Below are 288,358 nucleotides of genomic sequence, written 5' to 3'. Positions count from 1 at the left end.
GATGGTCATATGACTGGTGTGAGCTGAAACCTTGTTGGACGTTGGATTTGCATGTGGCTAATAATTCCTTACACTGAGCTTTAGGAATGTCCTTTTTTCTTTTACTTTTTTTTTTAAAGAGTGACTACAACTTCACTCTTCATATTGACTTGTTGAAAAATTTGTCATGTGTTGAATTTTCTTGCCTATTCCCTACCCCAGGGCATTTTTTGAGGGCAGGTGTCATTAACAGCCCTGCAGTCCTTGTGACTATTAAGCAACCATTAGCACTGGGTTTAAAGCTGCTGTTGTGGGAAACAGCCACAAGGCGGCAGCATTATTACTTTCTCAACTCTTCTTACTAGGGCAACAGAGTCTTCCTGGAGGTAGTGTGCTGAGGTTGTAAATTAGAGTGGAATGTGCTGGGACAAGCCCCCAGAAGTTTATGTCTCCTTACTTATGTTTGTTTTTTAAATTTAATTTCTATTTCTTATCAGAGTAAATTTGATTAGAGTGTTGTGATTGTCTGGCTGTACAGAATCTGCTCAATGATTCATACATATGTCTGTTCATCTTCGGATCCTGTTACCATGTATGTTATTACAGAATGTTGAGTAGACCTCCCTTGGTATTTGGTAGGTGTTTTGTCATTATATATTTTATATGTATTGGTGATTATATAATTCATATATTTTATATGTTATATGTTTATTTACATTGAACATATATTAGTATATGTATGTTAGCCCCATAGTCCTAATGTATCCATCCTCCCACCTTTCATTTTGGCTAACCATTAGTTTGTTTTATAGGTCTGTGAGTGTCTTTTTCTGTGGAAATATGTTCATTGGTAGCAATCTTAGGATAACATGTATACATGATATCATAGGATATTTGTCATTCCCTTTTGACTCACTTAACCTAATATGATTATTTCTAGGCTCATCTGTAGTCCTGAAAACGGCATTGTTCATTTTTTTCCCAAGGCTACTATTCCATTCGGTACGTATACCACTTCTTCTTTGTCCATTTATCTCTTGATGGACATTTTGTTTGCTGCCATGTCTTGGCAATTGTAAATACTGCTGCAATACACGATTTTCCATCCCGTGTCTTTTTTATTCTGGCTTTCACAGGTGACAGCTCCAATAGTGGGCCTTCCGGATCATATGGTGACTCAATTTTTACCTTTAAACGCACTGCCATTCTGTTCCTATTATTGGCTGTTACCACTTTACATCCTACTTAGACCGAGAGGTTACGCTATTCTCCACAACTTCTTCAGCATCTATTGTTTATTGACTTTTTTCTGATGGTCATTCTGACTGGTGTGGGGTGATACCTTTGTGTAGATTGGATTTGCATGCGTCTAATTATTCCTGATGTTTTGCGTTTATCACTGTCCTTTTCATTTTTTTTTAAGATTGAGCTAAACTTACAACTTCAAATTGCCTTCTTGAAAAATTTGCCGCCTTTGGATTTTTTTGGCCATTCCCTACCCCAGGACATTTTTTGAGGGCATGAGTCATTTACAGCCCTGCAGTCCTTGTGAATATTAGTGACCATTAGCAGTAGATGTAAAGCTGCTGTTTGAGGAAACGGCCTTAGGGTGGCAGCATTTCTACGTTGCCAACTCTGCTTGCTAGGGCAACAGAACCTTGCTGCAAGTTGTGCTTTTAGGTTGCAGATTAGAGTGGAATGTGCCAGGACAAACCCCCATAAGTTTTAGCCTCCTTAGTTCTTGTTTGTGTCTTGAAGTTGTAGTTTTTATCAGAGCAAATTTGATTGAAAAATGTCTTTTGTTGTAGGTGTACAGAATCTTGTCCATTTACACATATACATATATCTATTGATCTTGGGTCCTTTTCCATGTAGGTTATTACAGAGTGTTGAGTAGACCACTCTTGGTATTCCATAGGTCTTTGGGGATTATATATTTTATATGTATTAGTATATGTGTGTTAAGCCCAATATCCTAATTTATCCATTCCTCACACCTTTTCTTTGGCTTAACTATAAGTTTGTCTTCTCAATCTGAGATTGCCTTTCTCTATGGAAATATGTTAATTTTTATGAATTTTCAGATAACATAAGTGATATCATAGGGCATTTGTCTTTCGCATTCTGACTTACTTCACGTTGTGTGATTATCTCTAGGCTCATCTGTGGTGCTGCATATGCCATTCTTTTATTTTTTTTCGTGACTGATATTCCATTCTGTCCATATACCACTTCTTCTTTGTCCATTCATCTGTTTATGGACCTTTTCTTTGCTTCCATGTCTTGGCTATTTCAATATTGCTGCAGTGCACATTTGCCTGCCTCTGTCTTTCCGATTCTGGTGGTCTTAGGTTATAGGCCCAAAAGGTGCCCTGCCGCATCATATGGTAGCTCAATTTATACCTTTTAAAGCAGCTCCATTCAGTTTTCGTTAGTGTTGTTACCACTTTACATCCCACCAGCAGCTAGAAGGTACACAGTTCTCTAAAACGCCTTCAGCATTTATAGTTTGTAGACTTTTTCTGATGGTCATTTGACTGGTGTGAGCTGATACCTTTTTGACGTTGGATTTGCATGTGGCTAATAATTCCTTATACTGAGCTTTAGTCATGTCCTTTGTTTTCTTTTCCTTTTTTTTTTAAAGAGTGACTACAACTTCCCTCTTCTTATTGACTTATTGAAAAATTTTTCATGTGTTAAATTTTCTTTCCTATTCCCTACTTCAGGGCATTTTTTGAGGGCAGGTGTCCTTTACAGCCCTGCAGTCCTTGTGACTATTAAGCAACCATTAGCGCTGGGTCTAAAGCTGCTATTGTGAGAAACAGCCACAAGGCGGCAGCATTATGACGTTCTCAACTCTTGTTACTAAGGCAACAGAGTCTTCCTGGAGGTAGTGTTCCGAATTTGTAAATTAGAGTGGAATGTGCTGGGACAAGCCCCCAGAAGTTTATGTCTCCTTACTTATGTTTGTTTTTTAAATTTAATTTCTATTTCTTATCAGAGTAAATTTGATTAGAGTGTTGAGATTGTCTGGCTGTACAGAATCTGCTCAATGATTCATACATATGTCTGTTCATCTTCGGATCCTGTTACCATGTATGTTATTACAGAATGTTGAGTAGACCTCCCTTGGTATTTGGTAGGTGTTTTGTCATTATATATTTTATATGTATTGGTGATTATATAATTCATATAGTTTACATGTTATATGTTTATATACATTTAACATACATTAGTATATGTATGTTAGCCACATAGTCCTAATTTATCCATCCTTCCACCTTTCATTTTGGCTAACCATTAGTTTGTTTTATAAGTCTGTGAGGATCTTTTTCTGTGGAAATATGTTCATTGGTAGCAATCTTAGGATAACACGTATACATGATATCATAGGATATTTGTCATTCCCTTTTGACTTACTTAACCTAATATGATTATTTCTAGGCTCATCTGTAATCCTGAAAACGGCATTGTTCATTTTTTTCCCAAGGCTACTATTCCTTTCGGTACATATACCACTTCTTCTTTGTCCATTTATCTGTTGATGGACATTTTGTTTGCTTCCATGTCTTGGCTATTGTAAATACTGCTGCAATACACGATTTTCCATCCCGTGTGTTATTGATTCTGACTTTCACTGGTGACAGGCCCAGTAGTGGGCCTTCTGGATCATATGGTGACTCAATTTTTACCTTTAAACGCACTGCCATTCTGTTCCTTTTATTGGCTGTTACCACTTTACATCCTACTTAGACCGAGAGGTTACGCTATTCTCCACAACTTCTTCAGCATCTATTGTTTATTGCCTTTTTGCTGATGGTCATTCTCACTGGTGTGAGGTGATACCTTTGTGTAGTTTGGATTTGCATGCGTCTAATTATTCCTGATGTTTTGCGTTTATCAATGTCCTTTTCATTTTTTTTTTAAGATTGAGCTAAACTTACAACTTCAAATTGCCTTCTTGAAAAATTTGCCGCCTTTGGATTATTTTGGCCATTCCCTACCCCAGGACATTTTTTGAGGGCATGAGTCATTTACAGCCCTGCAGTCCTTGTGAATATTAGTGACCATTAGCAATAGATTTAAAGCTGCTGTTTGAGGAAACGGCCTTAGGGTGGCAGCATTTCTACGTTGCCAACTCTGCTTGCTAGGGCAACAGAACCTTGCTGCAAGTTGTGCTTTTAGGTTGCAGATTAGAGTGGAATGTGCCAGGACAAACCCCCATAAGTTTTAGCCTCCTTAATTCTTGTTTGTGTCTTGAAGTTGTAGTTTTTATCAGAGCAAATTTGATTGAAAAATGTCTTTTGTTGTAGGTGTACAGAATCTTGTCCATTTACACATATACATATATCTATTGATCTTTGGGTCCTTTTCCACGTAGGTTATTACAGAGTGTTGAGTAGACCACTCTTGGTATTCCATAGGTCTTTGGGGATTATATATTTTATATGTATTAGTATATGTGTGTTAAGCCCAATATCCTAATTTATCCATTCCTCACACCTTTTCTTTGGCTTAACTATAAGTTTGTCTTCTCAATCTGAGATTGCCTTTCTCTATGGAAATATGTTAATTTTTTATGAATTTTTAGATAACATAAGTGATATCATAGGACATTTGTCTTTCGCATTCTGACTTACTTCACGTTGTGTGATTATCTCTAGGCTCATCTGTGGTGCTGCATATGCCATTCTTTTATTTTTTTTCGAGACTGATATTCCATTCTGTCCATATACCACTTCTTCTTTGTCCATTCATCTGTTTATGGACCTTTTTTTTTTGCTTCCATGTCTTGGTTATTTCAGTATTGCTGCAGTGCACATTTGCCTGCCTCTGTCTTTCCGATTCTGGTGGTCTTAGGTTATAGGCCCAAAAGGTGCCCTGCCGCGTCATATGGTAGCTCAATTTGTACCTTTAAAAGCAGCTCCATTCAGTTTTCATTAGGGCTGTTACCACTTTACATCCCACCATCAGCTAGAAGGTACACAGTTCTCTAAAACGCCTTCAGCATTTATAGTTTGTAGACTTTTTGCTGATGGTCATATGACTGGTGTGAGCTGAAACCTTGTTGGACGTTGGATTTGCATGTGGCTAATAATTCCTTACACTGAGCTTTAGGAATGTCCTTTTTTCTTTTACTTTTTTTTTTAAAGAGTGACTACAACTTCACTCTTCATATTGACTTGTTGAAAAATTTGTCATGTGTTGAATTTTCTTGCCTATTCCCTACCCCAGGGCATTTTTTGAGGGCAGGTGTCATTAACAGCCCTGCAGTCCTTGTGACTATTAAGCAACCATTAGCACTGGGTTTAAAGCTGCTGTTGTGGGAAACAGCCACAAGGCGGCAGCATTATTACTTTCTCAACTCTTCTTACTAGGGCAACAGAGTCTTCCTGGAGGTAGTGTGCTGAGGTTGTAAATTAGAGTGGAATGTGCTGGGACAAGCCCCCAGAAGTTTATGTCTCCTTACTTATGTTTGTTTTTTAAATTTAATTTCTATTTCTTATCAGAGTAAATTTGATTAGAGTGTTGTGATTGTCTGGCTGTACAGAATCTGCTCAATGATTCATACATATGTCTGTTCATCTTCGGATCCTGTTACCATGTATGTTATTACAGAATGTTGAGTAGACCTCCCTTGGTATTTGGTAGGTGTTTTGTCATTATATATTTTATATGTATTGGTGATTATATAATTCATATATTTTATATGTTATATGTTTATTTACATTGAACATATATTAGTATATGTATGTTAGCCCCATAGTCCTAATGTATCCATCCTCCCACCTTTCATTTTGGCTAACCATTAGTTTGTTTTATAGGTCTGTGAGTGTCTTTTTCTGTGGAAATATGTTCATTGGTAGCAATCTTAGGATAACATGTATACATGATATCATAGGATATTTGTCATTCCCTTTTGACTCACTTAACCTAATATGATTATTTCTAGGCTCATCTGTAGTCCTGAAAACGGCATTGTTCATTTTTTTCCCAAGGCTACTATTCCATTCGGTACGTATACCACTTCTTCTTTGTCCATTTATCTCTTGATGGACATTTTGTTTGCTGCCATGTCTTGGCAATTGTAAATACTGCTGCAATACACGATTTTCCATCCCGTGTCTTTTTTATTCTGGCTTTCACAGGTGACAGCTCCAATAGTGGGCCTTCCGGATCATATGGTGACTCAATTTTTACCTTTAAACGCACTGCCATTCTGTTCCTATTATTGGCTGTTACCACTTTACATCCTACTTAGACCGAGAGGTTACGCTATTCTCCACAACTTCTTCAGCATCTATTGTTTATTGACTTTTTTCTGATGGTCATTCTGACTGGTGTGGGGTGATACCTTTGTGTAGATTGGATTTGCATGCGTCTAATTATTCCTGATGTTTTGCGTTTATCACTGTCCTTTTCATTTTTTTTTAAGATTGAGCTAAACTTACAACTTCAAATTGCCTTCTTGAAAAATTTGCCGCCTTTGGATTTTTTTGGCCATTCCCTACCCCAGGACATTTTTTGAGGGCATGAGTCATTTACAGCCCTGCAGTCCTTGTGAATATTAGTGACCATTAGCAGTAGATGTAAAGCTGCTGTTTGAGGAAACGGCCTTAGGGTGGCAGCATTTCTACGTTGCCAACTCTGCTTGCTAGGGCAACAGAACCTTGCTGCAAGTTGTGCTTTTAGGTTGCAGATTAGAGTGGAATGTGCCAGGACAAACCCCCATAAGTTTTAGCCTCCTTAGTTCTTGTTTGTGTCTTGAAGTTGTAGTTTTTATCAGAGCAAATTTGATTGAAAAATGTCTTTTGTTGTAGGTGTACAGAATCTTGTCCATTTACACATATACATATATCTATTGATCTTGGGTCCTTTTCCATGTAGGTTATTACAGAGTGTTGAGTAGACCACTCTTGGTATTCCATAGGTCTTTGGGGATTATATATTTTATATGTATTAGTATATGTGTGTTAAGCCCAATATCCTAATTTATCCATTCCTCACACCTTTTCTTTGGCTTAACTATAAGTTTGTCTTCTCAATCTGAGATTGCCTTTCTCTATGGAAATATGTTAATTTTTATGAATTTTCAGATAACATAAGTGATATCATAGGGCATTTGTCTTTCGCATTCTGACTTACTTCACGTTGTGTGATTATCTCTAGGCTCATCTGTGGTGCTGCATATGCCATTCTTTTATTTTTTTTCGTGACTGATATTCCATTCTGTCCATATACCACTTCTTCTTTGTCCATTCATCTGTTTATGGACCTTTTCTTTGCTTCCATGTCTTGGCTATTTCAATATTGCTGCAGTGCACATTTGCCTGCCTCTGTCTTTCCGATTCTGGTGGTCTTAGGTTATAGGCCCAAAAGGTGCGCTGCCGCATCATATGGTAGCTCAATTTACACCTTTTAAAGCAGCTCCATTCAGTTTTCGTTAGTGTTGTTACCACTTTACATCCCACCAGCAGCTAGAAGGTACACAGTTCTCTAAAACGCCTTCAGCATTTATAGTTTGTAGACTTTTTCTGATGGTCATTTGACTGGTGTGAGCTGATACCTTTTTGACGTTGGATTTGCATGTGGCTAATAATTCCTTATACTGAGCTTTAGTCATGTCCTTTGTTTTCTTTTCCTTTTTTTTTTAAAGAGTGACTACAACTTCCCTCTTCTTATTGACTTATTGAAAAATTTTTCATGTGTTAAATTTTCTTTCCTATTCCCTACTTCAGGGCATTTTTTGAGGGCAGGTGTCCTTTACAGCCCTGCAGTCCTTGTGACTATTAAGCAACCATTAGCGCTGGGTCTAAAGCTGCTATTGTGAGAAACAGCCACAAGGCGGCAGCATTATGACGTTCTCAACTCTTGTTACTAAGGCAACAGAGTCTTCCTGGAGGTAGTGTTCCGAATTTGTAAATTAGAGTGGAATGTGCTGGGACAAGCCCCCAGAAGTTTATGTCTCCTTACTTATGTTTGTTTTTTAAATTTAATTTCTATTTCTTATCAGAGTAAATTTGATTAGAGTGTTGAGATTGTCTGGCTGTACAGAATCTGCTCAATGATTCATACATATGTCTGTTCATCTTCGGATCCTGTTACCATGTATGTTATTACAGAATGTTGAGTAGACCTCCCTTGGTATTTGGTAGGTGTTTTGTCATTATATATTTTATATGTATTGGTGATTATATAATTCATATAGTTTACATGTTATATGTTTATATACATTTAACATACATTAGTATATGTATGTTAGCCACATAGTCCTAATTTATCCATCCTTCCACCTTTCATTTTGGCTAACCATTAGTTTGTTTTATAAGTCTGTGAGGATCTTTTTCTGTGGAAATATGTTCATTGGTAGCAATCTTAGGATAACACGTATACATGATATCATAGGATATTTGTCATTCCCTTTTGACTTACTTAACCTAATATGATTATTTCTAGGCTCATTTGTAATCCTGAAAACGGCATTGTTCATTTTTTTCCCAAGGCTACTATTCCTTTCGGTACATATACCACTTCTTCTTTGTCCATTTATCTGTTGATGGACATTTTGTTTGCTTCCATGTCTTGGCTATTGTAAATACTGCTGCAATACACGATTTTCCATCCCGTGTGTTATTGATTCTGACTTTCACTGGTGACAGGCCCAGTAGTGGGCCTTCTGGATCATATGGTGACTCAATTTTTACCTTTAAACGCACTGCCATTCTGTTCCTTTTATTGGCTGTTACCACTTTACATCCTACTTAGACCGAGAGGTTACGCTATTCTCCACAACTTCTTCAGCATCTATTGTTTATTGCCTTTTTGCTGATGGTCATTCTCACTGGTGTGAGGTGATACCTTTGTGTAGTTTGGATTTGCATGCGTCTAATTATTCCTGATGTTTTGCGTTTATCAATGTCCTTTTCATTTTTTTTTTAAGATTGAGCTAAACTTACAACTTCAAATTGCCTTCTTGAAAAATTTGCCGCCTTTGGATTATTTTGGCCATTCCCTACCCCAGGACATTTTTGGAGGGCATGAGTCATTTACAGCCCTGCAGTCCTTGTGAATATTAGTGACCATTAGCAATAGATTTAAAGCTGCTGTTTGAGGAAACGGCCTTAGGGTGGCAGCATTTCTACGTTGCCAACTCTGCTTGCTAGGGCAACAGAACCTTGCTGCAAGTTGTGCTTTTAGGTTGCAGATTAGAGTGGAATGTGCCAGGACAAACCCCCATAAGTTTTAGCCTCCTTAATTCTTGTTTGTGTCTTGAAGTTGTAGTTTTTATCAGAGCAAATTTGATTGAAAAATGTCTTTTGTTGTAGGTGTACAGAATCTTGTCCATTTACACATATACATATATCTATTGATCTTTGGGTCCTTTTCCACGTAGGTTATTACAGAGTGTTGAGTAGACCACTCTTGGTATTCCATAGGTCTTTGGGGATTATATATTTTATATGTATTAGTATATGTGTGTTAAGCCCAATATCCTAATTTAGCCATTCCTCACACCTTTTCTTTGGCTTAACTATAAGTTTGTCTTCTCAATCTGAGATTGCCTTTCTCTATGGAAATATGTTCATTTTTATGAATTTTCAGATAACATAAGTGATATCATAGGGCATTTGTCTTTCGCATTCTGACTTATTTCACGTTGTGTGATTATCTCTAGGCTCATCTGTGGTGCTGCATATGCCATTCTTTTATTTTTTTTCGAGACTAATATTCCATTCTGTCCATATACCACCTCTTCTTTGTCCATTCATCTGTTTATGGACCTTTTTTTTTGCTTCCATGTCTTGGTTATTTCAATATTGCTGCAGTGCACATTTGCCTGCCTCTGTCTTTCCGATTCTGGTGGTCTTAGGTTATAGGCCCAAAAGGTGCCCTGCCGCATCATATGGTAGCTCAATTTTTATCTTTTAAAGCAGCTCCATTCAGTTTCCGTTAGTGCTGTTACCACTTTACATCCCACCATCAGCTAGAAGGAACACAGTTCTCTAAAACGCCTTCAGCATTTATAGTTTGTAGACTTTTTGCTGATGGTCATATGACTGGTGTGAGCTGATACATTTTTGGACATTGGATTTGCATGTGGCTAATAATTCCGTATACTGAGCTTTCGGAATGTCCTTTTTTTCTTTTTCTTTTTTTTTTTAAAGAGTGACTGCAACTTCCCTCTTCATATTGACTTCTTGAAAATTTTGTCATGTGTTGAATTTTTTGCCTATTCCCTACCCCAGGGCATTTTTTGAGGGCAGGTGTCATTTACAGCCCTGCAGTCCTTGTGACTATTTAGCAACCATTAGCACTGGGTTTAAAGCTGCTGTTGTGGGAAACAGCCACAAGGCGGCAGCATTATTACGTTCTCAACTCTTGTTACTAGGGCAACAGAGTCTTCCTGGAGGTAGTGTTCCGAGGTTGTAAATTAGAGTGGAATGTGCTGGGACAAGCCCCCAGAAGTTTATGTCTCCTTACTTATGTTTGTTTTTTAAATTTAATTTCTATTTCTTATCGGAGTAAATTTGATTAGAGTGTTGTGATTGTCTGGCTGTACAGAATCTGCTCAATGATTCATACATATGTCTGTTCATCTTCGGATCCTGTTACCATGTATGTTATTACAGAATGTTGAGTAGACCTCCCTTGGTATTTGGTAGGTGTTTTGTCATTATTTATTTTATATGTATTGGTGATTATATAATTCATATAGTTTATATGTTATATGTTTATTTACATTGAACATATATTAGTATATGTATGTTAGCCCCATAGTCCTAATGTGTCCATCCTCCCACCTTTCATTTTGGCTAACCATTAGTTTGTTTTATAGGTCTGTGAGTGTCTTTTTCTGTGGAAATATGTTCATTGGTAGCAATCTTAGGATAACATGTATGCATGATATCATAGGATATTTGTCATTCCCTTTTGACTTACTTAACCTAATATGATTATTTCTAGGCTCATCTGTAGTCCTGAAAACGGCATTGTTCATTTTGTTCCCAAGGCTACTATTCCATTCGGTACGTATACCACTTCTTCTTTGTCCATTTATCTCTTGATGGACATTTTGTTTGCTGCCATGTCTTGGCAATTGTAAATACTGCTGCAATACACGATTTTCCATCCCGTGTCTTTTTTATTCTGGCTTTCACAGGTGACAGCTCCAATCGTGGCCCTTCCGGATCATATGGTGACTCAATTTTTACCTTTAAACGCACTGCCATTCTGTTCCTATTATTGGCTGTTACCACTTTACATCCTACTTAGGCCGAGAGGTTACGCTATTCTCCACAACTTCTTCAGCATCTATTGTTTATTGACTTTTTTCTGATGGTCATTCTGACTGGTGTGGGGTGATACCTTTGTGTAGATTGGATTTGCATGCGTCTAATTATTCCTGATGTTTTGCGTTTATCAATGTCCTTTTCATTTTTCTTTAAGATTGAGCTAAACTTACAACTTCAAATTGCCTTCTTGAAAAATTTGCCGCCTTTGTATTTTTTTGGCCATTCCCGACCCCAGGACATTTTTTGAGGGCATGAGTCATTTACAGCCCTGCAGTCCTTGTGAATATTAGTGACCATTAGCAGTAGATGTAAAGCTGCTGTTTGAGGAAACGGCCTTAGGGTGGCAGCATTTCTACGTTGCCAACTCTGCTTGCTAGGGCAACAGAACCTTGCTGCAAGTTGTGCTTTTAGGTTGCAGATTAGAGTGGAATGTGCCAGGACAAACCCCCATAAGTTTTAGCCTCCTTAGTTCTTGTTTGTGTCTTGAAGTTGTAGTTTTTATCAGAGCAAATTTGATTGAAAAATGTCTTTTGTTGTAGGTGTACAGAATCTTGTCCATTTACACATATACATATATCTATTGATCTTTGGGTCCTTTTCCATGTAGGTTATTACAGAGTGTTGAGTAGACCACTCTTGGCATTCCATAGGTCTTTGGGGATTATATATTTTATATGTATTAGTATATGTGTGTTAAGCCCAATATCCTAATTTATCCATTCCTCACACCTTTTCTTTGGCTTAACTATAAGTTTGTCTTCTCAATCTGAGATTGCCTTTCTCTACGGAAATATGTTCATTTTTATGAATTTTTAGATAACATAAGTGATATCATAGGACATTTGTCTTTCGCATTCTGACTTACTTCACGTTGTGTGATTATCTCTAGGCTCATCTGTGGTGCTGCATATGCCATTCTTTTATTTTTTTTGGAGACTGATATTCCATTCTGTCCATATACCACTTCTTCTTTGTCCATTCATCTGTTTATGGACCTTTTTTTTTTGCTTCCATGTCTTGGTTATTTCAGTATTGCTGCAGTGCACATTTGCCTGCCTCTGTCTTTCCGATTCTGGTGGTCTTAGGTTATAGGCCCAAAAGGTGCCCTGCCGCGTCATATGGTAGCTCAATTTTTACCTTTAAAAGCAGCTCCATTCAGTTTTCATTAGGGCTGTTACCACTTTACATCCCACCATCAGCTAGAAGGTACACAGTTCTCTAAAACGCCTTCAGCATTTATAGTTTGTAGACTTTTTGCTGATGGTCATATGACTGGTGTGAGCTGAAACCTTGTTGGACGTTGGATTTGCATGTGGCTAATAATTCCTTACACTGAGCTTTAGGAATGTCCTTTTTTCTTTTACTTTTTTTTTTAAAGAGTGACTACAACTTCACTCTTCATATTGACTTGTTGAAAAATTTGTCATGTGTTGAATTTTCTTGCCTATTCCCTACCCCAGGGCATTTTTTGAGGGCGGGTGTCATTAACAGCCCTGCAGTCCTTGTGACTATTAAGCAACCATTAGCACTGGGTTTAAAGCTGCTGTTGTGGGAAACAGCCACAAGGCGGCAGCATTATTACTTTCTCAACTCTTCTTACTAGGGCAACAGAGTCTTCCTGGAGGTAGTGTTCCGAGGTTGTAAATTAGAGTGGAATGTGCTGGGACAAGCCCCCAGAAGTTTATGTCTCCTTACTTATGTTTGTTTTTTAAATTTAATTTCTATTTCTTATCGGAGTAAATTTGATTAGAGTGTTGTGATAGTCTGGCTGTACAGAATCTGCTCAATGATTCATACATATGTCTGTTCATCTTCGGATCCTGTTACCATGTATGTTATTACAGAATGTTGAGTAGACCTCCCTTGGTATTTGGTAGGTGTTTTGTCATTATATATTTTATATGTATTGGTGATTATATAATTCATATCGTTTATATGTTATATGTTTATATACATTTAACATACATTAGTATATGTATGTTAGCCCCAGAGTCCTAATTTATCTATCCTCCCACCTTTCATTTTGGCTAACCATTAGTTTGTTTTATAGGTCTGTGAGTGTCTTTTTCTGTGGAAATATGTTCATTGGTAGCAATCTTAGGATAACATGTATACATGATATCACAGGATATTTGTCATTCCCTTTTGACTTACTTAAGCTAATATGATTATTTCTAGGCTCATCTGTTGTCCTGAAAACGGCAGTGTTAATTTTTTTCCCGAGGCTACTATTCCATTCGGTACGTATACCACTTCTTCTTTGCCCATTTATGTGTTGATGGACATATTGTTTGCTTCCATGTGTTGGCTATTGTAAATACTGCTGCAATACACGATTTTCCATCCCGTGTCTTTTGATTCTGGCTTTCACAGGTGACAGGCCGAATAGTGGCCCTTCCGGATCATATGGTGACTCAATTTTTACCTTTAAACGCACTGTCATTCTGTTCTTATTATTGGCTGTTACCAGTTTACATCCCAGTTAGACCGAGAGGTTATGCTATACTCCAGAACTTCTTCAGCATCTATTGTTTCTTGACTTTTTCTGATGGTCATTCTTATTGGTGTGAGGTGATACCATTGTGTAGATTGCATTTGCATGCGTCTAATAATTCCTGATGTTTTGCGTTTATCAATGTTTTTTTAATTTTTTTTTATGATTGAGCTAAACTTACAACTTCAAATTGCCTTCTTGAAAAATTTGCTGTGTTTGGATTTTTTTGGCCATTCCCTACCCCGGACATTTTTTGAGGGCATGAGTCATTTACAGCCCTGAAGTCCTTGTGAATATTAGTGACCATTAGCAGTAGATTTAAAGCTGCTGTTTGAGGAAACCGCCTTAGGGTGGCAGCATTTCTACGTTGCCAACTCTGCTTGCTAGGGAAACAGAACCTTTCTGCAAGTTGTGCTTTTAGGTTGCAGATTAGAGTGGAATGTGCCAGGACAAACCCCCATAAGTTTTAGCCTCCTTAATTCTTGTTTGTGTCTTTAAGTTGTAGTTTTTATCAGAGCAAATTTCATTAAAAACTGTCTTTTGTTCTAGGGGTACAGAATCTTGTTCATTTACACATATACATATATCTATTGATCTTTGGGTCCTTTTCCATGTAGATTATTACAGAGTGTTGAGTAGACCACTCTTCGTAATCCATAGTTCTTTGGGGATAATATGTTTTATATGTATTAGTATATGTGTGTTAAGCCCAATATCCTAATTTATCCATTCCTCACACCTTTTCTTTGGCTTAACCATAAGTTTGTCTTCTCAATCTGAGATTGCCTTTCTCTATGGAAATATGTTAATTTTTATGAATTTTCAGATAACATAAGTGATATCATAGGGCATTTGTCTTTCGCATTCTGACTTACTTCACGTTGTGTGATTATCTCTAGGCTCATCTGTGGTGCTGCATATGCCATTCTTTTATTTTTTTTCGTGACTGATATTCCATTCTGTCCATATACCACTTCTTCTTTGTCCATTCATCTGTTTATGGACCTTTTCTTTGCTTCCATGTCTTGGCTATTTCAATATTGCTGCAGTGCACATTTGCCTGCCTCTGTCTTTCCGATTCTGGTGGTCTTAGGTTATAGGCCCAAAAGGTGCCCTGCCGCATCATATGGTAGCTCAATTTATACCTTTTAAAGCAGCTCCATTCAGTTTTCGTTAGTGTTGTTACCACTTTACATCCCACCAGCAGCTAGAAGGTACACAGTTCTCTAAAACGCCTTCAGCATTTATAGTTTGTAGACTTTTTCTGATGGTCATTTGACTGGTGTGAGCTGATACCTTTTTGACGTTGGATTTGCATGTGGCTAATAATTCCTTATACAGAGCTTTAGTCATGTCCTTTGTTTTCTTTTCCTTTTTTTTTTAAAGAGTGACTACAACTTCCCTCTTCTTATTGACTTATTGAAAAATTTGTCATGTGTTAAATTTTCTTTCCTATTCCCTACTTCAGGGCATTTTTTGAGGGCAGGTGTCCTTTACAGCCCTGCAGTCCTTGTGACTATTAAGCAACCATTAGCGCTGGGTCTAAAGCTGCTATTGTGAGAAACAGCCACAAGGTGGCAGCATTATGACGTTCTCAACTCTTGTTACTAAGGCAACAGAGTCTTCCTGGAGGTAGTGTTCCGAGGTTGTAAATTAGAGTGGAATGTGCTGGGACAAGCCCCCAGAAGTTTATGTCTCCTTACTTATGTTTGTTTTTTAAATTTAATTTCTATTTCTTATCAGAGTAAATTTGATTAGAGTGTTGAGATTGTCTGGCTGTACAGAATCTGCTCAATGATTCATACATATGTCTGTTCATCTTCGGATCCTGTTACCATGTATGTTATTACAGAATGTTGAGTAGACCTCCCTTGGTATTTGGTAGGTGTTTTGTCATTATATATTTTATATGTATTGGTGATTATATAATTCATATAGTTTACATGTTATATGTTTATATACATTTAACATACATTAGTATATGTATGTTAGCCACATAGTCCTAATTTATCCATCCTTCCACCTTTCATTTTGGCTAACCATTAGTTTGTTTTATAAGTCTGTGAGGATCTTTTTCTGTGGAAATATGTTCATTGGTAGCAATCTTAGGATAACACGTATACATGATATCATAGGATATTTGTCATTCCCTTTTGACTTACTTAACCTAATATGATTATTTCTAGGCTCATCTGTAATCCTGAAAACGGCATTGTTCATTTTTTTCCCAAGGCTACTATTCCTTTCGGTACATATACCACTTCTTCTTTGTCCATTTATCTGTTGATGGACATTTTGTTTGCTTCCATGTCTTGGCTATTGTAAATACTGCTGCAATACACGATTTTCCATCCCGTGTGTTATTGATTCTGACTTTCACTGGTGACAGGCCCAGTAGTGGGCCTTCTGGATCATATGGTGACTCAATTTTTACCTTTAAACGCACTGCCATTCTGTTCCTATTATTGGCTGTTACCACTTTACATCCTACTTAGACCGAGAGGTTACGCTATTCTCCACAACTTCTTCAGCATCTATTGTTTATTGCCTTTCGGCTGATGGTCATTCTCACTGGTGTGAGGTGATACCTTTCTGTAGTTTGGATTTGCATGCGTCTAATTATTCCTGATGTTTTGCGTTTATCAATGTCCTTTTCATTTTTTTTTTAAGATTGAGCTAAACTTACAACTTCAAATTGCCTTCTTGAAAAATTTGCCGCCTTTGGATTATTTTGGCCATTCCCTACCCCAGGACATTTTTGGAGGGCATGAGTCATTTACAGCCCTGCAGTCCTTGTGAATATTAGTGACCATTAGCAATAGATTTAAAGCTGCTGTTTGAGGAAACGGCCTTAGGGTGGCAGCATTTCTACGTTGCCAACTCTGCTTGCTAGGGCAACAGAACCTTGCTGCAAGTTGTGCTTTTAGGTTGCAGATTAGAGTGGAATGTGCCAGGACAAACCCCCATAAGTTTTAGCCTCCTTAATTCTTGTTTGTGTCTTGAAGTTGTAGTTTTTATCAGAGCAAATTTGATTGAAAAATGTCTTTTGTTGTAGGTGTACAGAATCTTGTCCATTTACACATATACATATATCTATTGATCTTTGGGTCCTTTTCCACGTAGGTTATTACAGAGTGTTGAGTAGACCACTCTTGGTATTCCATAGGTCTTTGGGGATTATATATTTTATATGTATTAGTATATGTGTGTTAAGCCCAATATCCTAATTTATCCATTCCTCACACCTTTTCTTTGGCTTAACTATAAGTTTGTCTTCTCAATCTGAGATTGCCTTTCTCTATGGAAATATGTTCATTTTTATGAATTTTCAGATAACATAAGTGATATCATAGGGCATTTGTCTTTCGCATTCTGACTTATTTCACGTTGTGTGATTATCTCTAGGCTCATCTGTGGTGCTGCATATGCCATTCTTTTATTTTTTTTCGAGACTAATATTCCATTCTGTCCATATACCACCTCTTCTTTGTCCATTCATCTGTTTATGGACCTTTTTTTTTGCTTCCATGTCTTGGTTATTTCAATATTGCTGCAGTGCACATTTGCCTGCCTCTGTCTTTCCGATTCTGGTGGTCTTAGGTTATAGGCCCAAAAGGTGCCCTGCCGCATCATATGTTAGCTCAATTTTTATCTTTTAAAGCAGCTCCATTCAGTTTCCGTTAGTGCTGTTACCACTTTACATCCCACCATCAGCTAGAAGGAACACAGTTCTCTAAAACGCCTTCAGCATTTATAGTTTGTAGACTTTTTGCTGATGGTCATATGACTGGTGTGAGCTGATACATTTTTGGACATTGGATTTGCATGTGGCTAATAATTCCGTGTACTGAGCTTTCGGAATGTCCTTTTTTTCTTTTTCTTTTTTTTTTTAAAGAGTGACTGCAACTTCCCTCTTCATATTGACTTCTTGAAAATTTTGTCATGTGTTGAATTTTTTGCCTATTCCCTACCCCAGGGCATTTTTTGAGGGCAGGTGTCATTTACAGCCCTGCAGTCCTTGTGACTATTTAGCAACCGTTACCACTGGGTTTAAAGCTGCTGTTGTGGGAAACAGCCACAAGGCGGCAGCATTATTACGTTCTCAACTCTTGTTACTAGGGCAACAGAGTCTTCCTGGAGGTAGTGTGCCGAGGTTGTAAATTAGAGTGGAATGTGCTGGGACAAGCCCCCAGAAGTTTATGTCTCCTTACTTATGTTTGTTTTTTAAATTTAATTTCTATTTCTTATCGGAGTAAATTTGATTAGAGTGTTGTGATTGTCTGGCTGTACAGAATCTGCTCAATGATTCATACATATGTCTGTTCATCTTCGGATCCTGTTACCATGTATGTTATTACAGAATGTTGAGTAGACCTCCCTTGGTATTTGGTAGGTGTTTTGTCATTATTTATTTTATATGTATTGGTGATTATATAATTCATATAGTTTATATGTTATATGTTTATTTACATTGAACATATATTAGTATATGTATGTTAGCCCCATAGTCCTAATGTGTCCATCCTCCCACCTTTCATTTTGGCTAACCATTAGTTTGTTTTATAGGTCTGTGAGTGTCTTTTTCTGTGGAAATATGTTCATTGGTAGCAATCTTAGGATAACATGTATGCATGATATCATAGGATATTTGTCATTCCCTTTTGACTTACTTAACCTAATATGATTATTTCTAGGCTCATCTGTAGTCCTGAAAACGGCATTGTTCATTTTTTTCCCAAGGCTACTATTCCATTCGGTACGTATACCACTTCTTCTTTGTCCATTTATCTCTTGATGGACATTTTGTTTGCTGCCATGTCTTGGCAATTGTAAATACTGCTGCAATACACGATTTTCCATCCCGTGTCTTTTTTATTCTGGCTTTCACAGGTGACAGCTCCAATCGTGGCCCTTCCGGATCATATGGTGACTCAATTTTTACCTTTAAACGCACTGCCATTCTGTTCCTATTATTGGCTGTTACCACTTTACATCCTACTTAGGCCGAGAGGTTACGCTATTCTCCACAACTTCTTCAGCATCTATTGTTTATTGACTTTTTTCTGATGGTCATTCTGACTGGTGTGGGGTGATACCTTTGTGTAGATTGGATTTGCATGCGTCTAATTATTCCTGATGTTTTGCGTTTATCAATGTCCTTTTCATTTTTCTTTAAGATTGAGCTAAACTTACAACTTCAAATTGCCTTCTTGAAAAATTTGCCGCCTTTGGATTATTTTGGCCATTCCCTACCCCAGGACATTTTTTGAGGGCATGAGTCATTTACAGCCCTGCAGTCCTTGTGAATATTAGTGACCATTAGCAGTAGATTTAAAGCTGCTGTTTGAGGAAACGGCCTTAGGGTGGCAGCATTTCTACGTTGCCAACTCTGCTTGCTAGGGCAACAGAACCTTGCTGCAAGTTGTGCTTTTAGGTTGCAGATTAGAGTGGAATGTGCCAGGACAAACCCCCATAAGTTTTAGCCTCCTTAATTCTTGTTTGTGTCTTGAAGTTGTAGTTTTTATCAGAGCAAATTTGATTGAAAAATGTCTTTTGTTGTAGGTGTACAGAATCTTGTCCATTTACACATATACATATATCTATTGATCTTTGGGTCCTTTTCCATGTAGGTTATTACAGAGTGTTGAGTAGACCACTCTTGGCATTCCATAGGTCTTTGGGGATTATATATTTTATATGTATTAGTATATGTGTGTTAAGCCCAATATCCTAATTTATCCATTCCTCACACCTTTTCTTTGGCTTAACTATAAGTTTGTCTTCTCAATCTGAGATTGCCTTTCTCTATGGAAATATGTTAATTTTTATGAATTTTTAGATAACATAAGTGATATCATAGGACATTTGTCTTTCTCATTCTGACTTACTTCACGTTGTGTGATTATCTCTAGGCTCATCTGTGGTGCTGCATATGCCATTCTTTTATTTTTTTTCGAGACTGATATTCCATTCTGTCCATATACCACTTCTTCTTTGTCCATTCATCTGTTTATGGACCTTTTTTTTTTGCTTCCATGTCTTGGTTATTTCAGTATTGCTGCAGTGCACATTTGCCTGCCTCTGTCTTTCCGATTCTGGTGGTCTTAGGTTATAGGCCCAAAAGGTGCCCTGCCGCGTCATATGGTAGCTCAATTTTTACCTTTAAAAGCAGCTCCATTCAGTTTTCATTAGGGCTGTTACCACTTTACATCCCACCATCAGCTAGAAGGTACACAGTTCTCTAAAACGCCTTCAGCATTTATAGTTTGTAGACTTTTTGCTGATGGTCATATGACTGGTGTGAGCTGAAACCTTGTTGGACGTTGGATTTGTTTGTGGCTAATAATTCCTTACACTGAGCTTTAGGAATGTCCTTTTTTCTTTTACTTTTTTTTTTAAAGAGTGACTACAACTTCACTCTTCATATTGACTTGTTGAAAAATTTGTCATGTGTTGAATTTTCTTGCCTATTCCCTACCCCAGGGCATTTTTTGAGGGCAGGTGTCATTAACAGCCCTGCAGTCCTTGTGACTATTAAGCAACCATTAGCACTGGGTTTAAAGCTGCTGTTGTGGGAAACAGCCACAAGGCGGCAGCATTATTACTTTCTCAACTCTTCTTACTAGGGCAACAGAGTCTTCCTGGAGGTAGTGTTCCGAGGTTGTAAATTAGAGTGGAATGTGCTGGGACAAGCCCCCAGAAGTTTATGTCTCCTTACTTATGTTTGTTTTTTAAATTTAATTTCTATTTCTTATTGGAGTAAATTTGATTAGAATGTTGTGATAGTCTGGCTGTACAGAATCTGCTCAATGATTCATACATATGTCTGTTCATCTTCGGATCCTGTTACCATGTATGTTATTACAGAATGTTGAGTAGACCTCCCTTGGTATTTGGTAGGTGTTTTGTCATTATATATTTTATATGTATTGGTTATTATATAATTCATATCGTTTATATGTTATATGTTTATATACATTTAACATACATTAGTATATGTATGTTAGCCCCAAAGTCCTAATTTATCTATCCTCCCACCTTTCATTTTGGCTAACCATTAGTTTGTTTTATAGGTCTGTGAGTGTCTTTTTCTGTGGAAATATGTTCATTGGTAGCAATCTTAGGATAACATGTATACATGATATCACAGGATATTTGTCATTCTCTTTTGACTTACTTAAGCTAATATGATTATTTCTAGGCTCATCTGTTGTCCTGAAAACGGCAGTGTTAATTTTTTTCCCGAGGCTACTATTCCATTCGGTACGTATACCACTTCTTCTTTGCCCATTTATGTGTTGATGGACATATTGTTTGCTTCCATGTGTTGGCTATTGTAAATACTGCTGCAATACACGATTTTCCATCCCGTGTCTTTTGATTCTGGCTTTCACAGGTGACAGGCCGAATAGTGGCCCTTCCGGATCATATGGTGACTCAATTTTTACCTTTAAACGCCCTGTCATTCTGTTCTTATTATTGGCTGTTACCAGTTTACATCCCAGTTAGACCGAGAGGTTATGCTATACTCCAGAACTTCTTCAGCATCTATTGTTTGTTGACTTTTTCTGATGGTCATTCTTATTGGTGTGAGGTGATACCATTGTGTAGATTGCATTTGCATGCGTCTAATAATTCCTGATGTTTTGCGTTTATCAATGTTTTTTTAATTTTTTTTTATGATTGAGCTAAACTTACAACTTCAAATTGCCTTCTTGAAAAATTTGCCGTGTTTGGATTTTTTTGGCCATTCCCTACCCCGGACATTTTTTGAGGGCATGAGTCATTTACAGCCCTGAAGTCCTTGTGAATATTAGTGACCATTAGCAGTAGATTTAAAGCTGCTGTTTGAGGAAACCGCCTTAGGGTGGCAGCATTTCTACGTTGCCAACTCTGCTTGCTAGGGAAACAGAACCTTTCTGCAAGTTGTGCTTTTAGGTTGCAGATTAGAGTGGAATGTGCCAGGACAAACCCCCATAAGTTTTAGCCTCCTTAATTCTTGTTTGTGTCTTTAAGTTGTAGTTTTTATCAGAGCAAATTTCATTGAAAACTGTCTTTTGTTCTAGGTGTACAGAATCTTGTTCATTTACACATATACATATATCTATTGATCTTTGGGTCCTTTTCCATGTAGATTATTACAGAGTGTTGAGTAGACCACTCTTCGTAATCCATAGTTCTTTGGGGATAATATGTTTTATATGTATTAGTATATGTGTGTTAAGCCCAATATCCTAATTTATCCATTCCTCACACCTTTTCTTTGGCTTAACCATAAGTTTGTCTTCTCAATCTGAGATTGCCTTTCTCTATGGAAATATGTTAATTTTTATGAATTTTCAGATAACATAAGTGATATCATAGGGCATTTGTCTTTCGCATTCTGACTTACTTCACGTTGTGTGATTATCTCTAGGCTCATCTGTGGTGCTGCATATGCCATTCTTTTATTTTTTTTCGTGACTGATATTCCATTCTGTCCATATACCACTTCTTCTTTGTCCATTCATCTGTTTATGGACCTTTTCTTTGCTTCCATGTCTTGGCTATTTCAATATTGCTGCAGTGCACATTTGCCTGCCTCTGTCTTTCCGATTCTGGTGGTCTTAGGTTATAGGCCCAAAAGGTGCCCTGCCGCATCATATGGTAGCTCAATTTATACCTTTTAAAGCAGCTCCATTCAGTTTTCGTTAGTGTTGTTACCACTTTACATCCCACCAGCAGCTAGAAGGTACACAGTTCTCTAAAACGCCTTCAGCATTTATAGTTTGTAGACTTTTTCTGATGGTCATTTGACTGGTGTGAGCTGATACCTTTTTGACGTTGGATTTGCATGTGGCTAATAATTCCTTATACTGAGCTTTAGTCATGTCCTTTGTTTTCTTTTCCTTTTTTTTTAAAGAGTGACTACAACTTCCCTCTTCTTATTGACTTATTGAAAAATTTTTCATGTGTTAAATTTTCTTTCCTATTCCCTACTTCAGGGCATTTTTTGAGGGCAGGTGTCCTTTACAGCCCTGCAGTCCTTGTGACTATTAAGCAACCATTAGCGCTGGGTCTAAAGCTGCTATTGTGAGAAACAGCCACAAGGCGGCAGCATTATTACGTTCTCAACTCTTGTTACTAGGGCAACAGAGTCTTCCTGGAGGTAGTGTTCCGAGGTTGTAAATTAGAGTGGAATGTGCTGGGACAAGCCCCCAGAAGTTTATGTCTCCTTACTTATGTTTGTTTTTTAAATTTAATTTCTATTTCTTATCAGAGTAAATTTGATTAGAGTGTTGAGATTGTCTGGCTGTACAGAATCTGCTCAATGATTCATACATATGTCTGTTCATCTTCGGATCCTGTTACCATGTATGTTATTACAGAATGTTGAGTAGACCTCCCTTGGTATTTGGTAGGTGTTTTGTCATTATATATTTTATATGTATTGGTGATTATATAATTCATATAGTTTACATGTTATATGTTTATATACATTTAACATACATTAGTATATGTATGTTAGCCACATAGTCCTAATTTATCCATCCTTCCACCTTTCATTTTGGCTAACCATTAGTTTGTTTTATAAGTCTGTGAGGATCTTTTTCTGTGGAAATATGTTCATTGGTAGCAATCTTAGGATAACACGTATACATGATATCATAGGATATTTGTCATTCCCTTTTGACTTACTTAACCTAATATGATTATTTCTAGGCTCATCTGTAATCCTGAAAACGGCATTGTTCATTTTTTTCCCAAGGCTACTATTCCTTTCGGTACATATACCACTTCTTCTTTGTCCATTTATCTGTTGATGGACATTTTGTTTGCTTCCATGTCTTGGCTATTGTAAATACTGCTGCAATACACGATTTTCCATCCCGTGTCTTTTTTATTCTGGCTTTCACAGGTGACAGCTCCAATCGTGGCCGTTCCGGATCATATGGTGACTCAATTTTTACCTTTAAACGCACTGCCATTCTGTTCCTATTATTGGCTGTTACCACTTTACATCCTACTTAGGCTGAGAGGTTACGCTATTCTCCACAACTTCTTCAGCATCTATTGTTTATTGACTTTTTTCTGATGGTCATTCTGACTGGTGTGGGGTGATACCTTTGTGTAGATTGGATTTGCATGCGTCTAATTATTCCTGATGTTTTGCGTTTATCAATGTCCTTTTCATTTTTCTTTAAGATTGAGCTAAACTTACAACTTCAAATTGCCTTCTTGAAAAATTTGCCGCCTTTGGATTTTTTTGGCCATTCCCTACCCCAGGACATTTTTGGAGGGCATGAGTCATTTACAGCCCTGCAGTCCTTGTGAATATTAGTGACCATTAGCAGTAGATGTAAAGCTGCTGTTTGAGGAAACGGCCTTAGGGTGGCAGCATTTCTACGTTGCCAACTCTGCTTGCTAGGGCAACAGAACCTTGCTGCAAGTTGTGCTTTTAGGTTGCAGATTAGAGTGGAATGTGCCAGGACAAACCCCCATAAGTTTTAGCCTCCTTAATTCTTGTTTGTGTCTTGAAGTTGTAGTTTTTATCAGAGCAAATTTGATTGAAAAATGTCTTTTGTTGTAGGTGTACAGAATCTTGTCCATTTACACATATACATATATCTATTGATCTTTGGGTCCTTTTCCATGTAGGTTATTACAGAGTGTTGAGTAGACCACTCTTGGTATTCCATAGGTCTTTGGGGATTATATATTTTATATGTATTAGTATATGTGTGTTAAGCCCAATATCCTAATTTATCCATTCCTCACACCTTTTCTTTGGCTTAACTATAAGTTTGTCTTCTCAATCTGAGATTGCCTTTCTCTATGGAAATATGTTCATTTTTATGAATTTTCAGATAACATAAGTGATATCATAGGGCATTTGTCTTTCGCATTCTGACTTATTTCACGTTGTGTGATTATCTCTAGGCTCATCTGTGGTGCTGCATATGCCATTCTTTTATTTTTTTTCAAGACTGATATTCCATTCTGTCCATATACCACTTCTTCTTTGTCCATTCATCTGTTTATGGACCCATTTTTTTTGCTTCCATGTCTTGGTTATTTCAGTATTGCTGCAGTGCTAATTTACCTCCCTCTGTCTTTCCTATTCTGGTGGTCTTAGGTTATAGGCCCAAACGGTGCCCTGCCGCGTCATATGGTAGCTCAATTTTTACCTTTAAAAGCAGCTCCATTCAGTTTTCATTAGGGCTGTTACCACTTTACATCCCACCATCAGCTAGAAGGAACACAGTTCTCTAAAACGCCTTCAGCATTTATAGTTTGTAGACTTTTTGCTGATGGTCATATGACTGGTGTGAGCTGAAACCTTGTTGGACGTTGGATTTGCTTGTGGCTAATAATTCCTTATACTGAGCTTTAGGAATGTCCTTTTTTCTTTTACTTTTTTTTTTAAAGAGTGACTACAACTTCACTCTTCATATTGACTTGTTGAAAAATTTGTCATGTGTTGAATTTTCTTGCCTATTCCCTACCCCAGGGCATTTTTTGAGGGCAGGTGTCATTTACAGCCCTGCAGTCCTTGTGACTATTACGCAACCATTAGCACTGGGTTTAAAGCTGCTGTTGTGGGAAACAGCCACAAGGCGGCAGCATTATTACTTTCTCAACTCTTCTTACTAGGGCAACAGAGTCTTCCTGGAGGTAGTGTTCCGAGGTTGTAAATTAGAGTGGAATGTGCTGGGACAAGCCCCCAGAAGTTTATGTCTCCTTACTTATGTTTGTTTTTTAAATTTAATTTCTATTTCTTATCAGAGTAAATTTGATTAGAGTGTTGAGATTGTCTGGCTGTACAGAATCTGCTCAATGATTCATACATATGTCTGTTCATCTTCGGATCCTGTTACCATGTATGTTATTACAGAATGTTGAGTAGACCTCCCTTGGTATTTGGTAGGTGTTTTGTCATTATATATTTTATATGTATTGGTGATTATATAATTCATATAGTTTATATGTTATATGTTTATTTACATTGAACATACATTAGTATATGTATGTTAGCCCCAGAGTCCTAATTTATCTATCCTCCCACCTTTCATTTTGGCTAACCATTAGTTTGTTTTATAGGTCTGTGAGTGTCTTTTTCTGTGGAAATATGTTCATTGATAGCAATCTTAGGATAACATGTATACATGATATCACAGGATATTTGTCATTCCCTTTTGACTTCCTTAAGCTAATATGATTATTTCTAGGCTCATCTGTTGTCCTGAAAACGGCAGTGTTAATTTTTTTCCCGAGGCTACTATTCCATTCGGTACGTATACCACTTCTTCTTTGCCCATTTATATGTTGATGGACATATTGTTTGCTTCCATGTGTTGGCTATTGTAAATACTGCTGCAATACACGATTTTCCATCCCGTGTCTTTTGATTCTGGCTTTCACAGGTGACAGGCCGAATAGTGGCCCTTCCGGATCATATGGTGACTCAATTTTTACCTTTAAACGCACTGTCATTCTGTTCTTATTATTGGCTGTTACCAGTTTACATCCCAGTTAGACCGAGAGGTTATGCTATTCTCCAGAACTTCTTCAGCATCTATTGTTTGTTGACTTTTTCTGATGGTCATTCTTATTGGTGTGAGGTGATACGATTGTGTAGATTGCATTTGCATGCGTCTAATAATTCCTGATGTTTTGCGTTTATCAATGTTTTTTTAATTTTTTTTTATGATTGAGCTAAACTTACAACTTCAAATAGCCTTCTTGAAAAATTTGCCGCGTTTGGATTTTTTTGGCCATTCCCTACCCCGGACATTTTTTGAGGGCACGAGTCATTTACAGCCCTGCAGTCCTTGTGAATATTAGTGACCATTAGCAGTAGATTTAAAGCTGCTGTTTGAGGAAACCGCCTTAGCGTGGCAGCATTTCTACGTTGCCAACTCTGCTTGCTAGGGAAACAGAACCTTTCTGCAAGTTGTGCTTTTAGGTTGCAGATTAGAGTGGAATGTGCCAGGACAAACCCCCATAAGTTTTAGCCTCCTTAATTCTTGTTTGTGTCTTGAAGTTGTAGTTTTTATCAGAGCAAATTTCATTGAAAACTGTCTTTTGTTCTAGGTGTACATAATCTTGTTCATTTACACATATACATATATCTATTGATCTTTGGGTCCTTTTCCATGTAGATTATTACAGAGTGTTGAGTAGACCACTCTTCGTAATCCATAGTTCTTTGGGGATTATATGTTTTATATGTACTAGTATATGTGTGTTAACCCCAATATCCTAATTTATCCATTCCAAACACCTTTTCTTTGGCTTAACCATAAGTTTGTCTTCTCAATCTGAGATTGCCTTTCTCTATGGAAATATGTTCATTTTTATGAATTTTCAGATAACATAAGTGATATCATAGGGCATTTGTCTTTCGCATTCTGACTTACTTCACGTTGTGTGATTATCTCTAGGCTCATCTGTGGTGCTGCATATGCCATTCTTTCATTTTTTTTCGTGACTGATATTCCATTCTGTCCATATACCACTTCTTCTTTGTCCATTCATCTGTTTATGGACCTTTTCTTTGCTTCCATGTATTGGCTATTTCAATATTGCTGCAGTGCACATTTGCCTGCCTCTGTCTTTCCGATTCTGGTGGTCTTAGGTTATAGGCCCAAAAGGTGCCCTGCCGCATCATATGGTAGCTCAATTTATACCTTTTAAAGCAGCTCCATTCAGTTTTCGTTAGTGTTGTTACCACTTTACATCCCACCAGCAGCTAGAAGGTACACAGTTCTCTAAAACGCCTTCAGCATTTATAGTTTGTAGACTTTTTCTGATGGTCATTTGACTGGTGTGAGCTGATACCTTTTTGACGTTGGATTTGCATGTGGCTAATAATTCCTTATACTGAGCTTTAGTCATGTCCTTTTTTTCCTTTTCCTTTTTTTTTTAAAGAGTGACTACAACTTCCCTCTTCTTATTGACTTATTGAAAAATTTGTCATATGTTAAATTTTCTTTCCTATTCCCTACTTCAGGGCATTTTTTGAGGGCAGGTGTCCTTTACAGCCCTGCAGTCCTTGTGACTATTAAGCAACCATTAGCGCTGGGTCTAAAGCTGCTATTGTGGGAAACAGCCACAAGGCGGCAGCATTATGACGTTCTCAACTCTTGTTACTAAGGCAACAGAGTCTTCCTGGAGGTAGTGTTCCGAGTTTGTATATTAGAGTGGAATGTGCTGGGACAAGCCCCCAGAAGTTTATGTCTCCTTACTTAAGTTTGTTTTTTAATTTAATTTCTATTTCTTATCAGAGTAAATTTGATTAGAGTGTTGAGATTGTCTGGCTGTACAGAATCTGCTCAAAGATTCATACATATGTCTGTTCATCTTCGGATCCTGTTACCATGTATGTTATTACAGAATGTTGAGTAGACCTCCCTTGGTATTTGGTAGGTGTTTTGTCATTATATATTTTATATGTATTGGTGATTATATAATTCATATAGTTTACATGTTATATGTTTATATACATTTAACATACATTAGTATATGTATGTTTGCCCAATAGTCCTAATTTATCCATCCTTCCACCTTTCATTTTGGCTAACCATTAGTTTGTTTTATAAGTCTGTGAGGATCTTTTTCTGTGGAAATATGTTCATTGGTAGCAATCTTAGGATAACACGTATACATGATATCATAGGATATTTGTCATTCCCTTTTGACTTACTTAACCTAATATGATTATTTCTAGGCTCATCTGTAATCCTGAAAACGGCATTGTTCATTTTTTTCCCAAGGCTACTATTCCTTTCGGTACATATACCCCTTCTTCTTTATCCATTTATCTGTTGATGGACATTTTCTTTGCTTCCATGTCTTGGCTATTGTAAATACTGCTGCAATACACGATTTTCCATCCCGTGTGTTATTGATTCTGACTTTCACTGGTGACAGGCCCAGTAGTGGGCCTTCTGGATCATATGGTGACTCAATTTTTACCTTTAAACGCACTGCCATTCTGTTCCTATTATTGGCTGTTACCACTTTACATCCTACTTAGACCGAGAGGTTACGCTATTCTCCACAACTTCTTCAGCATCTATTGTTTATTGACTTTTTGCTGATGGTCATTCTCACTGGTGTGAGGTGATACCTTTGTGTAGTTTGGATTTGCATGCGTCTAATTTTTCCTGATGTTTTGCGTTTATCAATGTCCTTTTCATTTTTTTTTTAAGATTGAGCTAAACTTACAACTTCAAATTGCCTTCTTGAAAAATTTGCCGCCTTTGGAATATTTTGGCCATTCCCTACCCCAGGACATTTTTTGAGGGCATGAGTCATTTACAGCCCTGCAGTCCTTGTGAATATTAGTGACCATTAGCAATAGATTTAAAGCTGCTGTTTGAGGAAACGGCCTTAGGGTGGCAGCATTTCTACGTTGCCAACTCTGCTTGCTAGGGCAACAGAACCTTGCTGCAAGTTGTGCTTTTAGGTTGCAGATTAGAGTGGAATGTGCCAGGACAAACCCCCATAAGTTTTAGCCTCCTTAATTCTTGTATGTGTCTTGAAGTTGTAGTTTTTATCAGAGCAAATTTGATTTAAAAATGTCTTTTGTTGTAGGTGTACAGAATCTTGTCCATTTACACATATACATATATCTATTGATCTTTGGGTCCTTTTCCACGTAGGTTATTACAGAGTGTTGAGTAGACCACTCTTGGTATTCCATAGGTCTTTGGGGATTATATATTTTATATGTATTAGTATATGTGTGTTAAGCCCAATATCCTAATTTAGCCATTCCTCACACCTTTTCTTTGGCTTAACTATAAGTTTGTCTTCTCAATCTGAGATTGCCTTTCTCTATGGAAATATGTTCATTTTTATGAATTTTCAGATAACATAAGTGATATCATAGGGCATTTGTCTTTCGCATTCTGACTTATTTCACGTTGTGTGATTATCTCTAGGCTCATCTGTGGTGCTGCATATGCCATTCTTTTAATTTTTTTCGAGACTAATATTCCATTCTGTCCATATACCACTTCTTCTTTGTCCATTCATCTGTTTATGGACCTTTTTTTTTGCTTCCATGTCTTGGTTATTTCAATATTGCTGCAGTGCACATTTGCCTGCCTCTGTCTTTCCGATTCTGGTGGTCTTAGGTTATAGGCCCAAAAGGTGCCCTGCCGCATCATATGGTAGCTCAATTTTTATCTTTTAAAGCAGCTCCATTCAGTTTCCGTTAGTGCTGTTACCACTTTACATCCCACCATCAGCTAGAAGGAACACAGTTCTCTAAAACGCCTTCAGCATTTATAGTTTGTAGACTTTTTGCTGATGGTCATATGACTGGTGTGAGCTGATACATTTTTGGACATTGGATTTGCATGTGGCTAATAATTCCGTGTACTGAGCTTTCGGAATGTCCTTTTTTTCTTTTCCTTTTTTTTTTTAAAGAGTGACTGCAACTTCCCTCTTCATATTGACTTCTTGAAAATTTTGTCATGTGTTGAATTTTTTGCCTATTCCCTACCCCAGGGCATTTTTTGAGGGCAGGTGTCATTTACAGCCCTGCAGTCCTTGTGACTATTTAGCAACCATTAGCACTGGGTTTAAAGCTGCTGTTGTGGGAAACAGCCACAAGGCGGCAGCATTATTACGTTCTCAACTCTTGTTACTAGGGCAACAGAGTCTTCCTGGAGGTAGTGTTCCGAGGTTGTAAATTAGAGTGGAATGTGCTGGGACAAGCCCCCAGAAGTTTATGTCTCCTTACTTATGTTTGTTTTTTAAATTTAATTTCTATTTCTTATCGGAGTAAATTTGATTAGAGTGTTGTGATTGTCTGGCTGTACAGAATCTGCTCAATGATTCATACATATGTCTGTTCATCTTCGGATCCTGTTACCATGTATGTTATTACAGAATGTTGAGTAGACCTCCCTTGGTATTTGGTAGGTGTTTTGTCATTATTTATTTTATATGTATTGGTGATTATATAATTCATATAGTTTATATGTTATATGTTTATTTACATTGAACATATATTAGTATATGTATGTTAGCCCCATAGTCCTAATGTATCCATCCTCCCACCTTTCATTTTGGCTAACCATTAGTTTGTTTTATAGGTCTGTGAGTGTCTTTTTCTGTGGAAATATGTTCATTGGTAGCAATCTTAGGATAACATGTATACATGATATCATAGGATATTTGTCATTCCCTTTTGACTCACTTAACCTAATATGATTATTTCTAGGCTCATCTGTAGTCCTGAAAATGGCATTGTTCATTTTTTTCCCAAGGCTACTATTCCATTCGGTACGTATACCACTTCTTCTTTGTCCATTTATCTCTTGATGGACATTTTGTTTGCTGCCATGTCTTGGCAATTGTAAATACTGCTGCAATACACGATTTTCCATCCCGTGTCTTTTTTATTCTGGCTTTCACAGGTGACAGCTCCAATGGTGGGCCTTCCGGATCATATGGTGACTCAATTTTTACCTTTAAACGCACTGCCATTCTGTTCCTATTATTGGCTCTTACCACTTTACATCCTACTTAGACCGAGAGGTTACGCTATTCTCCACAACTTCTTCAGCATCTATTGTTTATTGACTTTTTTCTGATGGTCATTCTGACTGGTGTGGGGTGATACCTTTGTGTAGATTGGATTTGCATGCGTCTAATTATTCCTGATGTTTTGCGTTTATCAATGTCCTTTTCATTTTTTTTTAAGATTGAGCTAAACTTACAACTTCAAATTGCCTTCTTGAAAAATTTGCCGCCTTTGGATTATTTTGGCCATTCCCTACCCCAGGACATTTTTTGAGGGCATGAGTCATTTACAGCCCTGCAGTCCTTGTGAATATTAGTGACCATTAGCAGTAGATTTAAAGCTGCTGTTTGAGGAAACGGCCTTAGGGTGGCAGCATTTCTACGTTGCCAACTCTGCTTGCTAGGGCAACAGAACCTTGCTGCAAGTTGTGCTTTTAGGTTGCAGATTAGAGTGGAATGTGCCAGGACAAACCCCCATAAGTTTTAGCCTCCTTAATTCTTGTTTGTGTCTTGAAGTTGTAGTTTTTATCAGAGCAAATTTGATTGAAAAATGTCTTTTGTTGTAGATGTACAGAATCTTCTCCACTTACACATATAGATATATGTATTGATCTTTGGGTCCTTTTCCATGTAGGTTATTACAGAGTGTTGAGTAGACCACTCTTGGTATTCCATAGGACTTTGGGGATTATATATTTTATATGTATTAGTATATGTGTGTTAAGCCCAATATCCTAATTTATCCATTCCTCACACCTTTTCTTTGGCTTAACTATAAGTTTGTCTTCTCAATCTGAGATTGCCTTTCTCTATGGAAATATGTTCATTTTTATGAATTTTCAGATAACATAAGTGATATCATAGGACATTTGTCTTTCGCATTCTGACTTACTTCACGTTGTGTGATTATCTCTAGGCTCATCTGTGGTGCTGCATATGCCATTCTTTTATTTTTTTTCGAGACTGATATTCCATTCTGTCCATATACCACTTCTTCTTTGTCCATTCATCTGTTTATGGACCTTTTTTTTTTGCTTCCATGTCTTGGTTATTTCAGTATTGCTGCAGTGCACATTTGCCTGCCTCTGTCTTTCCGATTCTGGTGGTCTTAGGTTATAGGCCCAAAAGGTGCCCTGCCGCATCATATGGTAGCTCAATTTTTATCTTTTAAAGCAGCTCCATTCAGTTTCCGTTAGTGCTGTTACCACTTTACATCCCACCATCAGCTAGAAGGAACACAGTTCTCTAAAACGCCTTCAGCATTTATAGTTTGTAGACTTTTTGCTGATGGTCATATGACTGGTGTGAGCTGAAACATTTTTGGACATTGGATTTGCATGTGGCTAATAATTCTGTGTACTGAGCTTTCGGAATGTCCTTTTTTTTCCTTTTCCTTTTTTTTTTAAAGAGTGACTGCAACTTCCCTCTTCATATTGACTTCTTGAAATTTTTGTCATGTGTTGAATTTTTTGCCTATTCCCTACCCCAGGGCATTTTTTGAGGGCAGGTGTCATTTACAGCCCTGCAGTCCTTGTGACTATTTAGCAACCATTACCACTGGGTTTAAAGCTGCTGTTGTGGGAAACAGCCACAAGGCGGCAGCATTATTACGTTCTCAACTCTTGTTACTTGGGCAACAGAGTCTTCCTGGAGGTAGTGTTCCGAGGTTGTAAATTAGAGTGGAATGTGCTGGGACAAGCCCCCAGAAGTTTATGTCTCCTTACTTATGTTTGTTTTTTAAATTTAATTTCTATTTCTTATCGGAGTAAATTTGATTAGAGTGTTGTGATTGTCTGGCTGTACAGAATCTGCTCAATGATTCATACATATGTCTGTTCATCTTCGGATCCTGTTACCATGTATGTTATTACAGAATGTTGAGTAGACCTCCCTTGGTATTTGGTAGGTGTTTTGTCATTATATATTTTATATGTATTGGTGATTATATAATTCATATAGTTTATATGTTATATGTTTATTTACATTGAACATATATTAGTATATGTATGTTAGCCCCATAGTCCTAATGTATCCATCCTCCCACCTTTCATCTTGGCTAACCATTAGTTTGTTTTATAGGTCTGTGAGTGTCTTTTTCTGTGGAAATATGTTCATTGGTAACAATCTTAGGATAACATGTATACATGATATCATAGGATATTTGTCATTCCCTTTTGACTTACTTAACCTAATATGATTATTTCTAGGCTCATCTGTAGTCCTGAAAACGGCATTGTTCATTTTTTTCCCAAGGCTACTATTCCATTCGGTACGTATACCACTTCTTCTTTGTCCATTTATCTCTTGATGGACATTTTGTTTGCTGCCATGTCTTGGCAATTGTAAATACTGCTGCAATACACGATTTTCCATCCCGTGTCTTTTTTATTCTGGCTTTCACAGGTGACAGCTCCAATGGTGGGCCTTCCGGATCATATGGTGACTCAATTTTTACCTTTAAGCGCACTGCCATTCTGTTCCTATTATTGGCTGTTACCACTTTACATCCTACTTAGACCGAGAGGTTACGCTATTCTCCACAACTTCTTCAGCATCTATTGTTTATTGACTTTTTTCTGATGGTCATTCTGACTGGTGTGGGGTGATACCTTTGTGTAGATTGGATTTGCATGCGTCTAATTATTCCTGATGTTTTGCGTTTATCAATGTCCTTTTCATTTTTTTTTAAGATTGAGCTAAACTTACAACTTCAAATTGCCTTCTTGAAAAATTTGCTGCCTTTGGATTATTTTGGCCATTCCCTACCCCAGGACATTTTTTGAGGGCATGAGTCATTTATAGCCCTGCAGTCCTTGTGAATATTAGTGACCATTAGCAGTAGATTTAAAGCTGCTGTTTGAGAAAACGGCCTTAGGGTGGCAGCATTTCTACGTTGCCAACTCTGCTCGCTAGGGAAACAGAACCTTGCTGCAAGTTGTGCTTTTAGGTTGCAGATTAGAGTGGAATGTGCCAGGACAAACCCCCATAAGCTTTAGCCTCCTTAATTCTTGTTTGTGTCTTGAAGTTGTAGTTTTTATCAGAGCAAATTTGATTGAAAAATGTCTTTTGTTGTAGGTGTACAGAATCTTGTCCATTTACACATATACATATATCTATTGATCTTTGGGTCCTTTTCCATGTAGGTTATTACAGAGTGTTGAGTAGACCACTCTTGGTATTCCATAGGTCTTTGGGGATTATATATTTTATATGTATTAGTATATGTGTGTTAAGCCCAATATCCTAATTTATCCATTCCTCACACCTTTTCTTTGGCTTAACTCTAAGTTTGTCTTCTCAATCTGAGATTGCCTTTCTCTATGGAAATATGTTCATTTTTATGAATTTTCAGATAACATAAGTGATATCATAGGACATTTGTCTTTCGCATTCTGACTTACTTCACGTTGTGTGATTATCTCTAGGCTCATCTGTGGTGCTGCATATGCCATTCTTTTATTTTTTTTCGAGACTGATATTCCATTCTGTCCATATACCACTTCTTCTTTGTCCATTCATCTGTTTATGGACTTTTTTTTGCTTCCATGTCTTGGCTATTTCAATATTGCTGCAGTGCACATTTGCCTGCCTCTGTCTTTCCGATTCTGGTGGTCTTAGGTTATAGGCCCAAAAGGTGCCCTGCCGCATCATATGGTAGCTCAATTTTTACCTTTAAAAGCAGCTCCATTCAGTTTTCATTAGTGCTGTTACCACTTTACATCCCACCAGCAGCTAGAAGGTACACAGTTCTCTAAAACCCCTTCAGCATTTAGAGTTTGTAGATTTTTTGCTGATGGTCATTTGACTGGTGTGAGCTGAAACATTTTTGGACGTTGGATTTGCATTTGGCTAATAATTCCTTATACTGAGCTTTAGGCATGTCCTTTCTTTTCTTTTCCTTTCCTTTTTTTTTTAAGAGTGAGTACAACTTCCCTCTTCATATTGACTTCTTGCAATATTTGTCATGTGTTGAAATTTCTTTCCTATTTCCTACCCCAAGGCATTTTTTGAGGGCTGGTGTGATTTACAGCTCAGCATTCCTTGTGACTATTAAGCAACAATTAGCACTGGGTTTAAAGCTGCTGTTGTGGGAAACAGACACAAGGCGGCAGCATTATTACGTTCTCAACTCTTGTTACTAGGGCAACAGAGTCTTCCTGGAGGTAGTGTTCCGAGGTTGTAAATTAGAGTGGAATGTGCTGGGACAAGCCCCCAGAAGTTTATGTCTCCTTACTTATGTTTGTTTTTTAAATTTAATTTCTATTTCTTATCGGAGTAAATTTGATTAGAGTGTTGTGATTGTCTGGCTGTACAGAATCTGCTCAATGATTCATACATATGTCTGTTCATCTTCGGATCCTGTTACCATGTATGTTATTACAGAATGTTGAGTAGACCTCCCTTGGTATTTGGTAGGTGTTTTGTCATTATATATTTTATATGTATTGGTGATTATATAATTCATATAGTTTATATGTTATATGTTTATTTACATTGAACATATATTAGTATATGTATGTTAGCCCCATAGTCCTAATGTGTCCATCCTCCCACCTTTCATTTTGGCTAACCATTAGTTTGTTTTATAGGTCTGTGAGTGTCTTTTTCTGTGGAAATATGTTTATTGGTAGCAATCTTGGGATAACATGTATACATGATATCATAGGATATTTGTCATTCCCTTTTGACTTACTTAACCTAATATGATTATTTCTAGGCTCATCTGTAGTCCTGAAAACGGCATTGTTCATTTTTTTCCCAAGGCTACTATTCCATTCGGTACGTATACCACTTCTTCTTTGTCCATTTATCTCTTGATGGACATTTTGTTTGCTGCCATGTCTTGGCAATTGTAAATACTGCTGCAATACACGATTTTCCATCCCGTGTCTTTTTTATTCTGGCTTTCACAGGTGACAGCTCCAATAGTGGGCCTTCCGGATCATATGGTGACTCAATTTTTACCTTTAAACGCACTGCCATTCTGTTCCTATTATTGGCTCTTACCACTTTACATCCTACTTAGACCAAGAGGTTACGCTATTCTCCACAACTTCTTCAGCATCTATTGTTTATTGACTTTTTTCTGATGGTCATTCTGACTGGTGTGGGGTGATACCTTTGTGTAGATTGGATTTGCATGCGTCTAATTATTCCTGATGTTTTGCGTTTATCAATGTCCTTTTCATTTTTTTTTAAGATTGAGCTAAACTTACAACTTCAAATTGCCTTCTTGAAAAATTTGCCGCCTTTGGATTATTTTGGCCATTCCCTACCCCAGGACATTTTTTGAGGGCATGAGTCATTTACAGCCCTGCAGTCCTTGTGAATATTAGTGACCATTAGCAGTAGATTTAAAGCTGCTGTTTGAGGAAACGGCCTTAGGGTGGCAGCATTTCTACGTTGTCAACTCTGCTTGCTAGGGCAACAGAACCTTGCTGCAAGTTGTGCTTTTAGGTTGCAGATTAGAGTGGAATGTGCCAGGACAAACCCCCATAAGTTTTAGCCTCCTTAATTCTTGTTTGTGTCTTGAAGTTGTAGTTTTTATCAGAGCAAATTTGATTGAAAAATGTCTTTTGTTGTAGGTGTACAGAATCTTGTCCATTTACACATATACATATATCTATTGATCTTGGGTCCTTTTCCATGTAGGTTATTACAGTGTGATAGTAGACCACTCTTGGTATTCCATAGGTCTTTGGGGATTATATATTTTATATGTATTAGTATATGTGTGTTAAGCCCAATATCCTAATTTATCCATTCCTCACACCTTTTCTTTGGCTTAACTATAAGTTTGTCTTCTCAATCTGAGATTGCCTTTCTCTATGGAAATATGTTCATTTTTATGAATTTTCAGATAACATAAGTGATATCATAGGACATTTGTCTTTCGCATTCTGACTTACTTCACGTTGTGTGATTATCTCTAGGCTCATCTGTGGTGCTGCATATGCCATTCTTTTATTTTTTTTCGAGACTCATATTCCATTCTGTCCATATACCACTTCTTCTTTGTCCATTCATCTGTTTATGGACCTTTTTTTTTTGCTTCCATGTCTTGGTTATTTCAGTATTGCTGCAGTGCACATTTGCCTGCCTCTGTCTTTCCGATTCTGGTGGTCTTAGGTTATAGGCCCAAAAGGTGCCCTGCCGCATCACATGGTAGCTCAATTTTTATCTTTTAAAGCAGCTCCATTCAGTTTCCGTTAGTGCTGTTACCACTTTACATCCCACCATCAGCTAGAAGGAACACAGTTCTCTAAAACGCCTTCAGCATTTATAGTTTGTAGACTTTTTGCTGATGGTCATATGACTGGTGTGAGCTGATACATTTTTGGACATTGGAGTTGCACGTGGCTAATAATTCCGTGTACTGAGCTTTCGGAATGTCTTTTTTTTTCTTTTCCTTTTTTTTTTAAAGAGCGACTGCAACTTCCCTCTTCATATTGACTTCTTGAAAATTTTGTCATGTGTTGAATTTTTTGCCTATTCCCTACCCCAGGGCATTTTTTGAGGGCAGGTGTCATTTACAGCCCTGCAGTCCTTGTGACTATTTAGCAACCATTACCACTGGGTTTAAAGCTGCTGTTGTGGGAAACAGCCACAAGGCGGCAGCATTATTACGTTCTCAACTCTTGTTACTAGGGCAACAGAGTCTTCCTGGAGGTAGTGTTCCGAGGTTGTAAATTAGAGTGGAATGTGCTGGGACAAGCCCCAGAAGTTTATGTCTCCTTACTTATGTTTGTTTTTTAAATTTAATTTCTATTTCTTATCGGAGTAAATTTGATTAGAGTGTTGTGATTGTCTGGCTGTACAGAATCTGCTCAATGATTCATACATATGTCTGTTCATCTTCGGATCCTGTTACCATGTATGTTATTACAGAATGTTGAGTAGACCTCCCTTGGTATTTGGTAGGTGTTTTGTCATTATATATTTTATATGTATTGGTGATTATATAATTCATATAGTTTATATGTTATATGTTTATTTACATTGAACATATATTAGTATATGTATGTTTGCCCCATAGTCCTAATGTGTCCATCCTCCCACCTTTCATTTTGGCTAACCATTAGTTTGTTTTATAGGTCTGTGAGTGTCTTTTTCTGTGGAAATATGTTCATTGGTAGCAATCTTAGGATAACATGTATACATGATATCATAGGATATTTGTCATTCCCTTTTGACTTACTTAACCTAATATGATTATTTCTAGGCTCATCTGTAGTCCTGAAAACGGCATTGTTCATTTTTTTCCCAAGGCTACTATGCCATTCGGTACGTATACCACTTCTTCTTTGTCCATTTATCTCTTGATGGACATTTTGTTTGCTGCCATGTCTTGGCAATTGTAAATACTGCTGCAATACACGATTTTCCATCCCGTGTCTTTTTTATTCTGGCTTTCACAGGTGACAGCTCCAATAGTGGGCCTTCCGGATCATATGGTGACTCAATTTTTACCTTTAAACGCACTGCCATTCTGTTCCTATTATTGGCTGTTACCACTTTACATCCTACTTAGACCGAGAGGTTACGCTATTCTCCACAACTTCTTCAGCATCTATTGTTTATTGACTTTTTTCTGATGGTCATTCTGACTGGTGTGGGGTGATACCTTTGTGTAGATTGGATTTGCATGCGTCTAATTATTCCTGATGTTTTGCGTTTATCACTGTCCTTTTCATTTTTTTTTTAACATTAAGCTAAACTTACAACTTCAAATTGCCTTCTTGAAAAATTTGCCACCTTTGGATTATTTTGGCCATTCCCTACCCCAGGACATTTTTTGAGGGCATGAGTCATTTACAGCCCTGCAGTCCTTGTGAATATTAGTGACCATTAGCAGTAGATTTAAAGCTGCTGTTTGAGGAAACGGCCTTAGGGTGGCAGCATTTCTACGTTGTCAACTCTGCTTGCTAGGGCAACAGAACCTTGCTGCAAGTTGTGCTTTTAGGTTGCAGATTAGAGTGGAATGTGCCAGGACAAACCCCCATAAGTTTTAGCCTCCTTAATTCTTGTTTGTGTCTTGAAGTTGTAGTTTTTATCAGAGCAAATTTGATTGAAAAATGTCTTTTGTTGTAGGTGTACAGAATCTTGTCCATTTACACATATACATATATCTATTGATCTTGGGTCCTTTTCCATGTAGGTTATTACAGAGTGTTGAGTAGACCACTCTTGGTATTCCATAGGTCTTTGGGGATTATATATTTTATATGTATTAGTATATGTGTGTTAAGCCCAATATCCTAATTTATCCATTCCTCACACCTTTTCTTTGGCTTAACTCTAAGTTTGTCTTCTCAATCTGAGATTGCCTTTCTCTATGGAAATATGTTCATTTTTATGAATTTTTAGATAACATAAGTGATATCATAGGACATTTGTCTTTCGCATTCTGACTTACTTCACGTTGTGTGATTATCTCTAGGCTCATCTGTGGTGCTGCATATGCCATTCTTTTATTTTTTTTCGACACTGATATTCCATTCTGTCCATATACCACTTCTTCTTTGTCCATTCATCTGTTTATGGACCTTTTTTTTTTTGCTTCCATGTCTTGGTTATTTCAGTATTGCTGCAGTGCACATTTGCCTGCCTCTGTCTTTCCGATTCTGGTGGTCTTAGGTTATAGGCCCAAAAGGTGCCCTGCCGCGTCATATGGTAGCTCAATTTTTACCTTTAAAAGCAGCTCCATTCAGTTTTCATTAGGGCTGTTACCACTTTACATCCCACCATCAGCTAGAAGGTACACAGTTCTCTAAAACGCCTTCAGCATTTATAGTTTGTAGACTTTTTGCTGATGGTCATATGACTGGTGTGAGCTGAAACCTTGTTGGACGTTGGATTTGCATGTGGCTAATAATTCCGTGTACTGAGCTTTCGGAATGTCCTTTTTTTTCTTTTCCTTTTTTTTTTAAAGAGCGACTGCAACTTCCCTCTTCATATTGACTTCTTGAAAATTTTGTCATGTGTTGAATTTTTTGCCTATTCCCTACCCCAGGGCATTTTTTGAGGGCAGGTGTCATTTACAGCCCTGCAGTCCTTGTGACTATTTAGCAACCGTTACCACTGGGTTTAAAGCTGCTGTTGTGGGAAACAGCCACAAGGCGGCAGCATTATTACGTTCTCAACTATTGTTACTAGGGCAACAGAGTCTTCCTGGAGGTAGTGTTCCGAGGTTGTAAATTAGAGTGGAATGTGCTGGGACAAGCCCCCAGGAGTTTATGTCTCCTTACTTATGTTTGTTTTTTAAGTTTAATTTCTATTTCTTATCGGAGTAAATTTGATTAGAGTGTTGTGATTGTCTGGCTGTACAGAATCTGCTCAATGATTCATACATATGTCTGTTCATCTTCGGATCCTGTTACCATGTATGTTATTACAGAATGTTGAGTAGACCTCCCTTGGTATTTGGTAGGTGTTTTGTCATTATATATTTTATATGTATTGGTGATTATATAATTCATATAGTTTATATGTTATATGTTTATTTACATTGAACATATATTAGTATATGTATGTTAGCCCCATAGTCGTAATGTGTCCATCCTCCCACCTTTCATTTTGGCTAACCATTAGTTTGTTTTATAGGTCTGTGAGTGTCTTTTTCTGTGGAAATATGTTCATTGGTAGCAATCTTAGGATAACATGTATACATGATATCATAGGATATTTGTCATTCCCTTTTGACTTACTTAACCTAATATGATTATTTCTAGGCTCATCTGTAGTCCTGAAAACGGCATTGTTCATTTTTTTCCCAAGGCTACTATGCCATTCGGTACGTATACCACTTCTTCTTTGTCCATTTATCTCTTGATGGACATTTTGTTTGCTGCCATGTCTTGGCAATTGTAAATACTGCTGCAATACACGATTTTCCATCCCGTGTCTTTTTTATTCTGGCTTTCACAGGTGACAGCTCCAATAGTGGGCCTTCCGGATCATATGGTGACTCAATTTTTACCTTTAAACGCACTGCCATTCTGTTCCTATTATTGGCTGTTACCACTTTACATCCTACTTAGACCGAGAGGTTACGCTATTCTCCACAACTTCTTCAGCATCTATTGTTTATTGACTTTTTTCTGATGGTCATTCTGACTGGTGTGGGGTGATACCTTTGTGTAGATTGGATTTGCATGCGTCTAATTATTCCTGATGTTTTGCGTTTATCAATGTCCTTTTCATTTTTTTTTAAGATTGAGCTAAACTTACAACTTCAAATTGCCTTCTTGAAATATTTGCCGCCTTTGGATTATTTTGGCCATTCCCTACCCCAGGACATTTTTTGAGGGCATGAGTCATTTACAGCCCTGCAGTCCTTGTGAATATTAGTGACCATTAGCAGTAGATGTAAAGCTGCTGTTTGAGGAAACGGCCTTAGGGTGGCAGCATTTCTACGTTGCCAACTCTGCTTGCTAGGGCAACAGAACCTTGCTGCAAGTTGTGCTTTTAGGTTGCAGATTAGAGTGGAATGTGCCAGGACAAACCCCCATAAGTTTTAGCCTCCTTAATTCTTGTTTGTGTCTTGAAGTTGTAGTTTTTATCAGAGCAAATTTGATTGAAAAATGTCTTTTGTTGTAGGTGTACAGAATCTTGTCCATTTACACATATACATATATCTATTGATCTTGGGTCCTTTTCCATGTAGGTTATTACAGAGTGTTGAGTAGACCACTCTTGGTATTCCATAGGTCTTTGGGGATTATATATTTTATATGTATTAGTATATGTGTGTTAAGCCCAATATCCTAATTTATCCATTCCTCACACCTTTTCTTTGGCTTAACTATAAGTTTGTCTTCTCAATCTGAGATTGCCTTTCTCTATGGAAATATGTTCATTTTTATGAATTTTCAGATAACATAAGTGATATCATAGGACATTTGTCTTTCGCATTCTGACTTACTTCACGTTGTGTGATTATCTCTAGGCTCATCTGTGGTGCTGCATATGCCATTCTTTTATTTTTTTCGAGACTGATATTCCATTCTGTCCATATACCACTTCTTCTTTGTCCATTCATCTGTTTATGGACCTTTTTTTTTTGCTTCCATGTCTTGGTTATTTCAGTATTGCTGCAGTGCACATTTGCCTGCCTCTGTCTTTCCGATTCTGGTGGTCTTAGGTTATAGGCCCAAAAGGTGCCCTGCCGCATCATATGGTAGCTCAATTTTTATCTTTTAAAGCAGCTCCATTCAGTTTCCGTTAGTGCTGTTACCACTTTACATCCCACCATCAGCTAGAAGGAACACATTTCTCTAAAACGCCTTCAGCATTAATAGTTTGTGGACTTTTTGCTGATGGTCATATGACTGGTGTGAGCTGAAACATTTTTGGACATTGGATTTGCATGTGGCTAATAATTCCGTGTACTGAGCTTTCGGAATGTCCCTTTTTTTCTTTTCCTTTTTTTTTTAAAGAGCGACTGCAACTTCCCTCTTCATATTGACTTCTTGAAAATTTTGTCATGTGTTGAATTTTTTGCCTATTCCCTACCCCAGGGCATTTTTTGAAGGCAGGTGTCATTTACAGCCCTGCAGTCCTTGTGACTATTTAGCAACCGTTACCAGTGGGTTTAAAGCTGCTGTTGTGGGAAACAGCCACAAGGCGGCAGCATTATTACGTTCTCAACTCTTGTTACTAGGGCAACAGAGTCTTCCTGGAGGTAGTGTTCCGAGGTTGTAAATTAGAGTGGAATGTGCTGGGACAAGCCCCCAGAAGTTTATGTCTCCTTACTTATGTTTGTTTTTTAAATTTAATTTCTATTTCTTATCGGAGTAAATTTGATTAGAGTGTTGTGATTGTCTGGCTGTACAGAATCTGCTCAATGATTCATACATATGTCTGTTCATCTTCGGATCCTGTTACCATGTATGTTATTACAGAATGTTGAGTAGACCTCCCTTGGTATTTGGTAGGTGTTTTGTCATTATATATTTTATATGTATTGGTGATTATATAATTCATATAGTTTATATGTTATATGTTTATTTACATTGAACATATATTAGTATATGTATGTTAGCCCCATAGTCGTAATGTGTCCATCCTCCCACCTTTCATTTTGGCTAACCATTAGTTTGTTTTATAGGTCTGTGAGTGTCTTTTTCTGTGGAAATATGTTCATTGGTAGCAATCTTAGGATAACATGTATACATGATATCATAGGATATTTGTCATTCCCTTTTGACTTACTTAACCTAATATGATTATTTCTAGGCTCATCTGTAGTCCGGAAAACGAGATTGTTCATTTTTTTCCCAAGGCTACTGTTCCATTCGGTACGTATACCACTTCTTCTTTGTCCATTTATCTCTTGATGGACATTTTGTTTGCTGCCATGTCTTGGCAATTGTAAATACTGCTGCAATACACGATTTTCCATCCCGTGTCTTTTTTATTCTGGCTTTCACAGGTGACAGCTCCAATAGTGGGCCTTCCGGATCATATGGTGACTCAATTTTTACCTTTAAACGCACTGCCATTCTGTTCCTATTATTGGCTGTTACCACTTTACATCCTACTTAGACCGAGAGGTTACGCTATTCTCCACAACTTCTTCAGCATCTATTGTTTATTGACTTTTTTCTGATGGTCATTCTGACTGGTGTGGGGTGATACCTTTGTGTAGATTGGATTTGCATGCGTCTAATTATTCCTGATGTTTTGCGTTTATCAATGTCCTTTTCATTTTTTTTTAAGATTGAGCTAAACTTACAACTTCAAATTGCCTTCTTGAAAAATTTGCCGCCTTTGGATTATTTTGGCCATTCCCTACCCCAGGACATTTTTTGAGGGCATGAGTCATTTACAGCCCTGCAGTCCTTGTGAATATTAGTGACCATTAGCAGTAGATGTAAAGCTGCTGTTTGAGGAAACGGCCTTAGGGTGGCAGCATTTCTACGTTGCCAACTCTGCTTGCTAGGGCAACAGAACCTTGCTGCAAGTTGTGCTTTTAGGTTGCAGATTAGAGTGGAATGTGCCAGGACAAACCCCCATAAGTTTTAGCCTCCTTAATTCTTGTTTGTGTCTTGAAGTTGTAGTTTTTATCAGAGCAAATTTGATTGAAAAATGTCTTTTGTTGTAGGTGTACAGAATCTTGTCCATTTACACATATACATATATCTATTGATCTTGGGTCCTTTTCCATGTCGGTTATTACAGAGTGTTGAGTAGACCACTCTTGGTATTCCATAGGTCTTTGGGGATTATATATTTTATATGTATTAGTATATGTGTGTTAAGCCCAATATCCTAATTTATCCATTCCTCACACCTTTTCTTTGGCTTAACTATAAGTTTGTCTTCTCAATCTGAGATTGCCTTTCTCTATGGAAATATGTTCATTTTTATGAATTTTCAGATAACATAAGTGATATCATAGGACATTTGTCTTTCGCATTCTGACTTACTTCACGTTGTGTGATTATCTCTAGGCTCATCTGTGGTGCTGCATATGCCATTCTTTTATTTTTTTCGAGACTGATATTCCATTCTGTCCATATACCACTTCTTCTTTGTTCATTCATCTGTTCATGGACCTTTTTTTTTTGCTTCCATGTCTTGGTTATTTCAGTATTGCTGCAGTGCACATTTGCCTGCCTCTGTCTTTCCGATTCTGGTGGTCTTAGGTTATAGGCCCAAAAGGTGCCCTGCCGCATCATATGGTAGCTCAATTTTTATCTTTTAAAGCAGCTCCATTCAGTTTCCGTTAGTGCTGTTACCACTTTACATCCCACCATCAGCTAGAAGGAACACAGTTCTCTAAAACGCCTTCAGCATTAATAGTTTGTGGACTTTTTGCTGATGGTCATATGACTGGTGTGAGCTGAAACATTTTTGGACATTGGATTTGCATGTGGCTAATAATTCCGTGTACTGAGCTTTCGGAATGTCCCTTTTTTTCTTTTCCTTTTTTTTTTAAAGAGCGACTGCAACTTCCCTCTTCATATTGACTTCTTGAAAATTTTGTCATGTGTTGAATTTTTTGCCTATTCCCTACCGCAGGGCATTTTTTGAGGGCAGGTGTCATTTACAGCCCTGCAGTCCTTGTGACTATTTAGCAACCATTACCACTGGGTTTAAAGCTGCTGTTGTGGGAAACAGCCACAAGGCGGCAGCATTATTACGTTCTCAACTCTTGTTACTAGGGCAACAGAGTCTTCCTGGAGGTAGTGTTCCGAGGTTGTAAATTAGAGTGGAATGTGCTGGGACAAGCCCCCAGAAGTTTATGTCTCCTTACTTATGTTTGTTTTTTAAATTTAATTTCTATTTCTTATCGGAGTAAATTTGATTAGAGTGTTGTGATTGTCTGGCTGTACAGAATCTGCTCAATGATTCATACATATGTCTGTTCATCTTCGGATGTGTTACCATGTATGTTATTACAGAATGTTGAGTAGACCTCCCTTGGTATTTGGTAGGTGTTTTGTCATTATATATTTTATATGTATTGGTGATTATATAATTCATATAGTTTATATGTTATATATTTATTTACATTGAACATATATTAGTATATGTATGTTAGCCCCATAGTCCTAATGTATCCATCCTCCCACCTTTCATTTTGGCTAACCATTAGTTTGTTTTATAGGTCTGTGAGTGTCTTTTTCTGTGGAAATATGTTCATTGGTAGCAATCTTAGGATAACATGTATACATGATATCATAGGATATTTGTCATTCCCTTTTGACTTACTTAACCTAATATGATTATTTCTAGGCTCATCTGTAGTTCTGAAAACGGCATTGTTCATTTTTTCCCAAGGCTACTATTCCATTCGGTACGTATACCACTTCTTCTTTGTCCATTTATCTCTTGATGGACATTTTGTTTGCTGCCATGTCTTGGCAATTGTAAATACTGCTGCAATACACGATTTTCCATCCCGTGTCTTTTTTATTCTGGCTTTCACAGGTGACAGCTCCAATAGTGGGCCTTCCGGATCATATGGTGACTCAATTTTTACCTTTAAACGCACTGCCATTCTGTTCCTATTATTGGCTGTTACCACTTTACATCCTACTTAGACCGAGAGGTTACGCTATTCTCCACAACTTCTTCAGCATCTATTGTTTATTGACTTTTTTCTGATGGTCATTCTGACTGGTGTGGGGTGATACCTTTGTGTAGATTGGATTTGCATGCGTCTAATTATTCCTGATGTTTTGCGTTTATCAATGTCCTTTTCATTTTTTTTTAAGATTGAGCTAAACTTACAACTTCAAATTGCCTTCTTGAAAAATTTGCCGCCTTTGGATTATTTTGGCCATTCCCTACCCCAGGACATTTTTTGAGGGCATGCGTCATTTACAGCCCTGCAGTCCTTGTGAATATTAGTGACCATTAGCAGTAGATGTAAAGCTGCTGTTTGAGGAAACGGCCTTAGGGTGGCAGCATTTCTACGTTGCCAACTCTGCTTGCTAGGGCAACAGAACCTTGCTGCAAGTTGTGCTTTTAGGTTGCAGATTAGAGTGGAATGTGCCAGGACAAACCCCCATAAGTTTTAGCCTCCTTAATTCTTGTTTGTGTCTTGAAGTTGTAGTTTTTATCAGAGCAAATTTGATTCAAAAATGTCTTTTGTTGTAGGTGTACAGAATCTTGTCCATTTACACATATACATATATCTATTGATCTTGGGTCCTTTTCCATGTAGGTTATTACAGAGTGTTGAGTAGACCACTCTTGGTATTCCATAGGTCTTTGGGGATTATATATTTTATATGTATTAGTATATGTGTGTTAAGCCCAATATCCTAATTTATCCATTCCTCACACCTTTTCTTTGGCTTAACTATAAGTTTGTCTTCTCAATCTGAGATTGCCTTTCTCTATGGAAATATGTTCATTTTTATGAATTTTCAGATAACATAAGTGATATCATAGGACATTTGTCTTTCGCATTCTGACTTACTTCACGTTGTCTGATTATCTCTAGGCTCATCTGTGGTGCTGCATATGCCATTCTTTTATTTTTTTTCGAGACTGATATTCCATTTTGTCCATATACCACTTCTTCTTTGTTCATTCATCTGTTCATGGATTTTTTTTTTGCTTCCATGTCTTGGTTATTTCAGTATTGCTGCAGTGCACATTTGCCTGCCTCTGTCTTTCCGATTCTGGTGGTCTTAGGTTATAGGCCCAAAAGGTGCCCTGCCGCATCATATGGTAGCTCAATTTTTATCTTTTAAAGCAGCTCCATTCAGTTTCCGTTAGTGCTGTTACCACTTTACATCCCACCATCAGCTAGAAGGAACACAGTTCTCTAAAACGCCTTCAGCATTTATAGTTTGTAGACTTTTTGCTGATGGTCATATGACTGGTGTGAGCTGAAACATTTTTGGACATTGGATTTGCATGTGGCTAATAATTCCGTGTACTGAGCTTTCGGAATGTCCTTTTTTTTCTTTTCCTTTTTTTTTTAAAGAGCGACTGCAACTTCCCTCTTCATATTGACTTCTTGAAAATTTTGTCATGTGTTGAATTTTTTGCCTATTCCCTACCCCAGGGCATTTTTTGAGGGCAGGTGTCATTTACAGCCCTGCAGTCCTTGTGAATATTTAGCAACCATTACCACTGGGTTTAAAGCTGCTGTTGTGGGAAACAGCCACAAGGCGGCAGCATTATTACGTTCTCAACTCTCGTTACTTGGGCAACAGAGTCTTCCTGGAGGTAGTGTTCCGAGGTTGTAAATTAGAGTGGAATGTGCTGGGACAAGCCCCCAGAAGTTTATGTCTCCTTACTTATGTTTGTTTTTTAAATTTAATTTCTATTTCTTATCGGAGTAAATTTGATTAGAGTGTTGTGATTGTCTGGCTGTACAGAATCTGCTCAATGATTCATACATATGTCTGTTCATCTTCGGATCCTGTTACCATGTATGTTATTACAGAATGTTGAGTAGACCTCCCTTGGTATTTGGTAGGTGTTTTGTCATTATATATTTTATATGTATTGGTGATTATATAATTCATATAGTTTATATGTTATATGTTTATTTACATTGAACATATATTAGTATATGTATGTTAGCCCCATAGTCCTAATGTATCCATCCTCCCACCTTTCATTTTGGCTAACCATTAGTTTGTTTTATAGGTCTGTGAGTGTCTTTTTCTGTGGAAATATGTTCATTGGTAGCAATCTTAGGATAACATGTATACATGACATCATAGGATATTTGTCATTCCCTTTTGACTCACTTAACCTAATATGATTATTTCTAGGCTCATCTGTAGTCCTGAAAACGGCATTGTTCATTTTTTTCCCAAGGCTACTATTCCATTCGGTACGTATACCACTTCTTCTTTGTCCATTTATCTCTTGATGGACATTTTGTTTGCTGCCATGTCTTGGCAATTGTAAATACTGCTGCAATACACGATTTTCCATCCCGTGTCTTTTTTATTCTGGCTTTCACAGGTGACAGCTCCAATAGTGGGCCTTCCGGATCATATGGTGACTCAATTTTTACCTTTAAACGCACTGCCATTCTGTTCCTATTATTGGCTGTTACCACTTTACATCCTACTTAGACCGAGAGGTTACGCTATTCTCCACAACTTCTTCAGCATCTATTGTTTATTGACTTTTTTCTGATGGTCATTCTGACTGGTGTGGGGTGATACCTTTGTGTAGATTGGATTTGCATGCGTCTAATTATTCCTGATGTTTTGCGTTTATCACTGTCCTTTTCATTTTTTTTTAAGATTGAGCTAAACTTACAACTTCAAATTGCCTTCTTGAAAAATTTGCCGCCTTTGGATTATTTTGGCCATTCCCTACCCCAGGACATTTTTTGAGGGCATGAGTCATTTACAGCCCTGCAGTCCTTGTGAATATTAGTGACCATTAGCAGTAGATGTAAAGCTGCTGTTTGAGGAAACGGCCTTAGGGTGGCAGCATTTCTACGTTGCCAACTCTGCTTGCTAGGGCAACAGAACCTTGCTGCAAGTTGTGCTTTTAGGTTGCAGATTAGAGTGGAATGTGCCAGGACAAACCCCCATAAGTTTTAGCCTCCTTAGTTCTTGTTTGTGTCTTGAAGTTGTAGTTTTTATCAGAGCAAATTTGATTGAAAAATGTCTTTTGTTGTAGGTGTACAGAATCTTGTCCATTTACACATATACATATATCTATTGATCTTTGGGTCCTTTTCCATGTAGGTTATTACAGAGGTTTGAGTAGACCACTCTTGGTATTCCATAGGTCTTTGGGGATTATATATTTTATATGTATTAGTATATGTGTGTTAAGCCCAATATCCTAATTTATCCATTCCTCACACCTTTTCTTTGGCTTAACTATAAGTTTGTCTTCTCAATCTGAGATTGCCTTTCTCTATGGAAATATGTTAATTTTTATGAATTTTCAGATAACATAAGTGATATCATAGGACATTTGTCTTTCGCATTCTGACTTCACGTTGTGTGATTATCTCTAGGCTCATCTGTGGTGCTGCATATGCCATTCTTTTATTTTTTTTCGAGACTGATATTCCATTCTGTCCATATACCACTTCTTCTTTGTCCATTCATCTGTTTATGGACTTTTTTTTGCTTCCATGTCTTGGCTATTTCAATATTGCTGCAGTGCACATTTGCCTGCCTCCGTCTTTCCGATTCTGGTGGTCTTAGGTTATAGGCCCAAAAGGTGCCCTGCCGCATCATATGGTAGCTCAATTTTTACGTTTAAAAGCAGCTCCATTCAGTTTTCATTAGTGCTGTTACCACTTTACATCCCACCAGCAGCTAGAAGGTACACAGTTCTCTAAAACCCCTTCAGCATTTAGAGTTTGTAGATTTTTTGCTGATGGTCATTTGACTGGTGTGAGCTGAAACATTTTTGGACGTTGGATTTGCATTTGGCTAATAATTCCTTATACTGAGCTTTAGGCATGTCCTTTCTTTTCTTTTCCTTTCCTTTTTTTTTTAAGAGTGAGTACAACTTCCCTCTTCATATTGACTTCTTGCAATATTTGTCATGTGTTGAAATTTCTTTCCTATTTCCTACCCCAAGGCATTTTTTGAGGGCTGGTGTGATTTACAGCTCAGCATTCCTTGTGACTATTAAGCAACCATTAGCACTGGGTTTAAAGCTGCTGTTGTGGGAAACAGACACAAGGCGGCAGCATTATTACGTTCTCAACTCTTGTTACTAGGGCAACAGAGTCTTCCTGGAGGTAGTGTTCCGAGGTTGTAAATTAGAGTGGAATGTGCTGGGACAAGCCCCAGAAGTTTATGTCTCCTTATTTATGTTTGTTTTTTAAATTTAATTTCTATTTCTTATCGGAGTAAATTTGATTAGAGTGTTGTGATTGTCTGGCTGTACAGAATCTGCTCAATGATTCATACATATGTCTGTTCATCTTCGGATGTGTTACCATGTATGTTATTACAGAATGTTGAGTAGACCTCCCTTGGTATTTGGTAGGTGTTTTGTCATTATATATTTTATATGTATTGGTGTTTATATAATTCATATAGTTTATATGTTATATGTTTATTTACATTGAACATATATTAGTATATGTATGTTAGCCCCATAGTCCTAATGTATCCATCCTCCCACCTTTCATTTTGGCTAACCATTAGTTTGTTTTATAGGTCTGTGAGTGTCTTTTTCTGTGGAAATATGTTCATTGGTAGCAATCTTAGGATAACATGTATACATGATATCATAGGATATTTGTCATTCCCTTTTGACTTACTTAACCTAATATGATTTTTTCTAGGCTCATCTGTAGTCCTGAAAACGGCATTGTTCATTTTTTTCCCAAGGCTACTATTCCATTCGGTACGTATACCACTTCTTCTTTGTCCATTTATCTCTTGATGGACATTTTGTTTGCTGCCATGTCTTGGCAATTGTAAATACTGCTGCAATACACGATTTTCCATCCCGTGTCTTTTTTATTCTGGCTTTCACAGGTGACAGCTCCAATAGTGGGCCTTCCGGATCATATGGTGACTCAACTTTTACCTTTAAACGCACTGCCATTCTGTTCCTATTATTGGCTGTTACCACTTTACATCCTACTTAGACCGAGAGGTTACGCTATTCTCCACAACTTCTTCAGCATCTATTGTTTATTGACTTTTTTCTGATGGTCATTCTGACTGGTGTGGGGTGATACCTTTGTGTAGATTGGATTTGCATGCGTCTAATTATTCCTGATGTTTTGCGTTTATCAATGTCCTTTTCATTTTTTTTTTAAGATTGAGCTAAACTTACAACTTCAAATTGCCTTCTTGAAAAATTTGCCGCCTTTGGATTATTTTGGCCATTCCCTACCCCAGGACATTTTTTGAGGGCATGAGTCATTTACAGCCCTGCAGTCCTTGTGAATATTAGTGACCATTAGCAGTAGATTTAAAGCTGCTGTTTGAGGAAACGGCCTTAGGGTGGCAGCATTTCTACGTTGCCAACTCTGCTTGCTAGGGCAACAGAACCTTGCTGCAAGTTGTGCTTTTAGGTTGCAGATTAGAGTGGAACGTGCCAGGACAAACCCCCATAAGTTTTAGCCTCCTTAATTCTTGTTTGTGTCTTGAAGTTGTAGTTTTTATCAGAGCAAATTTGATTGAAAAATGTCTTTTGTTGTAGGTGTACAGAATCTTGTCCATTTACACATATACATATATCTATTGATCTTGGGTCCTTTTCCATGTAGGTTATTACAGAGTGTTGAGTAGACCACTCTTGGTATTCCATAGGTCTTTGGGGATTATATATTTTATATGTATTAGTATATGTGTGTTAAGCCCAATATCCTAATTTATCCATTCCTCACACCTTTTCTTTGGCTTAACTATAAGTTTGTCTTCTCAATCTGAGATTGCCTTTCTCTATGGAAATATGTTAATTTTTATGAATTTTCAGATAACATAAGTGATATCATAGGACATTTGTCTTTCGCATTCTGACTTACTTCACGTTGTGTGATTATCTCTAGGCTCATCTGTGGTGCTGCATATGCCATTCTTTTATTTTTTTTCGAGACTGATATTCCATTCTGTCCATATACCACTTCTTCTTTGTCCATTCATCTGTTTATGGACTTTTTTTTGCTTCCATGTCTTGGCTATTTCAATATTGCTGCAGTGCACATTTGCCTGCCTCTGTCTTTCCGATTCTGGTGGTCTTAGGTTATAGGCCCAAAAGGTGCCCTGCCGCATCATATGGTAGCTCAATTTTTACGTTTAAAAGCAGCTCCATTCAGTTTTCATTAGTGCTGTTACCACTTTACATCCCACCAGCAGCTAGAAGGTACACAGTTCTCTAAAACCCCTTCAGCATTTAGAGTTTGTAGATTTTTTGCTGATGGTCATTTGACTGGTGTGAGCTGAAACATTTTTGGACATTGGATTTGCATGTGGCTAATAATTCCGTGTACTGAGCTTTCGGAATGTCCTTTTTTTTCTTTTCCTTTTTTTTTTAAAGAGCGACTGCAACTTCCCTCTTCATATTGACTTCTTGAAAATTTTGTCATGTGTTGAATTTTTTGCCTATTCCCTACCCCAGGGCATTTTTTGAGGGCAGGTGTCATTTACAGCCCTGCAGTCCTTGTGAATATTTAGCAACCATTACCACTGGGTTTAAAGCTGCTGTTGTGGGAAACAGACACAAGGCGGCAGCATTATTACGTTCTCAACTCTTGTTATTGGGAAACAGAGTCTTCCTGGAGGTAGTGTTCCGAGGTTGTAAATTAGAGTGGAATGTGCTGGGACAAGCCCCAGAAGTTTATGTCTCCTTATTTATGTTTGTTTTTTAAATTTAATTTCTATTTCTTATCGGAGTAAATTTGATTAGAGTGTTGAGATTGTCTGGCTGTACAGAATCTGCTCAATGATTCATACATATGTCTGTTCATCTTCGGATCCTGTTACCATGTATGTTATTACAGAATGTTGAGTAGACCTCCCTTGGTATTTGGTAGGTGTTTTGTCATTATATATTTTATATGTATTGGTGTTTATATAATTCATATAGTTTATATGTTATATGTTTATTTACATTGAACATATATTAGTATATGTATGTTAGCCCCATAGTCCTAATGTATCCATCCTCCCACCTTTCATTTTGGCTAACCATTAGTTTGTTTTATAGGTCTGTGAGTGTCTTTTTCTGTGGAAATATGTTCATTGGTAGCAATCTTAGGATAACATGTATACATGATATCATAGGATATTTGTCATTCCCTTTTGACTTACTTAACCTAATATGATTATTTCTAGGCTCATCTGTAGTCCTGAAAACGGCATTGTTCATTTTTTTCCCAAGGCTACTATTCCATTCGGTACGTATACCACTTCTTTTTTGTCCATTTATCTCTTGATGGACATTTTGTTTGCTGCCATGTCTTGGCAATTGTAAATACTGCTGCAATACACGATTTTCCATCCCGTGTCTTTTTTATTCTGGCTTTCACAGGTGACAGCTCCAATAGTGGGCCTTCCGGATCATATGGTGACTCAATTTTTACCTTTAAACGCACTGCCATTCTGTTCCTATTATTGGCTGTTACCACTTTACATCCTACTTAGACCGAGAGGTTACGCTATTCTCCACAACTTCTTCAGCATCTATTGTTTATTGACTTTTTTCTGATGGTCATTCTGACTGGTGTGGGGTGATACCTTTGTGTAGATTGGATTTGCATGCGTCTAATTATTCCTGATGTTTTGCGTTTATCACTGTCCTTTTCATTTTTTTTTAAGATTGAGCTAAACTTACAACTTCAAATTGCCTTCTTGAAAAATTTGCCGCCTTTGGATTATTTTGGCCATTCCCTACCCCAGGACATTTTTTGAGGGCATGAGTCATTTACAGCCCTGCAGTCCTTGTGAATATTAGTGACCATTAGCAGTAGATGTAAAGCTGCTGTTTGAGGAAACGGCCTTAGGGTGGCAGCATTTCTACGTTGCCAACTCTGCTTGCTAGGGCAACAGAACCTTGCTGCAAGTTGTGCTTTTAGGTTGCAGATTAGAGTGGAATGTGCCAGGACAAACCCCCATAAGTTTTAGCCTCCTTAATTCTTGTTTGTGTCTTGAAGTTGTAGTTTTTATCAGAGCAAATTTGATTGAAAAATGTCTTTTGTTGTAGGTGTACAGAATCTTGTCCATTTACACATATACATATATCTATTGATCTTGGGTCCTTTTCCATGTCGGTTATTACAGAGTGTTGAGTAGACCACTCTTGGTATTCCATAGGTCTTTGGGGATTATATATTTTATATGTATTAGTATATGTGTGTTAAGCCCAATATCCTAATTTATCCATTCCTCACACCTTTTCTTTGGCTTAACTATAAGTTTGTCTTCTCAATCTGAGATTGCCTTTCTCTATGGAAATATGTTCATTTTTATGAATTTTCAGATAACATAAGTGATATCATAGGACATTTGTCTTTCGCATTCTGACTTACTTCACATTGTGTGATTATCTCTAGGCTCATCTGTGGTGCTGCATATGCCATTCTTTTATTTTTTTTCGAGACTGATATTCCATTCTGTCCATATACCACTTCTTCTTTGTCCATTCATCTGTTTATGGACCTTTTTTTTTTGCTTCCATGTCTTGGTTATTTCAGTATTGCTGCAGTGCACATTTGCCTGCCTCTGTCTTTCCGATTCTGGTGGTCTTAGGTTATAGGCCCAAAAGGTGCCCTGCCGCATCATATGGTAGCTCAATTTTTATCTTTTAAAGCAGCTCCATTCAGTTTCCGTTAGTGCTGTTACCACTTTACATCCCACCATCAGCTAGAAGGAACACAGTTCTCTAAAACGCCTTCAGCATTTATAGTTTGTAGACTTTTTGCTGATGGTCATATGACTGGTGTGAGCTGAAACATTTTTGGACATTGGATTTGCACGTGGCTAATAATTCCGTGTACTGAGCTTTCGGAATGTCCTTTTTTTTCTTTTCCTTTTTTTTTTAAAGAGTGAGTGCAACTTCCCTCTTCATATTGACTTCTTGAAAATTTTGTCATGTGTTGAATTTTTTGCCTATTCCCTACCCCAGGGCATTTTTTGAGGGCAGGTGTCATTTACAGCCCTGCAGTCCTTGTGACTATTTAGCAACCATTAGCACTGGGTTTAAAGCTGCTGTTGTGGGAAACAGCCACAAGGCGGCAGCATTATTACGTTCTCAACTCTTGTTATTGGGCAACAGAGTCTTCCTGGAGGTAGTGTTCCGAGGTTGTAAATTAGAGTGGAATGTGCTGGGACAAGCCCCCAGAAGTTTATGTCTCCTTACTTATGTTTGTTTTTTAAATTTAATTTCTATTTCTTATCAGAGTAAATTTGATTAGAGTGTTGTGATTGTCTGGCTGTACAGAATCTGCTCAATGATTCATACATATGTCTGTTCATCTTCGGATCCTGTTACCATGTATGTTATTACAGAATGTTGAGTAGACCTCCCTTGGTATTTGGTAGGTTTTTTGTCATTATATATTTTATATATATTGGTGATTATATAATTCATATAGTTTATATGTTATATATTTATTTACATTGAACATATATTAGTATATGTATGTTAGCCCCATAGTCCTAATGTATCCATCCTCCCACCTTTCATTTTGGCTAACCATTAGTTTGTTTTATAGGTCTGTGAGTATCTTTTTCTGTGGAAATATGTCCATTTGTAGCAATCTTAGGATAACATGTATACATGATATCATAGGATATTTGTCATTCCCTTTTGACTTACTTAACCTAATATGATTATTTCTAGGCTCATCTGTAGTCCTGAAAACGGCATTGTTCATTTTTTTCCCAAGGCTACTATTCCATTCGGTACGTATACCACTTCTTCTTTGTCCATTTATCTCTTGATGGACATTTTGTTTGCTGCCATGTCTTGGCAATTGTAAATACTGCTGCAATACACGATTTTCCATCCCGTGTCTTTTTTATTCTGGCTTTCACAGGTGACAGCTCCAATAGTGGGCCTTCCGGATCATATGGTGACTCAATTTTTACCTTTAAACGCACTGCCATTCTGTTCCTATTATTGGCTCTTACCACTTTACATCCTACTTAGACCGAGAGGTTACGCTATTCTCCACAACTTCTTCAGCATCTATTGTTTATTGACTTTTTTCTGATGGTCATTCTGACTGGTGTGGGGTGATACCTTTGTGTAGATTGGATTTGCATGCGTTTAATTATTCCTGATGTTTTGCGTTTATCAATGTCCTTTTCATTTTTTTTTAAGATTGAGCTAAACTTACAACTTCAAATTGCCTTCTTGAAAAATTTGCCGCCTTTGGATTATTTTGGCCATTCCCTACCCCAGGACATTTTTTGAGGGCATGAGTCATTTACAGCCCTGCAGTCCTTGTGAATATTAGTGACCATTAGCAGTAGATTTAAAGCTGCTGTTTGAGGAAACGGCCTTAGGGTGGCAGCATTTCTACGTTGCCAACTCTGCTTGCTAGGGCAACAGAACCTTGCTGCAAGTTGTGCTTTTAGGTTGCAGATTAGAGTGGAATGTGCCAGGACAAACCCCCATAAGTTTTAGCCTCCTTAATTCTTGTTTGTGTCTTGAAGTTGTAGTTTTTATCAGAGCAAATTTGATTGAAAAATGTCTTTTGTTGTAGGTGTACAGAATCTTGTCCATTTACACATATAGATATATCTATTGATCGTTGGGTCCTTTTCCATGTAGGTTATTACAGAGTGTTGGGTAGACCACTCTTGGTATTCCATAGGTCTTTGGGGATTATATATTTTATATGTATTAGTATATGTGTGTTAAGCCCAATATCCTAATTTATCCATTCCTCACACCTTTTCTTTGGCTTAACTATAAGTTTGTCTTCTCAATCTGAGATTGCCTTTCTCTATGGAAATATGTTCATTTTTATGAATTTTCAGATAACATAAGTGATATCATAGGACATTTGTCTTTCGCATTCTGACTTACTTCACGTTGTGTGATTATCTCTAGGCTCATCTGTGGTGCTGCATATGCCATTCTTTTATTTTTTTTCGAGACTGATATTCCATTCTGTCCATATACCACTTCTTCTTTGTCCATTCATCTGTTTATGGACCTTTTTTTTTTTGCTTCCATGTCTTGGTTATTTCAGTATTGCTGCAGTGCACATTTGCCTGCCTCTGTCTTTCCGATTCTGGTGGTCTTAGGTTATAGGCCCAAAAGGTGCCCTGCCGCATCATATGGTAGCTCAATTTTTATCTTTTAAAGCAGCTCCATTCAGTTTCCGTTAGTGCTGTTACCACTTTACATCCCACCATCAGCTAGAAGGAACACAGTTCTCTAAAACGCCTTCAGCATTTATAGTTTGTAGACTTTTTGCTGATGGTCATATGACTGGTGTGAGCTGAAACATTTTTGGACGTTGGATTTGCACGTGGCTAATAATTCCGTGTACTGAACTTTCGGAATGTCCTTTTTTTTCTTTTCCTTTTTTTTTTAAAGAGCGACTGCAACTTCCCTCTTCATATTGACTTCTTGAAAATTTTGTCATGTGTTGAATTTTTTGCCTATTCCCTACCCCAGGGCATTTTTTGAGGGCAGGTGTCATTTACAGCCCTGCAGTCCTTGTGACTATTTAGCAACCGTTACCATTGGGTTTAAAGCTGCTGTTGTGGGAAACAGCCACAAGGCGGCAGCATTATTACGTTCTCAACTCTTGTTACTAGGGCAACAGAGTCTTCCTGGAGGTAGTGTGCCGAGGTTGTAAATTAGAGTGGAATGTGCTGGGACAAGCCCCCAGAAGTTTATGTCTCCTTACTTATGTTTGTTTTTTAAATTTAATTTCTATTTCTTATCGGAGTAAATTTGATTAGAGTGTTGTGATTGTCTGGCTGTACAGAATCTGCTCAATGATTCATACATATGTCTGTTCATCTTCGGATCCTGTTACCATGTATGTTATTACAGAATGTTGAGTAGACCTCCCTTGGTATTTGGTAGGTGTTTTGTCATTATATATTTTATATGTATTGGTGATTATATAATTCATATAGTTTATATGTTATATGTTTATTTACATTGAACATATATTAGTATATGTATGTTAGCCCCATAGTCCTAATGTATCCATCCTCCCACCTTTCATTTTGGCTCACCATTAGTTTGTTTTATAGGTCTGTGAGTGTCTTTTTCTGTGGAAATATGTTCATTGGTAGCAATCTTAGGATAACATGTATACATGATATCATAGGATATTTGTCATTCCCTTTTGACTCACTTAACCTAATATGATTATTTCTAGGCTCATCTGTAGTCCTGAAAACGGCATTGTTCATTTTTTTCCCAAGGCTACTATTCCATTCGGTACGTATACCACTTCTTCTTTGTCCATTTATCTCTTGATGGACATTTTGTTTGCTGCCATGTCTTGGCAATTGTAAATACTGCTGCAATACACGATTTTCCATCCCGTGTCTTTTTTATTCTGGCTTTCACAAGTGACAGCTCCAATGGTGGGCCTTCCGGATCATATGGTGACTCAATTTTTACCTTTAAACGCACTGCCATTCTGTTCCTATTATTGGCTGTTACCACTTTACATCCTACTTAGACCGAGAGGTTACGCTATTCTCCACAACTTCTTCAGCATCTATTGTTTATTGACTTTTTTCTGATGGTCATTCTGACTGGTGTGGGGTGATACCTTTGTGTAGATTGGATTTGCATGCGTCTAATTATTCCTGATGTTTTGCGTTTATCACTGTCCTTTTCATTTTTTTTTTAAGATTGAGCTAAACTTACAACTTCAAATTGCCTTCTTGAAAAATTTGCCGCCTTTGGATTTTTTTGGCCATTCCCTACCCCAGGACATTTTTTGAGGGCATGAGTCATTTACAGCCCTGCAGTCCTTGTGAATATTAGTGACCATTAGCAGTAGATGTAAAGCTGCTGTTTGAGGAAACGGCTTTAGGGTGGCAGCATTTCTACGTTGCCAACTCTGCTTGCTAGGGCAACAGAACCTTGCTGCAAGTTGTGCTTTTAGGTTGCAGATTAGAGTGGAATGTGCCAGGACAAACCCCCATAAGTTTTAGCCTCCTTAGTTCTTGTTTGTGTCTTGAAGTTGTAGTTTTTATCAGAGCAAATTTGATTGAAAAATGTCTTTTGTTGTAGGTGTACAGAATCTTGTCCATTTACACATATACATATATCTATTGATCTTTGGGTCCTTTTCCATGTAGGTTATTACAGAGGTTTGAGTAGACCACTCTTGGTATTCCATAGGTCTTTGGGGATTATATATTTTATATGTATTAGTATATGTGTGTTAAGCCCAATATCCTAATTTATCCATTCCTCACACCTTTTCTTTGGCTTAACTATAAGTTTGTCTTCTCAATCTGAGATTGCCTTTCTCTATGGAAATATGTTCATTTTTATGAATTTTCAGATAACATAAGTGATATCATAGGACATTTGTCTTTCGCTTTCTGACTTACTTCACGTTGTGTGATTATCTCTAGGCTCATCTGTGGTGCTGCATATGCCATTCTTTTATTTTTTTTCGAGACTGATATTCCATTCTGTCCATATACCACTTCTTCTTTGTCCATTCATCTGTTTATGGACTTTTTTTTGCTTCCATGTCTTGGCTATTTCAATATTGCTGCAGTGCACATTTGCCTGCCTCCGTCTTTCCGATTCTGGTGGTCTTAGGTTATAGGCCCAAAAGGTGCCCTGCCGCATCATATGGTAGCTCAATTTTTACGTTTAAAAGCAGCTCCATTCAGTTTTCATTAGTGCTGTTACCACTTTACATCCCACCAGCAGCTAGAAGGTACACAGTTCTCTAAAACCCCTTCAGCATTTAGAGTTTGTAGATTTTTTGCTGATGGTCATTTGACTGGTGTGAGCTGAAACATTTTTGGACGTTGGATTTGCATTTGGCTAATAATTCCTTATACTGAGCTTTAGGCATGTCCTTTCTTTTCTTTTCCTTTCCTTTTTTTTTTAAGAGTGAGTACAACTTCCCTCTTCATATTGACTTCTTGCAATATTTGTCATGTGTTGAAATTTCTTTCCTATTTCCTACCCCAAGGCATTTTTTGAGGGCTGGTGTGATTTACAGCTCAGCATTCCTTGTGACTATTAAGCAACCATTAGCACTGGGTTTAAAGCTGCTGTTGTGGGAAACAGACACAAGGCGGCAGCATTATTACGTTCTCAACTCTTGTTATTGGGAAACAGAGTCTTCCTGGAGGTAGTGTTCCGAGGTTGTAAATTAGAGTGGAATGTGCTGGGACAAGCCCCAGAAGTTTATGTCTCCTTATTTATGTTTGTTTTTTAAATTTAATTTCTATTTCTTATCGGAGTAAATTTGATTAGAGTGTTGAGATTGTCTGGCTGTACAGAATCTGCTCAATGATTCATACATATGTCTGTTCATCTTCGGATCCTGTTACCATGTATGTTATTACAGAATGTTGAGTAGACCTCCCTTGGTATTTGGTAGGTGTTTTGTCATTATATATTTTATATGTATTGGTGTTTATATAATTCATATAGTTTATATGTTAAATGTTTATTTACATTGAACATATATTAGTATATGTATGTTAGCCCCATAGTCCTAATGTATCCATCCTCCCACCTTTCATTTTGGCTAACCATTAGTTTGTTTTATAGGTCTGTGAGTGTCTTTTTCTGTGGAAATATGTTTATTGGTAGCAATCTTAGGATAACATGTATACATGATATCATAGGATATTTGTCATTCCCTTTTGACTTACTTAACCTAATATGATTATTTCTAGGCTCATCTGTAGTCCTGAAAACGGCATTGTTCATTTTTTTCCCAAGGCTACTATTCCATTCGGTACGTATACCACTTCTTTTTTGTCCATTTATCTCTTGATGGACATTTTGTTTGCTGCCATGTCTTGGCAATTGTAAATACTGCTGCAATACACGATTTTCCATCCCGTGTCTTTTTTATTCTGGCTTTCACAGGTGACAGCTCCAATAGTGGGCCTTCCGGATCATATGGTGACTCAATTTTTACCTTTAAACGCACTGCCATTCTGTTCCTATTATTGGCTGTTACCACTTTACATCCTACTTAGACCGAGAGGTTACGCTATTCTCCACAACTTCTTCAGCATCTATTGTTTATTGACTTTTTTCTGATGGTCATTCTGACTGGTGTGGGGTGATACCTTTGTGTAGATTGGATTTGCATGCGTCTAATTATTCCTGATGTTTTGCGTTTATCAATGTCCTTTTCATTTTTTTTTTAAGATTGAGCTAAACTTACAACTTCAAATTGCCTTCTTGAAAAATTTGCCGCCTTTGGATTATTTTGGCCATTCCCTACCCCAGGACATTTTTTGAGGGCATGAGTCATTTACAGCCCTGCAGTCCTTGTGAATATTAGTGACCATTAGCAGTAGATGTAAAGCTGCTGTTTGAGGAAACGGCCTTAGGGTGGCAGCATTTCTACGTTGCCAACTCTGCTTGCTAGGGCAACAGAACCTTGCTGCAAGTTGTGCTTTTAGGTTGCAGATTAGAGTGGAATGTGCCAGGACAAACCCCCATAAGTTTTAGCCTCCTTAATTCTTGTTTGTGTCTTGAAGTTGTAGTTTTTATCAGAGCAAATTTGATTGAAAAATGTCTTTTGTTGTAGGTGTACAGAATCTTGTCCATTTACACATATACATATATCTATTGATCTTGGGTCCTTTTCCATGTCGGTTATTACAGAGTGTTGAGTAGACCACTCTTGGTATTCCATAGGTCTTTGGGGATTATATATTTTATATGTATTAGTATATGTGTGTTAAGCCCAATATCCTAATTTATCCATTCCTCACACCTTTTCTTTGGCTTAACTATAAGTTTGTCTTCTCAATCTGAGATTGCCTTTCTCTATGGAAATATGTTCATTTTTATGAATTTTCAGATAACATAAGTGATATCATAGGACATTTGTCTTTCGCATTCTGACTTACTTCACGTTGTGTGATTATCTCTAGGCTCATCTGTGGTGCTGCATATGCCATTCTTTTATTTTTTTTCGAGACTGATATTCCATTCTGTCCATATACCACTTCTTCTTTGTCCATTCATCTGTTTATGGACCTTTTTTTTTTTGCTTCCATGTCTTGGTTATTTCAGTATTGCTGCAGTGCACATTTGCCTGCCTCTGTCTTTCCGATTCTGGTGGTCTTAGGTTATAGGCCCAAAAGGTGCCCTGCCGCATCATATGGTAGGTCAATTTTTATCTTTTAAAGCAGCTCCATTCAGTTTCTGTTAGTGCTGTTACCACTTTACATCCCACCATCAGCTAGAAGGAACACAGTTCTCTAAAACGCCTTCAGCATTTATAGTTTGTAGAATTTTTGCTGATGGTCATATGACTGGTGTGAGCTGAAACATTTTTGGACATTGGATTTGCACGTGGCTAATAATTCCGTGTACTGAGCTTTCGGAATGTCCTTTTTTTTCTTTTCCTTTTTTTTTTAAAGAGTGACTGCAACTTCCCTCTTCATATTGACTTCTTGAAAATTTTGTCATGTGTTGAATTTTTTGCCTATTCCCTACCCCAGGGCATTTTTTGAGGGCAGGTGTCATTTACAGCCCTGCAGTCCTTGTGACTATTTAGCAACCGTTACCACTGGGTTTAAAGCTGCTGTTGTGGGAAACAGCCACAAGGCGGCAGCATTATTACGTTCTCAACTCTTGTTACTAGGGCAACAGAGTCTTCCTGGAGGTAGTGTTCCGAGGTTGTAAATTAGAGTGGAATGTGCTGGGACAAGCCCCCAGAAGTTTATGTCTCCTTACTTATGTTTGTTTTTTAAATTTAATTTCTATTTCTTATCAGAGTAAATTTGATTAGAGTGTTGTGATTGTCTGGCTGTACAGAATCTGCTCAATGATTCATACATATGTCTGTTCATCTTCGGATCCTGTTACCATGTATGTTATTACAGAATGTTGAGTAGACCTCCCTTGGTATTTGGTAGGTTTTTTGTCATTATATATTTTATATGTATTGGTGATTATATAATTCATATAGTTTATATGTTATATATTTATTTACATTGAACATATATTAGTATATGTATGTTAGCCCCATAGTCCTAATGTACCCATCCTCCCACCTTTCATTTTGGCTAACCATTAGTTTGTTTTATAGGTCTGTGAGTGTCTTTTTCTGTGGAAATATGTCCATTTGTAGCAATCTTAGGATAACATGTATACATGATATCATAGGATATTTGTCATTCCCTTTTGACTTACTTAACCTAATATGATTATTTCTAGGCTCATCTGTAGTCCTGAAAACGGCATTGTTCATTTTTTTGCCAAGGCTACTATTCCATTCGGTACGTATACCACTTCTTCTTTGTCCATTTATCTCTTGATGGACATTTTGTTTGCTGCCATGTGTTGGCAATTGTAAATACTGCTGCAATACACGATTTTCCATCCCGTGTCTTTTTTATTCTGGCTTTCACAGGTGACAGCTCCAATAGTGGGCCTTCCGGATCATATGGTGACTCAATTTTTACCTTTAAACGCACTGCCATTCTGTTCCTATTATTGGCTCTTACCACTTTACATCCTACTTAGACCGAGAGGTTACGCTATTCTCCACAACTTCTTCAGCATCTATTGTTTATTGACTTTTTTCTGATGGTCATTCTGACTGGTGTGGGGTGATACCTTTGTGTAGATTGGATTTGCATGCGTCTAATTATTCCTGATGTTTTGCGTTTATCAATGTCCTTTTCATTTTTTTTTAAGATTGAGCTAAACTTACAACTTCAAATTGCCTTCTTGAAAAATTTGCCGCCTTTGGATTATTTTGGCCATTCCCTACCCCAGGACATTTTTTGAGGGCATGAGTCATTTACAGCCCTGCAGTCCTTGTGAATATTAGTGACCATTAGCAGTAGATTTAAAGCTGCTGTTTGAGGAAACGGCCTTAGGGTGGCAGCATTTCTACGTTGCCAACTCTGCTCGCTAGGGAAACAGAACCTTGCTGCAAGTTGTGCTTTTAGGTTGCATATTAGAGTGGAATGTGCCAGGACAAACCCCCATAAGCTTTACCCTCCTTAATTCTTGTTTGTGTCTTGAAGTTGTAGTTTTTATCAGAGCAAATTTGATTGAAAAATGTCTTTTGTTGTAGGTGTACAGAATCTTGTCCATTTACACATATACATATATCTATTGATCTTTGGGTCCTTTTCCATGTAGGTTATTACAGAGTGTTGAGTAGACCACTCTTGGTATTCCATAGGTCTTTGGGGATTATATATTTTATATGTATTAGTATATGTGTGTTAAGCCCAATATCCTAATTTATCCATTCCTCACACCTTTTCTTTGGCTTAACTATAAGTTTGTCTTCTCAATCTGAGATTGCCGTTCTCTATGGAAATATGTTCATTTTTATGAATTTTCAGATAACATAAGTGATATCATAGGACATTTGTCTTTCGCATTCTGACTTACTTCACGTTGTGTGATTATCTCTAGGCTCATCTGTGGTGCTGCATATGCCATTCTTTTATTTTTTTTCGAGACTGATATTCCATTCTGTCCATATACCACTTCTTCTTTTTCCATTCATCTGTTTATGGACCTTTTTTTTTGCTTCCATGTCTTGGTTATTTCAGTATTGCTGCAGTGCACATTTGCCTGCCTCTGTCTTTCCGATTCTGGTGGTCTTAGGTTATAGGCCCAAAAGGTGCCCTGCCGCATCATATGGTAGCTCAATTTTTATCTTTTAAAGCAGCTCCATTCAGTTTCCGTTAGTGCTGTTACCACTTTACATCCCACCATCAGCTAGAAGGAACACAGTTCTCTAAAACGCCTTCAGCATTTATAGTTTGTAGACTTTTTGCTGATGGTCATATGACTGGTGTGAGCTGAAACATTTTTGGACATTGGATTTGCATGTGGCTAATAATTCCGTGTACTGAGCTTTCGGAATGTCCTTTTTTTCTTTTCCTTTTTTTTTTGAAAAGCGACTGCAACTTCCCTCTTCATATTGACTTCTTGAAAATTTTGTCATGTGTTGAATTTTCTTGCCTATTCCCTACCCCAGGGCATTTTTTGAGGGCAGGTGTCATTTACAGCCCTGCAGTCCTTGTGACTATTTAGCAACCATTACCACTGGGTTTAAAGCTGCTGTTGTGGGAAACAGCCACAAGGCGGCAGCATTATTACGTTCTCAACTCTTGTTACTAGGGCAACAGAGTCTTCCTGGAGGTAGTGTTCCGAGGTTGTAAATTAGAGTGGAATGTGCTGGGACAAGCCCCCAGAAGTTTATGTCTCCTTACTTATGTTTGTTTTTTAAATTTAATTTCTATTTCTTATCGGAGTAAATTTGATTAGAGTGTTGTGATTGTCTGGCTGTACAGAATCTGCTCAATGATTCATACATATGTCTGTTCATCTTCGGATCCTGTTACCATGTATGTTATTACAGAATGTTGAGTAGACCTCCCTTGGTATTTGGTAGGTGTTTTGTCATTATTTATTTTATATGTATTGGTGTTTATATAATTCATATAGTTTATATGTTATATGTTTATTTACATTGAACATATATTAGTATATGTATGTTAGCCCCATAGTCCTAATGTGTCCATCCTCCCACCTTTCATTTTGGCTAACCATTAGTTTGTTTTATAGGTCTGTGAGTGTCTTTTTCTGTGGAAATATGTTCATTGGTAGCAATCTTAGGATAACATGTATACATGATATCATAGGATATTTGTCATTCCCTTTTGACTCACTTAACCTAATATGATTATTTCTAGGCTCATCTGTAGTCCTGAAAACGGCATTGTTCATTTTTTTCCCAAGGCTACTATTCCATTCGGTACGTATACCACTTCTTCTTTGTCCATTTATCTCTTGATGGACATTTTGTTTGCTGCCATGTCTTGGCAATTGTAAATACTGCTGCAATACACGATTTTCCATCCCGTGTCTTTTTTATTCTGGCTTTCACAGGTGACAGCTCCAATGGTGGGCCTTCCGGATCATATGGTGACTCAATTTTTACCTTTAAACGCACTGCCATTCTGTTCCTATTATTGGCTGTTACCACTTTACATCCTACTTAGACTGAGAGGTTACGCTATTCTCCACAACTTCTTCAGCATCTATTGTTTATTGACTTTTTTCTGATGGTCATTCTGACTGGTGTGGGGTGATACCTTTGTGTAGATTGGATTTGCATGCGTTTAATTATTCCTGATGTTTTGCGTTTATCAATGTCCTTTTCATTTTTTTTTAAGATTGAGCTAAACTTACAACTTCAAATTGCCTTCTTGAAAAATTTGCCGCCTTTGGATTATTTTGGCCATTCCCTACCCCAGGACATTTTTTGAGGGCATGAGTCATTTACAGCCCTGCAGTCCTTGTGAATATTAGTGACCATTAGCAGTAGATGTAAAGCTGCTGTTTGAGGAAACGGCCTTAGGGTGGCAGCATTTCTACGTTGCCAACTCTGCTTGCTAGGGCAACAGAACCTTGCTGCAAGTTGTGCTTTTAGGTTGCAGATTAGAGTGGAATGTGCCAGGACAAACCCCCATAAGTTTTAGCCTCCTTAATTCTTGTTTGTGTCTTGAAGTTGTAGTTTTTATCAGAGCAAATTTGATTGAAAAATGTCTTTTGTTGTAGGTGTACAGAATCTTGTCCATTTACACATATAGATATATCTATTGATCTTTGGGTCCTTTTCCATGTAGGTTATTACAGAGTGTTGAGTAGACCACTCTTGGTATTCCATAGGTCTTTGGGGATTATATATTTTATATGTATTAGTATATGTGTGTTAAGCCCAATATCCTAATTTATCCATTCCTCACACCTTTTCTTTGGCTTAACTATAAGTTTGTCTTCTCAATCTGAGATTGCCTTTCTCTATGGAAATATGTTCATTTTTATGAATTTTCAGATAACATAAGTGATATCATAGGACATTTGTCTTTCGCATTCTGACTTACTTCACGTTGTGTGATTATCTCTAGGCTCATCTGTGGTGCTGCATATGCCATTCTTTTATTTTTTTTCGAGACTGATATTCCATTCTGTCCATATACCACTTCTTCTTTGTCCATTCATCTGTTTATGGACCTTTTTTTTTTGCTTCCATGTCTTGGTTATTTCAGTATTGCTGCAGTGCACATTTGCCTGCCTCTGTCTTTCCGATTCTGGTGGTCTTAGGTTATAGGCCCACAAGGTGCCCTGCCGCATCATATGGTAGCTCAATTTTTATCTTTTAAAGCAGCTCCATTCAGTTTCCGTTAGTGCTGTTACCACTTTACATCCCACCGTCAGCTAGAAGGAACACAGTTCTCTAAAACGCCTTCAGCATTTATAGTTTGTAGACTTTTTGCTGATGGTCATATGACTGGTGTGAGCTGAAACATTTTTGGACATTGGATTTGCACGTGGCTAATAATTCCGTGTACTGAGCTTTAGGCATGTCCTTTCTTTTCTTTTCCTTTTTTTTTTAAAGAGTGACTGCAACTTCCCTCTTCATATTGACTTCTTGAAAATCTTGTCATGTGTTGAATTTTTTGCCTATTCCCTACCCCAGGGCATTTTTTGAGGGCAGGTGTCATTTACAGCCCTGCAGTCCTTGTGACTATTTAGCAACCGTTACCACTGGGTTTAAAGCTGCTGTTGTGGGAAACAGCCACAAGGCGGCAGCATTATTACGTTCTCAACTCTTGTTACTAGGGCAACAGAGTCTTCCTGGAGGTAGTGTTCCGAGGTTGTAAATTAGAGTGGAATGTGCTGGGACAAGCCCCCAGAAGTTTATGTCTCCTTACTTATGTTTGTTTTTTAAATTTAATTTCTATTTCTTATCGGAGTAAATTTGATTAGAGTGTTGTGATTGTCTGGCTGTACAGAATCTGCTCAATGATTCATACATATGTCTGTTCATCTTCGGATCCTGTTACCATGTATGTTATTACAGAATGTTGAGTAGACCTCCCTTGGTATTTGGTAGGTGTTTTGTCATTATTTATTTTATATGTATTGGTGTTTATATAATTCATATAGTTTATATGTTATATGTTTATTTACATTGAACATATATTAGTATATGTATGTTAGCCCCATAGTCCTAATGTGTCCATCCTCCCACCTTTCATTTTGGCTAACCATTAGTTTGTTTTATAGGTCTGTGAGTGTCTTTTTCTGTGGAAATATGTTCATTGGTAGCAATCTTAGGATAACATGTATACATGATATCATAGGATATTTGTCATTCCCTTTTGACTCACTTAACCTAATATGATTATTTCTAGGCTCATCTGTAGTCCTGAAAACGGCATTGTTCATTTTTTTCCCAAGGCTACTATTCCATTCGGTACGTATACCACTTCTTCTTTGTCCATTTATCTCTTGATGGACATTTTGTTTGCTGCCATGTCTTGGCAATTGTAAATACTGCTGCAATACACGATTTTCCATCCCGTGTCTTTTTTATTCTGGCTTTCACAGGTGACAGCTCCAATGGTGGGCCTTCCGGATCATATGGTGACTCAATTTTTACCTTTAAACGCACTGCCATTCTGTTCCTATTATTGGCTGTTACCACTTTACATCCTACTTAGACTGAGAGGTTACGCTATTCTCCACAACTTCTTCAGCATCTATTGTTTATTGACTTTTTGCTGATGGTCATTCTGACTGGTGTGGGGTGATACCTTTGTGTAGATTGGATTTGCATGCGTTTAATTATTCCTGATGTTTTGCGTTTATCACTGTCCTTTTCATTTTTTTTTTAAGATTGAGCTAAACTTACAACTTCAAATTGCCTTCTTGAAAAATTTGCCGCCTTTGGATTATTTTGGCCATTCCCTACCCCAGGACATTTTTTGAGGGCATGAGTCATTTACAGCCCTGCAGTCCTTGTGAATATTAGTGACCATTAGCAGTAGATGTAAAGCTGCTGTTTGAGGAAACGGCCTTAGGGTGGCAGCATTTCTACGTTGCCAACTCTGCTTGCTAGGGCAACAGAACCTTGCTGCAAGTTGTGCTTTTAGGTTGCAGATTAGAGTGGAATGTGCCAGGACAAACCCCCATAAGTTTTAGCCTCCTTAATTCTTGTTTGTGTCTTGAAGTTGTAGTTTTTATCAGAGCAAATTTGATTCAAAAATGTCTTTTGTTGTAGGTGTACAGAATCTTGTCCATTTACACATATACATATATCTATTGATCTTGGGTCCTTTTCCATGTAGGTTATTACAGAGTGTTGAGTAGACCACTCTTGGTATTCCATAGGTCTTTGGGGATTATATATTTTATATGTATTAGTATATGTGTGTTAAGCCCAATATCCTAATTTATCCATTCCTCACACCTTTTCTTTGGCTTAACTATAAGTTTGTCTTCTCAATCTGAGATTGCCTTTCTCTATGGAAATATGTTCATTTTTATGAATTTTCAGATAACATAAGTGATATCATAGGACATTTGTCTTTCGCATTCTGACTTACTTCACGTTGTGTGATTATCTCTAGGCTCATCTGTGGTGCTGCATATGCCATTCTTTTATTTTTTTTCGAGACTGATATTCCATTCTGTCCATATACCACTTCTTCTTTGTCCATTCATCTGTTTATGGACCTTTTTTTTTTGCTTCCATGTCTTGGTTATTTCAGTATTGCTGCAGTGCACATTTGCCTGCCTCTGTCTTTCCGATTCTGGTGGTCTTAGGTTATAGGCCCACAAGGTGCCCTGCCGCATCATATGGTAGCTCAATTTTTATCTTTTAAAGCAGCTCCATTCAGTTTCCGTTAGTGCTGTTACCACTTTACATCCCACCATCAGCTAGAAGGAACACAGTTCTCTAAAACGCCTTCAGCATTTATAGTTTGTAGACTTTTTGCTGATGGTCATATGACTGGTGTGAGCTGAAACATTTTTGGACATTGGATTTGCACGTGGCTAATAATTCCGTGTACTGAGCTTTAGGCATGTCCTTTCTTTTCTTTTCCTTTTTTTTTTAAAGAGTGACTGCAACTTCCCTCTTCATATTGACTTCTTGAAAATCTTGTCATGTGTTGAATTTTTTGCCTATTCCCTACCCCAGGGCATTTTTTGAGGGCAGGTGTCATTTACAGCCCTGCAGTCCTTGTGACTATTTAGCAACCGTTACCACTGGGTTTAAAGCTGCTGTTGTGGGAAACAGCCACAAGGCGGCAGCATTATTACGTTCTCAACTCTTGTTATTAGGGCAACAGAGTCTTCCTGGAGGTAGTGTGCTGAGGTTGTAAATTAGAGTGGAATGTGCTGGGACAAGCCCCCACAAGTTTATGTCTCCTTACTTATGTTTGTTTTTTAAATTTAATTTCTATTTCTTATCAGAGTAAATTTGATTAGAGTGTTGTGATTGTCTGGCTGTACAGAATCTGCTCAATGATTCATACATATGTCTGTTCATCTTCGGATCCTGTTACCATGTATGTTATTACAGAATGTTGAGTAGACCTCCCTTGGTATTTGGTAGGTGTTTTGTCATTATATATTTTATATGTATTGGTGATTATATAATTCATATAGTTTATATGTTATATGTTTATTTACATTGAACATATATTAGTATATGTATGTTAGCCCCATAGTCCTAATGTATCCATCCTCCCACCTTTCATTTTGGCTCACCATTAGTTTGTTTTATAGGTCTGTGAGTGTCTTTTTCTGTGGAAATATGTTCATTGGTAGCAATCTTAGGATAACATGTATACATGATATCATAGGATATTTGTCATTCCCTTTTGACTCACTTAACCTAATATGATTATTGCTAGGCTCATCTGTAGTCCTGAAAACGGCATTGTTCATTTTTTTCCCAAGGCTACTATTCCATTCGGTACGTATACCACTTCTTCTTTGTCCATTTATCTCTTGATGGACATTTTGTTTGCTGCCATGTCTTGGCAATTGTAAATACTGCTGCAATACACGATTTTCCATCCCGTGTCTTTTTTATTCTGGCTTTCACAGGTGACAGCTCCAATGGTGGGCCTTCCGGATCATATGGTGACTCAATTTTTACCTTTAAACGCACTGCCATTCTGTTCCTATTATTGGCTGTTACCACTTTACATCCTACTTAGACCGAGAGGTTACGCTATTCTCCACAACTTCTTCAGCATCTATTGTTTATTGACTTTTTTCTGATGGTCATTCTGACTGGTGTGGGGTGATACCTTTGTGTAGATTGGATTTGCATGCGTCTAATTATTCCTGATGTTTTGCGTTTATCACTGTCCTTTTCATTTTTTTTTAAGATTGAGCTAAACTTACAACTTCAAATTGCCTTCTTGAAAAATTTGCCGCCTTTGGATTTTTTTGGCCATTCCCTACCCCAGGACATTTTTTGAGGGCATGAGTCATTTACAGCCCTGCAGTCCTTGTGAATATTAGTGACCATTAGCAGTAGATGTAAAGCTGCTGTTTGAGGAAACGGCCTTAGGGTGGCAGCATTTCTACGTTGCCAACTCTGCTTGCTAGGGCAACAGAACCTTGCTGCAAGTTGTGCTTTTAGGTTGCAGATTAGAGTGGAATGTGCCAGGACAAACCCCCATAAGTTTTAGCCTCCTTAGTTCTTGTTTGTGTCTTGAAGTTGTAGTTTTTATCAGAGCAAATTTGATTGAAAAATGTCTTTTGTTGTAGGTGTACAGAATCTTGTCCATTTACACATATACATATATCTATTGATCTTTGGGTCCTTTTCCATGTAGGTTATTACAGAGGTTTGAGTAGACCACTCTTGGTATTCCATAGGTCTTTGGGGATTATATATTTTATATGTATTAGTATATGTGTGTTAAGCCCAATATCCTAATTTATCCATTCCTCACACCTTTTCTTTGGCTTAACTATAAGTTTGTCTTCTCAATCTGAGATTGCCTTTCTCTATGGAAATATGTTCATTTTTATGAATTTTCAGATAACATAAGTGATATCATAGGACATTTGTCTTTCGCTTTCTGACTTACTTCACGTTGTGTGATTATCTCTAGGCTCATCTGTGGTGCTGCATATGCCATTCTTTTATTTTTTTTCGAGACTGATATTCCATTCTGTCCATATACCACTTCTTCTTTGTCCATTCATCTGTTTATGGACTTTTTTTTGCTTCCATGTCTTGGCTATTTCAATATTGCTGCAGTGCACATTTGCCTGCCTCTGTCTTTCCGATTCTGGTGGTCTTAGGTTATAGGCCCAAAAGGTGCCCTGCCGCATCATATGGTAGCTCAATTTTTACCTTTAAAAGCAGCTCCATTCAGTTTTCATTAGTGCTGTTACCACTTTACATCCCACCAGCAGCTAGAAGGTACACAGTTCTCTAAAACCCCTTCAGCATTTAGAGTTTGTAGATTTTTTGCTGATGGTCATTTGACTGGTGTGAGCTGAAACCTTTTTGGACGTTGGATTTGCATGTGGCTAATAATTCCTTATACTGAGCTTTAGGCATGTCCTTTCTTTTCTTTTCCTTTCCTTTTTTTTTTAAGAGTGAGTACAACTTCCCTCTTCATATTGACTTCTTGCAATATTTGTCATGTGTTGAAATTTCTTTCCTATTTCCTACCCCAAGGCATTTTTTGAGGGCTGGTGTGATTTACAGCTCAGCATTCCTTGTGACTATTAAGCAACCATTAGCACTGGGTTTAAAGCTGCTGTTGTGGGAAACAGCCACAAGGCGGCAGCATTATTACGTTCTCAACTCTTGTTACTAGGGCAACAGAGTCTTCCTGGAGGTAGTGTGCCGAGGTTGTAAATTAGAGTGGAATGTGCTGGGACAAGCCCCCAGAAGTTTATGTCTCCTTACTTATGTTTGTTTTTTAAATTTAATTTCTATTTCTTATCGGAGTAATTTGATTAGAGTGTTGTGATTGTCTGGCTGTACAGAATCTGCTCAATGATTCATACATATGTCTGTTCATCTTCGGATCCTGTTACCATGTATGTTATTACAGAATGTTGAGTAGACCTCCCTTGGTATTTGGTAGGTGTTTTGTCATTATATATTTTATATGTATTGGTGATTATATAATTCATATAGTTTATATGTTATATGTTTATTTACATTGAACATATATTAGTATATGTATGTTAGCCCCATAGTTCTAATGTATCCATCCTCCCACCTTTCATTTTGGCTAACCATTAGTTTGTTTTATAGGTCTGTGAGTGTCTTTTTCTGTGGAAATATGTCCATTTGTAGCAATCTTAGGATAACTTGTATACATGATATCATAGGATATTTGTCATTCCCTTTTGACTTACTTAACCTAATATGATTATTTCTAGGCTCATCTGTAGTCCTGAAAACGGCATTGTTCATTTTTTTCCCAAGGCTACTATTCCATTCGGTACGTATACCACTTCTTCTTTGTCCATTTATCTCTTGATGGACATTTTGTTTGCTGCCATGTCTTGGCAATTGTAAATACTGCTGCAATACACGATTTTCCATCCCGTGTCTTTTTTATTCTGGCTTTCACAGGTGACAGCTCCAATAGTGGGCCTTCCGGATCATATGGTGACTCAATTTTTACCTTTAAACGCACTGCCATTCTGTTCCTATTATTGGCTGTTACCACTTTACATCCTACTTAGACCGAGAGGTTACGCTATTCTCCACAACTTCTTCAGCATCTATTGTTTATTGACTTTTTTCTGATGGTCATTCTGACTGGTGTGGGGTGATACCTTTGTGTAGATTGGATTTGCATGCGTTTAATTATTCGTGATGTTTTGCGTTTATCAATGTCCTTTTCATTTTTTTTTAAGATTGAGCTAAACTTACAACTTCAAATTGCCTTCTTGAAAAATTTGCCGCCTTTGGATTATTTTGGCCATTCCCTACCCCAGGACATTTTTTGAGGGCATGAGTCATTTACAGCCCTGCAGTCCTTGTGAATATTAGTGACCATTAGCAGTAGATGTAAAGCTGCTGTTTGAGGAAACGGCCTTAGGGTGGCAGCATTTCTACGTTGCCAACTCTGCTCGCTAGGGAAACAGAACCTTGCTGCAAGTTGTGCTTTTAGGTTGCAGATTAGAGTGGAATGTGCCAGGACAAACCCCCGTAAGTTGTAGCCTCCTTAATTCTTGTTTGTGTCTTGAAGTTGTAGTTTTTATCAGAGCAAATTTGATTGAAAAATGTCTTTTGTTGTAGGTGTACAGAATCTTGTCCATTTACACATATACATATATCTATTGATCTTGGGTCCTTTTCCATGTCGGTTATTACAGAGTGTTGAGTAGACCACTCTTGGTATTCCATAGGTCTTTGGGGATTATATATTTTATATGTATTAGTATATGTGTGTTAAGCCCAATATCCTAATTTATCCATTCCTCACACCTTTTCTTTGGCTTAACTATAAGTTTGTCTTCTCAATCTGAGATTGCCTTTCTCTATGGAAATATGTTCATTTTTATGAATTTTCAGATAACATAAGTGATATCATAGGACATTTGTCTTTCGCATTCTGACTTACTTCACGTTGTGTGATTATCTCTAGGCTCATCTGTGGTGCTGCATATGCCATTCTTTTATTTTTTTTCGAGACTGATATTCCATTCTGTCCATATACCACTTCTTCTTTGTCCATTCATCTGTTTATGGACCTTTTTTTTTTGCTTCCATGTCTTGGTTATTTCAGTATTGCTGCAGTGCAGATTTGCCTGCCTCTGTCTTTCCGATTCTGGTGGTCTTAGGTTATAGGCCCAAAAGGTGCCCTGCCGCATCATATGGTAGCTCAATTTTTATCTTTTAAAGCAGCTCCATTCAGTTTCCGTTAGTGCTGTTACCACTTTACATCCCACCATCAGCTAGAAGGAACACAGTTCTCTAAAACGCCTTCAGCATTTATAGTTTGTAGACTTTTTGCTGATGGTCATATGACTGGTGTGAGCTGAAACATTTTTGGACATTGGATTTGCACGTGGCTAATAATTCCGTGTACTGAGCTTTCGGAATGTCCTTTTTTTTCTTTTCCTTTTTTTTTTAAAGAGTGAGTGCAACTTCCCTCTTCATATTGACTTCTTGAAAATTTTGTCATGTGTTGAATTTTTTGCCTATTCCCTACCCCAGGGCATTTTTTGAGGGCAGGTGTCATTTACAGCCCTGCAGTCCTTGTGACTATTTAGCAACCATTAGCACTGGGTTTAAAGCTGCTGTTGTGGGAAACAGCCACAAGGCGGCAGCATTATTACGTTCTCAACTCTTGTTATTGGGCAACAGAGTCTTCCTGGAGGTAGTGTTCCGAGGTTGTAAATTAGAGTGGAATGTGCTGGGACAAGCCCCCAGAAGTTTATGTCTCCTTACTTATGTTTGTTTTTTAAATTTAATTTCTATTTCTTATCAGAGTAAATTTGATTAGAGTGTTGTGATTGTCTGGCTGTACAGAATCTGCTCAATGATTCATACATATGTCTGTTCATCTTCGGATCCTGTTACCATGTATGTTATTACAGAATGTTGAGTAGACCTCCCTTGGTATTTGGTAGGTTTTTTGTCATTATATATTTTATATATATTGGTGATTATATAATTCATATAGTTTATATGTTATATATTTATTTACATTGAACATATATTAGTATATGTATGTTAGCCCCATAGTCCTAATGTATCCATCCTCCCACCTTTCATTTTGGCTAACCATTAGTTTGTTTTATAGGTCTGTGAGTGTCTTTTTCTGTGGAAATATGTCCATTTGTAGCAATCTTAGGATAACATGTATACATGATATCATAGGATATTTGTCATTCCCTTTTGACTTACTTAACCTAATATGATTATTTCTAGGCTCATCTGTAGTCCTGAAAACGGCATTGTTCATTTTTTTCCCAAGGCTACTATTCCATTCGGTACGTATACCACTTCTTCTTTGTCCATTTATCTCTTGATGGACATTTTGTTTGCTGCCATGTCTTGGCAATTGTAAATACTGCTGCAATACACGATTTTCCATCCCGTGTCTTTTTTATTCTGGCTTTCACAGGTGACAGCTCCAATAGTGGGCCTTCCGGATCATATGGTGACTCAATTTTTACCTTTAAACGCACTGCCATTCTGTTCCTATTATTGGCTCTTACCACTTTACATCCTACTTAGACCGAGAGGTTACGCTATTCTCCACAACTTCTTCAGCATCTATTGTTTATTGACTTTTTTCTGATGGTCATTCTGACTGGTGTGGGGTGATACCTTTGTGTAGATTGGATTTGCATGCGTTTAATTATTCCTGATGTTTTGCGTTTATCAATGTCCTTTTCATTTTTTTTTAAGATTGAGCTAAACTTACAACTTCAAATTGCCTTCTTGAAAAATTTGCCGCCTTTGGATTATTTTGGCCATTCCCTACCCCAGGACATTTTTTGAGGGCATGAGTCATTTACAGCCCTGCAGTCCTTGTGAATATTAGTGACCATTAGCAGTAGATTTAAAGCTGCTGTTTGAGGAAACGGCCTTAGGGTGGCAGCATTTCTACGTTGCCAACTCTGCTTGCTAGGGCAACAGAACCTTGCTGCAAGTTGTGCTTTTAGGTTGCAGATTAGAGTGGAATGTGCCAGGACAAACCCCCATAAGTTTTAGCCTCCTTAATTCTTGTTTGTGTCTTGAAGTTGTAGTTTTTATCAGAGCAAATTTGATTGAAAAATGTCTTTTGTTGTAGGTGTACAGAATCTTGTCCATTTACACATATAGATATATCTATTGATCGTTGGGTCCTTTTCCATGTAGGTTATTACAGAGTGTTGGGTAGACCACTCTTGGTATTCCATAGGTCTTTGGGGATTATATATTTTATATGTATTAGTATATGTGTGTTAAGCCCAATATCCTAATTTATCCATTCCTCACACCTTTTCTTTGGCTTAACTATAAGTTTGTCTTCTCAATCTGAGATTGCCTTTCTCTATGGAAATATGTTCATTTTTATGAATTTTCAGATAACATAAGTGATATCATAGGACATTTGTCTTTCGCATTCTGACTTACTTCACGTTGTGTGATTATCTCTAGGCTCATCTGTGGTGCTGCATATGCCATTCTTTTATTTTTTTTCGAGACTGATATTCCATTCTGTCCATATACCACTTCTTCTTTGTCCATTCATCTGTTTATGGACCTTTTTTTTTTTGCTTCCATGTCTTGGTTATTTCAGTATTGCTGCAGTGCACATTTGCCTGCCTCTGTCTTTCCGATTCTGGTGGTCTTAGGTTATAGGCCCACAAGGTGCCCTGCCGCATCATATGGTAGCTCAATTTTTATCTTTTAAAGCAGCTCCATTCAGTTTCCGTTAGTGCTGTTACCACTTTACATCCCACCATCAGCTAGAAGGAACACAGTTCTCTAAAACGCCTTCAGCATTTATAGTTTGTAGACTTTTTGCTGATGGTCATATGACTGGTGTGAGCTGAAACATTTTTGGACATTGGATTTGCACGTGGCTAATAATTCCGTGTACTGAACTTTCGGAATGTCCTTTTTTTTCTTTTCCTTTTTTTTTTTAAAGAGCGACTGCAACTTCCCTCTTCATATTGACTTCTTGAAAATTTTGTCATGTGTTGAATTTTTTGCCTATTCCCTACCCCAGGGCATTTTTTGAGGGCAGGTGTCATTTACAGCCCTGCAGTCCTTGTGACTATTTAGCAACCGTTACCATTGGGTTTAAAGCTGCTGTTGTGGGAAACAGCCACAAGGCGGCAGCATTATTACGTTCTCAACTCTTGTTACTAGGGCAACAGAGTCTTCCTGGAGGTAGTGTGCCGAGGTTGTAAATTAGAGTGGAATGTGCTGGGACAAGCCCCCAGAAGTTTATGTCTCCTTACTTATGTTTGTTTTTTAAATTTAATTTCTATTTCTTATCGGAGTAAATTTGATTAGAGTGTTGTGATTGTCTGGCTGTACAGAATCTGCTCAATGATTCATACATATGTCTGTTCATCTTCGGATCCTGTTACCATGTATGTTATTACAGAATGTTGAGTAGACCTCCCTTGGTATTTGGTAGGTGTTTTGTCATTATATATTTTATATGTATTGGTGATTATATAATTCATATAGTTTATATGTTATATGTTTATTTACATTGAACATATATTAGTATATGTATGTTAGCCCCATAGTCCTAATGTATCCATCCTCCCACCTTTCATTTTGGCTCACCATTAGTTTGTTTTATAGGTCTGTGAGTGTCTTTTTCTGTGGAAATATGTTCATTGGTAGCAATCTTAGGATAACATGTATACATGATATCATAGGATATTTGTCATTCCCTTTTGACTCACTTAACCTAATATGATTATTGCTAGGCTCATCTGTAGTCCTGAAAACGGCATTGTTCATTTTTTTCCCAAGGCTACTATTCCATTCGGTACGTATACCACTTCTTCTTTGTCCATTTATCTCTTGATGGACATTTTGTTTGCTGCCATGTCTTGGCAATTGTAAATACTGCTGCAATACACGATTTTCCATCCCGTGTCTTTTTTATTCTGGCTTTCACAAGTGACAGCTCCAATGGTGGGCCTTCCGGATCATATGGTGACTCAATTTTTACCTTTAAACGCACTGCCATTCTGTTCCTATTATTGGCTGTTACCACTTTACATCCTACTTAGACCGAGAGGTTACGCTATTCTCCACAACTTCTTCAGCATCTATTGTTTATTGACTTTTTTCTGATGGTCATTCTGACTGGTGTGGGGTGATACCTTTGTGTAGATTGGATTTGCATGCGTCTAATTATTCCTGATGTTTTGCGTTTATCACTGTCCTTTTCATTTTTTTTTTAAGATTGAGCTAAACTTACAACTTCAAATTGCCTTCTTGAAAAATTTGCCGCCTTTGGATTTTTTTGGCCATTCCCTACCCCAGGACATTTTTTGAGGGCATGAGTCATTTACAGCCCTGCAGTCCTTGTGAATATTAGTGACCATTAGCAGTAGATGTAAAGCTGCTGTTTGAGGAAACGGCTTTAGGGTGGCAGCATTTCTACGTTGCCAACTCTGCTTGCTAGGGCAACAGAACCTTGCTGCAAGTTGTGCTTTTAGGTTGCAGATTAGAGTGGAATGTGCCAGGACAAACCCCCATAAGTTTTAGCCTCCTTAGTTCTTGTTTGTGTCTTGAAGTTGTAGTTTTTATCAGAGCAAATTTGATTGAAAAATGTCTTTTGTTGTAGGGGTACAGAATCTTGTCCATTTACACATATACATATATCTATTGATCTTTGGGTCCTTTTCCATGTAGGTTATTACAGAGGTTTGAGTAGACCACTCTTGGTATTCCATAGGTCTTTGGGGATTATATATTTTATATGTATTAGTATATGTGTGTTAAGCCCAATATCCTAATTTATCCATTCCTCACACCTTTTCTTTGGCTTAACTATAAGTTTGTCTTCTCAATCTGAGATTGCCTTTCTCTATGGAAATATGTTCATTTTTATGAATTTTCAGATAACATAAGTGATATCATAGGACATTTGTCTTTCGCTTTCTGACTTACTTCACGTTGTGTGATTATCTCTAGGCTCATCTGTGGTGCTGCATATGCCATTCTTTTATTTTTTTTCGAGACTGATATTCCATTCTGTCCATATACCACTTCTTCTTTGTCCATTCATCTGTTTATGGACTTTTTTTTGCTTCCATGTCTTGGCTATTTCAATATTGCTGCAGTGCACATTTGCCTGCCTCTGTCTTTCCGATTCTGGTGGTCTTAGGTTATAGGCCCAAAAGGTGCCCTGCCGCATCATATGGTAGCTCAATTTTTACGTTTAAAAGCAGCTCCATTCAGTTTTCATTAGTGCTGTTACCACTTTACATCCCACCAGCAGCTAGAAGGTACACAGTTCTCTAAAACCCCTTCAGCATTTAGAGTTTGTAGATTTTTTGCTGATGGTCATTTGACTGGTGTGAGCTGAAACATTTTTGGACGTTGGATTTGCATTTGGCTAATAATTCCTTATACTGAGCTTTAGGCATGTCCTTTCTTTTCTTTTCCTTTCCTTTTTTTTTTAAGAGTGAGTACAACTTCCCTCTTCATATTGACTTCTTGCAATATTTGTCATGTGTTGAAATTTCTTTCCTATTTCCTACCCCAAGGCATTTTTTGAGGGCTGGTGTGATTTACAGCTCAGCATTCCTTGTGACTATTAAGCAACCATTAGCACTGGGTTTAAAGCTGCTGTTGTGGGAAACAGACACAAGGCGGCAGCATTATTACGTTCTCAACTCTTGTTATTGGGAAACAGAGTCTTCCTGGAGGTAGTGTTCCGAGGTTGTAAATTAGAGTGGAATGTGCTGGGACAAGCCCCAGAAGTTTATGTCTCCTTATTTATGTTTGTTTTTTAAATTTAATTTCTATTTCTTATCGGAGTAAATTTGATTAGAGTGTTGAGATTGTCTGGCTGTACAGAATCTGCTCAATGATTCATACATATGTCTGTTCATCTTCGGATCCTGTTACCATGTATGTTATTACAGAATGTTGAGTAGACCTCCCTTGGTATTTGGTAGGTGTTTTGTCATTATATATTTTATATGTATTGGTGTTTATATAATTCATATAGTTTATATGTTAAATGTTTATTTACATTGAACATATATTAGTATATGTATGTTAGCCCCATAGTCCTAATGTATCCATCCTCCCACCTTTCATTTTGGCTAACCATTAGTTTGTTTTATAGGTCTGTGAGTGTCTTTTTCTGTGGAAATATGTTTATTGGTAGCAATCTTAGGATAACATGTATACATGATATCATAGGATATTTGTCATTCCCTTTTGACTTACTTAACCTAATATGATTATTTCTAGGCTCATCTGTAGTCCTGAAAACGGCATTGTTCATTTTTTTCCCAAGGCTACTATTCCATTCGGTACGTATACCACTTCTTTTTTGTCCATTTATCTCTTGATGGACATTTTGTTTGCTGCCATGTCTTGGCAATTGTAAATACTGCTGCAATACACGATTTTCCATCCCGTGTCTTTTTTATTCTGGCTTTCACAGGTGACAGCTCCAATAGTGGGCCTTCCGGATCATATGGTGACTCAATTTTTACCTTTAAACGCACTGCCATTCTGTTCCTATTATTGGCTGTTACCACTTTACATCCTACTTAGACCGAGAGGTTACGCTATTCTCCACAACTTCTTCAGCATCTATTGTTTATTGACTTTTTTCTGATGGTCATTCTGACTGGTGTGGGGTGATACCTTTGTGTAGATTGGATTTGCATGCGTCTAATTATTCCTGATGTTTTGCGTTTATCAATGTCCTTTTCATTTTTTTTTAAGATTGAGCTAAACTTACAACTTCAAATTGCCTTCTTGAAAAATTTGCCGCCTTTGGATTATTTTGGCCATTCCCTACCCCAGGACATTTTTTGAGGGCATGAGTCATTTACAGCCCTGCAGTCCTTGTGAATATTAGTGACCATTAGCAGTAGATGTAAAGCTGCTGTTTGAGGAAACGGCCTTAGGGTGGCAGCATTTCTACGTTGCCAACTCTGCTTGCTAGGGCAACAGAACCTTGCTGCAAGTTGTGCTTTTAGGTTGCAGATTAGAGTGGAATGTGCCAGGACAAACCCCCATAAGTTTTAGCCTCCTTAATTCTTGTTTGTGTCTTGAAGTTGTAGTTTTTATCAGAGCAAATTTGATTGAAAAATGTCTTTTGTTGTAGGTGTACAGAATCTTGTCCATTTACACATATACATATATCTATTGATCTTGGGTCCTTTTCCATGTCGGTTATTACAGAGTGTTGAGTAGACCACTCTTGGTATTCCATAGGTCTTTGGGGATTATATATTTTATATGTATTAGTATATGTGTGTTAAGCCCAATATCCTAATTTATCCATTCCTCACACCTTTTCTTTGGCTTAACTATAAGTTTGTCTTCTCAATCTGAGATTGCCTTTCTCTATGGAAATATGTTCATTTTTATGAATTTTCAGATAACATAAGTGATATCATAGGACATTTGTCTTTCGCATTCTGACTTACTTCACGTTGTGTGATTATCTCTAGGCTCATCTGTGGTGCTGCATATGCCATTCTTTTATTTTTTTTCGAGACTGATATTCCATTCTGTCCATATACCACTTCTTCTTTGTCCATTCATCTGTTTATGGACCTTTTTTTTTTTGCTTCCATGTCTTGGTTATTTCAGTATTGCTGCAGTGCACATTTGCCTGCCTCTGTCTTTCCGATTCTGGTGGTCTTAGGTTATAGGCCCAAAAGGTGCCCTGCCGCATCATATGGTAGCTCAATTTTTATCTTTTAAAGCAGCTCCATTCAGTTTCTGTTAGTGCTGTTACCACTTTACATCCCACCATCAGCTAGAAGGAACACAGTTCTCTAAAACGCCTTCAGCATTTATAGTTTGTAGAATTTTTGCTGATGGTCATATGACTGGTGTGAGCTGAAACATTTTTGGACATTGGATTTGCACGTGGCTAATAATTCCGTGTACTGAGCTTTCGGAATGTCCTTTTTTTCTTTTCCTTTTTTTTTTGAAAAGCGACTGCAACTTCCCTCTTCATATTGACTTCTTGAAAATTTTGTCATGTGTTGAATTTTCTTGCCTATTCCCTACCCCAGGGCATTTTTTGAGGGCAGGTGTCATTTACAGCCCTGCAGTCCTTGTGACTATTTAGCAACCATTACCACTGGGTTTAAAGCTGCTGTTGTGGGAAACAGCCACAAGGCGGCAGCATTATTACGTTCTCAACTCTTGTTACTAGGGCAACAGAGTCTTCCTGGAGGTAGTGTTCCGAGGTTGTAAATTAGAGTGGAATGTGCTGGGACAAGCCCCCAGAAGTTTATGTCTCCTTACTTATGTTTGTTTTTTAAATTTAATTTCTATTTCTTATCGGAGTAAATTTGATTAGAGTGTTGTGATTGTCTGGCTGTACAGAATCTGCTCAATGATTCATACATATGTCTGTTCATCTTCGGATCCTGTTACCATGTATGTTATTACAGAATGTTGAGTAGACCTCCCTTGGTATTTGGTAGGTGTTTTGTCATTATTTATTTTATATGTATTGGTGTTTATATAATTCATATAGTTTATATGTTATATGTTTATTTACATTGAACATATATTAGTATATGTATGTTAGCCCCATAGTCCTAATGTGTCCATCCTCCCACCTTTCATTTTGGCTAACCATTAGTTTGTTTTATAGGTCTGTGAGTGTCTTTTTCTGTGGAAATATGTTCATTGGTAGCAATCTTAGGATAACATGTATACATGATATCATAGGATATTTGTCATTCCCTTTTGACTCACTTAACCTAATATGATTATTTCTAGGCTCATCTGTAGTCCTGAAAACGGCATTGTTCATTTTTTTCCCAAGGCTACTATTCCATTCGGTACGTATACCACTTCTTCTTTGTCCATTTATCTCTTGATGGACATTTTGTTTGCTGCCATGTCTTGGCAATTGTAAATACTGCTGCAATACACGATTTTCCATCCCGTGTCTTTTTTATTCTGGCTTTCACAGGTGACAGCTCCAATGGTGGGCCTTCCGGATCATATGGTGACTCAATTTTTACCTTTAAACGCACTGCCATTCTGTTCCTATTATTGGCTGTTACCACTTTACATCCTACTTAGACTGAGAGGTTACGCTATTCTCCACAACTTCTTCAGCATCTATTGTTTATTGACTTTTTGCTGATGGTCATTCTGACTGGTGTGGGGTGATACCTTTGTGTAGATTGGATTTGCATGCGTTTAATTATTCCTGATGTTTTGCGTTTATCAATGTCCTTTTCATTTTTTTTTAAGATTGAGCTAAACTTACAACTTCAAATTGCCTTCTTGAAAAATTTGCCGCCTTTGGATTATTTTGGCCATTCCCTACCCCAGGACATTTTTTGAGGGCATGAGTCATTTACAGCCCTGCAGTCCTTGTGAATATTAGTGACCATTAGCAGTAGATGTAAAGCTGCTGTTTGAGGAAACGGCCTTAGGGTGGCAGCATTTCTACGTTGCCAACTCTGCTTGCTAGGGCAACAGAACCTTGCTGCAAGTTGTGCTTTTAGGTTGCAGATTAGAGTGGAATGTGCCAGGACAAACCCCCATAAGTTTTAGCCTCCTTAATTCTTGTTTGTGTCTTGAAGTTGTAGTTTTTATCAGAGCAAATTTGATTGAAAAATGTCTTTTGTTGTAGGTGTACAGAATCTTGTCCATTTACACATATAGATATATCTATTGATCTTTGGGTCCTTTTCCATGTAGGTTATTACAGAGTGTTGAGTAGACCACTCTTGGTATTCCATAGGTCTTTGGGGATTATATATTTTATATGTATTAGTATATGTGTGTTAAGCCCAATATCCTAATTTATCCATTCCTCACACCTTTTCTTTGGCTTAACTATAAGTTTGTCTTCTCAATCTGAGATTGCCTTTCTCTATGGAAATATGTTCATTTTTATGAATTTTCAGATAACATAAGTGATATCATAGGACATTTGTCTTTCGCATTCTGACTTACTTCACGTTGTGTGATTATCTCTAGGCTCATCTGTGGTGCTGCATATGCCATTCTTTTATTTTTTTTCGAGACTGATATTCCATTCTGTCCATATACCACTTCTTCTTTGTCCATTCATCTGTTTATGGACCTTTTTTTTTTGCTTCCATGTCTTGGTTATTTCAGTATTGCTGCAGTGCACATTTGCCTGCCTCTGTCTTTCCGATTCTGGTGGTCTTAGGTTATAGGCCCACAAGGTGCCCTGCCGCATCATATGGTAGCTCAATTTTTATCTTTTAAAGCAGCTCCATTCAGTTTCCGTTAGTGCTGTTACCACTTTACATCCCACCATCAGCTAGAAGGAACACAGTTCTCTAAAACGCCTTCAGCATTTATAGTTTGTAGACTTTTTGCTGATGGTCATATGACTGGTGTGAGCTGAAACATTTTTGGACATTGGATTTGCACGTGGCTAATAATTCCGTGTACTGAGCTTTAGGCATGTCCTTTCTTTTCTTTTCCTTTTTTTTTTAAAGAGTGACTGCAACTTCCCTCTTCATATTGACTTCTTGAAAATCTTGTCATGTGTTGAATTTTTTGCCTATTCCCTACCCCAGGGCATTTTTTGAGGGCAGGTGTCATTTACAGCCCTGCAGTCCTTGTGACTATTTAGCAACCGTTACCACTGGGTTTAAAGCTGCTGTTGTGGGAAACAGCCACAAGGCGGCAGCATTATTACGTTCTCAACTCTTGTTACTAGGGCAACAGAGTCTTCCTGGAGGTAGTGTTCCGAGGTTGTAAATTAGAGTGGAATGTGCTGGGACAAGCCCCCAGAAGTTTATGTCTCCTTACTTATGTTTGTTTTTTAAATTTAATTTCTATTTCTTATCGGAGTAAATTTGATTAGAGTGTTGTGATTGTCTGGCTGTACAGAATCTGCTCAATGATTCATACATATGTCTGTTCATCTTCGGATCCTGTTACCATGTATGTTATTACAGAATGTTGAGTAGACCTCCCTTGGTATTTGGTAGGTGTTTTGTCATTATTTATTTTATATGTATTGGTGTTTATATAATTCATATAGTTTATATGTTATATGTTTATTTACATTGAACATATATTAGTATATGTATGTTAGCCCCATAGTCCTAATGTGTCCATCCTCCCACCTTTCATTTTGGCTAACCATTAGTTTGTTTTATAGGTCTGTGAGTGTCTTTTTCTGTGGAAATATGTTCATTGGTAGCAATCTTAGGATAACATGTATACATGATATCATAGGATATTTGTCATTCCCTTTTGACTCACTTAACCTAATATGATTATTTCTAGGCTCATCTGTAGTCCTGAAAACGGCATTGTTCATTTTTTTCCCAAGGCTACTATTCCATTCGGTACGTATACCACTTCTTCTTTGTCCATTTATCTCTTGATGGACATTTTGTTTGCTGCCATGTCTTGGCAATTGTAAATACTGCTGCAATACACGATTTTCCATCCCGTGTCTTTTTTATTCTGGCTTTCACAGGTGACAGCTCCAATGGTGGGCCTTCCGGATCATATGGTGACTCAATTTTTACCTTTAAACGCACTGCCATTCTGTTCCTATTATTGGCTGTTACCACTTTACATCCTACTTAGACTGAGAGGTTACGCTATTCTCCACAACTTCTTCAGCATCTATTGTTTATTGACTTTTTGCTGATGGTCATTCTGACTGGTGTGGGGTGATACCTTTGTGTAGATTGGATTTGCATGCGTTTAATTATTCCTGATGTTTTGCGTTTATCAATGTCCTTTTCATTTTTTTTTAAGATTGAGCTAAACTTACAACTTCAAATTGCCTTCTTGAAAAATTTGCCGCCTTTGGATTATTTTGGCCATTCCCTACCCCAGGACATTTTTTGAGGGCATGAGTCATTTACAGCCCTGCAGTCCTTGTGAATATTAGTGACCATTAGCAGTAGATGTAAAGCTGCTGTTTGAGGAAACGGCCTTAGGGTGGCAGCATTTCTACGTTGCCAACTCTGCTTGCTAGGGCAACAGAACCTTGCTGCAAGTTGTGCTTTTAGGTTGCAGATTAGAGTGGAATGTGCCAGGACAAACCCCCATAAGTTTTAGCCTCCTTAATTCTTGTTTGTGTCTTGAAGTTGTAGTTTTTATCAGAGCAAATTTGATTGAAAAATGTCTTTTGTTGTAGGTGTACAGAATCTTGTCCATTTACACATATAGATATATCTATTGATCTTTGGGTCCTTTTCCATGTAGGTTATTACAGAGTGTTGAGTAGACCACTCTTGGTATTCCATAGGTCTTTGGGGATTATATATTTTATATGTATTAGTATATGTGTGTTAAGCCCAATATCCTAATTTATCCATTCCTCACACCTTTTCTTTGGCTTAACTATAAGTTTGTCTTCTCAATCTGAGATTGCCTTTCTCTATGGAAATATGTTCATTTTTATGAATTTTCAGATAACATAAGTGATATCATAGGACATTTGTCTTTCGCATTCTGACTTACTTCACGTTGTGTGATTATCTCTAGGCTCATCTGTGGTGCTGCATATGCCATTCTTTTATTTTTTTTCGAGACTGATATTCCATTCTGTCCATATACCACTTCTTCTTTGTCCATTCATCTGTTTATGGACCTTTTTTTTTTGCTTCCATGTCTTGGTTATTTCAGTATTGCTGCAGTGCACATTTGCCTGCCTCTGTCTTTCCGATTCTGGTGGTCTTAGGTTATAGGCCCACAAGGTGCCCTGCCGCATCATATGGTAGCTCAATTTTTATCTTTTAAAGCAGCTCCATTCAGTTTCCGTTAGTGCTGTTACCACTTTACATCCCACCATCAGCTAGAAGGAACACAGTTCTCTAAAACGCCTTCAGCATTTATAGTTTGTAGACTTTTTGCTGATGGTCATATGACTGGTGTGAGCTGAAACATTTTTGGACATTGGATTTGCACGTGGCTAATAATTCCGTGTACTGAACTTTCGGAATGTCCTTTTTTTTCTTTTCCTTTTTTTTTTTTAAAGAGCGACTGCAACTTCCCTCTTCATATTGACTTCTTGAAAATTTTGTCATGTGTTGAATTTTTTGCCTATTCCCTACCCCAGGGCATTTTTTGAGGGCAGGTGTCATTTACAGCCCTGCAGTCCTTGTGACTATTTAGCAACCGTTACCATTGGGTTTAAAGCTGCTGTTGTGGGAAACAGCCACAAGGCGGCAGCATTATTACGTTCTCAACTCTTGTTACTAGGGCAACAGAGTCTTCCTGGAGGTAGTGTGCCGAGGTTGTAAATTAGAGTGGAATGTGCTGGGACAAGCCCCCAGAAGTTTATGTCTCCTTACTTATGTTTGTTTTTTAAATTTAATTTCTATTTCTTATCGGAGTAAATTTGATTAGAGTGTTGTGATTGTCTGGCTGTACAGAATCTGCTCAATGATTCATACATATGTCTGTTCATCTTCGGATCCTGTTACCATGTATGTTATTACAGAATGTTGAGTAGACCTCCCTTGGTATTTGGTAGGTGTTTTGTCATTATATATTTTATATGTATTGGTGATTATATAATTCATATAGTTTATATGTTATATGTTTATTTACATTGAACATATATTAGTATATGTATGTTAGCCCCATAGTCCTAATGTATCCATCCTCCCACCTTTCATTTTGGCTCACCATTAGTTTGTTTTATAGGTCTGTGAGTGTCTTTTTCTGTGGAAATATGTTCATTGGTAGCAATCTTAGGATAACATGTATACATGATATCATAGGATATTTGTCATTCCCTTTTGACTCACTTAACCTAATATGATTATTTCTAGGCTCATCTGTAGTCCTGAAAACGGCATTGTTCATTTTTTTCCCAAGGCTACTATTCCATTCGGTACGTATACCACTTCTTCTTTGTCCATTTATCTCTTGATGGACATTTTGTTTGCTGCCATGTCTTGGCAATTGTAAATACTGCTGCAATACACGATTTTCCATCCCGTGTCTTTTTTATTCTGGCTTTCACAAGTGACAGCTCCAATGGTGGGCCTTCCGGATCATATGGTGACTCAATTTTTACCTTTAAACGCACTGCCATTCTGTTCCTATTATTGGCTGTTACCACTTTACATCCTACTTAGACCGAGAGGTTACGCTATTCTCCACAACTTCTTCAGCATCTATTGTTTATTGACTTTTTTCTGATGGTCATTCTGACTGGTGTGGGGTGATACCTTTGTGTAGATTGGATTTGCATGCGTCTAATTATTCCTGATGTTTTGCGTTTATCACTGTCCTTTTCATTTTTTTTTTAAGATTGAGCTAAACTTACAACTTCAAATTGCCTTCTTGAAAAATTTGCCGCCTTTGGATTATTTTGGCCATTCCCTACCCCAGGACATTTTTTGAGGGCATGAGTCATTTACAGCCCTGCAGTCCTTGTGAATATTAGTGACCATTAGCAGTAGATGTAAAGCTGCTGTTTGAGGAAACGGCTTTAGGGTGGCAGCATTTCTACGTTGCCAACTCTGCTTGCTAGGGCAACAGAACCTTGCTGCAAGTTGTGCTTTTAGGTTGCAGATTAGAGTGGAATGTGCCAGGACAAACCCCCATAAGTTTTAGCCTCCTTAGTTCTTGTTTGTGTCTTGAAGTTGTAGTTTTTATCAGAGCAAATTTGATTGAAAAATGTCTTTTGTTGTAGGGGTACAGAATCTTGTCCATTTACACATATACATATATCTATTGATCTTTGGGTCCTTTTCCATGTAGGTTATTACAGAGGTTTGAGTAGACCACTCTTGGTATTCCATAGGTCTTTGGGGATTATATATTTTATATGTATTAGTATATGTGTGTTAAGCCCAATATCCTAATTTATCCATTCCTCACACCTTTTCTTTGGCTTAACTATAAGTTTGTCTTCTCAATCTGAGATTGCCTTTCTCTATGGAAATATGTTCATTTTTATGAATTTTCAGATAACATAAGTGATATCATAGGACATTTGTCTTTCGCTTTCTGACTTACTTCACGTTGTGTGATTATCTCTAGGCTCATCTGTGGTGCTGCATATGCCATTCTTTTATTTTTTTTCGAGACTGATATTCCATTCTGTCCATATACCACTTCTTCTTTGTCCATTCATCTGTTTATGGACTTTTTTTTGCTTCCATGTCTTGGCTATTTCAATATTGCTGCAGTGCACATTTGCCTGCCTCTGTCTTTCCGATTCTGGTGGTCTTAGGTTATAGGCCCAAAAGGTGCCCTGCCGCATCATATGGTAGCTCAATTTTTACGTTTAAAAGCAGCTCCATTCAGTTTTCATTAGTGCTGTTACCACTTTACATCCCACCAGCAGCTAGAAGGTACACAGTTCTCTAAAACCCCTTCAGCATTTAGAGTTTGTAGATTTTTTGCTGATGGTCATTTGACTGGTGTGAGCTGAAACATTTTTGGACGTTGGATTTGCATTTGGCTAATAATTCCTTATACTGAGCTTTAGGCATGTCCTTTCTTTTCTTTTCCTTTCCTTTTTTTTTTAAGAGTGAGTACAACTTCCCTCTTCATATTGACTTCTTGCAATATTTGTCATGTGTTGAAATTTCTTTCCTATTTCCTACCCCAAGGCATTTTTTGAGGGCTGGTGTGATTTACAGCTCAGCATTCCTTGTGACTATTAAGCAACCATTAGCACTGGGTTTAAAGCTGCTGTTGTGGGAAACAGACACAAGGCGGCAGCATTATTACGTTCTCAACTCTTGTTATTGGGAAACAGAGTCTTCCTGGAGGTAGTGTTCCGAGGTTGTAAATTAGAGTGGAATGTGCTGGGACAAGCCCCAGAAGTTTATGTCTCCTTATTTATGTTTGTTTTTTAAATTTAATTTCTATTTCTTATCGGAGTAAATTTGATTAGAGTGTTGAGATTGTCTGGCTGTACAGAATCTGCTCAATGATTCATACATATGTCTGTTCATCTTCGGATCCTGTTACCATGTATGTTATTACAGAATGTTGAGTAGACCTCCCTTGGTATTTGGTAGGTGTTTTGTCATTATATATTTTATATGTATTGGTGTTTATATAATTCATATAGTTTATATGTTAAATGTTTATTTACATTGAACATATATTAGTATATGTATGTTAGCCCCATAGTCCTAATGTATCCATCCTCCCACCTTTCATTTTGGCTAACCATTAGTTTGTTTTATAGGTCTGTGAGTGTCTTTTTCTGTGGAAATATGTTTATTGGTAGCAATCTTAGGATAACATGTATACATGATATCATAGGATATTTGTCATTCCCTTTTGACTTACTTAACCTAATATGATTATTTCTAGGCTCATCTGTAGTCCTGAAAACGGCATTGTTCATTTTTTTCCCAAGGCTACTATTCCATTCGGTACGTATACCACTTCTTTTTTGTCCATTTATCTCTTGATGGACATTTTGTTTGCTGCCATGTCTTGGCAATTGTAAATACTGCTGCAATACACGATTTTCCATCCCGTGTCTTTTTTATTCTGGCTTTCACAGGTGACAGCTCCAATAGTGGGCCTTCCGGATCATATGGTGACTCAATTTTTACCTTTAAACGCACTGCCATTCTGTTCCTATTATTGGCTGTTACCACTTTACATCCTACTTAGACCGAGAGGTTACGCTATTCTCCACAACTTCTTCAGCATCTATTGTTTATTGACTTTTTTCTGATGGTCATTCTGACTGGTGTGGGGTGATACCTTTGTGTAGATTGGATTTGCATGCGTCTAATTATTCCTGATGTTTTGCGTTTATCAATGTCCTTTTCATTTTTTTTTAAGATTGAGCTAAACTTACAACTTCAAATTGCCTTCTTGAAAAATTTGCCGCCTTTGGATTATTTTGGCCATTCCCTACCCCAGGACATTTTTTGAGGGCATGAGTCATTTACAGCCCTGCAGTCCTTGTGAATATTAGTGACCATTAGCAGTAGATGTAAAGCTGCTGTTTGAGGAAACGGCCTTAGGGTGGCAGCATTTCTACGTTGCCAACTCTGCTTGCTAGGGCAACAGAACCTTGCTGCAAGTTGTGCTTTTAGGTTGCAGATTAGAGTGGAATGTGCCAGGACAAACCCCCATAAGTTTTAGCCTCCTTAATTCTTGTTTGTGTCTTGAAGTTGTAGTTTTTATCAGAGCAAATTTGATTGAAAAATGTCTTTTGTTGTAGGTGTACAGAATCTTGTCCATTTACACATATACATATATCTATTGATCTTGGGTCCTTTTCCATGTCGGTTATTACAGAGTGTTGAGTAGACCACTCTTGGTATTCCATAGGTCTTTGGGGATTATATATTTTATATGTATTAGTATATGTGTGTTAAGCCCAATATCCTAATTTATCCATTCCTCACACCTTTTCTTTGGCTTAACTATAAGTTTGTCTTCTCAATCTGAGATTGCCTTTCTCTATGGAAATATGTTCATTTTTATGAATTTTCAGATAACATAAGTGATATCATAGGACATTTGTCTTTCGCATTCTGACTTACTTCACGTTGTGTGATTATCTCTAGGCTCATCTGTGGTGCTGCATATGCCATTCTTTTATTTTTTTTCGAGACTGATATTCCATTCTGTCCATATACCACTTCTTCTTTGTCCATTCATCTGTTTATGGACCTTTTTTTTTTTGCTTCCATGTCTTGGTTATTTCAGTATTGCTGCAGTGCACATTTGCCTGCCTCTGTCTTTCCGATTCTGGTGGTCTTAGGTTATAGGCCCAAAAGGTGCCCTGCCGCATCATATGGTAGCTCAATTTTTATCTTTTAAAGCAGCTCCATTCAGTTTCTGTTAGTGCTGTTACCACTTTACATCCCACCATCAGCTAGAAGGAACACAGTTCTCTAAAACGCCTTCAGCATTTATAGTTTGTAGAATTTTTGCTGATGGTCATATGACTGGTGTGAGCTGAAACATTTTTGGACATTGGATTTGCACGTGGCTAATAATTCCGTGTACTGAGCTTTCGGAATGTCCTTTTTTTCTTTTCCTTTTTTTTTTGAAAAGCGACTGCAACTTCCCTCTTCATATTGACTTCTTGAAAATTTTGTCATGTGTTGAATTTTCTTGCCTATTCCCTACCCCAGGGCATTTTTTGAGGGCAGGTGTCATTTACAGCCCTGCAGTCCTTGTGACTATTTAGCAACCGTTACCACTGGGTTTAAAGCTGCTGTTGTGGGAAACAGCCACAAGGCGGCAGCATTATTACGTTCTCAACTCTTGTTACTAGGGCAACAGAGTCTTCCTGGAGGTAGTGTTCCGAGGTTGTAAATTAGAGTGGAATGTGCTGGGACAAGCCCCCAGAAGTTTATGTCTCCTTACTTATGTTTGTTTTTTAAATTTAATTTCTATTTCTTATCGGAGTAAATTTGATTAGAGTGTTGTGATTGTCTGGCTGTACAGAATCTGCTCAATGATTCATACATATGTCTGTTCATCTTCGGATCCTGTTACCATGTATGTTATTACAGAATGTTGAGTAGACCTCCCTTGGTATTTGGTAGGTGTTTTGTCATTATTTATTTTATATGTATTGGTGTTTATATAATTCATATAGTTTATATGTTATATGTTTATTTACATTGAACATATATTAGTATATGTATGTTAGCCCCATAGTCCTAATGTGTCCATCCTCCCACCTTTCATTTTGGCTAACCATTAGTTTGTTTTATAGGTCTGTGAGTGTCTTTTTCTGTGGAAATATGTTCATTGGTAGCAATCTTAGGATAACATGTATACATGATATCATAGGATATTTGTCATTCCCTTTTGACTCACTTAACCTAATATGATTATTTCTAGGCTCATCTGTAGTCCTGAAAACGGCATTGTTCATTTTTTTCCCAAGGCTACTATTCCATTCGGTACGTATACCACTTCTTCTTTGTCCATTTATCTCTTGATGGACATTTTGTTTGCTGCCATGTCTTGGCAATTGTAAATACTGCTGCAATACACGATTTTCCATCCCGTGTCTTTTTTATTCTGGCTTTCACAGGTGACAGCTCCAATGGTGGGCCTTCCGGATCATATGGTGACTCAATTTTTACCTTTAAACGCACTGCCATTCTGTTCCTATTATTGGCTGTTACCACTTTACATCCTACTTAGACTGAGAGGTTACGCTATTCTCCACAACTTCTTCAGCATCTATTGTTTATTGACTTTTTGCTGATGGTCATTCTGACTGGTGTGGGGTGATACCTTTGTGTAGATTGGATTTGCATGCGTTTAATTATTCCTGATGTTTTGCGTTTATCAATGTCCTTTTCATTTTTTTTTAAGATTGAGCTAAACTTACAACTTCAAATTGCCTTCTTGAAAAATTTGCCGCCTTTGGATTATTTTGGCCATTCCCTACCCCAGGACATTTTTTGAGGGCATGAGTCATTTACAGCCCTGCAGTCCTTGTGAATATTAGTGACCATTAGCAGTAGATGTAAAGCTGCTGTTTGAGGAAACGGCCTTAGGGTGGCAGCATTTCTACGTTGCCAACTCTGCTTGCTAGGGCAACAGAACCTTGCTGCAAGTTGTGCTTTTAGGTTGCAGATTAGAGTGGAATGTGCCAGGACAAACCCCCATAAGTTTTAGCCTCCTTAATTCTTGTTTGTGTCTTGAAGTTGTAGTTTTTATCAGAGCAAATTTGATTGAAAAATGTCTTTTGTTGTAGGTGTACAGAATCTTGTCCATTTACACATATAGATATATCTATTGATCTTTGGGTCCTTTTCCATGTAGGTTATTACAGAGTGTTGAGTAGACCACTCTTGGTATTCCATAGGTCTTTGGGGATTATATATTTTATATGTATTAGTATATGTGTGTTAAGCCCAATATCCTAATTTATCCATTCCTCACACCTTTTCTTTGGCTTAACTATAAGTTTGTCTTCTCAATCTGAGATTGCCTTTCTCTATGGAAATATGTTCATTTTTATGAATTTTCAGATAACATAAGTGATATCATAGGACATTTGTCTTTCGCATTCTGACTTACTTCACGTTGTGTGATTATCTCTAGGCTCATCTGTGGTGCTGCATATGCCATTCTTTTATTTTTTTTCGAGACTGATATTCCATTCTGTCCATATACCACTTCTTCTTTGTCCATTCATCTGTTTATGGACCTTTTTTTTTTGCTTCCATGTCTTGGTTATTTCAGTATTGCTGCAGTGCACATTTGCCTGCCTCTGTCTTTCCGATTCTGGTGGTCTTAGGTTATAGGCCCACAAGGTGCCCTGCCGCATCATATGGTAGCTCAATTTTTATCTTTTAAAGCAGCTCCATTCAGTTTCCGTTAGTGCTGTTACCACTTTACATCCCACCATCAGCTAGAAGGAACACAGTTCTCTAAAACGCCTTCAGCATTTATAGTTTGTAGACTTTTTGCTGATGGTCATATGACTGGTGTGAGCTGAAACATTTTTGGACATTGGATTTGCACGTGGCTAATAATTCCGTGTACTGAGCTTTAGGCATGTCCTTTCTTTTCTTTTCCTTTTTTTTTTAAAGAGTGACTGCAACTTCCCTCTTCATATTGACTTCTTGAAAATCTTGTCATGTGTTGAATTTTTTGCCTATTCCCTACCCCAGGGCATTTTTTGAGGGCAGGTGTCATTTACAGCCCTGCAGTCCTTGTGACTATTTAGCAACCGTTACCACTGGGTTTAAAGCTGCTGTTGTGGGAAACAGCCACAAGGCGGCAGCATTATTACGTTCTCAACTCTTGTTACTAGGGCAACAGAGTCTTCCTGGAGGTAGTGTTCCGAGGTTGTAAATTAGAGTGGAATGTGCTGGGACAAGCCCCCAGAAGTTTATGTCTCCTTACTTATGTTTGTTTTTTAAATTTAATTTCTATTTCTTATCGGAGTAAATTTGATTAGAGTGTTGTGATTGTCTGGCTGTACAGAATCTGCTCAATGATTCATACATATGTCTGTTCATCTTCGGATCCTGTTACCATGTATGTTATTACAGAATGTTGAGTAGACCTCCCTTGGTATTTGGTAGGTGTTTTGTCATTATTTATTTTATATGTATTGGTGTTTATATAATTCATATAGTTTATATGTTATATGTTTATTTACATTGAACATATATTAGTATATGTATGTTAGCCCCATAGTCCTAATGTGTCCATCCTCCCACCTTTCATTTTGGCTAACCATTAGTTTGTTTTATAGGTCTGTGAGTGTCTTTTTCTGTGGAAATATGTTCATTGGTAGCAATCTTAGGATAACATGTATACATGATATCATAGGATATTTGTCATTCCCTTTTGACTCACTTAACCTAATATGATTATTTCTAGGCTCATCTGTAGTCCTGAAAACGGCATTGTTCATTTTTTTCCCAAGGCTACTATTCCATTCGGTACGTATACCACTTCTTCTTTGTCCATTTATCTCTTGATGGACATTTTGTTTGCTGCCATGTCTTGGCAATTGTAAATACTGCTGCAATACACGATTTTCCATCCCGTGTCTTTTTTATTCTGGCTTTCACAGGTGACAGCTCCAATGGTGGGCCTTCCGGATCATATGGTGACTCAATTTTTACCTTTAAACGCACTGCCATTCTGTTCCTATTATTGGCTGTTACCACTTTACATCCTACTTAGACTGAGAGGTTACGCTATTCTCCACAACTTCTTCAGCATCTATTGTTTATTGACTTTTTGCTGATGGTCATTCTGACTGGTGTGGGGTGATACCTTTGTGTAGATTGGATTTGCATGCGTTTAATTATTCCTGATGTTTTGCGTTTATCAATGTCCTTTTCATTTTTTTTTAAGATTGAGCTAAACTTACAACTTCAAATTGCCTTCTTGAAAAATTTGCCGCCTTTGGATTATTTTGGCCATTCCCTACCCCAGGACATTTTTTGAGGGCATGAGTCATTTACAGCCCTGCAGTCCTTGTGAATATTAGTGACCATTAGCAGTAGATGTAAAGCTGCTGTTTGAGGAAACGGCCTTAGGGTGGCAGCATTTCTACGTTGCCAACTCTGCTTGCTAGGGCAACAGAACCTTGCTGCAAGTTGTGCTTTTAGGTTGCAGATTAGAGTGGAATGTGCCAGGACAAACCCCCATAAGTTTTAGCCTCCTTAATTCTTGTTTGTGTCTTGAAGTTGTAGTTTTTATCAGAGCAAATTTGATTGAAAAATGTCTTTTGTTGTAGGTGTACAGAATCTTGTCCATTTACACATATAGATATATCTATTGATCTTTGGGTCCTTTTCCATGTAGGTTATTACAGAGTGTTGAGTAGACCACTCTTGGTATTCCATAGGTCTTTGGGGATTATATATTTTATATGTATTAGTATATGTGTGTTAAGCCCAATATCCTAATTTATCCATTCCTCACACCTTTTCTTTGGCTTAACTATAAGTTTGTCTTCTCAATCTGAGATTGCCTTTCTCTATGGAAATATGTTCATTTTTATGAATTTTCAGATAACATAAGTGATATCATAGGACATTTGTCTTTCGCATTCTGACTTACTTCACGTTGTGTGATTATCTCTAGGCTCATCTGTGGTGCTGCATATGCCATTCTTTTATTTTTTTTCGAGACTGATATTCCATTCTGTCCATATACCACTTCTTCTTTGTCCATTCATCTGTTTATGGACCTTTTTTTTTTGCTTCCATGTCTTGGTTATTTCAGTATTGCTGCAGTGCACATTTGCCTGCCTCTGTCTTTCCGATTCTGGTGGTCTTAGGTTATAGGCCCACAAGGTGCCCTGCCGCATCATATGGTAGCTCAATTTTTATCTTTTAAAGCAGCTCCATTCAGTTTCCGTTAGTGCTGTTACCACTTTACATCCCACCATCAGCTAGAAGGAACACAGTTCTCTAAAACGCCTTCAGCATTTATAGTTTGTAGACTTTTTGCTGATGGTCATATGACTGGTGTGAGCTGAAACATTTTTGGACATTGGATTTGCACGTGGCTAATAATTCCGTGTACTGAGCTTTAGGCATGTCCTTTCTTTTCTTTTCCTTTTTTTTTTAAAGAGTGACTGCAACTTCCCTCTTCATATTGACTTCTTGAAAATCTTGTCATGTGTTGAATTTTTTGCCTATTCCCTACCCCAGGGCATTTTTTGAGGGCAGGTGTCATTTACAGCCCTGCAGTCCTTGTGACTATTTAGCAACCGTTACCACTGGGTTTAAAGCTGCTGTTGTGGGAAACAGCCACAAGGCGGCAGCATTATTACGTTCTCAACTCTTGTTATTAGGGCAACAGAGTCTTCCTGGAGGTAGTGTGCTGAGGTTGTAAATTAGAGTGGAATGTGCTGGGACAAGCCCCCAGAAGTTTATGTCTCCTTACTTATGTTTGTTTTTTAAATTTAATTTCTATTTCTTATCAGAGTAAATTTGATTAGAGTGTTGTGATTGTCTGGCTGTACAGAATCTGCTCAATGATTCATACATATGTCTGTTCATCTTCGGATCCTGTTACCATGTATGTTATTACAGAATGTTGAGTAGACCTCCCTTGGTATTTGGTAGGTGTTTTGTCATTATATATTTTATATGTATTGGTGATTATATAATTCATATAGTTTATATGTTATATGTTTATTTACATTGAACATATATTAGTATATGTATGTTAGCCCCATAGTCCTAATGTATCCATCCTCCCACCTTTCATTTTGGCTAACCATTAGTTTGTTTTATAGGTCTGTGAGTGTCTTTTTCTGTGGAAATATGTTCATTGGTAGCAATCTTAGGATAACATGTATACATGATATCATAGGATATTTGTCATTCCCTTTTGACTCACTTAACCTAATATGATTATTGCTAGGCTCATCTGTAGTCCTGAAAACGGCATTGTTCATTTTTTTCCCAAGGCTACTATTCCATTCGGTACGTATACCACTTCTTCTTTGTCCATTTATCTCTTGATGGACATTTTGTTTGCTGCCATGTCTTGGCAATTGTAAATACTGCTGCAATACACGATTTTCCATCCCGTGTCTTTTTTATTCTGGCTTTCACAGGTGACAGCTCCAATAGTGGGCCTTCCGGATCATATGGTGACTCAATTTTTACCTTTAAACGCACTGCCATTCTGTTCCTATTATTGGCTGTTACCACTTTACATCCTACTTAGACCGAGAGGTTACGCTATTCTCCACAACTTCTTCAGCATCTATTGTTTATTGACTTTTTGCTGATGGTCATTCTGACTGGTGTGGGGTGATACCTTTGTGTAGATTGGATTTGCATGCGTCTAATTATTCCTGATGTTTTGCGTTTATCACTGTCCTTTTCATTTTTTTTTAAGATTGAGCTAAACTTACAACTTCAAATTGCCTTCTTGAAAAATTTGCCGCCTTTGGATTTTTTTGGCCATTCCCTACCCCAGGACATTTTTTGAGGGCATGAGTCATTTACAGCCCTGCAGTCCTTGTGAATATTAGTGACCATTAGCAGTAGATGTAAAGCTGCTGTTTGAGGAAACGGCCTTAGGGTGGCAGCATTTCTACGTTGCCAACTCTGCTTGCTAGGGCAACAGAACCTTGCTGCAAGTTGTGCTTTTAGGTTGCAGATTAGAGTGGAATGTGCCAGGACAAACCCCCATAAGTTTTAGCCTCCTTAGTTCTTGTTTGTGTCTTGAAGTTGTAGTTTTTATCAGAGCAAATTTGATTGAAAAATGTCTTTTGTTGTAGGTGTACAGAATCTTGTCCATTTACACATATACATATATCTATTGATCTTTGGGTCCTTTTCCATGTAGGTTATTACAGAGGTTTGAGTAGACCACTCTTGGTATTCCATAGGTCTTTGGGGATTATATATTTTATATGTATTAGTATATGTGTGTTAAGCCCAATATCCTAATTTATCCATTCCTCACACCTTTTCTTTGGCTTAACTATAAGTTTGTCTTCTCAATCTGAGATTGCCTTTCTCTATGGAAATATGTTCATTTTTATGAATTTTCAGATAACATAAGTGATATCATAGGACATTTGTCTTTCGCTTTCTGACTTACTTCACGTTGTGTGATTATCTCTAGGCTCATCTGTGGTGCTGCATATGCCATTCTTTTATTTTTTTTCGAGACTGATATTCCATTCTGTCCATATACCACTTCTTCTTTGTCCATTCATCTGTTTATGGACTTTTTTTTGCTTCCATGTCTTGGCTATTTCAATATTGCTGCAGTGCACATTTGCCTGCCTCTGTCTTTCCGATTCTGGTGGTCTTAGGTTATAGGCCCAAAAGGTGCCCTGCCGCATCATATGGTAGCTCAATTTTTACCTTTAAAAGCAGCTCCATTCAGTTTTCATTAGTGCTGTTACCACTTTACATCCCACCAGCAGCTAGAAGGTACACAGTTCTCTAAAACCCCTTCAGCATTTAGAGTTTGTAGATTTTTTGCTGATGGTCATTTGACTGGTGTGAGCTGAAACATTTTTGGACGTTGGATTTGCATTTGGCTAATAATTCCTTATACTGAGCTTTAGGCATGTCCTTTCTTTTCTTTTCCTTTCCTTTTTTTTTTAAGAGTGAGTACAACTTCCCTCTTCATATTGACTTCTTGCAATATTTGTCATGTGTTGAAATTTCTTTCCTATTTCCTACCCCAAGGCATTTTTTGAGGGCTGGTGTGATTTACAGCTCAGCATTCCTTGTGACTATTAAGCAACCATTAGCACTGGGTTTAAAGCTGCTGTTGTGGGAAACAGACACAAGGCGGCAGCATTATTACGTTCTCAACTCTTGTTATTGGGAAACAGAGTCTTCCTGGAGGTAGTTTTCCGAGGTTGTAAATTAGAGTGGAATGTGCTGGGACAAGCCCCAGAAGTTTATGTCTCCTTATTTATGTTTGTTTTTTAAATTTAATTTCTATTTCTTATCGGAGTAAATTTGATTAGAGTGTTGTGATTGTCTGGCTGTACAGAATCTACTCAATGATTCATACATATGTCTGTTCATCTTCGGATCCTGTTACCATGTATGTTATTACAGAATGTTGAGTAGACCTCCCTTGGTATTTGGTAGGTGTTTTGTCATTATATATTTTATATGTATTGGTGTTTATATAATTCATATAGTTTATATGTTATATGTTTATTTACATTGAACATATATTAGTATATGTATGTTAGCCCCATAGTCCTAATGTATCCATCCTCCCACCTTTCATTTTGGCTAACCATTAGTTTGTTTTATAGGTCTGTGAGTGTCTTTTTCTGTGGAAATATGTTCATTGGTAGCAATCTTAGGATAACATGTATACATGATATCATAGGATATTTGTCATTCCCTTTTGACTCACTTAACCTAATATGATTATTGCTAGGCTCATCTGTAGTCCTGAAAACGGCATTGTTCATTTTTTTCCCAAGGCTACTATTCCATTCGGTACGTATACCACTTCTTCTTTGTCCATTTATCTCTTGATGGACATTTTGTTTGCTGCCATGTCTTGGCAATTGTAAATACTGCTGCAATACACGATTTTCCATCCCGTGTCTTTTTTATTCTGGCTTTCACAGGTGACAGCTCCAATGGTGGGCCTTCCGGATCATATGGTGACTCAATTTTTACCTTTAAACGCACTGCCATTCTGTTCCTATTATTGGCTGTTACCACTTTACATCCTACTTAGACCGAGAGGTTACGCTATTCTCCACAACTTCTTCAGCATCTATTGTTTATTGACTTTTTTCTGATGGTCATTCTGACTGGTGTGGGGTGATACCTTTGTGTAGATTGGATTTGCATGCGTCTAATTATTCCTGATGTTTTGCGTTTATCACTGTCCTTTTCATTTTTTTTTAAGATTGAGCTAAACTTACAACTTCAAATTGCCTTCTTGAAAAATTTGCCGCCTTTGGATTTTTTTGGCCATTCCCTACCCCAGGACATTTTTTGAGGGCATGAGTCATTTACAGCCCTGCAGTCCTTGTGAATATTAGTGACCATTAGCAGTAGATGTAAAGCTGCTGTTTGAGGAAACGGCCTTAGGGTGGCAGCATTTCTACGTTGCCAACTCTGCTTGCTAGGGCAACAGAACCTTGCTGCAAGTTGTGCTTTTAGGTTGCAGATTAGAGTGGAATGTGCCAGGACAAACCCCCATAAGTTTTAGCCTCCTTAGTTCTTGTTTGTGTCTTGAAGTTGTAGTTTTTATCAGAGCAAATTTGATTGAAAAATGTCTTTTGTTGTAGGTGTACAGAATCTTGTCCATTTACACATATACATATATCTATTGATCTTTGGGTCCTTTTCCATGTAGGTTATTACAGAGGTTTGAGTAGACCACTCTTGGTATTCCATAGGTCTTTGGGGATTATATATTTTATATGTATTAGTATATGTGTGTTAAGCCCAATATCCTAATTTATCCATTCCTCACACCTTTTCTTTGGCTTAACTATAAGTTTGTCTTCTCAATCTGAGATTGCCTTTCTCTATGGAAATATGTTCATTTTTATGAATTTTCAGATAACATAAGTGATATCATAGGACATTTGTCTTTCGCTTTCTGACTTACTTCACGTTGTGTGATTATCTCTAGGCTCATCTGTGGTGCTGCATATGCCATTCTTTTATTTTTTTTCGAGACTGATATTCCATTCTGTCCATATACCACTTCTTCTTTGTCCATTCATCTGTTTATGGACTTTTTTTTGCTTCCATGTCTTGGCTATTTCAATATTGCTGCAGTGCACATTTGCCTGCCTCTGTCTTTCCGATTCTGGTGGTCTTAGGTTATAGGCCCAAAAGGTGCCCTGCCGCATCATATGGTAGCTCAATTTTTACCTTTAAAAGCAGCTCCATTCAGTTTTCATTAGTGCTGTTACCACTTTACATCCCACCAGCAGCTAGAAGGTACACAGTTCTCTAAAACCCCTTCAGCATTTAGAGTTTGTAGATTTTTTGCTGATGGTCATTTGACTGGTGTGAGCTGAAACCTTTTTGGACGTTGGATTTGCATGTGGCTAATAATTCTTTATACTGAGCTTTAGGCATGTCCTTTCTTTTCTTTTCCTTTCCTTTTTTTTTTAAGAGTGAGTACAACTTCCCTCTTCATATTGACTTCTTGCAATATTTGTCATGTGTTGAAATTTCTTTCCTATTTCCTACCCCAAGGCATTTTTTGAGGGCTGGTGTGATTTACAGCTCAGCATTCCTTGTGACTATTAAGCAACCATTAGCACTGGGTTTAAAGCTGCTGTTGTGGGAAACAGCCACAAGGCGGCAGCATTATTACGTTCTCAACTCTTGTTACTAGGGCAACAGAGTCTTCCTGGAGGTAGTGTGCCGAGGTTGTAAATTAGAGTGGAATGTGCTGGGACAAGCCCCCAGAAGTTTATGTCTCCTTACTTATGTTTGTTTTTTAAATTTAATTTCTATTTCTTATCGGAGTAAATTTGATTAGAGTGTTGTGATTGTCTGGCTGTACAGAATCTGCTCAATGATTCATACATATGTCTGTTCATCTTCGGATCCTGTTACCATGTATGTTATTACAGAATGTTGAGTAGACCTCCCTTGGTATTTGGTAGGTGTTTTGTCATTATATATTTTATATGTATTGGTGATTATATAATTCATATAGTTTATATGTTATATGTTTATTTACATTGAACATATATTAGTATATGTATGTTAGCCCCATAGTTCTAATGTATCCATCCTCCCACCTTTCATTTTGGCTAACCATTAGTTTGTTTTATAGGTCTGTGAGTGTCTTTTTCTGTGGAAATATGTCCATTTGTAGCAATCTTAGGATAACTTGTATACATGATATCATAGGATATTTGTCATTCCCTTTTGACTTACTTAACCTAATATGATTATTTCTAGGCTCATCTGTAGTCCTGAAAACGGCATTGTTCATTTTTTTCCCAAGGCTACTATTCCATTCGGTACGTATACCACTTCTTCTTTGTCCATTTATCTCTTGATGGACATTTTGTTTGCTGCCATGTCTTGGCAATTGTAAATACTGCTGCAATACACGATTTTCCATCCCGTGTCTTTTTTATTCTGGCTTTCACAGGTGACAGCTCCAATAGTGGGCCTTCCGGATCATATGGTGACTCAATTTTTACCTTTAAACGCACTGCCATTCTGTTCCTATTATTGGCTGTTACCACTTTACATCCTACTTAGACCGAGAGGTTACGCTATTCTCCACAACTTCTTCAGCATCTATTGTTTATTGACTTTTTTCTGATGGTCATTCTGACTGGTGTGGGGTGATACCTTTGTGTAGATTGGATTTGCATGCGTTTAATTATTCGTGATGTTTTGCGTTTATCAATGTCCTTTTCATTTTTTTTTAAGATTGAGCTAAACTTACAACTTCAAATTGCCTTCTTGAAAAATTTGCCGCCTTTGGATTATTTTGGCCATTCCCTACCCCAGGACATTTTTTGAGGGCATGAGTCATTTACAGCCCTGCAGTCCTTGTGAATATTAGTGACCATTAGCAGTAGATGTAAAGCTGCTGTTTGAGGAAACGGCCTTAGGGTGGCAGCATTTCTACGTTGCCAACTCTGCTCGCTAGGGAAACAGAACCTTGCTGCAAGTTGTGCTTTTAGGTTGCAGATTAGAGTGGAATGTGCCAGGACAAACCCCCGTAAGTTGTAGCCTCCTTAATTCTTGTTTGTGTCTTGAAGTTGTAGTTTTTATCAGAGCAAATTTGATTGAAAAATGTCTTTTGTTGTAGGTGTACAGAATCATGTCCATTTACACATATAGATATATCTATTGATCTTTGGGTCCTTTTCCATGTAGGTTATTACAGAGTGTTGAGTAGACCACTCTTGGTATTCCATAGGTCTTTGGGGATTATATATTTTATATGTATTAGTATATGTGTGTTAAGCCCAATATCCTAATTTATCCATTCCTCACACCTTTTCTTTGGCTTAACTATAAGTTTGTCTTCTCAATCTGAGATTGCCTTTCTCTATGGAAATATGTTCATTTTTATGAATTTTCAGATAACATAAGTGATATCATAGGACATTTGTCTTTCGCATTCTGACTTACTTCACGTTGTGTGATTATCTCTAGGCTCATCTGTGGTGCTGCATATGCCATTCTTTTATTTTTTTTCGAGACTGATATTCCATTCTGTCCATATACCACTTCTTCTTTGTCCATTCATCTGTTTATGGACCTTTTTTTTTTGCTTCCATGTCTTGGTTATTTCAGTATTGCTGCAGTGCACATTTGCCTGCCTCTGTCTTTCCGATTCTGGTGGTCTTAGGTTATAGGCCCAAAAGGTGCCCTGCCGCATCATATGGTAGCTCAATTTTTATCTTTTAAAGCAGCTCCATTCAGTTTCCATTAGTGCTGTTACCACTTTACATCCCACCATCAGCTAGAAGGAACACAGTTCTCTAAAACGCCTTCAGCATTTATAGTTTGTAGACTTTTTGCTGATGGTCATATGACTGGTGTGAGCTGAAACATTTTTGGACATTGGATTTGCACGTGGCTAATAATTCCGTGTACTGAGCTTTCGGAATGTCCTTTTTTTTCTTTTCCTTTTTTTTTTAAAGAGTGAGTGCAACTTCCCTCTTCATATTGACTTCTTGAAAATTTTGTCATGTGTTGAATTTTTTGCCTATTCCCTACCCCAGGGCATTTTTTGAGGGCAGGTGTCATTTACAGCCCTGCAGTCCTTGTGACTATTTAGCAACCGTTACCACTGGGTTTAAAGCTGCTGTTGTGGGAAACAGCCACAAGGCGGCAGCATTATTACGTTCTCAACTCTTCTTACTAGGGCAACAGAGTCTTCCTGGAGGTAGTGTGCTGAGGTTGTAAATTAGAGTGGAATGTGCTGGGACAAGCCCCCAGAAGTTTATGTCTCCTTACTTATGTTTGTTTTTTAAATTTAATTTCTATTTCTTATCAGAGTAAATTTGATTAGAGTGTTGTGATTGTCTGGCTGTACAGAATCTGCTCAATGATTCATACATATGTCTGTTCATCTTCGGATCCTGTTACCATGTATGTTATTACAGAATGTTGAGTAGACCTCCCTTGGTATTTGGTAGGTGTTTTGTCATTATATATTTTATATGTATTGGTGATTATATAATTCATATAGTTTATATGTTATATGTTTATTTACATTGAACATATATTAGTATATGTATGTTAGCCCCATAGTCCTAATGTATCCATCCTCCCACCTTTCATTTTGGCTAACCATTAGTTTGTTTTATAGGTCTGTGAGTGTCTTTTTCTGTGGAAATATGTTCATTGGTAGCAATCTTAGGATAACATGTATACATGATATCATAGGATATTTGTCATTCCCTTTTGACTCACTTAACCTAATATGATTATTTCTAGGCTCATCTGTAGTCCTGAAAACGGCATTGTTCATTTTTTTCCCAAGGCTACTATTCCATTCGGTACGTATACCACTTCTTCTTTGTCCATTTATCTCTTGATGGACATTTTGTTTGCTGCCATGTCTTGGCAATTGTAAATACTGCTGCAATACACGATTTTCCATCCCGTGTCTTTTTTATTCTGGCTTTCACAGGTGACAGCTCCAATAGTGGGCCTTCCGGATCATATGGTGACTCAATTTTTACCTTTAAACGCACTGCCATTCTGTTCCTATTATTGGCTGTTACCACTTTGCATCCTACTTAGACCGAGAGGTTACGCTATTCTCCACAACTTCTTCAGCATCTATTGTTTATTGACTTTTTTCTGATGGTCATTCTGACTGGTGTGGGGTGATACCTTTGTGTAGATTGGATTTGCATGCGTCTAATTATTCCTGATGTTTTGCGTTTATCACTGTCCTTTTCATTTTTTTTTAAGATTGAGCTAAACTTACAACTTCAAATTGCCTTCTTGAAAAATTTGCCGCCTTTGGATTTTTTTGGCCATTCCCTACCCCAGGACATTTTTTGAGGGCATGAGTCATTTACAGCCCTGCAGTCCTTGTGAATATTAGTGACCATTAGCAGTAGATGTAAAGCTGCTGTTTTAGGAAACGGCCTTAGGGTGGCAGCATTTCTACGTTGCCAACTCTGCTTGCTAGGGCAACAGAACCTTGCTGCAAGTTGTGCTTTTAGGTTGCAGATTAGAGTGGAATGTGCCAGGACAAACCCCCATAAGTTTTAGCCTCCTTAGTTCTTGTTTGTGTCTTGAAGTTGTAGTTTTTATCAGAGCAAATTTGATTGAAAAATGTCTTTTGTTGTAGGTGTACAGAATCTTGTCCATTTACACATATACATATATCTATTGATCTTTGGGTCCTTTTCCATGTAGGTTATTACAGAGGTTTGAGTAGACCACTCTTGGTATTCCATAGGTCTTTGGGGATTATATATTTTATATGTATTAGTATATGTGTGTTAAGCCCAATATCCTAATTTATCCATTCCTCACACCTTTTCTTTGGCTTAACTATAAGTTTGTCTTCTCAATCTGAGATTGCCTTTCTCTATGGAAATATGTTCATTTTTATGAATTTTCAGATAACATAAGTGATATCATAGGACATTTGTCTTTCGCTTTCTGACTTACTTCACGTTGTGTGATTATCTCTAGGCTCATCTGTGGTGCTGCATATGCCATTCTTTTATTTTTTTTCGAGACTGATATTCCATTCTGTCCATATACCACTTCTTCTTTGTCCATTCATCTGTTTATGGACTTTTTTTTGCTTCCATGTCTTGGCTATTTCAATATTGCTGCAGTGCACATTTGCCTGCCTCTGTCTTTCCGATTCTGGTGGTCTTAGGTTATAGGCCCAAAAGGTGCCCTGCCGCATCATATGGTAGCTCAATTTTTACCTTTAAAAGCAGCTCCATTCAGTTTTCATTAGTGCTGTTACCACTTTACATCCCACCAGCAGCTAGAAGGTACACACTTCTCTAAAACCCCTTCAGCATTTAGAGCTTGTAGATTTTTTGCTGATGGTCATTTGACTGGTGTGAGCTGAAACATTTTTGGACGTTGGATTTGCATTTGGCTAATAATTCCTTATACTGAGCTTTAGGCATGTCCTTTCTTTTCTTTTCCTTTCCTTTTTTTTTTAAGAGTGAGTACAACTTCCCTCTTCATATTGACTTCTTGCAATATTTGTCATGTGTTGAAATTTCTTTCCTATTTCCTACCCCAAGGCATTTTTTGAGGGCTGGTGTGATTTACAGCTCAGCATTCCTTGTGACTATTAAGCAACCATTAGCACTGGGTTTAAAGCTGCTGTTGTGGGAAACAGCCACAAGGCGGCAGCATTATTACGTTCTCAACTCTTGTTACTAGGGCAACAGAGTCTTCCTGGAGGTAGTGTGCCGAGGTTGTAAATTAGAGTGGAATGTGCTGGGACAAGCCCCAGAAGTTTATGTCTCCTTATTTATGTTTGTTTTTTAAATTTAATTTCTATTTCTTATCGGAGTAAATTTGATTAGAGTGTTGTGATTGTCTGGCTGTACAGAATCTGCTCAATGATTCATACATATGTCTGTTCATCTTCGGATCCTGTTACCATGTATGTTATTACAGAATGTTGAGTAGACCTCCCTTGGTATTTGGTAGGTGTTTTGTCATTATATATTTTATATGTATTGGTGTTTATATAATTCATATAGTTTATATGTTATATGTTTATTTACATTGAACATATATTAGTATATGTATGTTAGCCCCATAGTCCTAATGTATCCATCCTCCCACCTTTCATTTTGGCTAACCATTAGTTTGTTTTATAGGTCTGTGCGTGTCTTTTTCTGTGGAAATATGTTCATTGGTAGCAATCTTAGGATAACATGTATACATGATATCATAGGATATTTGTCATTCCCTTTTGACTCACTTAACCTAATATGATTATTGCTAGGCTCATCTGTAGTCCTGAAAACGGCATTGTTCATTTTTTTCCCAAGGCTACTATTCCATTCGGTACGTATACCACTTCTTCTTTGTCCATTTATCTCTTGATGGACATTTTGTTTGCTGCCATGTCTTGGCAATTGTAAATACTGCTGCAATACACGATTTTCCATCCCGTGTCTTTTTTATTCTGGCTTTCACAGGTGACAGCTCCAATGGTGGGCCTTCCGGATCATATGGTGACTCAATTTTTACCTTTAAACGCACTGCCATTCTGTTCCTATTATTGGCTGTTACCACTTTACATCCTACTTAGACCGAGAGGTTACGCTATTCTCCACAACTTCTTCAGCATCTATTGTTTATTGACTTTTTTCTGATGGTCATTCTGACTGGTGTGGGGTGATACCTTTGTGTAGATTGGATTTGCATGCGTCTAATTATTCCTGATGTTTTGCGTTTATCACTGTCCTTTTCATTTTTTTTTAAGATTGAGCTAAACTTACAACTTCAAATTGCCTTCTTGAAAAATTTGCCGCCTTTGGATTTTTTTGGCCATTCCCTACCCCAGGACATTTTTTGAGGGCATGAGTCATTTACAGCCCTGCAGTCCTTGTGAATATTAGTGACCATTAGCAGTAGATGTAAAGCTGCTGTTTGAGGAAACGGCCTTAGGGTGGCAGCATTTCTACGTTGCCAACTCTGCTTGCTAGGGCAACAGAACCTTGCTGCAAGTTGTGCTTTTAGGTTGCAGATTAGAGTGGAATGTGCCAGGACAAACCCCCATAAGTTTTAGCCTCCTTAGTTCTTGTTTGTGTCTTGAAGTTGTAGTTTTTATCAGAGCAAATTTGATTGAAAAATGTCTTTTGTTGTAGGTGTACAGAATCTTGTCCATTTACACATATACATATATCTATTGATCTTTGGGTCCTTTTCCATGTAGGTTATTACAGAGGTTTGAGTAGACCACTCTTGGTATTCCATAGGTCTTTGGGGATTATATATTTTATATGTATTAGTATATGTGTGTTAAGCCCAATATCCTAATTTATCCATTCCTCACACCTTTTCTTTGGCTTAACTATAAGTTTGTCTTCTCAATCTGAGATTGCCTTTCTCTATGGAAATATGTTCATTTTTATGAATTTTCAGATAACATAAGTGATATCATAGGACATTTGTCTTTCGCTTTCTGACTTACTTCACGTTGTGTGATTATCTCTAGGCTCATCTGTGGTGCTGCATATGCCATTCTTTTATTTTTTTTCGAGACTGATATTCCATTCTGTCCATATACCACTTCTTCTTTGTCCATTCATCTGTTTATGGACTTTTTTTTGCTTCCATGTCTTGGCTATTTCAATATTGCTGCAGTGCACATTTGCCTGCCTCTGTCTTTCCGATTCTGGTGGTCTTAGGTTATAGGCCCAAAAGGTGCCCTGCCGCATCATATGGTAGCTCAATTTTTACCTTTAAAAGCAGCTCCATTCAGTTTTCATTAGTGCTGTTACCACTTTACATCCCACCAGCAGCTAGAAGGTACACAGTTCTCTAAAACCCCTTCAGCATTTAGAGTTTGTAGATTTTTTGCTGATGGTCATTTGACTGGTGTGAGCTGAAACCTTTTTGGACGTTGGATTTGCATGTGGCTAATAATTCCTTATACTGAGCTTTAGGCATGTCCTTTCTTTTCTTTTCCTTTCCTTTTTTTTTAAGAGTGAGTACAACTTCCCTCTTCATATTGACTTCTTGCAATATTTGTCATGTGTTGAAATTTCTTTCCTATTTCCTACCCCAAGGCATTTTTTGAGGGCTGGTGTGATTTACAGCTCAGCATTCCTTGTGACTATTAAGCAACCATTAGCACTGGGTTTAAAGCTGCTGTTGTGGGAAACAGACACAAGGCGGCAGCATTATTACGTTCTCAACTCTTGTTATTGGGAAACAGAGTCTTCCTGGAGGTAGTTTTCCGAGGTTGTAAATTAGAGTGGAATGTGCTGGGACAAGCCCCAGAAGTTTATGTCTCCTTATTTATGTTTGTTTTTTAAATTTAATTTCTATTTCTTATCGGAGTAAATTTGTTTAGAGTGTTGTGATTGTCTGGCTGTACAGAATCTGCTCAATGATTCATACATATGTCTGTTCATCTTCGGATCCTGTTACCATGTATGTTATTACAGAATGTTGAGTAGACCTCCCTTGGTATTTGGTAGGTGTTTTGTCATTATATATTTTATATGTATTGGTGTTTATATAATTCATATAGTTTATATGTTATATGTTTATTTACATTGAACATATATTAGTATATGTATGTTAGCCCCATAGTCCTAATGTATCCATCCTCCCACCTTTCATTTTGGCTAACCATTAGTTTGTTTTATAGGTCTGTGAGTGTCTTTTTCTGTGGAAATATGTTCATTGGTAGCAATCTTAGGATAACATGTATACATGATATCATAGGATATTTGTCATTCCCTTTTGACTCACTTAACCTAATATGATTATTTCTAGGCTCATCTGTAGTCCTGAAAACGGCATTGTTCATTTTTTTCCCAAGGCTACTATTCCATTCGGTACGTATACCACTTCTTCTTTGTCCATTTATCTCTTGATGGACATTTTGTTTGCTGCCATGTCTTGGCAATTGTAAATACTGCTGCAATACACGATTTTCCATCCCGTGTCTTTTTTATTCTGGCTTTCACAGGTGACAGCTCCAATGGTGGGCCTTCCGGATCATATGGTGACTCAATTTTTACCTTTAAACGCACTGCCATTCTGTTCCTATTATTGGCTGTTACCACTTTACATCCTACTTAGACCGAGAGGTTACGCTATTCTCCACAACTTCTTCAGCATCTATTGTTTATTGACTTTTTTCTGATGGTCATTCTGACTGGTGTGGGGTGATACCTTTGTGTAGATTGGATTTGCATGCGTCTAATTATTCCTGATGTTTTGCGTTTATCACTGTCCTTTTCATTTTTTTTTAAGATTGAGCTAAACTTACAACTTCAAATTGCCTTCTTGAAAAATTTGCCGCCTTTGGATTTTTTTGGCCATTCCCTACCCCAGGACATTTTTTGAGGGCATGAGTCATTTACAGCCCTGCAGTCCTTGTGAATATTAGTGACCATTAGCAGTAGATGTAAAGCTGCTGTTTGAGGAAACGGCCTTAGGGTGGCAGCATTTCTACGTTGCCAACTCTGCTTGCTAGGGCAACAGAACCTTGCTGCAAGTTGTGCTTTTAGGTTGCAGATTAGAGTGGAATGTGCCAGGACAAACCCCCATAAGTTTTAGCCTCCTTAGTTCTTGTTTGTGTCTTGAAGTTGTAGTTTTTTTCAGAGCAAATTTGATTGAAAAATGTCTTTTGTTGTAGGTGTACAGAATCTTGTCCATTTACACATATACATATATCTATTGATCTTTGGGTCCTTTTCCATGTAGGTTATTACAGAGTGTTGAGTAGACCACTCTTGGTATTCCATAGGTCTTTGGGGATTATATATTTTATATGTATTAGTATATGTGTGTTAAGCCCAATATCCTAATTTATCCATTCCTCACACCTTTTCTTTGGCTTAACTATAAGTTTGTCTTCTCAATCTGAGATTGCCTTTCTCTATGGAAATATGTTAATTTTTATGAATTTTCAGATAACATAAGTGATATCATAGGACATTTGTCTTTCGCTTTCTGACTTACTTCACGTTGTGTGATTATCTCTAGGCTCATCTGTGGTGCTGCATATGCCATTCTTTTATTTTTTTTCGAGACTGATATTCCATTCTGTCCATATACCACTTCTTCTTTGTCCATTCATCTGTTTATGGACTTTTTTTTGCTTCCATGTCTTGGCTATTTCAATATTGCTGCAGTGCACATTTGCCTGCCTCTGTCTTTCCGATTCTGGTGGTCTTAGGTTATAGGCCCAAAAGGTGCCCTGCCGCATCATATGGTAGCTCAATTTTTACCTTTAAAAGCAGCTCCATTCAGTTTTCATTAGTGCTGTTACCACTTTACATCCCACCAGCAGCTAGAAGGTACACAGTTCTCTAAAACCCCTTCAGCATTTAGAGTTTGTAGATTTTTTGCTGATGGTCATTTGACTGGTGTGAGCTGAAACATTTTTGGACGTTGGATTTGCATTTGGCTAATAATTCCTTATACTGAGCTTTAGGCATGTCCTTTCTTTTCTTTTCCTTTCCTTTTTTTTTTAAGAGTGAGTACAACTTCCCTCTTCATATTGACTTCTTGCAATATTTGTCATGTGTTGAAATTTCTTTCCTATTTCCTACCCCAAGGCATTTTTTGAGGGCTGGTGTGATTTACAGCTCAGCATTCCTTGTGACTATTAAGCAACCATTAGCACTGGGTTTAAAGCTGCTGTTGTGGGAAACAGACACAAGGCGGCAGCATTATTACGTTCTCAACTCTTGTTATTGGGAAACAGAGTCTTCCTGGAGGTAGTTTTCTGAGGTTGTAAATTAGAGTGGAATGTGCTGGGACAAGCCCCAGAAGTTTATGTCTCCTTATTTATGTTTGTTTTTTAAATTTAATTTCTATTTCTTACCGGAGTAAACTTGATTAGAGTGTTGTGATTGTCTGGCTGTACAGAATCTGCTCAATGATTCATACATATGTCTGTTCATCTTCGGATCCTGTTACCATGTATGTTATTACAGAATGTTGAGTAGACCTCCCTTGGTATTTGGTAGGTGTTTTGTCATTATATATTTTATATGTATTGGTGTTTATATAATTCATATAGTTTATATGTTATATGTTTATTTACATTGAACATATATTAGTATATGTATGTTAGCCCCATAGTCCTAATGTATCCATCCTCCCACCTTTCATTTTGGCTAACCATTAGTTTGTTTTATAGGTCTGTGCGTGTCTTTTTCTGTGGAAATATGTTCATTGGTAGCAATCTTAGGATAACATGTATACATGATATCATAGGATATTTGTCATTCCCTTTTGACTCACTTAACCTAATATGATTATTGCTAGGCTCATCTGTAGTCCTGAAAACGGCATTGTTCATTTTTTTCCCAAGGCTACTATTCCATTCGGTACGTATACCACTTCTTCTTTGTCCATTTATCTCTTGATGGACATTTTGTTTGCTGCCATGTCTTGGCAATTGTAAATACTGCTGCAATACACGATTTTCCATCCCGTGTCTTTTTTATTCTGGCTTTCACAGGTGACAGCTCCAATGGTGGGCCTTCCGGATCATATGGTGACTCAATTTTTACCTTTAAACGCACTGCCATTCTGTTCCTATTATTGGCTGTTACCACTTTACATCCTACTTAGACCGAGAGGTTACGCTATTCTCCACAACTTCTTCAGCATCTATTGTTTATTGACTTTTTTCTGATGGTCATTCTGACTGGTGTGGGGTGATACCTTTGTGTAGATTGGATTTGCATGCGTCTAATTATTCCTGATGTTTTGCGTTTATCACTGTCCTTTTCATTTTTTTTTAAGATTGAGCTAAACTTACAACTTCAAATTGCCTTCTTGAAAAATTTGCCGCCTTTGGATTTTTTTGGCCATTCCCTACCCCAGGACATTTTTTGAGGGCATGAGTCATTTACAGCCCTGCAGTCCTTGTGAATATTAGTGACCATTAGCAGTAGATGTAAAGCTGCTGTTTGAGGAAACGGCCTTAGGGTGGCAGCATTTCTACGTTGCCAACTCTGCTTGCTAGGGCAACAGAACCTTGCTGCAAGTTGTGCTTTTAGGTTGCAGATTAGAGTGGAATGTGCCAGGACAAACCCCCATAAGTTTTAGCCTCCTTAGTTCTTGTTTGTGTCTTGAAGTTGTAGTTTTTATCAGAGCAAATTTGATTGAAAAATGTCTTTTGTTGTAGGTGTACAGAATCTTGTCCATTTACACATATACATATATCTATTGATCTTTGGGTCCTTTTCCATGTAGGTTATTACAGAGGTTTGAGTAGACCACTCTTGGTATTCCATAGGTCTTTGGGGATTATATATTTTATATGTATTAGTATATGTGTGTTAAGCCCAATATCCTAATTTATCCATTCCTCACACCTTTTCTTTGGCTTAACTATAAGTTTGTCTTCTCAATCTGAGATTGCCTTTCTCTATGGAAATATGTTCATTTTTATGAATTTTCAGATAACATAAGTGATATCATAGGACATTTGTCTTTCGCTTTCTGACTTACTTCACGTTGTGTGATTATCTCTAGGCTCATCTGTGGTGCTGCATATGCCATTCTTTTATTTTTTTTCGAGACTGATATTCCATTCTGTCCATATACCACTTCTTCTTTGTCCATTCATCTGTTTATGGACTTTTTTTTGCTTCCATGTCTTGGCTATTTCAATATTGCTGCAGTGCACATTTGCCTGCCTCTGTCTTTCCGATTCTGGTGGTCTTAGGTTATAGGCCCAAAAGGTGCCCTGCCGCATCATATGGTAGCTCAATTTTTACCTTTAAAAGCAGCTCCATTCAGTTTTCATTAGTGCTGTTACCACTTTACATCCCACCAGCAGCTAGAAGGTACACAGTTCTCTAAAACCCCTTCAGCATTTAGAGTTTGTAGATTTTTTGCTGATGGTCATTTGACTGGTGTGAGCTGAAACCTTTTTGGACGTTGGATTTGCATGTGGCTAATAATTCCTTATACTGAGCTTTAGGCATGTCCTTTCTTTTCTTTTCCTTTCCTTTTTTTTTAAGAGTGAGTACAACTTCCCTCTTCATATTGACTTCTTGCAATATTTGTCATGTGTTGAAATTTCTTTCCTATTTCCTACCCCAAGGCATTTTTTGAGGGCTGGTGTGATTTACAGCTCAGCATTCCTTGTGACTATTAAGCAACCATTAGCACTGGGTTTAAAGCTGCTGTTGTGGGAAACAGACACAAGGCGGCAGCATTATTACGTTCTCAACTCTTGTTATTGGGAAACAGAGTCTTCCTGGAGGTAGTTTTCTGAGGTTGTAAATTAGAGTGGAATGTGCTGGGACAAGCCCCAGAAGTTTATGTCTCCTTATTTATGTTTGTTTTTTAAATTTAATTTCTATTTCTTACCGGAGTAAACTTGATTAGAGTGTTGTGATTGTCTGGCTGTACAGAATCTGCTCAATGATTCATACATATGTCTGTTCATCTTCGGATCCTGTTACCATGTATGTTATTACAGAATGTTGAGTAGACCTCCCTTGGTATTTGGTAGGTGTTTTGTCATTATATATTTTATATGTATTGGTGATTATATAATTCATATAGTTTATATGTTATATGTTTATTTACATTGAACATATATTAGTATATGTATGTTAGCCCCATAGTCCTAATGTATCCATCCTCCCACCTTTCATTTTGGCTAACCATTAGTTTGTTTTATAGGTCTGTGAGTGTCTTTTTCTGTGGAAATATGTTCATTGGTAGCAATCTTAGGATAACATGTATACATGATATCATAGGATATTTGTCATTCCCTTTTGACTCACTTAACCTAATATGATTATTTCTAGGCTCATCTGTAGTCCTGAAAACGGCATTGTTCATTTTTTTCCCAAGGCTACTATTCCATTCGGTACGTATACCACTTCTTCTTTGTCCATTTATCTCTTGATGGACATTTTGTTTGCTGCCATGTCTTGGCAATTGTAAATACTGCTGCAATACACGATTTTCCATCCCGTGTCTTTTTTATTCTGGCTTTCACAGGTGACAGCTCCAATAGTGGGCCTTCCGGATCATATGGTGACTCAACTTTTACCTTTAAACGCACTGCCATTCTGTTCCTATTATTGGCTGTTACCACTTTACATCCTACTTAGACCGAGAGGTTACGCTATTCTCCACAACTTCTTCAGCATCTATTGTTTATTGACTTTTTGCTGATGGTCATTCTGACTGGTGTGGGGTGATACCTTTGTGTAGATTGGATTTGCATGCGTCTAATTATTCCTGATGTTTTGCGTTTATCACTGTCCTTTTCATTTTTTTTTAAGATTGAGCTAAACTTACAACTTCAAATTGCCTTCTTGAAAAATTTGCCGCCTTTGGATTTTTTTGGCCATTCCCTACCCCAGGACATTTTTTGAGGGCATGAGTCATTTACAGCCCTGCAGTCCTTGTGAATATTAGTGACCATTAGCAGTAGATGTAAAGCTGCTGTTTGAGGAAACGGCCTTAGGGTGGCAGCATTTCTACGTTGCCAACTCTGCTTGCTAGGGCAACAGAACCTTGCTGCAAGTTGTGCTTTTAGGTTGCAGATTAGAGTGGAATGTGCCAGGACAAACTCCCATAAGTTTTAGCCTCCTTAATTCTTGTTTGTGTCTTGAAGTTGTAGTTTTTATCAGAGCAAATTTGATTGAAAAATGTCTTTTGTTGTAGGTGTACAGAATCTTGTCCATTTACACATATACATATATCTATTGATCTTGGGTCCTTTTCCATGTAGGTTATTACAGAGTGTTGAGTAGACCACTCTTGGTATTCCATAGGTCTTTGGGGATTATATATTTTATATGTATTAGTATATGTGTGTTAAGCCCAATATCCTAATTTATCCATTCCTCACACCTTTTCTTTGGCTTAACTATAAGTTTGTCTTCTCAATCTGAGATTGCCTTTCTCTATGGAAATATGTTCATTTTTATGAATTTTCAGATAACATAAGTGATATCATAGGACATTTGTCTTTCGCATTCTGACTTACTTCACGTTGTGTGATTATCTCTAGGCTCATCTGTGGTGCTGCATATGCCATTCTTTTATTTTTTTTCGAGACTGATATTCCATTCTGTCCATATACCACTTCTTCTTTGTCCATTCATCTGTTTATGGACCTTTTTTTTTTGCTTCCATGTCTTGGTTATTTCAGTATTGCTGCAGTGCACATTTGCCTGCCTCTGTCTTTCCGATTCTGGTGGTCTTAGGTTATAGGCCCACAAGGTGCCCTGCCGCATCATATGGTAGCTCAATTTTTACCTTTAAAAGCAGCTCCATTCAGTTTTCATTAGTGCTGTTACCACTTTACATCCCACCAGCAGCTAGAAGGTACACAGTTCTCTAAAACCCCTTCAGCATTTAGAGTTTGTAGATTTTTTGCTGATGGTCATTTGACTGGTGTGAGCTGAAACATTTTTGGACGTTGGATTTGCATTTGGCTAATAATTCCTTATACTGAGCTTTAGGCATGTCCTTTCTTTTCTTTTCCTTTCCTTTTTTTTTTAAGAGTGAGTACAACTTCCCTCTTCATATTGACTTCTTGCAATATTTGTCATGTGTTGAAATTTCTTTCCTATTTCCTACCCCAAGGCATTTTTTGAGGGCTGGTGTGATTTACAGCTCAGCATTCCTTGTGACTATTAAGCAACCATTAGCACTGGGTTTAAAGCTGCTGTTGTGGGAAACAGACACAAGGCGGCAGCATTATTACGTTCTCAACTCTTGTTATTGGGAAACAGAGTCTTCCTGGAGGTAGTTTTCTGAGGTTGTAAATTAGAGTGGAATGTGCTGGGACAAGCCCCAGAAGTTTATGTCTCCTTATTTATGTTTGTTTTTTAAATTTAATTTCTATTTCTTACCGGAGTAAACTTGATTAGAGTGTTGTGATTGTCTGGCTGTACAGAATCTGCTCAATGATTCATACATATGTCTGTTCATCTTCGGATCCTGTTACCATGTATGTTATTACAGAATGTTGAGTAGACCTCCCTTGGTATTTGGTAGGTGTTTTGTCATTATATATTTTATATGTATTGGTGATTATATAATTCATATAGTTTATATGTTATATGTTTATTTACATTGAACATATATTAGTATATGTATGTTAGCCCCATAGTCCTAATGTATCCATCCTCCCACCTTTCATTTTGGCTAACCATTAGTTTGTTTTATAGGTCTGTGAGTGTCTTTTTCTGTGGAAATATGTTCATTGGTAGCAATCTTAGGATAACATGTATACATGATATCATAGGATATTTGTCATTCCCTTTTGACTCACTTAACCTAATATGATTATTTCTAGGCTCATCTGTAGTCCTGAAAACGGCATTGTTCATTTTTTTCCCAAGGCTACTATTCCATTCGGTACGTATACCACTTCTTCTTTGTCCATTTATCTCTTGATGGACATTTTGTTTGCTGCCATGTCTTGGCAATTGTAAATACTGCTGCAATACACGATTTTCCATCCCGTGTCTTTTTTATTCTGGCTTTCACAGGTGACAGCTCCAATAGTGGGCCTTCCGGATCATATGGTGACTCAACTTTTACCTTTAAACGCACTGCCATTCTGTTCCTATTATTGGCTGTTACCACTTTACATCCTACTTAGACCGAGAGGTTACGCTATTCTCCACAACTTCTTCAGCATCTATTGTTTATTGACTTTTTGCTGATGGTCATTCTGACTGGTGTGGGGTGATACCTTTGTGTAGATTGGATTTGCATGCGTCTAATTATTCCTGATGTTTTGCGTTTATCACTGTCCTTTTCATTTTTTTTTAAGATTGAGCTAAACTTACAACTTCAAATTGCCTTCTTGAAAAATTTGCCGCCTTTGGATTTTTTTGGCCATTCCCTACCCCAGGACATTTTTTGAGGGCATGAGTCATTTACAGCCCTGCAGTCCTTGTGAATATTAGTGACCATTAGCAGTAGATGTAAAGCTGCTGTTTGAGGAAACGGCCTTAGGGTGGCAGCATTTCTACGTTGCCAACTCTGCTTGCTAGGGCAACAGAACCTTGCTGCAAGTTGTGCTTTTAGGTTGCAGATTAGAGTGGAATGTGCCAGGACAAACTCCCATAAGTTTTAGCCTCCTTAATTCTTGTTTGTGTCTTGAAGTTGTAGTTTTTATCAGAGCAAATTTGATTGAAAAATGTCTTTTGTTGTAGGTGTACAGAATCTTGTCCATTTACACATATACATATATCTATTGATCTTGGGTCCTTTTCCATGTAGGTTATTACAGAGTGTTGAGTAGACCACTCTTGGTATTCCATAGGTCTTTGGGGATTATATATTTTATATGTATTAGTATATGTGTGTTAAGCCCAATATCCTAATTTATCCATTCCTCACACATTTTCTTTGGCTTAACTATAAGTTTGTCTTCTCAATCTGAGATTGCCTTTCTCTATGGAAATATGTTCATTTTTATGAATTTTCAGATAACATAAGTGATATCATAGGACATTTGTCTTTCGCATTCTGACTTACTTCACGTTGTGTGATTATCTCTAGGCTCATCTGTGGTGCTGCATATGCCATTCTTTTATTTTTTTTCGAGACTGATATTCCATTCTGTCCATATACCACTTCTTCTTTGTCCATTCATCTGTTTATGGACCTTTTTTTTTTGCTTCCATGTCTTGGTTATTTCAGTATTGCTGCAGTGCACATTTGCCTGCCTCTGTCTTTCCGATTCTGGTGGTCTTAGGTTATAGGCCCACAAGGTGCCCTGCCGCATCATATGGTAGCTCAATTTTTATCTTTTAAAGCAGCTCCATTCAGTTTCCGTTAGTGCTGTTACCACTTTACATCCCACCATCAGCTAGAAGGAACACAGTTCTCTAAAATGCCTTCAGCATTTATAGTTTGTAGACTTTTTGCTGATGGTCATATGACTGGTGTGAGCTGAAACATTTTTGGACATTGGATTTGCACGTGGCTAATAATTCCGTGTACTGAGCTTTCGGAATGTCCTTTTTTTTCTTTTCCTTTTTTTTTTAAAGAGCGACTGCAACTTCCCTCTTCATATTGACTTCTTGAAAATTTTGTCATGTGTTGAATTTTTTGCCTATTCCCTACCCCAGGGCATTTTTTGAGGGCAGGTGTCATTTACAGCCCTGCAGTCCTTGTGACTATTTAGCAACCGTTACCACTGGGTTTAAAGCTGCTGTTGTGGGAAACAGCCACAAGGCGGCAGCATTATTACGTTCTCAACTCTTGTTACTAGGGCAACAGAGTCTTCCTGGAGGTAGTGTGCCGAGGTTGTAAATTAGAGTGGAATGTGCTGGGACAAGCCCCCAGAAGTTTATGTCTCCTTACTTATGTTTGTTTTTTAAATTTAATTTCTATTTCTTATCGGAGTAAATTTGATTAGAGTGTTGTGATTGTCTGGCTGTACAGAATCTGCTCAATGATTCATACATAAGTCTGTTCATCTTCGGATCCTGTTACCATGTATGTTATTACAGAATGTTGAGTAGACCTCCCTTGGTATTTGGTAGGTGTTTTGTCATTATATATTTTATATGTATTGGTGATTATATAATTCATATAGTTTATATGTTATATGTTTATTTACATTGAACATATATTAGTATATGTATGTTAGCCCCATAGTCCTAATGTATCCATCCTCCCACCTTTCATTTTGGCTAACCATTAGTTTGTTTTATAGGTCTGTGAGTGTCTTTTTCTGTGGAAATATGTTCATTGGTAGCAATCTTAGGATAACATGTATACATGATATCATAGGATATTTGTCATTCCCTTTTGACTCACTTAACCTAATATGATTATTTCTAGGCTCATCTGTAGTCCTGAAAACGGCATTGTTCATTTTTTTCCCAAGGCTACTATTCCATTCGGTACGTATACCACTTCTTCTTTGTCCATTTATCTCTTGATGGACATTTTGTTTGCTGCCATGTCTTGGCAATTGTAAATACTGCTGCAATACACGATTTTCCATCCCGTGTCTTTTTTATTCTGGCTTTCACAGGTGACAGCTCCAATAGTGGGCCTTCCGGATCATATGGTGACTCAATTTTTACCTTTAAACGCACTGCCATTCTGTTCCTATTATTGGCTGTTACCACTTTACATCCTACTTAGCCCGAGAGGTTACGCTATTCTCCACAACTTCTTCAGCATCTATTGTTTATTGACTTTTTGCTGATGGTCATTCTGACTGGTGTGGGGTGATACCTTTGTGTAGATTGGATTTGCATGCGTCTAATTATTCCTGATGTTTTGCGTTTATCACTGTCCTTTTCATTTTTTTTTAAGATTGAGCTAAACTTACAACTTCAAATTGCCTTCTTGAAAAATTTGCCGCCTTTGGATTTTTTTGGCCATTCCCTACCCCAGGACATTTTTTGAGGGCATGAGTCATTTACAGCCCTGCAGTCCTTGTGAATATTAGTGACCATTAGCAGTAGATGTAAAGCTGCTGTTTGAGGAAACGGCCTTAGGGTGGCAGCATTTCTACGTTGCCAACTCTGCTTGCTAGGGCAACAGAACCTTGCTGCAAGTTGTGCTTTTAGGTTGCAGATTAGAGTGGAATGTGCCAGGACAAACCCCCATAAGTTTTAGCCTCCTTAGTTCTTGTTTGTGTCTTGAAGTTGTAGTTTTTATCAGAGCAAATTTGATTGAAAAATGTCTTTTGTTGTAGGTGTACAGAATCTTGTCCATTTACACATATACATATATCTATTGATCTTTGGGTCCTTTTCCATGTAGGTTATTACAGAGTGTTGAGTAGACCACTCTTGGTATTCCATAGGTCTTTGGGGATTATATATTTTATATGTATTAGTATATGTGTGTTAAGCCCAATATCCTAATTTATCCATTCCTCACACCTTTTCTTTGGCTTAACTATAAGTTTGTCTTCTCAATCTGAGATTGCCTTTCTCTATGGAAATATGTTCATTTTTATGAATTTTCAGATAACATAAGTGATATCATAGGACATTTGTCTTTCGCTTTCTGACTTACTTCACGTTGTGTGATTATCTCTAGGCTCATCTGTGGTGCTGCATATGCCATTCTTTTATTTTTTTTCGAGACTGATATTCCATTCTGTCCATATACCACTTCTTCTTTGTCCATTCATCTGTTTATGGACTTTTTTTTGCTTCCATGTCTTGGCTATTTCAATATTGCTGCAGTGCACATTTGCCTGCCTCTGTCTTTCCGATTCTGGTGGTCTTAGGTTATAGGCCCAAAAGGTGCCCTGCCGCATCATATGGTAGCTCAATTTTTACCTTTAAAAGCAGCTCCATTCAGTTTTCATTAGTGCTGTTACCACTTTACATCCCACCAGCAGCTAGAAGGTACACAGTTCTCTAAAACCCCTTCAGCATTTAGAGCTTGTAGATTTTTTGCTGATGGTCATTTGACTGGTGTGAGCTGAAACCTTTTTGGACGTTGGATTTGCATGTGGCCAATAATTCCTTATACTGAGCTTTAGGCATGTCCTTTCTTTTCTTTTCCTTTTTTTTTTAAGAGTGAGTACAACTTCCCTCTTCATATTGACTTCTTGCAATATTTGTCATGTGTTGAAATTTCTTTCCTATTTCCTACCCCAAGGCATTTTTTGAGGGCTGGTGTGATTTACAGCTCAGCATTCCTTGTGACTATTAAGCAACCATTAGCACTGGGTTTAAAGCTGCTGTTGTGGGAAACAGCGACAAGGCGGCAGCATTATTACGTTCTCAACTCTTGTTATTGGGCCACAGAGTCTTCCTGGAAGTTGTGTTCCGAGGTTGTAAATTAGAGTGGAATGTGCTGGGACAAGCCCCAGAAGTTTATGTCTCCTTATTTATGTTTGTTTTTTAAATTTAATTTCTATTTCTTATCGGAGTAAATTTGTTTAGAGTGTTGTGATTGTCTGGCTGTATAGAATCTGCTCAATGATTCATACATATGTCTGTTTATCTTCGGATCCTTTTACCATATATGTTATTACAGAATGTTGAGTAGACCTCCCTTGGTATTTGGTAGGTGTTTTGTCATTATATATGTTATATGTATTGGTGATTATATAATTCATATAGTTTATATGTTATATGTTTATATACATTTAACATACATTAGTATATGTATGTTAGCCCAATAATCCTAATTTATCCATCCTCCCACTTTTCATTTTGGTTAACCTATAGTTTGTTTTATAAGTCTGTGAGTGTCTTTTTCTGTTGGAATATGTTCATTGGTAGCAATCTTAGGATAACATGTATACAGGATATCATAGGATATTTGTCATTCCCTTTTGACTGACTTAACCTAATATGATTATTTCTAGGCTCATCTGTAGTCCTGAAAACGGCATTGTTCATTTTTTTCCCAAGGCTACTATTCCATTCGGTACGTATACCACTTCTTCTTTGTCCATTCATCTGTTTATGGACCTTTTTTTTTGCTTCCATGTCTTGGCTATTTCAATATTGCTGCAGTGCACATTTGCCTGCCTCTGTCTTTCCGATTCTGGTGGTCTTAGGTTATAGGCCTAAAAGGTGCCCTGCGACATCATATGGTAGCTCAATTTTTATCTTTTAAAGCAGCTCCATTCAGTTTCCGTTAGTGCTGTTACCACTTTACATCCCACCATCAGCTAGAAGGTACACAGTTCTCTAAAACGCCTTCAGCATTTATAGTTTGTAGACTTTTTGCTGATGGTCATATGACTGGTGTGAGCTGAAACATTTTTGGACATTGGATTTGCATGTAGCTAATTATTCCGTGTTGTGAGCTTTGGGAATGTCCTTTTTTTTCTTTTCCTTTTATTTTAAAGAGTGACTACAACTTCCCTCTTCATATTGACTTCTTGAAAATTTTGTCATGTGTTGAATTTTTTGCCTATTCCCTACCCCAGGGCATTTTTTGAGGGCAGGTGTCATTTACAGCCCTTCAGTCCTTGTGACTATTTAGCAACTATTACCACTGGGTTTAAAGCTGCTGTTGTGGGAAACAGCCACAAGGCGGCAGCATTTTTACGTTCTCAACTCTTGTTACTAGGGCAACAGAGTCTTCCTGGAGGTAGTGTGCCGAGGTTGTAAATTAGAGTGGAATGTGCTGGGACAAGCCCCAGAAGTTTATGTCTCCTTATTTATGTTTGTTTTTTAAATTTAATTTCTATTTCTTATCGGAGTAAATTTGATTAGAGTGTTGTGATTGTCTGGCTGTACAGAATCTGCTCAATGATTCATACATATGTCTGTTCATCTTCGGATCCTGTTACCATGTATGTTATTACAGAATGTTGAGTAGACCTCCCTTGGTATTTGGTAGGTGTTTTGTCATTATATATTTTATATGTATTGGTGATTATATAATTCATATAGTTTATATGTTATATGTTTATTTACATTGAACATATATTAGTATATGTATGTTAGCCCCATAGTCCTAATGTATCCATCCTCCCACCTTTCATTTTGGCTAACCATTAGTTTGTTTTATAGGTCTGTGAGTGTCTTTTTCTGTGGAAATATGTTCATTGGTAGCAATCTTAGGATAACTTGTATACATGATATCATAGGATATTTGTCATTCCCTTTTGACTCACTTAACCTAATATGATTATTTCTAGGCTCATCTGTAGTCCTGAAAACGGCATTGTTCATTTTTTTCCCAAGGCTACTATTCCATTCGGTACGTATACCACTTCTTCTTTGTCCATTTATCTCTTGATGGACATTTTGTTTGCTGCCATGTCTTGGCAATTGTAAATACTGCTGCAATACACGATTTTCCATCCCGTGTCTTTTTTATTCTGGCTTTCACAGGTGACAGCTCCAATAGTGGGCCTTCCGGATCATATGGTGACTCAATTTTTACCTTTAAACGCACTGCCATTCTGTTCCTATTATTGGCTGTTACCACTTTACATCCTACTTAGACCGAGAGGTTACGCTATTCTCCACAACTTCTTCAGCATCTATTGTTTATTGACTTTTTGCTGATGGTCATTCTGACTGGTGTGGGGTGATACCTTTGTGTAGATTGGATTTGCATGCGTCTAATTATTCCTGATGTTTTGCGTTTATCACTGTCCTTTTCATTTTTTTTTAAGATTGAGCTAAACTTACAACTTCAAATTGCCTTCTTGAAAAATTTGCCGCCTTTGGATTTTTTTGGCCATTCCCTACCCCAGGACATTTTTTGAGGGCATGAGTCATTTACAGCCCTGCAGTCCTTGTGAATATTAGTGACCATTAGCAGTAGATGTAAAGCTGCTGTTTGAGGAAACGGCCTTAGGGTGGCAGCATTTCTACGTTGCCAACTCTGCTTGCTAGGGCAACAGAACCTTGCTGCAAGTTGTGCTTTTAGGTTGCAGATTAGAGTGGAATGTGCCAGGACAAACCCCCATAAGTTTTAGCCTCCTTAGTTCTTGTTTGTGTCTTGAAGTTGTAGTTTTTATCAGAGCAAATTTGATTGAAAAATGTCTTTTGTTGTAGGTGTACAGAATCTTGTCCATTTACACATATACATATATCTATTGATCTTTGGGTCCTTTTCCATGTAGGTTATTACAGAGTGTTGAGTAGACCACTCTTGGTATTCCATAGGTCTTTGGGGATTATATATTTTATATGTATTAGTATATGTGTGTTAAGCCCAATATCCTAATTTATCCATTCCTCACACCTTTTCTTTGGCTTAACTATAAGTTTGTCTTCTCAATCTGAGATTGCCTTTCTCTATGGAAATATGTTCATTTTTATGAATTTTCAGATAACATAAGTGATATCATAGGACATTTGTCTTTCGCTTTCTGACTTACTTCACGTTGTGTGATTATCTCTAGGCTCATCTGTGGTGCTGCATATGCCATTCTTTTATTTTTTTTCGAGACTGATATTCCATTCTGTCCATATACCACTTCTTCTTTGTCCATTCATCTGTTTATGGACTTTTTTTTGCTTCCATGTCTTGGCTATTTCAATATTGCTGCAGTGCACATTTGCCTGCCTCTGTCTTTCCGATTCTGGTGGTCTTAGGTTATAGGCCCAAAAGGTGCCCTGCCGCATCATATGGTAGCTCAATTTTTACCTTTAAAAGCAGCTCCATTCAGTTTTCATTAGTGCTGTTACCACTTTACATCCCACCAGCAGCTAGAAGGTACACAGTTCTCTAAAACGCCTTCAGCATTTATAGTTTGTAGACTTTTTGCTGATGGTCATATGACTGGTGTGAGCTGAAACATTTTTGGACATTGGATTTGCATGTAGCTAATTATTCCGTGTTCTGAGCTTTGGGAATGTCCTTTTTTTTCTTTTCCTTTTTTTTTAAAGAGTGACTACAACTTCCCTCTTCATATTGACTTCTTGAAAATTTTGTCATGTGTTGAATTTTTTGCCTATTCCCTACCCCAGGGCATTTTTTGAGGGCAGGTGTCATTTACAGCCCTTCAGTCCTTGTGACTATTTAGCAACTATTACCACTGGGTTTAAAGCTGCTGTTGTGGGAAACAGCCACAAGGCGGCAGCATTTTTACGTTCTCAACTCTTGTTACTAGGGCAACAGAGTCTTCCTGGAGGTAGTGTTCCGAGGTTGTAAATTAGAATGGAATGTGCTGGGACAAGCCCCCAGAAGTTTATGTCTGCTTACTTATGTTTGTGTTTTAAATTTAATTTTTATTTCTTATCGGAGTAAATTTGATTAGAGTGTTGTGATTGTCTGGCTGTACAGAATCTGCTCAATGATTCATACATATGTCTGTTCATCTTCAATCCTGTTACCATGTATGTTATTACAGAATGAGGCCGGAGCAGGATGGCCCTGGGCGAGGACAGCTTTGTTGAAGCAAGCAGCCTGGCCCAGGGCAAGTTCTGCCCCAGTCCCGTCAGCGCCTGCATTTAGAACTGTCCCTTTCCTCTCCCACCTCCCCTGCCCTGCAGTGGTCTCCGAGACATCATCCCCATGTAATAAATCACACCTTCTCAGTTTACTGTTTGCTTCCCTCGCTAGAACGTGAGCTCTTTGAGGACAGGGATGCTCTTATGTCCCCAGCACCTAGATGAGTGTCTGCTGTGTAGTAGATGCTTCATAAATACTTGCTGAATAAAGGAGTTGAATAAAGGTTTGAGTGGATGAATGAATGAAGGTTACAATGGAAGGAGGGGGGAGAGTCCCTTTCTGGGTCTCGGAGGTTGGGAGATCAAGTGAAAGATCCGTCCTAAATAGGCTGACCAGCCTTCTGGGGTTCCCCGGGACTGAGGGTTTCCCCAGAGTTCCAGCGCTCAAACCTGAGCGGTCTTGGGCAAACTGGGGGTGGGTGTTGGTCTCCCTATCTAAACACAGTAACAATTCCAGCTGCAATAGCAATGGCCAATGACCTCTACGGTCTTATTGACCATGCACAGTTCTTTACCTGGCGGGGAAGGGTGGGCCACGATTGGAATTCTGGTGATCCAGGGCGGGTGAGGGCACACCCCGGGCTTGTGTAGGGGAGTCCAGGAAGGTTCTGGAGGAAGTGACAGTGACACAGGAGGGAGGGAGGAGTCTAAGGAAGAACGTCCCACATGACAACGTGTGCCAATGGCCCTGGGCCCAAGGTCACACCTGACCAGGGCTTGCTTTTTTTTTTTTCTAATTTAGTTTTTCCCACATGGATATGCAATTGTCCTAATGCCATTTATTGAAACCTCCTTAATTTCCCCACTTTCTGTCATATCAAGTTCTCATATATCTGTTTCTGGACCTTTATTCTATACCATAGAGCTATACGTCCCATCCTTGCACCACTAGGGCTGTTTCATCACTATAACTTAATTTTTTATTCATTTATTTTTTTTGGCCGTGCCGTGTGGCATGTAGGATCTTATTTCCCTGACCAGGGATCGAACCCGCGCCCCCTGCAGTGGAAGCTCGGAGTCTTAATCACTGGACCTCCAGGGAAGTCCCCAGGGCTTGCTTTGACATCCATCGAATGGTGGCAGGTGGGCACGGGGAGCAGCTGTCTGTGAGGCATCCTGTGTAGAAATGCAGGGTGGAGGGGAGGACAGATGGAGCTGGAAGGGAAGAAGCGGAGGAGGGAGGGCGGGCGGGCGGGCGAGAGACAGACAGAGAGTTTCCGGAGACGATAGCTCTGGCCGTGTCCTAGGGCATGAAAGCTGAAAATAGCTCCTAGTGCCGGGAGCCTTGGAGCCGGAGCATGGGAGCCAGGCTGACTGGCTCTCCTCCCTGGTGTGTGTGTGTTGGGGGGGATGGCTCTGGGCTTCTCAGGCTGGGAATGGGGTGCACAGAGCAGGGACGGAGCAGGGACCCTTCTCTCTGGGACCTCGTGGGCCATCCTCAGCTCACAAAGCTGAGCCACTCCTGGCCCTACGAGTGGGGGGCTTATCCTCCCTGTCCCCTGGATCATACCCCCTCACACACAACTTCCCCGTGTGTGTTCCCAGCAACCAAGAGAATCTGTTTTTAAAAGATTTGGGGGAGCGGGGATAATCATACAAACAAGAGCAGAATGGATACTTTTTCAGAATGTGAACGGCTCTGTGTAAGCCCACCCCCAGGGTAACCACAGTCCTGACCTCTAACACCCTTGACGAGTCAGCCTTGGTCTGGGCTTGCGGACCCACGGAAGCTTCCTCATCCCCTCCTTCAGATCCCGTCTCTCCCTCGGCGTCTTTGTGAGAAGCACCCGGGGAAGTGGGACTGCTAGGCTGGACTGCTGCTAGAACTCCACCTGGGCTCCACCAGGCTCCAGCCCCCCGCCCTGTGCACCTAACTGACCCTGAGGCACCTCAACTGGTAGGAGCCACATCACCTTCCCTCCTGGGACTTGTGACACTTAAGGGAGACACCGAAAGGACAAGCCTTTGGCTCCCTGGCTGGCAAAGAGCAGGTACTCAATTGTCATAAGTGTCCGTATCAGTGAGGGTTCTCCAGACAAACAGAATCCATAGGGGGTGTGTGTGTATATACACACACACGTACATATGTACACGCATACAAAAATATACAGCTGTGTACATATGCAGTATGCATACACACATATACACATATAGTATATACAATACACACATACATATATACACACATATAAAATGCAGTTTGTATATAAACAGTATGTATACACACATATACACATAATAGATACAATACACACATACATATACACTATACATACACACATATAAAATGCATAGTTTGTATATATACAGTATGTACCATACGTATAACATATGCAATATACACACCTAGGTACATATATATCATACATATATACACACATACAAAGATATTTAGGTGTGTATATAGACAGTATACATACATACACATATAATATATGCAATACATACACGTACATACATATAGACACACATATACACCTACATATAAAAGCATATAGCATAAAAATATATATGTACTGTATATATAAATTCATCATATATATACATACATATATCATATATATAAGATATATACACATACATATATACAATGTATACAGACACATACACACCTATATGTGAATATGCGCATGTACAGACACATATAAATACATATGCAAGTGTGTATATAGTAGTATATACATATATACATATAATACCTAGAAACATATACACATGCAGGTATACAACATATATACACACCTATATATAAATATACACTGTATACATACATACATACAGTGTACATATACTGTATATATACACACACCCATATGTCAATATATGGGTGTGTGTATATATACAGCATGTTCACATTTATAATATGTATACTATATATATACACATACATACATGTATACAATATATACACACAAATATATAGGCTTGAATGTATACTGTATATAGTACTTACGCATATACTACAAACGCACGCACATATAAACATGTGTATACATATATATAATATGTATACACACATATACAAATTAATAGGCTTGTATATATTCAGTATTTTTCCATATATAGTTTTGTTTAAGGAGTTGACTCATGTGACCGTGAGGCAGGCAAGTCAGGGCAGGACTCTGGGCTGGAGACACAGGGAAGAGCTGATGTCCCAAGGCCATTGGAGGAACAGTTCCCTCTTTCTACGGAACCTCATTTTTCTCTCCAGTCCTTCAACTGATGGACGAGGCCCACCCACGCCGCGGCATTGACAATCTCCTTTATGCAAAGTGGACCAATTTCAGTGTTCATCTCTTCTGAAAAATACCTTCCTGGCCACATCTGGAATAATGTTTGTGCTTGCCGGGGGCCCCACGCAGTGCGCACATGAGATTAACCATCCCCGTGGCGATGATGACACTTTATTTTCTCCCTTGACCATTGTCACTACTATTCCAATTAAAATGGCAGCGCCATGAGGGCAGGGCATTTCCTTTTTTGCCAATACTGAGCGTCCAGGGTCTGTTGCCTAGCATAGGCTAAATACACGGCATTTTTGTGAACAGAAGCCGGGATTCCGGCTGCCATATTTAATGAGGAATTATAGTCTTATTATTGGGGGGGAGGTGTCACGGTTCATCAAGGGCGGGAGTCGAACCCGCCACCCCAGGCCCCGAGGGATTTCCCAGGGACCCCACTTCGGGCCGGTGGGTGTGGCCGGGGGCAGCTGAAGACGTGCGTGCGTGCGTACGTGCGTGCGAGGGGGCGTGTCCACGGGGCGGGTGGGGCTCGCCGCGAGTGAGTGGTTCAGCCCGGCCCCGGTTCATTATGCTTGCCTCACGCCGGCCCCAGTCGGCAGCAGCGCTGGAGGCCCCGGGCCTGTGACCACAAAGAGGGAGCCGGGGGCCGGACGGGAGCGCGGCGGCGGCGGCGGCGGCGGCGGCGGCGGCGGCTGAGGCCCAGGCCAGGCCCCCTCCCCTCAGCCTCCCGCCCGCCCGCCCGCCTGCCCCGCCCCCGCCGGCGGCGCCCCGCCCCTCCCCCAACCGCCAGACTAGCCTGGTGCGGGGGCCGCGCGCGAAGACATGGGGGAGAAGCTGAGGCTGGAGTCGCCCGTGGGGGCCGAGCCCGCCGTCTACCCGTGGCTGCTGCCGGTCTACGTGAGTGCCGCCCGTCCCCTCTTCCCGGACCCCCGCCTCTCTTCCCTCACGGCGCGCGCTGAGCCCACCGAGAAACGGAGCGACTCGAGTCGCCAGACCCTCTTTGGAGCCCCCCTTCCCGCCCTGCCTGTTCTCCGCGGCCGTTTCCAGCCCCCGCGCGCAGGGTGGGCAGAGGGGAGCCGGGGCCAGCCGGGGGCGCGGGGGCGCAGACTCGGCCGCGGGGACCCCGCGCTTCCGAGGGGCGCCCGAGCCGGTCTGCCGTTGGCTCTGTAGGGCTGGGGACCCCGGTCCCGCCCGGCCTGGACTGCCGGCGGGCTTGCCCTTCCGTACTTTATGATCTGACACGTCGGGTTTCTTTTTCCTGGCCAGCTTTACCAGACTTTACCTGACCAGCTTTACCAGCGTCCCCTGATAATGTGTTAGATATTCAAGTTGTAGGGCCCGGTCCTAGCCCTATGGAATCAGCAACTCTGGTGGGGCTCAGTGATCTCTGTTATAACAGGCCCTCCAGATGATTTTTATTCACCTTAAAGTTTGAAAATATCTGCATTGTCAGCTGGCCAAAGCGTCCACCAGCAGGTGAAGGGGAGTGGCGCCTGGAAAAGATAGGGACTAGCCAAGGTAAGTACAGTAGCATTTGCCGTGGTAGTAATGGAGAATGCCTTTTCTCCACTGGTTGGCACAGACTAGTATCTGGGAGCAGTGGCAGGGTTATTTAGGATGCTTTACATTTCAATGTAGAGTGACCGCTGTCCTGGTTTGCCAGGGACTTCCCCTGTGTGAGCACTTAGAATCTCATCCTGGCAAACCCCTTAGCCTTGGGTTTGAAAAACTTAGGGAATAACATGAAATTTAGGGGAAGCATGATCTAGGTTTTGGGCAAGTCACAAGTGCTAATTAAAGCTAAGCAAGTATGGACAACATCTAGCCTTCTTTACCCCTTTGCGGGGAGGTAAATCTTGATTGGGTGAAAGGACTTATTGTTAAGAGATCTTTGTAGAAACATCCCCTTCTGCTTAGTCCGCTGGTTCTCAGTTCTGGCTAGACATTGGCATCGTCTGAGGAGGTTTAAAATGATTTTATTGGTCTAGGATGACCAACTGTCGGTGTGAGGGTTTTTAAAAAGTGCTTCAGATGATTCTAACGTGCAGCCAAATTTAGGTGCCACTGCTTAAGCTTTTGAACCGCTGCTACATATTTTCTCCTCATCTTCCTATGAGAATATCCAACTGTAGTTGAGGTTTGTTTTTTTTTTTCTTTTTCTTTTTTTAACTGTCTTATTATAAGATTTACTGTCTTAAATAAGATTGAATGTACAGAAAATCCTGCTAGTCCATCTGGTATAGCTGGATACCCAGAATAATATCGTTAAGATATGTACCATTTAAGTATTGTGACTGGCCTTTTTAAAATTAACATATGCATTAAATTAGTATTGATAGTATAGATCGCTTTCGAAGTTGTCATGTTGGGGAGCTATACCTCTAATCTGCTGCCATTGCTAAATATCTGGACACCTCTTATTAGGAATTGCTTTTAAAAATCTTTAGGGATTAAAACCAAGATTGCTGTATTATTTGTACTGGGACCACAAAAACCTCACAAAGTTCCCCCGCTGTACCTTCTACCCCCATCTCTAACCCTTGGCAACTTCTAATCTGTTCTCCATCTCCACAGTTTTGTTATTTTAAGAATAATATGTAAACATAATCATGAATTACTTAATCTTCGGAGATTGGCTTTTTAAAATTTTTCCCTCGGCATCATTCCCTTGAAGTTCATTTCAATTTTTGCATATATTAATAATTTGTTCCTTGTTGTTGCTCGGTAGTATTCTATCATAAGATTTTATCACAACTTGTTTCAACATTCACCCATTGAAAGACATTTGGGTAGTTGCCAGTTTTTGGCTATTAGAAGTAAAACTGCTATGAACATTTATGTGTAAGTTTCTGTGGGAACTTCATTAAGTTTTTGTTTCTTTTGGATAAATGCTCAAGAGTACAATTACTGCATTGTAGGGTGAATCTACTTTTAGGATTAAAAGAGACTGTCAAGCTGTTTCTCAGAGTGGCTAAACCATTTTATTTTCCCACCAGTGATGTGATATAATTTTTCTACGTACTCGCCAGCATTTGATGTTGTCACTATACTTTAATTTTAGTTATTCTCTGATATCTCATTATGGTCTTAATTTGCATTTCCCTAATGGCTAACGATGTTAAACATCGTTTCATGTGCTTCTTTGCCATGTGTATATTCTCTTCCATGAAATGTCTGTTCCTGTCTTCTGCCTATTTTCTAGTTGGATTTTTTTAAGTTGTTTGGAGAGTTCTTTGTATATTATAGATACAAGTCATTTGTCTCATATGGGATTTTCAAATATGTTTTCCCACTGTGTAATTTGAGTTTTCATCCACTTAAAAGGATCTTCTATGAAGCATTTTAAACTCATTTTGATGAGATCCAATTTATCAGTTTTTGCTTTTATTGATCATACTTTCGGTGTCAAGTCTAAGAATTATTCACCTAGTTCTAGATGCCAAAGATTTTCTCCTATTATTTTTTTCTAAAAATGTCCAGCTTTTACATTTAAGATTATGATCCACTTTGATTTAATTTTTGTGTAAGATGTGTAAGGTTTAGGTTAAGGTTCATTTTTTGTTCGTTTGTTTTTGTCGAGGGATGTCCAACTGTTTCAGTACCATTTTTTGAAAAGTCTATTCTTCCTTGATAGCTTTTGCACTGCTGTCAAAAACCAGTTAAATGTATTTATGTCAGTCTATTTCTGGGTTCTCTGTTCCATTCCATTGATCTATGTATCTACCCTCCATCATTACTGCGAAATCTTGAAATTGGGTAGATTAATTCCTCCCATTTTAATCTTCCTTTACAAATTGTTTTAGCTATTCTTCAGCCTCTTCTTACCATATAAATCTTAGAATAAGCTTGTCTATATCCACAACAACCTTGAGGGCATTTTAAGAGTAATTGTGTTAAGCCTCTTAACTTGGGGAGAATTGACATCTTTAGTATGTTGTGTTTTCTAATCCATGAACAAGGTATGTCTCCCTATTTGTTTGGGACTTTTAAAATTTTCTTCATCAGCATTTTGTAATTTTCAGTGTAGAGGTCCTATAAATGTCTTATTGGGCTTATATTTAAGTATTTATTTAGGTCAGTTGTAAATGGCATCACATATTTTTATTTAAGCTTCTACACATTTGTTATTAATATATAATTTGATAAAATTGTGTTGATCTTGTACTCTAAAACATTTACAAACTAATATTATTTCTCAAGCTTTTTGTGGATTCCTTGGTATTTTCTCCGTTTAGATTATCATCTCATCTTCAGATATAGACAGTTTTAGTTTTCCTTATTCAATATAATAGGATATATTACTATTCAGCATTCAGTAGGATATATTCCTTCCTATTCAACATAGTAGGAATAGTCCTTTTATCTTTAAAATAAACTTTTTAAGAATTTAACTTTTAAATTTATGTATTTATTTATTTTTGCTTTATTTTCTTACTAGAACCTCCAGTAATATATTTAATAAAAGTGGTGAGGGCAGATATCGGTGCCTTGTTTCTGATCTTACAGAGAAAGCATTCAGTCTTTCACAGTTAAATATAATGTCGGTATAGGTTGTTTGTCGATCATCTTTATGAGTTTCAGTATGTTCCTTTTCTATTCCTAGTTTGCTTGGAGTTTTTTATCTTCTTTTTTTAAAACCATGAATGGGATTGGATTTTGTCAAATGCTTTCTCTGCATTAATGGATAGGATCACGTGACTTTTCCCCCTTAATCGATTGGATATGGTGGATTACATTGTTTGATTTTCAAATATTTAACCAACTTTGCATAACTGGAATATATACCACTTGGTCATGGTATATTATTCTTTTTATATATTTCTGGATTTAATTTGCTAATATTTGGCTGAGGATTTTTACAGCCAATTTCATAAAAAATACTGGTCTGTAGTTTTCTTCTTTCTATACTATCCCTGTCTGGTTTTGGTATCAAGGTAATACTGGCTTCATAAAATTAATTAGGAACTGTTCCCTCTACTTCTATTTCTTATCAAGTCATGTAAAATTGGTGTTAATTCTTTACGTCTTGGGTAAAAGTGAAACATCTAAGCCTGAATATTTCTTTTGGGAGTTTTTAAATGAAAAATCAGTGTTTCTCATGGTTACAGGAAAATTGAGATTATCTATTTCATCTTGGCTGAGTTTTGGTAGTTTTGGGTGTAGAAGCATTGGTCCATTTCATCCACATTTTTGAATTTATAGTGTAGACTTGTTCATAATAACTTGTCCCTTATTAACCTGCAGGATATGTCATGGTATCCCTGGTTGCATTTCTGATATCTGATATTTGTGCCATCTCTCTTTTTATCTTTATCAGTCTTGCTACATCTTTCTTGATTAGATTGTTTAATTCAAAGAACCAGCCTTTTGTTTCATTGATTTTTTTTCCCCCTTATTTTCCTGTTTTCAGTTTCATGGATTTTTGTTTCATCTTTATTATTTCCTTCTTTCTGCTTGTTTAGTGTTTTTTCCTCTTCCGTTTTTACTATTTTAATATAGAAAATTAGATTATTTCTTTGACATATTTTCTTTCCCAACTTAGTCCTATAAACTTCCCTTTCAGCATTGCTTTCACGTCATTCCACAAACTTTGATCTGTTATATCTCCATTTTCTTTTATTCTATGCATTTAAACATTTTTCCCTGACTTTTTACCCATGAGTTATTTGGAATTGTGATGTTTAGTTTTCATGTGATTGAAGATTTTCCTGTTGTCTTTCTGTTATTGATTTCTAGTCTGATTCTGTTATGGCTAGAGAACATACTCTCTATGATTTTAATTCTTTTAAATCTGCTAATGTTTTCTTATCACCCAGTATATGGTATATGAGTGAATGTTCCATGGACACTTGAATATGTATTCTGCTTTTATTGAGTGTGTTCTCTAAATGTCAGTTATATCCTGTTGATTGATGATGTTTTCAGTTCTTCCATATCCTTGCTGATTTTGCTCTCTGGTAGTTCTATAAATTGCTGTGTTGAAGTCTCAAATAATAATTGTGGATTTAAAATTTTCTCCTTTTACCTTTTTCAGTGTTTGCTTCATGTGTTTTGAAGTTCTGTTGTTTGGTGCACACACATTTAGTATCACTAGGTCATCTAGGTGGATTATTCCTGTTATCTTTATGTAATGACCCTCTTTGCCCCTAATAATTTCCTTTGCTCTGAAATCTACTTTATGTGATATTAATATAGCCATTCCTGCTTTTTCTGATTAATGTTCATATGATATATCTTTTTCATCCTTTTCCTTTCAACTGCCTATATCATGATGTTTAAAGTAAGCTTCTTATAGACAGTATATAGTTGGATCATGCTTGTGATTTTTTCATCTACTCTTCCAATCTCTGTCTTTGACTTGGTTATTTAGATCATTTACAGTTAATGTAATTATTGCTATGTTAAAGATTAGGTCTACCATTTTATTTTTTGTTTTGTCTTTTACCTTAGTTTCTCAATCCTGTGTTTCTCTTATTTTGCCTTCTTGTGGGTTACTTAAACATTTTTTAATAAGTGCATTTTAAGCTAATTTATTTATAATCATTTGTGTATACTGTTTGTATAGTTTTCTTAGTGGTTGCTTTTGGCATTACACTATACATATGTAACTTATCATAGCCTACTGGAATCAGTGTTTTATTACTTCAAGTGAAGTTTCAAAATTTTACTTCCATTTAGGTCTCTTAATAGTCCCCAGTTTTAAAGTATGGTTTTCTGTAGTATTTCCTTTATATACGTTGAGAACCACATCAGATGGTGTCATAATTTTTGCTTTGACCATCATACGGAATTTAAGAAACTCATGAGGCTAATGATAGTCTCTTATATTTATCCCATTTGTTTTCACCCATTCCATTGTTCCCCTTTTCTTTCTGAAGTTCCCAGTCTTCTGTTATTGTTTTTTTACGTTTTCATAACAGTAGGTGATATCTGGGCTTTCCAGTGCCATTGGATATGAGTTTCAGGAAACACTGAGCCTGGCTCACTTAATGCTACTGAGTTGGAGGGTTTGTATATGTTGGGCCTGTTGGCACAGCAGATGCTAGCAGATTAGACTAATGTTGATGGGACTAGTGCCACAGGAGGATGCATTCCCATTCAGGCTATGCTGCTGCTACAGTAGATCAAATCCCCCTCTACCCCAAGTGTGGGGCAGTGACCTGCTGCTGTCACTGCTTCTTTATTAGGCTGCTTTTGCCTCAGGTGTGTGGTGGGATCCCTTGGAAGCTGCTGCTGATGTCAATCACAAGGTTAAATTCATTTTAGAAATACTTAAATATAAATATATAGCCTGGCTCTTGTAGGACCTCTGTATTTGTTTTTTATTGCTTTCATACGAATTACCACAAATTGAGTGACTCAAAACAACGTAAATTTATTACCTTACAAGTCTGACATTGGTCTCAATTGAGTAAAGTAAAAGTGTTGGCAGGATCGACAGATGAATGGATAAAGCTGTGGCACATATATACAATGGAATATTACTCAGCCATAAAAAGAAATGAAATTGAGTTATTTGTAGTGAGGTGGATTGACCTAGAGACTGTCATACAGAGTGAAGTAAGTCAGAAAGAGAAAAACAAATACCGTATGCTAACACATATATATGGAATCTAAAAAAAAAGAAAGAAATGGTTATGAAGCACCTAGGGGCAGGACAGGAATAAAGACTCAGCCATAGAGAATGGACTTGAGGACACAGGTTGGGGGAAGGGTAATCTGGGATGAAGTGAGAGAGTGGCATGGACATATATACACTACCAAATGTAAAATAGATAGCTAGTGGGAAGCAGCCACAAAGCACAGGGAGTGGAATTCTGCAGTGTTTGCTGATGGGTCATTTTGGAAGAGCTGACTTTCAGTCTGAAGCTCTGCCTGTTTGCATCTGAAGAATCTGCATTTAAGGAGAGGGTGTATGAGGAAGGGGGTGTATGAGGGACAAAGGTGTCCGGGGTGCAGATGAGCCAGGACCTGACCAGCTGCCTTTTGGGTCCTCTGGTCCCATCTCTTGGTGTGTGCCTCATCTGCATCATCACTGTCCCCGCTGGCACCCCTGGGGTGTTGTTGTCTGAGTGAGATTCCCCTGGTGCCCCTGCTCTCCTCCCCTCCTCCTGCTGGTTGGGGAGGGAACTGCTTGCTGTGTGGTCTCTACTCCTGAGGCACGAAGGACCCTGTAGCATGGACCTGCAGAGTGTGGGGTGTGGTCCCAAGAGCATGGGGCCCACATAGGACACAACATCGGGGCGTGACAAGTATTAGGGCTGCCTCATCACTGACAGGGAATGTTGGCCAGATCCTGCTCGGGAGGGTGTGGTGGGTGGCCTGGGACCCTAGAGGCCCCATTCCTATCCTGGAGCTTGGAGAGTGCATCCCCATGGGCTCCAGATTCACCCCATATCTCAGCCATATCCCTCTGTCCTGTCTTTGAACTCAGGAAAACGAGCTCTCTTGTCCACAACATAGGCCTGGTCCTGTTGGTATTAGGATTCTTTAAGTTAGGCGTCCTGGGATAGCTCTTTTTAGGCCTGAGAAGGAACAACTCAGGAGTGTACAACAATTTCAGATGAAACTAATATCCAATGACTATCTCTAACTACTCGGTTGTTGACTTCTATTAGTCATTATTCTCCTGGTTTTAGCTCTGATGTGGGGATTACAGAGGAGTCAACATTTAAATCTTCATAATCTGTGTATTTGTAGCTTCAGTATCATTACTGACCCATAGTTTTTTTATGGTTTGGGAAGAGTTATTGATTTCATGTGTCATGTAAAGGATTCACAATGATGATAGGGCAATTAAGATTACAATAATGGCTAGTAAATTGTTCACATTTTCTCTACCTGTGCATCTATTGTATGCATATGAGTTAGTTTAGATGTCAATATTAGTGAAATGATATAGAGGACTAGAGAACTTATTTTAAAAATCACTGTTAATGTGTGATGATGAAAATGTAAAAGTTCTTCCATAATCGGTGATGTTGTATCTTGAGAGCCTAGATGAAATTGATATGCCTTAGTGATATACAGGATTTTAGCCTATGATTTAACTTTGACAAAGCTACATCACTTTTTACTTTTATCTCATTTATTGAGAAAGACATAATTGTTATGGTGTTGGCTTGAAACTGGTTGAGAAGGACTTGAGTCCTTCCTTATTTTACATTTACATAGGTAGGATCTTGAAACATAGGATATGGTGGAGGGCATTCGTGTAACCCTTCTAGGTTAGGAGTAGCAATTTCCACTGCTAAGACTTCTTGTTTAGACACAAATGCTTTTCAAAGTATGAAGATTATTAGCATTACTGCTGCTACTGAGATGAATGAGCCCAAAGACAAAATATTTCATGTGGTGTGTGCCTCAGGGTACTCAGACTAACGTAGTGACATCCCTGAGAGGCCAAGAAAGTGCTGCAGGAAGGCATATTTACTACTACAAATATACTTGTGAAGTGAATTTTTGCTCATGCTGAGTTAACTGTATAACCTGAGAATAGTGGGAATCAGTGTAGGAAGCCTCCTACAATAGTGAAAACTGCTTCCATGGACATTAGGTCATGGAAGTGTGCTACTACATAGTATGTATCCTGGAGGACAATGTCTGGGGATGAGTTGACTAAGATGATTCCCGTCAAACCACCTACTGTAAAAAGAAAAACTAAAGCCTAAAACTCATAATATAGTGGGAGGTCATATAATATTACCTGCGTGAACAGTTGCTAACCAGGGACTTCCCTGGTGACGCAGTGGTTAAGAATTCGCCTGCCAATGCAGGGGACACGGGTTCGAGCCCTCGTCTGGGAAGATTCCACATGCCGCGGAGCAAAAAACCGGTGCGCCACAGCTACTGAGCTGCCCTCTAGAGCCCGCAAGCCACAACTACTGAAGCCCACGCGCCTAGAGGCCGTGCTCTGCAACAAGAGAAACCACTGCAATGAAAAGGCCGCGCATCGCAACCAGAGAAAGCCCACGTGCAGCAACCAAGACCCAACGCAGCCAAAAAAAAAAAGAAAAGAGAAAGAAAAATTAAATAAAGAGTTGCTAATCAGCTAGATACTTTTACTCCTGTAGGGATAGAAGTAATTACGGTAGCTGATGCAAAGTATGCTCCTGAGTCGACAGCTATCCCTATGGTAAACATATGATGGGCCCACAAGAGAAATCCTAAAAAGCCAGTGGACATGACTCATACTAGTCCCAAATAGCTGAAAGGCACTTTTTGTCCTAAATAGTATGTAATGATATGTGAGATTATAACAAACCCTGGTAGGCCATGAATACAGACTTCAGGGTGACCAAAGAGTCAAAATAGGTGTTGGTATAGGATTCAGTCTCCTCCTGCAGGGTCAAAGAAAGTAGTGTTTAGATTTCTGTCTCTTAAGAGTATGGCAATTCTGGCTGCTCGGACTGAGAGTGGTAATTATAGTAATATGGCTATAGTTGGGAAAGATTAAACAAATACTGGTGTTTGGTATTGGGATATGACTGCTGGTTTTGTATTAAAGACTATAGTAATAAAAGTAATAGCACCAAGGATTGAAGAGACACCTGCTAAATGTAAGGAGAAAATGGTTAGGTCGACAGAGGCTCCTTCATGGGCCAGATTGCAGGCTAGAGCTGAATATAGGGTTCCACTTGTACCAGAACCAGCTTCTACTATTGGTGATAGGAGTAGGAGTAAGAATGATGGGGGAAGTAGTCAAAAGTTTATATGATTTATTGGGGAAAATGCTACCTGAGGTGCCCCAGTTATTAGTGGCCCACATGAGTTTTCAAACCCTGCAATCATAATGGGTACAACTGTAAAGAAAATTATTACAAGTGCAGGGACTGTTATGACTACCTTACAGATTTGGGCATCTCCAAGTAGCGCTCCAGGTTAGCATAGCTCAGCCAGGATTAATATACTTAAGGCGCTGCCTGCTACTCCAGCTCAAGCACCAAATAGTAAAGATAAAATGCCGATATCTTTGTGATTTATTGAAAATAATCAGCAGTGTATGAACAGAGGTAAAATGACTGAGCTAGGGCTTCCCTGGTGGCGCAGTGGTTGGGAATCTGCCTGCCAATGCAGGGGACACGGGTTCGAGCCCTGGTCTGGGAAGATCCCACATGCCGCGGAGCAACTGGGCCCGTGAGCCACAACTACTGAGCCTGCGCGTCTGGAGCCTGTGCTCCGCAACAAGAGAGGCCACGATAGTGAGAGGCCCGCGCACCGCGATGAAGAGTGGCCCCCGCTTGCCACAACTAGAGAAAGCCCTCGCACAGAAACGAAGACCCAACACAGCCAAAAATAAAAAATAAATAAATAAATTAAAAAAAAAAAAAAAAAAAGACTGAGCTAGCATTCGACTGTAAATCTAAAGACAGAGATTGAGCCCTCTTTCTGGCAAACCCTGTGGTGAATCAACAAATTGAATTGTAACTTGAGAGAAGCAGCTTCAATTCTGCCGGTGATTTTCCTGCCTTTTTTTTTTCTTCTTTTTTCTTTCTCAAAGGCAGGAGAAGTAGATTGAAGCCAGTTGACTAGAGGATTTGCCTGTTAACTAAAATTTCCTGGGGTTAAAACTCATCAATCTCGTAAGGATTTGGCTTAATTACAATGTTTGCTTTGCATTCAATTGATATAGGAGAAAGTCCTGCAGTCCTTATTTTTAGAAATTAAGTAAATTGTACTTGTTTAGGGTTTTGAAAGCTCTTGGTCTAAACTAACCTAAATTCCTAGTCCAGCACTGATAGGATGGGTGTTATGGGTAGTAATCGTGTGGCTATTATGATGAGTAATGATAGGAAAGTTATTTGTTTTGTATGTTCAAATTGTTGTACTTTTGTGTTGTTTAATGAAGGGAATATAGTTAGTGATGTGGATTATGTTAGCTGCAAGTAGAAATATATGCTGAGGACTGCTGTGATGGCTATTAGTGTTGGTAGAATGATGTTATCATTTTTGTTATCTCTTGGATAATTATTCATTTGGGTCAAAACCCTGATAATGGTGGGCGACCTCCTAATGACACTATAATGCTGAGGATAAGGATCCTGATGGGAGGTGTTTTATCTCATGTGTGTGATAATGATACCCTTGTAGTACATGATCTGGGTATAAATAGGAAGAAGATAGTGTTGTTATGATATAAATTAGTATGTTTAGGATTGTTATACTTGGAATATACATTATAATAGCTGTTATTCATCCTATATGGGCAATTGATGAGGAGGCTGTAATTTTTTCCAGGTGAGTATGGCTAAGTCTGCCTCAGCGTCCAACTATGATTTATAATATCACCATGATTAACAGTATGTTTAGGTTGATGGATGGTGACATGTGGTATAAAACTGATAGGGGTGCAATTTTGTCATGTTGATAGCATCAGGCCTGCTGTTCATGGAATGCCTTGAGTTACTTTGGGCACTCAGAAGTGAAATGGGGAATGTCCTACTTTTGTGACAAGGACGATTGTCATGATAGTGGATGCTGCTGGATTAAAGATTTTTGTAATTCATTGTGTTCTTTGACCAGAGTATATTAGATTAATGATAATAGCCATTATAAGTAGTATTGATGTGGTGGATTGTTTTAGAAAATATTTGTTGGATGCTTCTGTAGCTTATGGGTTCATGTTTTTTATTAGAATGGGGATACCATTAGCCAGTGTGAGCTTGTTACTACAATTATATTTCCTGAAATAATGGTCAGTAGAATGATAGTAAAAACAATGAGAGTTTATTAGTACAGGAAGGATATACAACAATATTTTGGGGGTATGGGCCTTGAAGCTTTCTTAGAGAACCTTACTATATAGCATTGTGGTGTAATGTGGTAGCATGGAGAATGTAAAATTCTTAGAAATAAGTTCAATTCCAGGAATAAGCACATTTAAACCTCTATCATTTACTTTATCCAAGTAACTCTTTTGTCAAACATATTTCTTAAGTTTGCTGTGGGTTGCCTGGTATGATGACAGGTAGTGAAAACTCTCATATACATAGGGCTAATGTTAGTAGTAAAAAAATTTTTATAAGAGATGTATACGTTGATCATATCAAAATTGTGGGTAGGATGCTCGAATTCATAGAAAGGAGATTGTTAGATGTGTTTTAATGATGACTTGGGCTGTATCTAATTCTGGCACGTAGGGATTGTCGAATGCTCCTAAAAATAGAATGTTGTGGAAATGTTTGTTATAAGGAAATTGACATATTCTCTAGGAAGGACGGGGTGAATGGGCCTGCTACATTTTCTACATTGAAGAGATATACAGGTTTTGATTCTACTTCTGTTAAATCAAGTGGGGCTTCATTGGATTTCTGCTACTGCAGAGATAATCAAATTCTGGGTAGGGGTCAGGAGAAAATTAGTCATAGGTGTTCTTGTGTAATAATTACTGTTGAAAGTGTAAATGATCCATTTAGCATTAGGACTGAGAATAGAATAACTGCCAGCAAGACTTCATATGAGATTGTCTGTGCTACTGTCCCTAGAGCTCCAGTGAGTAAGTATTTTGAATCTGAAGCTCAACCAGATCAGAGGATGGAATAAATGGCTAGGCTTGATATGGCTAATATAAATAGTATGCCTACATTTATATTAATTAGTGGATAAGATATGGGAAGAGGAATTCATGTTGTGAGAGCCACGGTTAAGGCTAGCATTGGGGCAATAATATATAAATTGATGATGTTGATGGTCATGGTGGTTCTTTAATAAATAATTTGAATGTCTCAGTAATGGGCTGCAATTTTAAAAGAATAAGATAAATTATACCCACAAACTCCCAATCTTTCCTGAAACATTGCAATCTGAAACCCTATTGTAGGAAGCAGAAGATTCCAGGAGACATTCTACAAATGAAGGACTCTAAACCCTGTGGTTGGATAAGGAATTCTGGAAGGAAGATATCCTCACCCAAGGAGAGCAGGTTCCTATACTTCTCTAACATCGCATCCCTGTACAATTCCCATTGATCTTGGTCCAGGCATTCTCACTCCTCTTGAGAGAAATCTATGGCCACGTCCTGGAATGGCAGCAGTCCCTGAAATTAAAAGTACACATGCCATGTGGCCACGGGAAGAGTTCATAATGTGACCCAAGAAGAAAACAGCAAGTTAAGAGAACTGGTTTTAATTTAGAAGACTGTCTTCAATTATCCACTAATATATATATATATATATTTACAAAGTAACTTTCTCTACCTTATTTCTAACTACAAGAAAAGAGTATGGCATGTGATCCACAAAACCAGTGTAGAGACTATACTTGTCTGGAAAAGAAATGATAAAATGATGGTTTCAACACAGGCATATGCATTTTTGAGTGTTTTATTTATATCCAACTGGATAAAATGTGTGTATTTCTCAGACAGAAAAGACATGTCGAGGTAGAAATGTACCTTTCAACTATTCATGGGTACACAAGTACACTGGGGAGATTGTAAAAGTGCAGATCGTGATTCAGTAGGTCTGGTGGGCCTGAGTTCTATTTTTTCCTCAAGCTCATTTTTAACTAGTGATGCCACAGTCTCTGATTCATTAACCACAGTTGGGAATAGCAGAGACATAATTAGAAAGGTAAAAATTCATATTTAACTTTGAACTTGAAGTGTTTTATGGATTTTACACCTTTAATAGAATAGTAAGCACAGCAGCAACAATCATTTGTGAATATTTACTATAGACTGTGTATCTTTCTTTTTTGTGTAGGATTCCAGGAAAAAGGCCTGGGCTGCGGCCACAGTGGGCGGGGCCCCCAGGCCGGGCCGCCTCTCCAGGACCCCCGGAAGGGGGCTCCTGGAGGCTCCAGGCGGCTCCTCCCCCGGCGCCGCCCTCCCTCCCGGAAGGCCTCGGGGCAGAGCGGTCCCACCTCCTCGCCCAGAACGGAGCCCGCGTTTCCGCAGAGCTGGAACTCCCGGCTCGGGGTCTCTTCCCTCCGCCGTCACTGAAGTGCCCCGGAGCCCGAGGGGAGGGCGGCCTCACTGAGGCTGCCGGCTCTGGAGGGGCCCCGGCGGCCGAAGCCGCGACAGTCCTGGGGACCGCGGGCCGGGTAAGTGGGCGCCGACCCTCCTCCTGGTCCGGTGCCCGGGCGTCAGTGCACGACCAGCTTCTGAGGGGCAGGGGTTCGCTGCCACCCGCCGCTGCTGTGCAGAAAGAGCGGCCCCCAGCGTTCTGGTCCCGGGGAACTTCGGTCCCTCCTCTCGCCCCTGCCCTCGGCCTGGCTCGCGGGGCCTGGTGGGCGTGGGGAGTGGGTCGGCCTGAGCGTCCTGAGGGGAAACGGGGAAAGGGAGGCGCAGGGTCCGGTTGGAGCGTCAGCGCCCTTCCTCCTGACTGCGGGGAAAGCGGCTGAAAACGCATCCCCAGGCTCGCAGGCCCCTTGTTTAGCCGAGTCTCTCTGCGCTCCTTCCTCCCTGAGCTAAAGTACCGGGGGGAGGGGACAGGGGAGGGAATGGCGCAGGTAATGGGGAACATCAAAAGGTGATTGTTAACTAAGGAAAACCAGCTCTCCCAAGGTGAGGAATGTAGCGCTTTTCTTTGTATGGGAAGATGCAAGCGTCTGGGCTCACTGAAATCATTCCTTTGATATGCACCTCAGCTCTCTGGGGCCAGCATTCTGTATTTGCATATCCTGAGTTCCTCAGGGCCCACCGGCTCACATTGGAGGGCTGCAAGTGCTGATGACTGTGACATCCTTTTTTTACTGATATGGCAAGAAATATTCCATTTCTCACAGGCTTGAGGGGCAGAGAGTGAAAAAGAGTAGGAGAATCTCACTCAGCATGTAATTTGGCATATATATATATATATATAATATTTATATTTAACTGTGCTAATGGAGGCTCTCAATTCCAATCAATTTGTACTACTGCCCTCTGTATTAATTTCATCAATATCATATGATAAATGCCTATAAAATTGACGTAATCCATTTAAACAGGATAATGATTTTTAAAGGAAACATAATAGAAATATAACAACAAAACCCTTACCACCAAAGGCTGTGTGTGGAACAACCTAAATACATGTTCCATTGTTAAAATATTGAAAGATGTATTCAGTAGAAATATCAACAAAATGAAAAATAATAAGGGCAGCGGAATGCTGAAATGTATCTTTATCATTAAAGTGGCAGAAAATCATTTATTAGTAGGCACTGAGGGCAGAGGATGCCTGATTTTATATTTTTTTCATATTTGTGCAGTTGTTTCAGCAAGTAACTTAAAGACAAAATGGAAAAACAAGGAGGTTTGTGCCTGAGATCATGTTGAGGTGAAACCAGGGATGGCCACCTTGTGCCAGGTGAGTGAAGTTTACCTGGCCAGGTAGACCGCAGAGCTCCTGAGAAGCCAGGGTTGGAATTCTTCTGCTGGGTGCCCCTTAGCTTCTGTGACTTGATTGATTGTGAGTCATGTTGGGGGAAAGACCTGATCACAGGAAATGGGTGGAAATAGAGTGATTTGGGGAGCAGCTAACGACATTCATCACAGCTCATGGCCTGATTGAATTTTAAAGAAACAGGAAAACAAATGCTTCTTATGGAATCAGAGAATGTGAGGGCTGGACAATCCCAGAAAATGAGAAACACCCATCCCATTTTCCAGATGAGAAAACAGAGGCCCAGCAAGGTGAAATCCCTCACCCAAGTTGCACCTGTCTCTCCTCCCCACTACATGGTTCATGAAAGCAGGACTCTTTCTGTCTTGATCACTGCTGAACTCCAAACAGGGCCAGGCATCTAGCAGCTGCTTCAAAGATTTTGGTTGGGCTTCCCTGGTGGCGCAGTGGTTGAGAATCTGCCTGCCAATGCAGGGGACGCGGGTTCGAGCCCTGGTCTGGGAAGATCCCACATGCCACGGAGCAACTCGGCCCGTGAGCCACAATTACTGAGCCTGCGCGTCTGGAGCCTGTGCTCGGCAACGAGAGGCCGCGATAGTGAGAGGCCCGCGCACCGCGATGAAGAGTGGCCCCCGCTTGCCACAACTAGAGAAAGCCCTCGCACAGAAACAAAGACCCAACACAGCCATACATACATACATACATACATAAAAAGAATGTAAGCAGACAAGAATAGCATTAAAAAAATAAAAAATAAAAAAAAAATTTTGGTTGACTGGATGAGCAATGCTATTTCTTTCTTTCTCACTCTTATTCAGGACTGAGCCAAGAACTCCCCAGGTTGCAATGTAATTCGATAAATGTAACTATTAATTGAGTTTTGTTGTGATGAGGGCTTAGGCTTTGAAGGTTACAGACTTGGTTCAGATCCTGGTTCTGCCACTCAATAGCTGTTTGGCTTTGGGAAAATTACTAAACCTCTCTGAGCTTACTTCCTCCTTTGTAAAGTGGGGATAAAACTATCCGAGCCAGCAGAGCACCTGCATCAGGGATGTGCACTAAGTATTGGTCTTTCTCACTCTCCCACTCCTTCCCTCTGTTCTTCCCCGAGAAGATGTATAGAAGGATATAGTAGTTTTTTTTTTTTTAAATAATTAATTTAATTATTTTTGGCTGCGTTTGGTCTTCGTTGCTGCGTGTGGGCTTTCTCTAGTTGCAGTGAGCGGGGGTTACTCTTTGTTGCGGTGCGCGGGCTTCTCATTGCGGTGGATTCTCTTGTTGCGCTTGTTATGGAGCACCGGCTTTAGGCGCGCGGGCTTCAGTAGTTGTGGCCTCCAGGCTCAGTAGTTGTGGCGCATGGGCTTAGCTGCTCCGCGGCATTTGGGATCTTCCCTGACCAGGACTCGAGCCCATGTCCTCTGCCTTGACAGGCAGATTCTTAACCACTGTGCCACCAGGGAAGTCCGATATAGTACTTTTTCAAAAGGGGTTTTAATTTATTTCAGAAAATAATACATTTTTCTTGTAGAAAAGTTTATTCCCCTATAGAAACATAAACACGCAAACCACTCCAAATGCTGTATTCTATGGGTTAGATATTATCAGTCACATTTTATAAGTAATTGGGCAAATGCCAAAGCACTAGCTACTGGGGAGTAAGAAGACTCAAATCTGGGGTGCCCCCCACCCCAATTTCAAGAGCAGGGTGTGTTTTTCAAATCCATGTTTCATCTGGTCTTTGTTTCTCATCCATATTCTGTGTCTGCCTTTCTCCAGAAGGCTCAGATCCTCCGCTTTCACACCCTCCCGGCTGGCTGTGCCCCAGCTCCCGCCCTGGAACCTCTGCATGCCTGGGTGTGCCTGCTCCCCCTGTGCATCACCAGCTTTGCCAGGGAGCTGCTGTATCGTGCACTGCTTGCTGTACCCAGAGTACCTGGACCCTTCTGGTACATGAAGTACACCCTCATCACCATGTGTGCACGCCCATCCCCTTACCTTATATCCTGCCTCTAAGCCAGGGTTGGGGGTGACTACAGTGTGCATTCAGCTGTGTGAGGTGCTGGGATCAAAGTGAAGTTCCCAACTTTTGAAGTTACAGGCTTGAGGGGCATACAGTGATTTAAAGTCGGGTCACCTGACTTAAAGGGGGAACTGATTGATTTAAAGCCAAGGCAGCTGACGTAAAGCCTGCGTCCCTCAGCTGCAGGACGAGACCAGCTTTGGCGGTGCACGGGTTCGCTCCAAGCCAGCACTGCTGTTCAGGAAGAGCTTCCAGTAGCGCCTTAGTGCAGGGGGACTTGGTCCGTTGTCTTGCCCCTGCCCTCAGAGGGGGGCCACCTGCTCTTCTGGAGAATCAGGGAGGGGGAAGTGCAGAGTCCCAGCTGGAGTTGCGGCACCCCTTGTCTGATGGCAGGGAAAGGGGGGCGGGGCTGTGTGGTGTCCTGGGGCTGGACTCACCAGGTCGACTCAGCCTCTCAGCCTCCTAACCTCTCCCCACACACCCCACAAGAATTTCCAATAATATGTAATTGCGCCTTAGCTTCTCGGTGTTCAAACTCATACCCAGGCTCCCAGGTCCCTTGATTCAGCCAATTCCTCTGTGCTCTTTCTTCTATTAGATACAGTCCCAGAGGGAGGGGCTGGGGGATGGGACTGGAGGGATCCCAGCAGCACTGGCCTCAGCTGACTAAAGAGATCCGGGGCCTGCGCTATCACTCATGTGCGAGGACCCTTAAGGCGGAATCGAGGGAGCCAGTTAGAGGCAGTGCTTGCTGCCTCAAGTGAGTATGGATCACCGTCGGGTGGGGAGCACACTGACCCCTGAGAAGTACTGTTAGGAGGATGTGTTCCTCCCTCGGCTTCAAGGACGTGGGTGGGCTTCAGGGCTCCAGTTCCTCTCCAGGCCTCCAGGTCCGACGGCACCGCAGCGGCCTTGCAGACCTGCCTTCCTGTCCCAGAACTTGCCAGGCTCCAGGAAGAATCCAGACCGCAGAGATGGTGCCTGAGAACTCCAGCTTAAGAAGTGCTGTCCCTGGGGACCCAACAGTGGAGGGAGGAAGGGTGAAGGGAGTGGGGGCGTGGGGTAGGGAGGGGTGGCTGCCCTGGGAGACGTTGAGAGAGAAATATCGCCCCCCACACCCCCTGCCCCTGCAACTGACCCATTGATGCCATAGGATCTCAGGGCCTTTTAGTCAGAGATGCCTCTGCTTCTTTACTCCTGTGTTCAAAACTATGCAAAACCAACTCTTCATCCTCTTGCTGCCTTGCCAGGACTTTTAAAGCACTGTTCTTTTGAAGCACTCATTCCCTAAACTGCAGTTTGGAGCTGTCCCAGCTATTTAAAAGTGTTCTCCTTAAACTGAGACTAAATCCTACTCTTTTGGAAAAATGTCCTTCACTTCATTGGAGATCATCTTTTCTGCCCATTCCTTCCTTCTACTGCCCTCTTAAGAACCCCTGTGCTCAAAGAGCTTGGTGATTTATTTTTTGCTTGATGTCAAAAAGAAACCTTCCCCATGCACCCCAAAAAGCTTTCCTGGATCATAGGTGTTTCAAAACCATGACAGTGTTTTGCAGTTAGTATACACTGGGTAGACTGCCTAGCAATCCCTCCAAGAGCCAGAGGTGAGCAACACCTTTACTTATTTGATTGGATGCCCTTCAAGTTTAGGAAGGTACCATTCTTATGACCCAGCAGATAAGACAGAGGCCTGGATGGCTGTGGCTGTGATTAGATAACTTCTGATGATTTTATTTCCCTTACTGAGCTGCTGCTTCAAGGTTAAATTCATTCTATTACCTGTCCATTTTTAAGGAAAGACTGACAAAGTCACTGGAATAGGTCAGGAGTCTGAGCTCAGGGTTGGTCAAAGGTACTCACAGGGAGGAAGGTGGATAAAAATAGGTGGGTAAAATAGGAGGGTTGGCAAGTACAGCCAGGACACCCGTGTTCATTGTGCATACTAATAAAGGCCAGAATCTCCTCATTTATCTCTGGTGGGAAGTTTTGATGGTTTCACAGGATCAAACTCAAATCATATTCAAACTAGGGGATTTCCCTGAGCATAAAAGGAAGTATCCATCCCTAGCAGGAGTCGCTAAAGAGGAGTAAAGGCGTAGATGTAGAGAATGGACTTGAGGACACAGGGAGGGGGAAGGGTAAGCTGGGATGAAGTGAGAGAGTGGCATGGACATATATACACTACCAAAGGTGAAATAGATAGCTAGTGGGAAGCAGCTGCATATAGCACAGGGAGATCAGCTCAGTGCTTTGTGACCACCTAGAGGGGTGGGATAGGGAAGGTGGGAGGGAGACACAAGAGGGAGAGGATATGGGAATATATGTATACGAATAGTTGATTCACTTTGTTACACAGCAGAAGCTAACACAACAAGGTAAAGTAATTATACTCCAAGAAATATGTTAACAACAACAACAACAACAACAAAAAACCCCAAATCTAAGTCAATCAAGCCAACGGAGACATTGTATGTGTTTACAGTTCAAGAAATCCACAAGAGAATCCTTTACTCTGTAGGCAATGAATGGTCCATTCGAAAAGAAAAAAACTTTCTAAAATGTTGTTTTCCATTTATTGTTCAGAACATCCTTTTTATACCTCTGCATTTCTTACTATTCAAAGCCAAGTCACGTGAGTTACAGGGAAGCAGCTGATTGATTTAAAATTGGGTCATGTGATTTAAAAACCAATGGCAGTTGATTGATTTAAATCCCAGTTAAATGACATGAGGAAGGGGTGCTAAAAACTGCTTTTTCATCTCTGGCTCAGAATATCATATTTACCTTGGTTCTTGTTATGTTTTAGAAAACTTGAGCTGTCTCTCCTTGGAATCATCAGGAGAAAAATACAGTATTTCAGGTTCATTCTTGATACCAACTTCTCACAGTTAAGGTGTATTGACTAAGAGATCTTCCTTCTTCAAGAGATTCCAAACCTCTGTAAGACACTTCATTGTAATTGGAGAAAAAAGAAGAATGAAATCTGGCTAGCAGCTGCAGGAGGCCAAGGCAGCCCCCAGGACTAGGGAAGGAGGAGGAGGAAGGGCTGAGAGTTGCCATTAGAGCAGACAACCTCCAGAGGGCGCTGAAGCACCGGCAGAGCCCACCTGCCACTCCCAGTTTGGCACTCCAGGGTCAGATTTGGGTTTGGAGATGGGGTTGCTGTAACCCCAAGGAGGTGAGCAGAGAGGAGGAGTTGATTACATCTGATTATCCTCTGAATCTCTGATTTGATTATCCTCTGACTCTCTGGCCCAAATTGCCTGACTTCACAGGGGGGACAGAGTTTTGCTTTCAGCAACTGATGGGACACTTCCAGGCTGGTCGGGTTGCCCAGTGGCCCGACAGCCTGACAGGCTGACTGCGGTGTGATCACCCTTCGTTTCTCCAGAATCTGTACATCAGGAGGTGCATGGGTGTGGGAGCCCATTCACCGCCACCCCCCACCCCCAGGGGGGATGGCACCTTCCCTGGCTGTACCCTATGATCACCAGGTGCTTGAAATGAATGCAAGATTTTTGACTTCAAGGAAAAGCTCACGTAACCACTTCTGCCTCATAATGTGTGGGATTTACTATAATGGAAGGACATTGTAAAGAACAGGTAGAAAACTCACCTGTTGGTCTCCATGTAGGAGTTAATTTTGCATGAATCCCCCCTACATGAGTAGATAGCAGAGGTTTATTTTTGTTCCCGTGTGTGTAGTGTCAGAGGATGTAGGTATGGTGATTTGAAGCCCTCAAAGAAATATTCTCAGAACTCTCAAGACTTCTCTTGATTGGAACCGAAAGAGACCTGGAAAAGGAGGAAAAGAAAAGGAGGAGGGAGAACGAATGACTGTTTCTCAGTAAATTCACCTTCCTGGTTGATTGTTCTGTCTTCTCATTTCTTTTAACTTCCATGTATGTCTAATGGAATAATGTAGAAAGGCTGATTTTTATGCTTTAAAAGATTTTACATCACAAAGAAACTAGAAGTGGCTAACAGAACTTATTCAAATCAATTTTACATAGAGACTTTGATATTAAATTTTGTATACTAAAATGGGTTTATCCAAATTTTCTCTTTCTTTTTGAGTGAATATTTGTAACATATTTTTGTAAATAATAATTTATCCTAGATGTACAAAATTGTGAGAATGGGTACCATTTTTTACCACTTAAATGATTTCTTTTAAATGAATAGATTGTACACTTTAAATGCCAATGTTGTGTCTTATATGTTGTGTTTTAATTCCTTGATTTCCAAAACTTGTGTTTATTTAATTGATTTCTATCTGATAATCTGTGTCTCCCCTTTATTGTTTCTTACTTTCTATTTTATTGATCTATAGTTAATTTACATTATTATATTAGTTTCAGAGGTACAACAGTGATTCATAAATGTTTAGGTTCTTCTCCATTTATAGTTATTATAAAAGAGTGGCTATATTCCCCATGCTATACAGTACACCACTGTAGATTATTGATTTTATACATAGTGGATTGTACCTCAAAATCTCCTACTACTATTTTGCTCCTCCACCCTATCTCTCCCTGCTGGTAACCACTAGTCTGTTTTTTAATCTGTGAGTCTGTTTTTTTGTTGTTGTTGTATTCAATTTTTCAGATGCCACGTGTAAGTGATAACATACCATGCTTGTTTTCTCATAACATACCATGCTAGTTTTCTCTGCAGCTTATTTTACTAAGCATAATGCCCTCCAAGTCCATCCATGTTCTTGCAAATGGCAAAATTTCATTTTTTGCTGAAGTCATCATAAAAAATCTTTTTTATCCACTAACCTATTGATGAACACTTAGTTTGACTCTATATCTTGGCTATGGCAAATAACACTGTTATGAACATTGGGGTGCAGTTATTTTTTTGAAATAGTGTTTTTGTTTTCTTCTGATATACCCAAGAGTGAAACTGCTGGATATTATGGTAGTTCTATTTTTAGTTTTTTGTGGAACCTCCATTCTGCTTTCCACAGTAGCTGCACTAATTCACATTCACATCAAGAGTGTACAAGAGTTTCCCTTTCTCCACATCCTCACTAACCTTTGTTATTTGTGATCTTTTTGATGACAGCCATTCTGACAAGACTGAGGTGATATATCTCATAGTTTTGATTTGCATTTTACTGCCGGTTAGCTATGTTTAGCATCTTTGTGAGTTCTGGCTGTCTATCTGTATTTTTTCCTTGGAAAAATGTCTATTTAGGTCTTCTCATTTTTAAAAAAAAAAGATTTTGGGTGTTTTTTTGATATTGAGTTGTATGTGCTGTTTCTGTAGCTTAGATATGAACCCTTGCTTAGTCATCTTTTTGGTGTTAACCTCTTATCATGTGCAAATATTTTCTCTCCTTCAGCAGGTTGTCTTTTCATTTTGTCTTTGGTTTCCTTTGCTGTGCAAAATCTTTTAAGTTTAGTGAAGTCCCATTTGTTTATTTTTGCTTTTGTTTCATTTGCCTTAGTAGACTGAACCTAAAACTGTTGCTATCATTTATGTTGACGAATGTTCTATATTTTCCTCTAGGGGTTTTATGGTTTCTGGTCCTACATTTAGGTGTTTATTCAGTTTTGCATTTATTTTATATATGGTGTGCTAAAATAATCTAATTTTATTCTTTTCCATGTAGCTGACCAGTTTTCCTAGTACCACTTATTGAAGAGACAGTTTTTTCTCCATATTGCCTGCTTTGTCATAAATCAATTAAATATAAGTGTGTGGGCTTATTTCTGGGATCTCTATTCTCTTCCAGTGATCTTTGTGTCTGTTTTTGCTCTGGTACGATTCTCTCTGATTACTGTCACTTTGCAGTGTAGTCTGAAGTCAAGGTGCATGATGCCTCCAGCTCTGTTCTTTCTCAAGATTGTTTGGCTATTTGGGGTCTTTGTGTTTCTATACAAATTTTAAAATTACTTTTTCAAGTTCTGTGCAAATGCTTTGGTATTCTGATAGGGATTGCATTAAATCTGTAGATTGTCTTTGGTAGTATGGTTATTTTAAGAGTATTAATTCTTCCAGTCCATGCACATGCTATGTTTTTCCATCTTTTTGTGTTGCCTTCAACTTCTTTCACCAATGGCTGATAGATTTCTGAGCACATGTCTTTTACCTGCTTAGGTGTGTTTATTCCTAGGTATCTTATTCTTTTTGATGTGATTGCATACGGTATAGTTTTCTTAATTTTTCTTTCTGACAGCTTTGGGTTTTGTTTTTTCTTCTTTTTCTAATTCCTTCAGGTATAATGTTAGGTTGTTGATTTGATATTTTTCTTGTTTCCTAAGAATAAGCTTGTATCACTATAACTTCCCCCGTGAACTGCGTTGGCTGTGTCCCATAGATTTTGGATCATTGTGTGTTCATTTTCATTTGTCTTGGGTATTTTTAGAATCCCTCTTTAATTTCTTCAGTGTTCCTTTCTTCCCCATTTATTCCCTTCATCTGTGACGTGAGGACTATCTTTAATATTATGTTTGGATTTCTTTCAGTTTTGTGTGAGTGTGTGTGTGTGATTATTTAAGTTGCTGAGCTCTTAATTTCACATGGACACTACCAACCCTGCATTGTTACTCTCCTCCCCCACAGTTACTGAATTTGACCTTATATTTTACATCTACTTGTTTTGTGTGTCCCTTAACTTCTTATTGTGAATATAGATGATTTTATTACTGTTTTCTTTCATCCTTCCTATTAGCTGTGTACATGGTTGATTTACTACCTTTGTTGAATATTTGCCTTAACCAATGAGGTTTTTCCTTTAGTAAGTTTCCTTTCCTAATTTTTATGTTTCAGTCGTGGCCTTTTCTTTTTCACTTAGAAAAGCCCCTTTAAGATTTCTCATAAAGCTGGTTTGGCGATGCTGAGCTCTTTTAGTTTTGCTTCTCTGTAAAACTTTAGATCTCTCCATCAAGTCTGAAGGAGAGCCTTGCTGGGTAGAGTAGTTTTGGTTATGGGCTTTTCCCTTTCATGACTTTAAATATACCATGCCACTCCCTTCTGGCATGCAGAGGTTATCCTGAAAAGTCAGCTGATAACTTTATGCAAGTTCCCATGTTTGTAACTTGTTGCTTTTCCTTTGCTCCTTTTAATAGTGTCTTTTTATCTTTATTTTTTTTTGCCATTTTAATTACAGTGAGTCTTGGTGTGGTCCTCTTTGGGTTGATCCTGTTTTGGCCTTACTGTGTTTACTGGACTTGGATGTCTGTTTTCTTTCCCAGGTTACGGAAGTTTTCAGCTCGTATGTCTTCAGGTATGTTCTACACTGCTTTCTCTTCCCTTTTGCTTCTGGGACCAGTATAATGCAAATATTAGTACACTTGATGTTGTTTCACAAGTCTGTTCAACTTTCCTCATGTCATTTTAATCTATTGTTTTACCGTTCATCTTCAGTGATTGCCAGTACTCTGTCCTTCAGTTTTCTGATTCATTCCTCTGTATCATTTAGTCTACAGTAGTTTCCTGTTAGTGTATTTTTCATTTCAGTTATTGCATTCCTCATCTCTGTTTTGTTGTTCTTTAATGGTCTAACTCTTTTTAAAAAACTTCTAACTTCTTGCTTTGGTCGTCCATTCTTCTCCTGAGTTCTTTGATCATCTTTACCGTCATTACCTTGAACTCTTTCTTGAGTAGATTGGCTATCTCCACTTCACTTAGATCTTCTTCTGAGTTCTTATCTTGTTCCTTCATTTGGATCGTGTTTCTGTGTCACCTCATTTTTCTTATCTTGCTGTTTTTATTGCTATGTATGTAGTAGGTTCGTTACATTTCCTGACCTTGGAGAAGTGGCCTTTTGTAGGAGAGGTCCTATGTGTCCCAGCAGCCCAGTGTCCCCTGGTCACTAGAACTATATGTTCTAGGTGTACCCCCTATGTGGGCTGCTTGGGCTCCTCTGTTGTGGTGGGCTGACTACTGTGGGTGGTCTGGTAGGCTTGGCTGCCCCCAGACTGCTTGTTTGCCAGGCTCTGCCTTGTATGGAGGCTGTCTGTGCTGCTTGGTGAGACTAAGTCATAAGGCAGCTGGCTGCACAACTCTGGGGGACACCAAATCTAGTGCTGGTTCACTTATGGGTAGAACTGCAGTCCATGTGATATCAGGGCTAGTGCCCAGTCACTGGTCCTGGGGCTATGCTGGCTACTGGGAGGAAGAGACAGGGCCTGAGTTCTGGCTGCAGGGCCCAGGAGTCGCAGAGTTGGTGTTGGATCACTGTTCCTGACACAGCTATCTGCAGGGTCTGGGGTGTCCCTAATCTTGTGTTGGCATTCTGATGGACAGGGTCAGGACCCAGCTGAGTCCATGGCTGCTTCTGGCCTGTAAGTGAGTGTTCTGGTCACACAGGCTGCTGGGCTGTGGTATTCCTGGAGCTGGTGTGTGCCTGTTGGTGTATGAGGCTGATCCCAATGCTAGAGCAGGTTTGCTGTTGGGTAGGTCCAAGCTCCATCCAGTCCCTGTGCAGTTGTCACCTGCCGATGGTGAGGCTGACTCCAAGGCCAGAGTAGGCTCACTTGTCAGAGGGGCCAGGGACTCTGGGGCTGGTGCCTGTCCACTGAGGTGTGGAGGCTGGTCCTGGGGCTTTTGGTGGCTGGGCCCATGTCCAGGGGCAGCTGTGCATTGAGAGGGTCTGAAGGCAGCCTGTTTGCTGGTGGGTGGGGCTATGCCCCTGCTCAGTTAGTTGCTTGGCCTGCAGCATCCTAGTACTTGTGTCTATAGTCTGGTGGAAATGGGTAGGGCTAGGTCCTGAGGCTAAAAAGATAGAGGGAGGATTCTGAAATTATGCTTGCTGGTACCAGTGTCCACGAGGTAGAAGGAGCTCCCCCGAATGGCTGCTGCCAGTGTCTCTGTCCCTGAGGCTGTGCTGTAGTTGCCTCTTGCCTCTCTGGGAGACTCTCCAAGATCAGGAGGTAGGTGTGACCCGGGATCCTTTCAAATGACTGCTTCTGTTCTGATTCTCGGATCATGTGGGATTTTGTGAGCATCTTTTAAGAGTGGAATCTCTATTTCCCACAACCCTCTGGCTCTCTGGAAAATAAGCACTACTGGTCTTCAAAGCCCAACTTTCTAGGAGCTCTTCTTTCCAGAACAGGATCCCTGGGCTTGGGAGCCTGATGTTGGGTTCATACCCCTTGCTACCTGGGAGCACCTCTGAAATTGTAATTATTCTCCCATTTGTGGGCCACCCACCTGGTGGTATGGGTCTTGACTCTATTGAGATTTTGCCCTTCCTTCCTGTCTTGTCCAGGTGCCTTCCTTATGTCTTTAGCTGTAAAACATCTTTTACGGTAGGTCCCGGCCTTTTTCATCAATTGCTGTTCTGTAAACTGTTGTGACTTTGGTGTGCCCATGAGAGGCATCAAGCTCTGGGTCTTTGAATGCTACCATCTTGGACAATCTGTCCACTTTTTTCTTAAATCATATTATTTAATTTTTCTTAGTATCTTATTTGATTAGCGACAGTTTGAAATTTATTATCACTCATGTTTACTTCGCCTGTTTAAGGAAATTGAATAGTGCATTCATTCATTTTGAAATGAAGGTAGTGACCTGTGAATTTCCATACCTCAAAACTCAAGGATAGGACAAAAGCCTTTTCTACCTGTGTTACCCTCAAACTCTGCACCCCACCCCAGCCTGGGGATTAACCTCTTGCACCCATGCTCACTTTCTGTTTTTGGACCGTTAACCATCATTGCATCTGTATGTGTGTTGACAAAGTGAACTCTAGTCTTTCCAGTTTTTGAGTTTTGTTTTTTGGTTTAGGGAAGAGTCCTACTATGAATGTACATTTACTGGTCTGCTGGAGTTCATATATAAACCTGTCAAGCACATTACCAGAATTGGAATTGCTTGTATATACACTTTGATAAATTTTAGAGACAATGGTAGAACAGAAGTAAATTGTATTTCAAATCCCACAATATTTTCACACCGTGAAAACTCTTCCCTGTTTAATATATTTGTGTGTAGTTTATCTTTATGCCCATACTATATTTCCCAGAGATGGGTAAGTGTTATGTTTCTTGCTAGCACATTTACCGTATTGTTCAAAGTCAGGCGTTTAGTGGTTTTAGCATGATCCTATTTCCATGAACTCGCAAATACAAGATCTTCTCTCACACTGTCTTTTACTCCCTGCTGTTTTATATTGCCCTCCTAATTCTCAGTCCTGGTCTTTCTTTATGTTCTTCATCAACCTGGATAGGTTATACTATTTTCTCCCTTATTCAAGACCAATAGAATAGAATAGAACACCCAGAAATAAACCCTGATATATGGCCAAATGATTTTTGACAAGTTGCCAAGACTTTTCAAAGTAGAAAGGATAGTATTTTCAACAAATGGTGCTGAGAAGTCATGTTGTCAACATGCAAAAGTAGGAAGATGGACCCTTACCTAACATCATATGCAAAAATTAATGAAAACATATCAAGAAACTAAATATAAGACCTAATAAAATAAAAAGTCTTAGAAGAAGACACAGGACAAGAGCTTCATGACATTGGATTTGGCAGTGTTTTCCTCAATATGAAACGAAGGAACAACAAAGGTACAGCTAACAAAAAAATTAAAAATTTGCAGTACATAATTTAAAAAAAATGTGTATCAAAGAAATGTAAACAGAATAAAATGGCAACCCACAAGATGGGAGAAAATATCTGAAAGCCATGTATCTGACAAGAGATTTCTATTCAGAATATACAGAGAATTCCTACACCTCAACAAAAAGCAAACACCCTGATTCAAAAATGGATAAAAGACTTGAATAGATGGTTCTTCAAAAAGATGTACAAATGACTAAGCACTTGAATAGATGTTCCATATGACTAAATGCATGTTTATATATTTGTGTGCATGCATACACACACAAGCACACACACACACAAGCAGAAAACAAGTATTGGTGAGGATGTGAGGGAGTTGGAACCATTGTGCTATGTCAGTGGGAATGTAGAATGATACAGCTGCTTTGCAAAAGAGTATGGCAATTTTTCAGATATTGAAAAATAGAATTACTACATGATCCAGGAATTTTACTATGAGGTATACCCAAAGGAGTTGAAATCAGGGTCTTAAAGAAATATTTGTACTCCAGTGTTTAGAGCAGTAATAATCACAGTAGCTAAAATATGAAAGCAACCTAAGTGTTCATCCACTAGTTCCTGGATAAGCAAAGTGTGGTATACCCATATAATACAATATTATTCAGCCTTAAGAAGGAAAAGATCTAGGAATATGCTACAACATGGATGAATCTTGAGGAAATTTAGCTACCAAAAATGCCATTTTTTGTGACTTTTAGTGAGTCATAACAATACAACTACTTATTTCAATTATATGGGGTACTTAGTGTAGTCAAAACCATAGAAATTGGGAGGGTAATGATGCTTTTCAGGTGGTTATGGAACAAAAAGGAAAGTTATGTTTAAAGGATACAGAGTTACAGTTTTAAAACGTAGAAAATAATTAGAAAGATAAATGGTGATGTTGATCGCCCAATAATATGAATGTATTTAATATCACTGAACGGTGCTCTTTATAATAATTAACATGTTATATTTTATGTTATTTGATTTTACCAACATACACAATTGGGAAAGAATGTAATATCAGGAAAGGGAGTGGACCTGGGATAGAGCAGAGAGTAATCAGAAGGGTGAGACACTGCATATGTTGAAGAAGAAGAGCTGAGAGTCTTCATTGGCCAGAAGAGACTTTATAAAAAAAAAAAAATTACTCTGAGGGTGTATTAAATAGATATCTATGGGTGTACTGCTATCTCCCATGGGTTATCTTAAAGAGTCTTCAATAAAGTCCATAAGGCTTGCTGAGGCTTTTTTAAAAACTGAATTCCCTAGGAGATAATTAGAGGGTGGTACTTAAGTCTATGTCTAGGTTGACAGATTTTGCAGGGAAGACGAACTTGAGAACAGTGAAGGTCCTGAGAGTGTAAGTACATGGAAATTAGAAAAAAATAATAAAGGGAATTAGGAAAACTTTGGACTTCGAAGGTCATGTGTTAGTGAGTCAGACCTGAGGTTTCTAAGGAGTTATATACACAGTTGCTATTTGGATTACTTGTTGATAAAGATAAGTGGAAAAACTAGAGTCGTTTCCAAGTGTAGGTAAGATATAATGAGAGGATGGAGGTGGAAAGTAGGGAGGCCCAGAGAGAAGTGGGAATGTCATATTGGGCCAAGATGGTGGTAATATCCAGCAGAACAGATGGTAGGGCAGACTATGGATTCATCTTTTTTATTTTGGCTCCCCACCTCATCCTTAATAATTCTTTGGGAATATTTCATGGCTCTGTGATGCAGGTACAGAATTCGAGTGAGGAGACTACACCCTCAGTGTCCAGCTGTCTGAGTCCTCAGTGTGCTTCAAATGATGGAGAACTATTGCTTCTTTATGAGAAGAGTTAGTACCTTGTAGCTAGGCTTAAGCTGGAGCTTATGCAATATTGATTCCATTTTATATATACTGTTGGCATGGAGGTTCCTCCTCCTCTTTTCTTGACCATTATGAAATGAATCTATATTTCTCAATATTTGGGTATATCAGGTAAATACATTAAGTAAAGGAATCTTATATATTGCTCCCTGCATAGTTTGCTCTTTCTTGTTTCTCTTTTACCTTTACTAAATTAGCACAGGGAGAGACCTTGAAATGTTCTAATCAGGAGAGATTAGAACATCATATTTCTAGAGAGGTTGGTTGGACAGAGCAGGGGTCCCAGTGAAAATCAAAGCTTCTGTTTCTACTTGGAAGTGTACCTGTATAGAGTAGAGGGCTCCAGGAAATATCCTAGAATATTCCAATGTCCCTGCAGGAGATCATTAAGAGAGATAGGATCTGGTACCAGATCAGTGTACTATGACATGTTTGTCAGTCATCTGATGTGAGATTCTCAGAGCCAATCCCATATGGTAGGGCTGAGTGCAGAGTGATGAAGAACCTGTGAAAGCCTTTGATTGCATGTTAAAGATGAAGCTCTGATTTCGGGGAGAATTTTCTTACCTGACTGAATGTCACCCTTCTGTGGGGATGAGATTCTGTGCTTTTCCTCCGTTGATGACCACTGACTGAAAATCATTAGAGAATCATGTCTAGAAAGCATTCTTTATTTAATTTCTTAAAGAAGAAAACATTTTTATCCACTTTCAAATTGAGGATCAAGGGGAATGACATCAGTGAAAATGTCAGAGTAGGGACCTCTGGCTTGTGTCCATCCCCAGAAACACTGACATACGTGGTACAACCTGTCAAAATGATCTCATCAACACATGTAAGTTTTCTTTTCTTTTCGCCCTGTAGATTTATCTTTCATTGAAACTTTACTTACTACAGGATGTGGAGAATAAACAGGGAAGTAGAAACTGTATTTCCTGATGAGAGAATCACTAAGTCACATTAGCTGTTCTGAGCTACGTCTTACTCACCGTGACTGTAATTAAAACAAACAAACAAACAAAACACTTTTTTTTTTTTTTTGGTAAGTCAGTTCTGACATTTCCTCGTTAAAGACATGGTAACAGATACAGACTTAGATTTATCAGAATTGAGCAAAATTTTGATTGTACCTGTGTTGAATGTATGAGCATGACCTGCTACAAAACTTCATTATACTTATTGCCACAACTGACAAATTCCCTTTTTCCACTCCTGATATGTTGCATATAAGGAATGCATAGGTCACTAACCCCAGCTGGTCACAGGTAAACTCTGCCACGTGGATTACTGCATGTTTACCTGCTAGAAGACCATACATTCTCGAGTATCATGCCTGCAGAGTATCTGGGCTCTTGGTTTTTCTGGATAAAGTTTAGATAATCACCTAATTTTATGAGAAATATATAAATTGTATCTGCGTATTTTTCAGGTTTTTATTTATCCATTCTCTTTCAAGTCCTAAGTGCAAATATTAAAGTGATTTCCAAGAGGGTGGTAAATAAGACAGCTACGTTTATGCTCCAAAATTAACAATAAATCATAATACAATTGTAAATGCATTAATGTGTGATTAATATGTAGATACTTATGTAAATGCAATTTTAGTAATGCTTTGTAGAGAGCTTCAGAATCTAGGTATTAAAAAAAAAAAGAAGAAGGAGTTCTTGAAACTCTGAGGGAATTATAGAGAAGTCTTTGTGTCTATAAATATCACTCTGAAATAATGCATTTTCTCAGAAATAAACTAGGCATAAAATTGTAGGAAAAAACTTCGTGAAATGAAAGAGCATGTGAGAAGGCCATACAAGACAAAGAATATTCTCAGAGAATAATGAACAGTGTGGAGTTCAGCAGAAGGTTAATACAGATTCAGAGAGTAAAACTTTGGCGAGCCTAATTATGAGTTCCTCATATTTCATCTTTGGAGAGACGGTAGTCATTTGAAATATGATGTTATAAGATGACGTTAACATACTTAAATACTTTCGTTTAGAAATGGCCACTTAGAACCAGAATAAATGAAAGAGAACACAAAATTATGTTTTTGTTGATTTTTAAAGACATCAGATGAGTGCTGATAATTTAAAAATACATGCTGTCTTTCACTGCAAAGTAAAGGAGCTGTTACAGTGGAGGATTACTGGACTGAATGTCAATATTATGACATAGTATGAGTGTGTTTCGTGTTTGGTAATTGCAATCATTGTTGCTTTTGTTGTGGTCATCCATTTACAATGCTTGGTGTCAGTTGATTTATCTCTTGTAAAAATAAAATACAGTGTGTGTGTGTGAAAAAAATACATGATGTCTTGACTAAAGTTGTATGGAATTTGAGATCTGGAAAAAAAGCATTTCTTTTCTGTAATGCTAGGATGCTAATTGAACATTTTTGCAAGAAAGAGATTTCAGGATGCAAATCTCGTGTCTCTAAGGCGGGAAGTCAGTTCATGGCGGAACATTCTATTAAACTTGTGTGAGTGGAGAAATATTTCTTTGGAAGGAAGAGGTCGGTCACGAATCCCTTTTTAATAAAGTTAGTGGTTTATAGTATACCGAATGAGCAAAATGGCTATTTCTGAACTTTAGAAAAAATTAGTATAGTTTTTCTGCATTTATATTATGAAGCTGATGTAAAGTATCAAAAATTCTTTATTTTGAAAAACAATGTAATCAATTTGACATAATTCATATATATTGAACCTGTGGTACACACACACAATAAAACTTACATTCAAAAGTTTTTTTGCACTAAAGAAATATCTTCAAGTGTAGTTGATTTACAATGCTGTGGGTTTTTTAAATACACGTTTATTGGAGTATAATTGCTTTATAACATTGTATTAGTTTCTGCTTTACAACAAAGTGAATCAGCTATATGTATACATATATTCCCCATATCCCCCCCTCTTGAGCCTCCCTCCCACACTCCCTATCCCACCCCTCTGGGGGACATAAAGCACCGAGTTGATCTCCCTGTACTATGCGGCAGCTTACCACTAGCTATTTTACATTTGGTAGTGTATATATGTCAGTGCTACTCTCTCACTACGTCCCTGTCTCCCCTTCCCCCCTGTGTCCTTAAGTCCGTTCTCTACATCTGTGTCTTTATTCCTGCCCTGTCACTAGGTTCGTCAGTACCATTTTTCTAGATTCCATATATATGTGTTAGCGTACGGTATTTGTTTTTCTCTTTCTGACTTACTTCACTCTGTATGACAGACTCTAGGTCCAACCACCTCACTACAAATAACTCAATTTTGTTCCTTTTTATGGCTGAGTAATACTCCATTGTGTATATGTGCCACGTCTTCTTTATATATTCATCTGTCGATGGACATTTAGGTTGCGTCTATGTCCTGGCTATTGTAAATAGTGCTACAGTGAACATTGTGGTACATGTATCTTTTTGAATTATGTTTTTCTCCGGGTGTATGCCCAGTAGTGGAATTGCTGGGTCATATGGTAGTTCTATTTTTAGCTTTTAAGGAACCTCCATACTGTTCTCCATATTGGCTGTATCCGTTTACATTCCCACCAACAGTGCAGGAGGGTTTCCTTTTCTCCACACCCTATCCAGCCTTTATGCATTGTTTTATTAATTTATTTTTTTTTAACTTTTTTTTTAAATTTTTATATTTATTTTTGGCTGTGTTGGGTCTTCATTTCTGTGCGAGGGCTTTCTCTAGATGGGGCAAGCGGGGGCCACTCTTCATCACGGTGCGCGGGCCTCTTCACTATCATGGCCTCTCTTGTTGCGGAGCACAGGCTCCAGACGCGCAGGCTCAGTAGTTGTGGCTCACGGGCCTAGCTGCTCCGCGGCATGTGGGATCTTCCCAGACCAGGGCTCGAACCCGTGTCCCCTGCATTGGCAGGCAGATTCTCAACCACTGCGCCACCAGGGAAGCCCTCCTTCATTTCTTTTTCATTTATTTCTGATTTCATCTTTATGATTTCTTTCCTTCTGCTAACTTTGGGTTTTTTTTAAAATTATTCTTTCTTTAATTGCTTTAGGTGTAAGTTTAGGTCGTTTATTTGAGATTTTTCTTTTTTCTTGAGGTAGGATTGTATTGCTATACACTTCCCTCTTAGAACTGCTTTTGCTGCATCCCTTAGATTTTGGGTCATTGTGTTTTCATTGTCAGTTGTTTCTAGGTATTTTTTTATTTCCTCTTTGATTTCTTCAGTGATCTCTTGGTTATTAAGTAGTGTATTGTTTAGCGTCCATGTGTTTGTATTTATTTTACAGATTTTTTCCTGTAATTCATATCTAGTCTGATAGCGTTGTGGTCAGAAAAGATACATGATACGATTTCAATTTTCTTAAATTTACCAAGGCTTGATTTGTGACCCAAGATAAGATCTATCCTGGAGGATGTTCCATGCGCACTTGAGAAGAAAGTGTTTTCTGTTGTTTTTGGATGGAATGCCCTATAAATATCAATTAAGTCCATCTTGTTTGATGTATCATTTAAAGCTTGTGTTTCCTTATTTATTTTCCTTTTGGATGAATTGTCCATTGGTGAAAGTGGGGTGTTAAAGTCCCCCACTATGATTGTGTTACTGTCAATTTCCCCTTTTGTGGCTGTTAGCATTTGCCTTATGTATTGAGGTGCTCCTTTGTTGGGTGCATAAATATTTACAATTGTTATATCTTCTTTGTGGATTGATCCCTTCATCATTATGTAGTGTCCTTCTTTGTTTCTTGTAATAGTCTTTATTTTAAAGTCTATTTTGTCTGATGTGAGAATTGCTACTCCAACTTTCTTTTGATTTCCATTTGCATGGAATATGTTTTTCCATCAACACACTTTCAGTCTGTATGTGTCCCTAGGTCTGAAGTGGGTCTCTTGTAGACAGCATATATATGGGTCTTGCTTTTGTGTCCAGTCAGCCAGTCTATGTCTTTTGGTTGGAGCATTTAATCCATTTCATTTAAGGTAATTATCGATGTGTATTTTCCTATTACCATTTTCTTCATTGTTTTGGGTTTGTTATTGTAGGTCTTTTCCTTCTCTTGTGGTTCCTGCCTAGAGAAGTTCCTTTAGCGTTTGTTGTAAAGCTGGTTATGCGGTGCTGCATTCTCTTAGCTTTTGCTTGTCTGTAAAGGTTTTAATTTCTCCGTCAAATCTGAATGAGATCCTTGCTGGGTAGAGTAATCTTGGTTGTAGGTTTTTTCCCTTTCATCACTTTAAATATGCACAAAGATGCACAAAGTGTATGCTCAGCAGTCCCTCAGAGTCGACAGCCTGTCTATTGTGATCTATGTATGATTTATTTCTTAAATGACTAATGAGGCTTAGTCAGATTTTTCTGACAGCTTTGGGTCTTCAGCTTTCTGCTTTCATCATTTGTCCTTAATAGCAAAATCTAGATTTAAAGTGTTTTAGTTTTCTATTCACTTATACATAGTTATATAGATAAAATATGTCAACATGCCGTACAAATGCACCCTTCCCTACTTCTACCTCTCAATATTTTGTGGAGACTTCTGTCTTTATGCAGAGAGTGTATTTGGAGGGGGTGGAGGGGAGGGGTTCCCCCTGTTTAAATAAAATTGCATTTAATATAAACCCAAATCAATACTTTATACCGTTAGTACCACCAATATGCCACTCAGGCTGTCCTAAAAGCATCCCCAAAGCAGTTCCTGTGGGAAACAGAAAACAGGCTGTTTGCAGTTCATGAAGAACAGCCCAATACTATTCCATTGTATTTTATGTCAAAAAAAAGCATGATCTCTATCAATTTGAGACATCATGTTTTAGAAAATTTGGATATAAGATGCATTTTTTTCCCTTTCCTAGCTAACCTAAATTAATAGCAAAAGTAATCATTTATTGAGCACCCACTGTGTTACACAAATTATTTATAATCTTTATAACACACCTACAATGTAGGCATTATAATTGCCATTTTTAAAATGAGGAAATTGAAACTCAGAAATACAGTATAATCTGAGCAGAGTTACACAGCTATTGAATGGCAGAGCTAGTATTTAAACCTGTCTCGTCATGTTCCAAAGTCTATGTCTGTATAAAGATAGGAAGACTATAACTTTCTGATACTCAATACACCTAAAAAAGTGAAATTTAGAGAATGTGAAAATTCCCCCCATATCAGAAAACTAGTGTAATTTTAAAAAGAAGTATCATGAGCAGAATCAGGCAATTAAGTAAAAGTACTATTCAAGTACACAAATCACTGTGATCATTGGAGAACATGTTACTGTCACATGAAAGGCAATGAGAGAAGAATAGTATTTACAGCGGTGGGAGAAAATTTCTATGTCTTTATGCTTCTTTGCCTTTTAAAATGTTAATCTCATAATGATAAAACTAAAGGAACAATAAGGTTTTGTTTCCAAAAGCTGCTGCTAATAATGATACGTTCACTATACCATAGGCTGTCTAGGCCAGTGTGTTTGTGCATTACTTGTTTATTTATGTATATACTTAATTTTTAAAATAAGTCTTTTATTATAAATATGATATACCTTCGTTGCTACATATTCAAGCCATAGGGAAAGGCATAGAATCGTTTTTCATTATATTCTTCCAGATTTTATTATTTTTTCACTTCCTTTTCCTTTCCTCCCTTTATTTGAGGTTGTTATTTATGGAAACGTTGGCCCAAAGCTTGAAGTTTCTAATGACTCTATTAAGCTTCTACCATACCACTTCCTGCTTCCAAGTGGCAACCGCTTTGAATTTTTCAGCTTGATCTTTTGGTGTTTACCTCTGTATCTCCATGTAACATGTTTATACATGTTTCTACTTCCTGTATTTTCTCATTGAAATTACCTTTTGACTTCCCATTTTTGGAAGATGAGGATTTATATCTTTTCACAATCCCTTCTCAACCCCCACTACACACACACACACACACACACACACACACACACACACACACACAAACATCCTTTCAACTTGGTAAGAGTGAAATTTTGGTTTTGTTTTTTAGGACTGAATCCAGTATACTATGATCACTTTTTCTTGTACATTTTGTTTAACTTTGAGCTAATATTTTCTCTCTTTCATATTCTATCAACTTTATATGTACTCTTCACTAATTCAACTCCAAAGCCTCCTTCTGTTGTATAATAAACTTCTTATTATATCCAAACACATTAGGTCTTCTCCGAATTTTCTCTTCTTACTAAAAAATAACTTTCCTGGAAACTTCTAAGCTGCTACAATCTGGACTCGTTCCTCTCTGTGCCCAGCTTTGGTCCTGGACACACTTCACTATCATTTTAATTCCCTTCACCTGTCTCTTTTGTAGGATCTCCTATTTCCTGGGTTCCATCTCCTGTTGGGGAAGAAGGGAGTGTTTGTTTGTTTACTTCCTGTTTGGGTGGAGTATATCTTCCAGCATATTCCTAATAAAGAGATGCATGTGAAACACTTTTTGAGAATTTACATATGTGAATATTCCCTTATTCTGTCATCTTTCTACTTAATAGTTTGGCAAAGTATAGAACACTAGATTGGAAACTGGCGTCTCACAAAATTTTGAAGGTATTTCTCTGCTGTCTTCTAGGCCCAAATGTGACTGAAATCATTCAAATTCTTATCTTTTCTTTGAAACCTGGTTGTCTCTCTCTCTCTTTCTCTCTCACCTTGTCAATATTCCTCTATTTCGCAGGTATATACTTTGATGGGCTCTGTTTCCTTCCATTATGTTAGGCACTCTGTGTGTAAATCCCTTTTGAGTGCAAACTTATATTCTCCAGATCTGCTAATCTTTTGAAAATTATTTTATTCATGACTTTATCCTTTCTATGGACTTTTTTCTCGTTTTGGAAATTTCTATCAGATCTCTTGGACTGTTTCCTTTCTTTTCCCCCCTCACTGTTTCCTATTTATTTGCTTCTTTACCCTAGTTTATGCGAGAATTGTTGACTTCATATTCTAAATCTTGTGAATTTTTCTTTTCTGCTCTAATAGTTTCAATTTTCAAAATATCTCTATTAGTTCTTTGAATGTTACTTTTTCAAAGCATCCATTTTAGTTTATGAATGCAATATCTTATGGCTCTGAGGATACTTATGCTATTTTAATAATGTTTTTCTTCTCTCCACTTAATTCTACCTGTTTTGTTGCTTGCCTGTTTGCTCATAGTTAAGAGTGGTACATTAGAAACCCAAATGGAAACTCTGAGAGGAGATGAATTTCTTAAACTGTGGTCTTTATGTAGAGTGATCTGGCGGGGACATTTCCTTGTGGAAATCCTGATGTTGGCGTATTTAGAGCTTTCCTCTGGGGCTGCTCAAATTCCCAAGCAAAGTCTTCCTCTGTCCTGCTTGGAGGGAATCCTTCTGGTTGCTACTTCGGGAATTTGGTTTTTCCCCAGCTTGCTAACACACATCCAATTTTGTGATTTAGTATTAAAAATTACATTCTCTTGGGACTTCCCTGGTGGTCCAGTGGCTAAGACTCTGTGCTCTCAATGCAGGGGGCCCCTAGTCAGGGAATTAGATACCACATGCCAAAACTAAGAGTTCACATGCCGCAACTAAAAGATCCCCCGTGCCACAACTAAGACCTGTCACAGCCCAATAAATAAATAAATATTTTAAAAAATAATAAATAAAATTACATTCTCTCACTTGAACACAATTTATGTGAAGGAACTAGGATTACTAGGAGGCAGGGGTGTCATGCACTTAAAAATTATCTCAACGGAATTTTTCTTTTCAGTGATGTCCTTAATACTTTACTGTTTGTGAGGGCCTGTTACAAAAGCAAACTCTTGGAGTTAACAAAACTGTGTATAAGGTATGGGATTATGAAGTTGAGGTCAGCTGATAGAGAAAATTGAACCAGGTGGCATTAGCACCACAATTCAGGGTTATATTTTTTTCTGTAAACTACAGCACCAAAAACTTAATTGGCTAAATCAAGTTGTCCTTCCTCATAGAGTTCACAGTCTATAATGTTGAAAGCTATTTTGGTGAGTGTTATGTTGCAATTTACAATAAAAAGTATATATTCAGTCTTCAAACCCTGCTCCTGCCACAAATCTCCTAAAAGTCTTGGAATTTCCTAAGTGATAAGGACAACAAAGGTGTGTTTTTACGTGAATGAGGTGACTTTTGGAAAGAACCTAAGGATGGGGGCTGGTTGCTAGCTGAGTCAAAGATTTGATTAGAATGTTGGAACTTTCACTTTCCTCCCCACCCCTGAACTTCCAGCCTCAGGGGAGGGGACAGGGCTGGAGACTGAGTTCAGCCAGCAGTGTTGTAATCAGTCATGCCTTTCAGGAAGCCTCCATAAAAACTCAAAAGGAGGGGTTCCAAGAGCTTCCGAGTTGGTGAACACGTGGAGATTTGGGGAGTCACACCCAAAGAGGGCAAGGAAGCTCCATGCCCTTTCTCATACCTTACCCTAGGCATCTCTTTTATCTGGCTACTTCTGAGTCATATTCTTTTATAATAAACCAGCAATCAGTTAAGTAAATGTTTCTCTGAGCTCTATGAGCCACTCAAGCATATTAACCCCAAGCCAAGGAGGGTCGCTGGAATTGCTGATCTATAGTCAATCAGTCAGAAGCACAGGTGATAACCTGGACTTGCGATTCACGTCTGAAGTGTGTGTGTGTGTTTGTAAGGAGATGGGTGGCAGTGGAGGGCCATGTGGTCTGGTAGGACTGAGCCCATAACCTGTGGAATCTGATGCTGTTTCCAAGTATATAGTGTTAGAATTGAGTTGAACTGTAGGACACCCAGTTGGCGTCCAGAAAACTTCTTGGTGGTGGGAAACACCCTCCCTCCACACATTAGAAATGGGGTGTTCAGAGGACCAAAGAGTGAGTTTCCAGAATAATTGAGATCGGTTCAAAAGTGACACTGAGATGCGTGTGCACAGACACACACAAATCCTTCACTGTGTTCATGAAATTCACTTTTATTTAATAGAGTAGGAAGTTTGTCAGTGTGTGGGGGGAAGAAAAAAAATACAAACCTCATTAAGTAGAAGTAAATAAACTCATATTGAACATTTTTGCCATTTTAGAATCCGACAACAATCTGTGACTTCAGATAGTGAATAAAAATGTAGCACGTGTGCTGGTAAATTTAAGAGGCCCCCTACAGATGACTTTAAAATTATAAAATTACCTAATTTTATTTCCAAGTCAAAATCTAGAATAACTTTATGAATATCACCAACTAATTCATGGCTTCTTGGGATAGATCCTCAACCACATGACAGCTTCTGATAACTGGAATATTACTTTTATGTATTAGTTCAAATTCCTGGGAAAGTGGATCGGTTTGGTCTAGCTAATCTTAATGAGCCTGTCCACTGAGTTCACTGGTTACCTGCCACCTTTGGATCTGCTGCCCATTAGTCACATGCCCACACCTGAGCAATGAACTCTGGAGGAAGGACAACTGGAGATGGGCTGCACGTCATGGTCACTAGGCAAGAAGGAATTGTCTGAAGGAAAACTTTTACCTGGAAGGGAAATATCATCATTTCCTCCCTAGCTTTAAGATTCAATGTTTTTCCATTGCTTTTTTTTAAAAAGAAAATTTTAATAGAGTATACTTGATTTACAATGTTGTGTCAGTCTCTGCTGTACAACAAAGTGAATCATATATATATATATATATATATATATATACATATACATATATACATATATATATGTATATATATATATATATATCTGCTCTTTTTTAGATCCTTTCCCATATAGGTCATTACAGAGTACTGAGTAGAGTTTCCTGTGCTATACAGTAGGTCCTTATTACCTATCTATTTTATATATAGTAGTGTGTATATGTCAATCCCAGTCTCCCAATTTATCCCTCCCTCCCATCCTCCCTGGTAACCATAAGATTGTTTTCTACATCTGTGACTCTCTTTCTGTTTTGTACCATGATTTTAGATTCCACATATAAGCAATATCATATAATATTTGTCTTTCTCTGACTTACTTCACTCAGTATGACAATCTCTAGGTCCATCATGTTGCAAATGTTACTATTTTTTGTCATTCTTTTTTATGCCTGAGTAATATTCCATTATATATATATATGTATACACACACACACACACACACATCATGTCTTTTTTATCCATTCATCTGTTGATGGACATTTAGGTTGCTTCCATTTCCTGGCTATGGTAAATAGTGCTGCAATGAACATTCGGGTGCATGTATCTTTTTCAAATTATGGTCTTCTCTGGATATATGCCCGGGAGTAGGATTGCTAGAACTTATGGTAGCTCTGAAAACAATTAATGCTGGAGAGGGTGTGGAGAAAAGGGAACACTTGTACACTGTTGGTGGGAATGTAAGTTGGTACAGCCACTATGGAAAACAATATGGAGGTTCCTTAAAAACAAACAAAACCTGCGGGGCGGTGGTGGTGGTGGTGGTGTGATGAATTGGGCGATTGGGATTGACATGTATACACTGATGTGTATAAAATTGATGACTAATTAAAACAACAACAACAACAAAAACTACTAAAAATAGAGCTTCCATTGCTTTTAGGATCGATCCTACAAAGGCTGATGTGACTGGGCCCCTGCCTCGCCTCTTCTCTCATTGCTCTCCGCTCTTTCTCTCTGCTGCAGCCATGCTGACTTTGCAGTTTCTCAAATCACCCTTGTTTCCATGTTGCCCCACAACATTTGCCTAGGCTTTTCCCTTTGCCCACCTAATAATCACCCTTTAGATCTCATTTCAAATTACATTCTCAGTGTCTTTGAAGAAGTCTACAGAACAACTTACTTCTGGAAATTAGAGCTGCCAATTAAATTCCATTTTGTTATGAAACTAATTGTGTGAATCTGTTGATCGGGGTTCAGGACACACTAACCCAAAATATGACACCGTGGCATACTGAATATTTTAAGCTGAAGGAATTTGAGAAAGAGCATATGTAGAAAGGACTCTCCGACCTTCCCCTGCAGGAGATCATAAGACCCTTATGTGAGGGGTGCCTTTTCTATACCCAGAGAAAATGTTCATCCTCATCTCCAAGACGTCAAGAGGAATTAGACTGAAAAGGCTTTGCTATTTCCCCTAATTTACCGCATTAAACTCATACACCTTTTTGTCCTGTCATATTTTCCATGACTTTCTACTCTTCTTCCAACCAAACAGAAACACTCTCAGGTTTAACCACTTCTTCAGGTCTTCATTTTCTAATGAAGTTTCCGGTGTCACGTGAAACTTACAATAAACGATTTTGTATGCTTTTCTCTTGTCAATCTGTCTTTTGTTAGCGGGGTCTCTGTCAAGAACTTAGAAGGGTCGAGGAAACAGCTCTTTTTCTTCCCTACTTCAGTAACCAGGTAAGAGGCTGTCAAGGTAGTCAAAAAAGAGGAAGTTTCTAGACGGTGAGAAGGGTCACACTGTGTTGAGTAGTGATTAGCAAGGAGAGAAAAGTTAGTAGCAGGGGAGTAGTACTACTCTCAGAAGTCACCTCTCTCATCTCTGAAGTCTCCTCACATTTGCTACTTAGGCAGTGAATTGTTCCCATAGTATTTTTTTTTCTTCTCCTTATCTGAGATGCTCATTGAAGACCACATTTATAAGGTACAACTTGATCAATATATGTGGATGGCTTGGCACATTATATTTGGAAAGTTTTTAATTATTATTGAGTAATAAGTAAGTTTTGTTGAAGCCTTGTCTTTTATTTTTAGTGTTTGTAATATACTTTGATTTGATTGGATTTTTTTACTGACGTATAGTTAATTAACAATGTTGTGCTAGTTTCAGGTATACAGGAGAGTGATTCATTTTTATATATACATATATTAAGATTAAGTTTTATATATATTATATAATATATATATATTCTTTTTCAGATTCTTTTCCATTATAGGTTATTACAAGATATTGAGTATAGTTCCCTGTGCTATACAGTAGTTGCTTTTTCATGTTCTTATTAGGTTTCATCTTCCTGCATTTTACTTTTTAAGATGCATTTTTTTTTTTAAACGGGAAACTTTTTTCTGATTATGTTAGTCTATGGACTATCATGGTTCTCTAAATTCAGAAATATATATTAGTAAATGTTCCCTTCCTCATCCCTACATTCATGGGTAATCTCCTGCTAATTATTAGCATGGTGAAGTAAATTAAGGAAGCTATTATTGGGTGTATATGTTAATAGAGTGATAATTGGATACCAGTGGGTAAGAATTAAGTAGGAAATGTCAAGGTGAGTTCAGAGACGTTTCATTAAAGAAAAAAATAGGAAAATGCTGAGGAGCTTACAATCAATTGCTTATTTTACACCAAATGGCTTTTTAAAATTATGGTCACAAAAAGTGGATAAGCAGTAAAATGTACATTTGAGCTGATACAAATTGTCAGAAGAGAAATAAATATCGACACGTTTCACATTTGAGGTAGATTAGATAAATGTTTGATTTTTGAACATTCATTTCAAACAACAAAATTGAAATAACCTAAAATTTTCATGAAAGCTGTGCTGACATTCTAAATCAGTTATGCCATCATTTTGAAAATGGTCAAGATGGGAAGGGGAGGTAGGAAGATGGGATTCCACGTAAAACTCATCCAAAATATTTTTCTAAGAGGATTTGAACAACACACTTAGGATTTCAGGGATGCCCATTCTGTGTATGACGTATCTATCTGCAAACGTGTTACGGCAAGCATCACTTGGCTGACACACCTGCCCACTGTCCTACCTACAGGGAGCTGTCTGAGATGTCGTGGGAGTTGCCTCTAACCAGGACCTGATACCCAATGCCTTGACAACGCTGCCTTTTCAAAGCTTGAACTGCGACTCTTCACTTGGCTCCACAGGCCCAGGGCAACTTGAACACCTGGCAAGACAGTAAGTTGGCAGATTCCTGCCTCTGAAAGATTTGCAATTTTCAAGTGAGAGTTGCATTTCTCAATGTTCCTTTTCTGTTTAGGGATTAGTTTGCTTATTTGTTCACTTATTCATTCACACATTTACATTTATCGACCAATATTTGTACAATTACGTTTTGTTTCCTCACTTGAATAAATAATTTTTTTCTCCGTGATGACTAAGGAACAAGCTGGTAAATGGTTGTTTATACCACCACAAGGTGGTGGTATAACTCTTCGAAGTTAAAAAAAAAAAACTTGCAAAAAGTGTAATTTCAAGATTTATAAAAACAAATATAACTCATGAGAATGGCTTACTTTTGTTTCATAGTTTAATTTCTCTACAGCTTTAATAACTGTAGAAATTAAATTTCTATTGCAAATGAATTTTTCTTAAATGATATATAAATTATAAGAATTGAAATCACTCTGATAATGATGATGATATGCAGTTATCACAGCTAACATTATCTAAGGCGTTATTTTGTGCCAGGCACTGTGTGAGGTGTTTTACGTACAGTGAGTCAGTGCTCGCTGTCCTATCGTTACTTAAATACAATCACTGCTACCCTCTTTGCAGATAAGAAGACCAACACTTATATTAACAGGGATTCTTATTTATCTGGTCTTTTAATACTGTGTCTTATGTTAGGTTTTATAGTTGAATTAGAGCTATGTTTCCTGAGTTAGCAGGACAGTAATCTCCAGGGGGTACATTTTTCCATAAATAATTTTTGCAGAGTCCTAACCTGAAGATTGTAATTCCGAGGGTCTGGAATTGGGACCTAGTAAACTGTACTTTGAACAAATGTCCCTTATGATTCTTACTGTTAAACAAGTTTAAAAACTATCGATTGATAGTTGTCTTTGAGTTTAACTGCTCTGCTTAAAAGATGCTTAAAATCACCTATTTCCAGCACTGCATCTTTTACCTCAAGATTTTAAAATCAAGATTATAAAATTACAATAATGTTTCATTCAGGTCTTCAATACTATTTTCACCCTGATTTTGAGGATTTGGGCAAGTGATGTATTATAAAGAGGTGAATGCAGGACTTCCCTGGTGGCGCAGTGGTTAAGAATCCGCCTGCCAATGCAGGAGACACGGGTTCGAGCCCTGGTCTGGGGGGATCCCACATGCCGCGGAGCAACTAAGCCCGTGCACCACGACTACTGAGCCTGCGCTGTGGAGCCCGCGAGCCACAACTACTGAGCCCACGTGCCACAACTACTGAAGCCCGTGCACCTGGAGCCCGTGCTCCACAATGGGAGAGGCCACTGCAATGAGAAGCCTGCTCACCGCAACTAGAGAAAGCCCACGCAGCAAGGAAGGCCCACTGCAGCCAAAAATAAATAAATAAATAAATTAAAAACAACAACAAAAAAAGGGGTGAATGCTTTTGTATTTTATTGTAAAAAAAAAAAGTGATATGTAAAGAAAGTATTTTGTGCTCTGTTACAGAAATATCCCAGTGAAATTCATACTACACAATGTAGTAAAAACAGATATAAAATGCTTTATCAGTTTAAAAGTACTGAAAATTCTAATTTGTATTTTAGGGATGCATATAAACTATTAACAATTCAAATATTATATGGCAATATTGAGTTAGTAAAATCTCTTATAACATAACTGATCCCAACTTTTTTAAAAGCATGTAATATTTCGCCTCACCAGCTTTACACTGCTGAAGTTCAAAAATGAACAAAGTACTGAAATCCAGTGACAACAGCTAGCAGAACATTTTCCTTTAAATCTAAAGTATTTATAGTGCTCTGTGTATTTAGATCTCTCTTCTCCTAGATATTAGGTATCCGTATTAGGTATCGGTATTTTCATTTTTGCATTTTTTCAGAACAATTTAATTGTTTGCTCTACAGTCATTTTACCACAAGGTGGTGGTATAACCTTCTGTCTTAGATTCCTTGACACTCCCAAAACCTTCTAACTGGATTAAAATTGCTTAGAGAAAAATATCCCATTACCTTTGTAACTATTTTAACAAACTTTAAGAGGTTTAATTAATTATTATGTGTTGCCAATACACCTATAATTTATACCAATTTGACAAGTGATATTTTCTTAAAATGATAAAGAAAACCTAATGTTTTAAAACTCTTGTGTACTATACCAAGAGATGACACTAACCACTGGAAAAACTTAAGCTAATTCTGGAACTAGCCAACATTAATGGAGATACTAAAATGGGAGTAGTAGGATGAGGTCTCTGAATGTTTTTCATTGCCTTGAACTTTACTTTTAGAACTTGGTAGTTTACCTATTTAATGTTTATTCTAAAACTGGATTTTTCTAAATTAATTTTTTCTTTTTTTTTTGTATTACTGGTAGCAGCCTTAATCCTAAGTGCCCCGTACTGAAACATTTATATATACGTTACTGTGGTAGATATTTGAGTGTACCTTTCAGATGTGGTCTGCAGACAGCCTCTAGCTATCAGCTCCTTCTGTCTCAGCTGCAGAGAACCACCTATGTGGAGGTTAGGCCCTTCCCAGGGCAGCCCACTTCTACTGACTGAGAAAAGTGGCAGTATAAAGACCTGGCCATTTGGGCTCTATGCAGAATTTTTTTTTTATTGAGATATAAATGACATATAACATTGTATTAGTTTTAGTCATACAGTATAATTATCTGATACATGTTTATATTGCAAAATGATTACCATGAGTTTAGTTAACATCCATTACAGCACATAATAACAATTTTTTTCCTTGTGACGAGAACTTTTAAGATCTACTCTCTTAGCAACTTTTAAATATACAACACTGTATTGTTAACTGTAGTCACCATGCTGTATACTACATTCCCAGGACTTATTTATCTTACAACTGGAAGTTTGTACCTTTGCACCACCTTGACTCATTTCTCCCATTTTCCCACACACACCCCTACCCCACACACACACCTGCTTCTGGTAATCACAAATCTGTTCTCTGTATCCATGAGTTTGTTTTTTTTAATTTTAACTTATTTTTTAAGATTCCACATATAAGTGACATTATAAGTATTTGTCTTTCTCTGACCGTCTTATTTCACTTACCCTCCATATCCATCCATGTTGCCACAGATGGCAGGATTTCCTTCATTTTTATGGCTGAATAATATCTCATTGTGTATATACACTATATTTTCTTTATCCATTCATTCATCCATGGACACTTAGTTTGTTACCATGTCTTGGCTGTTGGAAATAATGCTGCAATCTATGTGGGGATGCAGGTATCTTTTGGAGACAGTGATTCTGTTTCTGTTAGATAAGTACCCAGAAATGGAATTGCTAGACCATATGGCAGTTCTAATTTTTATTTTTTGAGGAGCCTCCATACTGTTTTCCACAGTGGCTGCACCAATTTACATTCCCACCAACAGTGTACAAGGTTTCCCTTTTCTCTACATCCTTGCCAACACTTGTTATTTCTTGTCTTTTTGATAATAGCCATTCTAACATGCATGAAGCGATACCTCATTATGGTTTTGATTTGCATTTCCCTGATGATTAGTGATGTTGAGCATCTTTTCATGTGCCTGTTGGCTTTCCGTATGTCTTCTTTGGAAAAATCTCTATTCAGATATTCTGCCCATTTTTAAACTAGATTGTTTCTTGCTTCCTTTTTCTGCTGATTTGTATGAGTTTAAATACTTTTTAGATATTTACCCCTTATCGGATACATAATTTGCAAATATTTTCTCCCATTCCATAGGTTGCCTTTTCATTTTGTTGATGGTTTCCTTTGCTGTGCAGAAGTCTTTTAGTTTGATATAGTCCTACTTGTTTAGTTTTGCTTTTTTGCCTTTCTGTTTAGTGTCAAATCCAAAAAGTCATTGCCACAACTGATGTCAAGGAGCTTACCTCCTATGTGTTCTTCTAGGAGTTTTAAGGTTTCAGGTCTTCTGTTCAAGTCTTTAATCTATTTTGGGTTAATTTTTGTGTATGGTGTAAGATAGGGCTTCATTCTCTTGCATGTGGCTGTCTAGTTTTACCAACACAATTTATTGAAGAGATTATCCATTCTCCATTGTATATTCTTGTCTCCTTTGTTGTAAATTAATTGACCATACATAGGAGAGTTTACTTTTGGGCTTTTGATTCTGTTCCATTGACCTATGTTTCCATTTTTGTGCCAGTACCATACTGTTTCAATTACTGTAGCTTTGTAATACGGTTTGAAAACAAGAAGCATGTTGCCTCCAGCTTTGTTCTTCTTTCTTAAGATTGCTTTGGCTATTCCAGGTCTTTTGTGGTTTTATATAAATTTTAGGATTATTTATTCTAGTTCTGTGAAAAATGCCATTGGTATTTTGATAGGAATTGCCTTGAATCTGTAGATTGATTTGGATAGTATGGACATTTTAATATCAATTCTTCCAATCCATGAACCTGGAATATTTTTCCATTTGTTAGTGTCTTCTATTTCTTTCATCAGTGTTTTATAGGTTTCAGTGTACCGATCTTTCACCTCATTGGTTAAGTTTATTCCTAGCTATTTTATTCGTTTTGATGTAATTGTCAATGGATTGTTTTCTTAATTTCTCTTCATAATAACTTGTTATTAGTGTATAAAAATGCAACTGATTTTTTTTTCTCACACACACTGTATTTTATTTTTACAAGAGATAAATAGACTGACACCAAGCATTGTACATGGATGACCACAACAAAAGCAACAATGATTGCAATTACCAAACATGAAACACACTCATACTATGTCATAATATTGACATTCAGTCCAGTAATCCTCCACTGCAACAGCTCCTTTACTTTGCAGTGCAAATTGATTTGTATATTCTTCGCCTCTGAGTTCTTGTGGGATTTTTTCTTTTTTTAAATTCAAACAGAAAGTCACAAAAATTATACTCATCCTCATCAGTTCACTCAGTCCCATGTAATTAATTTTTTTTTTTTCATCTTGATCTTTTGTTAGCACTTTTATGAGCTCATCAGTTTTTCATTAGAGTTCTGAAAATGCTTATTCATTCAGTTCAGCAGTACAGTCAGGTACCAGAAACCTGTACTTGTCAGAGTCTTTTCCATGAATTTCCTGAAGATGAAACCCTTTTATAGGAACATATTTACAAAAGCATCAGAGTACACCCAGAACTGTCTGTAAATGACAAAAGACTTAAAAATGACCACGGTTAAAGATTTGATGAAAGTTCATAATAATGCAGTTGACAAGAAAATTAGTTATTAATGCAACTGATTTTTATGTATTGATTTGGTATCCTGCAACTTACTGAATTCATTGATTAGTTCTAACTTTTTTTGGTGGAATCTTTAAGGTTTTCTATATATAATGTCATGTCATCTGCAAATAGAACCAGTTTTACTTCTTCTTTCCTTCCTTCCAAGCCTATACTGAATAAATGTGACAAGAGTGGGCATCCTTGTCTTATTCCTTTTCTTAGAGAAAAAACTTTATGTTTTTCACTGTTGAATATGATATTAGCTGCAGGCTTGTCACATATGGCCTTTATTACGTTAACGCATGTTCCCTCTATACCCACCTTTTTGAGAGTTTTTTCATAAATAAATGTTGAATTTTGTCAAATACTTTTTCTGCATCTATTAAAATGATCATATGGTTCTTATCCTTCATTTTGTTAATGTGGTTTATAACATTGATTTTCAGATAGTGAACCATCCTTGAATCCCTGGAATAAATCCCACTTGATCATGGTGTATGGTCTTTTTAATGTATTGTTGACTTAGTTTGCTAATATTTTGTTCAGAATTTTTGCATCCATCTTCATCAGGGATATTGGCCTGTAAATTTCTTTCCTTGTAGTGTCCTTGTCTGGTTTTGGTATCAGGGTAATGGTGGTATCATAGAATGAGTTTGGAAGTGTTGCCTCCTGTTCTCTTTTTTGGAAGAGTTTGAGAAAGATTGGTATTAATTTTTCTTTAAATGTTTGGTAGAATTCACCAGTGAAGCCACCTGGGTGAGGACTTCTGTTTGTTGGTAGGTTTGATTTTTTTTTTAATGTTGTGGCTGACTTGGTTTTTTCCCTACATGTTTTTTGGTTTTTGTTTTTTTTTGTTTTAATTTATTTATTTTTTAATTTTGGCTGTGTTGGGTCTTCGTTTCTGTGCGAGGGCTTTCTCCAGTTGTGGCAAGCAGGGGCCACTCTTCATCACGGTGCGTGGGCCTTTCACTGTTGTGGCCTCTCTTGTTGCGGGGCACAGGCTCCAGACGCGCAGGCTCAGTAGTTGTGGCTCACGGGCTTAGTTGCTCCGCAGCATGTGGGATCTTCCCAGACCAGGGCTCGAACCCATGTCCCCTGCATTGGCAGGCAGATTCTCAACCACTGCGCCACCAGGGAAGCCCAGGTTTGATTATTGATTCAATCTCCTTACTAATAATTGGTCTGTTCAGATTTTCTGTTAATTCATGATTCAGTCTTGGTACGTTCTATGTTTCTAGGAATTTATCCATTTCTTGTAGATAGTCCAATTTGTTAGCATATAATTTTCATAGTAGTCTCTTGTGATCCTTTGTATTTCTGAGGTATCAATTGTAACATCTCCTCTTTCATTTCTGATTTTATTTATTTGAGTCCTCTCTCTTCTTTTCTTAATGAGTCTGGCTAATGATCTATTTTGTTTATCTTATCAAAGAACCAGCTCTCAGTTTCACTGATCTTTTCTGTTGTCTTTTTAGTCTCGATTTCATTTATTTCTACTCTGACCTTCGTTACTTTTTTCCTTCTACTAACTTCTGTCTTATTTTCTACTTTTTCTAGTTCCTTGAGATACAAAGTTAGGTTGTTTGATATTTTCTTTTTTCTTCATGTAGGGGTTTATCCTTATGAATTTCCCTCTTAAAACTGCTACTACTGTATCCAATAAGTTTTAGTATATTGTATTTCCATTTTCATTTGTCTCAGGATATTTTTTTAATTTCTTTTCAACCCACTGGTTGTTCAGTAGCATGCTATTTAATCTCCACATATTTGTGAATTTTCCAGTTTTCTTCTTGTAATTGATTTCTAGTTTCACACCACTGTTGTTGGAAACGATACTTGATATGATTTCAGTCGTCTTAAATTTAAGATGTGTTTTGTGGTCTAATACATGAACTATACTGGAGAATGTTCCATGTGTAAATGAGAAGTATGTGTATTCTATTGCTTTTGAATGGAATGTTGTGTAAACGTATGTTAAGTCCATCTGGTCTAACATATTTTTTAAGTCTAATGTTTCCTTGTTGATCTTCTGTTTGATAGTCTATATCTATCCATTGACGAAAGTGGGGTGTTGAAGTCCCTTACTATTACTGTTATTGCTGTCTTTTTTTCCCTTTTGTGTCATTAATATTATATATTTAGGTGCTCCTTTTTGGAGTGCATAAATATTTACAAATGTTACATTCTCTTGTTGGATTGACTGCTTTATCATTATATAATGACCTTCTTTGTCTCTTATTACAATCTTTGTCTTAAAGTCTACCTTGTATTATATATTACCTCAGCTTTCTTTTGGTTTCCGTTTGCATGGAATGCCTTTTTCCATCCCTTCACTTTCAGTCTATGTGTGTCCTTAAAACTGAAGTGACTCTCTCACTTAAGGCAGAATATATAAATTGGGTCCTGTCCATTGACCTTTTATAACTCCCAATGAGGTCCATTTATCATGGAATAATATATTTAATAATATAAATGCAATTCACCATTAGCATTATTATGAAGAATAAGAAATATCAAAACAATTCCTATATTTATTTGGCTATTGTTATTCGAGGAAGTGATTTTTTAAAAAGAAAAGTCTGATCAAATAACTTATTGTTAAACTCTAGAAGGAAACAAGTGAAGAAGTCACTTCTCCATTCACTGTTCTCTCCTTTACTCACTGTGCTCCAGCCACACTGCCTTTCTTGCAAGCTTTCTAACATGCTGGAGACACTATCCTTGAACCTTTGTTCTGGAGGTTTCTTCTGTGGGTCTAGACGTGGTCAATCCAGGTTGCATCACAGCCCCTGAATGAATTTTGTAAGAATTTCTCTCCCTCTCACTGTCTTTGTTTCTCTTTTTTCTTTTCTAATTTATTTTTATAATGGGGTATAGCTGATTTTCAATGCTGTGTTTCTTCCTTCTGTACATCCACTTGATTCACTTACAGAGAGACATCAATAAATTCCTTTTCAGAGTCTTACCAGTCTTCTATATTCTCTTCCAGTGACTAGAGTGTGCTGACTAAAGTGCTTTGAGCTATAGAGTAGGTCTTGTCGATTACCTATTTGGTCTATGGAACGGTATCTATGCTAATTTCAACCTCCTGGTTTATGCCTCACACCACCCCACCTTTCCCATTTTGCAGCCATAAGTGTGTTTTCTAAATGTGTGACTCTGTTTCTGTTTTGTCATTTAGTTCATGTGTAGCCATTTTTAGATTTCACCTATAAGTGATATCTTATGATAAGTCTCTTTTACTGTCTGACTTATGTCACTTAGAATGATCGTACCTAAGTCCACCCGAGTTGCTGCAACTGGCCTTCTTTCATTCATGTCATGGCTGAGTAATATTCCATTTTACCTAAGTACCACATCTTCTTAATCCATTTTTTCCATCCAAGGTCACTTATGTTGTATGTCAGTCGAGGCTCTTGTAAACAGAGCAGCACTAAAGGTTGGGGTGCCTGTGTCCTGTCGATTTTTGTTTTCCCAAGAAATATGCCCATGAGTGGAAGTGCCGTATGCTCTGTAGCTCTGTTTTTTAGATTTTTAAGGAAACACAATACACTTCTCCAGAATAACCTTGGCAATTTACATTCCCGCCATCAGCGTAACAGGGCTCCCTTTTCTCCACCCCCTGTCCTGCATTTCTGGTTTTTACACTTTGTGAGGATGGCCCTTCTGAATGATGCGAAGTGATACCTCTTTGTAGTGTTGATTTGCATTGCCCGCTTGTTTGGTTGGCCAAAAAGGGCGTATGCGTTTGTCCTGAATATATTCAGGAAAAACGCCTATGCCCTTTTTGGCCAACTGCATCATTGGCGAAGTTCAGCCACTTTTCATGTGCTTTAATGATGAGTCCATTCTACCTCTTGAAATCCCTTTCCTGCAATTGTGCCTTGATTACAAGTCCTTTTCGATGACTTACCTCAAGACATTTTTCGATGATAGGTATCATTTACAACCCTGCAGGTTTGTGAATTGCAGTGCCCATGAGCTCCATTTTTCAACTTGTATTTTTGAGAACTGGCCACAAAACAGTAGGATTGCTTCAAGCCCTATTCTGGTTCCAAGGGTAAGGTGAGCCTTTGGTCAGTTCCTCTTCCTGATTGGAAATTAGCATGGCATGTGCCTGTCCAACACCTAGGGCTTGTCTCTCATTGGTTCCCCCCCTTCCGCTTCATCCTCCAGACAACTTCCAAACTGTGTGAAACAGGATGTTGAAGGTGCTGACTTCCCCAAGTGGGGAGATTTTTAGGAAAGAGGCTGTGGGGGGAACCCAACCCCCAGGAGATGAGGAGATGAGGTGCCTTTTCCAAACTCTTCCCGATCAGATGGTGTACCATCCTCTGGGTGTCACAGGCATGTTTTAGGTGTAGGAAGGGTCCCCTCCAAGTAAGGAGAACACCAGGGATCTTTCCAAACTGTGTCTCCCCGAACCCTAAAACTGGGGAAGTTTTAAGCTACGGGTACATGCATGTTCACGAAGGGCCTTGGGCAGTAGGCAGTGTCCAAGCTTTAGATGATTGAAGTCTTGAATGTCAGAAGCAGTCATCATCAGCCTCCCTTAGGTTCCGTTTTATCTGGCGTTTATAGATGATGTACATATAGATATCTATTCTTTTTCAGATTCTTTCCTCTTATAGGTTATTACAAAATATTGTGTGTAGTTCCCTGTGCTATCCAGTAGGTCCTTGTTTATTACCTATTTTATACATAGCAGTGTGTATATGTTAATCCCAAACTCTTAATTTATCCCTCCCCCCACCTTTCCCGTTTGGTAACAATAAGTTATAAGATTTTATATTCCTCAGAAATGGGGGGGCTGAAAGAGGGGTATCATTTTCAATGGAAAATTATTCAAAAGAAGATTGAAGCTTCAGCCCAGATTATTAGATGTACATCCTTGGAAAAAAATCACTAGTTTCTCTAAACTTGACCTGACAAATAAGACAAAAACCCTTCACTGAACTTGCTTATAATAAAGTGATGGAAATATCAAATGGAAGTGTTAGAAACTTCTTCTTTTAAATGAGCCTTATACACTGCTCTAGGTTAATTACAGTTTGGTTCACACATCTGTTCATTGAAGTTACAATGTTCTCAAATTCTGTCACTGATCCTCCAGAATGGGTCCCAACAAGGGTCCCTCTGCCCAGTTTCATTGGAGCCAACAGAACGAGACTGAGTTTTGTTCAGAAGCAAAGGAAAACTTTATATTTTGATCAGAGAATGGAGAGCTGAGAGCGTGCGCTCCCCCGCGGGCTGTGGGCCGGGCTGCTGTATAGGGATCCCGTCAGTGTCAGCGGGTGGGAGGGGGCGGAGCTCTCGAGGGCCGGGTTGGCTGGAGCTCAGGCTCTGTGTCGCGGAGTCTGCTCTGCACGGGCCCCCGCGAGCTGAGGTGTCGGCCCAGGCATTTTGGACTAGGAAATCGGGTCTGAAGTGCCGGCTGTGAGGCCTCTGCATGAGGAACCCTAGGATCAAGTGAAATTAGACAAAGCACAAAGGAAAAAAAGGTTAGACTTTATTTTATTGCCCAGATTCTATTTTTATCTCCCAGGAATTTTTAATGGGTTTTGCCAGTGACAAACCCCTCCTCTGCCTTTTGTCCCATTCCTCATTCGTGGGGGGCTGAGGGTGCAGACCCCTCTTCTGTAACTGCTTCGTGCTGATTTGGGTGTGCTCATACCCGGTGGGAGGGGCAGAATTTCTCCCCAGCAGCCTCCAGGTGAGTTTGATCGTCCCCAGGGCTCCTCCCTCACTGCTCGTCTGCCTGAGCACCAGCATTTGAAGGTTAATAGATTCTAATGACCTTTAAGGGACCAGGAAAGAGATGCCCAGAGACGCTAGGGTGGCCGGTTTTACCCCGGCCCCACATTTGTTCGGCCACCTTAGGATGACGGTTTCTGCCAGCCAAGATCCTCTGACGAGTAGTCTGCGCTTTCTTCAATGAGGCCACTGAATTAACGTGCCTGGGTTGAGGTCAATATAAACACCCCCTCCAGGCAGCAAGATCCCCTGCAGCTGTGCCTGACGCCATATTCTCTGCCCCATCAGCAGTCTCGGGGCTGGGCTGGTGGGAGAGAGTGAGGGGCCATGGCTTTGTGGGTGGCCCGGTGTGAGTGGGGCTCTGCTGGACTTTCTGCAGGAGTTGCCAAGCTGCCACCTGCTAAAGAGGAGGATGTGTCACCAATACCTGCCTTTGGAATTTCTCCCCGGGCAGAGGTGAGGAAGGAAAAAAGTAGTGGGGGCCAGAACAGGAGGGGTAACTCAGGTAGGGAAATGGAAAGCTTCCAGAAGAGTGCCCGGGGCCAAGACCATCCTGGCTGCCCTTCAGGCACCATCTCGAGCCTGCGTGCTGTCGCTGGTGTGACTCCAAGCCCTTTCCTCTAGGCTTTAAAGTCTTTGTACATATTCAGGTGTTTTACCTGGGAAGGGTGGAAAAAATTCAGGAGCAGCTGGCCTGGGGGTCAGCTCACGTTTACCCAGAGACGCATCCTCACAGTCCACCAGCTTTGCAATGAGGACGCTCCTTGGGGGGGGGTCTGCTGCCTGCATGTGAGATGATTCCCCACCTCTGACCAACTTCAGAATTGTTTACCACTGGAGCAAGTGTCCTGATAGGTTTTTGTCTGTATAACTGGTAGGTTCTGTTTTTTATTTCTTTTTTTGGTTCAAGGTAGGTTTTATTCCTCTTTTTTGTATTTATAGATATAAGCATGGAAATAATTCATTCATATAAATAGGTCTATGGGAAGGGAAGAAATTTTTTAAAATTCTTTTCAATTTTAATTATTTTTTTAATTTTTTAATTTAATTTAATTTATTTTTTTATACAGCAGGTTCTTATGTGTTATCTATTTTATACATATGAGTGTATATATGTCAATCCCAATCTCCCAGTTCATCCCACCTGCCCCCCGCCATTTTCCCCCCTTGGTGTCCATACGTTTGTTCTCTACATCTGTGTCTCTGTTTCTGCCCTGCAAACTGGTTCATCTGTACCATTTTTCTAGGTTCCACATATATGCGTTAATATACAATATTTTTTTTCTCTTTCTGACTTAGTTCACTCTGTATGACAGTCTCTAAATCCATCCACATGTCTACAAATGACCCAATTTCATTCCTTTTTATGGCTGAGTAATATTCCATTGTATATATGTACCACATTTTCTTTATCCATTCATCTGTCGATGGGCATTTAGGTTGCTTCCATGACATAGCTATTGTAAATAGTGCTGCAGTGAACATTGGGGTGCGTGTGTCTTTTTGAATTATGGTTTTCTCTGGGTATATTCCCAGTAGTGGGATTGCTGGATCATATCGTAATTCTATTTTTAGTTTTTTAAGGAACCTCCATGCTGTTCTCCATAGTGACTTGATACGTTCATACAAATTGAATGTATCAATTTACATTCCCACCAACAGTGCAAGAGGGTTCCCTTTTCTCCACACCCTACAGCATTCATTGTTTGTAGATTTTCTGATGATACCCATTCTAACTGGTGTGAGGTGATACCTCATTGTAGTTTTGATTTGCATTTCTCTAATAATTAGTGATGTTGAGCAGTTTTTCATGTGCTTCTTCGCCACCTGTATGTCTTTTTTGGAGAAATGTCTATTTAGGTCTTCTGCCCGTTTTTGGATTGGGTTGTTTGTTTTCTTAATATTGAGCTACATGAGCTGTTTATATATTTTGAAGATTAATCCTTTGTCCGTTGATTCATTTGCAAATATTTTCTCCCATTCTGAGGGTTGTCTTTTCGTCTTGTTTGTAGTTTGCTTTGCTTTGCAAAAACTTTTAAGTTTCATTAGGTCCCATTTGTTTATTTTTGGTTTTTATTCCATTACTCTAGGAGGTGGATCAAAAAAGACCTTGCTGTGATTTATGTCAAAGAATATTCTTCCTATGTTTTCCTCTAAGAGTTTTATAGTGTCCGGTCTTACATTTAGGTCTCTAATCCCTTTTGAGTTTATTTTTATGTATGGTGTTACAGAGTGTTCTAATTTCATTCTTTTAAATGTAGCTGTCCAGTTTTCTCAACACCACTTATTGAAGAGACTGTCTTTTCTCCATTGTATATCCTTGCCTCCTTTGTCATAGATTAGTTGACCTAGGTATGTGGGTTTATCTCTGGGCTTTCTATCCTGTTCCATTGATCTACATTTCTGTTTATTTGCCAGTACCATATTGTCTTTATTACTGTAGCTTTGTAGTATAGTCTTAAGTCAGGGAGTCTGATTCCTCCAGCTCCGTTTCTTTCCCTCAAGACTGCTTTAGCTATTCTGGGTCTTTTGTGTCTCCATACAAATGTTAAGCTTTTTTGTTCTAGTTTTGTAAAAAATGCCACTGGTAATTTGATAGGGATTGCATTGAATCTGTAGATTGCTTTGGGTAGTATAATCATTTTCACAATATTGGTTCCTCTAATCCAAGAACATAGTATATCTCTCTATCTGTTTATATTATCTTTGATTTCTTTCATCAGTATCTTATAGTTTTCTGAGTACAGGTCTTTTACCACCTTAGGTAGGTTTATTCCTAGGTATTTTATTCTTTTTGTTGCAATGGTGAATGGGACTGTTTCTTTAATTTCTCTTTCCGATCTTTCATTGTTAGTGTATAGGAATGCAAGAGATTTCTTTGCATTAATTTTGTATCCTGCTACTTTACCAAATTCATTGATTAGCTCTAGTAGTTTTCTGGTGGCATCTTTAGGATTCTGTATGTATAGTATCATGTCATCTGCAAACAGTGACAGTTTTACTTCTTCTTTTCTAATCTGTATTCCTTTTACTTCTTTTTCTTCTCTGATTGCTGTGGCTAGGACTTCCGAAACTATGTTGAATAATAGTGGCAAGAGTGGACATCCTTGTCTTGTTCCTGATCTTAGAGGAAATACTTTCAGTTTTTCACCATTGAGAATGATGTTTGCTGTGGGTTTGTCATATCTGGCCTTTATTATGTTGAGGTAGGTTTCCTCTATGCCCACTTTCTTTATCATAAATGGGTGTTGAATTTTGTTAAAAGCTGTTCCTGCATCTATTGAGAGGATCATACGGTTTTTAGTCTACAATTTGTTAATATGATGTATCACATTGTTTGAGTTGTGTATATTGAAGAATCCTTGCATCTCTGGGATAAACCCCACTTGATCATGGTGTATGATCCTTTTAATGTGTTGTTGGATTCCGTTTGCTAGTATTTTGTTGAGGATTTTTATATCTCTATTCATCAGTGATATTGGTCTGTAATTTTCTTTTTTTGCAGTGTCTTTGTCTGGTTTTGGTATCGGGGTGATGGTGGCCTCATGGAATGAGTTTGGGAGTGTTCCTTCCCCTGCAGTTTTTTGGAAGAGTTTGAGAAAGATGGGTGTTAGCGCTTCTCTAAATGTTTGATAGAATTCACCTGTGAAGCCATCTGGTCCTGGACTTTTGTTTGTTGGAAGATTTTTAATCACAGTTTCAATTTCTTTACTTGTGATTGGTCTGTTCATATTTTCTATTTCTTCCTGGTTCAGTCTTGGAAGGTTATAGCTTTCTACGAATTTGTCCATTTCTTCCAGGTTGTCCATTTTATTGGCATAGAGTTGCTTATAGTAGTCTCTTCGGATGCTTTGTATTTCTGTGGTGTCTGTTGTAACTTCTCCTTTTTCATGTCTAATTTTATTGATTTGAGTCCTCTCCGTCTTTTTCTTGATCAGTCTGGCTGAAGGTTTATGAGTTTTGTTTATCTTCTCAAAGAACCAGCTTTTAGTTTTATTGACATTTGCTATTGTTTTCTTTGTTTCTGTTTCATTTATTTCTGCTCTGATCTGTATGATTTCTTTCCTTCTACTAACTTTGGGTTTTCTTCTTCTTTCTCTAGTTCCTTTAGGTGTAAGGTTAGATTGTTTATCTGAGATTTTCCTTGTTTCTTGATGTAGGCTTGTATTGCTATAAATTTCCTTCTTAGAACTGCCTTTGCTGCATCCCGTAGGTTTTGGATCATCATGTTTTTGTTGTCATTTGTCTCTAGGTATTTTTTGATTTCCTCTTTGATTTCTTCAGTGATCTCTTGGTTATTTAGTAACGTATTGTTTAGCCTCCATGTGTTTGTGTTTTTTACGTGTTTTTCCCTATAATTGATTTCTAATCTCATAGTGTTGTGGTCAGAACAGATGCTTGATATGATTTCAATTTTTTAAATTTACTGAGGCTTGATTTGTGACCCAAGATATGATCTATCCTGGAGAATGTTCCGTGTGCACTTGAGAAGAAAGTGTAATCTGCTGTTTTGGGATGGAATGTCCTATAAATATCAATTAAATCTATCTGGTCTATTGTGTCACTTAAAGCTTGTGTTTTGTTTTTAATTTTCTGTCTCGATGATCTCCATTGGTGTAAGTGAGTTGTTAAAGTCCCCTGCTATTATTGTGTTACTCTCGATTTCCTCTTTTATAGCTGTTAGCAGTTGCCTTATGTATTGAGGTGCTCCTATGTTGGGTGCATATATATTTGTAATTGTTATATCTTCTTGGATTGATCCCTTGATCATTATGTAGTGTCCTTCCTTGTCTCTTGTAACATTCTTTATTTTAAAGTCTATTTTTTCAGATATGAGTGTTGCTACTCCAGCTTTCTTTTGATTTCCATTTGCATGGAATATCTCTTTCCATCCCCTCACTTTCAGTCTGTATGTGTCCCTATGTCTGAATTGGGTCTTTTGTAGACAGCATATATATGGGTCTTGTTTTTGTATCCATTCAGTGAGCCTGTGTCTTTTGGTTGGAGCATTTAATCCATTCACGTTTAAGGTAATTATCGATATGTATGTTCCTATTACCATTTTCTTAATTGTTATGGCTTTGTTTTTGTAGGTCCTTTTCTTCTCTTGTGTTTCCCACTTAGAGAAGTTCCTTTAGCATTTGTTGTAGAGCTGGTTTGGTGGTGCTGAATTTTCTTAGCTTTTGCTTATCTGTAAAATTTTGATTTCTCCATCGAATCTGACTGAGATCCTTGCTGGGTAGAGTACTCTTGGTTGTAGGTTCTTCCCTTTCATGACTTTAAATATATCATGCCAGTCCCTTCTGGCTTGTAGAGTTTCTGCTGAGAAATCAGCTGTTAACCTTATGGGAGTTCCCTTGTATGTTATTTGTCATTTTTCCCTTGTTGCTTTCAATAATTTTTCTTTGTCTTTAATTTTTGTCAATTTGATTACTATGTGTCTCGGCATGTTTCTCCTTGGGTTTATCCTGCCTGGGACTCTCTGTGCTTGCTGGACTTGGGTGGCTGTTTCCTTTCCCATGTTAGGTAAGTTTCCAACTATAATCACTTTAAGTATTTTTTCGGGTCCTTTCTCTCTCTCTTATCCTTCTGGGACCCCTATAATGCGAATGTTGTTGCATATAATGTTGCCCCAGAGGTCTCTTACGCTGTCTTCATTTCTTTTCATTCTTTTCTCTTTATTCTGTTCTGCAGCAGTGAATTCCACCATTCTGTCTTCCAGGTCACTTATCCGTTCTTCTGCCTCAGTTATTCTGCTATTGATTCCTTCTAGTGTTTTTTTCATTTCAGTTATTGTATTGTTCATCTCTGTTTGTTTGTTCTTTAATTCTTCTAGGTGTTTGTTCTTTAATTCTTCTAGGTCTTTGTTAAACATTTCTTGCATCTTCTCGATCTTTGCCTCCATTCTTTTTCCAAAGTCCTGGATCATCTTCACTATCATTATTCTGAATTCTTTTTCTGGAAGGTTGCCTATCTCTACCTCATTTAGTTGTTTTTCTGGGGTTTTATCTTGTTCCTTCATCTGGTACAAAGTCCTCTGCCTTCTCATTTTGTCTATCTTTCTGTGAATGTGGTTTTTCTTCCACAGGCTGCAGAATTGTAGTTCTTCTTTCTTCTGCTGTCTGCCCTCTGGTGGATGAGGCTATCTAAGGGGCTTGTGCAAGCTTCCTGATGGGAGGGACTGGTGGTGGGTAGAGCTGGGTGTTGCTCTGGTGGGCAGAGCTCAATAAAACTTATTCTGCTTGTCTGCTGATGCGTGGGGCTGGGTTCCCTCCCTGTTGGTTGTTTGGCCTGAGGTGACCCAGCACTGGAGCCTACCTGGCTCTTTGGTGGGGCTAATGGCAGACACTGGGAGGGCCCACTCCAAGGGGTACTTCCCAGAACTTCTGCTGCCAGTGTCCTTGTCCCCACGGTGAACCACAGCCACCCCCCGCCTCTCCAGGAGACCCTCTAACACTAGCAGGTAGGTCTGGTTCAGTCTCCTATGGGGTCACTGCTCCTTCCCCTGGGTCCCGATGTGCACACTACTTTGTGTGTGCCCTCCAAGAGTGGAGTCTCTGTTTCCCCCAGTCCTGTCAAAGTCCTGCAATCAAATCCCGCTAGCCTTCTAAGTCTGATTCTCTAGGAATTCCTCCTTCTGTTGCCGGAACCCCAGGTTGCGAAGCCTGATGTAGGGCTCAGAACCTTCACTCCAGTGGGTGGACTTCGGTGGTGTAAGTGTTCAGTTTGTGAGTCACCCACCCAGCACTTATGGGATTTGATTTGATTGTGATTGAGCCCCTCCTACTATCTCATTGTGGCTTCTCCTTTGTCTTTGGATGTGGGGTATTTTTTTGGTGAGTTCCACTGTCGTCCTTTCAATGATTGTTCAGCAGTTAGTTGTGATTCTGGTGCTCTCACAAGAGGGAGTGAGCGCACGTCCTTCTACTCCGCCATCTTGAACCAATCTCCACTGGTGAGTTCTTAATTAGCAGTGTGGATGGTAATGTTAAAGGTCCTGAATCAGGATTGAAATACTTACCCCCCACATGTACAGGTGTAAGAACCTGGGGAGGCCGCGTGAAGACAGCACCCTTAGGGCTTCCGTCTTGACCCCTCAACACTCTGGTGTCCAGCCACTGCTTTAGGATTTCTGGGGGCCCAATGCTGACTTTAAGGGTTCCATAATCCAGCCTCTGTCTGCCTTTAGTGAGACCCGCATTTTCAGGATCCTACAGAGCAGGGTCTGTGTGACTGTTCTGTGGCTTCTCTAACAAATGACCACAAGCTGAGTGGTTTAAAACAACAGGAATTCATCCTCCCCCAGTCCTGGAGATCAGACATCTGAGATCAAGGTGTTGTAGGACTGAAGTCCCTCCAGAGGCTCCAGGATAGGGTTCTTGCTGCCTTGTCCAGATTCTGGGGGCTCCATGCATCCCCAGGCTTTTGGCTGTATCCCTCCCATCTCTGCATCTGTCTTCACGTGGCTTCTCCTGTGTCTGGATCTCTCCTCTTTTGTCTCTTACAAGGACGCTGTCATTGGATGGGGGGCCACCCTAACCCAACATGACCTTACCTTGAGATCCTTAACTACATATATGAAGACCCTTTTCCCAGATATGGTCCTGTTCACATGTTCTGGGGAGACACATCTTTTGGGGTCACCATTCAACCCATTATCTGTGTATAAAATAACCCTCATTTTAGGAGATTACCAAGATGTCAAACAGATTGGCACAGACTACAGCCATGTGGGTGGGGGTCTGGTGATGATGAGGACTCTAGAATCACCTGGAAAGGATCAAGGCCTGGCTTCATCAGAAAGTGAGCTCTTCCACCATGGGGCCCGTAGAAGCAGCCACTCCACTCTGTCCGTGGAAAGGGGCACAGTGCCAAGTCCAGAAGTGGTTATGTTGCAAAGCTGGCTCTTCTGGGATTTCCTCATCAATAGCATCATGTAACCAATAACTACGGGCTTGGAGGAATCGCTTTCTGGTACGTGATGACAGCACTGTCACTTTAGGTGCAGCAAGCCTAGAATAGGAATGTTTGAAGGAGAAGAGTTTGAGAGATTGCAAAGCTTGGTTGTCAAGGAAACTGAGCAGGTTTTTCAAGGTTGTCAAAGAAACTTCTCTCTTAAACTGAAGGCAGGGCTGGGAGAGCTGAACTCCAGGGATCTTTTAAAGGGGCTGCTCTGAAGCACCATCACCTAAGTGGTGGTCTCAGCATGAGCTGGGGTTTTCAAAAAGTGTGATGAGATTAAACCTGACTTTGTGTGACAGCTGGGGAGGGGTTTGCAAAGCACCTTGGCTTTTAGAGCAAAGGTTTGTTGCTGGAATGAAGTGTCTCCCAAAAATGGGCCAAAGCTGAAGATGTCTCTGTCCCCCTTCTTGTGAAAGTCCAGGGAAGGTGGGTGTCGGGGCCCAGGCCCTGTTCCCCTTGTTTCTCCTCCCTGATTCCAGGTGAGGGCTCTAACCAGCAGGGTGGGGTGACCACGGGGGCATCATTCCCTCTGTCCTAGGATGCAGGCTGGCCAAGCCCCTCACCACCTCCCCCCCTTCCCCTTGGTAACAGAAGACACTGTGTCCCAGCTGCAAGGGGTGGGAAGTCTGGGGGTTACAGGGTAGACATAAACAGGAAAAAGGGAAATGGGTTCTGATGGGTAGCTGGGCGGCTCTCCTGTGAGGGTCACCCGGATGCTAGTGCACAGACTCTGGGTCCTGTGAAGCTTTGATGCTTTGTGGTTCTGGAAATCCTAAAGGAGACGGTCCACAGCAGGTGAATCTAATGCTGTCAGTGGAGGTGGTGAAGCCAGAGATCCACAGTCCAGACTAAAGGTGCCAATGTACATACAGGACAAAACCATCTCGTGTGAATGTAGTTCAGGCACGTTTAACATGAATGCAGTCGTGTTAATGCCTAACATCTTCTATCTTGTGCCTCCCCTCCGGGACCCCCTTCTCAGTTCCTGAGGCTCCTGTAACTCATGTACAGGGGAATGGAGAGTGAGCTCTGTCCAGTCTGAGCCCTGAGTTATCCTGTGTGTGAGTCTATCCAGGGCTGCCGTAACTAATACTACAGACAGGACAGCTTAAACAACAGACATCTCCCAGTCCTGGATGCTGTCTGAGATCAAGGTGTTTCTTCTCAGGCTTCTCTCCTTGGCACGTAGACAGCCATCTTCTCCCCATGTCCTCACATGGTCTCCCCCGTGCCTATCTGTGTCCTAATCTCTTCTTGTAGGACATCAGTTCTATTGGATTAGGATCCACCCTAGTGACCTCATTTTTACCTTGATCGCCTCTTTAAAAACCCCATCCCCAAATACAGCCACATCCTGGGGTCCTGGGGGTTAGGGATTCAACATGTGAATTTGTGGGGGACATGGCTGAGCCCACACCATCCTGCTTAGGAACCAATATGTGCCTCAGTCCCTGCTTCCCTCAAGTCCCACGGGGATCATGCGATGGCTCAGGGAGAGTCTGGGCAGAGTTTGTGTCCCGGCTGGGGAACCCTTCTCTGCTCTCTTTGATCAGGCAGTGGCAGTGCATTGCTAGCCCCGTCCTGAGGTGAGCAGTTCTGGGGTTTTGTGCCATGTCGCCTGGCCTGCTGAGATGCTCATTGTCAGGGGACCCAGGAGCCAGCAGCCTAGTGGGGATGCCAGGGACTCTCAGGGCCATGATGGACGCCTCTCCCACCAGACACCCCAGCAAAAGTGGGGAAACTTTGCGGGGGTGTACAGGTGGGAGAAAGTCAAAGTCTCATTCATGCTTCAGAAAGACCACTCTTTGGGGTGGGATGTGAGATGCACTTTGGGGGAAGCGAGCTTTGTCAGGGCCTAATGGAGGGATTGGGCTTGGGCCTGGGCTGTGGGTGTAGAGGTGAATTAGTGTGGGGACTGGCCACAGACTCTGGAGGAGGAGCTGACAGTCACTGGGGCACAAGGAAAGTGAGAGGCTGGGAGGCCCCAGTGTTACCGAACCAAACTTGGGTCCGCTTGCCCAAGTGCAGTAAAGCCAATCTACTGACACCGGTTGTGGTGACGGAAAGTAGAGCTTTAATTGTAAAAGTGCCGATACATGGAGGACAGGAGGCTTGTGCTCTAAAACCCAGAACTCCCTGAGGGATTTCAGCAAAGCATTTTAAAGGCCACCTTAAGGAGGGAGATCACAGGGTATGTGATCAGCTGGTGCACAACCCTCTGGCTGATGGTGAGGTAACAGGGCAGTTAACATTGTAAATTCTTAGGCACCAGAAGCTCTGGGGCTACTTGTTCATGATCATCAAGTAGTTAATTTCTTCCACTTGGTGGTAGTTTTAACATCTGTAAAACAACTCAGGAAGCGTACATCAGATACTGTTATCCAGGTACTTCAGAGAGGAGCTACAGCAGAGGATATGGGGGAGGGGTCTGTCCTGGGAAGGCTCCATAGGGTCCTGTTCGGTTACACCTGGTGCCTGGGCTTGGCAACCTGGGAAGGTGGGGCTGCTCCTGGCTGTGGGGAGCTGCAGGATCACAGTCCTCTGAGGGGGCCTGTTAACCCCCAAGGTGAGATGGGGATGCAGTGGCTGGACAGAGGCGTCTGGCCTGGGAGAGGGGTCCAGACTGGAAATGTCACTGGAATCATCGCAGGGAGGGAGAGGAAAGGCCAATGGGGGCAGGTAGGTCACAGCAGACTACGTGCAGGTGACGGCGGTCCTGATGGAAACACCTCAGAGCCAGAAAGCAGTGGCCATCAGGGACTCAGCTTCATTCTCTTGTTCCTTTGTAAAACCACTGTGTCAGAGTTTGAGTCACTGCCAGGAGACTTCTGAGCCCAGTGCTGCCTTGGCTTCATCAAAGGGTCCAGGTGGAACACAGAACCACTGCAGGCCCCACTCATGTCCCCACAGGGAATGAATCCCATCAGGGCACCAGGGCTCACAGACTTCAGAGAACCTCTGTCCTCAGGACTGGTCTTCCTCCTTCCTCTCACCTGCTGGTCAGAGGCCCAGGAACCCCCAATCTGGCTCCACCCCCAGGGCCTGGATTCTGGGACAGCTTAGGGGTAAGCAAGACCCTTATGCTCCGTTATCTGCCTAGGGGTGAGGATGTCTTAAAAGCTACAGTTGACTGATTATGAAGGACTAAGTGTTTCCAGCAGGTATGGGTGGAAAGATGGGGTGTGAAGTTCTTATGTCTGCAGGGTCTTCCCAGCGTGAAGATCTGTGCGTTTCCCCCGGCCAGTCAGCATCCTCCCAGGAAGCCCAGATCCAGGATTAAGAGGGCAGAGGCTCTCCCCTTGCTTACTTGTAACTTCCCACTCCCACACCAAGGAGCCTGGCTCCCACCATCTGCCATTTATCTATGCATTGCTCCTTTCCAGGTTACATGTGCAGAGGTTTCAGAATTGTTAGCTACTACACCCTGGAAAAAACTTCATAAAATAAAGCCCATTCTTTATGTATGGTCAACTTTACATTTAGTCTACAGATTCTGTTCATTTTTAAAGGTTACTTAGGTCAGCACCTTTTGCCCTATCCCCTCCCCCTACTGTGAGTTTGTTCCATACTTTTCTTTCTTTTGGGGGCAGGGGTTGCATTGGGTCTTCGTTGCTGTGCACGGGCTTTCTCTAGTTGTGGCGAGCGGGGGCTACTCTTCATTGTGGTGCGTGGGCTTCTCATTGTGGTGGCTTCTCGTGTTGCAGAGCACGGGCTCTAGGCTCGTGGGCTTCAGTAGTTGTGGTACGCAGGCCCAGTAGTTATGGCGCACGGGCTTTGTTGCTCTGGAGCATGTGGGATCTTCCTGGACCAGGGCTCGAACCGTGTCCCCTGCATTGGCAGGTGGATTCTTAACCACTGAGCCACCAGAGAAGCCCCTTCCATACATTTCTTTTTTTTTTTTTTTTTTTTTTTTTTTTTTTATAAATTTATTTTATTTATTTATTTTGGCTGCGTTGGGTCTTTGTTGCTGCACACAGGCTTTCTCTAGTTGTGGTGAGCGGGGGCTACTCTTCGTTGCGGTGCATGGGCTTCTCATTGCGGTGGCTTCTCCTGTTGCGGAGCACGGGCTCTAGGTGAGCGGGCTTCAGTAGCTGTGGCGCAGGGGCTTAGTTGCTCCGCGGCATGTGGGATCTTCCCGGACCAGGGATCGAACCATGTTCCCTGCATTGGCAGGCGGATGCTTAACCACTGTGCTACCAGGGAAGTCCAATACATTTCTAATGCAGTTACATTCTGGCACATTATGTATTCCATCCTGCGACACTCCTACATTCTAAATAACTAAATTTGAATAGATTATGATTGACCCCTTGGGCTATACAAATCTATGGGCTTAGACAAATGCATAGTGACAGGTATCCATCCTAGAGTATCACATGGAATACTTCAAACCCCCCGCCCCAGGATCTGCTTATCATCTATGTAGCTTTGCCTTTCCTAGAATGTCATAAATGGGGTCATACTGGGTGCAGCCTCCTCAGACTGGGTTCTTTCATTTAGCAGTATGTACTGAAGATTTATCCACGTCTTTCCATAGGTTGCTGGTGCATTCCTTTCTACTGCTGAGTAGTATTCCATTGCACATGTATGGGAGGAAAAACAATTTTCCCTCTACTTTTCTAGGTTCTTGGTTGAGACCACCCCCCACCCCCCAATAATAAAAGAAAGATTACCCGGAGAAAAACAGAAGTTTAATAACATGTATACCCCCTGTATACAGGGGAGATACCAAGGAAAACTGACTCACTCCCTGAAATGACCAAAGCCATCACCTTAAATACCATCTTCAGCTAAAAACAGAAGAAAGGTGTTGGGGAAAGGGGGAAGCCAGTTATGGCAGGTTATCATGCAAAGCACAGTAAACAAACGTATGATTGTTTGCACATTTAAGTCAGGACTTCTTCACTGATAACAGTTACTTGAGATTTCATTATCCTTCTTTCTGGTGCAAAGAGGGACATATCCTTATAAATGGAAACTTCTCTATTGTAAATGTCCTTCACAAAAGGGAAATCTCTACTCAGTTTTCTGAGATTCCTTTTTTTTTTTTTTAAGCAAACTGAAATAATCCTTATGCCAAAGAGGCATACTTTGGGGTGGCATATTCTACTTACCTTGACATGGATGTACCCCAGTTTGCTTATGCATTCATCTATTGAAGGACATTCTGATTTCCTCAGGTTTTTAGCCATTTATGAGTACAGCTGCTGTGCATAATTGCATCTTTGTTTGCATTTGGACATAGATTTTCAACGCAGTTGCCTAAATACTGAAAGCACGATTGTTGGATCCCAAAGTGAAACTTGTTTAGCTTTGGAAAGAAGTGACAAACTGTCTTACAAAGTGGCTGTACATGCATCCCACCAGTAAGCAGAGAGAGTTCCTGTTGTTCCTCACCCTCTAGCAATTGGTATTGTCATTATTTTGAGTTTGCCAGTCCTGATTTTGGAGAGGTAGCAGTGAGTGGTGGTGTGAAGTGAGATCTTAATTCCCTGCCCAGGAATTGAACCTGGGTAGCCTGGATGAAAACTAGGAATGCTAGCCACCACACCCCCTGGCTCTTGCCCCCAGTGAAAAATGCATTTCTTACAGAGGCAAAACTGTAAAAACAGGTACAAAGTTTATTATTAGAGACATAGCACAACAAGTGGGAGAGCACACAGAGAAACAGTTTGTTTAGTTAAGACAGAAGTAAGGCAGAGATGCACACCCGGAGAGAAAGGGTGTGGGCATCCCCCCATGAGAAGGAGCGCAGTAAAGAGGCAGTTAAGTCACTTATATAGGGCAGTTCTTCCGGGTCTCTGTTTACCTCTGGCCAATTATCTGGTTTCTTTTTCCGCACCTGCCCTGCCCTAGGACCCTCCCCAACATGCGTGTGCAACTTTTTTCCAAGATGGATTACAGCCCAGAGACCTATGGGACGGCCTTAGCATCACCTATTTTGGGGTGGTGCCCCTTCCTTCCTGACCCCCAAGGAGGCTTTCTGCACATGCGCAATGTCTCCCTTGCCCCAAGGATGGGAAATGTATGACCTCTTGATCTTTTAACAGGGTTTAGTCCCACTCTGTCCTTGCCATAAAAATGTCCAATGTCCAATGTCCAGTTACTTACCCTGTTTCTGTTGCTGGTTTTTGTATCGAGGTGCAGATCTCAAAATATAGACAGGAGTCCAGTCATAAACATGTAGTCCTGGAGCCCGTTTGTCTCTTACTTCAGGAAATGTAAACAGGGGGCTGGTAATGAATGTCCGGCCTGGAGCCCATCTTCTTCTCACCCCAGGAAGTGTGAACAGGAGGCCAGTTGTAAATGTCTATCCTGGAGCCCATCTATCTCCTGCCTCAGTCCTAATAGGTGTGCTGTGGTAGCTCATGATTTTAATTTGTAATTCCCTAATGGTGTATGATGTTGACCATGTTTTTGTATGACTTTTACTATCTGTAGATCTTTTTTGGCTGGGTGTCTGTTCAGATCCTAACCCAATTTTTATGGGGTTGTTTTAGAGGTCTTTGTCTATTTTGAGTCCAAAACCTTTATCAGATACAAGTTTTGCAAATATTTTTCTCCCAGTTTGTGGCTTGTCTCTTGATTTTCTGAATAAGGTCTTTGAGAGTAGAAATTTTTAATTTCATAAAGTCCATAAGATTACTTTTTTCTTTTGTGCATTGACATTTGTGTTGTGTGTTAAAACTCAAAGCTCATGATCTCCAGACCAAACCCAAGTTCATATAGATTTTCTATGTTTATTTCTGTAATTTTTATAGTTTCACATTTTAAATGTTTGTTAATAAATTTGAGTGAGTTTGGCATAAGTTTTAAAGTTTGTGTCTACAGTCATTTCATTTCATACAGTTTCCAGTTAATTGGTCCTTAACTATTTTGGAGAAGTCATGGGATACTTGACTGTATTTCAGTTTGAATTTTCACAGTTTAGCGGATGCAGCCCAAATGCCGTTAAACGGCGGGACCTCCACTGAACTGGGAGGTGGCTTGGTCTGCACGTTTCCATTGGCTGGCAGGGAACGTGAGCCCGCCTCCCTGACCCTTGGCGGGAACGCGCATTCTGCCTGCGGACTTGGCTCCCCGCGCAGCCGATGGGAGCCCTGTCTCCTCAGGACCCCCTGGGGCTTTGGCTTCTGGAACACGTGAGGCTGAGTCCATGGTGACGGCCGGGCTTCGGGACAACCCGGGGTCGAGTCCACACTAACGGAAGCCGAGTCTCCTCAGGACCCACTGGGGCTTCAGCTTTGGGACATCGTGGGGTCCATTTCTCTCTGACAGGAGCCTGGTCTCCTCAGGACCTGCCGGGAGGTGATGCCGCTGGGGGAAAAGGTGAGGAAAAGTAGGGAGAAGGTTCCTGTGTGTGGCTGACCGCTGAGGGTGTCTGTCTTCAGAGGAGCCAGGAGAGGAAGGGCTTGATGTGGAAAACTGGGTTTTGGGCCGCTTTTGTGTATGGTGTAGACAGAGTGCAGTGTTGTTCTTTGGCGTGTGGCGTCTGGTTTTCCCAGCACCATTTATTGAGGGGACTGTCCTTTCCCTTGTGTATGTTCTTGGTTCCTTTCTTGTGAATTAACTGACCACATACCTGTAGGTTTATTCCTGGACTCTCTGCTGTGTTCCTCTGGTCTGTGTGCCTGTTTTTGTGCCAATTCCACACTTTTTTGAGACTGTAGCTTCGTAATGTAGTGTGAAATCAGGGAGCGAGATGCCTCCAGACCGTTCTCCTTCCTCAGGGTCGCTTTGGCTCTTCTGGGTCCTTTGTGGCTCCACACAAATGTTAAGATTGTTTGTTTTGTTTCTATGAAATGTCATTGACATTTTGGTAGTGGTTGCGTGTATGTGTACATTGCTTTGGGTAGCATGGACATTTTCACAATATTTTCAGCCATGCGCATGGGATACCTTTCCATTGATTTGTGTCTGTTCAGTTTCTTTCATCAATGTCTTAGTTTTCAGTGTGCAGGTCTTTCAAGTCCTTGGTTAAATTTATTCCGAGTTTCTTGGGGGATGAAATTATAAATGGAATTGTTTTCTTAATTCCTCTTTCTGATAGTTCATTATTAGTGTATAGAATCGCAAATGATCCTGCAGTTTTACTGAATTCATTTTTTTAGTTCTGACCATTTTTTTGGTGGTTTTATGTGAAAACCTAGAATTCAGAAATCCCACTGTTTTCCACTACACCCAGGTCATCCACAGCGCCCAAGACCTAGTGAATCCTAATATTATCTTCCCACGGTGCCACTTAATACCATGTGGACAAAGTGATTAGCATCACCACTTTGGTTGAATTTGGTCTGGGTAAGTCTTGGCCTCTCTAGCAATGTTTGATGTCATCACTGATTTTCTGGCATGTTACTGACATGGTTGTATTGAAAAGTATTTTCTAGTAAATTTCAAATGTTTAAACTTTAAGTAGCAGTACAAAGTTGTCTACATTCACACGAAATACTGCAGTATGTTTTGGCCAAAACAGGGCCAGTCTCCCAGGGAACCAGGACATAACCCCAAAATGAGGGATAATTATGGTTTCCACATTATAATCCTATCCACAGGACCACTTCAGCTTTCACCAGCTGCCCCAACTTTGTGGAAATGTCTTTTTCCATTCTAATCCAGTTTTCTTTTTCTGGAACCATCACTGGGGCTTTCCCTCATTTTAAAAACCTTCATGGATTTTAAGTGTACAAGATGAGTATGATCTGGGTGGCTTTTCCTGTATGGCTTCTTTCACTTAGGATGTTTTCAGTGTTTATCCATGTTGTAACATGTATCATTTTTTTTCATTGTGATTGAAAACACATAACATTTATCATTTAAGTCGTTTTAAGTATACACTTCTATAGCATTAAATACATTCACATTGTTGTAAAAACATCCTCACCGTCCATCTCCAGAACTCTTTCCTTTTCCCCTAGTGAAACTGTAACCGTTAAACACTTATTCCCCTCAACCCCTGGCAAACTTATTCTACTTTTTGTCTTTGAATTTGACTTATCTGGATACCTCATACTAGTGGAATCATAGAATGTTTGTCCTTTTGTGTCTGGCTTGTTTCACTTAGCATAATGACTTCAAGGTTCATCCACATTGCAACCTGTGTGAGAATTACCTTAGTTTTAAAGGTTGAATCATATTCCATTGTGTATATACTACACTGTATTTATGCATCCATCTTTTGAAGGACACTTGTGTTGCTTCCACCTTTTGGCTATTGTGAATAATGTTGCTATGAATATGGGGTACAGATATCTGTTCCAGTCCTTGCTTTCTAATATTTTGGGTGTATACCCTGGAGCGGAATTGAGGGATCATACGTTAATTCCATGTTTAAGTTTTTGAGGAGCCGCCATACTGTTTTCCACAGCAGCAGCACAATTTTACTTTATTCCTTTATATGACAGAATAATGCAGCTCATGGATCTACCTTATTTTGCTTATCCATTCACCCGTTGGTGGACATTTTAATTGTTTCTACCTTGGGCTATTGTGAACATTGCTGCTATGAATATTGATGTATAAGTTTTTATTTGAACACCTGTTATCAGTTCTTTGGGTGTATATCTAGGAGTAGAGTTGCTGGAACATATGATAATTATATTTTTATATTTTTGAGAAAATGCCAAAGTTTTGTACACATACATTGCACCATTTTACATTTCCATAAGTAAAGTTTTAGGGTTCCAATTTCCCTACATTGTTGCCAACATTTGTTATTTTTATTTATTTTTAATATAACCATTCTAGTGTGTGTGAAGGGGTTTCACACTGTGGTCTTAATTTGCATTTCCATCATGACTACTGATGTTTGACATCTTTTCATGTGCTTGTTGACCATTTGTATGCCTTGTCTGGAGAACAGTCTATGCAAGTCCTTTGTGCATTTCAAAAATTGGGTTGCTCTTTTATTGAGTGGTAAAAATTCTTGATATATTCTGGATAAAGACTCTTATCAGATATATAATGTGCCTATATTTTCTTCCATTCTGTGGGCTGTCGTTTTACTTTCTGGATAGCTTCTTTTGATGTACAAAAGTTTGTAATTTTGAGGAACTCCAGATTATCTGTTTTTTTTTCTTTCATTGCTTGTGTTTTAGTGTCAGATCTAAGAAACTATTGCTAAATGCAGGGTCATGAATCCCTTGGTTTATTCCAGAGTACCGTCATCCCTCGGTATCCACTGGGCTAGGGTTTAGGTCTGGGGGTTGAGTCAGGTCAGGGGTCAGGGTTATGGGTCAGGGTTTGGGAGTCAGGGTAGAGGGTCTAGGGTTCTGGGGTTAGGGTGTTAGGGTTAGAGGTTAGGGTTCTCTAGGGTTAGGGTTAGGGTTAGGGTTAGGTTTAAGCATAACTGGCCCCCATTGCCCTTCCTTTCTCCTCTCTGAGGTCTCCAGGATGGATAGCATTTGCCCAGGGTCACACATGAGTCAGGGAGTTGAGCTGGACCACTGTATTTCTACCCTCCAGTCCCGGGCTCTGAGAGAAGAATGAAATGTCTGTACTGTCTCTGAGTGTTTCAAATTGAACTCGATGTCAGGCATGGGTTGTGGAGGGTGTCAGGAGTCATGCATGGTTGCTTCCTGCCCTCCCATCTGGGAAAGGTGGTGCTGGCCCTACTCTGCCTGGGCAGCCCCAGTTCCAGCAGAGTGCCCAGAGAGGAGGGCACTCAGTGGACATGTGTGGATTAATGCAGGACTGGTTGTAACAACGTGCCAGCCCCCTGCCTACTTGAGGGCTGGTGGGGCCCTCCTGGGACTGCAGGCATCCTTTGTCCCATCGGAGTGGGTATCAATAGACAATCAAGTCTCAGGCAGGACAGTCCTTGACCTCTGACCATCCAGGGAGGCATCTGTGGTCCTCTAGCTCAGTTCAGCCTGGGCCCTGTCAAGACCCTGTGGACAATTAGTGAGCTGACCATGGTGGTGAGCAATGGAACATCTACCTGGGCAATGTAGCCTTTCCTTTGAGATGTTTCAACTACCAACATCCATGTGGTTGAGAAAAGGGCCTCCCCTTCACAGCCTTCACAGCCTCCACAGCCTCATAGCCTGCCAAGAGAGGTAATAACCCTCTAAATATTTGAGTGTGTCCCTGATACAACAAGCATACAGCAGACCATGCAATCCTTTGTCCTTTTAGTTGTTAGAAATTTTGACATTCATATTCGTTAAGAGTCAAAGTTATGGGAGTAACTGGGCCTCCCAATGGGAGGTTCACACTGAGACTGCATTGTCTTGGAGAGCCATATGCATCCATGTGGCCTCTGGAAAGCCTGCCAATTATGGGTTCCATGGCATGGAATAATTCTTGAGCCTCCCATTACTTCATTGCACAAGAGTTTCCTTACCACCCTAGCATTTGGTTTCTTCCCTTAGTAAAGGAGACAGAAGAAACTGGAAAAGGAGCAGTATTGTTTTTCAGGGATGGGTAATTAATACGGCAAGGGAGATGGCATAACTCAAGGGCTTCCACCTCTCAGGGGCAGGAATGAGGTCTGTGTGTCTTCTGAGGGCACATGGGCTGTTCTGGGCCAGCCTCTGAGATGTGAGGACCTGATACCCAAGGCAGGAGACTTGAGTTTACCAACAACAATGATCCTGCCTTTTCAGCAAGTCAAAGAACTTCTTGCAGTCTTGGGAAGACAGTAAAAGCACTGGATGAGTAGCTGCAGCCCCTGACCCTAAGTGAACCCCTTTCTTCCTTTTGTGTCAGATTCTGTGCTATGCTGTGAGCTGTCATTGACATAGAATCTGCTGCTTTCTTGCAGCCAGCACCTGTTCTCATGCCCAAGTCTAGTGCCTCAGTATTCCTTTGGGAATTACATCTCACCTGCTTCCAGTCCAAATAGTTCCAGAAGGATGAGCCCATGTTCCACCCAGCTCGAAGATGGGTTTACAACCCACATCTAGCCAGTCCCATTTTCCATCTTCTGGTGATGGGTCAAGGATGAGAATGAAACCCAAGCCAGGCCAAAGGTATTCAAAACCATGACTTTTCTTAGAACCCAAGAAAAGGAGAAACTTTTTCTCGGAAAAAGGATGGTGAGTGGTTGTCAGCCTAGAGTTGCTGTTGGCCCAAGGGCAGAGAGAGAGACTGTGCCTGTGAATGAGGTCCCCCAAAGGCACTGAGCAGGACAAAGGTTTGGAGAGAAACAAGGTCACACAGAGAGTGTGAGACATTGGACCTGCCAGGTCCAAACCCATTCTTAAACTTGCCACTTGTAAGTATTAATTTATTTCTACCCTTATAATAAATACTAATTTATTTTTCTTCAGTAAGTGTGTCCAGTTGCTGGGAATAAAAAAAGTCCTAGTTGACACATCCGAATCAATAATCCCTGATCCATCCTCAGGTGTCCTCACTGGGTAGGTGTGGCTGGGGGAGATGAAGACACTGGGTGGGGTCATATACCAGGGGAGCTGCCAAACAGCTCTGTCCCTGTTCCTTCCGTGTCCTGGGAGAGGGAAACCCTGGAACAGTGATAGGATAACCAATAAGGGAAGAGGTTCCTCAGTGGTTAATTAGTCTTCTTGTATTTTCCTTAATTTAGGGTCCATTTTGGTAATGTGTTTTTACAAAGAAATCACCCGTTTCCTCTAGATTTCCAGTTTGTTACAATAGGTTTCTCTTATTTGACTTTTAATTTTTCCAGTCTAATTTTCTACAGAATCATCACAAATAATGAACAAATATTGATACTTTATTATTAACTTAAGTCTCTATTCATGTTCCCTTTGTTATACCTTTCCTTGTTCCAGGGTCTCAAAGGACATGGGGTCATCATGTCTGTTTTGTCTCTTCTGGGCTTTGACAGTTGCTCAGACTCTCCTTGTTTCCATGACCTTGACAGTGTGGAGGAGGATCGGTCAGGTATTGTGTAAACTGCCCTGCACTGGGATTTGCCTGGTGTTTTTGTTGTAATTAGACTTGGCTTTGAAAAAGCAGATCACAGAGGTAAAGTGCTTCCTCTTCACTATATATCGAGAGAACAGGCTCTTAAGGGAACTTCTCACTTATATTCTTAACTTTGGTCACCAGGCTGAGGTAGTGTTTGTGAAGTTTTCACACAGTGAAGTTAATTTTTTCCCATGTTCGTCCTGTGTGTCTTATTTAGGAGGGAGTCATAATGCAGAAGCCACACTTGAGGACAGAGTGGTTAGCTTCACATCCTTGATGGACAGCTGAGTATCTATATGAATCGTTTAGAAACTTTCTGCCTAGGAGATTTCTATTTAACATCATTCATCAAAAACTATGTAACTTATTTTTACCAGTTTGGATACATGAATAATCATTGTAAACTTTTGGGTATAATGCAGCACTACATTATTAGACTGCTTAGTTCATTCTTGCTTTGGAGGTTGAGCGCTTTTTCCATTTGCTCCTGTTTTCATTTTACATAATTTTTCTTTTGTGGGTTTTTAAAATTTTTGGTACTTCTTTACTTTCTGATATTTTAAGATTATCCTGCTTCATATATTTTCTGTCTCAGTCCTAGCATCAGCCCTTTCTTCAAAGAGCCCTTGTTCCTTTTATTAGAGAATGGTATTAAAAACTTACACGTGGGAGCTAAATATGCTCAGCTGACAGTGCATGGAAATATATGCATGTATCCCAGCCTATGCATATACACATAATTATAAAGATTTCCATGTGGAACTATGTGTATCTCTATTAGGCTAAAGATAGTTTATACTGATGTCTCCTACCTGGTCTGTTATGACATGGATATTGTAACCGTCTCCCTTTGTTTGTCTGTGACTTCCCACTCCAGTGGTAAGAAACCTGGCTTCCACCATTTGTCATTAAATTCAGTGCTTGTTCCATTCGATCACTGACATAGTAGTTTCAGTACTATTAGTTACCACTCTCCATGGAGAAGAACTTACAGAGTCCACTGTGTATGTACGGCATATTTTGCCTTTGGCCTACAGAGTCCGCTCATTTCCAAAGTTAACTTAGGTCAGCCCATTTTGTCCCACCACCAACAGTGAGTTTTTTTCATACCTTTCTAAATCAGTTAGATTGTTTGTTACATTCTGTATGCCAGTCTTTGACACTTCCATATCCTAAGTAACTAAATTTGAATAGATTATAATTTACTTGTTGGGTTGTAAAAATCTGTGGGTGTAGACAAATGCATAGTGACAGGTATTCACCACTAAAGCATCATATGGACCTCTTCAAGTACATATTCCATAAACTGTTTACCATATCTGTTTTGCCTTTTCTAGAATGTCATATAAATGAGGTCATACAGTGTGTAGCGCTTCAGACTGGATTCTTTCACTTAGCAATGTGAGTGTTAGATTCATCCATTTTTTTTTTTGCACAGGTTGATGATTCATTCCTTTATATCTCTGAATACTATTGCATTGCATGTATATGAGAGGAAAAATAATTTTCCCTCTACCCTTCTATGTTCTTCACTGATATCCCCCTTGTAATGAAAGGGAGATGAACTGGAGAAAAACAATCAGAAGTTTAATATATACCATGCATACCTCCTGTATTCTTGAAAGATACCTAGGAAAACTTAGTCTGGCCCAAGCCATTACCTTAAAGGCTACCTTCAGCTAAGAACAGAAGAAAGATGTTAGGGAATGAAGGAAACCATTTAAGGGAGGTTATTAAGCAAGGCACAGTAAACAAGGGTATGGTTGTTACGCAGATTTACATCCAGACCTATTTCATTGACAAGCTTTTTTTTTTTTTAATATTTATTTATTTGGCTGTGCCAGGTGTTAGTTGCGTTATGTGGGATCTAGTTCCCTGACCAGGGATCGAACCCAGGCCCCCTGTATTGGGAGTGTGGAGTCTTAACCACTGGACGACCAGGGAAGTCCCGACAAGTTTTTCTTGATATTTAGTCATCATTCAATTCCTGGTCCAGAGAGGGACATACCCTAATAAATGGAGATATCCTTAATAAATGTAAATTTACCTCATAAAAGGGCATTTTCTACTTGGTTTTCAAAGATTCTCCTGAGTCTGCTGTTTTTTAAATTAATCAGTCCAAAATAATCCTTTTGTCTAATGGGCATATCTTGGGGTGGTGTATTCTGCTCCCCTTGACATGTGTGTGCCCTAATTTGCTTATGAATTCATCTACAGAAGGACATCCTGATATCTTTCAGTTTTTAACCATTATGAATAGAGCTGCTCTGCATTACTTGATGCTAGTTTTTGTTTGAACACAGGTTTTCAAAGCAGTTGTCTAAATACAAGAGGTACGCTTCTTGGATCCTAAGGTGAGACTATTTAGACTTGGAAAAAACTGCGAAACCGTCTTCCAAAGTTGGTTGTACGTGCATTCCACCAGCATCTTGAGTATATTCCCGTATGCTTATTTAGTATCTGTTTATCTTCTTTGGCCAGGTGTGTGTGTTTCGATCTTTACCAAATTTTAATGGCATTGTTTGGTATAATTTGGGTACAAACCCTTTATCAGATATGTGTTTTGGAAATAGTTTCTTCCAGTTTGTGGTTTGTCTTTTGGTTTTCTGAATAAGTTCTTTCATAGAGTAGAAATTTTTAATTTTATAAAGTCCACATTGTCAATTATTTTTCTTTTGTTGATAGACTTTTGGTGTTGTGTGTTTAAAACGCATCACCAGACCCAAGGTCATGTAGATTTTCTTTCTTTTTTTAAAAATAAATTTATTTATTTATTTATTTTTGGCTGTGTTGGGTCTTCGTTGCTGCACACGGGCTTTCTCTAGTTGCGGCTAGCGGGGGCTACTCTTTGTTGCCATGTGTGGGCTTCTCATTGCGGTGGCTTCTCTAGTTGTGGAGCATGGGCTCTAGGTGCGCGGGCTTCAATAGTTGTGGCATGTGGGCTCAGTAGTTGTGGTGTGTGGGCTCTAGAGTGCAGGCTCTGTAGTTGTGGCACACAGGCTTAGTTGCTCTGTGGCATGTGGGATCTTCCCGGACCAGGGCTCGAAGCTGTGTCCCCCGCATTGGCAGGCGGATTCTTAACCACTGCACCACCAGGGAAGTCCTAGATTTTCTTTTTTTTTTTCTAGAATTTTTATAGTTTGGTAATTTAAACTTGTCTATGGGCACTTTTGAGAGAATTTCGGTTTACATTGTAAAGTTTGTGTCTGCATTCATTTCATTACATATGGTTTCTAATTAATTGTTACTTAACCATGTTTTGAGAAGATACAAAGAGATACTTGGCTCCATTTCAGTTTGGATTTCTAAACTTAGTACATACAGCAGAATAGGATTCTGGATGAGGCCTCTGGGTTTGTGAGTGTGGCGCTCCGGGCACTTTTCTGACGTCCCACAGGGGGCGCCAAACCCACCTGTCTGACCCTGGGGGCACAGGTGCATCCGGCCCACAGACTTTGCTCTGTGACAAGCAGACAGGAGCTTTGTCTCCTGTCAGGGCTTAGGTTTCTGGACCATGGGGCAGTGTCTACACTGACTGGAGCTGGCTTTTCTCAGGACCCACTGGTGAGGAGATGCCATGAGAGGAAAAAATGAGAAAGTGTAGAGAATCTTCCTGTGCAGCTGACTGCTGGGTGGGTGGGGTGCATCTTCAGGGGATTCAGGAGAGAAACGGTTTAATGTGGAATACTGTGCGCTTTTAGTTAGTTTTATGTGCAGTGTAGATGGTGACCAGTGTTGTTCTTTGGAGCCTGGTGTCTAGTTTTCCTGGCACTGCTTGTTTATGGCTTTGGGTAGAATAAACATTTTAATAATAGTCATTTTTCTGATGCATGAGCATGGAATATTGTTTTCTATTGTGTCTTCAATTTCTTTAACAATACTTTATAGTTTTCTGAGTATAGGTCTTTCATGTCCTTGATTAAATTTATTCCTCAATAGTTTGTTCTTTTTGATGGAGTTGTAAATGGGGTTGTTTTCTTAATTTTTCTTTCTGAAGGTTCGTTTTAAGTGTATAGAAACAAAACTGATTTGTGTGTAATGATTCCATATTTTGCAACTTTACTGAATTTAGTTTTTTAACAATTTTTGAAGTAATGTGAAAAATTGTAATGCTAAAATCTCACTGTTTCTACTGCAGCCCAGGTAATCCGCAGGACCCAAGACATGGTAGCTACTAATATACTCCTCTCACGGTGCCTTTTTTTTTTAAATTTATTTTTGGCTGTGTTGGGTCTTCGTTGCTGCGCATGGGCTTTCTCTAGTTGCGGCAGCGGGAGCTACTCTTTGCTGCAGTACGCGGGCTTCTCATTGCAGTGGCTTCTCTTGTTGGGGAGCATGGGCTCTAGGCGCGAGGGCTCAGTAGTTGTGATGCATGGGCTTAGTTTCTCCGCGGCACGTGGGATCTTCCCGGACCAGGGGTTGAACCCGTGTTCCCTGCACTGGCAGACGGATTCTTAACCACTGTGCCACCAGGGAAGTCCCACCCACTGTACCTCTTAATGCCATGTGGACCCCTACAAAGGAAATAACAATCACAATTTTGGTTGAACTTAGTCTGGGTAAGTCTTGGCCTCTATAACAAAGTTTGATGGCTGTCTTCTCTGATTTCCTGGCATGGTACTGACATGGTTGTTTTGAAAAGTAATTTACTTTCCAGTAATTTAAAATGTACAGAAAAGTTTCAATAATGGCAAAAGTACTCACATTTGCCACTTCACACAAAATGCTCAGTGTGTTTTACCCATAACAGGGACACTCTCCTTAGGAATCAGCACATAACCCCTAAATGAGGAAATCATGATGTCTACATTATAATTTAATACACAGGCCCACTTCAACTTTCGCCTGTTGTCCCAACTGTATGAAAATGTATTTTTCCATCCTGATCCAGTTTTCTTTTTCTGGAACCATTACTGAGTTTTTCCCTCATTTGGACAACCTTGATGGATTTAAAGCAGACAAGATGAGTATGGGATCTGAGTGGCCTTTTCTGTATGGCTTTTTTCACTAGGATGTTCTTAATGTACATTTATGTTATAAGAAATATCAGCACTACACTTTTTTTTCATTGTCATTAAAAATACAAAACATGACATTTACCATTTAATTCATATTACATATACACTTTTGTGGTATTGACTGCCTTCATATAGTTGCACAAACAAGTTAACTAACATGTGTACCACCTGTGTGCATGGGAGATACCCAGGAAATTGAGTAACACCCTGAAATGGCCCAAGACATCACCTTAAATACCGTCTTCATCTCAAAGGAAAAAAAAGGAAGGGTATGGTTGTTTCTGTCTACATTCATCTGATTGCGTACGGTTTCCAATTGATTGTCGTATAACTAGTTTTGGAGAAGTCATGGGATAGTTGGCTTCATTTCAGTTTGAATTTCCAAATTTAGTGGATTCTGCAGGCTTAATACAAGGTTTACAAACTTGATATTGGATCAGGACATCCCATGGTGTAATCTCTATTAATGGTTTGTTCAACAATTAAAGTTCTGTGTGATATGAGTTCAGACTGGAGTAATCTTGGTTCGTTTCTATCTGTTATACATTTGTCCCAGGATGAAACAAGGCCTACTTTATAAAAGTGCCTTCAAACTAATCGATGGTATAATCTCCACCTAATTTTTTAAAAATTTATTTTATTGAAATATAGTTGACTTACAATGTTGTGTTAATTTCTGCTGTACAACAAAGTGATTCAGATATATATATATATATATATACACACACACACACACACACACACACACACACACACACACACATACTGTTTGTTACATATATACATATGGTTTACTACAGGGTATTGAATATAGTTTCCTCTGCTGTACAGTAAGACCTTGTTGTTTATCCATCCTATATATAATAGTTTGCATCTGCTAATCCCAAACTCCAAATCCATCCCTCCCCCGTCTTCCCCTTGGCAACCACAAGTCTGTTTCCTATATCTGTGAGTTGGTTTCTGTTTTGTAGATTCATTTGTGTCTCATTTTAGATTTCACATGTAAGTGATATCATATGGTATTTGTCGTTCTCTGTCTGACTTGACTTAGTATGATAATTGCTAGGTCCATCCATGTAGATGCAAATGGCATTATTTCACTCTGTTTTATGGTTGAGTAGAGTAATATCCCATTGTATATATTTATCACATTTTCTTTATCAATTCATCTGTTGATGGACATTCAGGTTGCTTTCATGTCTTGGCTATTGAGAATAGTGGTGCTATGAACAGAGTGGTGCATGTATCTTTTCGAATTATAGTTTTGTATGGATATATGCCCAGGAGTGGGATGGCTAGTTCATATGGCAATTCTATTTTTATTTTATTTATATTTTTATAAATTTATTTATTTTATTATTTATTTTTATTTTTGGCTGCATTGGGTCTTCGTTGTTGTGCGCGAGCTTTCTCTGGTTATGGCGACTGGGGGCTACTCTTTGTTGTGGTGCGAGGGCTTCTCATTGTGGTGGCTTCTCTTGTTGGGTGCACGGGCTCTGGGGATGTGGGCTTCAGTAGTTGTGGTATGCAGGCTCAGTAGTTGTGGCTCGTGAGCTCTAGAACGCAGGCTCAGTAGTTGTCGTGCATGGCAGTGCGTTTAAAGGTAAAAATTGAGTTACCATATGATCCAGAAGGCCCACTATTGGGCCTGTCACCTGTGAAAGCCAGAATCAAAAAGACACAGGTTGGAAAATCGTGTACTGCAGCAGTATTTACAATAGCCAAGACATGGAAGCAACAAAGATGTCCATCATCAGATGAATGGATGAAAAAGTGGAACATGTACACAATGCAATATTAGACACAGAAAAGAATGAAACAATGCCGTTTGCAGCATCATAGATGAGGCTACAGATAATCACACAACTTGAAGTAAGTCAGAAAGCGAGAGACACATATCCCATGATATCACGTATAGGTGTTATCTAAAAATTGATATGAAGGAACCTATTTCCACAGAGAAGGACACTCACGTGTTCAGAAAACAAGCTTGTCGTTAACCAAATGGAAAGGTGTGAGGAATGTATAACGGAGGATATTGGGTTCAACAGACATATGCTAATACTTGTAAAATATATAATCATCAAAGACATACCGAATACCAAGAGAGGTCTACACAACATTCTGTAATAACCTATATGGAACAGGATCCAAACATGAAAAGATATATGTATCAATGAAAGAGATTCTGTACACCTAGAACAAACACAACATTGCAATCAAATTTGCTCTGAGAAAAATGAAAATTAAACTAAGAATACCAACAACAAATAAGTAGACATAGTTTTTGGGGGTTTGTCCTGGCACATTCCACTCTACTTTACAACCTACAAACAGGACTTCCAGGAAGGCTCTGTTGCCCTAGTAACCAGAGTTGGGAATATAGAAATGCTGCCTCCTTGTGGCCGTTTCCTGCAACAGCAGCTTTAAACCCAGAGCTAATCATCATGTAATATTCACAATAATTACTACAGGGCTGTAAATGACACCTGCCCTCAAAAGATGTCCTGGTGCAGGTAATGGCCACAGGAATTCAGAACATGGCACATTTTTCAAGGAAACAATTTGAAGAGGTAAGTTTCTCTGTTTTACTTAAAAAAAGAAAAAAGAAAACGGACGTAGATAAAAGCTCAATATTGGGAATTATTAGACGCATGCAATTGCAAACTACAAAAAGGTATCACCACCCAACACTCAAAATGCCATCAGTAAAAAAGTCTACAAACAATAAATGCTGAAGGGGTTTTAGAGATCTGTGTACCCTCTAGTTGCTGGTGGATGTAAATTGGTAACAGCCAGTAGTGAGAACAGAATGGAGGTGCGTTGAAAGGTAAAAATTGAACTACCATATGATCTAGTAGGCCCACTGCTGGGCCTAACCCCTGAGAAGACCAGAATCCAAAAGACACAGGCTGGCAATTCTGCACTGCATCAATATTTAGCATAGCCAAGACTTGGAAGTAACCAAAATGTCCATCAACAGATGAATGTAAAAAGAAGAAGTGGTCCATGTACACAGTGGCATATTCGCCATGGAAAAGAATGAAACACTGCTCTTTGCAGCACCATAGATGAGCCTAGAGATAATCACAGAACATGAGGTAAGTGGGAAAGCACATGACAAATATCCTGTGATATCACTTCTAGGTGTTACCTAACAACTGACACATATGATATTTCCACAGAGAAAGACTCTCACAGACTTAGAAAACAAACTATGGTTATCTAAAAGGAAAGGTGGGAGGAATGGATACATTAAGATTAGGGTTACCATACATATAAAAATACATATTAAACACATGTGTCAAAAAGACCGACCATATAACAAGGGAGGTCTACTGAATGCTCTGTAATAATTTACACAGGGGCTTGCCTGGTGGCACCGTGGTTAAGAATCCGCCTGCCAATGCAGGGGACACAGGTTCGATCCCTGGTTCGGGAACATCCCACATGCTGCAGAAGCGGGAAATACAAATCAGCACTACAAAGAAGTCTCACTTCCCATCAGTCAAAAAGGCCATCCTAAAAAAGTGTAAAAACCAGAAATGCAGGACAGGCCAGGGAGAAATGGGAGCCTTGTTACGCTGATGGGTGGGATGTAAATTGCCAACGGACACTCTGGAGAAGTGTATGGTGTTTCCCAAAACATGTAAAAAACACAGCTAGAGAGCATAGGGCACTTCCACTCATGGGTGTATAAATTGGGAAAACTAAAAATCCACAAGACACAGCCACCCCAAAGTTTACGGCTGCTCTGTTTACAAGAACCTCCACTTCATTACACCATAAATATCCCACAAAAGAGAAAAATGGATAAAGAAGCTGTGGTACTTATGTACAATGGAATATCACTCAGCCATGAAATCAATGACATAAGGCTAGTAGCAGCATGATGAGTGGATTTAGGTACGATGATTCTAAGTGAAATAAGTCACACAGAAAAAGACACTTATCATAAGATATCACTTATAGAGGGAATGTAAAAATCGCTACTCATGAACTGAATTACAAAACAGAACAGAGTCACACATTTAGAAAACACACTATGGCTGCTTAACGGGAAAGGTGAGGTGGGGTGATGCATAAAACAAGGGTTTGAAATTAGCACCGGTACCGTTCCATAAACCAAATATGTAATAGAGAAGACCTACTCCTTGCTCAGTGAACCGGACTCAACACCCCCTATTCACCGCACAAAAATATATATGACTAGTAAGAATCTTAAAACCTATGTATTACTATCTCCCTGTAAGTGAATCAAGTGAGCGTAAAGCAGCATAACCACAGCAGTGAAATCAGCTAAACCCTTTTATAAAAATAAATTACTTAAAAAATAACCCGTAAAACAAAGACAGTGAAAGAGAGAGAAATTCTTACAAAATTCGTTCAGGGGCTGTGATGCAACCTGGATTGACCATATCTAGACACACAGCTGGATGTGACATAAGGGTGGACACTCTTGGGGCTGAGAGGATTGGTGAGGTTGGGTGAGCAAATGCAGACCCTTTAAAGTAATACTGCTTGGTACCCATTCCATGGGTCCCAAATCTCCAGGTTCAAGGGAATCTTCCTACAGCGAAAACATGCATGGGAAACCCAGAGGATGGTACACCATGACATCAGGAAAGGTTTCTAAAACACACCTCATTTCTCATCTCCTGGTGCTCGGGTTCACCATTCCAGCCGCTTTACTAACAATCTCCCCACTGGGAGAATCAGCACCTTTAACCTCCTCTTTTGTACAGTTTGCAATTTGTCCTGAGGATGAATGGGAAGAGGGGGAACCAATGAGGGACAACTCCTCTAGTTGTTGGGACAGGCACAGGTCACTCTAATTTCCCATCAGCAAGAAGAATTAACCACAGGCTCAGCCTGCCCCCCGGAACCAGAATAGGGCCTGAAGCAATCCTGCGGTTTTGCAGCCTGCTCCCAAAAAAGCGAGTTGAAAAATGGAGCTCAGGGGCACTGCAATTCACAGACCTGCAGAGTTATAAATAATAACTATCGTCCAAAAATATATTGAGGGAAGGCAACGAAGAGGATTTGAAAGCAAGGCAGAACTGCAGGAAACAGATTTCAGGAGGTAGATTCGACTCGCCTTTAAAGCACATGAAAAGTGGCAAAACGTCGACAATGATGCACTTGGCCAAAAAGGGCGTATGCGTTTTTTCCTGAATATATTCAGGAAAAAACGCATACGCCCTTTTTGGCCAACCAAGCAAGCAGGAAATGCAAATCAGCACTACAAAGAAGTCTCACTTCCCATCGGTCAAAAGGGCCATCCTAAAAAAGTGTAAAAACCAGAAATGCAGGACAGGCCAGGGTGAAAAGGGAGCCTTGTTACGCTGATGGGCAGGATGTAAATTGCCAACGGCCACTCTGGAGAAGTGTATGGTGTTTCCTAAAACATCTAAAAAACACAGCTAGAGAGCATAGGGCACTTCCACTCATGGGCATATAAATTGGGAAAGCTAAAAATCAACAAAACACAGGCACCCCAAAGTTTAGGGCTGCTCTGTTTACAAGAGCCTCGACTGGCATACAATGTAAATGACCTTGGAAGGAAAAAATGGATTAAGAAGATGTGGTACTTAGGTAAAATGGAATATTACTCAGCCATGACATGAATGAAAGAAGGCCAATTGCAGCAACTCGGGAGGACTTAGGTTCGATCATTCTAAGTGACATAAGTCAGACAGTAAAAGAGACTTATCATAAGATATCACTTACAGGTGAAATCTAAAAATGGCTACACATGAACTAAATGACAAAACAGAAACAGAGTCACACATTTAGAAAACACACTTATGGCTGCTAAAGGGGAAAGGTGGGGTGGTGTGAGGCATAAACCAGGAGGTTGAAATTAGCATAGATACCGTTCCATAGACCAAATAGGTAATCGACAAGACCTACTCTATAGCTCAAAGCACTTTAGTCAGCACACTCTAGTCACCGGAAGAGAATATAGAAGACTGGTAAGACTCTGAAAAGGAATTTATTGATGTCTCTCTGTAAGTGAATCAAGTGGATGTACAGAAGGAAGAAACACAGCATTGAAAATCAGCTATACCCCATTATAAAAATAAATTAGAAAAGAAAAAAGAGATACAAAGACAGTGAGAGGGAGAGAAATTCTTACAGAATTCATTCAGGGGCTGTGATGCAACCAGGATTGACGACATCTAGACCCACAGAAGAAACCTCCAGAACAAAGGTTCAAGGATAGTGTCTCCAGTGTGTTAGAAAGCTTGCAAGAAAGGCAGTGTGGCTGGAGCACAGTGAGCAAAGGAGAGAACAGTGAATGGAGAAGTCACTTCTTCACTTGTTTCCTTCTAGAGTTTAACAATAAGTTATTTGATCAGACTTTTCTTTTTAAAAGATCACTTCCTCGAACAACAATAGCCAAATAAATATAGGAATTGTTTTGATATTTCTTATTCTTCATAATAATGCTAATGGTGAATTGCATTTATATTATTAAATATATTATTCCATGATAAATGGACCACATTGGGAGTTATAAAAGGTCAATGGACAGGACCCAATTTATATATTCTGCCTTAAGTGAGAGAGTCACTTCAGTTTTAAGGACACACACAGACTGAAAGTGAAGGGATGGAAAAAGGCATTCCATGCAAACGGAAACCAAAAGAAAGCTGAGGTAATATATAATACAAGATAGACTTTAAGACAAAGATTGTAATAAGAGACAAAGAAGGTCATTATATAAAGATAAAGCAGTCAATCCAACAAGAGAATGTAATATTTGTAAATATTTATGCACTCCAAAAAGGAGCACCTAAATATATAATATTAATGACACAAAAGGGAAAAAAAGACAGCAATAACAGTAATAGTAAGGGACTTCAACACCCCACTTTCATCAATGGATAGATATAGACTATCAAACAGAAGATCAACAAGGAAACATTAGACTTAAAAAATATGTTAGACCAGATGGACTTAACATACGTTTACACAACATTCCATTCAAAAGCAATAGAATACACATACTTCTCATTTACACATGGAACATTCTCCAGTATAGATCATGTATTAGACCAAAACACACATCTTAAATTTAAAACGATTGAAATCATATCAAGTATCTTTTCCAACAACAGTGGTGTGAAACTAGAAATCAATTACAAGAAGAAAACTGGAAAGTTCACAAACATGTGGCGATTAAATAGCATGCTACTGAACAACCAGTGGGTTGAAAAGAAATTAAAAAAATATCTTGAGACAAATGAAAATGGAAATATAATATACCAAAACTTACTGGATACAGTAGTAGCAGTTTTAAGAGGGAAATTCATAAGGATAAACCCCTACATGAAGAAAAAAGAAAATATCAAACAGCCTAATTTTGTATCTCAAGGAACTAGAAAAAGGAGAAAATAAGACAAAAGTTAGTAGAAGGAAGAAAGTAACGAAGGTCAGAGTAGAAATAAATGAAATCGAGACTAAAAAGACAACAGAAAAGATCAGTGAAACTGAGAGCTGGTTCTTTGATAAGATAAACAAAATAGATCATTAGCCAGACTCATTAAGAAAAGAAGAGAGAGGACTCAAATAAATAAAATCAGAAATGAAAGAGGAGATGTTACAATTGATACCTCAGAAATACAAAGGATCACAAGAGACTACTATGAAAATTATATGCTAACAAATTGGACTATCTACAAGAAATGGATAAATTCCTAGAAACATACAACGTACCAAGACTGAATCATGAATTAACAGAAAATCTGAACAGACCAATTATTAGTAAGGAGATTGAATCAATAATCAAACCTGGGCTTCCCTGGTGGTGCAGTGGTTGAGAATCTGCCTGCCAATGCAGGGGACACGGGTTCGAGCCCTGGTCTGGGAAGATCCCACATGCTGCGGAGCAACTAAGCCCGTGAGCCACAACTACTGAGCCTGCGCGTCTGGAGCCTGTGCCCCGCAACAAGAGAGGCCACAACAGTGAAAGGCCCACGCACCGTGATGAAGAGTGGCCCCTGCTTGCCACAACTGGAGAAAGCCCTCGCACAGAAACGAAGACCCAACACAGCCAAAATTAAAAAATAAATAAATTAAAACAAAAAAAAACAAAAACCAAAAAACATGTAGGGAAAAAACCAAGTCAGCCACAACATTAAAAAAAAAAAATCAAACCTACCAACAAACAGAAGTCCTCACCCAGGTGGCTTCACTGGTGAATTCTACCAAACATTTAAAGAAAAATTAATACCAATCTTTCTCAAACTCTTCCAAAAAAGAGAACAGGAGGCAACACTTCCAAACTCATTCTATGATACCACCATTACCCTGATACCAAAACCAGACAAGGACACTACAAGGAAAGAAATTTACAGGCCAATATCCCTGATGACGATGGATGCAAAAATTCTGAACAAAATATTAGCAAACTAAGTCAACAATACATTAAAAAGACCATACACCATGATCAAGTGGGATTTATTCCAGGGATTCAAGGATGGTTCACTATCTGAAAATCAATGTTATAAACCACATTAACAAAATGAAGGATAAGAACCATATGATCATTTTAATAGACGCAGAAAAAGTATTTGACAAAATTCAACATTTATTTATGAAAAAACTCTCAAAAAGGTGGGTATAGAGGGAACATGCGTTAACGTAATAAAGGCCATATGTGACAAGCCTGCAGCTAATATCATATTCAACAGCGAAAAACGTAAAGTTTTTTCTCTAAGAAAAGGAATAAGACAAGGATGCCCACTCTTGTCACATTTATTCAGTATAGGCTTGGAAGGAAGGAAAGAAGAAGTAAAACTGGTTCTATTTGCAGATGACATGACATTATATATAGAAAACCTTAAAGATTCCACCAAAAAAAGTTACAACTAATCAATGAATTCAGTAAGTTGCAGGATACCAAATCAATACATAAAAATCAGTTGCATTTTTATACACTAATAACAAGTTATTATGAAGAGAAATTAAGAAAACAATCCATTGACAATTACATCAAAACGAATAAAATAGCTAGGAATAAACTTAACCAATGAGGTGAAAGATCGGTACACTGAAACCTATAAAACACTGATGAAAGAAATAGAAGACACTAACAAATGGAAAAATATTCCAGGTTCATGGATTGGAAGAATTGATATTAAAATGTCCATACTATCCAAATCAATCTACAGATTCAAGGCAATTCCTATCAAAATACCAATGGCATTTTTCACAGAACTAGAATAAATAATCCTAAAATTTATATAAAACCACAAAAGACCTGGAATAGCCAAAGCAATCTTAAGAAAGAAGAACAAAGCTGGAGGCAACATGCTTCTTGTTTTCAAACCGTATTACAAAGCTACAGTAATTGAAACAGTATGGTACTGGCACAAAAATGGAAACATAGGTCAATGGAACAGAATCAAAAGCCCAAAAGTAAACTCTCCTATGTATGGTCAATTAATTTACAACAAAGGAGACAAGAATATACAATGGAGAATGGATAATCTCTTCAATAAATTGTGTTGGTAAAACTAGACAGCCACATGCAAGAGAATGAAGCCCTATCTTACACCATACACAAAAATTAACCCAAAATAGATTAAAGACTTGAACAGAAGACCTGAAACCTTAAAACTCCTAGAAGAACACATAGGAGGTAAGCTCCTTGACATCAGTTGTGGCAATGACTTTTTGGATTTGACACTAAACAGAAAGGCAAAAAAGCAAAACTAAACAAGTAGGACTATATCAAACTAAAAGACTTCTGCACAGCAAAGGAAACCATCAACAAAATGAAAAGGCAACCTATGGAATGGGAGAAAATATTTGCAAATTATGTATCCGATAAGGGGTAAATATCTAAAAAGTATTTAAACTCATACAAATCAGCAGAAAAAGGAAGCAAGAAACAATCTAGTTTAAAAATGGGCAGAATATCTGAATAGAGATTTTTCCAAAGAAGACATACGGAAAGCCAACAGGCACATGAAAAGATGCTCAACATCACTAATCATCAGGGAAATGCAAATCAAAACCATAATGAGGTATCGCTTCATGCATGTTAGAATGGCTATTATCAAAAAGACAAGAAATAACAAGTGTTGGCAAGGATGTAGAGAAAAGGGAAACCTTGTACACTGTTGGTGGGAATGTAAATTGGTGCAGCCACTGTGGAAAACAGTATGGAGGCTCCTCAAAAAATAAAAATTAGAACTGCCATATGGTCTAGCAATTCCATTTCTGGGTACTTATCTAACAGAAACAGAATCACTGTCTCCAAAAGATACCTGCATCCCCACATAGATTGCAGCATTATTTCCAACAGCCAAGACATGGTAACAAACTAAGTGTCCATGGATGAATGAATGGATAAAGAAAATATAGTGTATATACACAATGAGATATTATTCAGCCATAAAAATGAAGGAAATCCTGCCATCTGTGGCAACATGGATGGATATGGAGGGTAAGTGAAATAAGACGGTCAGAGAAAGACAAATACTTATAATGTCACTTATATGTGGAATCTTAAAAAATAAGTTAAAATTAAAAAAAACAAACTCATGGATACAGAGAACAGATTTGTGATTACCAGAAGCAGGTGTGTGTGTGGGGTAGGGGTGTGTGTGGGAAAATGGGAGAAATGAGTCAAGGTGGTGCAAAGGTACAAACTTCCAGTTGTAAGATAAATAAGTCCTGGGAATGTAGTATACAGCATGGTGACTACAGTTAACAATACAGTGTTGTATATTTAAAAGTTGCTAAGAGAGTAGATCTTAAAAGTTCTCGTCACAAGGAAAAAAATTGTTATTATGTGCTGTAATGGATGTTAACTAAACTCATGGTAATCATTTTGCAATATAAACATGTATCAGATAATTATACTGTATGACTAAAACTAATACAATGTTATATGTCATTTATATCTCAATAAAAAAAAAATTCTGCATAGAGCCCAAATGGCCAGGTCTTTATACTGCCACTTTTCTCAGTCAGTAGAAGTGGGCTGCCCTGGGAAGGGCCTAACCTCCACATAGGTGGTTCTCTGCAGCTGAGACAGAAGGAGCTGATAGCTAGAGGCTGTCTGCAGACCACATCTGAAAGGTACACTCAAATATCTACCACAGTAACGTATATATAAATGTTTCAGTACGGGGCACTTAGGATTAAGGCTGCTACCAGTAATACAAAAAAAAAAGAAAAAATTAATTTAGAAAAATCCAGTTTTAGAATAAACATTAAATAGGTAAACTACCAAGTTCTAAAAGTAAAGTTCAAGGCAATGAAAAACATTCAGAGACCTCATCCTACTACTCCCATTTTAGTATCTCCATTAATGTTGGCTAGTTCCAGAATTAGCTTAAGTTTTTCCAGTGGTTAGTGTCATCTCTTGGTATAGTACACAAGAGTTTTAAAACATTAGGTTTTCTTTATCATTTTAAGAAAATATCACTTGTCAAATTGGTATAAATTATAGGTGTATTGGCAACACATAATAATTAATTAAACCTCTTAAAGTTTGTTAAAATAGTTACAAAGGTAATGGGATATTTTTCTCTAAGCAATTTTAATCCAGTTAGAAGGTTTTGGGAGTGTCAAGGAATCTAAGACAGAAGGTTATACCACCACCTTGTGGTAAAATGACTGTAGAGCAAACAATTAAATTGTTCTGAAAAAATGCAAAAATGAAAATACCGATACCTAATACGGATACCTAATATCTAGGAGAAGAGAGATCTAAATACACAGAGCACTATAAATACTTTAGATTTAAAGGAAAATGTTCTGCTAGCTGTTGTCACTGGATTTCAGTACTTTGTTCATTTTTGAACTTCAGCAGTGTAAAGCTGGTGAGGCGAAATATTACATGCTTTTAAAAAAGTTGGGATCAGTTATGTTATAAGAGATTTTACTAACTCAATATTGCCATATAATATTTGAATTGTTAATAGTTTATATGCATCCCTAAAATACAAATTAGAATTTTCAGTACTTTTAAACTGATAAAGCATTTTATATCTGTTTTTACTACATTGTGTAGTATGAATTTCACTGGGATATTTCTGTAACAGAGCACAAAATACTTTCTTTACATATCACTTTTTTTTTTTACAATAAAATACAAAAGCATTCACCCCTTTTTTTGTTGTTGTTTTTAATTTATTTATTTATTTATTTTTGGCTGCAGTGGGCCTTCCTTGCTGCGTGGGCTTTCTCTAGTTGCGGTGAGCAGGCTTCTCATTGCAGTGGCCTCTCCCATTGTGGAGCACGGGCTCCAGGTGCACGGGCTTCAGTAGTTGTGGCACGTGGGCTCAGTAGTTGTGGCTCGCGGGCTCCACAGCGCAGGCTCAGTAGTCGTGGTGCACGGGCTTAGTTGCTCCGCGGCATGTGGGATCCCCCCAGACCAGGGCTCGAACCCGTGTCTCCTGCATTGGCAGGCGGATTCTTAACCACTGCGCCACCAGGGAAGTCCTGCATTCACCTCTTTATAATACATCACTTGCCCAAATCCTCAAAATCAGGGTGAAAATAGTATTGAAGACCTGAATGAAACATTATTGTAATTTTATAATCTTGATTTTAAAATCTTGAGGTAAAAGATGCAGTGCTGGAAATAGGTGATTTTAAGCATCTTTTAAGCAGAGCAGTTAAACTCAAAGACAACTATCAATCGATAGTTTTTAAACTTGTTTAACAGTAAGAATCATAAGGGACATTTGTTCAAAGTACAGTTTACTAGGTCCCAATTCCAGACCCTCGGAATTACAATCTTCAGGTTAGGACTCTGCAAAAATTATTTATGGAAAAATGTACCCCCTGGAGATTACTGTCCTGCTAACTCAGGAAACATAGCTCTAATTCAACTATAAAACCTAACATAAGACACAGTATTAAAAGACCAGATAAATAAGAATCCCTGTTAATATAAGTGTTGGTCTTCTTATCTGCAAAGAGGGTAGCAGTGATTGTATTTAAGTAACGATAGGACAGCGAGCACTGACTCACTGTACGTAAAACACCTCACACAGTGCCTGGCACAAAATAACGCCTTAGATAATGTTAGCTGTGATAACTGCATATCATCATCATTATCAGAGTGATTTCAATTCTTATAATTTATATATCATTTAAGAAAAATTCATTTGCAATAGAAATTTAATTTCTACAGTTATTAAAGCTGTAGAGAAATTAAACTATGAAACAAAAGTAAGCCATTCTCATGAGTTATATTTGTTTTTATAAATCTTGAAATTACACTTTTTGCAAGTTTTTTTTTTTTAACTTCGAAGAGTTATACCACCACCTTGTGGTGGTATAAACAACCATTTACCAGCTTGTTCCTTAGTCATCACGGAGAAAAAAATTATTTATTCAAGTGAGGAAACAAAACGTAATTGTACAAATATTGGTCGATAAATGTAAATGTGTGAATGAATAAGTGAACAAATAAGCAAACTAATCCCTAAACAGAAAAGGAACATTGAGAAATGCAACTCTCACTTGAAAATTGCAAATCTTTCAGAGGCAGGAATCTGCCAACTTACTGTCTTGCCAGGTGTTCAAGTTGCCCTGGGCCTGTGGAGCCAAGTGAAGAGTCGCAGTTCAAGCTTTGAAAAGGCAGCGTTGTCAAGGCATTGGGTATCAGGTCCTGGTTAGAGGCAACTCCCACGACATCTCAGACAGCTCCCTGTAGGTAGGACAGTGGGCAGGTGTGTCAGCCAAGTGATGCTTGCCGTAACACGTTTGCAGATAGATACGTCATACACAGAATGGGCATCCCTGAAATCCTAAGTGTGTTGTTCAAATCCTCTTAGAAAAATATTTTGGATGAGTTTTACGTGGAATCCCATCTTCCTACCTCCCCTTCCCATCTTGACCATTTTCAAAATGATGGCATAACTGATTTAGAATGTCAGCACAGCTTTCATGAAAATTTTAGGTTATTTCAATTTTGTTGTTTGAAATGAATGTTCAAAAATCAAACATTTATCTAATCTACCTCAAATGTGAAACGTGTCGATATTTATTTCTCTTCTGACAATTTGTATCAGCTCAAATGTACATTTTACTGCTTATCCACTTTTTGTGACCATAATTTTAAAAAGCCATTTGGTGTAAAATAAGCAATTGATTGTAAGCTCCTCAGCATTTTCCTATTTTTTTCTTTAATGAAACGTCTCTGAACTCACCTTGACATTTCCTACTTAATTCTTACCCACTGGTATCCAATTATCACTCTATTAACATATACACCCAATAATAGCTTCCTTAATTTACTTCACCATGCTAATAATTAGCAGGAGATTACCCATGAATGTAGGGATGAGGAAGGGAACATTTACTAATATATATTTCTGAATTTAGAGAACCATGATAGTCCATAGACTAACATAATCAGAAAAAAGTTTCCCGTTTAAAAAAAAAAATGCATCTTAAAAAGTAAAATGCAGGAAGATGAAACCTAATAAGAACATGAAAAAGCAACTACTGTATAGCACAGGGAACTATACTCAATATCTTGTAATAACCTATAATGGAAAAGAATCTGAAAAAGAATATATATATATTATATAATATATATAAAACTTAATCTTAATATATGTATATATAAAAATGAATCACTCTCCTGTATACCTGAAACTAGCACAACATTGTTAATTAACTATACGTCAGTAAAAAAATCCAATCAAATCAAAGTATATTACAAACACTAAAAATAAAAGACAAGGCTTCAACAAAACTTACTTATTACTCAATAATAATTAAAAACTTTCCAAATATAATGTGCCAAGCCATCCACATATATTGATCAAGTTGTACCTTATAAATGTGGTCTTCAATGAGCATCTCAGATAAGGAGAAGAAAAAAAAATACTATGGGAACAATTCACTGCCTAAGTAGCAAATGTGAGGAGACTTCAGAGATGAGAGAGGTGACTTCTGAGAGTAGTACTACTCCCCTGCTACTAACTTTTCTCTCCTTGCTAATCACTACTCAACACAGTGTGACCCTTCTCACCGTCTAGAAACTTCCTCTTTTTTGACTACCTTGACAGCCTCTTACCTGGTTACTGAAGTAGGGAAGAAAAAGAGCTGTTTCCTCGACCCTTCTAAGTTCTTGACAGAGACCCCGCTAACAAAAGACAGATTGACAAGAGAAAAGCATACAAAATCGTTTATTGTAAGTTTCACGTGACACCGGAAACTTCATTAGAAAATGAAGACCTGAAGAAGTGGTTAAACCTGAGAGTGTTTCTGTTTGGTTGGAAGAAGAGTAGAAAGTCATGGAAAATATGACAGGACAAAAAGGTGTATGAGTTTAATGCGGTAAATTAGGGGAAATAGCAAAGCCTTTTCAGTCTAATTCCTCTTGACGTCTTGGAGATGAGGATGAACATTTTCTCTGGGTATAGAAAAGGCACCCCTCACATAAGGGTCTTATGATCTCCTGCAGGGGAAGGTCGGAGAGTCCTTTCTACATATGCTCTTTCTCAAATTCCTTCAGCTTAAAATATTCAGTATGCCACGGTGTCATATTTTGGGTTAGTGTGTCCTGAACCCCGATCAACAGATTCACACAATTAGTTTCATAACAAAATGGAATTTAATTGGCAGCTCTAATTTCCAGAAGTAAGTTGTTCTGTAGACTTCTTCAAAGACACTGAGAATGTAATTTGAAATGAGATCTAAAGGGTGATTATTAGGTGGGCAAAGGGAAAAGCCTAGGCAAATGTTGTGGGGCAACATGGAAACAAGGGTGATTTGAGAAACTGCAAAGTCAGCATGGCTGCAGCAGAGAGAAAGAGCGGAGAGCAATGAGAGAAGAGGCGAGGCAGGGGCCCAGTCACATCAGCCTTTGTAGGATCGATCCTAAAAGCAATGGAAGCTCTATTTTTAGTAGTTTTTGTTGTTGTTGTTGTTTTAATTAGTCATCAATTTTATACACATCAGTGTATACATGTCAATCCCAATCGCCCAATTCATCACACCACCACCACCACCACCGCCCCGCAGGTTTTGTTTGTTTTTAAGGAACCTCCATATTGTTTTCCATAGTGGCTGTACCAACTTACATTCCCACCAACAGTGTACAAGTGTTCCCTTTTCTCCACACCCTCTCCAGCATTAATTGTTTTCAGAGCTACCATAAGTTCTAGCAATCCTACTCCCGGGCATATATCCAGAGAAGACCATAATTTGAAAAAGATACACGCACCCGAATGTTCATTGCAGCACTATTTACCATAGCCAGGAAATGGAAGCAACCTAAATGTCCATCAACAGATGAATGGATAAAAAAGACATGATGTGTGTGTGTGTGTGTGTGTATACATATATATATATAATGGAATATTACTCAGGCATAAAAAAGAATGACAAAAAATAGTAACATTTGCAACATGATGGACCTAGAGATTGTCATACTGAGTGAAGTAAGTCAGAGAAAGACAAATATTATATGATATTGCTTATATGTGGAATCTAAAATCATGGTACAAAACAGAAAGAGAGTCACAGATGTAGAAAACAATCTTATGGTTACCAGGGAGGATGGGAGGGAGGGATAAATTGGGAGACTGGGATTGACATATACACACTACTATATATAAAATAGATAGGTAATAAGGACCTACTGTATAGCACAGGAAACTCTACTCAGTACTCTGTAATGACCTATATGGGAAAGGATCTAAAAAAGAGCAGATATATATATATATATATACATATATATATGTATATATGTATATGTATATATATATATATATATATATATATATGATTCACTTTGTTGTACAGCAGAGACTGACACAACATTGTAAATCAAGTATACTCTATTAAAATTTTCTTTTTAAAAAAAAGCAATGGAAAAACATTGAATCTTAAAGCTAGGGAGGAAATGATGATATTTCCCTTCCAGGTAAAAGTTTTCCTTCAGACAATTCCTTCTTGCCTAGTGACCATGACGTGCAGCCCATCTCCAGTTGTCCTTCCTCCAGAGTTCATTGCTCAGGTGTGGGCATGTGACTAATGGGCAGCAGATCCAAAGGTGGCAGGTAACCAGTGAACTCAGTGGACAGGCTCATTAAGATTAGCTAGACCAAACCGATCCACTTTCCCAGGAATTTGAACTAATACATAAAAGTAATATTCCAGTTATCAGAAGCTGTCATGTGGTTGAGGATCTATCCCAAGAAGCCATGAATTAGTTGGTGATATTCATAAAGTTATTCTAGATTTTGACTTGGAAATAAAATTAGGTAATTTTATAATTTTAAAGTCATCTGTAGGGGGCCTCTTAAATTTACCAGCACACGTGCTACATTTTTATTCACTATCTGAAGTCACAGATTGTTGTCGGATTCTAAAATGGCAAAAATGTTCAATATGAGTTTATTTACTTCTACTTAATGAGGTTTGTATTTTTTTTCTTCCCCCCACACACTGACAAACTTCCTACTCTATTAAATAAAAGTGAATTTCATGAACACAGTGAAGGATTTGTGTGTGTCTGTGCACACGCATCTCAGTGTCACTTTTGAACCGATCTCAATTATTCTGGAAACTCACTCTTTGGTCCTCTGAACACCCCATTTCTAATGTGTGGAGGGAGGGTGTTTCCCACCACCAAGAAGTTTTCTGGACGCCAACTGGGTGTCCTACAGTTCAACTCAATTCTAACACTATATACTTGGAAACAGCATCAGATTCCACAGGTTATGGGCTCAGTCCTACCAGACCACATGGCCCTCCACTGCCACCCATCTCCTTACAAACACACACACACACTTCAGACGTGAATCGCAAGTCCAGGTTATCACCTGTGCTTCTGACTGATTGACTATAGATCAGCAATTCCAGCGACCCTCCTTGGCTTGGGGTTAATATGCTTGAGTGGCTCATAGAGCTCAGAGAAACATTTACTTAACTGATTGCTGGTTTATTATAAAAGAATATGACTCAGAAGTAGCCAGATAAAAGAGATGCCTAGGGTAAGGTATGAGAAAGGGCATGGAGCTTCCTTGCCCTCTTTGGGTGTGACTCCCCAAATCTCCACGTGTTCACCAACTCGGAAGCTCTTGGAACCCCTCCTTTTGAGTTTTTATGGAGGCTTCCTGAAAGGCATGACTGATTACAACACTGCTGGCTGAACTCAGTCTCCAGCCCTGTCCCCTCCCCTGAGGCTGGAAGTTCAGGGGTGGGGAGGAAAGTGAAAGTTCCAACATTCTAATCAAATCTTTGACTCAGCTAGCAACCAGCCCCCATCCTTAGGTTCTTTCCAAAAGTCACCTCATTCACGTAAAAACACACCTTTGTTGTCCTTATCACTTAGGAAATTCCAAGACTTTTAGGAGATTTGTGGCAGGAGCAGGGTTTGAAGACTGAATATATACTTTTTATTGTAAATTGCAACATAACACTCACCAAAATAGCTTTCAACATTATAGACTGTGAACTCTATGAGGAAGGACAACTTGATTTAGCCAATTAAGTTTTTGGTGCTGTAGTTTACAGAAAAAAATATAACCCTGAATTGTGGTGCTAATGCCACCTGGTTCAATTTTCTCTATCAGCTGACCTCAACTTCATAATCCCATACCTTATACACAGTTTTGTTAACTCCAAGAGTTTGCTTTTGTAACAGGCCCTCACAAACAGTAAAGTATTAAGGACATCACTGAAAAGAAAAATTCCGTTGAGATAATTTTTAAGTGCATGACACCCCTGCCTCCTAGTAATCCTAGTTCCTTCACATAAATTGTGTTCAAGTGAGAGAATGTAATTTTATTTATTATTTTTTAAAATATTTATTTATTTATTGGGCTGTGACAGGTCTTAGTTGTGGCACGGGGGATCTTTTAGTTGCGGCATGTGAACTCTTAGTTTTGGCATGTGGTATCTAATTCCCTGACTAGGGGCCCCCTGCATTGAGAGCACAGAGTCTTAGCCACTGGACCACCAGGGAAGTCCCAAGAGAATGTAATTTTTAATACTAAATCACAAAATTGGATGTGTGTTAGCAAGCTGGGGAAAAACCAAATTCCCGAAGTAGCAACCAGAAGGATTCCCTCCAAGCAGGACAGAGGAAGACTTTGCTTGGGAATTTGAGCAGCCCCAGAGGAAAGCTCTAAATACGCCAACATCAGGATTTCCACAAGGAAATGTCCCCGCCAGATCACTCTACATAAAGACCACAGTTTAAGAAATTCATCTCCTCTCAGAGTTTCCATTTGGGTTTCTAATGTACCACTCTTAACTATGAGCAAACAGGCAAGCAACAAAACAGGTAGAATTAAGTGGAGAGAAGAAAAACATTATTAAAATAGCATAAGTATCCTCAGAGCCATAAGATATTGCATTCATAAACTAAAATGGATGCTTTGAAAAAGTAACATTCAAAGAACTAATAGAGATATTTTGAAAATTGAAACTATTAGAGCAGAAAAGAAAAATTCACAAGATTTAGAATATGAAGTCAACAATTCTCGCATAAACTAGGGTAAAGAAGCAAATAAATAGGAAACAGTGAGGGGGGAAAAGAAAGGAAACAGTCCAAGAGATCTGATAGAAATTTCCAAAACGAGAAAAAAGTCCATAGAAAGGATAAAGTCATGAATAAAATAATTTTCAAAAGATTAGCAGATCTGGAGAATATAAGTTTGCACTCAAAAGGGATTTACACACAGAGTGCCTAACATAATGGAAGGAAACAGAGCCCATCAAAGTATATACCTGCGAAATAGAGGAATATTGACAAGGTGAGAGAGAAAGAGAGAGAGAGACAACCAGGTTTCAAAGAAAAGATAAGAATTTGAATGATTTCAGTCACATTTGGGCCTAGAAGACAGCAGAGAAATACCTTCAAAATTTTGTGAGACGCCAGTTTCCAATCTAGTGTTCTATACTTTGCCAAACTATTAAGTAGAAAGATGACAGAATAAGGGAATATTCACATATGTAAATTCTCAAAAAGTGTTTCACATGCATCTCTTTATTAGGAATATGCTGGAAGATATACTCCACCCAAACAGGAAGTAAACAAACAAACACTCCCTTCTTCCCCAACAGGAGATGGAACCCAGGAAATAGGAGATCCTACAAAAGAGACAGGTGAAGGGAATTAAAATGATAGTGAAGTGTGTCCAGGACCAAAGCTGGGCACAGAGAGGAACGAGTCCAGATTGTAGCAGCTTAGAAGTTTCCAGGAAAGTTATTTTTTAGTAAGAAGAGAAAATTCGGAGAAGACCTAATGTGTTTGGATATAATAAGAAGTTTATTATACAACAGAAGGAGGCTTTGGAGTTGAATTAGTGAAGAGTACATATAAAGTTGATAGAATATGAAAGAGAGAAAATATTAGCTCAAAGTTAAACAAAATGTACAAGAAAAAGTGATCATAGTATACTGGATTCAGTCCTAAAAAACAAAACCAAAATTTCACTCTTACCAAGTTGAAAGGATGTTTGTGTGTGTGTGTGTGTGTGTGTGTGTGTGTGTGTGTGTGTGTGTAGTGGGGGTTGAGAAGGGATTGTGAAAAGATATAAATCCTCATCTTCCAAAAATGGGAAGTCAAAAGGTAATTTCAATGAGAAAATACAGGAAGTAGAAACATGTATAAACATGTTACATGGAGATACAGAGGTAAACACCAAAAGATCAAGCTGAAAAATTCAAAGCGGTTGCCACTTGGAAGCAGGAAGTGGTATGGTAGAAGCTTAATAGAGTCATTAGAAACTTCAAGCTTTGGGCCAACGTTTCCATAAATAACAACCTCAAATAAAGGGAGGAAAGGAAAAGGAAGTGAAAAAATAATAAAATCTGGAAGAATATAATGAAAAACGATTCTATGCCTTTCCCTATGGCTTGAATATGTAGCAACGAAGGTATATCATATTTATAATAAAAGACTTATTTTAAAAATTAAGTATATACATAAATAAACAAGTAATGCACAAACACACTGGCCTAGACAGCCTATGGTATAGTGAACGTATCATTATTAGCAGCAGCTTTTGGAAACAAAACCTTATTGTTCCTTTAGTTTTATCATTATGAGATTAACATTTTAAAAGGCAAAGAAGCATAAAGACATAGAAATTTTCTCCCACCGCTGTAAATACTATTCTTCTCTCATTGCCTTTCATGTGACAGTAACATGTTCTCCAATGATCACAGTGATTTGTGTACTTGAATAGTACTTTTACTTAATTGCCTGATTCTGCTCATGATACTTCTTTTTAAAATTACACTAGTTTTCTGATATGGGGGGAATTTTCACATTCTCTAAATTTCACTTTTTTAGGTGTATTGAGTATCAGAAAGTTATAGTCTTCCTATCTTTATACAGACATAGACTTTGGAACATGACGAGACAGGTTTAAATACTAGCTCTGCCATTCAATAGCTGTGTAACTCTGCTCAGATTATACTGTATTTCTGAGTTTCAATTTCCTCATTTTAAAAATGGCAATTATAATGCCTACATTGTAGGTGTGTTATAAAGATTATAAATAATTTGTGTAACACAGTGGGTGCTCAATAAATGATTACTTTTGCTATTAATTTAGGTTAGCTAGGAAAGGGAAAAAAATGCATCTTATATCCAAATTTTCTAAAACATGATGTCTCAAATTGATAGAGATCATGCTTTTTTTTGACATAAAATACAATGGAATAGTATTGGGCTGTTCTTCATGAACTGCAAACAGCCTGTTTTCTGTTTCCCACAGGAACTGCTTTGGGGATGCTTTTAGGACAGCCTGAGTGGCATATTGGTGGTACTAACGGTATAAAGTATTGATTTGGGTTTATATTAAATGCAATTTTATTTAAACAGGGGGAACCCCTCCCCTCCACCCCCTCCAAATACACTCTCTGCATAAAGACAGAAGTCTCCACAAAATATTGAGAGGTAGAAGTAGGGAAGGGTGCATTTGTATGGCATGTTGACATATTTTATCTATATAACTATGTATAAGTGAATAGAAAACTAAAACACTTTAAATCTAGATTTTGCTATTAAGGACAAATGATGAAAGCAGAAAGCTGAAGACCCAAAGCTGTCAGAAAAATCTGACTAAGCCTCATTAGTCATTTAAGAAATAAATCATACATAGATCACAATAGACAGGCTGTCGACTCTGAGGGACTGCTGAGCATACACTTTGTGCATCTTTGTGCATATTTAAAGTGATGAAAGGGAAAAAACCTACAACCAAGATTACTCTACCCAGCAAGGATCTCATTCAGATTTGACGGAGAAATTAAAACCTTTACAGACAAGCAAAAGCTAAGAGAATGCAGCACCGCATAACCAGCTTTACAACAAACGCTAAAGGAACTTCTCTAGGCAGGAACCACAAGAGAAGGAAAAGACCTACAATAACAAACCCAAAACAATGAAGAAAATGGTAATAGGAAAATACACATCGATAATTACCTTAAATGAAATGGATTAAATGCTCCAACCAAAAGACATAGACTGGCTGACTGGACACAAAAGCAAGACCCATATATATGCTGTCTACAAGAGACCCACTTCAGACCTAGGGACACATACAGACTGAAAGTGTGTTGATGGAAAAACATATTCCATGCAAATGGAAATCAAAAGAAAGTTGGAGTAGCAATTCTCACATCAGACAAAATAGACTTTAAAATAAAGACTATTACAAGAAACAAAGAAGGACACTACATAATGATGAAGGGATCAATCCACAAAGAAGATATAACAATTGTAAATATTTATGCACCCAACAAAGGAGCACCTCAATACATAAGGCAAATGCTAACAGCCACAAAAGGGGAAATTGACAGTAACACAATCATAGTGGGGGACTTTAACACCCCACTTTCACCAATGGACAATTCATCCAAAAGGAAAATAAATAAGGAAACACAAGCTTTAAATGATACATCAAACAAGATGGACTTAATTGATATTTATAGGGCATTCCATCCAAAAACAACAGAAAACACTTTCTTCTCAAGTGCGCATGGAACATCCTCCAGGATAGATCTTATCTTGGGTCACAAATCAAGCCTTGGTAAATTTAAGAAAATTGAAATCGTATCATGTATCTTTTCTGACCACAACGCTATCAGACTAGATATGAATTACAGGAAAAAATCTGTAAAATAAATACAAACACATGGACGCTAAACAATACACTACTTAATAACCAAGAGATCACTGAAGAAATCAAAGAGGAAATAAAAAAATACCTAGAAACAACTGACAATGAAAACACAATGACCCAAAATCTAAGGGATGCAGCAAAAGCAGTTCTAAGAGGGAAGTGTATAGCAATACAATCCTACCTCAAGAAAAAAGAAAAATCTCAAATAAACGACCTAAACTTACACCTAAAGCAATTAAAGAAAGAATAATTTTAAAAAAAACCCAAAGTTAGCAGAAGGAAAGAAATCATAAAGATGAAATCAGAAATAAATGAAAAAGAAATGAAGGAGGGCTTCCCTGGTGGCGCAGTGGTTGAGAATCTGCCTGCCAATGCAGGGGACACGGGTTCGAGCCCTGGTCTGGGAAGATCCCACATGCCGCGGAGCAGCTAGGCCCGTGAGCCACAACTACTGAGCCTGCGCGTCTGGAGCCTGTGCTCCGCAACAAGAGAGGCCATGATAGTGAAGAGGCCCGCGCACCGTGATGAAGAGTGGCCCCCGCTTGCCCCATCTAGAGAAAGCCCTCGCACAGAAATGAAGACCCAACACAGCCAAAAATAAATATAAAAATTTAAAAAAAAAGTTAAAAAAAAATAAATTAATAAAACAATGCATAAAGGCTGGATAGGGTGTGGAGAAAAGGAAACCCTCCTGCACTGTTGGTGGGAATGTAAACGGATACAGCCAATATGGAGAACAGTATGGAGGTTCCTTAAAAGCTAAAAATAGAACTACCATATGACCCAGCAATTCCACTACTGGGCATACACCCGGAGAAAAACATAATTCAAAAAGATACATGTACCACAATGTTCACTGTAGCACTATTTACAATAGCCAGGACATAGACGCAACCTAAATGTCCATCGACAGATGAATATATAAAGAAGACGTGGCACATATACACAATGGAGTATTACTCAGCCATAAAAAGGAACAAAATTGAGTTATTTGTAGTGAGGTGGTTGGACCTAGAGTCTGTCATACAGAGTGAAGTAAGTCAGAAAGAGAAAAACAAATACCGTACGCTAACACATATATATGGAATCTAGAAAAATGGTACTGACGAACCTAGTGACAGGGCAGGAATAAAGACACAGATGTAGAGAACGGACTTAAGGACACAGGGGGGAAGGGGAGACAGGGACGTAGTGAGAGAGTAGCACTGACATATATACACTACCAAATGTAAAATAGCTAGTGGTAAGCTGCCGCATAGTACAGGGAGATCAACTCGGTGCTTTATGTCCCCCAGAGGGGTGGGATAGGGAGTGTGGGAGGGAGGCTCAAGAGGGGGGGATATGGGGAATATATGTATACATATAGCTGATTCACTTTGTTGTAAAGCAGAAACTAATACAATGTTATAAAGCAATTATACTCCAATAAACGTGTATTTAAAAAACCCACAGCATTGTAAATCAACTACACTTGAAGATATTTCTTTAGTGCAAAAAAACTTTTGAATGTAAGTTTTATTGTGTGTGTGTACCACAGGTTCAATATATATGAATTATGTCAAATTGATTACATTGTTTTTCAAAATAAAGAATTTTTGATACTTTACATCAGCTTCATAATATAAATGCAGAAAAACTATACTAATTTTTTCTAAAGTTCAGAAATAGCCATTTTGCTCATTCGGTATACTATAAACCACTAACTTTATTAAAAAGGGATTCGTGACCGACCTCTTCCTTCCAAAGAAATATTTCTCCACTCACACAAGTTTAATAGAATGTTCCGCCATGAACTGACTTCCCGCCTTAGAGACACGAGATTTGCATCCTGAAATCTCTTTCTTGCAAAAATGTTCAATTAGCATCCTAGCATTACAGAAAAGAAATGCTTTTTTTCCAGATCTCAAATTCCATACAACTTTAGTCAAGACATCATGTATTTTTTTCACACACACACACTGTATTTTATTTTTACAAGAGATAAATCAACTGACACCAAGCATTGTAAATGGATGACCACAACAAAAGCAACAATGATTGCAATTACCAAACACGAAACACACTCATACTATGTCATAATATTGACATTCAGTCCAGTAATCCTCCACTGTAACAGCTCCTTTACTTTGCAGTGAAAGACAGCATGTATTTTTAAATTATCAGCACTCATCTGATGTCTTTAAAAATCAACAAAAACATAATTTTGTGTTCTCTTTCATTTATTCTGGTTCTAAGTGGCCATTTCTAAACGAAAGTATTTAAGTATGTTAACGTCATCTTATAACATCATATTTCAAATGACTACCGTCTCTCCAAAGATGAAATATGAGGAACTCATAATTAGGCTCGCCAAAGTTTTACTCTCTGAATCTGTATTAACCTTCTGCTGAACTCCACACTGTTCATTATTCTCTGAGAATATTCTTTGTCTTGTATGGCCTTCTCACATGCTCTTTCATTTCACGAAGTTTTTTCCTACAATTTTATGCCTAGTTTATTTCTGAGAAAATGCATTATTTCAGAGTGATATTTATAGACACAAAGACTTCTCTATAATTCCCTCAGAGTTTCAAGAACTCCTTCTTCTTTTTTTTTTTAATACCTAGATTCTGAAGCTCTCTACAAAGCATTACTAAAATTGCATTTACATAAGTATCTACATATTAATCACACATTAATGCATTTACAATTGTATTATGATTTATTGTTAATTTTGGAGCATAAACGTAGCTGTCTTATTTACCACCCTCTTGGAAATCACTTTAATATTTGCACTTAGGACTTGAAAGAGAATGGATAAATAAAAACCTGAAAAATACGCAGATACAATTTATATATTTCTCATAAAATTAGGTGATTATCTAAACTTTATCCAGAAAAACCAAGAGCCCAGATACTCTGCAGGCATGATACTCGAGAATGTATGGTCTTCTAGCAGGTAAACATGCAGTAATCCACGTGGCAGAGTTTACCTGTGACCAGCTGGGGTTAGTGACCTATGCATTCCTTATATGCAACATATCAGGAGTGGAAAAAGGGAATTTGTCAGTTGTGGCAATAAGTATAATGAAGTTTTGTAGCAGGTCATGCTCATACATTCAACACAGGTACAATCAAAATTTTGCTCAATTCTGATAAATCTAAGTCTGTATCTGTTACCATGTCTTTAACGAGGAAATGTCAGAACTGACTTACCAAAAAAAAAAAAAAAGTGTTTTGTTTGTTTGTTTGTTTTAATTACAGTCACGGTGAGTAAGACGTAGCTCAGAACAGCTAATGTGACTTAGTGATTCTCTCATCAGGAAATACAGTTTCTACTTCCCTGTTTATTCTCCACATCCTGTAGTAAGTAAAGTTTCAATGAAAGATAAATCTACAGGGCGAAAAGAAAAGAAAACTTACATGTGTTGATGAGATCATTTTGACAGGTTGTACCACGTATGTCAGTGTTTCTGGGGATGGACACAAGCCAGAGGTCCCTACTCTGACATTTTCACTGATGTCATTCCCCTTGATCCTCAATTTGAAAGTGGATAAAAATGTTTTCTTCTTTAAGAAATTAAATAAAGAATGCTTTCTAGACATGATTCTCTAATGATTTTCAGTCAGTGGTCATCAACGGAGGAAAAGCACAGAATCTCATCCCCACAGAAGGGTGACATTCAGTCAGGTAAGAAAATTCTCCCCGAAATCAGAGCTTCATCTTTAACATGCAATCAAAGGCTTTCACAGGTTCTTCATCACTCTGCACTCAGCCCTACCATATGGGATTGGCTCTGAGAATCTCACATCAGATGACTGACAAACATGTCATAGTACACTGATCTGGTACCAGATCCTATCTCTCTTAATGATCTCCTGCAGGGACATTGGAATATTCTAGGATATTTCCTGGAGCCCTCTACTCTATACAGGTACACTTCCAAGTAGAAACAGAAGCTTTGATTTTCACTGGGACCCCTGCTCTGTCCAACCAACCTCTCTAGAAATATGATGTTCTAATCTCTCCTGATTAGAACATTTCAAGGTCTCTCCCTGTGCTAATTTAGTAAAGGTAAAAGAGAAACAAGAAAGAGCAAACTATGCAGGGAGCAATATATAAGATTCCTTTACTTAATGTATTTACCTGATATACCCAAATATTGAGAAATATAGATTCATTTCATAATGGTCAAGAAAAGAGGAGGAGGAACCTCCATGCCAACAGTATATATAAAATGGAATCAATATTGCATAAGCTCCAGCTTAAGCCTAGCTACAAGGTACTAACTCTTCTCATAAAGAAGCAATAGTTCTCCATCATTTGAAGCACACTGAGGACTCAGACAGCTGGACACTGAGGGTGTAGTCTCCTCACTCGAATTCTGTACCTGCATCACAGAGCCATGAAATATTCCCAAAGAATTATTAAGGATGAGGTGGGGAGCCAAAATAAAAAAGATGAATCCATAGTCTGCCCTACCATCTGTTCTGCTGGATATTACCACCATCTTGGCCCAATATGACATTCCCACTTCTCTCTGGGCCTCCCTACTTTCCACCTCCATCCTCTCATTATATCTTACCTACACTTGGAAACGACTCTAGTTTTTCCACTTATCTTTATCAACAAGTAATCCAAATAGCAACTGTGTATATAACTCCTTAGAAACCTCAGGTCTGACTCACTAACACATGACCTTCGAAGTCCAAAGTTTTCCTAATTCCCTTTATTATTTTTTTCTAATTTCCATGTACTTACACTCTCAGGACCTTCACTGTTCTCAAGTTCGTCTTCCCTGCAAAATCTGTCAACCTAGACATAGACTTAAGTACCACCCTCTAATTATCTCCTAGGGAATTCAGTTTTTAAAAAAGCCTCAGCAAGCCTTATGGACTTTATTGAAGACTCTTTAAGATAACCCATGGGAGATAGCAGTACACCCATAGATATCTATTTAATACACCCTCAGAGTAATTTTTTTTTTTTTATAAAGTCTCTTCTGGCCAATGAAGACTCTCAGCTCTTCTTCTTCAACATATGCAGTGTCTCACCCTTCTGATTACTCTCTGCTCTATCCCAGGTCCACTCCCTTTCCTGATATTACATTCTTTCCCAATTGTGTATGTTGGTAAAATCAAATAACATAAAATATAACATGTTAATTATTATAAAGAGCACCGTTCAGTGATATTAAATACATTCATATTATTGGGCGATCAACATCACCATTTATCTTTCTAATTATTTTCTACGTTTTAAAACTGTAACTCTGTATCCTTTAAACATAACTTTCCTTTTTGTTCCATAACCACCTGAAAAGCATCATTACCCTCCCAATTTCTATGGTTTTGACTACACTAAGTACCCCATATAATTGAAATAAGTAGTTGTATTGTTATGACTCACTAAAAGTCACAAAAAATGGCATTTTTGGTAGCTAAATTTCCTCAAGATTCATCCATGTTGTAGCATATTCCTAGATCTTTTCCTTCTTAAGGCTGAATAATATTGTATTATATGGGTATACCACACTTTGCTTATCCAGGAACTAGTGGATGAACACTTAGGTTGCTTTCATATTTTAGCTACTGTGATTATTACTGCTCTAAACACTGGAGTACAAATATTTCTTTAAGACCCTGATTTCAACTCCTTTGGGTATACCTCATAGTAAAATTCCTGGATCATGTAGTAATTCTATTTTTCAATATCTGAAAAATTGCCATACTCTTTTGCAAAGCAGCTGTATCATTCTACATTCCCACTGACATAGCACAATGGTTCCAACTCCCTCACATCCTCACCAATACTTGTTTTCTGCTTGTGTGTGTGTGTGCTTGTGTGTGTATGCATGCACACAAATATATAAACATGCATTTAGTCATATGGAACATCTATTCAAGTGCTTAGTCATTTGTACATCTTTTTGAAGAACCATCTATTCAAGTCTTTTATCCATTTTTGAATCAGGGTGTTTGCTTTTTGTTGAGGTGTAGGAATTCTCTGTATATTCTGAATAGAAATCTCTTGTCAGATACATGGCTTTCAGATATTTTCTCCCATCTTGTGGGTTGCCATTTTATTCTGTTTACATTTCTTTGATACACATTTTTTTTAAATTATGTACTGCAAATTTTTAATTTTTTTGTTAGCTGTACCTTTGTTGTTCCTTCGTTTCATATTGAGGAAAACACTGCCAAATCCAATGTCATGAAGCTCTTGTCCTGTGTCTTCTTCTAAGACTTTTTATTTTATTAGGTCTTATATTTAGTTTCTTGATATGTTTTCATTAATTTTTGCATATGATGTTAGGTAAGGGTCCATCTTCCTACTTTTGCATGTTGACAACATGACTTCTCAGCACCATTTGTTGAAAATACTATCCTTTCTACTTTGAAAAGTCTTGGCAACTTGTCAAAAATCATTTGGCCATATATCAGGGTTTATTTCTGGGTGTTCTATTCTATTCTATTGGTCTTGAATAAGGGAGAAAATAGTATAACCTATCCAGGTTGATGAAGAACATAAAGAAAGACCAGGACTGAGAATTAGGAGGGCAATATAAAACAGCAGGGAGTAAAAGACAGTGTGAGAGAAGATCTTGTATTTGCGAGTTCATGGAAATAGGATCATGCTAAAACCACTAAACGCCTGACTTTGAACAATACGGTAAATGTGCTAGCAAGAAACATAACACTTACCCATCTCTGGGAAATATAGTATGGGCATAAAGATAAACTACACACAAATATATTAAACAGGGAAGAGTTTTCACGGTGTGAAAATATTGTGGGATTTGAAATACAATTTACTTCTGTTCTACCATTGTCTCTAAAATTTATCAAAGTGTATATACAAGCAATTCCAATTCTGGTAATGTGCTTGACAGGTTTATATATGAACTCCAGCAGACCAGTAAATGTACATTCATAGTAGGACTCTTCCCTAAACCAAAAAACAAAACTCAAAAACTGGAAAGACTAGAGTTCACTTTGTCAACACACATACAGATGCAATGATGGTTAACGGTCCAAAAACAGAAAGTGAGCATGGGTGCAAGAGGTTAATCCCCAGGCTGGGGTGGGGTGCAGAGTTTGAGGGTAACACAGGTAGAAAAGGCTTTTGTCCTATCCTTGAGTTTTGAGGTATGGAAATTCACAGGTCACTACCTTCATTTCAAAATGAATGAATGCACTATTCAATTTCCTTAAACAGGCGAAGTAAACATGAGTGATAATAAATTTCAAACTGTCGCTAATCAAATAAGATACTAAGAAAAATTAAATAATATGATTTAAGAAAAAAGTGGACAGATTGTCCAAGATGGTAGCATTCAAAGACCCAGAGCTTGATGCCTCTCATGGGCACACCAAAGTCACAACAGTTTACAGAACAGCAATTGATGAAAAAGGCCGGGACCTACCGTAAAAGATGTTTTACAGCTAAAGACATAAGGAAGGCACCTGGACAAGACAGGAAGGAAGGGCAAAATCTCAATAGAGTCAAGACCCATACCACCAGGTGGGTGGCCCACAAATGGGAGAATAATTACAATTTCAGAGGTGCTCCCAGGTAGCAAGGGGTATGAACCCAACATCAGGCTCCCAAGCCCAGGGATCCTGTTCTGGAAAGAAGAGCTCCTAGAAAGTTGGGCTTTGAAGACCAGTAGTGCTTATTTTCCAGAGAGCCAGAGGGTTGTGGGAAATAGAGATTCCACTCTTAAAAGATGCTCACAAAATCCCACATGATCCGAGAATCAGAACAGAAGCAGTCATTTGAAAGGATCCCGGGTCACACCTACCTCCTGATCTTGGAGAGTCTCCCAGAGAGGCAAGAGGCAACTACAGCACAGCCTCAGGGACAGAGACACTGGCAGCAGCCATTCGGGGGAGCTCCTTCTACCTCGTGGACACTGGTACCAGCAAGCATAATTTCAGAATCCTCCCTCTATCTTTTTAGCCTCAGGACCTAGCCCTACCCATTTCCACCAGACTATAGACACAAGTACTAGGATGCTGCAGGCCAAGCAACTAACTGAGCAGGGGCATAGCCCCACCCACCAGCAAACAGGCTGCCTTCAGACCCTCTCAATGCACAGCTGCCCCTGGACATGGGCCCAGCCACCAAAAGCCCCAGGACCAGCCTCCACACCTCAGTGGACAGGCACCAGCCCCAGAGTCCCTGGCCCCTCTGACAAGTGAGCCTACTCTGGCCTTGGAGTCAGCCTCACCATCGGCAGGTGACAACTGCACAGGGACTGGATGGAGCTTGGACCTACCCAACAGCAAACCTGCTCTAGCATTGGGATCAGCCTCATACACCAACAGGCACACACCAGCTCCAGGAATACCACAGCCCAGCAGCCTGTGTGACCAGAACACTCACTTACAGGCCAGAAGCAGCCATGGACTCAGCTGGGTCCTGACCCTGCCCATCAGAATGCCAACACAAGATTAGGGACACCCCAGACCCTGCAGATAGCTGTGTCAGGAACAGTGATCCAACACCAACTCTGCGACTCCTGGGCCCTGCAGCCAGAACTCAGGCCCTGTCTCTTCCTCCCAGTAGCCAGCATAGCCCCAGGACCAGTGACTGGGCACTAGCCCTGATATCACATGGACTGCAGTTCTACCCATAAGTGAACCAGCACTAGATTTGGTGTCCCCCAGAGTTGTGCAGCCAGCTGCCTTATGACTTAGTCTCACCAAGCAGCACAGACAGCCTCCATACAAGGCAGAGCCTGGCAAACAAGCAGTCTGGGGGCAGCCAAGCCTACCAGACCACCCACAGTAGTCAGCCCACCACAACAGAGGAGCCCAAGCAGCCCACATAGGGGGTACACCTAGAACATATAGTTCTAGTGACCAGGGGACACTGGGCTGCTGGGACACATAGGACCTCTCCTACAAAAGGCCACTTCTCCAAGGTCAGGAAATGTAACGAACCTACTACATACATAGCAATAAAAACAGCAAGATAAGAAAAATGAGGTGACACAGAAACACGATCCAAATGAAGGAACAAGATAAGAACTCAGAAGAAGATCTAAGTGAAGTGGAGATAGCCAATCTACTCAAGAAAGAGTTCAAGGTAATGACGGTAAAGATGATCAAAGAACTCAGGAGAAGAATGGACGACCAAAGCAAGAAGTTAGAAGTTTTTTAAAAAGAGTTAGACCATTAAAGAACAACAAAACAGAGATGAGGAATGCAATAACTGAAATGAAAAATACACTAACAGGAAACTACTGTAGACTAAATGATACAGAGGAATGAATCAGAAAACTGAAGGACAGAGTACTGGCAATCACTGAAGATGAACGGTAAAACAATAGATTAAAATGACATGAGGAAAGTTGAACAGACTTGTGAAACAACATCAAGTGTACTAATATTTGCATTATACTGGTCCCAGAAGCAAAAGGGAAGAGAAAGCAGTGTAGAACATACCTGAAGACATACGAGCTGAAAACTTCCGTAACCTGGGAAAGAAAACAGACATCCAAGTCCAGTAAACACAGTAAGGCCAAAACAGGATCAACCCAAAGAGGACCACACCAAGACTCACTGTAATTAAAATGGCAAAAAAAAATAAAGATAAAAAGACACTATTAAAAGGAGCAAAGGAAAAGCAACAAGTTACAAACATGGGAACTTGCATAAAGTTATCAGCTGACTTTTCAGGATAACCTCTGCATGCCAGAAGGGAGTGGCATGGTATATTTAAAGTCATGAAAGGGAAAAGCCCATAACCAAAACTACTCTACCCAGCAAGGCTCTCCTTCAGACTTGATGGAGAGATCTAAAGTTTTACAGAGAAGCAAAACTAAAAGAGCTCAGCATCGCCAAACCAGCTTTATGAGAAATCTTAAAGGGGCTTTTCTAAGTGAAAAAGAAAAGGCCACGACTGAAACATAAAAATTAGGAAAGGAAACTTACTAAAGGAAAAACCTCATTGGTTAAGGCAAATATTCAACAAAGGTAGTAAATCAACCATGTACACAGCTAATAGGAAGGATGAAAGAAAACAGTAATAAAATCATCTATATTCACAATAAGAAGTTAAGGGACACACAAAACAAGTAGATGTAAAATATAAGGTCAAATTCAGTAACTGTGGGGGAGGAGAGTAACAATGCAGGGTTGGTAGTGTCCATGTGAAATTAAGAGCTCAGCAACTTAAATAATCACACACACACACTCACACAAAACTGAAAGAAATCCAAACATAATATTAAAGATAGTCCTCACGTCACAGATGAAGGGAATAAACGGGGAAGAAAGGAACACTGAAGAAATTAAAGAGGGATTCTAAAAATACCCAAGACAAATGAAAATGAACACACAATGATCCAAAATCTATGGGACACAGCCAACGCAGTTCACGGGGGAAGTTATAGTGATACAAGCTTATTCTTAGGAAACAAGAAAAATATCAAATCAACAACCTAACATTATACCTGAAGGAATTAGAAAAAGAAGAAAAAACAAAACCCAAAGCTGTCAGAAAGAAAAATTAAGAAAACTATACCGTATGCAATCACATCAAAAAGAATAAGATACCTAGGAATAAACACACCTAAGCAGGTAAAAGACATGTGCTCAGAAATCTATCAGCCATTGGTGAAAGAAGTTGAAGGCAACACAAAAAGATGGAAAAACATAGCATGTGCATGGACTGGAAGAATTAATACTCTTAAAATAACCATACTACCAAAGACAATCTACAGATTTAATGCAATCCCTATCAGAATACCAAAGCATTTGCACAGAACTTGAAAAAGTAATTTTAAAATTTGTATAGAAACACAAAGACCCCAAATAGCCAAACAATCTTGAGAAAGAACAGAGCTGGAGGCATCATGCACCTTGACTTCAGACTACACTGCAAAGTGACAGTAATCAGAGAGAATCGTACCAGAGCAAAAACAGACACAAAGATCACTGGAAGAGAATAGAGATCCCAGAAATAAGCCCACACACTTATATTTAATTGATTTATGACAAAGCAGGCAATATGGAGAAAAAACTGTCTCTTCAATAAGTGGTACTAGGAAAACTGGTCAGCTACATGGAAAAGAATAAAATTAGATTATTTTAGCACACCATATATAAAATAAATGCAAAACTGAATAAACACCTAAATGTAGGACCAGAAACCATAAAACCCCTAGAGGAAAATATAGAACATTCGTCAACATAAATGATAGCAACAGTTTTAGGTTCAGTCTACTAAGGCAAATGAAACAAAAGCAAAAATAAACAAATGGGACTTCACTAAACTTAAAAGATTTTGCACAGCAAAGGAAACCAAAGACAAAATGAAAAGACAACCTGCTGAAGGAGAGAAAATATTTGCACATGATAAGAGGTTAACACCAAAAAGATGACTAAGCAAGGGTTCATATCTAAGCTACAGAAACAGCACATACAACTCAATATCAAAAAAACACCCAAAATCTTTTTTTTTTAAAAATGAGAAGACCTAAATAGACATTTTTCCAAGGAAAAAATACAGATAGACAGCCAGAACTCACAAAGATGCTAAACATAGCTAATCGGCAGTAAAATGCAAATCAAAACTATGAGATATATCACCTCAGTCTTGTCAGAATGGCTGTCATCAAAAAGATCACAAATAACAAAGGTTAGTGAGGATGTGGAGAAAGGGAAACTCTTGTACACTCTTGATGTGAATGTGAATTAGTGCAGCTACTGTGGAAAGCAGAATGGAGGTTCCACAAAAAACTAAAAATAGAACTACCATAATATCCAGCAGTTTCACTCTTGGGTATATCAGAAGAAAACAAAAACACTATTTCAAAAAAATAACTGCACCCCAATGTTCATAACAGTGTTATTTGCCATAGCCAAGATATAGAGTCAAACTAAGTGTTCATCAATAGGTTAGTGGATAAAAAAGATTTTTTATGATGACTTCAGCAAAAAATGAAATTTTGCCATTTGCAAGAACATGGATGGACTTGGAGGGCATTATGCTTAGTAAAATAAGCTGCAGAGAAAACTAGCATGGTATGTTATGAGAAAACAAGCATGGTATGTTATCACTTACACGTGGCATCTGAAAAATTGAATACAACAACAACAAAAAAACAGACTCACAGATTAAAAAACAGACTAGTGGTTACCAGCAGGGAGAGATAGGGTGGAGGAGCAAAATAGTAGTAGGAGATTTTGAGGTACAATCCACTATGTATAAAATCAATAATCTACAGTGGTGTACTGTATAGCATGGGGAATATAGCCACTCTTTTATAATAACTATAAATGGAGAAGAACCTAAACATTTATGAATCACTGTTGTACCTCTGAAACTAATATAATAATGTAAATTAACTATAGATCAATAAAATAGAAAGTAAGAAACAATAAAGGGGAGACACAGATTATCAGATAGAAATCAATTAAATAAACACAAGTTTTGGAAATCAAGGAATTAAAACACAACATATAAGACACAACATTGGCATTTAAAGTGTACAATCTATTCATTTAAAAGAAATCATTTAAGTGGTAAAAAATGGTACCCATTCTCACAATTTTGTACATCTAGGATAAATTATTATTTACAAAAATATGTTACAAATATTCACTCAAAAAGAAAGAGAAAATTTGGATAAACCCATTTTAGTATACAAAATTTAATATCAAAGTCTCTATGTAAAATTGATTTGAATAAGTTCTGTTAGCCACTTCTAGTTTCTTTGTGATGTAAAATCTTTTAAAGCATAAAAATCAGCCTTTCTACATTATTCCATTAGACATACATGGAAGTTAAAAGAAATGAGAAGACAGAACAATCAACCAGGAAGGTGAATTTACTGAGAAACAGTCATTCGTTCTCCCTCCTCCTTTTCTTTTCCTCCTTTTCCAGGTCTCTTTCGGTTCCAATCAAGAGAAGTCTTGAGAGTTCTGAGAATATTTCTTTGAGGGCTTCAAATCACCATACCTACATCCTCTGACACTACACACACGGGAACAAAAATAAACCTCTGCTATCTACTCATGTAGGGGGGATTCATGCAAAATTAACTCCTACATGGAGACCAACAGGTGAGTTTTCTACCTGTTCTTTACAATGTCCTTCCATTATAGTAAATCCCACACATTATGAGGCAGAAGTGGTTACGTGAGCTTTTCCTTGAAGTCAAAAATCTTGCATTCATTTCAAGCACCTGGTGATCATAGGGTACAGCCAGGGAAGGTGCCATCCCCCCTGGGGGTGGGGGGTGGCGGTGAATGGGCTCCCACACCCATGCACCTCCTGATGTACAGATTCTGGAGAAACGAAGGGTGATCACACCGCAGTCAGCCTGTCAGGCTGTCGGGCCACTGGGCAACCCGACCAGCCTGGAAGTGTCCCATCAGTTGCTGAAAGCAAAACTCTGTCCCCCCTGTGAAGTCAGGCAATTTGGGCCAGAGAGTCAGAGGATAATCAAATCAGAGATTCAGAGGATAATCAGATGTAATCAACTCCTCCTCTCTGCTCACCTCCTTGGGGTTACAGCAACCCCATCTCCAAACCCAAATCTGACCCTGGAGTGCCAAACTGGGAGTGGCAGGTGGGCTCTGCCGGTGCTTCAGCGCCCTCTGGAGGTTGTCTGCTCTAATGGCAACTCTCAGCCCTTCCTCCTCCTCCTTCCCTAGTCCTGGGGGCTGCCTTGGCCTCCTGCAGCTGCTAGCCAGATTTCATTCTTCTTTTTTCTCCAATTACAATGAAGTGTCTTACAGAGGTTTGGAATCTCTTGAAGAAGGAAGATCTCTTAGTCAATACACCTTAACTGTGAGAAGTTGGTATCAAGAATGAACCTGAAATACTGTATTTTTCTCCTGATGATTCCAAGGAGAGACAGCTCAAGTTTTCTAAAACATAACAAGAACCAAGGTAAATATGATATTCTGAGCCAGAGATGAAAAAGCAGTTTTTAGCACCCCTTCCTCATGTCATTTAACTGGGATTTAAATCAATCAACTGCCATTGGTTTTTAAATCACATGACCCAATTTTAAATCAATCAGCTGCTTCCCTGTAACTCACGTGACTTGGCTTTGAATAGTAAGAAATGCAGAGGTATAAAAAGGATGTTCTGAACAATAAATGGAAAACAACATTTTAGAAAGTTTTTTTCTTTTCGAATGGACCATTCATTGCCTACAGAGTAAAGGATTCTCTTGTGGATTTCTTGAACTGTAAACACATACAATGTCTCCGTTGGCTTGATTGACTTAGATTTGGGGTTTTTTGTTGTTGTTGTTGTTGTTGTTAACATATTTCTTGGAGTATAATTACTTTACCTTGTTGTGTTAGCTTCTGCTGTGTAACAAAGTGAATCAACTATTCGTATACATATATTCCCATATCCTCTCCCTCTTGTGTCTCCCTCCCACCTTCCCTATCCCACCCCTCTAGGTGGTCACAAAGCACTGAGCTGATCTCCCTGTGCTATATGCAGCTGCTTCCCACTAGCTATCTATTTCACCTTTGGTAGTGTATACATGTCCATGCCACTCTCTCACTTCATCCCAGCTTACCCTTCCCCCTCCCTGTGTCCTCAAGTCCATTCTCTACATCTACGCCTTTACTCCTCTTTAGCGACTCCTGCTAGGGATGGATACTTCCTTTTATGCTCAGGGAAATCCCCTAGTTTGAATATGATTTGAGTTTGATCCTGTGAAACCATCAAAACTTCCCACCAGAGATAAATGAGGAGATTCTGGCCTTTATTAGTATGCACAATGAACACGGGTGTCCTGGCTGTACTTGCCAACCCTCCTATTTTACCCACCTATTTTTATCCACCTTCCTCCCTGTGAGTACCTTTGACCAACCCTGAGCTCAGACTCCTGACCTATTCCAGTGACTTTGTCAGTCTTTCCTTAAAAATGGACAGGTAATAGAATGAATTTAACCTTGAAGCAGCAGCTCAGTAAGGGAAATAAAATCATCAGAAGTTATCTAATCACAGCCACAGCCATCCAGGCCTCTGTCTTATCTGCTGGGTCATAAGAATGGTACCTTCCTAAACTTGAAGGGCATCCAATCAAATAAGTAAAGGTGTTGCTCACCTCTGGCTCTTGGAGGGATTGCTAGGCAGTCTACCCAGTGTATACTAACTGCAAAACACTGTCATGGTTTTGAAACACCTATGATCCAGGAAAGCTTTTTGGGGTGCATGGGGAAGGTTTCTTTTTGACATCAAGCAAAAAATAAATCACCAAGCTCTTTGAGCACAGGGGTTCTTAAGAGGGCAGTAGAAGGAAGGAATGGGCAGAAAAGATGATCTCCAATGAAGTGAAGGACATTTTTCCAAAAGAGTAGGATTTAGTCTCAGTTTAAGGAGAACACTTTTAAATAGCTGGGACAGCTCCAAACTGCAGTTTAGGGAATGAGTGCTTCAAAAGAACAGTGCTTTAAAAGTCCTGGCAAGGCAGCAAGAGGATGAAGAGTTGGTTTTGCATAGTTTTGAACACAGGAGTAAAGAAGCAGAGGCATCTCTGACTAAAAGGCCCTGAGATCCTATGGCATCAATGGGTCAGTTGCAGGGGCAGGGGGTGTGGGGGGCGATATTTCTCTCTCAACGTCTCCCAGGGCAGCCACCCCTCCCTACCCCACGCCCCCACTCCCTTCACCCTTCCTCCCTCCACTGTTGGGTCCCCAGGGACAGCACTTCTTAAGCTGGAGTTCTCAGGCACCATCTCTGCGGTCTGGATTCTTCCTGGAGCCTGGCAAGTTCTGGGACAGGAAGGCAGGTCTGCAAGGCCGCTGCGGTGCCGTCGGACCTGGAGGCCTGGAGAGGAACTGGAGCCCTGAAGCCCACCCACGTCCTTGAAGCCGAGGGAGGAACACATCCTCCTAACAGTACTTCTCAGGGGTCAGTGTGCTCCCCACCCGACGGTGATCCATACTCACTTGAGGCAGCAAGCACTGCCTCTAACTGGCTCCCTCGATTCCGCCTTAAGGGTCCTCGCACATGAGTGATAGCGCAGGCCCCGGATCTCTTTAGTCAGCTGAGGCCAGTGCTGCTGGGATCCCTCCAGTCCCATCCCCCAGCCCCTCCCTCTGGGACTGTATCTAATAGAAGAAAGAGCACAGAGGAATTGGCTGAATCAAGGGACCTGGGAGCCTGGGTATGAGTTTGAACACCGAGAAGCTAAGGCGCAATTACATATTATTGGAAATTCTTGTGGGGTGTGTGGGGAGAGGTTAGGAGGCTGAGAGGCTGAGTCGACCTGGTGAGTCCAGCCCCAGGACACCACACAGCCCCGCCCCCCTTTCCCTGCCATCAGACAAGGGGTGCCGCAACTCCAGCTGGGACTCTGCACTTCCCCCTCCCTGATTCTCCAGAAGAGCAGGTGGCCCCCCTCTGAGGGCAGGGGCAAGACAACGGACCAAGTCCCCCTGCACTAAGGCGCTACTGGAAGCTCTTCCTGAACAGCAGTGCTGGCTTGGAGCGAACCCGTGCACCGCCAAAGCTGGTCTCGTCCTGCAGCTGAGGGACGCAGGCTTTACGTCAGCTGCCTTGGCTTTAAATCAATCAGTTCCCCCTTTAAGTCAGGTGACCCGACTTTAAATCACTGTATGCCCCTCAAGCCTGTAACTTCAAAAGTTGGGAACTTCACTTTGATCCCAGCACCTCACACAGCTGAATGCACACTGTAGTCACCCCCAACCCTGGCTTAGAGGCAGGATATAAGGTAAGGGGATGGGCGTGCACACATGGTGATGAGGGTGTACTTCATGTACCAGAAGGGTCCAGGTACTCTGGGTACAGCAAGCAGTGCACGATACAGCAGCTCCCTGGCAAAGCTGGTGATGCACAGGGGGAGCAGGCACACCCAGGCATGCAGAGGTTCCAGGGCGGGAGCTGGGGCACAGCCAGCCGGGAGGGTGTGAAAGCGGAGGATCTGAGCCTTCTGGAGAAAGGCAGACACAGAATATGGATGAGAAACAAAGACCAGATGAAACATGGATTTGAAAAACACACCCTGCTCTTGAAATTGGGGTGGGGGGCACCCCAGATTTGAGTCTTCTTACTCCCCAGTAGCTAGTGCTTTGGCATTTGCCCAATTACTTATAAAATGTGACTGATAATATCTAACCCATAGAATACAGCATTTGGAGTGGTTTGCGTGTTTATGTTTCTATAGGGGAATAAACTTTTCTACAAGAAAAATGTATTATTTTCTGAAATAAATTAAAACCCCTTTTGAAAAAGTACTATATCGGACTTCCCTGGTGGCACAGTGGTTAAGAATCTGCCTGTCAAGGCAGAGGACATGGGCTCGAGTCCTGGTCAGGGAAGATCCCAAATGCCGCGGAGCAGCTAAGCCCATGCGCCACAACTACTGAGCCTGGAGGCCACAACTACTGAAGCCCGCGCGCCTAAAGCCGGTGCTCCATAACAAGCGCAACAAGAGAATCCACCGCAATGAGAAGCCCGCGCACCGCAACAAAGAGTAACCCCCGCTCACTGCAACTAGAGAAAGCCCACACGCAGCAACGAAGACCAAACGCAGCCAAAAATAATTAAATTAATTATTTAAAAAAAAAAAAACTACTATATCCTTCTATACATCTTCTCGGGGAAGAACAGAGGGAAGGAGTGGGAGAGTGAGAAAGACCAATACTTAGTGCACATCCCTGATGCAGGTGCTCTGCTGGCTCGGATAGTTTTATCCCCACTTTACAAAGGAGGAAGTAAGCTCAGAGAGGTTTAGTAATTTTCCCAAAGCCAAACAGCTATTGAGTGGCAGAACCAGGATCTGAACCAAGTCTGTAACCTTCAAAGCCTAAGCCCTCATCACAACAAAACTCAATTAATAGTTACATTTATCGAATTACATTGCAACCTGGGGAGTTCTTGGCTCAGTCCTGAATAAGAGTGAGAAAGAAAGAAATAGCATTGCTCATCCAGTCAACCAAAATTTTTTTTTTATTTTTTATTTTTTTAATGCTATTCTTGTCTGCTTACATTCTTTTTATGTATGTATGTATGTATGTATGGCTGTGTTGGGTCTTTGTTTCTGTGCGAGGGCTTTCTCTAGTTGTGGCAAGCGGGGGCCACTCTTCATCGCGGTGCGCGGGCCTCTCACTATCGCGGCCTCTCGTTGCCGAGCACAGGCTCCAGACGCGCAGGCTCAGTAATTGTGGCTCACGGGCCGAGTTGCTCCGTGGCATGTGGGATCTTCCCAGACCAGGGCTCGAACCCGCGTCCCCTGCATTGGCAGGCAGATTCTCAACCACTGCGCCACCAGGGAAGCCCAACCAAAATCTTTGAAGCAGCTGCTAGATGCCTGGCCCTGTTTGGAGTTCAGCAGTGATCAAGACAGAAAGAGTCCTGCTTTCATGAACCATGTAGTGGGGAGGAGAGACAGGTGCAACTTGGGTGAGGGATTTCACCTTGCTGGGCCTCTGTTTTCTCATCTGGAAAATGGGATGGGTGTTTCTCATTTTCTGGGATTGTCCAGCCCTCACATTCTCTGATTCCATAAGAAGCATTTGTTTTCCTGTTTCTTTAAAATTCAATCAGGCCATGAGCTGTGATGAATGTCGTTAGCTGCTCCCCAAATCACTCTATTTCCACCCATTTCCTGTGATCAGGTCTTTCCCCCAACATGACTCACAATCAATCAAGTCACAGAAGCTAAGGGGCACCCAGCAGAAGAATTCCAACCCTGGCTTCTCAGGAGCTCTGCGGTCTACCTGGCCAGGTAAACTTCACTCACCTGGCACAAGGTGGCCATCCCTGGTTTCACCTCAACATGATCTCAGGCACAAACCTCCTTGTTTTTCCATTTTGTCTTTAAGTTACTTGCTGAAACAACTGCACAAATATGAAAAAAATATAAAATCAGGCATCCTCTGCCCTCAGTGCCTACTAATAAATGATTTTCTGCCACTTTAATGATAAAGATACATTTCAGCATTCCGCTGCCCTTATTATTTTTCATTTTGTTGATATTTCTACTGAATACATCTTTCAATATTTTAACAATGGAACATGTATTTAGGTTGTTCCACACACAGCCTTTGGTGGTAAGGGTTTTGTTGTTATATTTCTATTATGTTTCCTTTAAAAATCATTATCCTGTTTAAATGGATTACGTCAATTTTATAGGCATTTATCATATGATATTGATGAAATTAATACAGAGGGCAGTAGTACAAATTGATTGGAATTGAGAGCCTCCATTAGCACAGTTAAATATAAATATTATATATATATATATATATGCCAAATTACATGCTGAGTGAGATTCTCCTACTCTTTTTCACTCTCTGCCCCTCAAGCCTGTGAGAAATGGAATATTTCTTGCCATATCAGTAAAAAAAGGATGTCACAGTCATCAGCACTTGCAGCCCTCCAATGTGAGCCGGTGGGCCCTGAGGAACTCAGGATATGCAAATACAGAATGCTGGCCCCAGAGAGCTGAGGTGCATATCAAAGGAATGATTTCAGTGAGCCCAGACGCTTGCATCTTCCCATACAAAGAAAAGCGCTACATTCCTCACCTTGGGAGAGCTGGTTTTCCTTAGTTAACAATCACCTTTTGATGTTCCCCATTACCTGCGCCATTCCCTCCCCTGTCCCCTCCCCCCGGTACTTTAGCTCAGGGAGGAAGGAGCGCAGAGAGACTCGGCTAAACAAGGGGCCTGCGAGCCTGGGGATGCGTTTTCAGCCGCTTTCCCCGCAGTCAGGAGGAAGGGCGCTGACGCTCCAACCGGACCCTGCGCCTCCCTTTCCCCGTTTCCCCTCAGGACGCTCAGGCCGACCCACTCCCCACGCCCACCAGGCCCCGCGAGCCAGGCCGAGGGCAGGGGCGAGAGGAGGGACCGAAGTTCCCCGGGACCAGAACGCTGGGGGCCGCTCTTTCTGCACAGCAGCGGCGGGTGGCAGCGAACCCCTGCCCCTCAGAAGCTGGTCGTGCACTGACGCCCGGGCACCGGACCAGGAGGAGGGTCGGCGCCCACTTACCCGGCCCGCGGTCCCCAGGACTGTCGCGGCTTCGGCCGCCGGGGCCCCTCCAGAGCCGGCAGCCTCAGTGAGGCCGCCCTCCCCTCGGGCTCCGGGGCACTTCAGTGACGGCGGAGGGAAGAGACCCCGAGCCGGGAGTTCCAGCTCTGCGGAAACGCGGGCTCCGTTCTGGGCGAGGAGGTGGGACCGCTCTGCCCCGAGGCCTTCCGGGAGGGAGGGCGGCGCCGGGGGAGGAGCCGCCTGGAGCCTCCAGGAGCCCCCTTCCGGGGGTCCTGGAGAGGCGGCCCGGCCTGGGGGCCCCGCCCACTGTGGCCGCAGCCCAGGCCTTTTTCCTGGAATCCTACACAAAAAAGAAAGATACACAGTCTATAGTAAATATTCACAAATGATTGTTGCGGCTGTGCTTACTATTCTATTAAAGGTGTAAAATCCATAAAACACTTCAAGTTCAAAGTTAAATATGAATTTTTACCTTTCTAATTATGTCTCTGCTATTCCCAACTGTGGTTAATGAATCAGAGACTGTGGCATCACTAGTTAAAAATGAGCTTGAGGAAAAAATAGAACTCAGGCCCACCAGACCTACTGAATCACGATCTGCACTTTTACAATCTCCCCAGTGTACTTGTGTACCCATGAATAGTTGAAAGGTACATTTCTACCTCGACATGTCTTTTCTGTCTGAGAAATACACACATTTTATCCAGTTGGATATAAATAAAACACTCAAAAATGCATATGCCTGTGTTGAAACCATCATTTTATCATTTCTTTTCCAGACAAGTATAGTCTCTACACTGGTTTTGTGGATCACATGCCATACTCTTTTCTTGTAGTTAGAAATAAGGTAGAGAAAGTTACTTTGTAAATATATATATATATATATTAGTGGATAATTGAAGACAGTCTTCTAAATTAAAACCAGTTCTCTTAACTTGCTGTTTTCTTCTTGGGTCACATTATGAACTCTTCCCGTGGCCACATGGCATGTGTACTTTTAATTTCAGGGACTGCTGCCATTCCAGGACGTGGCCATAGATTTCTCTCAAGAGGAGTGAGAATGCCTGGACCAAGATCAATGGGAATTGTACAGGGATGCGATGTTAGAGAAGTATAGGAACCTGCTCTCCTTGGGTGAGGATATCTTCCTTCCAGAATTCCTTATCCAACCACAGGGTTTAGAGTCCTTCATTTGTAGAATGTCTCCTGGAATCTTCTGCTTCCTACAATAGGGTTTCAGATTGCAATGTTTCAGGAAAGATTGGGAGTTTGTGGGTATAATTTATCTTATTCTTTTAAAATTGCAGCCCATTACTGAGACATTCAAATTATTTATTAAAGAACCACCATGACCATCAACATCATCAATTTATATATTATTGCCCCAATGCTAGCCTTAACCGTGGCTCTCACAACATGAATTCCTCTTCCCATATCTTATCCACTAATTAATATAAATGTAGGCATACTATTTATATTAGCCATATCAAGCCTAGCCATTTATTCCATCCTCTGATCTGGTTGAGCTTCAGATTCAAAATACTTACTCACTGGAGCTCTAGGGACAGTAGCACAGACAATCTCATATGAAGTCTTGCTGGCAGTTATTCTATTCTCAGTCCTAATGCTAAATGGATCATTTACACTTTCAACAGTAATTATTACACAAGAACACCTATGACTAATTTTCTCCTGACCCCTACCCAGAATTTGATTATCTCTGCAGTAGCAGAAATCCAATGAAGCCCCACTTGATTTAACAGAAGTAGAATCAAAACCTGTATATCTCTTCAATGTAGAAAATGTAGCAGGCCCATTCACCCCGTCCTTCCTAGAGAATATGTCAATTTCCTTATAACAAACATTTCCACAACATTCTATTTTTAGGAGCATTCGACAATCCCTACGTGCCAGAATTAGATACAGCCCAAGTCATCATTAAAACACATCTAACAATCTCCTTTCTATGAATTCGAGCATCCTACCCACAATTTTGATATGATCAACGTATACATCTCTTATAAAAATTTTTTTACTACTAACATTAGCCCTATGTATATGAGAGTTTTCACTACCTGTCATCATACCAGGCAACCCACAGCAAACTTAAGAAATATGTTTGACAAAAGAGTTACTTGGATAAAGTAAATGATAGAGGTTTAAATGTGCTTATTCCTGGAATTGAACTTATTTCTAAGAATTTTACATTCTCCATGCTACCACATTACACCACAATGCTATATAGTAAGGTTCTCTAAGAAAGCTTCAAGGCCCATACCCCCAAAATATTGTTGTATATCCTTCCTGTACTAATAAACTCTCATTGTTTTTACTATCATTCTACTGACCATTATTTCAGGAAATATAATTGTAGTAACAAGCTCACACTGGCTAATGGTATCCCCATTCTAATAAAAAACATGAACCCATAAGCTACAGAAGCATCCAACAAATATTTTCTAAAACAATCCACCACATCAATACTACTTATAATGGCTATTATCATTAATCTAATATACTCTGGTCAAAGAACACAATGAATTACAAAAATCTTTAATCCAGCAGCATCCACTATCATGACAATCGTCCTTGTCACAAAAGTAGGACATTCCCCATTTCACTTCTGAGTGCCCAAAGTAACTCAAGGCATTCCATGAACAGCAGGCCTGATGCTATCAACATGACAAAATTGCACCCCTATCAGTTTTATACCACATGTCACCATCCATCAACCTAAACATACTGTTAATCATGGTGATATTATAAATCATAGTTGGACGCTGAGGCAGACTTAGCCATACTCACCTGGAAAAAATTACAGCCTCCTCATCAATTGCCCATATAGGATGAATAACAGCTATTATAATGTATATTCCAAGTATAACAATCCTAAACATACTAATTTATATCATAACAACACTATCTTCTTCCTATTTATACCCAGATCATGTACTACAAGGGTATCATTATCACACACATGAGATAAAACACCTCCCATCAGGATCCTTATCCTCAGCATTATAGTGTCATTAGGAGGTCGCCCACCATTATCAGGGTTTTGACCCAAATGAATAATTATCCAAGAGATAACAAAAATGATAACATCATTCTACCAACACTAATAGCCATCACAGCAGTCCTCAGCATATATTTCTACTTGCAGCTAACATAATCCACATCACTAACTATATTCCCTTCATTAAACAACACAAAAGTACAACAATTTGAACATACAAAACAAATAACTTTCCTATCATTACTCATCATAATAGCCACACGATTACTACCCATAACACCCATCCTATCAGTGCTGGACTAGGAATTTAGGTTAGTTTAGACCAAGAGCTTTCAAAACCCTAAACAAGTACAATTTACTTAATTTCTAAAAATAAGGACTGCAGGACTTTCTCCTATATCAATTGAATGCAAAGCAAACATTGTAATTAAGCCAAATCCTTACGAGATTGATGAGTTTTAACCCCAGGAAATTTTAGTTAACAGGCAAATCCTCTAGTCAACTGGCTTCAATCTACTTCTCCTGCCTTTGAGAAAGAAAAAAGAAGAAAAAAAAAAGGCAGGAAAATCACCGGCAGAATTGAAGCTGCTTCTCTCAAGTTACAATTCAATTTGTTGATTCACCACAGGGTTTGCCAGAAAGAGGGCTCAATCTCTGTCTTTAGATTTACAGTCGAATGCTAGCTCAGTCTTTTTTTTTTTTTTTTTTTAATTTATTTATTTATTTTTTATTTTTGGCTGTGTTGGGTCTTCGTTTCTGTGCGAGGGCTTTCTCTAGTTGTGGCAAGCGGGGGCCACTCTTCATCGCGGTGCGCGGGCCTCTCACTATCGTGGCCTCTCTTGTTGCGGAGCACAGGCTCCAGACGCGCAGGCTCAGTAGTTGTGGCTCACGGGCCCAGTTGCTCCGCGGCATGTGGGATCTTCCCAGACCAGGGCTCGAACCCGTGTCCCCTGCATTGGCAGGCAGATTCCCAACCACTGCGCCACCAGGGAAGCCCTAGCTCAGTCATTTTACCTCTGTTCATACACTGCTGATTATTTTCAATAAATCACAAAGATATCGGCATTTTATCTTTACTATTTGGTGCTTGAGCTGGAGTAGCAGGCAGCGCCTTAAGTATATTAATCCTGGCTGAGCTATGCTAACCTGGAGCGCTACTTGGAGATGCCCAAATCTGTAAGGTAGTCATAACAGTCCCTGCACTTGTAATAATTTTCTTTACAGTTGTACCCATTATGATTGCAGGGTTTGAAAACTCATGTGGGCCACTAATAACTGGGGCACCTCAGGTAGCATTTTCCCCAATAAATCATATAAACTTTTGACTACTTCCCCCATCATTCTTACTCCTACTCCTATCACCAATAGTAGAAGCTGGTTCTGGTACAAGTGGAACCCTATATTCAGCTCTAGCCTGCAATCTGGCCCATGAAGGAGCCTCTGTCGACCTAACCATTTTCTCCTTACATTTAGCAGGTGTCTCTTCAATCCTTGGTGCTATTACTTTTATTACTATAGTCTTTAATACAAAACCAGCAGTCATATCCCAATACCAAACACCAGTATTTGTTTAATCTTTCCCAACTATAGCCATATTACTATAATTACCACTCTCAGTCCGAGCAGCCAGAATTGCCATACTCTTAAGAGACAGAAATCTAAACACTACTTTCTTTGACCCTGCAGGAGGAGACTGAATCCTATACCAACACCTATTTTGACTCTTTGGTCACCCTGAAGTCTGTATTCATGGCCTACCAGGGTTTGTTATAATCTCACATATCATTACATACTATTTAGGACAAAAAGTGCCTTTCAGCTATTTGGGACTAGTATGAGTCATGTCCACTGGCTTTTTAGGATTTCTCTTGTGGGCCCATCATATGTTTACCATAGGGATAGCTGTCGACTCAGGAGCATACTTTGCATCAGCTACCGTAATTACTTCTATCCCTACAGGAGTAAAAGTATCTAGCTGATTAGCAACTCTTTATTTAATTTTTCTTTCTCTTTTCTTTTTTTTTTTGGCTGCGTTGGGTCTTGGTTGCTGCACGTGGGCTTTCTCTGGTTGCGATGCGCGGCCTTTTCATTGCAGTGGTTTCTCTTGTTGCAGAGCACGGCCTCTAGGCGCGTGGGCTTCAGTAGTTGTGGCTTGCGGGCTCTAGAGGGCAGCTCAGTAGCTGTGGCGCACCGGTTTTTTGCTCCGCGGCATGTGGAATCTTCCCAGACGAGGGCTCGAACCCGTGTCCCCTGCATTGGCAGGCGAATTCTTAACCACTGCGTCACCAGGGAAGTCCCTGGTTAGCAACTGTTCACGCAGGTAATATTATATGACCTCCCACTATATTATGAGTTTTAGGCTTTAGTTTTTCTTTTTACAGTAGGTGGTTTGACGGGAATCATCTTAGTCAACTCATCCCCAGACATTGTCCTCCAGGATACATACTATGTAGTAGCACACTTCCATGACCTAATGTCCATGGAAGCAGTTTTCACTATTGTAGGAGGCTTCCTACACTGATTCCCACTATTCTCAGGTTATACAGTTAACTCAGCATGAGCAAAAATTCACTTCACAAGTATATTTGTAGTAGTAAATATGCCTTCCTGCAGCACTTTCTTGGCCTCTCAGGGATGTCACTACGTTAGTCTGAGTACCCTGAGGCACACACCACATGAAATATTTTGTCTTTGGGCTCATTCATCTCAGTAGCAGCAGTAATGCTAATAATCTTCATACTTTGAAAAGCATTTGTGTCTAAACAAGAAGTCTTAGCAGTGGAAATTGCTACTCCTAACCTAGAAGGGTTACACGAATGCCCTCCACCATATCCTATGTTTCAAGATCCTACCTATGTAAATGTAAAATAAGGAAGGACTCAAGTCCTTCTCAACCAGTTTCAAGCCAACACCATAACAATTATGTCTTTCTCAATAAATGAGATAAAAGTAAAAAGTGATGTAGCTTTGTCAAAGTTAAATCATAGGCTAAAATCCTGTATATCACTAAGGCATATCAATTTCATCTAGGCTCTCAAGATACAACATCACCGATTATGGAAGAACTTTTACATTTTCATCATCACACATTAACAGTGATTTTTAAAATAAGTTCTCTAGTCCTCTATATCATTTCACTAATATTGACATCTAAACTAACTCATATGCATACAATAGATGCACAGGTAGAGAAAATGTGAACAATTTACTAGCCATTATTGTAATCTTAATTGCCCTATCATCATTGTGAATCCTTTACATGACACATGAAATCAATAACTCTTCCCAAACCATAAAAAAACTATGGGTCAGTAATGATACTGAAGCTACAAATACACAGATTATGAAGATTTAAATGTTGACTCCTCTGTAATCCCCACATCAGAGCTAAAACCAGGAGAATAATGACTAATAGAAGTCAACAACCGAGTAGTTAGAGATAGTCATTGGATATTAGTTTCATCTGAAATTGTTGTACACTCCTGAGTTGTTCCTTCTCAGGCCTAAAAAGAGCTATCCCAGGACGCCTAACTTAAAGAATCCTAATACCAACAGGACCAGGCCTATGTTGTGGACAAGAGAGCTCGTTTTCCTGAGTTCAAAGACAGGACAGAGGGATATGGCTGAGATATGGGGTGAATCTGGAGCCCATGGGGATGCACTCTCCAAGCTCCAGGATAGGAATGGGGCCTCTAGGGTCCCAGGCCACCCACCACACCCTCCCGAGCAGGATCTGGCCAACATTCCCTGTCAGTGATGAGGCAGCCCTAATACTTGTCACGCCCCGATGTTGTGTCCTATGTGGGCCCCATGCTCTTGGGACCACACCCCACACTCTGCAGGTCCATGCTACAGGGTCCTTCGTGCCTCAGGAGTAGAGACCACACAGCAAGCAGTTCCCTCCCCAACCAGCAGGAGGAGGGGAGGAGAGCAGGGGCACCAGGGGAATCTCACTCAGACAACAACACCCCAGGGGTGCCAGCGGGGACAGTGATGATGCAGATGAGGCACACACCAAGAGATGGGACCAGAGGACCCAAAAGGCAGCTGGTCAGGTCCTGGCTCATCTGCACCCCGGACACCTTTGTCCCTCATACACCCCCTTCCTCATACACCCTCTCCTTAAATGCAGATTCTTCAGATGCAAACAGGCAGAGCTTCAGACTGAAAGTCAGCTCTTCCAAAATGACCCATCAGCAAACACTGCAGAATTCCACTCCCTGTGCTTTGTGGCTGCTTCCCACTAGCTATCTATTTTACATTTGGTAGTGTATATATGTCCATGCCACTCTCTCACTTCATCCCAGATTACCCTTCCCCCAACCTGTGTCCTCAAGTCCATTCTCTATGGCTGAGTCTTTATTCCTGTCCTGCCCCTAGGTGCTTCATAACCATTTCTTTCTTTTTTTTTAGATTCCATATATATGTGTTAGCATACGGTATTTGTTTTTCTCTTTCTGACTTACTTCACTCTGTATGACAGTCTCTAGGTCAATCCACCTCACTACAAATAACTCAATTTCATTTCTTTTTATGGCTGAGTAATATTCCATTGTATATATGTGCCACAGCTTTATCCATTCATCTGTCGATCCTGCCAACACTTTTACTTTACTCAATTGAGACCAATGTCAGACTTGTAAGGTAATAAATTTACGTTGTTTTGAGTCACTCAATTTGTGGTAATTCGTATGAAAGCAATAAAAAACAAATACAGAGGTCCTACAAGAGCCAGGCTATATATTTATATTTAAGTATTTCTAAAATGAATTTAACCTTGTGATTGACATCAGCAGCAGCTTCCAAGGGATCCCACCACACACCTGAGGCAAAAGCAGCCTAATAAAGAAGCAGTGACAGCAGCAGGTCACTGCCCCACACTTGGGGTAGAGGGGGATTTGATCTACTGTAGCAGCAGCATAGCCTGAATGGGAATGCATCCTCCTGTGGCACTAGTCCCATCAACATTAGTCTAATCTGCTAGCATCTGCTGTGCCAACAGGCCCAACATATACAAACCCTCCAACTCAGTAGCATTAAGTGAGCCAGGCTCAGTGTTTCCTGAAACTCATATCCAATGGCACTGGAAAGCCCAGATATCACCTACTGTTATGAAAACGTAAAAAAACAATAACAGAAGACTGGGAACTTCAGAAAGAAAAGGGGAACAATGGAATGGGTGAAAACAAATGGGATAAATATAAGAGACTATCATTAGCCTCATGAGTTTCTTAAATTCCGTATGATGGTCAAAGCAAAAATTATGACACCATCTGATGTGGTTCTCAACGTATATAAAGGAAATACTACAGAAAACCATACTTTAAAACTGGGGACTATTAAGAGACCTAAATGGAAGTAAAATTTTGAAACTTCACTTGAAGTAATAAAACACTGATTCCAGTAGGCTATGATAAGTTACATATGTATAGTGTAATGCCAAAAGCAACCACTAAGAAAACTATACAAACAGTATACACAAATGATTATAAATAAATTAGCTTAAAATGCACTTATTAAAAAATGTTTAAGTAACCCACAAGAAGGCAAAATAAGAGAAACACAGGATTGAGAAACTAAGGTAAAAGACAAAACAAAAAATAAAATGGTAGACCTAATCTTTAACATAGCAATAATTACATTAACTGTAAATGATCTAAATAACCAAGTCAAAGACAGAGATTGGAAGAGTAGATGAAAAAATCACAAGCATGATCCAACTATATACTGTCTATAAGAAGCTTACTTTAAACATCATGATATAGGCAGTTGAAAGGAAAAGGATGAAAAAGATATATCATATGAACATTAATCAGAAAAAGCAGGAATGGCTATATTAATATCACATAAAGTAGATTTCAGAGCAAAGGAAATTATTAGGGGCAAAGAGGGTCATTACATAAAGATAACAGGAATAATCCACCTAGATGACCTAGTGATACTAAATGTGTGTGCACCAAACAACAGAACTTCAAAACACATGAAGCAAACACTGAAAAAGGTAAAAGGAGAAAATTTTAAATCCACAATTATTATTTGAGACTTCAACACAGCAATTTATAGAACTACCAGAGAGCAAAATCAGCAAGGATATGGAAGAACTGAAAACATCATCAATCAACAGGATATAACTGACATTTAGAGAACACACTCAATAAAAGCAGAATACATATTCAAGTGTCCATGGAACATTCACTCATATACCATATACTGGGTGATAAGAAAACATTAGCAGATTTAAAAGAATTAAAATCATAGAGAGTATGTTCTCTAGCCATAACAGAATCAGACTAGAAATCAATAACAGAAAGACAACAGGAAAATCTTCAATCACATGAAAACTAAACATCACAATTCCAAATAACTCATGGGTAAAAAGTCAGGGAAAAATGTTTAAATGCATAGAATAAAAGAAAATGGAGATATAACAGATCAAAGTTTGTGGAATGACGTGAAAGCAATGCTGAAAGGGAAGTTTATAGGACTAAGTTGGGAAAGAAAATATGTCAAAGAAATAATCTAATTTTCTATATTAAAATAGTAAAAACGGAAGAGGAAAAAACACTAAACAAGCAGAAAGAAGGAAATAATAAAGATGAAACAAAAATCCATGAAACTGAAAACAGGAAAATAAGGGGGAAAAAAAATCAATGAAACAAAAGGCTGGTTCTTTGAATTAAACAATCTAATCAAGAAAGATGTAGCAAGACTGATAAAGATAAAAAGAGAGATGGCACAAATATCAGATATCAGAAATGCAACCAGGGATACCATGACATATCCTGCAGGTTAATAAGGGACAAGTTATTATGAACAAGTCTACACTATAAATTCAAAAATGTGGATGAAATGGACCAATGCTTCTACACCCAAAACTACCAAAACTCAGCCAAGATGAAATAGATAATCTCAATTTTCCTGTAACCATGAGAAACACTGATTTTTCATTTAAAAACTCCCAAAAGAAATATTCAGGCTTAGATGTTTCACTTTTACCCAAGACGTAAAGAATTAACACCAATTTTACATGACTTGATAAGAAATAGAAGTAGAGGGAACAGTTCCTAATTAATTTTATGAAGCCAGTATTACCTTGATACCAAAACCAGACAGGGATAGTATAGAAAGAAGAAAACTACAGACCAGTATTTTTTATGAAATTGGCTGTAAAAATCCTCAGCCAAATATTAGCAAATTAAATCCAGAAATATATAAAAAGAATAATATACCATGACCAAGTGGTATATATTCCAGTTATGCAAAGTTGGTTAAATATTTGAAAATCAAACAATGTAATCCACCATATCCAATCGATTAAGGGGGAAAAGTCACGTGATCCTATCCATTAATGCAGAGAAAGCATTTGACAAAATCCAATCCCATTCATGGTTTTAAAAAAAGAAGATAAAAAACTCCAAGCAAACTAGGAATAGAAAAGGAACATACTGAAACTCATAAAGATGATCGACAAACAACCTATACCGACATTATATTTAACTGTGAAAGACTGAATGCTTTCTCTGTAAGATCAGAAACAAGGCACCGATATCTGCCCTCACCACTTTTATTAAATATATTACTGGAGGTTCTAGTAAGAAAATAAAGCAAAAATAAATAAATACATAAATTTAAAAGTTAAATTCTTAAAAAGTTTATTTTAAAGATAAAAGGACTATTCCTACTATGTTGAATAGGAAGGAATATATCCTACTGAATGCTGAATAGTAATATATCCTATTATATTGAATAAGGAAAACTAAAACTGTCTATATCTGAAGATGAGATGATAATCTAAACGGAGAAAATACCAAGGAATCCACAAAAAGCTTGAGAAATAATATTAGTTTGTAAATGTTTTAGAGTACAAGATCAACACAATTTTATCAAATTATATATTAATAACAAATGTGTAGAAGCTTAAATAAAAATATGTGATGCCATTTACAACTGACCTAAATAAATACTTAAATATAAGCCCAATAAGACATTTATAGGACCTCTACACTGAAAATTACAAAATGCTGATGAAGAAAATTTTAAAAGTCCCAAACAAATAGGGAGACATACCTTGTTCATGGATTAGAAAACACAACATACTAAAGATGTCAATTCTCCCCAAGTTAAGAGGCTTAACACAATTACTCTTAAAATGCCCTCAAGGTTGTTGTGGATATAGACAAGCTTATTCTAAGATTTATATGGTAAGAAGAGGCTGAAGAATAGCTAAAACAATTTGTAAAGGAAGATTAAAATGGGAGGAATTAATCTACCCAATTTCAAGATTTCGCAGTAATGATGGAGGGTAGATACATAGATCAATGGAATGGAACAGAGAACCCAGAAATAGACTGACATAAATACATTTAACTGGTTTTTGACAGCAGTGCAAAAGCTATCAAGGAAGAATAGACTTTTCAAAAAATGGTACTGAAACAGTTGGACATCCCTCGACAAAAACAAACGAACAAAAAATGAACCTTAACCTAAACCTTACACATCTTACACAAAAATTAAATCAAAGTGGATCATAATCTTAAATGTAAAAGCTGGACATTTTTAGAAAAAAATAATAGGAGAAAATCTTTGGCATCTAGAACTAGGTGAATAATTCTTAGACTTGACACCGAAAGTATGATCAATAAAAGCAAAAACTGATAAATTGGATCTCATCAAAATGAGTTTAAAATGCTTCATAGAAGATCCTTTTAAGTGGATGAAAACTCAAATTACACAGTGGGAAAACATATTTGAAAATCCCATATGAGACAAATGACTTGTATCTATAATATACAAAGAACTCTCCAAACAACTTAAAAAAATCCAACTAGAAAATAGGCAGAAGACAGGAACAGACATTTCATGGAAGAGAATATACACATGGCAAAGAAGCACATGAAACGATGTTTAACATCGTTAGCCATTAGGGAAATGCAAATTAAGACCATAATGAGATATCAGAGAATAACTAAAATTAAAGTATAGTGACAACATCAAATGCTGGCGAGTACGTAGAAAAATTATATCACATCACTGGTGGGAAAATAAAATGGTTTAGCCACTCTGAGAAACAGCTTGACAGTCTCTTTTAATCCTAAAAGTAGATTCACCCTACAATGCAGTAATTGTACTCTTGAGCATTTATCCAAAAGAAACAAAAACTTAATGAAGTTCCCACAGAAACTTACACATAAATGTTCATAGCAGTTTTACTTCTAATAGCCAAAAACTGGCAACTACCCAAATGTCTTTCAATGGGTGAATGTTGAAACAAGTTGTGATAAAATCTTATGATAGAATACTACCGAGCAACAACAAGGAACAAATTATTAATATATGCAAAAATTGAAATGAACTTCAAGGGAATGATGCCGAGGGAAAAATTTTAAAAAGCCAATCTCCGAAGATTAAGTAATTCATGATTATGTTTACATATTATTCTTAAAATAACAAAACTGTGGAGATGGAGAACAGATTAGAAGTTGCCAAGGGTTAGAGATGGGGGTAGAAGGTACAGCGGGGGAACTTTGTGAGGTTTTTGTGGTCCCAGTACAAATAATACAGCAATCTTGGTTTTAATCCCTAAAGATTTTTAAAAGCAATTCCTAATAAGAGGTGTCCAGATATTTAGCAATGGCAGCAGATTAGAGGTATAGCTCCCCAACATGACAACTTCGAAAGCGATCTATACTATCAATACTAATTTAATGCATATGTTAATTTTAAAAAGGCCAGTCACAATACTTAAATGGTACATATCTTAACGATATTATTCTGGGTATCCAGCTATACCAGATGGACTAGCAGGATTTTCTGTACATTCAATCTTATTTAAGACAGTAAATCTTATAATAAGACAGTTAAAAAAAGAAAAAGAAAAAAAAAAACAAACCTCAACTACAGTTGGATATTCTCATAGGAAGATGAGGAGAAAATATGTAGCAGCGGTTCAAAAGCTTAAGCAGTGGCACCTAAATTTGGCTGCACGTTAGAATCATCTGAAGCACTTTTTAAAAACCCTCACACCGACAGTTGGTCATCCTAGACCAATAAAATCATTTTAAACCTCCTCAGACGATGCCAATGTCTAGCCAGAACTGAGAACCAGCGGACTAAGCAGAAGGGGATGTTTCTACAAAGATCTCTTAACAATAAGTCCTTTCACCCAATCAAGATTTACCTCCCCGCAAAGGGGTAAAGAAGGCTAGATGTTGTCCATACTTGCTTAGCTTTAATTAGCACTTGTGACTTGCCCAAAACCTAGATCATGCTTCCCCTAAATTTCATGTTATTCCCTAAGTTTTTCAAACCCAAGGCTAAGGGGTTTGCCAGGATGAGATTCTAAGTGCTCACACAGGGGAAGTCCCTGGCAAACCAGGACAGCGGTCACTCTACATTGAAATGTAAAGCATCCTAAATAACCCTGCCACTGCTCCCAGATACTAGTCTGTGCCAACCAGTGGAGAAAAGGCATTCTCCATTACTACCACGGCAAATGCTACTGTACTTACCTTGGCTAGTCCCTATCTTTTCCAGGCGCCACTCCCCTTCACCTGCTGGTGGACGCTTTGGCCAGCTGACAATGCAGATATTTTCAAACTTTAAGGTGAATAAAAATCATCTGGAGGGCCTGTTATAACAGAGATCACTGAGCCCCACCAGAGTTGCTGATTCCATAGGGCTAGGACCGGGCCCTACAACTTGAATATCTAACACATTATCAGGGGACGCTGGTAAAGCTGGTCAGGTAAAGTCTGGTAAAGCTGGCCAGGAAAAAGAAACCCGACGTGTCAGATCATAAAGTACGGAAGGGCAAGCCCGCCGGCAGTCCAGGCCGGGCGGGACCGGGGTCCCCAGCCCTACAGAGCCAACGGCAGACCGGTTCGGGCGCCCCTCGGAAGCGCGGGGTCCCCGCGGCCGAGTCTGCGCCCCCGCGCCCCCGGCTGGCCCCGGCTCCCCTCTGCCCACCCTGCGCGCGGGGGCTGGAAACGGCCGCGGAGAACAGGCAGGGCGGGAAGGGGGGCTCCAAAGAGGGTCTGGCGACTCGAGTCGCTCCGTTTCTCGGTGGGCTCAGCGCGCGCCGTGAGGGAAGAGAGGCGGGGGTCCGGGAAGAGGGGACGGGCGGCACTCACGTAGACCGGCAGCAGCCACGGGTAGACGGCGGGCTCGGCCCCCACGGGCGACTCCAGCCTCAGCTTCTCCCCCATGTCTTCGCGCGCGGCCCCCGCACCAGGCTAGTCTGGCGGTTGGGGGAGGGGCGGGGCGCCGCCGGCGGGGGCGGGGCAGGCGGGCGGGCGGGCGGGAGGCTGAGGGGAGGGGGCCTGGCCTGGGCCTCAGCCGCCGCCGCCGCCGCCGCCGCCGCCGCCGCCGCCGCCGCCGCCGCCGCCGCGCTCCCGTCCGGCCCCCGGCTCCCTCTTTGTGGTCACAGGCCCGGGGCCTCCAGCGCTGCTGCCGACTGGGGCCGGCGTGAGGCAAGCATAATGAACCGGGGCCGGGCTGAACCACTCACTCGCGGCGAGCCCCACCCGCCCCGTGGACACGCCCCCTCGCACGCACGTACGCACGCACGCACGTCTTCAGCTGCCCCCGGCCACACCCACCGGCCCGAAGTGGGGTCCCTGGGAAATCCCTCGGGGCCTGGGGTGGCGGGTTCGACTCCCGCCCTTGATGAACCGTGACACCTCCCCCCCAATAATAAGACTATAATTCCTCATTAAATATGGCAGCCGGAATCCCGGCTTCTGTTCACAAAAATGCCGTGTATTTAGCCTATGCTAGGCAACAGACCCTGGACGCTCAGTATTGGCAAAAAAGGAAATGCCCTGCCCTCATGGCGCTGCCATTTTAATTGGAATAGTAGTGACAATGGTCAAGGGAGAAAATAAAGTGTCATCATCGCCACGGGGATGGTTAATCTCATGTGCGCACTGCGTGGGGCCCCCGGCAAGCACAAACATTATTCCAGATGTGGCCAGGAAGGTATTTTTCAGAAGAGATGAACACTGAAATTGGTCCACTTTGCATAAAGGAGATTGTCAATGCCGCGGCGTGGGTGGGCCTCGTCCATCAGTTGAAGGACTGGAGAGAAAAATGAGGTTCCGTAGAAAGAGGGAACTGTTCCTCCAATGGCCTTGGGACATCAGCTCTTCCCTGTGTCTCCAGCCCAGAGTCCTGCCCTGACTTGCCTGCCTCACGGTCACATGAGTCAACTCCTTAAACAAAACTATATATGGAAAAATACTGAATATATACAAGCCTATTAATTTGTATATGTGTGTATACATATTATATATATGTATACACATGTTTATATGTGCGTGCGTTTGTAGTATATGCGTAAGTACTATATACAGTATACATTCAAGCCTATATATTTGTGTGTATATATTGTATACATGTATGTATGTGTATATATATAGTATACATATTATAAATGTGAACATGCTGTATATATACACACACCCATATATTGACATATGGGTGTGTGTATATATACAGTATATGTACACTGTATGTATGTATGTATACAGTGTATATTTATATATAGGTGTGTATATATGTTGTATACCTGCATGTGTATATGTTTCTAGGTATTATATGTATATATGTATATACTACTATATACACACTTGCATATGTATTTATATGTGTCTGTACATGCGCATATTCACATATAGGTGTGTATGTGTCTGTATACATTGTATATATGTATGTGTATATATCTTATATATATGATATATGTATGTATATATATGATGAATTTATATATACAGTACATATATATTTTTATGCTATATGCTTTTATATGTAGGTGTATATGTGTGTCTATATGTATGTACGTGTATGTATTGCATATATTATATGTGTATGTATGTATACTGTCTATATACACACCTAAATATCTTTGTATGTGTGTATATATGTATGATATATATGTACCTAGGTGTGTATATTGCATATGTTATACGTATGGTACATACTGTATATATACAAACTATGCATTTTATATGTGTGTATGTATAGTGTATATGTATGTGTGTATTGTATCTATTATGTGTATATGTGTGTATACATACTGTTTATATACAAACTGCATTTTATATGTGTGTATATATGTATGTGTGTATTGTATATACTATATGTGTATATGTGTGTATGCATACTGCATATGTACACAGCTGTATATTTTTGTATGCGTGTACATATGTACGTGTGTGTGTATATACACACACACCCCCTATGGATTCTGTTTGTCTGGAGAACCCTCACTGATACGGACACTTATGACAATTGAGTACCTGCTCTTTGCCAGCCAGGGAGCCAAAGGCTTGTCCTTTCGGTGTCTCCCTTAAGTGTCACAAGTCCCAGGAGGGAAGGTGATGTGGCTCCTACCAGTTGAGGTGCCTCAGGGTCAGTTAGGTGCACAGGGCGGGGGGCTGGAGCCTGGTGGAGCCCAGGTGGAGTTCTAGCAGCAGTCCAGCCTAGCAGTCCCACTTCCCCGGGTGCTTCTCACAAAGACGCCGAGGGAGAGACGGGATCTGAAGGAGGGGATGAGGAAGCTTCCGTGGGTCCGCAAGCCCAGACCAAGGCTGACTCGTCAAGGGTGTTAGAGGTCAGGACTGTGGTTACCCTGGGGGTGGGCTTACACAGAGCCGTTCACATTCTGAAAAAGTATCCATTCTGCTCTTGTTTGTATGATTATCCCCGCTCCCCCAAATCTTTTAAAAACAGATTCTCTTGGTTGCTGGGAACACACACGGGGAAGTTGTGTGTGAGGGGGTATGATCCAGGGGACAGGGAGGATAAGCCCCCCACTCGTAGGGCCAGGAGTGGCTCAGCTTTGTGAGCTGAGGATGGCCCACGAGGTCCCAGAGAGAAGGGTCCCTGCTCCGTCCCTGCTCTGTGCACCCCATTCCCAGCCTGAGAAGCCCAGAGCCATCCCCCCCAACACACACACACCAGGGAGGAGAGCCAGTCAGCCTGGCTCCCATGCTCCGGCTCCAAGGCTCCCGGCACTAGGAGCTATTTTCAGCTTTCATGCCCTAGGACACGGCCAGAGCTATTGTCTCCGGAAACTCTCTGTCTGTCTCTCGCCCGCCCGCCCGCCCTCCCTCCTCCGCTTCTTCCCTTCCAGCTCCATCTGTCCTCCCCTCCACCCTGCATTTCTACACAGGATGCCTCACAGACAGCTGCTCCCCGTGCCCACCTGCCACCATTCGATGGATGTCAAAGCAAGCCCTGGGGACTTCCCTGGAGGTCCAGTGATTAAGACTCCGAGCTTCCACTGCAGGGGGCGCGGGTTCGATCCCTGGTCAGGGAAATAAGATCCTACATGCCACACGGCACGGCCAAAAAAAATAAATGAATAAAAAATTAAGTTATAGTGATGAAACAGCCCTAGTGGTGCAAGGATGGGACGTATAGCTCTATGGTATAGAATAAAGGTCCAGAAACAGATATATGAGAACTTGATATGACAGAAAGTGGGGAAATTAAGGAGGTTTCAATAAATGGCATTAGGACAATTGCATATCCATGTGGGAAAAACTAAATTAGAAAAAAAAAAAAGCAAGCCCTGGTCAGGTGTGACCTTGGGCCCAGGGCCATTGGCACACGTTGTCATGTGGGACGTTCTTCCTTAGACTCCTCCCTCCCTCCTGTGTCACTGTCACTTCCTCCAGAACCTTCCTGGACTCCCCTACACAAGCCCGGGGTGTGCCCTCACCCGCCCTGGATCACCAGAATTCCAATCGTGGCCCACCCTTCCCCGCCAGGTAAAGAACTGTGCATGGTCAATAAGACCGTAGAGGTCATTGGCCATTGCTATTGCAGCTGGAATTGTTACTGTGTTTAGATAGGGAGACCAACACCCACCCCCAGTTTGCCCAAGACCGCTCAGGTTTGAGCGCTGGAACTCTGGGGAAACCCTCAGTCCCGGGGAACCCCAGAAGGCTGGTCAGCCTATTTAGGACGGATCTTTCACTTGATCTCCCAACCTCCGAGACCCAGAAAGGGACTCTCCCCCCTCCTTCCATTGTAACCTTCATTCATTCATCCACTCAAACCTTTATTCAACTCCTTTATTCAGCAAGTATTTATGAAGCATCTACTACACAGCAGACACTCATCTAGGTGCTGGGGACATAAGAGCATCCCTGTCCTCAAAGAGCTCACGTTCTAGCGAGGGAAGCAAACAGTAAACTGAGAAGGTGTGATTTATTACATGGGGATGATGTCTCGGAGACCACTGCAGGGCAGGGGAGGTGGGAGAGGAAAGGGACAGTTCTAAATGCAGGCGCTGACGGGACTGGGGCAGAACTTGCCCTGGGCCAGGCTGCTTGCTTCAACAAAGCTGTCCTCGCCCAGGGCCATCCTGCTCCGGCCTCATTCTGTAATAACATACATGGTAACAGGATTGAAGATGAACAGACATATGTATGAATCATTGAGCAGATTCTGTACAGCCAGACAATCACAACACTCTAATCAAATTTACTCCGATAAGAAATAAAAATTAAATTTAAAACACAAACATAAGTAAGCAGACATAAACTTCTGGGGGCTTGTCCCAGCACATTCCATTCTAATTTACAACCTCGGAACACTACCTCCAGGAAGACTCTGTTGCCCTAGTAACAAGAGTTGAGAACGTAAAAATGCTGCCGCCTTGTGGCTGTTTCCCACAACAGCAGCTTTAAACCCAGTGGTAATAGTTGCTAAATAGTCACAAGGACTGAAGGGCTGTAAATGACACCTGCCCTCAAAAAATGCCCTGGGGTAGGGAATAGGCAAAAAATTCAACACATGACAAAATTTTCAAGAAGTCAATATGAAGAGGGAAGTTGTAGTCACTCTTTAAAATAAAAGGAAAAGAAAAAAAAGGACATTCCCAAAGCTCACAACACGGAATAATTAGCTACATGCAAATCCAATGTCCAAAAATGTTTCAGCTCACACCAGTCATATGACCATCAGCAAAAAGTCTACAAACTATAAATGCTGAAGGCGTTTTAGAGAACTGTGTACCTTCTAGCTGATGGTGGGATGTAAAGTGGTAACAGCACTAACGGAAACTGAATGGAGCTGCTTTAAAAGATAAAAATTGAGCTACCATATGATGTCGCAGGGCACCTTTTAGGCCTATAACCTAAGACCACCAGAATCGGAAAGACAGAGGCAGGCAAATGTGCACTGCAGCAATATTGAAATAGCCAAGACATGGAAGCAAAAAAAAAGGTCCATAAACAGATGAATGGACAAAGAAGAAGTGGTATATGGACAGAATGGAATAGTAGCCTCGGGAAAAAAAAGAACAATGCCGTTTTCAGGACTACAGATGAGCCTAGAAATAATCATATTAGGTTAAGTCAGTCAAAAGGGAATGACAAATATCCTATGATATCCTGTATACATGTTATCCTAAGATTGCTACCAATGAACATATTCCAACAGAAAAAGACACTCACAGACTTATAAAACAAACTATAGGTTAACCAAAATGAAAAGTGGGAGGATGGATAAATTAGGATTATTGGGCTAACATACATATACTAATGTATGTTAAATGTATATAAACATATAACATATAAACTATATGAATTATATAATCACCAATACATATAACATATATAATGACAAAACACCTACCAAATACCAAGGGAGGTCTACTCAACATTCTGTAATAACATATATGGTAAAAGGATCCGAAGATAAACAGACATATGTATGAATCATTGAGCAGATTCTATACAGCCAGACAATCACAACACTCTAAACAAATTTACTCCGATAAGAAATAGAAATTAAATTTAAAAAACAAACATAAATAAGGAGACATAAACTTCTGGGGCTTGTCCCAGCACATTCCACTCTAATTTACAACCTCGGAACACAACTTCCAGGAAGACTCTGTGGCCCAATAACAAGAGTTGAGAACGTAATAATGCTGCCGCCTTGTCGCTGTTTCCCACAACAGCAGCTTTAAACCCAGTGCTAATGGTTGCTTAATAGTCACAAGGAATGCTGAGCTGTAAATCACACCAGCCCTCAAAAAATGCCTTGGGGTAGGAAATAGGAAAGAAATTTCAACACATGACAAATATTGCAAGAAGTCAATATGAAGAGGGAAGTTGTACTCACTCTTAAAAAAAAAAGGAAAAGAAAAGAAAGGACATGCCTAAAGCTCAGTATAAGGAATTATTGGCCACATGCAAATCCAACGTCCAAAAAGGTTTCAGCTCACACCAGTCAAATGACCATCAGCAAAAAATCTACAAGCTCTAAATGCTGAAGGGGTTTTAGAGAACTGTGTACCTTCTAGCTGCTGGTGGGATGTAAAGTGGTAACAGCACTAATGAAAACTGAATGGAGCTGCTTTTAAAGGTAAAAATTGAGCTACCATATGATGCGGCAGGGCACCTTTTGGGCCTATAACCTAAGACCACCAGAATCGGAAAGACAGAGGCAGGCAAATGTGCACTGCAGCAATATTGAAATAGCCAAGACATGGAAGCAAAAAAAAGTCCATAAACAGATGAATGGACAAAGAAGAAGTGGTATATGGACAGAATGGAATATCAGTCTCGAAAAAAAATAAAAGAATGGCATATGCAGCACCACAGATGAGCCTAGAGATAATCACACAACGTGAAGTAAGTCAGAAAGCGAAAGACAAATGTCCTATGATATCACTTATGTTATCTGAAAATTCATAAAAATGAACATATTTCCATAGAGAAAGGCAATCTCAGATTGAGAAGACAAACTTATAGTTAAGCCAAAGAAAAGGTGTGAGGAATGGATAAATTAGGATATTGGGCTTAACACACATATACTAATACATATAAAATATATAATCCCCAAAGACCTATGGAATACCAAGAGTGGTCTACTCAACACTCTGTAATAACCTACATGGAAAAGGACCCAAAGATCAATAGATATATGTATATGTGTAAATGGACAAGATTCTGTACACCTACAACAAAAGACATTTTTCAATCAAATTTGCTCTGATAAAAACTACAACTTCAAGACACAAACAAGAACTAAGGAGGCTAAAACTTATGGGGGTTTGTCCTGGCACATTCCACTCTAATCTGCAACCTAAAAGCACAACTTGCAGCAAGGTTCTGTTGCCCTAGCAAGCAGAGTTGGCAACGTAGAAATGCTGCCACCCTAAGGCCGTTTCCTCAAACAGCAGCTTTACATCTACTGCTAATGGTCACTAATAGCAGGGCTGTGAATGACTCATGCCCTCAAAAAATGTCCTGGGGTAGGGAATGGCCAAAAAAATCCAAAGGCGGCAAATTTTTCAAGAAGGCAATTTGAAGTTGTAAGTTTAGCTCAATCTTAAAAAAAAATGAAAAGGACAGTGATAAACGCAAAACATCAGGAATAATTAGACGCATGCAAATCCAATCTACACAAAGGTATCACCCCACACCAGTCAGAATGACCATCAGCAAAAAGTCAATAAACAATAGATGCTGAAGAAGTTGTGGAGAATAGCGTAACCTCTCGGTCTAAGTAGGATGTAAAGTGGTAACAGCCAATAATAGGAACAGAATGGCAGTGCGTTTAAAGGTAAAAATTGAGTCATCATATGATCCGGAAGGCCCACTATTGGAGCTGTCACCTGTGAAAGCCAGAATAAAAAAGACACGGGATGGAAAATCGTGTATTGCAGCAGTATTTACAATTGCCAAGACATGGCAGCAAACAAAATGTCCATCAAGAGATAAATGGACAAAGAAGAAGTGGTATACGTACCGAATGGAATAGTAGCCTTGGGAAAAAAATGAACAATGCCGTTTTCAGGACTACAGATGAGCCTAGCAATAATCATATTAGGTTAAGTGAGTCAAAAGGGAATGACAAATATCCTATGATATCATGTATACAAGTTATCCTAAGATTGCTACCAATGAACATATTTCCACAGAAAAAGACACTCACAGACCTATAAAACAAACTAATGGTTAGCCAAAATGAAAGGTGGGAGGATGGATACATTAGGACTATGGGGCTAACATACATATACTAATATATGTTCAATGTAAATAAACATATAACATATAAACTATATGAATTATATAATCACCAATACATATAAAATATATAATGACAAAACACCTACCAAATACCAAGGGAGGTCTACTCAACATTCTGTAATAACATACATGGTAACAGGATCCGAAGATGAACAGACATATGTATGAATCATTGAGCAGATTCTGTACAGCCAGACAATCACAACACTCTAATCAAATTTACTCCGATAAGAAATAGAAATTAAATTTAAAAAACAAACATAAATAAGGAGACATAAACTTCTGGGGCTTGTCCCAGCACATTCCACTCTAATTTACAACCTCGGCACACTACCTCCAGGAAGACTCTGTTGCCCTAGTAACAAGAGTTGAGAACGTAAAAATGCTGCCGCCTTGTGGCTGTTTCCCACAACAGCAGCTTTAAACCCAGTGGTAATAGTTGCTAAATAGTCACAAGGACTGAAGGGCTGTAAATGACACCTGCCCTCAAAAAATGCCCTGGGGTAGGGAATAGGCAAAAAATTCAACACATGACAAAATTTTCAAGAAGTCAATATGAAGAGGGAAGTTGTAGTCACTCTTTAAAATAAAAGGAAAAGAAAAAAAAGGACATTCCCAAAGCTCATAACACGGAATAATTAGCTACATGCAAATCCAATGTCCAAAAATGTTTCAGCTCACACCAGTCATATGACCATCAGCAAAAAGTCTACAAACTATAAATGCTGAAGGCGTTTTAGAGAACTGTGTACCTTCTAGCTGATGGTGGGATGTAAAGTGGTAACAGCACTAACGGAAACTGAATAGAGCTGCTTTAAAAGATAAAAATTGAGCTACCATATGATGTCGCAGGGCACCTTTTAGGCCTATAACCTAAGACCACCAGAATCGGAAAGACAGAGGCAGGCAAATGTGCACTGCAGCAATATTGAAATAGCCAAGACATGGAAGCAAAAAAAAAGGTCCATAAACAGATGAATGGACAAAGAAGAAGTGGTATACGTACCGAATGGAATAGTAGCCTTGGGAAAAAAATGAACAATGCCGTTTTCAGGACTACAGATGAGCCTAGAAATAATCATATTAGGTTAAGTCAGTCAAAAGGGAATGACAAATATCCTATGATATCCTGTATACATGTTATCCTAAGATTGCTACCAATGAACATATTCCAACAGAAAAAGACACTCACAGACTTATAAAACAAACTATAGGTTAACCAAAATGAAAAGTGGGAGGATGGATAAATTAGGATTATTGGGCTAACATACATATACTAATGTATGTTAAATGTATATAAACATATAACATATAAACTATATGAATTATATAATCACCAATACATATAACATATATAATGACAAAACACCTACCAAATACCAAGGGAGGTCTACTCAACATTCTGTAATAACATATATGGTAAAAGGATCCGAAGATAAACAGACATATGTATGAATCATTGAGCAGATTCTATACAGCCAGACAATCACAACACTCTAAACAAATTTACTCCGATAAGAAATAGAAATTAAATTTAAAAAACAAACATAAATAAGGAGACATAAACTTCTGGGGCTTGTCCCAGCACATTCCACTCTAATTTACAACCTCGGAACACAACTTCCAGGAAGACTCTGTGGCCCAATAACAAGAGTTGAGAACGTAATAATGCTGCCGCCTTGTCGCTGTTTCCCACAACAGCAGCTTTAAACCCAGTGCTAATGGTTGCTTAATAGTCACAAGGAATGCTGAGCTGTAAATCACACCAGCCCTCAAAAAATGCCTTGGGGTAGGAAATAGGAAAGAAATTTCAACACATGACAAATATTGCAAGAAGTCAATATGAAGAGGGAAGTTGTACTCACTCTTAAAAAAAAAAGGAAAAGAAAAGAAAGGACATGCCTAAAGCTCAGTATAAGGAATTATTGGCCACATGCAAATCCAACGTCCAAAAAGGTTTCAGCTCACACCAGTCAAATGACCATCAGCAAAAAATCTACAAGCTCTAAATGCTGAAGGGGTTTTAGAGAACTGTGTACCTTCTAGCTGCTGGTGGGATGTAAAGTGGTAACAGCACTAATGAAAACTGAATGGAGCTGCTTTTAAAGGTAAAAATTGAGCTACCATATGATGCGGCAGGGCACCTTTTGGGCCTATAACCTAAGACCACCAGAATCGGAAAGACAGAGGCAGGCAAATGTGCACTGCAGCAATATTGAAATAGCCAAGACATGGAAGCAAAAAAAAGTCCATAAACAGATGAATGGACAAAGAAGAAGTGGTATATGGACAGAATGGAATATCAGTCTCGAAAAAAAATAAAAGAATGGCATATGCAGCACCACAGATGAGCCTAGAGATAATCACACAACGTGAAGTAAGTCAGAAAGCGAAAGACAAATGTCCTATGATATCACTTATGTTATCTGAAAATTCATAAAAATGAACATATTTCCATAGAGAAAGGCAATCTCAGATTGAGAAGACAAACTTATAGTTAAGCCAAAGAAAAGGTGTGAGGAATGGATAAATTAGGATATTGGGCTTAACACACATATACTAATACATATAAAATATATAATCCCCAAAGACCTATGGAATACCAAGAGTGGTCTACTCAACACTCTGTAATAACCTACATGGAAAAGGACCCAAAGATCAATAGATATATGTATATGTGTAAATGGACAAGATTCTGTACACCTACAACAAAAGACATTTTTCAATCAAATTTGCTCTGATAAAAACTACAACTTCAAGACACAAACAAGAACTAAGGAGGCTAAAACTTATGGGGGTTTGTCCTGGCACATTCCACTCTAATCTGCAACCTAAAAGCACAACTTGCAGCAAGGTTCTGTTGCCCTAGCAAGCAGAGTTGGCAACGTAGAAATGCTGCCACCCTAAGGCCGTTTCCTCAAACAGCAGCTTTACATCTACTGCTAATGGTCACTAATATTCACAAGGACTGCAGGGCTGTAAATGACTCATGCCCTCAAAAAATGTCCTGGGGTAGGGAATGGCCAAAAAAATCCAAAGGCGGCAAATTTTTCAAGAAGGCAATTTGAAGTTGTAAGTTTAGCTCAATCTTAAAAAAAAATGAAAAGGACAGTGATAAACGCAAAACATCAGGAATAATTAGACGCATGCAAATCCAATCTACACAAAGGTATCACCCCACACCAGTCAGAATGACCATCAGCAAAAAGTCAATAAACAATAGATGCTGAAGAAGTTGTGGAGAATAGCGTAACCTCTCGGTCTAAGTAGGATGTAAAGTGGTAACAGCCAATAATAGGAACAGAATGGCAGTGCGTTTAAAGGTAAAAATTGAGTCACCATATGATCCGGAAGGCCCACTATTGGAGCTGTCACCTGTGAAAGCCAGAATAAAAAAGACACGGGATGGAAAATCGTGTATTGCAGCAGTATTTACAATTGCCAAGACATGGCAGCAAACAAAATGTCCATCAAGAGATAAATGGACAAAGAAGAAGTGGTATACGTACCGAATGGAATAGTAGCCTTGGGAAAAAAATGAACAATGCCGTTTTCAGGACTACAGATGAGCCTAGCAATAATCATATTAGGTTAAGTGAGTCAAAAGGGAATGACAAATATCCTATGATATCATGTATACATGTTATCCTAAGATTGCTACCAATGAACATATTTCCACAGAAAAAGACACTCACAGACCTATAAAACAAACTAATGGTTAGCCAAAATGAAAGGTGGGAGGATGGATACATTAGGACTATGGGGCTAACATACATATACTAATATATGTTCAATGTAAATAAACATATAACATATAAACTATATGAATTATATAATCACCAATACATATAAAATATATAATGACAAAACACCTACCAAATACCAAGGGAGGTCTACTCAACATTCTGTAATAACATACATGGTAACAGGATCCGAAGATGAACAGACATATGTATGAATCATTGAGCAGATTCTGTACAGCCAGACAATCACAACACTCTAATCAAATTTACTCCGATAAGAAATAGAAATTAAATTTAACAAACAAACATAAGTAAGGAGACATAAACTTCTGGGGGCTTGTCCCAGCACATTCCACTCTAATTTACAACCTCGGCACACTACCTCCAGGAAGACTCTGTTGCCCTAGTAACAAGAGTTGAGAACGTAATAATGCTGCCGCCTTGTGGCTGTTTCCCACAACAGCAGCTTTAAACCCAGTGGTAACGGTTGCTAAATAGTCACAAGGACTGCAGGGCTGTAAATGACACCTGCCCTCAAAAAATGCCCTGGGGTAGGGAATAGGCAAAAAATTCAACACATGACAAAATTTTCAAGAAGTCAATATGAAGAGGGAAGTTGCAGTCGCTCTTTAAAAAAAAAAGGAAAAGAAAAAAAAGGACATTCCGAAAGCTCAGTACACGGAATTATTAGCCACGTGCAAATCCAATGTCCAAAAATGTTTCAGCTCACACCAGTCAAATGACCATCAGCAAAAAATCTACAAACTCTAAATGCTGAAGGGGTTTTAGAGAACTGTGTACCTTCTAGCTGCTGGTGGGATGTAAAGTGGTAACAGCACTAATGAAAACTGAATGGAGCTGCTTTTAAAGGTAAAAATTGAGCTACCATATGATGCGGCAGGGCACCTTTTGGGCCTATAACCTAAGACCACCAGAATCGGAAAGACAGAGGCAGGCAAATGTGCACTGCAGCAATATTGAAATAGCCAAGACATGGAAGCAAAAAAAAGTCCATAAACAGATGAATGGACAAAGAAGAAGTGGTATATGGACAGAATGGAATATCAGTCTCGAAAAAAAATAAAAGAATGGCATATGCAGCACCACAGATGAGCCTAGAGATAATCACAGAACGTGAAGTAAGTCAGAATGCGAAAGACAAATGTCCTATGATATCACTTATGTTATCTAAAAATTCATAAAAATTAACATATTTCCATAGAGAAAGGCAATCTCAGATTGAGAAGACAAACTTATAGTTAAGCCAAAGAAAAGGTGTGAGGAATGGATAAATTAGGATATTGGGCTTAACACACATATACTAATACATATAAAATATATAATCCCCAAAGACCTATGGAATACCAAGAGTGGTCTACTCAACACTCTGTAATAACCTACATGGAAAAGGACCCAAAGATCAATAGATATATGTATATGTGTAAATGGACAAGATTCTGTACACCTACAACAAAAGACATTTTTCAATCAAATTTGCTCTGATAAAAACTACAACTTCAAGACACAAACAAGAATTAAGGAGGCTAAAGCTTATGGGGGTTTGTCCTGGCACATTCCACTCTAATATGCAACCTAAAAGCACAACTTGCAGCAAGGTTCTGTTTCCCTAGCGAGCAGAGTTGGCAACGTAGAAATGCTGCCACCCTAAGGCCGTTTCCTCAAACAGCAGCTTTAAATCTACTGCTAATGGTCACTAATATTCACAAGGACTGCAGGGCTGTAAATGACTCATGCCCTCAAAAAATGTCCTGGGGTAGGGAATGGCCAAAATAATCCAAAGGCGGCAAATTTTTCAAGAAGGCAATTTGAAGTTGTAAGTTTAGCTCAATCTTAAAAAAAAATGAAAAGGACAGTGATAAACGCAAAACATCAGGAATAATTAGACGCATGCAAATCCAATCTACACAAAGGTATCACCCCACACCAGTCAGAATGACCATCAGCAAAAAGTCAATAAACAATAGATGCTGAAGAAGTTGTGGAGAATAGCGTAACCTCTCGGTCTAAGTAGGATGTAAAGTGGTAACAGCCAATAATAGGAACAGAATGGCAGTGCGTTTAAAGGTAAAAATTGAGTCACCATATGATCCGGAAGGCCCACCATTGGAGCTGTCACCTGTGAAAGCCAGAATAAAAAAGACACGGGATGGAAAATCGTGTATTGCAGCAGTATTTACAATTGCCAAGACATGGCAGCAAACAAAATGTCCATCAAGAGATAAATGGACAAAGAAGAAGTGGTATACGTACCGAATGGAATAGTAGCCTTGGGAAAAAAATGAACAATGCCGTTTTCAGGACTACAGATGAGCCTAGAAATAATCATATTAGGTTAAGTGAGTCAAAAGGGAATGACAAATATCCTATGATATCATGTATACATGTTATCCTAAGATTGCTACCAATGAACATATTTCCACAGAAAAAGACACTCACAGACCTATAAAACAAACTAATGGTTAGCCAAAATGAAAGGTGGGAGGATGGACACATTAGGACTATGGGGCTAACATACATATACTAATATATGTTCAATGTAAATAAACATATAACATATAAACTATATGAATTATATAATCACCAATACATATAAAATATATAATGACAAAACACCTACCAAATACCAAGGGAGGTCTACTCAACATTCTGTAATAACATACATGGTAACAGGATCCGAAGATGAACAGACATATGTATGAATCATTGAGCAGATTCTGTACAGCCAGACAATCACAACACTCTAATCAAATTTACTCCGATAAGAAATAGAAATTAAATTTAAAAAACAAACATAAGTAAGGAGACATAAACTTCTGGGGGCTTGTCCCAGCACATTCCACTCTAATTTACAACCTCGGAACACTACCTCCAGGAAGACTCTGTTGCCCTAGTAACAAGAGTTGAGAACGTAATAATGCTGCCGCCTTGTGTCTGTTTCCCACAACAGCAGCTTTAAACCCAGTGCTAATGGTTGCTTAATAGTCACAAGGAATGCTGAGCTGTAAATCACACCAGCCCTCAAAAAATGCCTTGGGGTAGGAAATAGGAAAGAAATTTCAACACATGACAAATATTGCAAGAAGTCAATATGAAGAGGGAAGTTGTACTCACTCTTAAAAAAAAAAGGAAAGGAAAAGAAAAGAAAGGACATGCCTAAAGCTCAGTATAAGGAATTATTAGCCAAATGCAAATCCAACGTCCAAAAATGTTTCAGCTCACACCAGTCAAATGACCATCAGCAAAAAATCTACAAACTCTAAATGCTGAAGGGGTTTTAGAGAACTGTGTACCTTCTAGCTGCTGGTGGGATGTAAAGTGGTAACAGCACTAATGAAAACTGAATGGAGCTGCTTTTAAAGGTAAAAATTGAGCTACCATATGATGCGGCAGGGCACCTTTTGGGCCTATAACCTAAGACCACCAGAATCGGAAAGACAGAGGCAGGCAAATGTGCACTGCAGCAATATTGAAATAGCCAAGACATGGAAGCAAAAAAAAGTCCATAAACAGATGAATGGACAAAGAAGAAGTGGTATATGGACAGAATGGAATATCAGTCTCGAAAAAAAATAAAAGAATGGCATATGCAGCACCACAGATGAGCCTAGAGATAATCACACAACGTGAAGTAAGTCAGAAAGCGAAAGACAAATGTCCTATGATATCACTTATGTTATCTGAAAATTCATAAAAATTAACATATTTCCATAGAGAAAGGCAATCTCAGATTGAGAAGACAAACTTATAGTTAAGCCAAAGAAAAGGTGTGAGGAATGGATAAATTAGGATATTGGGCTTAACACACATATACTAATACATATAAAATATATAATCCCCAAAGACCTATGGAATACCAAGAGTGGTCTACTCAAACCTCTGTAATAACCTACATGGAAAAGGACCCAAAGATCAATAGATATATGTATATGTGTAAATGGACAAGATTCTGTACACCTACAACAAAAGACATTTTTCAATCAAATTTGCTCTGATAAAAACTACAACTTCAAGACACAAACAAGAACTAAGGAGGCTAAAACTTATGGGGGTTTGTCCTGGCACATTCCACTCTAATCTGCAACCTAAAAGCACAACTTGCAGCAAGGTTCTGTTGCCCTAGCAAGCAGAGTTGGCAACGTAGAAATGCTGCCACCCTAAGGCCGTTTCCTCAAACAGCAGCTTTACATCTACTGCTAATGGTCACTAATATTCACAAGGACTGCAGGGCTGTAAATGACTCATGCCCTCAAAAAATGTCCTGGGGTAGGGAATGGCCAAAAAAATCCAAAGGCGGCAAATTTTTCAAGAAGGCAATTTGAAGTTGTAAGTTTAGCTCAATCTTAAAAAAAAATGAAAAGGACAGTGATAAACGCAAAACATCAGGAATAATTAGACGCATGCAAATCCAATCTACACAAAGGTATCACCCCACACCAGTCAGAATGACCATCAGAAAAAAGTCAATAAACAATAGATGCTGAAGAAGTTGTGGAGAATAGCGTAACCTCTCGGTCTAAGTAGGATGTAAAGTGGTAACAGCCAATAATAGGAACAGAATGGCAGTGCGTTTAAAGGTAAAAATTGAGTCACCATATGATCCGGAAGGCCCACCATTGGAGCTGTCACCTGTGAAAGCCAGAATAAAAAAGACACGGGATGGAAAATCGTGTATTGCAGCAGTATTTACAATTGCCAAGACATGGCAGCAAACAAAATGTCCATCAAGAGATAAATGGACAAAGAAGAAGTTGTATACGTACCGAATGGAATAGTAGCCTTGGGAAAAAAATGAACAATGCCGTTTTCAGGACTACAGATGAGCCTAGAAATAATCATATTAGGTTAAGTGAGTCAAAAGGGAATGACAAATATCCTATGATATCATGTATACATGTTATCCTAAGATTGCTACCAATGAACATATTTCCACAGAAAAAGACACTCACAGACCTATAAAACAAACTAATGGTTAGCCAAAATGAAAGGTGGGAGGATGGACACATTAGGACTATGGGGCTAACATACATATACTAATATATGTTCAATGTAAATAAACATATAACATATAAACTATATGAATTATATAATCACCAATACATATAAAATATATAATGACAAAACACCTACCAAATACCAAGGGAGGTCTACTCAACATTCTGTAATAACATACATGGTAACAGGATCCGAAGATGAACAGACATATGTATGAATCATTGAGCAGATTCTGTACAGCCAGACAATCACAACACTCTAAACAAATTTACTCCGATAAGAAATAGAAATTAAATTTAAAAAACAAACATAAGTAAGGAGACATAAACTTCTGGGGGCTTGTCCCAGCACATTCCACTCTAATTTACAACCTCGGCACACTACCTCCAGGAAGACTCTGTTGCCCTAGTAACAAGAGTTGAGAACGTAATAATGTTGCCGCCTTGTGGCTGTTTCCCACAACAGCAGCTTTAAACACAGTGGTAACGGTTGCTAAATAGTCACAAGGACTGCAGGGCTGTAAATGACACCTGCCCTCAAAAAATGCCCTGGGGTAGGGAATAGGCAAAAAATTCAACACATGACAAAATTTTCAAGAAGTCAATATGAAGAGGGAAGTTGCAGTCGCTCTTTAAAAAAAAAAAGGAAAAGAAAAAAAAGGACATTCCGAAAGCTCAGTACACGGAATTATTAGCCACGTGCAAATCCAATGTCCAAAAATGTTTCAGCTCACACCAGTCATATGACCATCAGCAAAAAGTCTACAAACTATAAATGCTGAAGGCGTTTTAGAGAACTGTGTTCCTTCTAGCTGATGGTGGGATGTAAAGTGGTAACAGCACTAACGGAAACTGAATGGAGCTGCTTTAAAAGATAAAAATTGAGCTACCATATGATGCGGCAGGGCACCTTTTGGGCCTATAACCTAAGACCACCAGAATCGGAAAGACAGAGGCAGGCAAATGTGCACTGCAGCAATACTGAAATAACCAAGACATGGAAGCAAAAAAAAAAGGTCCATAAACAGATGAATGGACAAAGAAGAAGTGGTATATGGACAGAATGGAATATCAGTCTCGAAAAAAAATAAAAGAATGGCATATGCAGCACCACAGATGAGCCTAGAGATAATCACACAACGTGAAGTAAGTCAGAATGCGAAAGACAAATGTCCTATTATATCACTTATGTTATCTGAAAATTCATAAAAATGAACATATTTCCAAAGAGAAAGACAATCTCAGATTGAGAAGACAAACTTATGGTTAAGCCAAAGAAAAGGTGTGAGGAATGGATAAAATAAGATATTGGGGTTAACACACATATACTAATACATATAAAATATATAATCCCCAAAGACCTATGGAATACCAAGAGTGGTCTACTCAACACTCTGTAATAACCCACATGGAAAAGGACCCAAAGATCAATAGATATATGTATATGTGTAAATGAACAAGATTCTGTACACCTAGAACAAAAGACATTTTTCAATCAAATTTGCTCTGATAAAAACTACAACTTAAAGACACAAACAAGAATTAAGGAGGCTAAAGCTTATGGGGGTTTGTCCTGGCACATTCCACTCTAATATGCAACCTAAAAGCACAACTTGCAGCAAGGTTCTGTTTCCCTAGCAAGCAGAGTTGGCAACGTAGAAATGCTGCCACCCTAAGGCCGTTTCCTCAAACAGCAGCTTTACATCTACTGCTAATGGTCACTAATATTCACAAGGACTGCAGGGCTGTAAATGACTCATGCCCTCCAAAAATGTCCTGGGGTAGGGAATGGCCATAAAAATCCAAACGCGGCAAATTTTTCAAGAAGGCAATTTGAAGTTGTGAGTTTAGCTCAATCTTAAAAAATATGAAAAGGACACTGATAAATGCAAAACATCAGGAATTATTAGACGCATGCAAATCCAATCTACACAAAGGTATCACCCCACACCAGTCACAATGACCATCAGCAAAATGTCAACAAACGATAGATGTTGAAGAAGTTGTGGAGAATAGTGTAACCTCTCGGTCTAAGTGGGATGTAAACTGGTAACAGCCAATATTAGGCACAGAATGGCAGTGCGTTTAAAGGTAAAAATTGAGTCACCATATGATCCGGAAGGCCCACTATTGGGCCTGTCACCTGTGAAAGCCAGAATGAAAAAGACACTGGATGGAAAATCGTGTATTGCAGCAGTATTTACAATAGCTAAGACATGGATACAAACAAAATGTCCATCATCAGATAAATGGACAAAGAAAAAGTGGTATACGTACCGAATGGAATACTAGCCTCAGAAAAAAATGAACAGTGCCGTTTTCAGGACTACAGATGAGCCTAGACATAATCATATTAGGTTAAGTTATTCAAAGGGAATAACAAATATCCTGTGATATCATTT

At 39.1% G+C, this 288,358-nt stretch overlaps 2 protein-coding genes across 13 annotated transcripts; one reads left to right on the top strand and one right to left on the bottom strand.

The window, feature by feature from the left end:
- The first annotated feature begins 131,309 nt into the window (after positions 1–131,309).
- Positions 131,310–176,567, top strand: LOC133088014 (uncharacterized). 6 transcript variants are annotated; one of them, XR_009700480.1, is made up of 6 exons: positions 131,310–131,461; positions 144,384–144,485; positions 145,267–145,606; positions 146,759–146,856; positions 175,036–175,178; positions 176,181–176,567. XR_009700480.1 is itself a non-coding variant. In XM_061185778.1 (4 exons), the coding sequence occupies exons 2-4, from the start codon at positions 144,415–144,417 to the stop codon at positions 146,777–146,779; spliced, it is 432 nt and encodes a 143-aa protein (XP_061041761.1). In that variant the 5' UTR covers positions 131,310–131,461; positions 144,384–144,414; the 3' UTR covers positions 146,780–146,917. The 6 variants fall into 6 exon arrangements, 1 of the variants encoding a protein (XP_061041761.1); XR_009700484.1 differs by lacking the exon at positions 146,759–146,856; XR_009700482.1 differs by lacking the exons at positions 175,036–175,178; positions 176,181–176,567 and adding an exon at positions 148,669–148,696.
- Positions 176,568–185,797: 9,230 nt separating this feature from the next.
- Positions 185,798–269,433, bottom strand: LOC133088013 (uncharacterized). Of its 7 annotated transcripts, XR_009700479.1 has the most exons (6): positions 269,282–269,433; positions 256,258–256,359; positions 255,137–255,476; positions 253,887–253,984; positions 225,565–225,707; positions 185,798–185,860 (listed from the first exon to the last, which is right to left on the bottom strand). XR_009700479.1 is itself a non-coding variant. In XM_061185777.1 (4 exons), exons 2-4 carry the CDS (start codon positions 256,326–256,328, stop codon positions 253,964–253,966), a joined length of 432 nt encoding a protein of 143 aa, XP_061041760.1. In that variant the 5' UTR covers positions 256,329–256,359; positions 269,282–269,433; the 3' UTR covers positions 253,826–253,963. The 7 variants fall into 7 exon arrangements, 1 of the variants encoding a protein (XP_061041760.1); XR_009700478.1 differs by lacking the exons at positions 185,798–185,860; positions 253,887–253,984 and adding an exon at positions 224,176–224,562; XR_009700474.1 differs by lacking the exons at positions 185,798–185,860; positions 269,282–269,433 and adding an exon at positions 224,176–224,562 and having other exon boundaries at positions 256,258–256,516.
- Positions 269,434–288,358: the final 18,925 nt, after the last annotated feature.

Source organism: Eubalaena glacialis, chromosome 3 (assembly GCF_028564815.1).
Source record: "Eubalaena glacialis isolate mEubGla1 chromosome 3, mEubGla1.1.hap2.+ XY, whole genome shotgun sequence".
NCBI lineage: Eukaryota > Metazoa > Chordata > Mammalia > Artiodactyla > Balaenidae > Eubalaena > Eubalaena glacialis.
Note: the sequence above shows the minus strand (reverse complement) of the source record. Positions and strands in the feature narration are given on the sequence as shown.

Excerpts from the sequence above, each read along its gene's own strand:
- LOC133088014 (XM_061185778.1), top strand. The coding sequence starts at position 144,415 with ATGAAGGACTCTAAACCCTGTGGTTGGATAAGGAATTCTGGAAGGAAG. Across the intron at positions 144,486-145,266 it reads TCCTCACCCAAGGAGAGCAG|GATTCCAGGAAAAAGGCCTG; the intron begins GTTCCTATACTT and ends TTTTTTGTGTAG. Across the intron at positions 145,607-146,758 it reads TCCTGGGGACCGCGGGCCGG|TTGTTTCAGCAAGTAACTTA; the intron begins GTAAGTGGGCGC and ends ATATTTGTGCAG.
- LOC133088013 (XM_061185777.1), bottom strand. The coding sequence starts at position 256,328 with ATGAAGGACTCTAAACCCTGTGGTTGGATAAGGAATTCTGGAAGGAAG. Across the intron at positions 255,477-256,257 it reads TCCTCACCCAAGGAGAGCAG|GATTCCAGGAAAAAGGCCTG; the intron begins GTTCCTATACTT and ends TTTTTTGTGTAG. Across the intron at positions 253,985-255,136 it reads TCCTGGGGACCGCGGGCCGG|TTGTTTCAGCAAGTAACTTA; the intron begins GTAAGTGGGCGC and ends ATATTTGTGCAG.